Below are 288,358 nucleotides of genomic sequence, written 5' to 3' on the forward strand. Positions count from 1 at the left end.
CCAGAGTTATTAATGCTTAAAGTGACAGTGGTCAGATTTGCAAAAAATGCTCCCGTCCTTAGGGTCATAATGGGCTCCGTCCCCAAGGGGTTAATATTGTGTCCCTTGGGGAAGAAGGGGAGATTGCTTTTGGCTTAGGGAGCCTGTGTACTCTATCCACTGTTAAAGGGGTTATCCAGGAGTTTAGGTTGTTCTTTTCTGTCTAAGTAATCTCTGATGACACGTGTCTCGGGAACCGCCCAGTTTAGAAGAGGTTTGCTATGGGAATTTGCTTCTAAACTGGGCGTTTCCCGAGACACGTGTCATCAGAGATTACTTAGACAGAAAAGAACAACCTTAACTTCAGAAGCTCATAAGTACTGAAAGGATTAAGATTTTTTAATAGAAGTAATTTACAAATCTGTTTAACTTTCTGGAACCAGTTGATATATATATATATATATATATATATATATATATATATATATATATAAAAAAAAGTTTTTTCCTGGAATACCCCTTTAAGTCCCATTTAGTTAGCTGTGGCAGTAGAGAAGAAAAATATTCCAACAAGTAAGGACAGAGTTCCTCCTGCTTTATTATTTCAGGAATACCCCTCATTCAGAGGTTGTCCCTTCGCGATCGATCCTCCATATCTGCCATTTTAGTTTTAAGATTCTCTATTTCATCTTATAGATATTTTACTGAGTCGACTACTGAATTATGGGCAAAGGATTGCTGTTCCATTCTTTCTTCTACTTCGGAGGTGTGTAGGCCCAAACTTTGGGTTTCTTTATGTCGCCTACTGCCTTTTGAAGGGAGCTGTAAATTATATATGTAACTGTAACAACATTTGCCTCATGGAGTCCAATTCTTTAGATGGTGACAAGCTGCTCATTTTAAGTATTCTAGCGAGATTTTTAGGTTTAAGTTGTTGTGTAGGAGATGGAGATTTGAAAAACGGGCTTACATCAACTACTGCTCGAGCTGCTGGGCTGAAGGCCACTAGTGCTGACAGCCTAGCCAGTGAGGGAATCCCCATGGAACTCTTATATTCATCCTTTACAGCTGGCATGGTACATATCACATTAACCATACCCCTTCCAAATTCAGGGTCTATGGTTTGCATTTCTAATCTTTCACAGTCAACGCTTCTGAAAGTAGAGTTGCTCAGGCTACTGCCCTTTCTTACCGCAGCAGCAACACAAATCCCTTACAGAAGATCTATTCCCCAGATGGAGCAGATCCATTACACAATCTATTCCCCATTGTGATCTATTCTAGGTGTCCGAAGAGCGAAGTAGAAAACAGGAATAACTCCTCTCGGACTTCTATAACAGACCAAGTAGTAAGTAAACAAGTATATAAAGAATAATAAAAGTATTCCTACAATAACAGGAGCAAGGAAAGACAAATTAACCCTGGGGTTTTCAACAGCTGGAGGAACAAAAGGAGAAGAAACAGGTAGACTAGTTGAGCTCACTGAATACATTCACTTCCTCTGTGAGATTGCAAGCTGCACAGCAGAAAGTTACAGTAGCTTTCCGTAATCTTTTTAGATTACTTGTAGCAACTCCTGTACAGAATCAATAACTCAATATCTCTCTATCTGGTACCACAAATCTTTATCTGTTGTTATCTGTTCTTGACAACAGGTAGCATCTATTTACATTAAGCAATGCCCCAAAGTGCCTCTTCGCCCCCTGTGTTACCTAGATAATACACAGTAAACAACAGTGCCTGTCTTTGGCCACTATGTCACCAAGTTTAGATATGATCGACAATAGTGCCGGTATACTCAATACATTGAAATCTCAAATAAAACTCAAATCCCCTCAAGCAAAGAGAAAGAAACAGCCTGTCTTACCTCTCAGATGACTTGGAGCACTGGATCAATCAGGTTTGGAACCAGAAGGTCGGCCTGTGTCCCGATACCAACCAGCCAGTTTCACAGCTAACGTTGAGCTGGGAGTCTTTTGTCCACAGCGACTTTAGACTCAATACTCACTGCGTATTTTGGTCGCTACCATTCTACCCAAAGTCTACTCTTTGTTTCAGGTTCGAAGGACCATTTATTAGGATCAATTTCTCCCTGTGATCAGTCAACTCCAGCCGTGTTGAGTAACAGAATAAACAGCTAAGCAGAAAGAAAATCATACCCAAACTTAGGCTACAGCCTTTTATATGGAAACACTTTGAGTGTGAGCTGATTGGCTAAGGAACACTGGTGGCTCATGATGCATAGCTTGATTACCAATCGCAGTGCCCCTTTTACAATTCTTTCTTAATGTAGCAAATTCTCATTATTCTACAAAAGCTCATTATTCTACTATCCAAGGTAAGTTGCATAGTTTCAAGCATCACTCGGTGCTGGCCAGAACTAAGATAATAGTTAATTTTACCAACAATAGGTAGTAAGGGGCACAATTACCGTGAGGAGGGAACTAAAAGGGCACTATTACTGTAAGTGGCACTTTTATTGTGTGGGCACTATTATCCAGGTTGTCTGTCTCTCAAAACAGTGCCAAGCAGACTGTGCACCAGATGGTAATAGTGTCTGTTTGACACTGTAATTTATAAGGAACTGGAGCTAGCAGCAGGAACAGTATTTGGGGAGGCAACAGGAACATACTGTGAAACTGAAAGCAGGAATGGGAGATCTATGTAGAGAGTTGGGAAAAGGTAGTGAGGGTTCTGAAAAAGAGAGGACAGCAAAATGTGCAAACCCAAGTCGTAGCTGCACAATGTCTTCATGGTGGTCTGGGTTGCAAATGAAAAGTATAAGTAAATTACTGTAATCAGAGAAGACATATATGGTCTGCAGAGAACCTGTGTAGCACTGAATAGAATTCACTTCTGTGGTTGTAAAAATCGCATTATCAGGGTTTTGAACCCACTTAGGCAATGGATGTGTTTCAACCCTTCTTCCTCCCTGTCTATTATCTTAGGATAGAGATATGCAAACTCGGATTCGATCTGAATTTCGGGGTGACCAGGCTTGCGGAACTTACAGACATTGGCTTGCGTGAACCTGGCAATGTTTGCAACAAATAGCTCAAGGGAAGAGGAACACATGACGTTTTGGTGCTTATAGGAAAGGAGGAAGTACTGGAACAGTCAGATGACATCAAGATATACTCAGAATACCTTGCAGCTATCACATGACCCCAGGTTATTCACTGATTTTCTGGCATCCATGTGTCATTCAGCACCCAAATCAATAGGACACAGCACAGGGGTGGGTTTTAGACAATGATAGAGCCCCTGGTACTGCTTGCAGACACCATTTTGGAGAGAGAGAGCAGACTACTAAAGCTTTTTCAAATTTAAAAAAAATATTTAAATAAAAAAAGTGACTTCTTTACTGTCTACTGGTTTGTTACTGTCCTCCCCTGTAACTCCCCTTCAAGAAGAATTTAAAGAGGTTATCCAGGAATTGAAAAACAGAGCTAATTTCTTTCAAAAAGCGCTCCCTGTCTGTCTCCAGGTTGGGTGTTGTTCTGAAGCTCAGTTCCATAACAGTGGATGAATCCAAGTTGTAATACCACACCCAATATGGAGACAGACAGGGTTTTTGAAAGAAATTAGCTGTTTTTTGGATAACGCTTTTAAAACCATTTCACAAAAAATATTAAATTATCTTTTTTTTTTTTTTAACCCACTTCAATGGGTCCTCCAATGTCCTGTTGCAACTCCCATAAACTGAAAATGTTGTATCATTCTTTTAAACTTAAAAAAAAAAAAAAAACATTACTGTGTACAGATTCCTAAAGGATATTTTGTATAATTTTTTTCACATTTTCAAACTTTACAACAGCTCTTCACTGTTTTGAGACACCATCACCAAGCATGTTGCAACTGACAAAAAGGGATAACTTTTGGAATGCTTGAAAAAAGTTATTGCGTCTTCTTCATGTACATTTTAACACCATCAGGAATCTTTTAACAACCGGGGGTACTTTATACACCCTCCAGTGTAGCATCACAGAAAGTGTTCAGCACAGCAGGTGTTACCCCTAAGCGAACAAGATTGTCTGCCAGCAATGTGAAAAAAAACTCTTTTAAAATTAATCAGGCATGGATTAGTGCGGAATTTAAACCTCCTCTGCCAGATTTCACTAACTAGACAGTACCACCACGACCCCTGTCCCCCTCCTGCTGTAATCTGGTTACTACACTCCCACCAGTTCGCCACTTCCTGCTGTACGCCGGTTATAACTCCCACCAGTCCACCACCTCCTGCAGTATACTGGCCACCACCCTCCCACCAGTCCGCCCCCTGCTTCTGTACACTGGGCACTACAACTCCCACCAGTTCTGCCACCTCCTGCTGTACGTTGGCTACTAAACTCCCACCAGTCCGCCACCAACTGCTGTACCCTTGCTACAAAAACTCCCACCAGTGTGCCACCTCCTGCTGTACGCTGGGTACTAAACTCCAACTAGTCTGCTTTCCTTGCTGCAACTACCAGCCAGGCCTACACATACACAACCACTGATATCCAAAAAAGGGATAATTTTCTTCACCTTTTCATACAAAAGCTATTTCTTCATCCCTGTTTTGGGACACCAATCCTATTGTAGCTCCCAAAAGGGATAATTTTTGGAAGGTACACACTATAAGAGCTTATTAACCCCTTAAGGACACAGCTCATTTTGCTTGTTTTCTTTTTCCATCCAAAGAGCCATATGAAAGCTTGTTTTTTTGCGTGACCAATTTTACTTTGTAATGGCACATTTCATTTTACCATAAAATGTACAGTGCAACCAAAAAAAAATATATTTTTTTGGATTTTGCTAAATTTGGGGGGGTATTGTTTTTAGGGACTGCCCTATATAGTGAAAATGACATGTAATCTTTATTTTGTAGGTTGATATAATTAAAATGATACCCTTGGTTACATGCTTTTCTATTATTATACTATAAGTGAATACAAGCACCGCAACTGCTTTAGATGCCATGATCAGTATTTATCAGCATTTGAAGACTTAATGGTGGGCATCAGCATTGTTGATGTTTGCTGTGCTTGCCGTATAGTCAGAATGTCCTTTAGGATGGAAATGTTCTTCCTGATTACTTTGCTACTAACGAGGGTTCGGTTTCTTCACAGGATTTCCTCTGGGAAGCTCACAAGTCGGTTGTCCGGGGGCATTGTATTGCTCTGGGTGCACGACTTAAGTGTGATGCTCTGGCTCGCTCCCGGGAACTTCGAGTGCAGATTTTGCGTCTTAAAACTCTCATACTGTCCTCTCCTTCTTTATCGGTTCTGAGACGATTGGTGGTTGCTCGTGCCCAGTTGGGTGACCTGGCTCTCCATAGAGTAGAACGACAGTTGTTGTATGCCAGACGTTTTTATGAGAAGGGTAACAAAGCCCATACTATGTTGGCCAGGCGCCTACGTGACCGTGCAGTTGCTCAATCCCCCTCAGCCCTTAAGGATTCCTCTGGTGTTCTTCACGATCACCCTGCTGATATTTCTCGCCTCCTTGTTGACTACTATTCTGGTCTTTACGCCCTTCCTTCCCAGCATCCGTCCGACCCGGCGGAGCATGCTACTGCTGCTCTTGATTCTTATCTCTCCAGCTGCGGCTTGCCAATTCTGCTGGGAGCCGATCGTGAGGTTCTCAATGCTCCCATTACTGAGGAAGAACTTTCAGAGGTAATTAGATCCCTTCCTGTTGGTCGCTCCCCCAGTCCGGACGGATTCACGTATTTATACTATAAGACTTATTCTTCTATACTTGTACCTAAACTTGTTCCTCTTTTTAATTCCTTTATTGGGAGGGAGATCCTGCAGTCTTTTTTGCACTCCTTAATTACCTTAATACCCAAACCTGGCAAGGATCCTCACGATTGCTCTAGTTATAGACCCATTGCCCTCCTCAACTCTGATTTGAAACTTTTCTCTTGGCGGTCCGTCTCTGCTCCTTTCTCCCTTCCCTGATCCATAAGGACCAGGTTGGGTTTATCCCTTGCCGCCAGGGTGGAGACAACACCAGGAGGGTAGTGAATCTTGTTGACTAAATCAATCGGAGGTCCGAGCAGGCGTTAATTCTTAGTTTGGATACCGAGAAGGCGTTTGATAAGCTGGGGTGGCCGTTTCTCTTTGCTACCCACCAGAAATTTGACATCACGGGCAATTTTCTCACTGCTCTGCGGGGTCTCTATTCTTCTCCTACTGCCTCTCTCAAACTTCCTCACGCTTCTTCTTTTCCCTTTCCTCTGTCTAATGGTACTCATCAGGATTGTCCGCTTTCCCCCCTGGTCTTCGCTTTATGCATTGAGCCTCTTGTTGCTATAATTAGGGGGGACCCGGACATCACTGGCATTCCCCTACATGATAGGAAATTTAAGATTTGCTTATTTGCTGATGATGTACTTCTAACACTCTCTCGTTTCTCTTTGTAATCTTTATAAAGCTCTTCACGCCTATGGTGTGGTTTCTGGCTATAAAGTTAATCTCTCCAAGACCTAAGCTCTTCCTCTGAACCTTCCCCTGTCCGTGTCTACCCTCCTACGCTCTAATTATTCTTTTAAATGGTCCACTTCTGCTATTAAATATTTGTGAGTCCACATTACTTCTGGCTATTCCTCTCTCTATTCCACTAACTATCTACCTCTTTTTCGGGAACTCAGGGCTTTCTTGGAGAAATGGAGGTTGCAATATATCTCCTTTTTTGGCCGCATTTCGGAGGTTAAAATGTCGATCCTCCCAAAATGACTCAATTTTTTGGAGATGTTACCAACCCGTGTCCCATTATCGGCCGTTCGCTATTTTCAGTCGGCTATTTTTCGTTTTATTTGGGATGGGAAAAGACACCGTCTCCCGATGTCTGTCATGATGGCTAGAAGGGCTATGGGGGGCCGAGCGGTTCCTGATGCGACAAAATATAACTGGGCTGCTCACGTGCGCCATCTTGCGGCATGGTCTACCTACCATGCTTTCAGCCACTGGATGGAGCTGGAGAAGCTGTGGCTAGCCCCTATTTACCCTAATACTCTCCTATGGTGCACTCTGGCGTCGGCTATTTCTCTCTCCCCTCTTCTAGGTCCCATGTCTTTCTCTAGATATGTTTGGGGGTATTGCTCCTGGAAGTTTAAACTGCTTTCTCCTTTCCCCCCTCTGCGGTCTTTCCTTTATCATCCTGATTCTCCTTCTGGTATGTCCCGTTATGGTGCGGGAGTGGGGTTCTTGGGGCCTCTTTTGCTGGGTTGATATAGTTGATCCTATTTCTCGTTCTCTCCTGCCTTTTGAACCACTAGCCTCTCGTTGGGATCTCCCCTCGTCTGAGCGTTTCCACTACCTACAATAAGGAATTTTATGTCCTCCATGACTGACTCTACAACGCTCTCTCAGCCTACTCTCTTTGAATGATTTTGCCGTGGTGAGCCTCAGACGAGGGGCCTGCTCTCTGAAATTTACTCATTGCTCCTTCACCTCATGGGTGATCCTCCATCGCACAGTTATATGGCTCGCTGGGAAAATGTTTTAAATACTGTCATTACATTGCCTCAGTGGCGGGTTATTTGGGAGCGGGCTTCCAAGGCTTCTATTTGCACCGCCAATAAGGAAACCCAGTATAAACTGATTATGGGCTGGTATCACACTCCAGAACTACTAAATAGACTAAACCCTACTATCCCTCCTCAGTGCTGGCGCTGTGGGGTGGGGCTGGGCAATTTTTTTCATATTTTCTGGTCCTGTCCTCTCCTAGTAGATTACTGGAAAATTTATTATCTGATGCCCTGTGCTTTTTATTTCTGTCCCTCTGCACCCCCTGATCTATCTTCTCCACCTTTCTCATCCCACTCTATCTAAGAAGCCTTTTAGGCTCTGTATGCACATTGTTTTGACTGCTAAGGCCGCTAAGTGTTGGAAGAGGACTCTCCCACCCTCAGAGACTGATCTGTTAACCCGTATTCGTGAGATCCACTCCCTGGAATTCCTTACAGCCTCTTTAAATAACTCTATCCCACCATTCCTCTCTGTTTGGGAACCTTGGGATCGCTTCTCTGATCAACAACCCCCTTGACCCCCTCCCTCTTTCCTTTCTTCTCTTTTCTTTCCCTTTTCTCTTCCCAACTCGTCTTGTGATTATTTGTGTGTCTGTCTTTGTGGTCCCTTTTTGTTTCCTACAAAGTACACAGTAAAATAAAAAGGAATTAATCAGGTTTAGCAAGGCACACAACTTTTCTGTAAAATGCATTTAATGTTTATATTTTTTCAAAATCAAATATTCAAAACTTGAAATGTCAGGTTTTATCAAAGGCAGTTCTGGTTAGGTATAACAGACTTAAAACACATAATATGAATTAAACAAATTTGCAGTGAAAAGAAACCATAAACATATAAACTCGCAAATATTATAAATATACCTCTAATCTTATTGTATTGCAAAAAATAGACATTATTTAGCTCCTCAAAAGTGAACCCCACTCACAAGACACTCCATAAACCATCATAACCTCTGAGGTACAGCAAGAATTAAATGAAGCACACAAAAGAGTAAAGATTACTGCTATTCCCAAAACCAGACTTCTTGTTTCTGTAACTCTAGTGGAGAAAATCCCATAATTTCACCTTTTCATGAGGATCATGTAACAAATCTGTAGTATGGCTGCATTTTACCAACACCCGAATCCCAAGTTTTTTAGAAGAAACTGGGTGTTGTAGCTGTAATACAGATGCTAAATTGTGTAAAGGCCACATGTAGATAGCCTAAATCATAGTGTGGGATGTTGCTGTAATAATAATATACAATCCTTTGTCTTTATTTGGTAGCATACTATATATTAACCACAGTAATGATGGAGAAATCAATAAGAATTTTTTTTCCATGATACAGATGGCCTTAGTATCCTTATGCCCATAGCAACCAATTACAACTTCTTAACAGAACATTAAAATTATGCTGACTAAATGGTTGCTATGTGCAAAAACAAAGTTTAAAGAAGAAGTCTCATGCCGATCAGTACAGAAAAACGTATCCCCTTGGCCCTCCGCGATCGTCTGTACGAAGCCCCGGCTCTCCCACAGAGTGGCGCCTCACGACCCCCACTCGAAGCGGGGGCCACCACTCCCGCTGCATATAACGCTTCGGGCTGGGGTCGTGACTCTCCACTCTGTGGAAGAGCCAGGGCTCCGTACATATAATCGCAGGGGGGGACCGCGGCGCTTGGACCCCTCGCGATCTAAAACATATCCCTTATCCTGCGGATAGGGGATACGTTTTTATGTACTGATCGGCATGAAAACATAAATATTCTGAAGGTTTGCAATATCTTTGTGACTTAGCTCTCTGGGTTCATTTCAGCAGTGTCATTCTGTGCTTGCTTGCGATTCTATAACTCAAGGATTACAACAGGTATTATCCTATGTATTCAACCCATGGAAAAAAAATAAGTAAAATGGAATCGCTCCAGTAAAAATATGCAGCTTTTTATATCAGCTTTTTTTAAATTTTATAGCAAAAGCATAAAATTACAGATATGACACAAGATAATGTTTATTTGCTGAACATTCTGGCTTTGTGAAACATCCCTCAAAAACTAATTTGAATTATGTTAATGAATGGCATATGTTTTTTCATGACACGGGCCCACTAGTCTTATGATCAGATGAGGTTCCAGTTTTTGAACTCTCACCAAACAAAAGCCTGTCTCAAAAGCTTTGATAACAATAAAAAAAGGGTTATAAAACTCTATCAAGATGGAAATTTAACAGAAAAGATGTTGGTTGTTCCCAGTCAGCCATGTGAAAAATTTGGTGAAACTATCAACTAAATAGTATGGTTATGAAAGAGGTACATGTAGGTAGACCAATATAGACCAATGAAGACATTAAGGAGTCAGGATAGAAAAACTTTATGCAATATCTCTTGCACAACAAAAAAACAAACAAAAAAAAAAAAACTATGTGTTTGCCAAAAGTGTAAAAATTCAGCTGACTAACAGGGGATTTAAATATAAAAAAGCAAAATGAAAGCCAGCACTAACATGTTAACAGAAGAAAACAAGGTTAAAGTAGGCTAAAGATCAGTAATCATGCAGTGGGGACGATTGGATGAAAGTAATACTCAATGATGTATCGGCAAACTACATTTGTCTAGGAGATGATGCTGGAATTATGTCTGGTGCTACTTATAATGATGACTGCCTGAAGAAAACAATCACATTTTCCACTTACTTATGATATGGGGTTGTATCTTAGCTAAAGGATCAAAGGGTGGCAGTGCACCTTTCCAAAGAGCAATGACTATTAAAGTGGTTAAAAAAAACTATGTATTTCTAATTCTGGATAACCCTTCAAAGCAAACAAAAAGGCATAACTAACTGATTGCTATTAATTAAAATAATTAATTTTCATTTGTTTGAAATGTTCATTTACTAAACACTGTTGTCATATCTGCGATTTGTGTGTTTGCTATGAAGTAAGAAAGCTGGATACACATACTCGAAGTGTGGTGATTCCAACATTTTTGCCAGGGGCTGTATATTTAGTGGCTGCTTTTAGATTATAATGGCTGAGCAGGAGATGTATAAGGGAATCACTCCCCTTTAAAATTGAAGTGATGGAAGCCGATGCAGCCAGTGGTTTCTATGATTCACTTTCATTTTAATATGGAGCGACTACACATGTGATCCCTCTTTAAGGTGCCGGGGGTCCATCATTAATGGGCTATAAAATTCTTGTGGTGAGAAAATGTCTTTTACCTGAACACAGCACTTGTAAGTAAAATAGATAAAATTGAGCTTATTTTGTATGCAAATAAATAGTTTATATAGACACAAAACATTAATATGTACTTAAAATTGGCCTAGTTATTTGTTTTTGGCTTTGCCAAGATGGAATGGTTTATGAAATGACACAATCCTACTGAAACACATTGGTTCATACCTGTGTAAAGTGTACATATTACAACACATAGATTCTCAATATTTTCTCATTTTTCTATATACAGATATAGATTTCTGACCAATAAAATAAATTTAAAAATATTCACACAGATCTCTGTATATAACAAGTATCCGCTTTATACCCCCTAAACATTACATATTATATTAAGATCATATAATATTCTTATACCACTATACCACTTAGTAAGATGGCAAATACACAAGGCATTCATGACTGGCAAGGGTATTGCATTATATTATAGCCACTCTCATATCTGGTCAGGAATACTTGCCAGTGGTAGTTTTGGAGAAGTTTTAGAATGGGACATTTGGATATACATAAAAAATGCCCTTGCATTAAGGTATATATATGAATGATTTACACATCTTATGTGATCTTGCTGGTACATAGAATGCTTAGGTAACATTTAATATATGCTGTACTTAACTTTTGTCCTTAAGTTGTGAATGGTGGTGGAAGACTAATATATGGAGGCATCTAGTCAATCCAATTACATATTATAGTGTAAGGCAAAACAAACAATAAATGCAATATAAAAAGAAAATTTTAATGCCTAAAACACATTACAAATATCCCTGCTAGTGCAACACATGGATTTCAATACCTGACTTAAATATTGGATATTATAGAATCAATTTGTTTTACTCACTGGCTAAAAAGAGCTCAGTGCTAAAGGCAACCTCATGTAGCCAAGCGTAAGCCATAGATAAAAAAAAAATGTACATTTTAACAGATATACTAAACAATGATACATACAATGCAGAGCTTCTAAAATATCCTGTACATTCTGCTAGACAAGTCTTGCCTTGTCACTGCTAAGGGGTCGTTCAGACATATATATGGAGACATTTTCAATGTTTGTGCTAGTATGTATACGGCTATGCCATGGACATATTTAACACACCAAGTGATGCTGCGTGAAGGCACTCTAATCTCATCAAAACGTAAATGTTCTTTCTCATTGTCTCTAGTTAAAGGCATTTTGCATAGGCTGGAGCATTTCTTGGAACTACACAGGCAGCCACCAACAGGTCATCCCTTCTTCTTCCTGTCCCCCCTTCACTTTACATCTTTACCACTTGAAACAACTGCTTGGCAAATAAGTGCAATAAACTTTGTATAGCATAGAAAGAGCAGGAAGCAGAAGGGAAGGATCTTCACACATATCTAAAGGGAAGGTGTAGAAACACAACAGTTTTAATACAAAAGAGCAGAAGAGGCAACCTGTATGTATTTTTTTTCTTTCCAAGAGTTTTCATTTATAAGGCACCTTTATATCAGTAACTTACATGTACTGTCCAGAAATTGTGAATAGGCTCTTTTAATGTCAGCACATCAAATATAAGTTGATGTACACCGCTTGCTCATAAAACATATTTAACCTTACTTATTTAAAACTTCGCTAAAACACCATTTAAAATGTATTCACCTTTACCAACAAGAAGAGGAGACTTAGCACACAAAATCTCAACTCATCTGGGGGTCCTAAGCTGTTTTGGGCAAAACAAGAGCTATTCCCTAATGGCAGCAACAGATAGCCAGGATTATAATATAGGAGTATAAGGGAACAGAAGATTGTTTTTTGGTATAAAAAATTGTAATAGTAGGTACACTATAAAGAGACAATGTATGATTTTACAAAGTGCTTAAAGCCTTTAGCTCCTGTAGGCTCTGTATTGAGATGACAAAAGCTGAAGGAGCACAGCACTTTCTAGTGTCACTGTTACTTCACTTTAGTGATCAGCAAGGGTCACAGTAGACAGAACTCAATAGTCAAACATATTCAATGTTGAAAGTAAGAAAGCTCCTTTAAAGAGCACTTGCACCTCTTCTACCATGCTTCAGTAAATAACTGTACTCCTCATAAAATAATAACTCTGTGGCTTCTTTTTATACTCTATGTTGTGCTCTTCTTCTGCTATGCCCCCTACAAATTTATGAATAAACTGACAACGGGTTTGTCCCTACAATGTTTGACTGTCCAATCATTGCTGACAGTCACAATACCTATAGATACACCCTTTTGATGAGAGTAGTGGTAACACCCAATTGTCAGCCTTCAAAGGATTAATAGAGGAGTGGCACAAAAAAGAGTTCTAAGAAAAGATGTTTCAGAATTGTTATTTAATGAAAAATACCAGTACTTACTGAAATAGGAAGGTCAGGAGAGGTCACAAGTTATCTTTATGTTGTCACTGTGTCTTGTAAACAATAAAGATGCATAAAATGACAAAAGGCAAATCCCTGCATATCACATCCATGGAGCTTACCTGCCCTGTTGATATATACAGAAAGTCAACCTTCATTTATACAATAAAGAACAAATGTGAAATGCTTTTTCCTTTCATATTGCTTAAATAATTTAGGAAAGTGTAACGTTTAACCTGTAATACAGAATACGAAGAAAGCATCCTAAAATCAGTATAAAATAAATGATCCTTTGGTAAACAGCAAAATGAATAAAAAGTTGGCTGATTTTAATAAATTACTTTTTTTTAACAGTTCTAAAAAAAAAAAAAAAAAGTAGTTGCACAAAAACTTGAGTAAAATTTACACGCACATGTTGCATTACTTCGACAGAGTTGTATAAGAAAGTACAAAAAAAAAAAAAAAACAGAACAAAATCCAAGAGGCAAATATAATTTCCATAGGTAGAATATGTGTGATTTCAAAGTATTTTTATTGCTTGATAAATTATTTGTGGCATCGTCATATCTTCATGCCAGTCTGGAAGTTTAAGCAAGCTGAGGAAGGTGAATCCCACTGTAGAACCAGCTTCACATAATACTGCCATTATACGGGCAAAGGCACTTGAAGGGTAAATGTTTATAGTAACAAAGTCAGCGACTCAAGAGTTTTAGTTTGGTAAACCAACTGACCAGTAGCGAGGGCTCCGTTGTGGTATTTTTTGAAGATGAAGCGGTTGTATGTTTCCTGGAACCTTCCTCCTGGTATGGCATTGTTGCACTATTGTGTAAGTCCATGTTCAGAAGACCACGGCTGCCCCTAATATAGTCTGTTCCTCTGATTAAATGCCTCTCAGTTGATCTGGTAAAATAATTTCGAGATGATACATTTTCTTCTATGATTGGTGCTATCCTTTCATTACTGAAATACCTGGAAAGTGCTTCATCACCTTAAAGAGAAAGAAAAGCATATACATATTTTGAACCCATGCATAAATATATAAAATATTCAAAAATCTACTTGAGAGTACATACAATCAATAATTAGAAAAAAAATAGTAGTAAATCAGAATAATAATCATCAGAATTTAAAATGGCTGGTTAAAAATCCTTAGTAGCCAATATGGATATTCAGATGTTTTATATATGCTAGACTTAACCCCTTAATAGGGTACTACGGTGGAAAACATTTTTTTTTAATCAACTGGTGCCAGAAAGGTAAACAGATTTGTAAATTGCTTCTATTAAAAAATCTTAATCCTTCCAGTACATTTTAGCAGCTGTTTGTTACAGAGGAAATTCCTTTCTTTTTGAATTTCTTTTTTATCTTGTCCACAGTGCTCCCTGCTGACACCTGATGCCCGTATCAGGAACTGTCCAGAGTAGGAGAAAATCCCCATAACAAACCTATGCTGCTCTGGACAGTTCCTGACATGGACAGGCATCAGCAGAAAGCACTGTGGACAAGACAAAAAAGAAATTGAAAAAGAAAAGAATTTCCTCTGTAGCATACAGCTGCTAAAAAGTACTGGAAGGGTAAAGATTTTTTACTAGAAGTAATTTACAAATCTGTTTAACTTTCTGGCACCAGTTCATAAAAAAAAAGTTTTACATCAGAGTACCCCTTTAAGGACAAAGGCCATTTTTGGCCTTGAGGACAGAGGACATTTTCATTTTTGCTTTTTCCTCCTCACTTTCTAAGAGGCATAACTTTTTTATTTTTCATCCACAGACCCATATGACAGTTGTTTTTTTTTGTTTTTTTGCATGACCAATTATATTTCTCAATGGCACCTTTCATTTAACAACAAAATTTACGGCAAAACCAAAAAAAAAGTATTATTTGCGGGGGTGGGGGATTGAATAGAAAACCGCAATTTTGCAACTTTTGGGGGGGGGGGGGGGGGTTCTTTTTACACAGTGCACTTTATGGTAAAAATGACATGTTCTCTTTATCCTGTAGCTAAATGGGATCAAAACAATAGTTTTCTATTATTGTACTGCTTTAATAAGAAGTCAAACTTTATTGAACAAAACCAATATATTTAAAATTGTCCTCCTCTGAACCATAAAACTTTTTTTATTTTTTCACATAAGGGGATGTATGAGGGCTAATTTCGGGTTTTGGTGCTGTGATCTGTAGTTTAGATTTTATTGGGGGAGGGGCTTATTCATTTTTATTTAAACTTTTTTATTTTATTTTATTTTTTTAAACTTTTTTTAGTTCCCACATGGGACTATACATTGCAATCTTTAGTTAAGTATACTGATCAGTGCTCGAAGGCAGACCAGAGAAGATGACCCCCTGATGACGGCAGGAGGCAGGTGAAGAGACCTCCGTCCACCAACTAGGCTGATCTGATCCCCGCAGCCGATCAGATCAGCCACCGGAACCGCAGCACTGCCGCAGATCAATATTGATAATGGCTTCTGAGGGGTTAATGGTGGTCATCAGTGCGATCACTCATGTTCGTCATTACCGGCAGGTCCCTGACTGCTGGGACACACAGTCTATAATGCTCCGGCACCCGGCAGTGGGATTCAGGACGTACAGGTACATCCTGGTGTGCTAAGTCCCTGGTACCCAGGGGATACCAGTACACCCTGAGTCATCGAGGGGTTAAACATATCATATACATGGCTAGAAATAAAATAGAAAATGCAATATTAATGCTTCAAGAGGTTATCAAGGGACATCAATTTTTTTTCTAAAAGTTTGTGGTGGTGTCAAAATGAATAATACGCCATACTACCCTCTCTCAGTCTTCCGCATCTCCTGGTCTCATGTCATTTGGTCTCCCACTTCTACCTACTTCTGAGACAAACTGGGACAGCTTGTTTAAATAACGGGATAACGTGAGACCTAGAGAACAGGGGTCCAGGACGAGTGAGTGTGACTTACTTTTTATTTTTGAAATTTTTATGTTATGTCCACCGAGACAACCCCTTTAACCTTATCACCTATTTTCTTCTTCTTCTTACAGAGCTGTCATAAGTTTACCTTTTCTCCCTGTCAGTCTATGCCTTGAATATGATTCTGTAGAGACAATCCAGCTTGCTTCAGCAGGCATAGATAGAGGACGTGGCTTACCTATTAACATGGATAGGAAAGAACGTATTAACAAAACACAGAAAATACCAACAAACTATACTTTTGTCTAGAGAAGGGTGTTTTTCTTTACATTGTTTTACTCATGAAGTTAAACTTAATAGAAATTAATTTTTTTTACATGTCAAGATATCATATGTGAGCAGTGGAAAATATCCCCAGGTCACATGAGTCTTCTAAATATTGTACATTCCATCTAAAAGGGTCATTTAAAGTGTAAATACATTTCAGGGCCATTTGCTTTGACTTATTTACTGATTCTTACCTATTTACCCACTAATGGTCACCTGCGTCCCAATTTGCTCCTAACTTCCAATGCTGAGTGAAATAATGTCCAAATGACACATTTTTGCTGTGTCTGTAAACAATATCAGCATGGCATACAGTGTTAGGATAACACACAGCATTGGACGCAAGAAATGCTTCAGGGGATCCAGGAGAATCGATTATATATCTGCTGAAAAGTTCATTTGATTTCCTATATAATCAGTTTAGTAATATAGACATATGGTATGAGGAAACCATATTCAAGTGCAAAACTTACCATACATTGGAGTTTTGTCTCTTAATTTAGCTGGCTGTACATGCACTTCAATGGGATATGAGGGCAACTGATCAGAGTCTGCAATAGTAAACCTTCTCCTTCGACTTTCCTGATCAAGGAAAGAGTTTGGAGATTCAGAACCTTTGGATGGTGGATGTGATTCTCTGTAACCACTGTAACTGAAACTCATCTTCTCGTCTCTAAAAACAGAGGAAAGAAATGTTTCTATTATATGCAAAATACATCAAATTATATTGCGCAATTTTTTGTCATCACAGTCTTAAACAGTGTTTCCCAACCAGCGTGCCTCCAGCTGTTGCACAACTACAACACCCAGCATGCCCGGACAACCATTGGGTGTCCGGGCATGCTGGGAGTTGTAGTAGTTTTGCAACAGCTGGAGGCACCTTGGTTGGGAAACACTGGTCTAAAACAACATTACACTGTTAACTTAATAATATTTTTTGTTTATATTTAAAGTCAGCAAACTAACCCCTTAAGGGCCAAGAGCGGCGGGGACCGGACTGGGTGACTGCTGATATCTATCTGAAAATGCCCAGGGGGGTCCTGAGATTCCATACCCCCCCCCCCCCCCCATGTCCGCGATCGCCGCAAATCAACGGTGAAGTCACACTGGCAATTTGCGGCGATTCCGGGTCATACGGGTCTCTGGTGACCCGGAAAATAAGGGGGATAGGGGTTATCCAAGACACCCACGATCCCCCTGAAGGGATACGAGTGAGGTGGCATGGGTGCCACCCTTCCTATCCCTGCTATTGGTAATTCAGAAGCAACGACCAATAGCAGATCGGGGGCGGGGGGGGGGGGGTTAACACTCTGCCTATCCACTGTTGTCCGGGCAGAATGGGGGAACCAACGGGAACCAGCGCCGAAGGTCCACCTACCATCGGCAGCAGAGGACGGCAATGCGGCTCCATGGATCCTACGGAAGCCAGTGAGTTGCCCTGCAACATCTGGAGGGCTACAGTTTGGAGACCACTATACGGTGATCTCTAAACTGTAACCCTCCAGATGTTGCAAAACTACAACTCCCAGCATGCCCAGACAGCTGTTTTTGAGCATGCTGGGATTTGTAGTTTTGCAACTGCTGGAGAGCTACAGTTTGGAGATCACTGTGCAGTGGTCTCTAAACTGTAGCCCTCCAGATGTTGCAAAACTGCAAATTCCAGCATGCCAAAACAGCAAACAGCTGTCTCGGCATGCTGGGAGTTGTAGTTGCGTACCTCCAGCTGTTGCATAACTACATCTCCCAGCATGCACTTCGGCGATCAGTACATGCTGGGAGTTGTTGTTTTGCAAGAGCTGGAGGCACACTGGTTGGAAAATACTGGTTGGAAAATGTCCAACCAGTGTGCCTCCAGCTGTTGCAAAAGTACAACTCTCAGCATGCACGGTCTGTCAGTAAATGCTGGGAGTTGTAGTTTTGAAACAGATGGAGGTTTGCCCCCCATGTGAATGTACAGGGTACATCCACACGGGCGGGTTTACAGTGAGTATTCGGCTTCAAGTTTGAGCTGCAGCGCAAACTCCTAGCGGGAAACTCACCGTAACCCCCACCGTGAATGTACCCTAAAAACACTACACTACACTAACACATAATGAAGGGTAAAACACTACATATACACCCCCTTACACTGTCCCCCCCAATAAAAATGAAAAACGTATCGTACGGCAGTGTTTCCAAAACGGAGTCTCCAGCTGTAGCAAAACAACAACTCCCAGCATTTCCGGACAGCCACCGACTGTCCAGGCATGCTGGGAGTTTAGCAACAGCTGGAGGCATCCTGTTTGGGAATAACTGGTGTAGAATACCCCTATGTCCACCCCTATGTCCTCAAATGCGCATGGCGCTCTCTCACTTCGGAGCCCTGTCGTATTTCAAGGAAACAGTTTAGGGCCACATATGGGGTATTTCCGTACTCGGGAGAAATTGCACTACAAATTTTGGGGGGCTTTGTCTCCTTTCACCCCTTATGAAAAGGAAAGATTGGGGGCTACACCAGCCTGTTAGTGAAAAAAAAAAAAAAACATTTTACCCTAACATGCTGGTGTTGCCCCATTCTTTTTATTTTCACAAGCGGAAAAAGGAAAAAAAGACCCCCAAAATTTGTAACGCAATTTCTCCTCAGTACGGAAATATCCCATATGTGGGTGTAAAATGCTCTGCGGACGCACAACAAGGCTCAGGATTTAGAGCACGCTATGTACTAATTGGAGATTTGCACAGGGGTGGCTGATTTTCTGACATAAACGCAAAAAAAAAAATACCCACATGTGACCCCATTTTGGAAACTACACCCCTCACGGAATGTAACAATGGGTATAGTGAGCCTTAACACCCCACAGGTGTTTGAAGAATTTTCATTAAAGTTGGATGGGAAAATGAAAAAAAAAAATGTTTGTTACCCAAAACTTGGTGTTACCCAAAATTTTTCATTTTCACAAGGGGAAATAGGAAATCAGCCCCCCAAAATTTGTAACCCTATTTCTTCTGAGTAAGACCATACCCCATATGTGGATGTACAGTGCTCTGCTGGCACACTACAATGCTCAGAACAGAAGGAGCGCCATAAGGCTTTTAAAGAGAACATTTGGCCGGAATTGAAGGCCACGTGTGTTTACAAAGCCCCCATAGTGCCAGAACAATGGACCCCCCACATGTGACCCCATTTTGGAAACTACACCCCTCATATAATGTAATAAGGGGTACAGTGAGCATTTACGCTCCACAAGTGTTTGACAGATTTTTGGAACAGTGGTCTGTGAAAATGAAAAAATTATTTTTTCATTTGAAACAGCCCACTGTTCCAAAGATATGTCAAACGACAGTGGGGTGTAAATACTCACTGCATCCCTTATTTAATTCTGTGAGGGGTATAGTTTCCAAAATGGGGTCACATGTGGGGGGTCCACAGTTCTGGCACCACAGGGGCTGTGTAAACGCACACATGGCCCCTGACTTCCATTCCAAATAAATTCTCTCTCCAAAAGCTCAATGGCGCTCCTCCTCTTCTGAGCATTGTAGTGCGCCAACAGAGCACTTGACATCCACACATGGGGTATTTCCATACTCAGAAGAAATGGGGTTACACATTTTGGTGGTCATTTTCTCCTATTACCCCTTGTAAAAATTTAAAATTTGGGGGGGGGGGGGGGGGGGAATGCATTTTAGTGACATTTTTTTTTCATTTACACATCCAACTTTAACAAAAAGTCATCAAACACCTGTGAGGTGTTAAGGCTCACTGTACCCCTTGTTGCGTTCCTTGAGGGATGTAGTTTCCAAAATAGTATGCCATGTGTTTTTTCTTTTGCTGTTCTGGCACAGTAGGGGCTTCCTAAATGCGACATGCACCCCAAAAAACATTTGCTTTCCAAAAGCCAAATGTGACTCCTTCTCTTCCGGCCATTGTAGTTCGCCCGCAGAGCATTTTACGTCCTAAGATGGGGTATTTCCATACTCAGAGGAGATGGAGTTACAAATTTTGGGAGAAATTTACTCCCATTACCCTTTACGTGACTTGAGGGGTGTAGTTTCCAAAATGTTATGCCATGTGGGGGATTTTCTGCTGTTCTGGCACCATAGGGGCTTCCTAAATGTGACATGCCCCCCAAAAACCATTTCAGCAAAATTCACTCTCCAAAATCCCATTGTTGCTCCTTCCCTTCTGAGCCCTCTACTGCGCCTGCCGAACACTTGACATTCACATATTAGATATTTCCTTACTTGAAAGAAATTGGGTTACAAATTTTGCGGGGCTTTTTTTCTTATTATCCCTTGTAAAAATTCAAAAGCTGGGTCTACAAGAACATGCGAGTGTAAAAAATGAAGATTTAGAATTTTCTCCTTCATTTTGCTGCTATTCCTGTGAAACACCTAAAGGGTTAACACACTTACTGAATGTCATTTTGAATACTTTGAGAAGTGCAGTTTCTATAATGGGATAATTTATGGGGTATTTCGAATATGAAGGCCCTTCAAATCCATTTCAAAACTGAACTGGTCCCTGAAAAATTCAGATTTTGAAATTTTTTTGAAAAATTGGAAAATCGCTACTGAACTTTGAAGCCCTCTGATGTCTTCCAAAAGTAAAAACATGTTAACTTTATGATGCAAACATAAAGTAGACATATTGTATATGTGAATCAATATATAATTTATTTGGAATGTCTATTTTCCTTACAAGCAGAGAGCTTCAAAGTTAGAAAAATGCTCAATTTAAAATTTTTTCATAACATTTTGGAATTTTTCACCAAGAAATGATGCAAGTATTGACAAAAATTTACCACTAACAAAAGTAGAATATGTCACTGAAAAACAATCTCGGAATCAGAATGAAAAGTAAAAGCATCTTAGAGTTATTAAATGGGTACTCTCATTAAACATTACTTTTAATATAATATAGATTATGCATAAACAACAATCTTTGTAATATATTTTTTAAAAAAAAGGAACCTTTCATACTTTTTTTTTACATTTGAAATCCTGGCCACTAGGTGTCACCCTACATGGTCCAGGAAGCATTTTCCCCCCCTCACGCAGGGCACGTTTGGACCACTGCTGGCCAGGCAGCGTGGTCCGAAAAGCGCGTCCTCGGCTCGCTCTCTGCGTGTATATGAAACAAGCAGACAGCGAGAACAGTGCTCGTGTGCGCGCGGCGCGCCTAATTTACATATCCCCGCCCCCTGCACCTCCCCCTTCTACTCACTGCAGCTCGAGCTGCAGTATAGATTGTGAGAGAGCGAGGGGACGGAGAGAGGAGAAATCTGCACCACACCCCCATGGGAGGAAGAATCATATTTAGGAAAGTATAATCTCATATATATATGTGTGTAGCTATCTATCTCTATCTATATCTTTCTCTATCTATATCTATATCTACCTATCTCTATCAATCTCTATCTATATCTATCTATCTATCTATATCTATCTATAACCAAAGAATAAGTTGGCCAGCACTATTGATTCCAAACTATTGTAAAGACCTGGCTTACAGGTGCAGGCTGCTGGGCTAAATATACAGCAACAGGAGAATACAGCAGCACACTGCGAGCACAAAGATATAGATAAGAACATGAAAAGCTATACAGCTGTAGTGCAATAAATGAAAATATGAAACTATGAAATTATGAGGTACTTAGCTTGCAAATTTGGCGGCAAAATAGCGTGGACCGTCCCACCACGGTAAGGTGACCTCATTCTGGGACGGACCCTACACTATGAATATGCCTCTGTGTGAACAGTACAGCAGGCATTGCAAGGTCTGAAACATCCAAGGCACCTTATATACACATAATAGAGGTGGGTGGGATGGTCCACGCTATTTGGCCGCCAAATTTGCAAGCTAAGTACCTCATAATTTCATATTTTCATTTATTGCACTACAGCTGTATAGCTTTTCATGTTCTATCTATATACTCATGTTTTATCTATATACTCATGTTTTATCTATATCTTTGTGCTAGCAGTGCGCTGCTGTATTCTCCTGTTGCTGTATATTTAGCCCAGCAGCCTGCACCTGTAACCCAGGTCTTTACAATAATTTGGAATCAATAGTGCTGGCCAACTTATTCTTTGGTTGTATTACACATACGGGGGAGTGGCTATTTCCATGTTGGCTCTTGCACCCCACCCACCTCTATTAGGTGTATATAAGGTGCCTTGGTTGTTTCAGACCTTGCAATGCCTGCTGTACTGTTCACACAGAGGCATATTCATAGTGTAGGGTCTGTCCCAGAATGAGGTCACCTTACCGTGGTGGGACGGTCCACGCTATTTGGCCGCCAAATTTGCAAGCTCGGTACCTCATAATTTCATAGTTTCATTTATTGCACTACAGCTGTATAGCTTTTCATGTTCTATCTATATACTCATGTTTTATCTACATACTCATGTTTTATCTATATCTTTGTGCTAGCAGTGTGCTGCTGTATTCTCCTGTTGCTGTATATCTATCTATATCTATCTATCTATATCTATCTATAACTATCTATCTATATCTCTATCTATGTATCTATCTATCTAGATCTATCTATCTATATCTAATACAACCAAAGAATAAGTTGGCCAGCACTATTTGATTCCAAACTATTGTATAGACCTGGCTTACAGGTGCAGGCTGCTGGGCTAAATATACAGCAACAGGAGAATACAGCAGCACACTGCTAGCACAAAGATATAGATAAAACATGAGTATATAGATAGAGCATGAAAAGCTATACAGCTGTAGTGCAATAAATGAAAATATGAATCTATGAAATTATGAGGTACTTCGCTTGCGGTGGCATATTCATAGTGTAGGGTCCGAATTTGGTGGGACAGTCCACGCTATTTGGCCGCCAAATTCACAAGCTAAGTACCTCATAATTTCATAGTTTCATTTATTGCACAACAGCTGTATAGCTTTTCATGTTCTATCTATATACTCATGTTTTATCTATATCTTTGTGCTAGCAGTGTGCTGCTGTATTCTCCTGTTGCTGTATATCTATCTATCTCTATCTATATCTATCTAGATCTATATCTATCTATCTATATTTATATCTATCTATATCTATCTAGATCTATCTAGATCTCTATTTATCTATATCTATATCTATCTATCTATATCTATCTATATATCTATCTATATCTATCTATCTATCTTTCTCTATCTATCTATCTATTTATATCTATCTATCTCTATCTATCTTTATCTATCTCTATCTATCTATATCTATCTCTATCTATCTATCTCTATCTATCTATATCTATCTATCTATCTATCTATCTCTATCTATCTATCTATATATCTATCTATATCTATCTATATATATATCTATCTATCTATATCTCTCTATCTATATGTCTCTATCTATCTATATCTACAGTGACCCTCCGTCCTACGATGGCCCCGACATATGATCAAATCGACATACGATGGCCTCTCAGAGGCCATCGCATGTCGATGTCAGCATCGACATGCGATGCTTTTTTATGTCGGGGCCATCGCATTAAGTACTATCCGGCAGCGCAAAATGCTTAAGCTGCTGCTGGATTGCAGCTTAATGTTCCCCGTGTGGTGCGGTAAGTATTACTTACCCCTTCACAATGCTCCGGGGTGCCCTCCGGTGCCTCTCCGATGACGTCAATACGCTGCAGTGCACGTCATCCAATAGGAATGGCGTACGCAGCGGCGTAATGACGTCGCTACGCAGGCCCAGTAAGGCCTTGCGGAAGACAGCAGAGGACCGGAGAAGACAGCAGAGGACCGGAGAAGACAGCAGAGGACCAGAGAAGACCAGGAGAGCCAAGCGGAGGCCCGGGGTCACCATCAGGAGCGGGGGGGGACAGGTGAGTACAGCTTCCTATACTTTACATTGCATGAATCCCTCATCATACGATGGATTCGACAAACGATGGCTCGTTTGGAACGAATTACCATTGTATGTTGAGGGACCACTGTAAATCTATCTATCTATATCTCTCTATCTATATGTCTCTATCTATCTATCTATCTATATCTATCTATCTATCTACATATATTGAGCCAGCATGATATGTACGCTCATTTTCATGCAATGAGCCAGAATACTATGCATGCTCAATATCAGGTATTGAAACAGTATGGTATACACGCTCAATTTCATGTATTGAGCTTGCATAGCATGCTGGCTCAATATATGATAAGCGTGCATTGCATGCTAGCTCAATACATGTAATGAGCCAGCTTGGTATGCACGCTCATTATCAGGTATTGAGCCAGCATGCAATGCACGCTCATTTTCATGTATTGAGCCAGCATGGTATGCACTCTCATTGACAGTAATTGAGCAAGCATGCTGGCTCAATACATGAAAATGAGCGTGCATACCATTCTGGCTCAATAGCTGATATTGAGCGTGCATAGCATGCTGGCTCAATACATGAAAATGAGCGTGCATACCATTTTGGCTCAATAGCCATCTTCGTAACTTCGTAGCCATCAACGACTTTGCCGAACACCACGTGCTTTCAGTCCAGCCATTCAGTTTTAGCAGTGCAGACAAAGAACTGGGAACCATTTGTCCATCCAAACTATAAATGTATATTATGCTTTGACTTTCTTCCTGCAGGGCACGGCAGCTCTGTACTCCGACATTCCTCCACTATGTATGGCACGTGCAAGGAGGAGGAGACACAGAAGCTGCCATCCCTGCCTTGTACTTAGCCTGTACGCGCGCTCCCGAGAGTGAGAGCAGCATACAGGAAGAAGGGCGGAAGCCAGCCCTGTGAAGCCTCACATGACGTCTAGCCTGCCGGGCCACGCCAACTTCCTCCCTCACTGAACCACCGATGATTGTGCAGGCTGATAAGCTTGGAAAAGAGGTACAGAGGGGGGGGGGGGGTTTGAACAAAATAAAAGCCAGGATTAGTGTCAAGGTTTGTCAGGGACATATGCTGGAGGGTTTTAGGGACAGATTAGTTTATGATAGCTACTCTTTAATGCTTAAAGTCCTTAAGGGGTTAATGCGGTTGTTCAGTGAAAGAAACAGCCTTTGTATAGTATCAAAAACTATAATAAAGCAACTTATTAAAGGGGAACTCCGGTGGAAAAAAGATGTTTTCAAATTAACTGGTGCATGAACGTCCCTGTGCGTCGTCGTCAAGGCAATGTCACTAGTCCAGGGCAGGCCCGAAGCGCGGAGAAGAGGCCCCCCCAGTGAAAATGGAAAGTCCTCAACGACTAACCCTCCCCACCAGATGGTCCCTGAAGCATAGATGGCCCGGACCAGCTCACCCTAACTTCCCGCCAAGGGGAGGTTAGTACAACACAAAAGGGAGGGGGGGGGGGCAGATGGCTGTCCGGGCATGCTGGGAGTTGTAGCTTTGCAACATCTGGAGGTCCGCAGGTTGAAGAGGGGGCATTTTCAGCACAAAAAGTCGTGCTGAAAAACTCGGCTTATACTCAAGTATATACGGTAAAATATAACATCACTTATTCCTTCGGATAGGGGATAAAGTTCAGAGCACTACAGATCTCCTTTAAGGTAAAAAATTTGTCCGTCCTTAAGGGGTTAATATAATGTTATTTGCCATACTGCACAGAACTTCCATTATCAGCTGAGCTGTCTGGCTTGTAGCTGTGACGTTCTGTCGCACTCTCTCAAAGCAGAGCTCTTGTCCTTGTTCTCCCCTCCCCTCCGGTCTGCTCACGAAGAGAGTAATATAAAGGATGGAACTCATATTAATTTATAGTACTTTTGGAGCAGAGCCAATATGAAAAGATCTGTGTACTGTGACTAATAACGTTAATTTTATTATGTTTTCCTATTTTTTTTTGCACAAACCCTGCATTTCCGCCTCTCTCAAAGAGATACATGGAGGGGGCGTGTCGGCCGTGGCATCATGCTGCGACCAACACGCCTCCTGCATGGGAGATCCATGGCAGAGCTGCCATAGTTTAAACAATTTACAATAAAGAAGTTTTCCTATTGGGGTAGCCATAGTATGTTTACAATGCAGACTGGAGTATGTGCCATGTGCTAAGCCCAGGTGAGCTGACCAACACTTTGGATCAAAAAAAAAAAAAAGGAAATTCATTGTTATTAGTTGTTAAGTTATTAGTTGTCAAAATTATTCAAAAGGAAAAAAAAAGAAAAATAAACAGGCAGCAGCCTATGCTATTTAAAATCTATTTCGTCAAGAGGAAATCTCGAAATACACTGGATAGTTTACCCACAAACTATGGTGAAAAACAGTGTAAATGTCTTGCATTGTGTAGATGTTAATATTTAAAAGTCTCCTATGACTTTACCTTTTAAAAAAGTTGTTCCATACTGTACATACCTTGGGGAGTAAGGGAATCTTGGTGGTGGAGGAATGTAAAGATCAAGAATTGCTGGCTTCTCTTTCTTTAGTGAGGTATCCAATGTGCTTTCAGGAGACTGTATTGTAGTAGGTGGTGGGCTTGTCTAAAATTACAAGATTACAAGTTTTTATAACTCTCCCCCTAGGTGTTAGTAGTATGTATTAAAGGGGTTCAATGATATAAGTTGTAGACTACACACCTGCACAAGAGGAGGTCTCCATCTCAAGTTTTTCAAAGGAGCAGGAGTGAAATTGAAGGTTCCTGTAGGTCTCTTTTTCAGAACCAGGGTAACTTCGCCAGAGTTATCTCTCAGTCTTGCTACAAGATTTCTTAATTGCCATCCAACCTTGAAAACAACCAAATGAAACCAGTTCTACTGAAAGTTCAACATAATACAAAAGAGAGATTCAAAACTAACAGAACAAAGAAAACCCAAAAATGCACATTTACAAAAGGATTTTTTTTTTTATCAGTCTAATCAGCCAAGAGATGGAGAATAAGACATTGCTGTTTAGGTGAATGCTGTGAATCAAGTCATTTGGAGAATAAAACCCAGCACTTCCCACCTTCCTATAACAACAGATATGGCCGCACCTCAAGCCAAAGTAATACTCCAAATTCCTCTGATGGGCTCTGGGGTCTCCTTACCTTCCAATTCTTCTGCAATGCTTGGTTTCACAACTATTCCTAGCCTCCAGCATCACTATGACTCCTATCAGTCTTTTAATATTCTATTTACAAGTGTTCTTGAGCCATTATGAATTGCATCATGGATGGTTTCAGGAAATAGCAGCAAATAGTAGCAAGAAGATATAATCTTACACTTCCAGAGGCATTTTAGAGGATCAGGAGGAAATGCATGCTTGGGTTTTTTCTGTGTGTATATACTATTTTATGTTGTAACAGTCCATCATTTTGTCTAAATACTACTACAAAAAAAGTTATAATACGGTAATACAACATAACTTACCACTGTCTGGTGGCTAACTTGTATCACTTCATCACCTGCGTGAATCTTCCGGGAGACATCAGCTGGTGACTGGGGAGATAAAAGAAAGGAAAAACAACTCAGCGAAAATGTCCAGACCGGTCTTCAGTGCTTTCTGGAGATTGTTCTGCTACAGGTAATTAAAGCAGCTTTAGGGAACGTATCTGTGGCACTGTGTCATGGGAGCAAGCCTGGATGAAGTCATGTTCTAAAGACAATATCATAACAAAGCTGGTATCTTGGGATGATGTTTGTTGTTTTAATGGTTTAGACTCCAATTTGGTGTGATCATCAAGATTTAATCATAGAATAATTGGGGGACATTTATTAAAATCTGGGCAGAACAAACAATTTATTTTTTATTTTTTTAAGGCCCCTAAAATATAAAAGAAATAATCTGAATGGTTGTTATGGGTATCAGGTTTTGCTAAATGTTTTTAGATGCTAGTAACATTGACAAGAATACATCTATAAACATACTTGAAAAATACTGTTAAAATGAAGGGAACAAAAAAACAGAGGAAATAACTGCTTGTGTGCATGTTTACACGGAATTTATCTCTGCATAGTCCTCACGGTGAATGTTATGCTGGTCATTCAAAAACATTCTTCCTACTGCTACAACAAATCCCATGGCAACAAGTGCAGGACAAACATGGTACCGGTCTGCTCATTCAGCCACGCAGTAAGAACTAATCTAGTAATCGGATAAAAAGGCATGTGCTCTGCTGGCTGTGAATGAATTTCACCTTTTATCCAGATGCCTCATTAAAAAAAACGGGCTTTACCTAAAACACCTCCAGTAGACTACGTATCCGCAAGCAAAGAGAAAAACAAACTCCCCATTCTTTACATACAACTGAGCTTTTCATTGCTGCCTGTCCTCTTGGTAGGCTGCAGACATGGGCAAAGGCAATGATGGTGGAAAACTTGTGGGTAAAAGAATGTTCCATAGGAAACCATGATTCATTAGCTTGAGCTGGCTCATCTGATAATCGGAGAACTATACATAGAAGAAACCTTTTGCGAATTCCAACTGTCTGTAACAAACCTCACTGAGAGAAATGCCTGTTTTTTATATCTTATTTTTTGCAGTGTTTGTGGTCATTTTTATATAAAACTATAATTTTTTTTTACTTAGTATACTGAACACTTGTACAACACACAAATGTATTATAGAGTAAGTAAATAGGGCTCTCTAAACTCTAGAATAAAGTTTTCCATCATATCATTGTCTGAATGGGGTAATCCCCAAATGGGTAGTTAAAGGGGTATTCCAGGAAAAAACTTTTTTATATATATCAACTGGCTCCAGAAAGTTAAACAGATTAGTAAATTACTTCTATTAAAAAATCTTAATCCCTTCAGTACTTATGAGCTTCTGAAGTTAAGGTTGTTCTTTTCTAAGTGCTTTCTGATGACACCTGTCTCAGGAAACGCCCAGTTTAGAAGAGGTTTGCTATGGGGATTTGCTTCTAAACTGGGTGTTTCCCGAGACAGGTGTCATCAGAGAGGACTTAGACAGAAAAGAACAACCTTAACTTCAGAAGCTCATAAGTACTGAAAGATTTTTTTATAGAAGTAATTTACATATCTGTTTAACTTTCTGGAGCCAGTTGATATATAAAAAAAAGTTTTTTCCTGGATAACCCCTTTAAGTGTCTATATAGAATACATCTCAAGGAGGGTAAGATAAGTGGGGTATGCCATGAATAGTAATCATTTAATGTGGTTATCTAAAGAATCATAATCCTACACATGTTAACATATTAGCTCCATACGCAATTGTATTTGGAAACAGTAAATTCCAAAAAAAAACTTAAAAACCCTTATAGATGGGTGGCATAAGATTTTACAGAGCAATACTATAACTCCTCTTAAAGGGGTACTCTGGCGCTTAGACATCTAAGATGCCTGATCACGGAGGTCCCGCCGCTGGGGACCCCCGTGATCTTGCACGCCGCACCCCGTTTATAATCAGTCCCCGGAGCATGTTCGCTCCGGGTCTGATTACCCGCGACCACAGGGCCGGCGGCGTGTGATGTCACGTCTCCGCCCCCGTGTAATGTCACGCTCCGCCCCTCAATGCAAGCCTATGGGAGGGGGCGTGACAGCTGTCACGCCCCCTCCCATAGGCTTGCATTGAGGGGGCGGAGCGTGACATCACATGGGGCGGAGCTTTGACGTCACAACGCTCCGGCCCCATGATCGACAGTAATCAGACCTGGAGCGAACACGCTCCGGGGACTGATAATAAACGGGGTGCGGCGTGCAAGATCACGGGGGTCCCCAATAGCGGGACCCCCGCGATCAGGCATCTTATCCCCTATCCTTTTTTTTGTTTTCAGCTATTGCAGAACTCAGACATTTTTTGTCTACAATGTTATATGATGCTGTATGCCCTCTGAAATTTCAAGCTATTTTTGGGGGTATACTGAGAGCAAAGAAAGGTTGACCAAGTATCTGAGATCATTTACATGTTAAAAGGGGTTCTCCGGTGCTTAAACATCTTATCCCCTATCCAAAGGATAGGGGATAAGATGCCTGATCGCGGGAGTCCCGTCGCTGGGGACCCCCGGGATCATGGACTCGGCACCCCGTTTGTAATCAGTCCCCGGAACGTGTTCGCTCCGGGACTGATTACAGGCGACTACAGGGCGGGCGGTGTAGTATGGGAGGGGGCGTGATAGCTATCACGCCCCCTCCCGTAGGCTTGCCCCCTCCCGTAGGCTTGCATCTGTAGGCTTGCACAGGGGGTATACAGAGAGCCAAGAAAGGTTTACCAAGTATCTGAGATCATTTACATGTTTAAAGGGGTTCTCCGGTGCTTAAACATCTTATCCCCTATCCAAAGGATAAGGGATAAGATGCCTGATCGCGGGAGTCCTGCCGCTGGGGACCCCCGGGATCATGCACGCGGCATCCCGTTTGTAATCAGTCCCCGGAGCGTGTTCGCTCCGGGACTGATTACCGGCGACTACAGGGCGGGCGGTGTAGTACGGGAGGGGGCGTGATAGCTATCACGCCCCCTCCCGTAGGGTTGCATTGCGGGGCGGAGCGTGACGTCACACGCCGGCGCAGGCGTGACGTCACATGCCGCCCGCCCTGTAGTCGCCGGTAATCAGTCCCGGAGCGAACACGCTCCGGGGACTGATTACAAACGGGGTGCCGCCTGCATGATCCCGGGGGTCCCCAGCGGAGGGACTCCTGCGATCAGGCATCTTATCCCCTATCCTTTGGATAGGGGATAAGATGTTTAAGCACCGGAGAACCCCTTTAAGACAATGGAAAAAATTTCCCAACCTCACTTCATAAATAATATGTATATTTTTTTTACTACACTGCTAACGTTCAGCGTTTGCCAAAGTTATCTAAATGTTGGTAATGCTAAAGCAAGTCATGTGTAATAAATCGTAGAGCAGCAGAGACTGTTATATACTAAATAAACTAGGAGACAGTTTTAATAGACTTCACTTACATTTTCTGTAGTTCCTGTAATGACATGCAGCCCATCATATGTGGATTTGATATACATTCCCTAAGGAGAGGAAAAACAATGAATGGTCACATGCATCCCAATGGCAGGATGAAAACATTAAACTGCATTCCTCTACGAGCAGAAAGGGTACTGATGGCGATGGTAATGGAAACATTTGTGTAAAGGATTCTGGGTTTTGAAAGTTCAGCATCTGGGCTTGATTTAAAAAGAATGTAAGTAATCTTTTCTATTTATTATTAATAGCTTATTTAGGAAGCAGCCTGGTGTAACATAACCTGTATTTGGCCTATATCGTACAAAACAAAAATCCCAAATTAACTAAGGTATAACCCAATGTTCTAAGAAACAAGTTATACAATACTGTCTCGTAATGTTTTCATTTGTCTATGCTGAGATATGATCGTTTACAATAAGAAAAGCTTTACAAGCTGTGGTAATGCAAACGTCTTGAGTCGTTACAATTTTCACAGCGTACAAACATTCCCCTGCAACTAGTCTGGATAGTCAAAATCCCAAATCTCATGGCAAAACTAAAAATCTGTAAAACGGCTGTGTCCAAATTAAGTTCCTTGATAACATGCTATTTACTATATTTATGGTAGCATGATTTATATAAAATCTTCAGAAAAGACGTCTTAGAAGCGATTTGATCACAATGTACAAATATATGAATGGACAGTACAGAGATCTTTTTATACCTAAGCCCGTAACCATGGAAAGGAGGCATCCTCTACATTTAGAGGAAAGAAGGTTTCACCATCATCACAGACAGGGATGGTCTGGATAATCAAAATCCCAAATCTCCTGGCAAACTAAAAATTTGAAAACGGCCGTGTTCACATTTAGTTCCTTGATATCTTGCTATATACTATAGTCATGGTAGCATCGTTTCTATAGAGTCTGCAGATAAAAGAGGACTCTGTTTCTCACCCATGAAAACTACAATTGATACATCTGCTATTCTTTTGAAGGAGATAGTACAGATTATTGTGATCATAAATATTTCTATTTCCCAGGTTATAGTTAATGCAGCACTAGTATCTAGGCCATAGACATACAGCATATAATTTATGATCCTTATCATTCTTTAAGACTTTCCAATTGGGCAGTCTGATATTTTTTCTCTGTTTGTATTTAGGTTTTTTCAAGCTTTCTGAGCCATGTAATCACAATGTAGCATTTCATGACTAAGTATATACAGTGGTGCAAAAAAGTATTTAGTCAGCCTCCAATTGTGCAAGTTCTCCCACTTAAAAAGATGAAAGAGGCCTGTAATTTCCATCATAGGTATACCACAACTATGAGAGACATAATGAGAGAAAAAATCCATAAAATCACATTGTCTGATTTTTAAAGAATTTATTTGCAAATTATGGTGGAAAATAAGTATTTGGTCAATAACAAAAGTTAATTCTTTATTACGTTATATACCCTTTGTTGGCAATGACAGAGTTCAAACGTCTGTAAGTCTTCACAAGGTTTCAAACACTGTTGCTGGCATTTTGTCCCATTCCTCCATGCAGATCTCCTCTAGAGCAGTGACATTTTAGGGCTGTCAACTCCCCACCAAAAGTTTTCTATGGGGTTGAGATCTGGAGACTAACTAGGTCACTCCAGGACCTTGGAATGCTTCTTACGTAGCCACTCCTTCGTTGCCCGGGCGGTGTGTTTGGGATCATAGTCATGCTGAAAGACCCAGCCACGTTTCATCTTCAATGCCCTTCCTGATGGAAGGAGGTTTTCACTCAAAATCTCACGATACATGGCCCCATTCATTCTTTCCTTTACATGGATCATTCGTCCTGGTCCCTTAGCAGAAAACAGCCCATGCTTCAGAGTAGGTACGGTGTTCTTTGGAAGCAACTCAGCATTTTTTCTCCTCCAAACATGATGAGTTGAGTTTTTACCAAAAAGTTCTACTTTGGTTTCATCTGACCATATGACATTCTCCCAATACTCTTCTGGATCATCCAAATGCTCTCTAGCAAACTTCTGATGTCTGGCACTGCATGATTTGAATCCTTGGCGGCGTAGTGTGTTACTGATTGTACCCTTTGTTACTTTGGTCCCAGCTCTCTGCAGGTCATTCACTAGGTCTCCCCGTGTGGTTCTGGGATTTTTGCTCCGCATTCTTGTGATCATTTTGACACCACGGGGTGAGATCTTGCGTGGAGCCCCAGATCGAGGGAGCTTATCAGTGGTCTTGTATGTCTTCCAATTTCTAATAATTGCTCCCACAGTTGATTTCTTCCCACCAAGCTGCTTGCCTATTGCAGATTCAGTCTACTCAGCCTGGTGCAGGTCTAAAACTTTGTTTCTGGTGTCCTTCGACAGCTCTTTGGTCTTGGCCATAGTGGAGTTTGGAGTGTGACTATTTGAGGCTGTGGACAGGTGTCTTTTATACTGATAATAAGTTCAAACAGGTGCCATTAACCCCTTAAGGACTCAGGGTTTTTCCATTTTTGCACTTTCGTTTTTTTCCTCCTTACCTGTAAAAAATCATAATTCTTTCAATTTGCACCTAAAATTCCATATGATGGCTTATTTTTTGCACCACCAATTCTACTTTGTAATGACATCAGTTATTTTACCCAAAAATCTATGGCGAAATGGAAAAAAAAAATCATTGTGCGACAAAATTGAAGAAAAAAACACCATTTTGTAAATTTTGGGGGCTTTCGTTTCTACGCAGTACATTTTTCGGTAAAAATGACATCTTCTCTTCATTCTTTAGGTCCATACAATTAAAATGATACCCTACTTATATAGGTCTGATTTTGTCGTACTTCTAGGAAAAAATCATAACTACATGCACGAAAATTAATACGTTTAAAATTGTCATCTTCTGACCCTTATAACTTTTAAATTTTTCCGCGTACAGGGCGGTATGCTGTAATTTTTTGATCTGAAGTTTTTAGCCGTACCATTTTTGTATTGATCGGACTTTTTGATAGCTTTTTATTCATTTTTTCATGATATAAAAAGTGACCAAAAATACGCAATTTTGGACTTTGGAATTTTTTTGCGCGTACACCATTGACCATGCAGTTTAATTAACGATATATTTTTTTATAATTCGGACATTTCCGCACGCAGCGATGCCACATATGTTTATTTTTATTTACACAGGTTTTTTTTTTTTTTTTATGGGAAAAGGGGGGAGGGGTGATTCAAACTTTTATTAGGGAAGGGGTTAAATGATCTTTATTAACTTTTTTTCACTTGTCTTTTGAAATGTTATAGCCCCCACTGATCTTTTACTCTGATCATTGTTATCCCATAGGATAACATTGATCAATGATTCTGCCGTTTGACTGCTCATGCCTGGATCTCAGGCACTGACCAGTCATTCGGCGATCGGACACACAGGAGGAAGGTAGGGGCTCTCCTTGTGTGTTCCAGCTGTTCGGTCCCGAACAGCCAACTGAGCTAGCTGGGAGTAGTTTACTTTCACTTTAGACGCGGCAATCAACTTTGAACGCCGCGTCTAAAGGCTTAATAGCTATTAGCCACGATTAGTGCCACACGCTATTATCTAACAACGGCCGGGCATGACCCGCTATGACACACCATGTCCCAGTGTTATAGAAAGGGAGCGGACTCAGGGTGTACAGGTACTTAAGTGGTTAATACAGGTAATGAGTGGAGGACAGGGGAGACTCTTAAAGAAGAAGTTACAGGTCTGTGAGAGCCACAAATCTTGCTAGTTTGTAGGTGACCAAATACTTATTTTCCACCATAATTTGCATATAAATTCTTTAAAAATCAGACTTTGATTTTTTTTCTCATTATGTCTCTGTTTTAATAATTTTTATTGAAAATGTTTTCATTGTTTATAACAAACATTTAACAAATACACATTGGTCAACAATGCCATATCAGAAAGCTAGTAACAATGAAAGGCTACGTGAGCCATGATTGCATACAATTATCAAGGCAGTGTAAACAGTGTAAACATATGTGCAGTGTAAACAGAGTAAACATATGTGCAAGTAGTATTTAATTTATTCACTACGTCGGTAATGGAAGGAACTGTCGGAGACTTCCATTCTTTAGTGATTGTGATTTTGGCGCTAATCCAAATAATACAGGTCAGTGCTTGTAGTTTTGGTGGAATAGAGTGTAAGCCAATAAGGAGCAAAGCTAGTTGAGGGGACCAGTTAACTGGCATACGTATTACTTCTTCTGTCAATGTTTTACAAGACGCCCAAAATGGCATGATAACAGGACATTCCCACAGTATATGCATAAGGGTATTTCTCAGCCCACATTTGCGCCAACACAAGGGAGAGAAATCAGGGTATATACGTGCTAGCCGATCAGGCATGTAGTACCACTGTAGTGTGGTTTTGGACAGGGATTCCACATGAGATACACATTGAAAAGCGTCATGCGCCATTTGAAACGCCCGTCCACTCACTTTCGTCTATGCTGATACCCAGTGATTTCTCCCAGGTGCGAAACGGATGCAATCTGTGGAAATAAGTAGTGTGTGAGAAAGTTGAATATATCAGGCTCAACCCCTTCAAATTACTGCTTATAAAAGCTAATGTCGCTGGATGGGGATGTATGCCTGAAGGATTCAAAGTGCTCAGGAAATGTCTCAGTTGCAAGTACATGTAGATGTCTCTAGTATTTAGTTTGTATCTCTTAGTGCTTAACATGTGTGATGCCACGGAGGGTCCATCTCTGTATGTCTAGCTGAGGGATAGAGGCTTGGATGAAAGTGAGGGGTAAAGACGCCACCGAAGCAGTGCTATCTGGAGCTGCCTCAATCAAGTATCTTGTCTATGCTGTATATGATGCTTTGATGATAGGGTTGTGAAGTGGTAGTGGGGAAATGGACTGCCAGAGAGGGTACCACAGCACATCTGCGACCTGATGGGTCTGTTCTATGTGCACCCAAGGTATGTCTAAACACCCCTTCCACCAGCCCCATAGAGAGCTGACCAACGTGGAAATGTAATAACCGCGAAGGTCTGGCAATCCCAGGCCGTCTGCTTCCCTTAGTTAAAATCGAAAATGCAAGTCTAGGCCTACTGTCCGACCATACAAATTTGGTTAAGATTGTCTGAGTCTTAGAAAAAAATTAGTTGGGGACAGAAATAGGTAAATTCCTATAAAAGTATAGGAACCGCGGCAGTAAAAACATTTAAAAGGTAGCAACCCGTCCCACTCAGGAAATGTCATATTGAGCTAGTCTGCGAGTGTCTTCCTCGACATTCTTAAGGAAAGGCTCATAATTAATATAGTATAAAAGCTTATGGGGAGAGATTAGTTTGATACCTAGATAGGTTATATCATATGTACGCCAGTCAAAGGCATAAGTATGCTTAAGGTGTTGTATTGTCTGTATGTCCAGGAAAAGAGGAAGGGCTTGTGTCTTTGAGGCATTTAGATGATAGTATGATAGAACACCGAACCTATTAATGATGTTGAGGGCCGTGTGAGTGCAGAGTGAAGGCTGTGTAAGGGTTAGGATGATGTCATCTGCATAAAGTGAAAAAAGGTGCTGCCTGTCGCCAATGCCAACACCCGATATATATGTGTGAATGCGGAGGGCTTGTGCGAGGGGCTCCAAACATAGGATAAAAATAAGTGTGGGGAGAGGGAGCACCCCTGTCTTGTGCCATTAGTGATTTGTAGTGGGGTAGATAAGGTTCCATTGACAAAAACTCTGGCCGTAGGACCAGCATATAGGGATATAATTGCTTGCAGGATAAGACCATTAAAGCCCAAGTGCCGTAGGACCGAGAAGGCGTACGAGCAGCGAAGCCGGTCAAATGCCTTCTCGGTGTCCAGTGCAAGGATCAAGGCAGAGTTACGTGTCTTTTCTATATGGTGTAAAACGTTTAACAGCCATCGAGTGTTATCCGCCGCTTGTCGGCTGGGGACAAAACCAGACTGGTCTGCATTAATCAAAAAAGGTAGCACTAAAGCTATTCGGGAGGCTATTAGCTTTGCAAATATTTTGAGGTCTTGATTAAGTAATGAAATCGGCTTATAGTTTTGGGGGAGGTCTGGAGATTTCCAAGGTTTAGGGAGCGTCACTATTAAGGCTTGTAAATTCTCTTGTGGGAAAAACCTTTAGTAATGGCTGTTTGGCAAAAATCTCTAATATATGGGGACAATATGTCACAGAAGGTTTTGTAATAAAGATTAACAAAACCGTCAGGTCCAGGGGCTTTTTGAGAGAGGAAAGATTTGATCATTTTTACTACTTCGGCCAAGGATATAAGGTTGTTAAGAGATTCTAGCTGCCTGTCAGTGGGTTTTGGTAAATGGAGGCTAGAGAGAAATGAGTTGATCAAATCCTCCAGGGTGGGGGAGAGAGGGAATACTATCCTGTAAGTTATATAAGGAGGAGTAAAAAGCTTGAAAACAGTCAGCTATTCCCTCAGGAGTGTATAACGGAGAGCCAGATGTAGGGAGCACTAAGTAAGCTATGTGGGAGTGGTTGTGTCTCTTTCAAGCGGGATGCTAACAGTTTGCCTGCCTTATCAAGTAATATTTAGTTTTCCTAAGATTTTTTTCATATTGAAAGAGGAGCAGGCCTCTAAGTTCCTGACAGAGGGTGGATATTTGAAAGGCTAGATCAGGAGATGAGCAGGATTTGTTCTAAACTTCGGAAATGCGTAGCCTGTGTAGAACATCGTTCAATTGGGCATCCCTAGCTCCGTACTTAATAAATAAACCCCTAATGTATGCTTTTTGGCAGTTCCACAATGTAAAAGTGTCTATGTCTGGGGTTGCATTGACTGTAAAGTAGTTAGTGAGGTCATTATGTAAATTTTGGACATGGTCCGGTTTGGACATTAAGAAGGGGCTAGCCCTCCAGAAATACGTAGGAGAGGTGGTAGAATTTTCTTGTAAAGATAGTGATATGGCCGCATGTTCCGACCAGGATATGACTTCAATGGTTGAGGTCAGTAAACTAGATAGTAATGAGTGTTCCACCAAGAACATGCCCAAAGTGTGAAGTATTTTTCAGTTGGGTGTTGTATGCGCCAGGAGTCATACAATTCCTCAGCTCAAAGTAGGTGAGCTAGGGAGGCAGGAGATATATGGGCAGTGGATGTGGAGTCTAAAGATGGGTCTACGATCAGGTTGAAATCACCGCATTTAATCAATGGACCCTTCTTTATGCGGTTAGCTAGTTTCAAAGTGCTGCGGAGAAAGCAATGCTGTCCCAAATTAGGTACGTACAATGCTACAATAGTGTATGGCACATTATTTACATTGCAGGAAAGGATGACATATTGCCCTTGTGGATCAGTCTCACTAAAGGCTACTGTATTTCTAATCGCCAGCATCACTCCTCTAGGCTTAGTTTTATGGTGGGAGTGGAAAATATGCGGGTATGCGGAGCATTTCAGTCTAAAGGCATCCCTATCTAAAAGATGCTTTTTTCTTGAACACTGAGTATATCTGCTCCTAGTGATATAGCTTCCCTCCATAGATATGTATGTTTATGCGGACTATTAAGACCATTGGCAATAATACTGACTAGTTTGATTACCATACAGTAATAAGAAAAGCATAACAATTGGTAGTAACACATAAAGAATTGTCCACCAGCGCCTCCCAGACAGCACACTGGGGTCATACAGGAGCGGACAAAAAATTTGTAAACACCCTCACAGAACATAGAAACACATTAAACAGTGCGGACCAGAGAACTAGCAAACCAATAAAGGATATGGCAGGTGAAGGCCGAAGCCTAACTTCCTGAGTGGGGGTAATGTCCATGCTGAAGCCAGACCAAATCAAGAACTTAGTAGCCCAGATTGGCGAAACTGTCAAAGTCCAGAGTTAGCGAACTACAGACCAGTCGTCTCGCATTTTGCGCAGAGGTGAGCGCGATGGTTCTTTGATGGGTGCTATACACAGATTCCATAGTCGCAGGAGAGCCTCTTCTTCCGCTGCTGAACGGATCATATGTGTCATATCTTCATGTCAGATTAGGAGGCGTACCGGAAAACCCCAGCGGTATTGAATGTTGGCTGAGCGAAGAGTAGAGATAACGGGGCGCAATGCTCTTCGTAATTGTAAGGTAGCCGCTGAGAGGTTGGTGTAGACAGCCACATGGTGATATGGAGCTGGCAGACTGCCATTGATGCGAGCAAAGTTCATCAACTTTTCTTTTACAGAGAAGAAATGCACCCTCGCCAGGATGTCCCTAGGGACGGCATCATCCAGGTGCTTAGGTCTAGGTACCCGGTAAGCCTGGTCTATTTCAAGCTCTTGGGGGAGCATGTGTGCAGTGCAGCTTTTGTAAGGGAGCAAACGTAGGAGGGTATGTCTGCAGGTTGTACAGATTCTGGCACTCCCCGTAGTTTGATATTATTACGCCTACTGCGATCTTCTAAATCTGCTACTTTCACTTTAAGTGCAGAAATTTCATCTTCTGCTGCATTGTGAGAGTCAATAACTTCATTGTGAGAGGCAGCAAACTCTCCAAATTTAGACTTAATGTGGTCAACTCTCGCCCCCAATTCCTTGACTGTGGCATGTAGAGGATTAATTATAGTTAAAATATCCTTCCTAAAGGATTTTTTCAGGGTAAGGAGCATGCTTTTCATTCGGGTGTCTATCACTGCTTTATCAGTGACAGAGAACGTGCGCAGTTCATCCTCCTCTGTACAGGGAAGAGTAGCAGCAGCAGAGCCCCACTCAGTTGCAGACTGATGGCTGTGGGGCAGGGAGATGAGGAGCTGTTGTTGCAGCAGGGGGCAGGATGGAGGAGACCCCGTCTGAGCTGAGGGAGGCTTAGGCGAGAGGAATGAAGACAGTACCTTTGGTGCGCCTCACTGAGAAGCTCCAGGGGAGGATGGAGCCGACGTTGGAAGCTCTGCGGTGCACAGCATATGAAAGCTGTGAAACTCCGGGTCAGATGAGGGGTGTCTATGAGAAGGCACTGAGCGCTGGTCTGTGTCCTGCATGTCGCCGGTGCCATTTTGGGGCGGGAGGCCGCCGCTGGGAAAAGTAGAATTTCGCCAGGGAGTCGTGCTTGCCGGTCTTCTTCCTCCTGACTGACATGTAGGGCAACATTTCCCACGTCCGTGGGTGACAATCATGCTCTGGGAAGTGCTGTTAAGTCGCTGTGTAGGGCTGTTAGGAGCGCCCCCGCATTATGTCTCTCATAGTTGAGGTATACCTATAATGAAAATTACAGGCCTCTCTCATCTTTTTAAATGGGAGAACTTGCACAATTGGTGGCTGACTAAATACTTTTTTGCCCCACTGTAAATGTTGTTCACGTCCTTCATGAAATGTACATTCAGGATTTTAAGCATTATCACAAAGATGGAAAGAGATTGCACCCCTGAGGGAATATGATGACATTTCCTGTTTAGATTTCTGTCAGATGCAGCAACACCCAACCTAGGTTTCATCCTGGCAATATTCCGAAATAAGCAAAATGTATGAGTCTGAGGTCAAGCTCTGCTTCTTATTTTACTTGGTTTAAAAAACAAAAAACAAAACAAAGGCTCAATGTGCATTATTAGATTACTATTCGGAACTGTACTATTAGACTCTCTGAGGATAATATTTCAGTCTCCTAGAATATTGTGATCATAAGGACATGGCTGAACTGGAGGGTGCAGAGGAAAGCAACAAAGATAATTAATGATACAGGACCAAGAAAGATTATTAAGCTTGGGGTTATTTAGTTTGGAGAAAAGACGTCTTAGGCGCGGTTTGATCACAATGTATAAATATATAAATCGACAAATCTTTCTGGTGATCTTTTTATACCTAAGCTGGTAACCATGACAAGGGGGCATCCTCTATGTCTAGAGGAAAGAAGGTTTCTATTATCATAGATGGAATCTTCACTGTAAGAGCAATAAGACTATGGAACTTTCTGCGACAGGGTGTTGTGATGTCTAACTCAATAAACAAGAGGGGCCTGGATGTTTTTCTGGAAACATATAATATTACAATTTGTGAATATTTGATGCATGTGGATAGAATGTTGATCCAGAGATCTATTCTGATTGCCATATTGATGTCAGGAAGGAATTTTTCCTCTGTCATGGGGCAAGTGACATTAGCCTTATGGGGGGGGGGGGGGTGTTGCCTTCCTCTGGTTCAACACAGTTAGGTTTTTGGTTAAACTTGATGGACTTTGTCTTTTTTTCAGTTCTTACAAACTATAAAGCAATATTACATTGTCTGAGGAGGAATGCTTTCTACTTACCAGCCCTTCCCCAGGTCTAATATTAGTTAGGATGACTTCCTCCAGACAAGCACTTTGACTTGTTAAAGGGTCTGTGGTAAATTTATATGTTTTGTCACATATCCCATTTAGAACTTTGGACTGCAAGAAGAAAAGAAAAAAAAAAAAACAAGAGTTAAATGATTTCACATTAGTATGTCGTTATGTGCACCTCAATATCTAGGTAAGCTCCAAGCAGCACGATCCACTCCCCTATATTTGTCATTGTAGTTCTACTAAGGAGGACTGCTATATCCTATAAAAGATAGCAGCACAGAGCAGGATCATGTACTTTAAGTAGTGCAGTAAGAAGTGGGGAGAATTACAATTTACCTTTAGAATATATGTATGCTTAATATCATTCTGTCAACTCTGTAACCCCGTGTAACTCCACAGGAAGCCTTTTTCAAAGTATGCAGAATTGGTTCTCTCAATTTCTATTTACAGACCACATGCCAGTTTACAGCAGTCTGTAGTCTGTAAATGGGCTTTGTCCAACAGGCTGCTAAATATTAACCTAGCTTGTGCTTAGAGAGGGAAGGGCAGCCATATGAATTTTGCAAGCTTTATATGTTGATATTCAACAAGGGGGCATTGAGCGCTGGAGTATGACCGCATTTGGCTTCTAATTACTATTGGCAGCTGCATTTAGGTAGATAAATGACTCCGATCAGACCTAGCACACGAAATTCATTCAAGTCTTGTCGGTAACTGATGATATCAGCCAGCATGGATGGAGTAGGTTGTACATGCCGTGTATGGAGTAGGCTCAGCTTGTCAGAACACTCCATATGTCCCTATGTCCCCTGTGTATATCTGGCAAACATGTTTGCCTGATGTTGCAAAGGGGTTGAAAACAGCATAACAAGTTGAAGAACTAGTTAAAAGCCTTGACTTATAACCTGTATTATTCACATTTGTAAATTATAAATGCAGCTGTATTATTACACATTGCAGTACAGCTTATGCTCAAATGTACACACATTGCATGTCTTCAGACCCTTTTACTTTTTCAAATGTTTGTTATATTGTGGCCTTGTGTTAAATTTAAATTGATTTTCTCCCATCATTCTGCACTCTTGATCATCTTTGAGATGTTTCTACACTTTGATTGGAGTCATCTGTGGTAAATTTAATTATTGTACATGATTTGGAAAGACACAGCTCTGTCTATATAAGGCCTCACAGCTGACAATGCATATCAGAGCACAAACCATGAGGTTATTAAAAGAACTGCCTGTAGAGCTCAGAGATAGGATTGTGTGGAGGCACAGATCTGGAGATAAAAATGTCTGCTGCACTAAAAGTGGCCTCCCTAATTTCTAAATAGAAGTAGTTCTGGAACATCTAGTAGTCTAACAGAAATCTTTAATTAAAGGGGTTGTCCAGCAAAAGAAATACATTTTGTGTCAAAATGTATAATAAAGCAACTTACTAATATAATGGTGGGTGGAGAGGAGTCCTGTGGGGGGAGGTTAAGAGCAGTGGATAAGGAGATCCATGGGTTACAAACCAGCCATAAAAATAAATGTAGCCCAAAAAATTGTAACCCCAATAATTCAAAAAATTCCATTAGTCCCAATAACTCAATAACTACAATAAGCCCCATTAACTCAAAAAATACCATTAGCCCCAATAACTTAAATAATAACATTAGACCCAATAACTCAAAAAATCCCATTAGCCCCAATAACTTAAATAGTACAATTAGCCCTTATAACTAAAAAAATAACATTAACCCCAATAACTCAGAAAATCCCATTAATGAGACTATATGTGTAAAACTTAATGGAAATGTAAAGTGTATGTTCACAAATGCCAGAAGCCTAGCAAATAAAATGGGGGAGCTTGAGGCCTTGATACTGGAGGAACATATTGATATAGTTGGGGTCACTGAGACATGGCTGGACTCCTCGCATGACTGGGCTGTCAATCTGCAGGTTTACATTGCTTCGCAAGGATAGAATGAACAGAAAAGGTGGTGGAGTCTGTCTGTATGTTAGAAGTGGTATGAAAGTCAGTGTGAACGATGCCATAGTGTGTGATGATTCTGAGGAGGTGGAATCACTGTGGGACAAAAGGAGGGAAATACTGAAAAAATAATATTTGGGGTAATCTACAGACCCCCTAATATCACTGAAGAGATAGAAGGTCGGCTGTATAAACAAATAGAGAGGGCCGCCCGGGCAGGTACAGTGGTAATAATGGGAGATTTTAACTATCCAGATATAGATTGGGGTCCATGGTTGGCTAAAACTACAAAGGGGAGAAAATTCCTAAATTTATTGCAGGATAATTTTATGGGCCAGTTTGTGGAGGACCCAACAAGAAGTGATGCCTTGTGGGATCTGATCATTTCCAACAACGCAGAGCTGGTTGGTAATGTAACTGTGCGGGAAAACCTTGGTAATAGCGACCACAATATAGTTACTTTTGACTTAAAATGTAGAAAATAAAGACAGACGGGGAAGGAAAACATATAACTTTAAAAAGGCAAATTTCCCTGGGCTGAGAGCTGCACTACAGGACATAGACTGGGGGAGGTGTTCTCAAATACTGATACAGAAGGTAAATGGGACATCTTTAAATCAACTCTAAATAACTATACAGCTAAATATATACCAAAGGGGAACAAATATAAACGATTAAAACTAAATCCTACATGGCTGACAAATGATGTTAAAAGAGCAATAAACAACAAAAAAATAGGCTTAAAAAAATACAAATCTGATGGGTCAGCTATAACATTTAAACAGTACAAGGAGCTTAATAAAATCTGTAAAAATGTAATAAAAACAACAAAAATTAAAAATGAGAGACAGGTGGCCAAAGAAAGCAAAACTAATCCTAAATATTTTTTTAGATATATAAATACAAAAAAACAAGGACATAATAATGATAATGGGAGGTTGTCACGGGCGATCAAGAGAAGGCGGAGCTACTGAATGGGTTCTTTAGTTCTGTATATACTATGGAAGAAGGAGGAGCTGACATTGGACAGGTCAGTGCTGGTAACACATCATGTACTGTACTGAACTGGCTTAATGTAGAAAGGGTACAAGGTAATTTAAGTAAAGTTAATGTAAGCAAATCTCCAGGACCGGATGGACTACACCCAAGAGTTCTTAGAGAGGTCAGTTCAGTAATATCTGTACCCTTGTTCATGATATTTAGAGATTCTCTGGTGTCTGGAATTGTCCCAAGGGACTGGCGCAAGGCGAATGGGGTGCCAATCTTCAAGAAGGGCTCTAGGTCTTCGCCAGGCAATTATAGACCGGTAAGTTTAACGTGCATTGTGGGTAAATTGTTTGAAGGACTTATACGGGATTACATACAGGAATACATAGGGGATAATTGTATTATAAGTGATAGCCAGCATGGGTTTACTAAGGATAGAAGTTGTCAAACCAATCTAATTTGCTTTTATGAAGATGTGAGTAGAAGCCTTGACAGAGGAATGGCTGTGGATATAGTGTTTCTGGATTTTGCTAAAGCGTTTGATACTGTCCCTCATAGACGTCTGACAGGTAAGTTAAGGTCTTTGGGCTTGGAAACTTTAGTTTGTAACTGGATTGAACACTGGCTCATGGATCGTACCCAAAGAGTGGTGGTCAATAATTCGTACTCTGATTGGTCCACGGTTATTAGTGGTGTACCCCAAGGTTCTGTACTGGGCCCGCTGTTGTTTAATTTATTTATCAATGATATAGAGGATGGTATTAACAGCTCTTTTTCTATCTTTGCAGATGACACCAAGCTTTGTAGCACGGTACAGTCTATAGAGGATGTGTATAGGTTACAGGATGACTTGGATAGACTAAGTGTCTGGGCATCCACTTGGCAAATGAGGTTCACTGTGGATAAATGTAAAGTTATGCATCTGGGTACTAATAACATGCATGCGTCATATGTCTTAGGGGGGATTAAACTGGCAGAGTCACTGGTAGAGAAGGATCTGGGTGTACTTGAAGATCACAGACTTCAGTATAGCATGCAATGTCAGGCTGCTGCTTCCAAAGCCAGCAGGATATTGTCATGTATCAAAAGAGGCATGGACTCAAGGGACAGGGACATAATACTCCCCCTTTATAAAGCATTGGTACAGCCTCACCTGGAATATGCTGTTAAGTTTTGGTCGCCTGTCCATAAAAGGGATACTGCAGAGTTGGAAAGAGTGCAGAGACGTGCGACTAAAATAATATGGGGCATGGATCATCTTAGTTATGAGGAGCGATTAAAGGAGTTACAATTGTTTAGTCTTGAGAAGAGACGTTTAAGGGGGATATGATAAACGTATATAAGTATATAAATGGCCCATACAAAAAATATGGAGAAACTGTTCCAGGTTAAACCCCCCCAAAGGACGAGGGGGCACTCCCTCCGTCTGGAGAAGAAAAGGTTTAGTCTAAAGGGGCGACACGCCTTCTTTACCATAAGAACTGTGAATTTATGGAACAGTCTACCTCAGGAACTGGTCACAGCAGGAACAATTAATAGCTTTAAAACAGGGTTAGATACATTCCTGGAACAAAATAACATTAATGCTTATGCAGAATTATAAAACTACATCCCTTCCCCTTATCCCCTTACACCCTTCCCTTAATTCCCTGGTTGAACTTGATGGACGTATGTCTTTTTTCAACCATACTAACTATGTAACTATGTAATGTTATTATCCATACTGATTAGATCTCTCCATATCAACAAAGCTGTCTGACTTGTAGCTGTGACATCCAGTCAGACTCTCTGAAAGCAAGAGCTCCCCACTCCCTCCTGTCCAGACCAGACCATTGATATGAAAAGGAAAGCTCATATTACTGTTTATTATATTTTAAGGCAGCAGGAAGCTTTTCTTAAATAAGGCAGCACTGAGCCTGTTCTGAAGGAAGCTACTGAGACTGATAAATGTTTCCTTCTGCTTTAAAATCTAATGAGCAGTAGTTAAAGCTCCCCCTCTTCATATGTCTGGTCTCTCCCTGAGCAGACAAGAGGGGAGGAGGGAGCAGATTGAATTTACAGAATGTGACAGGACATCACAGCTACAAACATGACAGCTCAGCTGATATGAAAAGATTTGTGCAGTATGGATAATAGCATTATATTGGTAAGTTGCTTTATTATACTTTTTGACACTCTACACGGATTGTTTTTTTTTTTTTTTCCGGATGACCCCTTTAAATCCTGATCCAGAGTGCTCTGGCCCTCATACTCGGCTGAACACTCACCTTCCAACAAGAAAATGACCCTAAGCACACAGCCAAGACAACACAGGAGTTGCTTAGGGATAAATTGGTGAATGTCTTTAAGTGGCCGAGCCAGAGCCATGACTAGAAGCCTGCTGAATATCTCTGGCAGGACCTGAAAATGGCTGTCCACTGATGGCCCCATCCAACCTGATAAAGCTTGCGAGGATCTGCAGAGGATAATGGCAGAAAATCCCCAAATCTAGATGTGCAAACCTTGTGACATTATACCCAAGAAGACTGGAGGCTAAAATCACTGCCAAAGCTGGTTTAAATATGTACTGAGTAAAGGGTCTGAATACTTATGTTTACACAATATTTTAGCAAAGATTTCTAATTCTTCTTGTACTTTGTCATTATAGGGTATTGAGTTCAGAATGATGGGAAAAAGCTATATTTTTATTAATTTTTTCCATTTTAGCACAAGGCCGTAACATAACAAAATATGAAAAAAGTAAAAGGGTCTGAAGACTTTTCAAATGCATTGTATGTTTTTTTTTTTTATATATATATAGATAAACAATGTATCATCTATCTACTTTGAACCACAGAGACATATACATCTAATGTATTTTCATTTAGTAGGAATCTTTCTTAAAAAGATATGGTATTAAACAGGCAACAAAATACTAAGAAACTTCAAAGGCAAAACTTTTTCTTGGTAAACTGTCTGTTTAGTCAAGAACAATTTTGTTCATTGGACTTTACTTGTAAAGTCCCATCCATCACAAGGGGATCTACATCCAAAAGAGATTTAAATTAAAATTAAATGGGTATTCCAGGCCAAAACTTTATTTTATATATCTGGTTCCGGAAAGTTAAACAGATTTGTAAATTACTTCTATTAAAAAATCTTAATCCTTCCAATAGTTATTAGCTTCTGAAGTTAAGTTGTTGTTTTCTGTCTAACTGCTCTCTGATGACTCACTTACCTTGAGCTGTGCAGTTCCTATGGGGATATTCTCCCATCATGCACAGCTCCCGGGACGTGACATCATCATTGAGCAGTTAGACAGAAAATTTCAGAAGCTAATAACTATTGGATGGATTAAGATTTTTTAATAGAAGTAATTTACAAATCTTTTTAACTTTCCGGAGCCAGTTGATATATATAAAAAAAGGTTTTGCCTGGAATACCCCTTTAAACACTCGTGAAGATGAGAAGATCACCTTGTCCTGGTTCAGTAGTGAAGAATCAAACTAAGCTACACATCAAAATGGGAGTCTATAAATAGTGTAGTAGACAGAATTACTTTTGCATACTGAACTTTAGCAGAATGAATAAATCTCACAGTATGTCTTTTGTTTAATGAGGCAAAGCAGATTTGGGCATTTTTATGAATTCATTTAGTAAACAATAGTTCCCTGGAAGACAAACTGTCAGAATAGCAAAGGAATGATGCTTCATTGTACATATTATTTGCAATAGCGAGATGTTTCCCAAATAGTTTGGTTCAAGGGAAAATATGACTGACATTTTGATCACTGATAGCAGTATCATGGTACAGGTATAAGAGCTGAATGGGAACTAAAAATACTAATAAACATCTTCATTTATTCTACTATTAAACTTTTATTCTCATTTTTGTATTTTGCATAATAAATACTTACAACATCTAGAACTGAATCTTCCATTTCAGCAACTGTGGATTCCTGAAAAAAAAAAAAAGGAAAAAGCCCATTAGAAATTTAAGAGGGAAATTTAAGATATATATATATGTAAACACAAGACAATCTACTGTTTTCAGTTCCTGATACTATTTTGCACAATTGTACTATTTTGTCCCCAGGGCAGGTGCCACCATATGGCAGCTAAGGCAGCCCTTTTTGGATTAAAAAATAAATAAATAAAAAATATATGTAACACCATATTGCTCACAGTGCACCTAAACAGGGCGGCCCGGACTGACATCTGTCAGGCCAGGCAGAATCCTAATGGACTGCCCAATTGAGTCTGACGCAAGCAAATTTAAAATACGAGGCACTGTAGTAAAGCTGTGCAGAGGGCTGCAGCTGTATAAACAGTACAGAGGAGTTTGTTAGCAGCACTGTGGCGGGTGCCCATCCTGCTCATACAGTAAGTAGTTAATAATACTATTACTGTGTGTTTTTTTTTTCTATGCCCATTGTGTGGTATATAAAAAAATAAACCTCTACTTACCTACAGCTCTCCCCAGGTGCCTCTGGTGTCCTGCTCTGGTCCCCTGCAGCAATTGTCTTTCTAATCTGCAGTGCGAATGTCTTTTATGGAAGCACCTGTGCCCAAAGTGTTATTCTGCAGCTCAACGAATGACTGACCATAGTGATGTCCCTCCTCTGCCAGCAATTGGGTGAGCTACAGTAGTAAAAGTCATGCTGCAGCTAAGGAAGCCAACTGCTGCCCGGACCGGAGCAGGACACCGGAGGCACTGCATGAGAGCTGGATGTAAGTAGATATTTATTTTTTTGTAACCCACGGAATGGGCACAGTTATAAATAAAAACTCCCATTAGAGTTCACCTTTAAAGAAGGAGGGGGGCGGTCAGTGCTACTGATTAACTATAGAAGCTTAAGGGGTTTGGAGATTGTGCACTTTAAAGGATGAGTCTGCAGTGCAGGTAGGTCGAAATATCAACACACATTCCCTCTCTCTCAGCTTCTTCAGCAAAGTATATAAAAACCTCAGACGCGGAGAAACATGGCTGCTTTCCTTTTAAGTAAGGGCTGCAAGGTCATTAATGTCTTGGTTTCAAGTTGCATTCATTGACTGAATAAAGTTGCAGCTTTCGTAAAGAAATGGGTTTACATCTCAGCTATGTAGCCTACCTCCATAGGATATTATTACAAGTTAAACAAGTCACCCTGGTGTTGTTGCACAAACAGCATTAGTCTTAGGCTAGGGTTACACTGCGACTTTATGTAGCACTACATACTGATTTTACCTATCGAGATAACAGCTGCAACTAAAACAATAGACTGACTGTATGCAATCTAATGGACTGCAACTGTCATTCAATAGTTAAAATCAATGTGTAAAGCTACAACATGTTGCAGTGTAGCCATGGCCTTAGCCTTTTGAGGTTGCCATTCACTTTAGACAACCCTCTTCCCCATACACATGCATGTTCAGCATGACCGCTCTGGCAGTGACTTACCCCTCATGAAAACAAAGCTGCAGTACAACAAGCCTAACCCTTCTTTTCTGAAACATTTGCCCTTAAAGTAGAGTCCAGATACCCTTAGGCACATTAGATGGTTGTTGGTGTAATTAAAATCAGTGGGTTGGCCGACATTCATCTAATGTGTATGGCTACTTTTGGTTTCAGGCATAACTAGCAGATCCGACTAGTTGCAGTCCAGCTAGAATTTCACTGTTTGATTTAAAATACATGTAAAGCTAAACAGTAATGATTCATCAGCTACAGATCACTGGCTAAATAACAACTGCAAACACAATGGAGCTGGCACCTTAATAGGAGAAAGTTTCTTATGCTGCCAAAGGGTGAGTCTGATGGTGCAATGCATCTATGCTGTCACCCACATTTCCATAAATTGGCAGCTATATATAAGATATTATCTTAAACATTGAAAGAATAACCTAGGTAAACCTGAGTGTGTATATTTGTGCTTTGCTTGCAATGCCACATTCCAGCATAAGGCCTGCTCGCTATCAGTCACGAGTACTATATACACTTAAAAACACCATAGAGCAAATAAGAGTTAATAATTCGAGAATTGAAAAGTTGGCAGAGGTTTTCAGGGATCAACTGGGCAAATCTGGGTAGCTTTCACAGGATGTACAAATTCACAGACATCGAGGGGGAGATTTATCAAAACCTGTCTAGAGGAAAAGTTGCTGAGTTGCCAATAGCAACCAATCAGCTCGCTTCTTTCATTTTTGAAAATGCCCCTGAAAAATGAAAGAAGCAATCTGACTGGTTGCTATGGGCAACTGGTCAACATTTTTCTCTGGACAGGATTTGATAAATCTCCCCCCATATGTTTTATATATTTTAATGGTGCGCTATAGGGACAACGCATTTAGTACTACTAACATGATGCTTCGTTATATTCATATCTGGTTTTAGGTTACCGCTTAGGTCAAAGTGTGATTTTAAAGACTGACTGAGATAAATCTAGATAATATGTATATCATCAAAAGATCTAATGACCTTCTGAACCGTGGTTGTCAAGTCCAGACAAAGCTGAATGATTTTGTTCTTTGTTGTCGAGAAGTCAGTGATTCCAGTAAATGTCGTCCTGTAACCAAACAAAAAAAAAATCCAGTTAGAACAAAGACTGCATAAAGCTCTTTGAAGAGCACACGCTGGCAAGCTAAACATACATTGTGAATGTGGGTCAGCGGGCCAGGGAACATCTTTCTCCGTTAAGCAGCAGAACAGTTTCCTCTCTCACATAAGCTCCAGGAGCTAACTTTACACCACAGAAATAAATGTACTGTGGACACTGAGCCAAGTCCTACATTCCTTAACTAGATAGCCGCCTGCCTTTTATCAAAATGCCACAGGAAGTAGAAATGAGATTTCTGTTCAGTGACATGAGAAGTGTAAATTTGAAGATTTGTTCTGCTCGTCTTATGGGAAAGAACATAAAAATCTGAGTTGTTTACAGATTTAAGAGTCCAGAATAGGACATTTTCATGAAAGCGATAAACAATACAGATGCTGACCTGTGAAAAATAAAAAACAACGGAAACAGGGTTGAGACATATTACAAGAAAATATATAATTTTATAAAAGCACCCTGTACACTGAAAAACCTGTCAAAGTATACCTAGGCCTGTAAGCATGACCTGGGGGGTGTACAGTGAGACTATGGAACTCTCTGCCACACACTGTTCTGATGGGCCAGTCACTAAACACACTAAAGAGGAGCCTACTACTGTGGATAATATAAGACGGGTCTACCTTAACCTACAGTTGACGCAGGAGGGGACTGGGGCTAGGTCACTGGTCTCACAGTGTGGAATGGGACTACTTGTGGACAGTTATGGAGAGGATGGGATTTGGTCCAAGATTTCTGTCTTATGTTAAATTGTTATATCAGTGTCCAGTTGCTAGATTGAGAGTCAATGGTCACTTGTCTGACTCATTTCCACTGCAGCGGGGTACGCGACAGGGGTGCCCCTTATCACCACTGCTCTTTGCATTGGCTATCGAGCCCTTAGCTTGTCTCATCCGAATGGCATCAACTGTGAGTGGATTTAGGTATGGCTCTATGGAGGAGCGGATAGCCTTGTATGCGGATGACATGCTGCTATTTTTGGGTGATACTGCCTCATCTTTGACCCCGGTTATGTCTATTATTTCTCAATTTGGCTCACACTCCGGTTCGTTGATTAATTGGGATAAATCTGTATTGATGCCCCTGGACCCTTTGCCGGATATCCCGCAGATTCCTATATCTCAGTTACAGGTAGTGAATAGTTTCAAATATCTTGGCATATATATTACTCCGTCTTTGCATGATTATATTCCTAGGAACTTGATCCCTATTCTGGACAAGAGCTCTCAGAAGGTAACCGTCTGGTGTAAGCTACCGGTTTCAGTGGTCGGTAGAACTAATTTGGCTAAGATGATACTGATGCCGCAGTTACTTTATATTTTGCAAAATTCCCCCGTGTGGATTCCGATGTCATACTTTATACGTATTCAGAGACTATACGTATTCAGAGACTACGGCTAGTGTGGGGAGGGCGATCGGCTAGGATTAGGCTGGAGACACTACAGAGAGGTAAGACTTCAGGTGGATTGGCTCTGCCTAATCCGTGGTTGTATTTTATAGCTTCTCAATTGCATCAAATTAGGGGATGGGCGGGTTTGGACACACTGGGACCTACTGGGCGACTATTTATGGCCAAACATGGGGGGCGAGTTCCAGTACATTTGCTGGAGATTGGAGCCCTGACTAGACCTCCTGACTCCTCTCCCACTACTGTCTTACTGTGCAAGCTTTGGGGTCGCACGCGCAAATTGCTTGGCATTACTGGATGCACAAAATTCACCCCGCTGTGGCATAACCCTGGCTTGCCTGTATTTTTCTCCTTTTCTGATGCCAGTTTTTGGGAGAGGAAGGGATTGTGTAGTCTGGACCATTTGGTTACTCAGGGAGGGGTTAGGTCTTTTGGGGACCTACAAGAGGAGTTTTCTTTGCCACACTCTGCATTTTATAGGTATCTACAACTCCGACATGTTTATGAAACACAAGGTAAATCCCGATCCATGGTGATTCACTCTAATAATGTCTTAGAATCGGTTGTATTGAAAAAAGATGCGGCTGGGGTCATTTTCCGGGTGTATAGTGAATTGTTAAGCTTTCATCTTGAACACTTTCCCCTGACTGTTCGAGGTAGGTGGGAGAGAGATCTTGGTGAGTTGACAGACGAAGAGTGGTCTACTGTTCTGGCGCTTACCCCTTATATATCTTTGTCTGAATCTAATAGGCTTTCCCAGCTTTTTCTCTTACATAGAATTTATAAAACTCCGGTTTTCCTTCACAAGATAGGGGTGAGATCTGACTCTACGTGCCCACGATGTGGTGCACTGGAGGCAAACTTGTTGCACATGGTTTGGGAATGTCCTCAGCTGGAAATATACTGGAGAGAGGTTCTCGGTCTGATCCGAACGGCATATGGTGTGACCCTTGACTTCCTTCCTAAAGTATGTGTGTTGGGTCTGATAGGGTGCGACCAGGAACCATTACTGATTGAGACGGGGATATTACGTGTCTTATATCAGGCTAGGAAAATTATTGCGCAGTTCTGGATTAGACCGACTCCTCCTGTAGTGGCAGACCTGGTAGCTAGAGTTCATTCTATTGCTCGCTTGGAAAAAGGGATCTACATAAAAAGGCAAGTTGAAAGGAAGTTTGATGGAGTGTGGGGCCCGTGGGTGAGACACTTCAACCCCCCTGATAATGAGCATTGATAGACGGTTCTGGTACCTTCTGGAGGTGTGTAGGAGTGTGAAACGGATGGGCTTTTGTGGCTAATGTCTTGGTCTCGTTCAGGATGGATTGCATGATGGTGATGTGCGGCTGTTCTTTGTGCTGTCTCGTATTCTATCTTGTGCTTGATTACTTCATTTCTGCTCTGGGGGGGGGGGGCTGGCACGACCTATCATTATGTGTTAGTCTATGCTGTCTGGGTGGGAGGGGGAGGCGGACTGTTTGTTTGGGGGGTGGGAGGAGGGGTGGAGGGTTGTTTGCATGTAAGCTGTTATTTTTGGTGTTGGAAAACTGTTAAAATTTAATAAAAACATCTGATTTAAAAAAAAAAAAAAGAGGAGCCTGGATGTCTTTACAAGATATAGGGGATAGATTTGTGGAGATATTTAGAGTCAGGAAGGAATTGATCCTCTTAATGGGGAAACTGACATCTGCCTTATAACAGTTTGTTTGCCTTCCTCTGGATCAGCACAGTAGGGTTATAGGTCCAACTGATGCACTATTTGTCTTTTTCCAACTTTATTTAATATGACACTATGTTAAGTACAGACAAAAAAGTTAAAAATTCATGATGTCAATGGTGGTGATTTATCAAGGGATTTCGAGCTCTTTTTTTTTTTTTTGCTTAAAAAAAGTCGCACAAAAAGTCGCATGTGCTCCTAAGCATTTTTTGTGCAACTTTTGCCTGCAAGCAAAAAGCTACGCCCCGGCTCCACCTCATCCCTGCTACCCATCCTACACTGTTTTTCATGCCCGCTGCCATCAAACCCCCCCCCCCTCATCTAACTCCGGCTGCTCATTTCCCCCCCTACCCCCGCTGGTCATCTCATTATAAAAGCTCCCTGTCAACTTCTGCAGTCCGTACCAGCCTCCCCCTGTCATCTCCCATCTGTCGCATTCCCACCCCCCGTCGCTTATCGACCCCCCCCCCCCCCCGAGTCAGACATGCTGGGAGTTGTAGTCGCAACGGCTAGCGTGCCGGAGGTACACTGTAATTTCATATTCGCCAGCCTGAGCTGTGATTGGCTGGTCCGTCTCGGCCAATCACAGCTCAGGCCGGGAAATATGAAAATACAGTGTAGTTTCATATGCCTGGGAACCATCCGGTTCCGCTCCCTGGCAACTCGCCCGCAACTACCACCGGCCCGCTAGGCATTGCGAATACAATTCCCAGCATGTCCTCACAGTTAGGGCATGCTGGGAGTTGTAGTCTTGCAAAAGCCGGGGAGTGGCTGTGCCTCCTTGCTAGACTACAACTCCCATGACGGGAGTTGTAGTTTAGGAATGGGGTCCCTCCAGCTGTTGCTAAACTACAACTCCCATGACGGAAGTTGTAGTTTAGGAATGGGGTGCCTTCAGCTGTTGCTAAACTACAACTCCTATGACGGGAGTTGTAGTTTAGAATCGGGGTGCCTCCAGCTGTTGCTACACTACAACTCCCATGATGGGAGTTGTAGTTTAGAAGCAGCGGGACTCCAGCTGTTGCTAAAGTATAACCTATATATTTCCCAGACAGCCAAAGGCTGTCTGGAAATTACGGGGGTTGTAGTTTATCTGGAGGCTCTCTGTTTGGAAATGCTTTGGAAATGGGGGTTCAGCTGATTCTACTTTAAAAATTATGTACAATGGCCATATTAAAAGTTTCTAGCATGTAATGTGACCAAACTCGGGAACGACCGATTATCGGTATGGCTGATATTATCGGGTGATAATCACGATTTTGGGCATTATCGGTATCGGCAATTACCTTGCCGATAAGTCGATAATGCCGCGCCCCCCGCACCGTGGCCGCCCCCGACCCGCCGCACCGCGACCGCCCCCCGACCCGCCGCACCACACCACGTCGCACCCCCCACCTCACCGACCCCGTTGCCTCCCCCATCCCCGGTTTTATAATTACCTGTTCCCGGAGCCCACGCTACTTCTTGCTCCTGCTGCGTCCTGCGTTACGCTGTGCTCAATGACGAGTGACGTGACGTGCGCGACGTGACGTCACCGTCAGTGCGCACAGTGACAGTTCAGGAGGATGCCACCGGAGCCAGATGTAGAGTGGACCCCGGGAACAGGTCATTATAAAACCGGGGATGGGGGAGGCAATGGGGCCGCTGGGGCGGTGCGGGGGTCAGTCGTGGTGCGGCGGGTCGGGGGGGCGGTCGCGGTGCGGCGGGTCGGACGCGGTGTGGCGGCGTTCGCAGTGCGGCGGTGGGGGGAGCGGTGGCGGTGATAGGTCTTAGGACCCCCGGACAGGCAGGGGGAGAGAAGCGGGTGGCAGCGGCGGCCTATGGCACCGCAAAAGCCACTGCAGTGCATTGATTTAAAGCACCCGCTTTAAATCAATGATCTGCAGCGGTGTCACGGGGGATAAATAGCCGATAACTTATACCGCAATATCGGTATAAGTTATCGGCTATCGGCCCTAACCTCCACCGATTATCGGTATCGGCCCTAAAAAAACGATATCGGTCGATCCCTAGACCAAACAACAGCAATTTTGGACTTTTTTTTTTTACGCTTACGCCAGTTGCTGTACAGGATCATTATTAATGATCCTGTACAGAAACCAGCGAAAATTTGATATTGCCGCATAGGTAACTATCTGAACTATTAAAATAAAATGTTAATGATTTACTAACATTTAATTTTAATAGTTCAGACAGTTAGCCATACGGCAGTATCAGATATGTAAAAAATTTATTTATTTTTTTACTTTTTTTATATAGGAAAAGGGGGAGCTAATTTTTATTGGGGGGAACGGTTTATTTCCATTTTTTTTTTTACTTTACACTTTTTATATAGCACTCCTATACACATGGGGGTATGTGCAGACTGCAGAGTACAGACTCTGTAGCACTACAAACACTAGGGTGAAAATGCTCTGCACACACACCCATGTGTATATGTACTACATAAACACTGCTTTACCCATGGGGGTATGTGCACAGCATTGCATCCTAGTGTTTTTAGTACAGACACTAGGTTGCACATACTACCATGTGTATAGCAGTGTGTATGTAGTACACACTTACACTACTATACACATGGGGGTATGTGCAGAGCATTGCATCCTAGTGTCTGTACTACAGACACAAGGGTGCAGTGCTCTGCACATACCCCCATGGGTAAAGCGGTGTGCACTGCACACAGATATACACATAGGGGTATATGCCAATGTCTGATGCCAATTTCCCCATAACAAAGTAAAAATTCCAATCATCGTTCTATCCCCATAAATCTAGAGTCCATTGTTATGGCTTACCTGTCCAGCCACGCTAATAGGGCTTTGGCTGAGCCTATCAGTTCTACCACCGATGTAAGGAACTCATTGGGAGGTTTATATGAAGTAGTCCCATCATAAGTTGTACTTTTCCTCCTGTTGCCAATATAATTCTCAAGGTTGTTGGAAGCTGATCTGAGTTTTAGCACCAAGTTTTTCATATTGTCAGTTTCCACACCATAATTCTGAAAAGAAAAGAAAAACCACATAAGTTAAGATTAAAGCTACAGTGATTCTATGTTTTACAATGTTAATAAAAACTGATTTGAAAAAAAAAAAATAATAAGTTATTCTAGGAACCAATCAGCAGCCAGTTTATTTGTTGCTAGCCAGGCTGATGGAAGATGAAAGTTGGGGAGAGAGGGCAAACAAAAAGGCTATGGTGTGTGTGGTTTTTATACTCTCTCTCTCTGAGAATAACTTGGGTAGCTTTATGATAGAGTACAGAAGGAGTAGAGCTGTGAAAAAGAAGGTTGAGACCCTAGCCAAAGGTTTAAAATGCAAAATGGGAATAGGAGGAGGGATAGGGAAGATTGTTTGCATTGAAATGAAATTTGAATAAGATTTATTATTTTATATACTACCTGAGTACCCGGCGTTGCCCGGTTTTTCCTTCCTAATCCTTGTTGGGGAGGAAAATCAACAGAGGAGGAAGCTTTTGACTTCATACCCTGTCCTCATATATTGTTGTCATATCCCAACCCCATATCCTGTCCACATAACTCAACCTCATATCCCCTCCTCATATCCCGACCTCATATCCCGTCCTCATATCCCGACCTCCTATCTCGACCTCATATCCCCTCCTCACATACCGTCTTCATATCCCGACCTCACATCCCGTCCTCATATCCAGTCCTCATATCTCGACCTCATATCCCATCCTCATATCTTGTCCTCAGGAGGGACTGATTTGTGATGAAGATATTGTAAACTGAAAATAGAAGGGGACGTGGCTTTGTGGGACTGGGCATGATTTGCAAGCCAGACCGATGCACAAAAGGGGTAGATAATAAAAGGGGTGGGGCTTATAAAATGTGGGCATGTCTTTGTGAGATGGGGTGTGGCTTTCAAGCCAGATTGACACATTCACCAGGAGATGCAGAGCGGAGCTTGTGGAGTAAGGTACTGGAAGTCCAACATACTTGCATGGGACTTGAAACAAAAATCCATCTTTTATATAAGGGTGTAGGTAAGGTTTAATTTAACTATAACATCTTTTTATTTGACATATAAGTAATATGTGCACCAGGTATTATTGAAATATCTCCAGCCGTACGGAAGTTATGTGGGAACATACATTTCCCATTGATTTGCATGGGACTCCGGCGCTTAGACATGTTATCCCCTATCCAAAGGATAGGGGATAAGATGCCTGATCACGGGGGTCCCGCTGCTGGGGACCCCCGTGATCTTGCACGCCGCACCCCGTTAAAATCAGTCCCCGGAGCGTGTTTGCTCCGGGTCTGATTACTGTCGATCACAGAACCGGAGCATTGTGACATCAAGGCTCCGCCCCGTGTGACGTCTCGCTCTGCCCCCCTCAATACAAGCCTATGGGAGGGGGCGTGACAGCTGTACCCCTTTAAACAAAAACCTCAACCCTGGCAAATGGGGATGAGTAAGGGTTAAATTACCTATCCTATGTTTGTTGTTGACAAATGTGTGCCAAGTTTCATGTTATGTAGAGGAAGAGAAAAATAACCCTTTGGATGGCGCTGCTGTTCCAATAAAAAGTGATGTCCAGACCAGAGATATTTTCAAACAACTGGAGTGGTTTATTTAATTAAAAAATGGAAAACAATGTACAATAGGAGATGACTTGTTTCGGGGGAGCCACCCCCTTCCTCAGATCAGTATGGGGGTACAGAGACATAGCCAGGGTTTAACCCCTTAAGGACATAGGGCGTATCCATACGCCCCCGTTTCCGAGTCCTTAAGGACCGAGGGCGTATGGATACGCCCCGAGCATTTCCGGCCCCCACCGCTAGCCGGAGGGGAGCCGGGGCCGGATGCCTGCTAAAATCGTTCAGCAGGTATCCCGGCATATCGCCCAGGGGGGTCATTATGCCCCCCCATGTCGGCGATTGCTGCAGATCGCTGGACAATTCAGTCCAGCGATCTGCGGCGGATTCCGGGTCAATCGGGTCTCCAGTGACCCGATGACCCGGAATTACTGGCTGATCGGGGCCGTCAGAGACGGCCCCGAACAGCCAGAGCCTGCAGGGGTGAGGTGGCACTGGTGCCACCTCACGATCGCCCTGATTCGTCGGCCGGATTACCGGCCGACCAATCAGGGCGCCTGCTGCGGGTGTCACTCCCGCAACCCGCTCCGCCCCTCTTCCGGAGGACGTGAGCGGGAAGATGACCTCGGGTGCTGGGGACCCCGATCCCCGGCGTCCCTGTTGGGATCGGGGCCCCAGGAGCGACGGCGGCGGCGAGGGACAGTCCTGCAGTGTGGATCGTTGGAGGTGAGTGACAGCCTCCTGCTGTTGCTTAGCAACAGCTCCCAGCATGCAACAAGGGCATGCTGGGAGCTGTAGTTATGCAACAGCAGGAGGCAGACCACCACAACTCCCAGCATGCCCTTATGGGCATGCTGGGACTTGTAGTTTTGCAACAGCTGGAGGCACATTCTTTCTATGGAAAAGTGTACCTTCAGCTGCTGTGTAACTACAACTCCCAGCTTGCACAATCAGCTAAAGTGCATGCTGGGAGTTGTAGTGGTGCATCTGGTGGTTGCATAACTACAACTCCCAGCATGCCCGTTGGCTGTCGGTGACTGCTGAGAGTTGTAGTTTTGCAACAGCTGAAGGCACACTGAGTTAAGTAGTAAACCAGTGTGTCTCCAGCTGTTGCATAACTACAATCCCCAGCATCCCCAGCCAATGTAGTATGCCTCCGGCTGTTGCATAACTACAAGACCCAGCATGCCCTTCCGCTGTCCGTACATGCTGGGGGTTGTAGCTTTTGCAACAGCTGAAGACACACTGGTTGCAAAACACTGAGTTTGTTACCAAACTCGGTGTTTCACAACGGTGTGTCTCCAGCTGTTGCAAAACTACAACTCCCAGCATGCACTGATAGACCGTACATGCTGGGAGTTGTAGTTTTGCAACAGCTGGATGTTTCCCCCCCCCCCCCCCCCCCCCCCAATGTGAACGTACAGGGTACACTCACATGGGCGGAGGATTACAGTAAGTATCCGGCTGCAAGTTTGAGCTGCGGCAAATTTTCTGCCGCTGCTCAAACTGCCAGCGAGAAACTACTGTGAACCCGTGTGACTGTACCCTAAAAACACTACACTAACACAAAATAAAATAAAAAGTAAAAAACACTACATATACACATACCCCTACACAGCCCCCCTCCCCTCCCCAATAAAAATGAAAAACGTCTGGTACGCCACTGTTTCCAGAACGGAGCCTCCAGCTGTTGCAAAACAACTACTCCCAGTATTGCCAGATAGCCACTGACTGTCTAGGCATGCAGGGAGTTTTACAACAGCTGGAGGCACCCTGTTTGGGAATCACTGGCGTAGAATACCCCTATGTCCACCCCTATGCAATCCCTAATTTAGGTCTCAAATGCGCATGGCGCTCTCACTTTGGAGCCCTGTCGTATTTCAAGGCAACAGTTTAGGGCCACATATGGGGTATCGCCGTACTCGGGAGAAATTGGGCTTCAAATTTTGGGGGGTGTTTTCTGCTATTACCCTTTTTAAAAATGTTAAAATTTTGGGAAACCAAGCATATTAGGTAAAAAAAAAAATAATAATTTTCACATATGCAAAAGTCGTGAAACACCTGTAGGGTATTAAGGTTCACATTACCCCTTGTTACGTTCCCCGAGGGGTCTAGTTTCCAAAATGGTATGCCATGTGTTTTTTTTTGCTGTTCTTGCACCATAGGGGCTTCCTAAATGCGGCATGCCCCCAGAGCAAAATTTGCTTTCAAAAAGCCAAATGTGACTCCTTCTCTTCTGAGACCTGTAGTGCACCAGCAGAGCACTTTTCACCCCCATATGGGGTGTTTTCTGAATCGGGAGAAATTGGGCTTCAAATTTTGGGGGGTATTTTCTGCTATTACCCTTTTTAAAAAAGTCAAAATTTTGGGAAACCAAGCATATTAGGTAAAAAAAATAAAAATTTTTTTACATATGCAAAAGTCGTGAAACACCTGTAGGGTATTAAGGTTCACATTACCCCTTGTTACGTTCCCCGAGGGGTCTAGTTTCCAAAATGGTATGCCATGTGGTTTTTGTTTGCTGTTCTGGCACCATAGGGGCTTCCTAAATGCTGCATGCCCCCAGAGCAAAATTTGCTTTCAAAAAGCCAAATGTGACTCCTTCTCTTCTGAGACCTGTAGTGCGCCAGCAGAGCAATTTTCACCCCCATATGGGGTGTTTTCTGAATCGGGAGAAATTGGGTTTCAAATTTTGGGGGGTATTTTCTGCTATTACACTTTTTAAAAATGTAAAATTTTTGGGAAACCAAGCATTTTAGGTAAAAAAAAATTATTCTTTTTACATATGCAAAAGTCGTGAAACACCTGTGGGGTATTAAGGTTCACTTTACCCCTTGTTACGTTCCCTGAGGGGTCTAGTTTCCAAAATGGTATGCCATGTGTGTTTTTTTGCTGTCCTGGCACCATAGGGGCTTCCTAAAGGTGACATGCCCCCCAAAAACCATTTGTCACTCCTTCCCTTCTGAGCCCTCTACTGCGCCCGCCGAACAATTAACATAGACATATGAGGTATGTGCTTACTCGAGAGAAATTGGGTTTCAAATACAAGTAAAAATTTTCTCCTTTTTACCCCTTGCAAAAATTGGGTCTACAAGAACATGCGAGTGTAAAAAATTAAGATTTTGAATTTTCTCCTTCACTTTGCTGCTATTCCTGTGAAACACCTAAAGGGTAAATACACTTACTGAATGTCATTTTGGATACTTTGGGGGGTGTAGTTTTTATAATGGGGTCTTTTATGGGGCTGTCACTCTACTCGGTGCGCAGCTCGGAGTTTGCTTGAGTTTCTTATCAGAGAGGAGGGGTGGGCAGCGCTGTCACTGTTGGTGAAGTGAGCAGCTCTGAGATGATCAAGTTGTCAGGACACTGACAGCAGCGTAGAGTGGTAGCGGTGGTGCAGTGTCTGTCTGCATGTCCAGGGCGCCGGCGTGAATTTTGAGTGACTGAAATAGGGGGATGCAAGTCCATAAACCAAGTATATGTGTCTGGCATAAAAAAAATGCTTAATATGTGGCATTTAATAAACATGAGCAATAATATTTAGTAGATAATAAGTGTATAATCGCACATATATTAATGATCAATGGTATAATAACCATAATCAATTACATAAATGGGCATAAAAGGACGAATAAGCCCAAAGGATATGTCGGCAATGAATGTAGTGGGACCATATAGGCATAAATAGGTCTGTACTGGGACCATATAAGAAAGGAACCGGGACCATGTAGGCGTAAGAGATGTATTGTATATAAGTCAAAGAAGGCTTTACTGCCGGTAATATAAATAAATAAATGAATAGATATTGGATAAATGTATAGAGCATATATATAAATAATAGCTGTATAGGATTAGAGCTGTATGGGACTTGAGGGACTGTGTGTTTCTAAAATATTCACTATAATTGTTTGGCAAGCTGTTATAAGGTGTACTTAATGATAAGGTTGCTTACCCCCGCAAGAGGTTCTGCAGCGTCCGAGGTGCCGATGCAGGGTACTGAGCGGTGTCCTTGGTGAGGTCCTTTAGCGTCCGTATTGTAGATCAAGCGGATATTCGATGATGTCCTTATTGCGATGTGAACTTCTGATAATCACAAATGAAGGGATCAGTGTCGTCCGATGTTATGGTGGGGAAGCGCCGGGAGAAACAGCTCCGGACGGTAGCGTCTCTACCCCGCGCGTTCCTGCCGGAGTGTAGAAAGTTGTTTTGGGACTGGCAGCGTGACGTCACTACTGGGACCAGTGAGGGACAGATACAATACTATCCGAAGCTTTTCAGAAGCTTAACGGCTTCCTTCCTCAGGGATGCAGTACTTGGTCCTTCACTTCTATATATACACTCCAGGTAAGGACGACTTGATAATTCATTTTGTGAGTGCGAATTATCGGAGGAATCCGAATAATTCAAAATCCATATTCCAACCATGGGGGACAATAGTATTTAATTCAAAAATCCATTTTCCCTCAGTACGGGACATCTGTGCAATGTAGTCCCCCCCCCTCTCCAATTTGGAGTAATTTTTTCTACTGCAAAAAACATGGACCCTGAAAAAAGAGATTCATGCTTTTCCTTATAATGTTTGGACAGGGGGTGTCCTTCAAAGCCCCTTTCGATATTATATATATGCTCCCCTGTGCGTTTACTTAATAGTCTTTTTGTCCGGCCAGTTTTTTGCAAGGACATTGGATTCCATAAATAATGCCTCTGGATTTACAGTGCACGTGAGTTTTTATTTTATATTTCTCTTCATCTAGTCCCACCCTGTTGGGAATATACAGCACTGGTTTATTATTTATGGATTTTTTACATGGTTTGCATGTTCGGCATGGGTACTTTAGGTGTTAATAGGATACTATCATTAATGTTCATTTGGTTCTTATTTTTTTCTTTAATTGTGGGTGCCACTAAGTTACCCAAATTCTGTGCTTTCTTAAACACAAAAAAGGTTTTTTTTGGGGAGTAATTCCCCCACCACTTTATCTTCTTGTAGTAGGCTCCAGTGTTTTTGGACAATTCTCCTCCAGATATGGCTGTATTTGGAGTAGGTGGTGATTAGTGGTAATCGGAACTGGTCCTGTATGTCAGTTTTAAGGGGATCCTCCACCGATATTCTTTTGTCTTTTTTTATTAATTAATAATGTTTCCCTATTTATGGCTTCCACTTCTATGCTGGTTTTAGTCAGAGTCTTTTCATCATATCCTTTGCATATAAATTTCTTGCACAGAGTATCGGCTTCCTTCTTAAAATCCTCACTATCAGTACAGTTACGTTTTAACCTCAGGAATTGACTTCTAGGGATATTGTCCAACCACAGGGACAAGTGACAGCTGTCTCTCTGTATATAGCTATTGCTATCCGTGGGTTTAATAAAGGTTGATGTCACAATTTTATTATTTTTGATTTGTATATTAAGATCCAAAAAATTAATATGTGTAAAACTAAAACAGGCAGTAAAATCCAAATGGAATTCATTTTTATTCAATTCATCTAAAAACTGTAATAGTGTTGATTCGCCCCCTCCCCAGATAAAAACAGTATCATCAATAAATCGTCTCCAAAGGACCAGACTCGCACCCAATTTGCCACTGGGGAATATAGTTTCTTCTTCCCAGCGGCCAACATACAGATTTGAATAACTGGGTGCGAATCTGGCCCCCATCGCAGTCCCCCACTTCTGAACATACAAATCATGATCATATTTAAAATAATTGTGATTTAGAATAAAAGATATACAGTCCCCAATAAAAGTCACCTGGTCTGGAGGGATGTTCTCATCTTTACTTAAAAAGAATTCTGCTGCTTGTCTCCCTCTCTCATGTTCAATTATTGTATAGAGAGAGGTGACATCTAGGGTTCCTAAAATGTACCCCTCTTTCCAATCTACTTCTTTTAAAACTTGTAGGACGTGTGTCGTATCCTTCAAAAAGGCAGGTAGTTTGCTGACACAATTTTGAAGCTGTAAATCCACATAGCGTGCCAAATTGGCAGTGAGGCACCCTATCCCCGAAACGATTGGTCTCCCCGGGGGATTTTCTAAAGATTTATGAATCTTCGGTATGTGATAGAAGACAGGAATTTTTGGATTAGGAGAAATGATGTATTCCTGTTCTCTTTTATTCAATATACCTGTATTTAGACCTTTTTTGATTAGGCAATATAGTGTTCTCCATTTCATTTCTTAATGATGAGAACCTATTGGTGATAGGTACCGTGTATTCACTACAATCTTCCGGCTCTCGTCTCATCTCTGTATTTTGTCTACTTTTAATAATAGAGGAGAGGAGAGCCGGAAGATTATAGTGAATACACGGTACCTATCACCAATAGGTTCTCAACATTAAGAAATGAAATGGAGAACACTCTGTAGAAAAAAATGGACATATAGAGAAATACAATTGGCCAGATAACAGGCAACGAAATAAATCAAATGGCACAAATAGAAAACAAACATTAAAACAGCCTGCAACCACGACAACAAAAAAAGGAGGACCAAAAATAACTAAAAAAACAACCCAGACAGGATTTTTTCCAGTGCAGACAAAAGAGGTAGAAGAGGGGGGGAAAAAGAGGTAGAAGAGGGGGGAAATTCGCCCAAAAAAAGAGGAAAACAATAATAAATAAAAATGCCACAAAAAATTACCAGGAACAACAACAACCAGATAAGCAAATATATCTTAAAAAATAACGAAGAATCCCTCCTGAAAAAAGGTTTAAAATTTGCTCCGACAAATCAGATGAACAAATTTGAGGCATATATGGGCCTAAAAAAGTTTATGCGTAATCTAGCGCTAAAATTTTTTTTTATAAAAAACCCTAAGTCCTCAAATAATGTGTCAGATATCACTACTATCTATAGGCACATGGATCTAAAAAAAAACATTCACATTCCATCCGTTAAATGAATATTCCGATTCTTTCCATGCATTTGAGAACCAGGTTACACAAGATCTACGTAAAATTAAAACAAAATATAATAAATACACACAATCAAATCTTTCTGTAAAAGAAAAGTTAGCAATAAAGCAACTACAAACAAACAACGGGATAATCATAAGACCAGCCGATAAAGGCGGTAGTATCGTGATTATGGATTATGAACATTACCATAAAGAGGCCTTACGCCTGTTGAGTGATGAAAAAAGCTATCAAAAATTGCTTAGTGATCCCACAATAAAATACAAAAAAGAGTTAGACTGCCTAATCAAAAAAGGTCTAAATACAGGAATATTGAATAAAAGAGAACAGGAATACATTATTTCTCCTAATCCAAAAATTCCTGTCTTCTATCACATACCGAAGATTCATAAATCTCCTGGGGAGACCAATCGTTTCGGGGATAGGGTGCCTCACTACCAATTTGGCACGCTATGTAGATTTACAGCTTCAAAATTGTGTCAGCAAATTACCAGCCTTTTTGAAGGATACGACACACGTCCTACAAGTTTTAAAAGAAGTAAATTGGAAAGAGGGGTACATTTTAGGAACCCTAGATGTCACCTCTCTCTATACAATAATTAAACATGAGAGAGGGAGACAAGCAGCAGAATGAATTATTTTTAAGTAAAAAGGAGAACATCCCTCCAGACCAGGTGACTTTGATTGGGGACTGTATATCTTTTATTCTACATCACAATTATTTTAAATATGATCAAGATTTTTATGTTCAGAAGTGGGGGACTGCGATGGGGGCCAGATTCGCACCCAGTTATTCAAATCTGTATGTTGGCCGCTGGGAAGAAGAAACTATATTCCCCAGTGGCAAATTGGGTGCGAGTCTGGTCCTTTGGAGACGATTTATTGATGATATTGTTTTTATCTGGGGAGGGGCGAATCAACACTATTACAGTTTTTAGATGAATTGAATAAAAATGAATTCCATTTGGATTTTACTGCCTGTTTTAGTTTTACACATATTCATTTTTTGGATCTTAATATACAAATCAAAAATAATAAAATTGTGACATCAACCTTTATTAAACCCACGGATAGCAATAGCTATATACAGAGAGACAGCTGTCACTTGTCCCTGTGGTTGGACAATATCCCTAGAAGTCAATTCCTGAGGTTAAAACGTAACTGTACTGATTTTAAGAAGGAAGCCGATACTCTGTGCAAGAAATTTATATGCAAAGGATATGATGAAAAGACTCTGACTAAAACCAGCAAAGAAGTGGAAGCCATAAATAGGGAAACATTATTATTTAATAAAAAAGACAAAAGAATATCGGTGGAGGATCCCCTTAAAACTGACATACAGGACCAGTTCCGATTACCACTAATCACCACCTACTCCAAATACAGCCATATCTGGAGGAGAATTGTCCAAAAAAACTGGAGCCTACTGCAAGAAGATAAAGTAGTGGGGGAATTACTCCCAAAAAAAAAACCTTTTTTGTGTTTAAGAAAGCACAGAATTTGGGTTACTTAGTGGCACCCACAATTAAAGAAAAAAATAAGAACCAAATGAACAACATTAATGATAATATCCTATTAACACCTAAAGTAGGCTTCTACCCATGCCGAACATGCAAATCATGTAAAAAATCCATAAATAATAAACCAGTGCTGTATATTCCCAACAGGGTGGGACTAGATGAAGAGAAATATAAAATAAAACCTCACATGCACTGTAAATCCAGAGGCATTATTTATGGAATCCAATGCCCTTGCAAAAAACTGTATATTGGCTGGACGAAAATACTATTAAGTAAACGCACAGGGGAGCATATATATAATATCGAAAGGGGCTTTGAAGGACACCCCCTGTCCAAACATTATAAGGAAAAGCATGAATCTCTTTTTTCAGGGTCCATGTTTTTTGCAGTAGAAAAAATTACTCCAAATTGGAGAGGGGGGGGACTACATTGCACAGATGTCCCGTACTGAGGGAAAATGGATTTTTGAATTAAATACTATTGTCCCCCATGGTTTGAATATGGATTTTGAATTATTCGGATTCCTCCGATAATTCGCACTCACAAAATAAATTATCAAGTCGTCCTTACCTGGAGTGTATATATAGAAGTGAAGGACCAAGTACTGCATCCCTGAGGAAGGAAGCCGTTAAGCTTCCAAAAAGCTTTGGATAGTATTGTATCTGTCCCTCACTGGTCCCCGTAGTGACGTCACGCTGCCAGTCCCAAAACAACTTTCTACACTCCGGTGGGAACGAGCAGGGTAGAGACGCTACCGGCCGGAGCTGTTTCTCCCGGCGCTTCCCCACCATAACATCGGACAACACTGATCCCTTCATTTGTGATCATCAGAAGTTCACATCACAATAAGGACATCATCGAATATCCGCTTGATCTACAGTACGGACGCTAAAGGACCTCACCAAGGACACCGCTCAGTACCCTGCATCGGCACCTCGGACGCTGAAGAACCTCTTGAGGGGGTAAGCAACCTTATCATTAAGTACATCTTTTAGCAGCTTGCCAAACAATTATAGTGGATATTTTAGAAACACACAGTTCCTCAAGTCCCATACAGCGCTTATGCTATACAGCTATTATTTTTGAGGACTTTTTTTACCTATTATACAGGAAAACAGGGACCTCTATAGGAGATAGCAGCATTTTTTGGGCATAATTGTATAGCCATTTTCTCTCAGAAGGAGCTCCTGAGGTCATCTATTTTTCATATATATAAATAAAAAATAAAACAAAAATACACAGAACACACATATATATATATATATATATATGTATATATGTATATATATATATATATATATATATATATATGTAAATACATAGGGCATATATGTATATATATATGCATGGTAGCATCATATTTATATGTCCAGTAGCTGCCGAGATAGAAAAGGGGATGGAGAAGGGGGGGGATATATGCAGTGGTGTATAAGATACATGAAATAAACACGGAATATGCAATGTAAAATTGCAGATAAAAACCAATAAAATGCCATACAGTAAAATGTGATACAGTAAAATTATACATACAGTAAAAGCAATGATTTAAAAATTACACTCAATCATCTTGTTGAGACCATGCGGTGAGAGTGTGTGCAAATTGTGTATCCACAAATCTCCCCTCTTTCTTAGAGTTTTAAATCTCTGGGATACCTCTTTAGGGATCTGCTCAATTAAAGTGGCACGCATCAGACTAAAATTCCCCGAGTGATGCTCACACATATGTTGGGATACGCTGTGTAAAACAAATCCATGTACTGTATTATTTCGATGTTTGTTTAGACATTCACAAAAACAGCGTATGGTCCTCCCAACATATCGTAACCCACAGGGGCACTGAAGCAAATAGACAATGTACTGGGATCCACAGTTTAGTCTTGACTTGATGGGGTATGTTGCCTTGGTGATGTTAGAAGAGAATGCATTGCATTTGTGCGAGATGTGTGGGCAACATTTACACCTGGAGATACTGCATCTGAAAGTGCCCTTCACACTTACAAAGTTGGATGATGCCAGCGCAACGGTTTTAGATTTCAATTTGCTGGGGGCAACCAGATTCCGGAGGGTGCATCACTTTCGGAATGTGAGTGCTGGTTTGGAAGGAAGGATGGTGGTGAGGTGAGGGTCTTTCAGTAGAATGTCCCAGTTTTGTGGTCAACCACGTTATTGTGCACAGCAAAAAAATAAATAAAAAAAGACAACAAAAAATGGATCCAAAGTCAATGGGAAAGGGATTCTGCTGTTTGGCATACAGCAGCATCTGTTTTTAAAGGAGAACTGCTGCCAGGGCCAAAAACATCACACTGCCGCTCAGCCTATCGCCGGCCAAGTTGGGACTTCGCTGCGGCCGGTGATTGGCAGTATGATTTGCAGTATGACTCCCCGACCACCGGCAACCAGGAAGAGGATCACTGCGGAGACCGGAGTGGGTTACAGGAGGCACCAGGGGAGCGAAGAAGGTATGTATGTATTTATTTTTTTACTGCCGGCAGTATGGTGGACAATTTTTCTATTCTGTAGTTCTCCTTTAACATCCATTTAATATATACCCGGTATGTGTTTTCTGAAAAAAAAGTATATGTTACAACAAGTCAAATGTTATGTAAACCTGGCCTAATTAATATGCTAAACATGAACACAGATGCAGTACAGTGTTGTACTTTGGTTTTATTTCTGTGTATTTTCTCCCATATTGCAAATATGGATAAAACATTTTGTATAATACTGATGCTAAATATTGACACATTGCACAATGCATTTCTACAAGCTCCATCTGTTGGAACAATACAGCATGTGAATATTTCTGTTGACTAACATTAGTTTAGTATTCAGGTCCTTTAAAATACAGAATGGAAGTGTATTCCTGTGAGTAAGGTACATAGCCATTTATTTTAACCTGTGTATAATCATTTTGGGTTTGTTGGAAGTGATCAATGACAGATATAGAAGCTATGGCTTATATGGCTCTAGGAACAGCACAAAAGAGATAGTATTGGAGATTTAGGTAGGTGGAACTAATGTAAATGAAATGCCCTAACACAGTAAAGAATGCATTTTCATGGCTCATTTCTGTCACATTTCTGTAGAGACTACAGATGGAAACATGTAAATTGTTCCCTTGGTTCATTTAATTTACAGGTTAAGATTTGATGTGGCCTTTTTATATTTTTATGCAATGTCCTATCTGTCAAAGAAACTTGTACGGACATGTTGCTGGCTGAATGACATTATACTGACTACTAGTGAACATCATAATACATTTATAGTCAGAGGCAAGCACAAGGATTGTGGCTTTTGGTGACTACTGGCATGCTTTCAGAATAAAGCTTTTTAGCAGAAAGCTTCAATCTAGACTACTGGAGACTGATTCTAAAATAACATTACACTATGGCATTTACCAGACAGTTAAATAAGCACTGAGGTAAGCACAGAACATTTTTCTTCCAAAAAGCAATAAATTTGACACATATATTTAGTATAGAGTGAACTGCGCTGTTATTTCCAGTATATACACTGCTCAAAAAAATAAAGGGAACACTTAAACAACACAATGTAACTCCAAGTCAATCACACTTCTGTGAAATCACACTGTCCACTCAGGAAGCAACACTGATTGACAATCAATTTCACATGCTGTTGTGCAAATGGAACAGACAACAGGTGGGAATTATAGGCAATTAGCAAGACACCTCCAATAAAGGAGTGGTTCTTCAGGTGGTGACCACAAACCACTTCCCAGTTCCTATGCTTCCTGGCTGATGTTTTGGTCACTTTTGAATGCTGGTGATGCTTTCACTCTAGTGGTAGCATGAGATGGAGTCTACAACCCACACAAGTGGCTCAGGTAGTGCAGCTCATCCAGGATGGCACATCAATGCGAGCTGTGGCAAGAAGGTTTGCTGTGTCTGTCAGCGTAGTGTCCAGAGCATGGAGGCGATACCAGGAGACAGGCCAGTACATCAGGAGACTTGGAGGAGGCCATAGGAGGGCAACAACCCAGTAGCAGGACCGCTACCTCCGCCTTTGTGCAAGGAGGAGCAGGAGGAACCCTGCCAGAGCCCAGCAAAATGACCTCCTGTGCATGCGTCCACTCAAACAGTCAGAAACAGACTCCATGAGGGTGGTATGAAGGCCCGACGTCCACAGGTGGGGTTGTGCTTACAGACCAAAACCGTGCAGGATGTTTTGCATTTGCCAGAGAACACAAAGATTGGCAAATTCGCCACTTGCGCCCCGTGCTCTTCACACGCATAAGAAAATCAGGTTCACACTTGGCACATGTGACAGTCTGGATACGCAGCGGAGAACGTTCTGCTGCCTGCAACATCCTCCAGCTTGACTGGTTTGGTGATGGTTCGTAATGGTGTGGGGTGGTATTTCTTTGGGGGGGGGGGCGCAGAGCCCTCCATGTGCTTGCCAGAGGTAGCCTGACTGCCATTAGGTACTGAGATGAGATCCTCAGACCCCTTGTGAGACCATGTTCTGGTGCGGTTGGTCCTGGGTTCCTCCTAATGCAAGACAATGCTAGACCTCATGTGGCTGGAGAGTGTCAGCAGTTCCTGCAAGAGGAAGGCATTGATGCTATGGACTGGCCCGCCCGTTCCCCAGACCTGAATCCGATTGAACACATCTGGGACATCATGACCCGCTCCATCCACCAACGCCACGTTGCACCACAGACTGTCCAGGAGTTGGCGGATGCTTTAGTCCAGGTCTGGGAGGATATCCTTCAGGAGACCATCCGCCACCTCATCAGGAGCATGCCCAGGCATTGTAGGGAGGTAATACAGGCACATGGAGGCCACACACTCTACTGAGCATCATTTTGACTTGTTTTAACTGCTTAACGACCTGCGTCATATCGGGTCGGTCCCGGCAGCTATCAACGGCCGGGACCCGCGGCTTATACAGGACATCACCGATCGCGGTGATGCCCTGTATTAACCCTTCAGACGCGGTGATCAAAGCTGACCGCCGCGTCTGAAGAGGAAGTATCCCGGCTGCTCAGTCGGGCTGTTCGGGACCGCCTCGGTGAAATCGCAGCATCCCTAACAGCTTACAGGACACCGGGAGGGCCCTTACCTGCCTCCTCCATGTCTGATCGATGAATGACTGCTGCGTGCCTGCGATCCAGGCAGGAGCAGTCAAGCGCCGATAACACTGATCACAGGCATGATAATACACGACAGTGATCAGCATGAGAGATCAGTGTTTGCAGTGTTATAGGTCCCTATGGGACCTATAACACTGCAAAAAACAAAGTTAAAAAAAGTGTTAATAAAGGTCATTTAACCACTTCCCTAATAAAAGTTTGAATCACCCCCCTTTTCCCATAAAAAAAATAAAACAGTGTAAATAAAAAAAAAATAAACATATGTGGTATCGCCGCGTGCGTAAATGTCCGAACTATAACAATATATCATTAATTAAACCGGACGGTCAATGGCGTACGCGCAAAAAAATTCCAAAGTCCAAAAAAGCGTATTTTTGATCACTTTTTATACCATTAAAAAATTAATAAAAAGTCTGATCAAAACAAAAATCATACCGATAAAAACTTCAGATCACGGCGCAAAAATTGAGTCCTCATACCACCCTGTACATGGAAAAATAAAAAAGTTATAGGGGTCAGAAGAAGACATTTTTAAACGTATAAATTTTCCTGCATGTAGTTATTATTTTTTCCAGAAGTACGACAAAATCAAACCTATATAAGTAGGGTATCATTTTAACCGTATGGACCTACAGAATAATGATAAGGTGTCATTTTTACCGAAATATGCACTGCGTAGAAACGGAAGCCCCCAAAAGTTCCAAAATGGAGTTTTTTCTTCAATTTGTCGCACAATGATTTTTATTTCCGTTTCGCCGTGAATTTTTGGGTAATATGACTAATGTCACTGAAAAGTAGAATTGGTGCACAAAAAATAAGCCATAATATGGATTTTTAGGTGGAAAATTGAAAGGGTTATTATTTTTAAAAGGTAAGGAGGAAAAAACGAAAGTGCAAAAACTGAAAAACCCTAAGTCCTTAAGGGGTTAAGGACATTACATCAAAGATGGATCAGCCTGTAGTGTGGTTTTCCACTTTGATTTTGAGTGTGACTCCATATCCAGACCTCCATGGGTTAATGAATCTGATTTTCATTGATAATTTTTCTGTGATTTTGTTGTCAGCACATTCAAATATGAAAAGATGAAAGTATTTCATACGATTAGTTCATTCATTCAGATCTAGGATGTGTTATCTTAGTGTTCCCTTTATTTTTTTGAGCAGTGTACTTCAAAATGCTCCTCCAACAGTGTGAAAGATATGGAAACATGCTTAAACTACTCAGCACAATGCTGACATGAGAACTACTCTAAATACCTTCCACATTTAGACTGGCACAAAGCCTGACCAATCCACTGCAGAAGTCGGTTTTGTTGATATTCTGTTTCATGTAATGTGTCATGTCACCATAGACTTTGAGGCTGTAAATCTGTGAATACCTCAGGCAGAGGATTTCCCAAGAAGTGGAAAATATGGGAAGCTTTCTGTTTATTTTAAAAATAAATTTGTATATAGTAGCGACTGAATGTTCTCTAGACAAAGCCAGCCACATACTTCCGCTATGTATCTGTGAAAAACACAATGTTTCAACACTAAGTATATTATACATACAGAGAGACATAGATATATACCTCCATTAGCTATAACATTAAACTGGCCTAATACTGTGTATACACTCTTGTGCCACCAAAACCAGGCCTCAACTCCAAAATACATCTGAAGATGTCCTATGATAGATGTTAGAAGCAGTTTTTGGGTGGGTTCACACTACGTTTTTACAGTACGGGTACCGGATCAGGTTGGGGGGGGGAGCGAAAACCGGGTGCTCCCGTTTCCCAGCTGGACCCAGCCCGTATTTAATTCATTTCAATGAGCCGACCAGAGTCAAACGGTGACTCCCGTCGGCTAATTTTTGCCCCTTATCCGGTTTTCTGACCAGGCCTAAAACTGTGATATGCCGCGGTTTTAGTTCCCGTCAGAAAACCGGATATGGAGCAAAAATGAGCCAACCGAAGTCAAACAGTGACTCTGGTCATCTCATTTTTGCCCCGTATCCGGGGCTCATTGAAATTAATTAGAAACGGATTCGGTTCCCGTACTGTAAAAACGTAGTGTGAATGAATGAGTCATTTGTTACTGGAGTCCGTTTGTAGACTCTGGTGTCCTGTATACAACAGTGTTTTGTATTATGTTTCTTCACCCCCCCCCTATTCCCAAAATATAGGGTTTTTTATATTTACCGTATTTTCCGGCATATAAGACGACTTTTCAACCATGGAAAATGTTCCCAAACGACGGGGGTCATCTTATACGCCGGGTGTGCCGACTGCAGCTCCCGTCCCATTGCGCCCCCCCAGATTAATTTGCCCCGTCACATTCGGGACACAAAGATCTTTTTGGGCCACAAGGATGTCCCGGTTACCTTTCAGCGGCCCCGCGTTAACTTAAAAAACGCAGGGGCCGCCGGGAGGTAGCGCACACAGGGACATCAATGACGTACCGTGTGTGTGCCCATGGAGACAGCAGAGCACAGCGGAGTGGAGCAGCGAGGACGCACGCATGGGAAGTTACCTGCGGCACGTCATCTTCGCTGCTCCGGTCCGGAGGAGCGGTGGTCGGAGCACTGAAGTGGGGAAGTAAACAGACATACAGCCTCCAGCCATACACTGTATATGGCTGAAGGCTGTATGTCTGTGGCGCCACTGCCTACCAAATGTGGGGGAACTATACTGTCAACCTAATGTGGGGGGAACTATACAGCCAACCTAATGTGGGGGGAACTATACTGCCAACCTAATGTGGGGGAACTACACTGTCAACCTAATGTGGGGCAACTATGCTGAAAACCTAAAATGTGGGGCAACTATGTTGACAACCTAATGTGGGGGAACTATGCTGACAACCTTATGTGGGTAGAACCTAGAGGGTTATTCTTATACGGCAAGTTTATCCCAAACTCTATATTTTAACTGTAAAAGTTGGTGGTCGTCTTATACACCCAGTCATCTTATATGCCGGAAAATACGGTAGCTGTAAATCTAAACATTTCACCTTTAGCAACTTTCTTATAGAATGGGTGTGAAACAGAGTTTGTAGGGATCTATGATTTTCTCTAGGGAAAGGACAGCCACCTTGCAACAGCTCATGGGTATTAGCAACTAGCCCCAAAGTGCCATCTGAAAACTATTTGTATGCATACTATGCATGCAATTACTGTTTCCAGTGAGGTCCTGATTTGGACAGGGCCTCACCTCAGGCGAAGTTCCGCCCACTCATGGTCTCTTTTCAGAATTTTTCAGAGGTGATGACTTCACTAAAGATATTAGAGTTTTGTGATTAAAAGGGACAAAACTATTGCATTTTCTGTACAGTAAGTTATTGTTCTGATAAATCCCAAATTGTTTAAAATATAGTAAATGTGGTTTGCATGGCTGACTGAGAGGACGTGCGAGCGCTGAGCTCCTGCCATCCTGAATCCCCATCCTTCAAATATCTCTGCCATCCTGCTTTTTTGAGACTCTGCAGTGCCCCCATTGTGCGGATTGGAGGAGTTTGGGGAGCACATTGAGGCCTGTGGTGTGCTAGGCCGCGGGGCCTGGGATCCTCCGAGACCTGTCCTGCCTGGTTCCCCCTCTGCAGTGCTCCTGGGTGGGGGACTGAAGATATCCTTACCTGTTCCGAGGATTCCCCGCGGCGGTTCCTGGTGTCCGGTCCCGGCGGAGGTAGCTGGTGGGGTCGGGGCTCTGGTCCGCAGCGATCTCTGGACTTCATCCTGTGAGGCCCTCCTCAGCTTCCGGTCTGGGTCCTGACTGGCGGTGACGGGGATCCTGTGCTGGGGAGTGAAGGCGGATGGCCCTGTCTCTCCTGCGGTCTCCGGTAAAGTGAGCGGTGCGAAGGCGTGTGGCGGAGTGGCTGCGCCGCTGTCGGAGCTGCGGGGGCTCTTGCCGGAGTCCCTTTGCGCTTTTGTGAGTACAGCTCTGTGCTGAGGGGGAGCGGGACGGGCTGCCACCTCGGGAGTGCAGGAGGAGAGACTTCCTAGGCGCTTGTGTTGCTGCACCTGCAGGGGGCCTGCTGATATACTGTGGGGACTGTTGGTGCTACCCCACTGGACTGTCGCTGTGATTTGGGGGAGCCCCCCTGGCCTCTCTGTCATATTCATATTGGAGACACCTTTTAAGTGGTTGGGGTGCTGCCTGGCCCCTTTCCTTGTTGCTGGACTGCTGCCCTTGCTCCTGTGTCTTCAGCGCTATGCCCCCCCCCCCCCCCCCCCCGCTGGTGGCCTATCCGGTTGGAGACTGCTCTGTGGCACCTGCTATATCATATTGTGTGTTCTTACTATTACATTGCCTGGACTTTGCCATAGGTCGGAGGAATAAGGAGGGAGCAGGTCCCTCACAGCAGGGGGCCAGTGGATCTTCCTCATCTGGGACTGCGTTGACGCTACAGTAGGAGGTGGCGGCAAAGGTGGAGAAATTTGCACTGAGACGACAATCCCCTGATTCACCTGTCGGCAAGGAGGCCCCTCTTCCTATGGTGGATATGGGGACCCCCATGGACCCTCTGGAGGACTATGATACTGTTATGCAGGCTTCTGTTGCGGAATCACATGTATCTTTGCCCGGTACCCCTGCTGACTTGTCTGGTGCGCTGGCTGCTGCCCCGGCTATACCTGTTGCTGAACCTACTCTGGCTGCAGTTTTTGTGGAAATACAAAGATGTAATTCTACCCTCTCCCAACTGTCTGCTCAGGTGGGCACTGTGCAGTCTGCTATCTCTCTAATGCGACATGATTTGCAAAAAGTGACGGAGCGCACCTCTGCTGTGGAGGGGCGAGTTAGTGATGTGGAGGACACCGTGGTTCCTTTAGTCCGGGACTCTACCAGACACGGTCAGGACATAGCCATGCTCAAAGCTAAAGCAGATGATCTGGAAAATCGTCTGCGTCGAAATAATGTGCGGATAATAGGACTGCCTGAGAAGTGTGAAGGTCGTTTCCCAAGCTGGCTTAAGGAGGTGTTTGGAGCTGATAATCTGACCCCTCTCTTTGCTGTAGAGAGGATCCATCGAGTTCCCATGCGACCATTTCCTCCTGGTGGTCCGCCCAGATCTATGCTAGTGAAACTCCTACATTATCGTGACAGGGACCTGGTGCTTAAACTGGCTAGAGAAAAACAGCCGGTAATGGTGGACAACCCTGTCATTTCCTTTTTTCCGGATTTCTCAGCAGAGGTGCAGAAGAAAAGCGCCTCCTTTATGGATGTTAAAAAGAGACTGCGCTCCCTGGATATACAATATTCTATGCTATACCCTGCAAGGCTGAGGGTGGTTGCTTTGGGGACCACTCACTTCTTTGAGGGAGTGGATGCTGCGGTCCGGTGGCTGGACACACATGAAGCTCAACTGCGTGGGAGGGCCCGGAGAGGGTCACCGGAGCCTGCTCCAGACTGAACTTATACTGTACTAGCTGACATGGACCTTGTGTAGAATGCCGATATTGGTTGCCTTCCCCCCCCCCCCCTTTTTTCCTCCTTGGGCTGCCGCTCTCTGCTGGGGGGTGGGGGCTGCTGGTTGTGTAGGGGGGTTGGGGGGGGGGGATTTGTTTGCTTTATACTTCATACTGCCTAGTCCTAATTGTTTTCTTCTTGTGGGGATGGGGGGGGGGGGGGGCGTTAGGTGGGGCTATATTGTCATGGGTCCAAAAGAGATATGTTTACTGATGTCTATTTACAGGAGTGCTCTAGCTGCATGTTAATGCTTGGTTGGCTGTCTGACTGGTTGCGATGTGCACTCACCGCGGCGAGTGAGCCGCGCGCTTGGTGTGGCTGTGTTGGTGTGCTGGTTTTGGGTGTTTGTTTTCTGTTATATGTCTGTTCGTTTGGTTTTCAGTCTCTCCTTCTGCTACTGCTTGCTATATGAGAATGCTCCCTGTGAGTGTGCACCTGTGCTCACTGCATGTGTTTCTTGCTTTTGGGACCGTTACTTACTCCTGGATGCATGATGGCGGCCTTTAATTTTATAGGATGGAATGTTAGGGGGTTGGGTGATGTATCCAAACGCTATGCTGTTTTTAATGCGGTGAGACATTTTCAGCCAGCTATATTGTGTCTTACTGAGACTCATTTGACGGGAGACCCCACTGTGGTTCTTCATAGGGCCTGGGTGGGTCACTCGTTCCATTCTACATTCTCTTCTCATGCTGAAGGGGTCAGTATATTGATCCATAAATCTATTCTGTTCAGTGTTCTCTCCTCTAGCATTGACCCGGAGGGTAGATTTGTTTGCCTGCTGGCAGAGATGTCTCGCCGTATGGTTATACTTGTGGGTGTCTACATTCCTCCCCTTATAGCAGTGGAGTCATGCATCATGTTCTCTCTGTAATTTCGAGTTTCCCGGTGGCTCTGTCCTTATCTGTGGCGACTTTAACCAGGTCCTAGATGCTTCTGTGGATAGGTTCTGGGGATCTCAGTCCCCCTCCCCTCCCTCTAGGCCGACTGGACTTGCTACCCTACTGTCCGAGGTTGACCTATTTGACTTGTGGCGCTGTCCCTCTGGTCTGCAGTTCTCTTGTTATTCTGCTACGCATGGGACCCTTTGTACGTTAGACTTCTCTACCAGAGTCCGGTTGCCCGTCTTAGAGTTAATGGTAAGCTTTCACCATCATCTGCCCTACAGAGAGGTACACGGCAGGGTTGCCCCTTGTCGCCCCTACTTTTCGCTATAGCTATTGAACCTCTGGCTTGCCTTTTACGGAGGTCGCCGGATATTTCAGGGTTTCGGTATGGCACTATAGAAGAAAGAGTGACCCTGTATGCAGACGACATGTTATTGTTTATGGGAGACACGGTAAACTCGCTGGCCCCAGTTATGTCCCTTATTGCAGAATTTGGGTCCTTTTCGGGATTGCTTATTAATTGGGACAAGTCGGTCCTGATGCCTCTTGATCCTCTGCCGGTTATTCCTCAAATTGCTACTTCAAAGATACAGGTAGTCTCTAGCTTTAAGTACTTAAGGATTTACATTACTCCCTACATACATGATTTTGTCCCTTGCAATCTTATCCCCCTTCTAGATAGGAGCTCTCAAAAAGTGTTGGTGTGGTGCAAGCTCCCGATCTCGGTGGTGGGTCGTACTAATCTCGCCAAAATGGTCCTCATGCCTCAACTGTTGTACATACTGCAGAACTCTCCGGTTTGGATTGCGATGGATTCAACGACTCTTCAGACAATTAGTTTGGGGGGGGGGAGAGACTGCCAGGATTAAACTAGAGACGTTGCCGAGGGGTAAATCAGTGGGGGGAGTTGCTCTAACAAATCCGTGGTTATACTATACTGCATCACAGTTACATCAGGTGAGAGGGTGGGCTGCATTATCTACACTGGGTCCTACAGGTCAACTGTTTATGATTAAGCACGGAGGCAGAATACCACTGCACATCTTAGAGATTGGGGCCCTAACCAGACCTCCTGACTCCTCTCCTATGACTTGTTTATTGTGTAAGCTTTGGGGCCGCGCGAAAAAACTGTTCGGTATTACCGGTTTTCTTACTTTCGCTCCACTGTGGCATAACCCTGGCTTGCCTGTTTTTCATTCTTACGCTGATGCTGAGTTCTGGGAGAGGAGGGGACTCTGTGAACTGGGTCAATTGGCTGATCAGGGGGTAGTTCGGTCCTTTGAGGACTTACAGGAGGAGTTTGCCCTACCACGTTCCTCCTTCTATCATTATTTGCAGATCTGCCATGCCTATGAGACACAGAATCGGATGAGCCTGTTAACTATACAGTCCAATGGGGTCTTGGAATCTATTGTACGGAAGCGAGAATTGGCCGGGGTGATTTCCTGGCTATATGGGGTGTTGCTTTCCTTTTATCACGAGGGCTTCCCTCTGACGGTTAGGTCCAAATGGGAGAGGGACTTTGGGGTTCTGACTGATGAGGAGTGGAGTATTGTATTGAATTGGCACTTACCCCCTTTCTGTCGGTATCTGAATCTCACCGGTTCTTTATACATAGAGTATATAAAACTCCACTTTTCCTCTATAAGATAGGGGTACGGTCTGACTCTGCTTGCCCGAGGTGTGGCGAGTTGGAGGCACACCTTGTACATATGATGTGGTCGTGTCCTTGTTTGACTGCATATTGGACTGGTGTGTTGCAGCTCATTAGATCGGTGTATGGAGTGACTATACCTAGGAATCCCAGGGAATGTTTGCTTGGACTGATAGGATGCAGTTGGGAGCTTTCAGTGGTGGAGATCGGGATTCTGAGAATTTTATATCAGGCCAGGAAGCTAATAGCGCAATTTTGGATCAGATCCTCTCCTCCGTGGGTGGCTGATCTCATAACACGAGTAACACATGTGGTTAGGTTGGAAAAAGGAATCTATGTCAAGCATAGAGTGGAACGGAAATTTGAAGGTATCTGGGGTCCCTGGGTACGGAAATTTGACCCCCCTGTGAGTGCCACTTAAATGGAGGTATGCCTCTGGTGTGTAGTTGTGTACTGAATGGACGACTTGTGTGCTATTGATGGGGTGCCCTGTGGATATGCTTGCCCTCCTGATGTGTGTGGAGCTTGGGGTTTGTATCACCTGATGTGAACCGGTAGATGATGTGCTTATGCCTGGGTCCGGGGGAATGGGTTCTCCTTTACACCTGTATTTTTATTATGGAATTGGGGGAGCCTGGTTGTGCTTTCTTTCTACTATGGGTTGCAGAGCTTGTGTGGGAGTGGGATGAGACGATTTGTTCTATGTGGGGGGTGGAGTCGGGAGTTGTTGGGGATTGTATGTTGATGTTTTCTTATGTTATAAAACAAAACCTTAATAAAAATTATCTTATTTAAAAAAAAAAAAAAAATATATATATATATATATATATATATATATATATATATAGTAAATAATATAGTGTAACCAAATTGTGGCACACACAAATTTACAATCTAACTGTAAGGCATACTGAACAACCAAAAAGTGCTCATAATAGCCTCTCATGCCAAAGAGTTTATGCTTGTTGTGCCTGCGGTAAGAAATAGACTACCTCCACAAACTGTCATGGGTTACCATACATAAGTGAATACAATTAGAGAGTACCAAGGTAGAATTCTCTCCCAAATAGTCCTTCTCCCCCAGTATTGAATATGACAAGTGAAATGGGATCCTCACACCTAAACTATTGCGTATTATTTCATAGATTTCTCTCCAATGATGAGACCAGTACTTTAACTGCATAATTATGGTGGGGGCCCTGTTACAGTTTTTGTATTGGGGCCCTGTCCTTTTTAAGTTACGCCTGTGCAAGGAAGAAATAGGCCTCCTAAATATAGTTGCTTTTTTTTTTTTTTTTTTTTATGCCAAAGTGTTTTCTGTATTACACTTGTTATATGCACTTTAGGCGGGTCTACACAGCCCCAAGTAGTAATGTAATGATATCTCTATACAAACCAGTTAGATTTTTGTATTATATGCTAGAGGGGTACTCTGGGAACTTAGCCCATCCTTTCCCTCTTACCAACCTATGTATTTGTGTAAATATCATTCATTAGTTGTATTAGCAGTTTCCCTCTTTCAGCTGTCACTTACAAGCAGGGAGTGAGAGAAAGAAGTCATTATCAGATCCTCCTTGTCTTTCTGCAAATCCCTCAATGAGACAAGCCCGCTCCCTCCTGGAAGACAAACGCCACGTGATTTCTGGCTTCACAGCCACACCTTCCCTCCCCCCTCTGTGTGAAGATCATGTCGGTGTAAAATATGGAAAAGCTGAGTAGATTAGAGTGTAGGGTTTGAAGAAATCTGTGTCCAGGCTGAATACATAAGAGAGTAGGGTTTGAAATATGGAAAAGCTGAGTAGATTAGACTGTAGGGTTTGAATAAATCGGTGTCCAGGCTGTAACAGGTTGCAAAGCACTGAGCAGAGCAAAGCGAGACTGCACACTGCGCACACACCCCCATCAACCAATCACAGTGTCTCAGCACTCAGAACAGTGACTCAGCACTTTCATCAGCTGTTCGGAACACAGAATGCTTCAAGACACAGTTTTCTTCACTACAACGGGAGAAAAACAGCCCAGCACATAATGCTGCTCTTTTCCTGCTGTAGATCTTATGACTGACTGCTGCCATTCAGAGAATATCATAATTTATTGCTGGGGGGGAAGGATAGTAATAATAAAAAAGAAATAAAAGACATGTACAGTGTGTTTACAACAACACAGCATGCACACAGATTTGCTGGCAGCCATTACACAGACAGGAACTGACTGCTGGGAGTTGTAGTCTTGGCTGCAAGCAAGAAAAAAGAATATTCAGGAGACATCAGGAGCTGGCAAAATAACATGGACAACTACAGGAGACACAGACCAGGTATTGTGGTGACTTTGGGGCATTTTAATTTTTCCTAACTTCCCCGGAGCACCCCTTTAATATAATAAGGGAATAAACAGGAAGGTCATCACGACATAACACAATAATGACTAAGTGGTACAAAATATTGTTCTTAAGTAAGCCAACCAAAAGAGCCCAAACGTGTCTAGTAAGAAGCAACAAAACTATCACATAGTATGTAGCTCTATGATACATATGGCACATCTCCTGCCTTCACTGCCTAGTTTTAAAAGGATACTCTGGAGGGAAAAAATGTTTTCAAATGCACTTGAGCCAAAAAGTTATAAAAGGGGTATTCCATGAATTTTTTTTATATGACTATGCGACAGGGGCTGTAAAGTTAGTGTAGTTCATAATATAGTGTCTGTACCTGTGTGTAACGGTTTTCTCACAATTCTTATGTGATTTTCACTCCAATAATTATTTTTAACAGCATGCAAAATGACTGTTGTCTCAGATTTTTCCCAGGCTGCAATGCGGATGAGACCTGACCTCACTAGTCAGCTGATGACAGGGAGCCTGCCTGCTTCAATGGGTGGAGGGATCGCTTGGTGGGAGAGAGAGATCAATCTGTAACTAATGCAACAGCTGTAGGCACCCTGATTGAAAACCACAGGTCTTTTGAATGGATGCAGCTCATTTGTGTTTCAATGGGTGGGGTGGCTGATGTGTGGGAGGGAGGGAGGAAAACGGAATTATGGGATTTAACAAAAAGCTAGCCACAGTGTTATGGTAATCTCACAACATAGCCATTTAGCCCCAAGACAAGCGCAGATCCTTCCTAAGCATTCCCATTACTGTCTGCCAGGTACGTACTAAAATCACAAAATGCTGGATAACCCCATTAAGATCTTTAAATAAAGTATACCCCTTCATGTCAGCGAGATCGCCTAATGGCCGTGGCCTTTTTCAGGAAGATAATGCCTCAGCAGCGTTGTAAAAATTGTTCTGCTACAGTTTGTTTATAACATATATTTCACTGTGTTGAATTGGCTTTCATAATCCCAATTTCAATGTAATAGGGCATCTGTAGGACATAGTTACATAGTTAATATGAAAAAAGACAAATGTCCGTCAAGTTCAACCAGGGAATTCAAGGGAAGGGGTGTGGTGGGATAAAGTAGAAGGGATGGGATTTTATATTTCTGCATAAGCATTAATGTTATTTTCTTCCAGGAATGTATCTAACCCTGTTTTATAGATATAAATTGTTCCTGCTGTGACCAGTTCCTGAGGTCGACTGTTACATAAGTTCACAGTTCTTATGGTAAAGAAGGCGTGTCGCCCCTTGCAAATAAACCTTTTCTCTTCCAGACGGAGGGAGTGCCCCCTTGACCTTTGAGGGGATTTAACCTGGAACAGTTTTTCTCCATATTTGTATGGGCCATTTATATATTTATAAACTTACATAAGTTGATCATATCCACCCTTAACCTCTTGGGGACAAAGGGCGAACAGGTACTCCCTTGCTCCCCGGTCCTTAAGGACCAAGGTACGCCTGTGGGAATTTTGGTCCCTGCCGTGCGCCCGGCGGGGACCGGGGTGACTGCTGATATCTATCAGCAGGCACCCCGTGCAAATGCACAGGGGGGTCCTGAGACGATCGGCGGCAGAAGAGGACAGCGATGCGGCTCCCTGGATCCTACGGAAGCTAGTGAATTGCCTAGCAACAAATGGAGGGCTACAGTTGAAACCACTATACAGTGGTCTCTAAACTGTAGCCCTCCAGATGTTGCAAAACAGCTATTTGGGCATGCTGGGATTTGTAGTTTTGCAATAGCTGAAGGGTCACAGTTTGGAGATCACTGTGCAGTGATCTCTAAACTTTGGCCCTCTAGATCTTGCAAAACTACAACTCCTAGCATGCCCCCGAGCAGCAGTTTTCTGTCTGGGCATGCTGGGATTTGTAGTTTTTCAACATCTGGAGGGCCACAGTTTGGAGATCACTGTGCAGTTGTCTCTAAACTGTAGCCCTCCAGATGTTGCAAAACTGCAAATCCCAGCACGCCCAAGCAGCAAACAGCTTTCTCGTTATGCTGGGAGTTGTAGTTGCGTACCTCCAGCTGTTGCATAACTACATCTCCCAGCATGCCCCATCAGTACATGCTGGGAGATGTAGTTTTGCAACAGCTGGAGGCACGCTGGTTGGAAAATGCTGAGTTAGGTAACAGAACCTAACTGAAGGTCTTCCAACCAGTGTGCCTCCAACTGTTGCAAAAGTACAACTCCCAGCATGCACGGTCTGTCAGTACATGCTGGGAGTTGTAGTTTTAAAACAGCTGGAGGGCTACAGTTTGGAGATCACTGTGCAGTGGTCTCTAAACTGTAGCCCTCCAGATGTTGCAAAACTGCAAATCCAAGCATGTACTGACAGACCGTGCATGCTGGGAGTTGCAGTTCTGAAACAGCTGGAGGTTCCCCCCCCCCCCCCCCCCTATGTGAATGTACAGGGTACATTCACATGGGCAGGTTTACAGTGAGTTTCCTGCTTCAAGTTTGAGCTGCGGCGCAAACTCCTAGCCGGAAACTCACTGTAACCCGACAGTGAGAATGTACCCTAAAAACACTACACTAACACATAATAAAGGTTAAAACACTACATACACACCCCCTTACACTGCCTCAACCCCCCCCCAATAAAAATGAAAAACGTATCGTACGGCAGCGTTTCCGAAACGAAGCCTCCAGCTGTTGCAAAACAACAACTCCCAGCATTTACGGACAGCCACTGACTGTCCAGGCATGCTGGGAGTTTAGCAACAGCTGGAGGCACCCTGTTTGGGAATCACTGGAGTAGAATACCCCTATGTCCACCCCTATGCAATCCCTAATTTATTCCTCAAATGCGCATGGCGCTTTCTCACTTCGGAGCCCTGTCGTATTTCAAGGAAACAGTTTAGGGCCACATATGGGGTATCTCCGTACTCAGGGGAAATTGCACTACAAATTTTGGGGGTCTTTTTCTCCTTTTATCCCTTACAAAAAGGAAAAGTTGGGCGCTACACCAGCCTGTTAGTGTAAAAAATTAAAATTTTTACACTAACATGCTGGTGTTGCCCCATATTTTTTATTTTCACAAGCGGTAAAAGGAAGAAAAAAAAATACATTTGTAACGCAATTTCTCCTGAGTACGGAAATACCCCATATGTGGGTTCAAAATGCTCTTTGGGCACACAACAAGGCTCAGGAGTGAGAGCGCACTATGTACATTTGAGGCCTAAATTGGTGATTTGCACAGGGGTGACTGATTTTAGAGCAGTTCTGACATAAACGCGAAAAAATAAATACCTACATGTGACCCCATTTTGGAAACTACACCCCTCATGGAATGTAACAAGGGGTATAGTGAGCCTTAACAACCCACAGGTGTTTGACAAATTTTCAATAAATTTGGATGGGAAAATGAAAAAAATAAAAAAAAATTTTCACTATAATGCTGGTGTTACCCAAAATGTTTCATTTTCACAAGGGAAAATAGGAAAAAAAGCCCCCCAAAATGTGTAACCCCATTTCTTCTGAGTAAGAACATACACCATATGTGGATGTAAAGTGCTCTGCGGGCGAACTTCAATGCTCAAAAGAGAAGGAGCGCCATTGGGCTTTTGGACAGAAAATTTGTCCGGAATTGAAAGCCACGTGTGTTTACAAAGCCCTCATAGTGACCCCATGTGACCCCATTGTGGAAACTACACCCCTCATGTAATGTAATAAGGGGTACAGTGAGCATTTATGCCCCACAGATGTCTGACAGATTTTTGGAACAGTGGTCCATAAAAATAAAAAATTGAATTTTTCATTTGCACAGCCCACTGTTCCAAAGATCTGTCAAACACCAGTGGGGTGTAAATACTCACTGCCCTCCTTATTAAATTCTGTGAGGGGTTTAGTTTCCAAAATGGGGTCACATGTGGGGGGGTCCACTGTTCTGGCACCACGGGGAGCTTTGTTAACGCACATGGCCCCTGACTTCCATTCCAAACAAATTCTCTCTCCAAAAGCTCAATGGCGCTCCTCCTCTTCTGAGCATTGTAGTTCGTCAGCAGAGCACTTGACGTCCACACATAGAGTATTTCCATACTCAGAAGAAATGGGGTTACAAATTTTGGGGGTCATTTTCTTCTATTACCCCTTGTAAAAATGTAAAATTTGGGGAAAAAAACTGCTTTTTAGTAAAATAAAAAATATATTTTTTCATTTATCCATCCAACTTTAATGAAAAGTCATCAAACACCTGTGGGGTGTTAAGGCTCACTGTACCCCTTGTTACATTTCTTGATGGGTGTAGTTTCCAAAATAGTATGCCATGTGGGGGGTTTTCTCTGTTCTGGCACCATAGGGGCTTCCTAAATGTGACATGCCCCCCAAAAACCATTTCAGCAAAATTCACTCTCCAAAATCCCATTGTTGCTCCTTCCCTTCTGAGCCCTCTACTGTGCCCGCCGAACACTTGACATACACATATGAGGTATTTCCTTACTCGAGAGAAATTGGGTTACAAATTTTGGGGGGCTTTTTCTCCTATTACCCCTTGTAAAAATTCAAAAACTAGATCTAGAAGAACATGCGAGTGTAAAAAATGAAAATCTTGAAAGGGTTAACACACTTAATGAATGTCATTTTGAATACTTTGAGGGGTGCAGTTTTTATAATGGGGTTATTTGTGGGGTATTTCTAATATGAAGGCCCTTCAAATCCACTTCAAAACTGAACTGGTCCCTGAAAAATTCAGATTTTGAAAATGTTGTGAAAAATTGGAAAATTGCTGCTGAACTTTGAAGCCCTCTGATGTCTTCCAAAAGTAAAAACATGTCAACTCTATGATGCAAACATGAAGTAGACATATTGTATATGTGAATCAATATATAATTTATTTGGAATGTCTATTTTCCTTACAAGCAGAGAGCTTCAAAGTTTGAAAAATGCAACATTTTCTATTTTTTCATAAAATTTGGGAATTTTTCACCAAGAAATGATGCAAGTATCGACAAAAATTTACCACTAACATAAAGTAGAATATGTCACGAAAAATTTTTTTCGGAATCAGAATGTAAATGCACCCTAGAGTTATTAATGCTTAAAGTGACAGTTGTCAGATGTGCAAAAAACGCTCTGGTCCTTAAGGTGAAAATGGGCTTGGCCCTTAAGGGGTTAAACGTCTCTTCTCAAGACTAAACAATTGTAACTCCTTTAATCGTTCCTCATAGCTAAGATGTTCCATGCCCCACATTAGTTTAGTCGCACGTCTCTGCACCCTTTCCAGCTCCGCAGTGTCCCTTTTATGGACTGGTGCCCAAAACTGAACAGCATATTCCAGGTGAGGCCATATCAATACTTTATAAAGGGGGAGTATAATGTCCCTGTCCCTCGAGTCCATGCCTCCTTTTTATACACGACAATATCCTGCTGGCCTTGGAAGCAGCTGCTTGACATTGCATGCTATTCTGTTGTCTATGATCTACAAGAACACCCAGATCCTTCTCTACCAGTGACTCTCCCAGTTTAATTCCCCCTAAGACATATGACGCACAAAGGTTAGTAGTACCCAGATGTATAACTTTACATTTATCCACAGTGAACCTCATTTGTCAAGTGGATGCCCAGACACTTAGTCTATCCAAGTCATCTTGTAACTCATGCACATCCTCTATAGACTGTACTGTACTACAAAGCTTGGTGTCATCTGCATAAATAGAAACAGAGCTGTTAATACCATCCTCTATATCATTAATAAACAGATTAAACAAGAGCGGGCCCAGTACAGAACCTTGGGGTACACCACTAATAACCGGGGACCAATCAGAGTATGTATCATTGACCACCACTCTCTGGGTTCGATCCATAAGCCAGTTTTCAATCCAGTTACAAACTAAAGTTTCCAAGCCCAAAGACCTTAATTTACCTATCAGACGTCTATGAGGGACAGTATCAAATGCTTTTGCAAAATTCAGAAACACTATATCCACAGCAATCCTTCTGTCAAGGCTTCTACTCACATCTTCATAAAATCAAATTGGATTAGTTTGACAACTTCTATCCTTAGTAAACCCATGCTGGCTATCACTTATAATACAATTATCCCCTATGTATTCCTGTATGTAATCCCTTATGAGTCCTTCAAACAATTTCCCCACAATGCACGTTAAGCTTACTGGTCTATAATTACCTGGGGAAGACCTAGAGCCCTTTTTGAAGATTGGTACCACATTTGCCAGTCCCTGCCGGCACAATACCAGAAATTAAAGAACTTAGTTCTCTAAGAACTTTAGGGTATAATGCATCCGGTCCTGGAGATTTGCTTGCATTTACTTTACTTGATTTACCTTGTACCATATCTACATTAAGCCAGTTCAGTACATTACTTGATGTGTTATCAGCACTGGCCCGGGCTACGTCACCACCTCCCTCTTCCTTCGTATATACACGACTAAAGAACCCATTCAGTAGCTCCGCCTTCTCTTGATCGCCAGTGACAAACTCCCCATTATCATTATTAATGGGTCCTATATGCTCTGCCCTTGGTTTTTTTGCATTTATATATCTAAAAAAATATTTAGGATTTGTTTTGCTTTCTTTGGCCACCTGTCTATCTACTAGATTCATCACAACCAGTATAGAGCAATAGAATTAAGAGTAGTAAAATTAAACAGGTTAATTATGCTAAAAAGGTGTTTAACCCACTATTGTGATTAGAGAGCTGTCTCCTAACTTATCCCCATCACCCACTCCATCCATCCCATGACTGCTCTAGGCCACGCAACACTGAGCAGAGAAATGTGATGTGAAATAAAAACAATCAACTAACTGAGAACTAACCTTTGATCTTAAAGGAATGTTACCTCATTACCTTATTGCATACATCAGTATTGCTTATATGTGTGCTATGAATGGACAATCAGGACCGCTTGTTGTGCATTGTTACTTCCCCTGCTTTTTTCCCATGTCCTTACATCCTGGAGAGGAACAAACCTTCTACAACAAAACTGTTAACTTGTAACAGATATTCAGAAATACCTAAATATTAATTTAATATCATAATGTCATAATGAAAATGTCAATGGCCATTTTGAAGACTACTGGTTCCCTGCACATTGTAGGTGAGGGTATTTGTTTAATCTGTGCTAACCCATGAGCCAATGAAGATCCTATACAGGAGCAAGGAGAGAAGGTCCAAAACCTCTTGGTATTAGAAATGACATTAAGTGCCCAGGACTTTACTTATAAGTCCACAGAAAATTCCCACTCGGGCAATCACTAACAGACGGATCACCAAACCACCAATGAAAAGCTTCAGATCAGCAGAAATAGAGGATTGGCAGGTAAATACTGCTTTTTCTTTATTGACAAGTGAGACCCATTGAAATGAAGGGGTTAAAATTGAGGACTATAACGCTGGGTCAAGGCATCATGGAGGTAGTATGTTCTTGCCATGTCTGTGTGGGTGTCCAATGAGAACCCCAGTTTCCTTCCATACTCAAACACATACTGGTAAGTCAATTAGCTTCTTATGAAATTTACTCTTGTGTATCTCCAAGATAGGAACACTAGATTGAAAGTTATTGGGGACAGGGACTGATGTGTGTGATGATAATCTGTCATTGTATAAGCAACATAAATAAGTCCTTATGCAACAGTGTCACAAAGGATGAACAAACAATAAAATTTTCTTTTTCAACTATAGTACGCAATGGAAATTTATATTAAGTGGCATATGTATAGTGACAGCCAGCAATGCTAAGGTCAGAACTGGTTCTTGATAAAAGGAAATGAGTAGGAAATTGTAAAAGACGTAATACAGCCTTAGGATCTAGCACTGAACCAGTTCTGTTTTATTTTCTGGTAAAACATGTAAGACAATAGGCCAGATAAGAAATAAAAGCTTTAGGATGCGTCTTTCTTCTAGTGCAAGATACAATATCACACTGTACACATCCGCTCATCTCAGAGGTATAATGTTACAGCACTGTAAATGCTGAGTACACTTGGCCTAAGTTTCGCTCTTGATACTTGCAAATACATTTTTGATAAAAGTTAAATTATAAGAAGCCATGTGACTGGCCAAATAGGAAAAGGGTTCACTTATTACCAGGGGCTACGCCTAAAATAAAAATAAAATAAGCAGGTAGACAGTATTAAAAATACTATGCAGCATTAAGATCTATTTACTTATTGTTTTATTCCCCCATGGAAAAGTATATGTTAAGTGAATTCCCTGATGTATGCCTCCGATGAAAGACTCTTATATATGCCATAAACATTGCACAAGCATATATATATGCCGCCTACCCATTGTAAAAAATCTATAATGCACTGTATAGCTTTCTGTATTGTATGCCTATAAAGAGACTGTAGTTTACAAAAAGCGATATGCTGATGCATACCGGCCTGAAGGGACAACCTTTTGGCATATGTCATGTGAATAGGGTTCTATGGATTCAGTTGGTGTAATTATATGCTAGGAGCTTTCAGGGAGCAATTTTTGCATAAGGTAGGGGAAAAATAAAATGTGAACAGAGCACTGTAACTGAGAAAAAGTAGATAGGTTTTAGAAACAAAGATCACTTGATGCTATAAACAGAACGAGTTCATATTCTGCACAGTAAAAGCTATTTCCATTTTAAGAAAAACTGGGCAGAGCGATAAAAAAACCAAAGAGTGCGACAAGTAGATGGGAATGTGCTCTAGTAATGAGAATGGAATTGTTGGACATTCTTTCCTATCACTCATTGAGAGGTCATTGTATATATTTGGTGCTATGATTCAGTTTACCATTTAGGAAATGTTTTATTTTCTATTAATAAAGGTCTATATGTCACTATAATAATAAAACTTAGAGGCTTTTCATGGACTTATAGTTATGAACTCAGCATAAGATACTACACCACATTGCACTTTCATCTTAAAGGGGTACTCCTAGGAAGTTAAGAAACATAAAAATGCCCCAAAGCCACCATGGACGTTTCTATGTAAAGTATTATGCAACAAACATGTTCAGTTACTTTCTCCACTTAATGACGCTCCTGGTTCTCTTACATTAATTGATAATATAGGAAAGAAAAGAAAGACACCAGGGACGCCCTCATGAGGACCTTTAAAGAACAGTGAAATAGTAAGAAATTTGGGCTCCTTACCCTTAGGTGTTGTGCTTAGAGTACAACACCTACAATAGCATTTCGACAATGAAACCCGGGCAGCCGCCAAAAGGAAGTTCCGGAGATGACAGTAGTCAGTCCGGTATATGCACAAAGATTTGAAGAAATGAAAACTTGCTTCCCTTGATAAAGGTGCTTGTCCCAGGATGTATGATATAACGTTTTATTATGTCAGCAACGCGTTTCAATCCTGAACAAGGATCTTCGTCAGGCATTCGTGCAACAAGTGATGTCACTTGTTGCACGAATGGTATGATATTTACTGTACTTATAATACTATTTGTATGTATTTCTTTGTGTTTCCAACCTAATATGGTTACATCTTTGTTAGTAATTCTGGGCTCCCCTGAGGGGGTTGCTCCCAGTGCTGTTCTGCCTTTGTATTTTCCATTTAAAAATGTTAAATAAAGGCTTTGAAACTATAACTAAACACTGCACTATTGTGATGTATGTTCTCTGGGTATGTATGGAGTGCCCTAAGCATTCTCTTTTAGCACATAGTCCAAACCAAACTAACCAGTTGTTTGGAACTGATATGAATCAATGAAAAGAGGCCACCAGTGAAAAATTCCCAGAAAACCCTTTAAACAAAACCAAATATGACTTTAAAACAGACTTGTAAATGATCTAAAAGGAGAAAAGATTTCTAACAATGATATAAAAGTAAAGCAACTGGTGGACAGGAAGCATCATAAAGTGATTTTAAATAAACAAAGTCTTGACAAAGAAAATTCTTTCATGTTCGGGTGTGTCATTCATATGCACCCTGAGTGACTTTTCAGCTTATCTAGAAAATTTTTCCAGATGTGGGAAAGTTTACACCGAGAATCAGATATTAAAGAGAAACTCCTTTAGATATAAAAGCCTTGTCCTGGATTCTTGCCTGGTCGCCTCTTAGACACACATACAAAAAAAGGAAATACCAAGTTATCTTTGTTCCAGGTCAGGAAGAGGGTCATTAAATTAGTTTTCCAGGATATTAAATAGATGTTCCAGCCTCTAACCCAGACTTAAGGCCCCATGGATCAACATGAAGAAGAAAGAGTACCCCGGTCAATGATGTCCATACAAGTGTGACGCCTGGCACTGCACCACACTCATTCCATTCAAATGAATATGCTGAACTGCAGTATCAGGTACCATCGGTGTACATATTGGCAAGAAGGAGCAATAAATCAAAAATGGTCATGTAGAGGTCAACTTTGTGCAGAGCATTCAACTACTCACCAAGGCACAGAGAAGATCAACAGCCTCGAGAACAAGTTCCTGATGACCAATTCGTGTCACTCCAAGTTCTTCCAGATCCTGATGAGATATCTTTAGGAGCTGTTCACCATTAATCTTCTCCCTTTCTACACTGGGAACATAAACCTGTAAGGAGTCATCAAGTCCTACAATAAAAGAAAAAGCTGTAAGCTGTAGGTTTTTTGATAGTTTTTTCATATCATTTTATAAGATCAATTCATCAGAAAATGATAAGTAGAACAAAATAATGTATCAAGTATATCCTAAAATAATAGGAATTGTTAATCAAAACTGTCTGAAAGTATACCTGGGCTTGCTGCTCATAGCAACTAATCACAGCTCAGCTTTTATTTCTGAAACTGTCAAGGAAAAATGAATGCTGTGTTGTTACTATGGGCAACAAGCTTATTTCTCAAATTTTTATTAAAGAGGCCCAATATGTTTAGACATTTCAAGGACTATGAATAAATTGATAACCCATTATTACCCTTCCTCCGGTACCTCTGGGGTTCGACACCCTGATGCTGTCCAATGACTGATGATAAGGACACACCCTATTGACAGCAGGTCGATGCAGAATAAGAAAATATGTCAGCCCTTTTTATAATATAATGAATGCAACTTATTATTAAAACAGACATGCCAGAAGACCTGAGGGGTACTTTTTTACAAAATTTCAACAGCTCAGATAGAACAGTGAGCCCATAGTGAGAAATGAAGAAAAGGTAAGTGTAGTACGGACTAGTTTACATCTTTACACCTTGCCTCTATCATTCAGAACTATTTTGATCCAAAGGTCAGTTAATTATCCCAGATGTCTATTTTAGTTTAGTTAAAAAAGAATTAATGAATTTATGAAATAATTTCCACACACAGGAGAATTATATAATAAAAAATTACATTTGTATATTCACACTTATGTAACAATTGTGTCATTGTATCGCTTTATTTTAAACTATTGGGGTATAATAGAGTATGCCTAACCAAAAGCAGATGAACAGAAAGGGGAAGAAGGATAAAAGGTGCTCTCCAGCTATTATATAATAGTCAGCTCTGTTGTATTTTTTGTATTGATAAGAGGCTATGGTAACCCTGTATTGCTGAGGTAGTTGACCCAAGGTTGACGCTCTTTTTTTTAAATAAAACTTTCCATGGTATTTAATCCAATGCATGTGATTTTTTATAAAGCAGAATTCCTGATATCTGTGACAGCTAAGAATAATACAGAAAGGTATTTTTGCTGGGCCGCAATAAGTATTCTTGCTGCCATACATTTATGTAGGGACATGTCCACCTATAAATTGGCATCCTCTCCAAAAAATGGAGAGAATGTTGGGAAGATAGCATGTAGCTGATCTGGGGCTAGATATGCTCTATGGAATATTTCAAGATAAGGTGGTTTCCTTTAAAAAATCTCAATGATGACATCTAGACAGAGAGAAGGTAACATTCAAGGTCTTGCTCCCACTAAGTCATGAAGGGAAGTTTATTTTCTGGGGAGGGGGGGAAGGTTCCTGTGAGCAATGAATCTTGAAAGCAGTTGGTTTTGTTCTCTATCTGAGGTCTTAGCAACATTTCAGAATAAATAAAAACATGACTCCTGAGGGATTCTTCATGAGGTCGGTCGAGCTTGTCCATGCATTGCTGTTTGGGTATGGATGTCCGTTTTTCCTGGCAGAGATATATTGCATTTACTATTTCTATGTTCAAGTGGCCAGAGGCTATTGATACTAATTGGGAGACAGATCATGCCAGACTTTTCTTGAAGAGGAAACTAAACTCCTGTCTACAAAGCATAAAGACAACCTAAAACAATAGCTTGACATATTCTTAAAGTGCAACTGTCATGAGATTTTAGCCCCCCCAGACTACTACAATGTTCTTACAGATGTCCATACCTTTTATGGGTTTTCCTCCTTCTTTTATAACTTATAAAATACATTTATTCAGCAGTCTGGCACAGTTGGATAGGCGTGGCTTGGGGGTCCGCAAAGCCCCGCTGCTGCTATTCTCTCCTTTCAGCACTGGGATCGCTGTGTAGTAAGACACAGCGCATTCACAGCGCATGCACCCCTCCTGACGTGCATGCACCACCGCCCCCCAAAATTGACAGAGCGAGCGCTCGCTCCCGCTGCCTATGCCCTCACTGCACAGGTGCAGTACTAGAGGAAGGGAGGGGTGCATGCACTGATTCTTACTACACAGCGATCCCAGCACAGAAAGGAGAAGATAGGCATGGCGGCGCGGGGCTTTGCCTGTTTACAGATTGTGGACTTTCTGTTGGACTTGGCTTGCAGCATCAGCTGAATCTAGCTGCATTATAAGTTGTTGCCAATGTGAGTGCACATGGCAAAAAACAGTTTATTCCTTTAAAGAGTAGCTGCTCCCACCATCCTTTTTTTTCTTTCTGTTCCTGCCTATTGCCTATCTATCCCTAACCCCCTCACTGCTTTTAATATTTTTTTTTACTATATTAAAAATGCCTTTTTGTCGGCCTGGTACTGTGCTCACTTACAAGGCAGACTTCCCCAGCAGGCGCAGCGTCACTGATGCCTGCTGGGGCCGACACTTCCGCCCTTAGTTCACCCATACAGGGTGCCTACAGCTGTTTCACCACTACAACTCCCAGCTTGCCCTGACATCTACTGGCTGTCAGGGCATGCTGGGAGTTGTAGTGGTGAAACAACTGGAGGCACCCTGTGTTGAAAAAATAACTTTGTTAGCGCCGCGGCGCTACCCCGAACCCCGCTCTCTCCCCCCTCTGTTGAAATCAATAGTTTTGTATGGGCCGCGGCGCTACCCCGAACCCTGTTCTCTCCCCCCCTCTGCTGAAATCAATAGTTTTGTATGGGCCTCTGCGCTACCCTGAACCCTGCTCCTCCCCCCCTCTGTTGAAATCAATAGTTTTGTAAGGGCCGCGGCACTACCCCGAACCCCACTCTCTCTCCCCCCCTGTTGAAATCAATAGTTTTGTATGGGCCGCGGCACTACCCCGCTCCCCCCCCCCCACTCTGTTGAAATCAATAGTTGCCGCAGCGCTACCCCGAACCCAGCCTCCCCCCCCCCCCCCCAGCCATACCCGAGTGCAGAGCAGCAGCAGCGGCACGTATATACCGGGAGGCGGGACCGGCGTGTGAGGCCAGGTTGCCAATGCGCTCACAGCTCTCGCTCCCGCCTGTCTGATTGACAGGCAGGGAGCGAGCGCAGGCTGAATGAATTAGGAACAATTAGGGAGACCCCTAGTGGCCGGTTTTCAACATTAAAATAAGCTATTTTAATGAAAAAAATATATAGATTTATATTAGAGATATGTTGTAGTACATAAGTACTACAACATATAAAAAAAAAGGTTTGGTGACAGTGGCCATTTAAAGATTAGTCAGAAGCAAGCCTAGTACATTGTAAGGAGGAGGACTTTTACTGTTTCCTCCACTTTTTTTCATTCCGTGTGCCATATGTGCTTCATTGTTTGCAGAGTGCAGTTCCTCCTTATAGTACTATTTATAGATACAACCCTTTGTGGCAGTTGTCTACCTATATTACACAGCTATTTATTACTCCTTCCTGTATAGTATATTTATGTGGTGGTGGGGTATCAGAGTCAGCTAACATGACTTTGTAAATTGGGAGGAGGCGCCCTACACTGTGACTCAGGCTGTTTAAGTAACCTCAAATTATGATACAGTGCAATATTACTACAGCACAAGTCACTGTATGTGGGACCCTCTCGCTTATATGATAGTTTTGCACATGACCCTACTGATGTTATGGGAAGAAAAGGTAGTGGAATTTTAAAAGACACTCTATATGGTATATTGTTTGGTTGTGTATTTAATAAAGGTTTATTTTTAAAGAAACTCCATAGTTTCTTCCCCTGTGCCACTGGGAAATTGCATATATCACAGACTTGCATATATATATATATATATATATATATATATATAGTTAAATTGCCCTGCCCAAGGCAATAAAAACCCTTGTAGTTCATTGTGGTTTTGATGGGATAATACGCACAAAAAAGAAAATAAATAATAACTTTTGAGTTTAGTGGCCATTTTATCTATTTTTCTCTGCATCATTATACATTTAGATATATATTTTCATTCCATTCACAATAACATCCCTTACACAAAGCAATAGAGCTGTCACTCCTAACATTTTGTCATTCATACAGTGCTTTACACTGTAAGGAAACTAGAAATAGAAAATGGACAAGATAAAATATCTAGTAGAGGCTAAACAATCTTTATAGTACACATAGTGCAAACCTCAATCCCCATCAGGCATTTAGCAAAGGGCCTTAAATATTAAACACATTTACGTCTGTGAACAATGCAGCCTATCAGATTTCAGCAGCTACTGCTAAAGTTCACATGGATTGTGTTGCCACTCAGCTAGTAAGATATCTGGTACCACAGATAATATTCAATTGACTTTCCATTGCTGGATAGCCCTTATCTTTTATTCTTTCGGTGACTTATGTGAAAAAAATCTAATGACCTTCCGAAGTACAGCAAGCTTTCCCTGTCCCTGTCTGTTGTGTTATTTCATTTAGAGCTCCAAGTCCATTGAGAACATGGTAGGGATATTTTCTTGAAAGTTATTAAATCAACAACCCCCAATGTGCTATTGTCAAAAAGGGTGTAGTAAAAGAGGAAAGGGTCATGCTAGGTGTGGACAAAGAATGGTATAAGTGAACAAGGGCATGTGTAAAAGGTTAGAAAAATATATTTTAGAATGGAAAGGAGTGGTCCCTTCATGAGCTTTGCCCAACTCACGTTAAGTAGCATCTAAGCATCGCCAGGGTGCCCACAAGTCATCTTGTCAGGCCTCCTTGTATATGATACATATTTGAATGATGCACTTGACAGCTTCATTATGCCTCACTACACTATCATAGAGCTGGGCGGTATGACCAAAAATGTGTATCACGGTATTTTTGTAAGTTATGGCGGCTCCACGGTATTTAACAGTTCTTTCCACCCCCCACCCCCCCAATCATGTGACCTGTGGACGCTGCTTCTCCCCGTCCCCCCGGTTTGTCAGCCCAGCGCTGCGGCTGTCCCCGAACTAATGATATGTCACCCGCGAGTGCTGCTTCTCCCCCCCCCCCCCCCCCAAATAATTATCAACGGCTGCCCTGTACTGTGCCCGGAATGCAAAAATAAACAAAATAAACTTTAACTCACCTTCCGACATTCCCCGTTACCAGCCAGCCGGCTCCTTACATGACAGTGGGCTCAGCCTATCACCGGCCGAGGCAGGACATCGCTGCGGCCGGTGATAGGCTGACAGCTCTGTGACGTTCCCATCCCCAGGACCGCAGCGGAGGGACCGTGAGGCCGGTAACAGGGAACATCGGAAGGGGAGTTAAAGTTTATTATGTTTATTTTTGCAGCCCGGGCACAGGATAGTACAGTACAGCGGCTGATAATTATTATTTGGGGGGGGAGAGAAGCAGCGCTCGCGGGTGACATATGATTAGTTCCCCGATGTGGGGGACAGCCGCAGCGGCTGATAATTCATTCATTCGAGGGGGGGGGGCCCAACCGGTATTGCAGTATGGGAAAAATTCATATCGTGCAGGAAAATTTTTTAGGTATTCAGTATGAACCGGTATACCGCCCAGCACTACACTATCAGACTAAAATATCTCCCCATGTATTGCCAGCATTAGGCTAGGGTTATCTGGCAAACATGACCTACCACAATGAAAGACAGCACTTTTTTTTGTCAATGATGTGACTAGTGGAATAAATATATAAACCATGTTTCAAAATGAAATTGCCAAAATAAATATAAATGCAGAACATGCAAAGCAAACATGCACCATAGATATGACAACTTAGTTATTTTGGCAATAAGGACTAGAGACCATACACCTTAGACTAAAGTCATCTTGTCTCAAATGGGGCCCACAATCTAATATATTTCCTATCTCTAATACATACACTAGGTCAGTTTTATAGGAAGCCAAGAATACTTCTGCAGTGTGGGGAAAACTTAAGTGCATGGAAGAAACTCTTTGAACACAATAAAAACATACACTGACTCAAATAATGACTATTCACCTTAGACATAAGAATGCTGGGCACCTTTGGATTTAGAACCCAGAGCACTTTTAGTTCAAAGCATGCTTGTACATCTGTGCCTTTAGGATTCTCTGATCTCACAAGAAAATCATCCTAGAGAGTTGAATTTCAACGCCAGCGGGATGTGCAGTTTCTAATTCATTACTGACTTAACATAACACATTCTGTCCTCTAATTCCCACCGCTACCACATTTTATTGCAGGCTAGCTGGGCAGTATGGCCAAATATGTGTATCGCTGCCTCCTTGTCCTCCTGTTTGTTGCGGCCGCCGGCATTGACACTCTCTATACTGTGCGGTATCCTTATGCTGTATCCCTATGCCCAGGCTGCAAAAAGTAAACAAAATAAACTAACGCATGTTCCGACGTCCGCCTTACGCTGGGGACGTGAACCTCGGCAGCCGTCAGCCTATCACCGGCCGCAGCGATGTTCCGGTGATGTCGGCTTCTTACATGACAGTGGGCTCAGACTATCACCGGGCAAAGCGGAACATCGCTGCGGCCGGCGTTAGGCTGACGGCTGTCCGGCGTTCCATTCCCTGGGAAGCTGGTCCGGACCGACGGGGAAGGTGAGTTAAAGTTTATTTTGTTTACCTTTTGCAGCCCGGGCATAGGGATACAGTATAGAACAGTGGTCTTCAACCTGCGGACCTCCAGATGTAGGAAAACTACAACTCCAGGCATGCTGGGAGTTGTAGTTTTGCAACATCTGGAGGTTGAACACCACTGGTATAGAGTGTCAGCGCCGGCAGCCGCAACAAACAGGAGGACCAGGAGGGCTTGCGGGTGACATATGTGAGTAGTAGCGCTCAGCTGATAATTAATTGGGGGGGCAGAACAGCGCTCGCGGGTCACATTTGATTAGTTCCCCGATGGGAACAGCGCAGCGCTGGGCTGATAATTCATTAATTCCCGAGGGGGAGGGGCCAAACCGGTATTGCGGTATGGGTTAAAATTGGGGGGGCTGATAATTAATTGGGGGGGGGGGGGGGAGAAGCAGAACAGCGCTCGCGGGTCACATATGATTAGTTCCCCGGGAGTGGGATGGGCGACATGAGTCGCCCATCCCACTCCCCCACCCCCCCTGCTCCTGTCCGCTCTCCCGCACTCCATGAGAATGCCAAGATTTTCTTGATGCAATAAAGAAGCCTTTCTCTATCAAAGACCGGGTGAGGGCTCCATTTTTCTATATCTTTGCACTGGATCCAGGTGATAATAGTCACCATTTTCATATGTGGGCTGTAACTGAACTACTAACTACAATATGTAGGCATTAACTGAAACAGAGGTATAGGAGGCTTAGAATTGGGTAAGGAACAGCCAAACTGCTGCAAAGAAGATGATGTGAAAGACAGTGTCACAGGTCAGACACCATGGCAAGACTGAGCGGTAACAAGACACAAGGTAGTTACACTCTACCAGCAAGGTCTCTCCTAGGCAGAAATTTCAAAACAGACTGGGGTTTCAAGATGTAAAATTCAAGACAAGTCATGCTTATGTTCCTCCACAATTGTCCGAAAGTGAAATGCATGGGAGAATTGCAGCTAAAAAACATTCTTTTAAAGGGGTACTCCGGTGAAAACCTTTTTTCTTTTAAATCAACTGGTGCCAGAAAGTTAAACATATTTGTAAATTATTTCTATTAAAAAAGCTTAATCCTTCCAGTACTTATTAGCTGCTGAATGCTACAGAGGAAATTCCTTTCTTTATGGAACACTGATGACATCGAGCACAGTGCTCTCTGCTGACATCTCTGTCCATTTTAGCAACCATGCATAGCAGACATATGCTAAGGGCAACATGGTGGCTCAGTGGTTAGCACTGCTGCGTTGCAGTGCTGGGGCTTTGGGTTCAAATCCCACTAAGGACAACAATAAATAAAGAGTTATTATTATTATTATTATTATAACATCAGCAGAGAGAACTGTGCTCGTGATGTCATCAGAGAGAATTCCAAAAAGAAAAGAATTTCCTCTGTAGTGTTCAGCAGCTAATAAGTACAGGAAGGATTAAGATTTTTTTAATACAAACAATTTACAAATCTGTTCAACTTTCTGGCACCAGTTGATTTAAAAGAAAAAAGGTTTTCACCGGAGTACCCCTTTAATGTGGAAACAAGGCCAAGGAACTAAACTATGCAAGTAAATATAGGAACTGAGGTGCCGTGCTCTTGACTGATGAGTCAAATGTTTTCATATTTGTCTGTAACAAATAGAAGGTTGCTCACCAAAGGGCTAGAAAGCAGTCCAATAATGAGTGCCTGCAGCGGAATTGCTATGCAAGTTTCGGGCTGCATTTCGGTAAATGAAGTTAAGGATTTGGCCAAGATGAATGGTGTCCTTAGGCTAAGAAATACCAGCAGATACTTATTTATCATGCGTTACCATTAGGGAGACATCTGATGCGTTCCAAATTTATTCTGCAGCAGGACAATTACCCCAAATATACAGCCAATGTGATTAAGAACTATCTTGAGCGTAAATAATCCGGGAAGTGATTATATGGCCCCCAACAGAGCCCTGGTCTCAACATCATCTAGTCTGTCTGCGATTACATGAAGAATCAAAAGGGTTTAACCAAGTCTAAATCCACTTAAGATCTGCGGTTGGTTCTCCAAGATATTTGGAACTTTGAGTTGCCTCAAAAACTATGTGCAAATGTACCTAGAACCGATGCTGTTTTGATGGCAAACAGTAGTCACACAAAATATTGATTTGATTTGGATTTCGATTCTGTTCATTCACTGTGCATTTTGTTTATTGATCAAAATAAACTATTATCACTTCTATTTTTGAAAGCATTCTTACTTTGCATTATTTTACCCCATTTTTAGAACACAAAGTTTATAATAGCATGCCCTGACAGGACTGGCCCATGCAGTAATGAAAAGAGGTGTCACATTTTCATTGACAACATGTTACAGTGGTCCCTCGACATACGATGGCCCCAACATACGATGGTTTCAACATACGATGGGCTCTGAGAACACATCGTATGTTGAATACCGTCTCGACTTACGATGCATCTGAAAGTCGGGCCCTTCCCGTTTCTCCGGCGGCGCTGACTGCCATTTGATCTGCCCTGTTACGCTGAGCTGGCACTCATTTGTCCCCGCTGCTCAGGCCGTCAGTGCGCCGCCCCTGCATCCAATCACCGATGTCTATGGCGCCCTCATCACTACACCGCCCCTGCATCCATTCCCCCCTGCCCTGCACCGCCCTCATCACTACGCCCGTCACCATGCCGCCCCTGCATCCAATCCCCGCTGCCCTGTACCGCCCTCATCACTACGCCCGTCACCATGCCGCCCCTGCATCCAATCCCCACTGCCCTGCACCGCCCTCATCACTACGCCCGTCACCATGCCGCCCCTGCGTCCAATAAACCTGCAGCTTCTGCTACAGCATCTAATCATAGCTGCCCTGTTCATCCGTCGCACACTAGGGGTCAAATGTACCTCTAGTGTGCGCAGTTGCAGGGATATCAGCAAGGTAGTAAGTACAGTACAGTAATGTGTGCAAAACAGTACACACACATATTCACAACATTGCCCCTATTCAGTATTGCCACTTATTTAATACAGTACTATACGGTCTACCTCAGGAACTGGTCACAGCAGGAACAATTAACAGCTTTAAAACAGGATTAGATAAATTCCTGGAACAAAATAACATTAATGCTTATGAAGAAATATAAAATCCCATCCCTTCCCCAATATCGCGCCACACCCCTACCCCTTAATTCCCTGGTTGAACTTGATGGACATATGTCTTTTTTCGACCGTGCTAACTATGTAACTATGTAACTATGTACTGTATATATGGGGCAGTCTGAATGCTGGGACCCCCCAGCGATCTCCCGCACGGGGCCATGGCTCTGCCGGCAGCAGCATGACACCGCACCCGATGTGCCTCCTCCATGTAGTTCTATGGGAGAAGCGGGGATGCAGCATTCGTTCATCCCCGCCTCTCCCATAGAGCTGTATGTGGAGTGGGCCTACTGTCGATCTCAGTAAGGTCGACGCTATGCGCATTAGCCAGCGCACAAGCGGCAATGCCGGGGCACCATTTGGGATATCGCAGGGGTCCCAGCGGTCGGACCCTCCACAATCAAACACTTATCCCCTATCCTGTGGATAGAGGATAAGTGTTATATCACTGGAGATGTCCTTTAAACTGTTTTAAGTTGCTCCTTCTGACTAATAAAAGTAAGGACATGGTTTATCTGTACTCTTTTTGTGGTTATCTTTACCTTCATCCTTCATGTTTTCTTACTTTGGGTTGAAATTTAGGGGACTCAGGAACCATTTACCAGTTATGGTGTCAACATACAATGGTTTCAGGGCTCCGGAACCATTTATCAGTTTTCCATAGAGTTATGGACTCAACATACAATGGTTTCAACATACAATGGTCCTCCCGGAACCAATTAATATTGTATGTTGAGGGACCACTGTATAGCTGTTTGTGTGTGCAGCACCTACCTTGAAAATTGATGGCATCAGGCTATTCTGAGGGAAGAAGGCAAGTCAGCAGAGACAGTCATTCATGTGGATGTTACTTTGACATGTACCTACCTACCAGCATATGGTGTAGCTACATCATTCAGTGTTACATTCATGAAAAGTTTTAGACATTTAACATTTTTTACTGCTACAAACAGAAACTTGCAGTTACAAAACATTACGTACACTACAAAATATGAAATGATATGCATTTTAAAAGCAGAACTCATTACTATCATGTTACAAGACACACCTCATCTTCCCCATAGGGCTTAAAAACAAATATGTTAGGGTCTTAAAGCAATGCCGACAAGCCCTTTTCTTAGAACTTCAAGAAGCATGCAGAAACATGTCCAACACGACTCTTTGTTTCCTGCACTGCTTTCAGTGGTAGTCCATGAGTCCTTTAAGATTCAGCACTGCAGCTTGAGCAGAATTAATAAAGAACGACAATATCTAAATTTACCTACAGGTTTCAGTGTCCCTAAACAGCCCATACTATTTACCCTGAGGGTGCGGTTCATGACATATGTATCCTCTCTGTGGTGTTCTTGAAAATGGCTACATATCCAAACTATCTTATTTCTGAAGTGAAGACGAGTGGCTCCAACCTTCAAATGTTCAATGTGTGCCTTCACTAGGGCTGGGCGGTATGACCAAATGTGTGTATCACAGTATTTTTTTAACTTTTGGCGGTTCCACGGTATATAACGGTATTTCCTAGCCCCTTCCCCCCCAAATTTATTATCAGCCCACATCCCCATCGGGGTAAATACTCACATATCACCCGCAAGAGCTGCCCTCCTCGTCATGTTTGTTGCGGGCCACCGGCGTTGGCACTCTGTACTGTGCGGTATCCCTATGCCCGGGCTGCAAAAGGTAAACAAAATAAACTTTAACGCACCTACGTCGGCCTTACGCTGTGGAGGTGAACGTCGGACAGCCGTCAGCCTATCACAAGGCCGCAGCGATGTTTCGCCTCGACCGGTGATAAGCTGAGCCCACTGTCATGTAAGAAGCCGGCTTCTTACATGACAGTGGGCTCAGCTTATCACCGGCCGAGGCGGAACATCGCTGCGGCCTTGTGATAGGCTGACGGCTGTTCGATGTTCCCGTCCGCAGGAAACAAGTGAGGCCAGTACCGGACCAACGAGGGGTGAGTTAAAGTTTATTTTGTTTATTTTTTGCAGCCCGGGCATAGGGATACCGCACAGAATAGAGCAGTGGTCTCCAACCTGCAGACCTCCAGAACGTCTGGAGGTCCGCAAATTGGAGACCACTGGTATAGAGTGTCAGTGCCGGCGGCCGCAACAAACAGGACGAGGAGGGCAGCGCATTCGGGTGACATGTGAGTACTACCCTGATGGGGACAGTGCTGAGCTGGGCTGATAATTAATTGGAGGGCAGCGCTCGCAGGTCACATAGGATTAGTTCCCCGATGTGGGGACAGCGCAGCGCTGGGCTGATTCATTCATTCCCGAGGGGGAGGGGCCAAACCGGTATTGCGGTATGGGTTAAAATTCATATCGTGCAGCACAAAAATTTCGGTATTCGGTATGAACCGATATACCGCCCAGCCCTATCTTTCACTAAGTTGTTTGCCCTATAATTCACTATGGAAGCCTTTGCCTCGTTGTCTCGTTCCATGCGACACCCTATTTTATGACACACATGTGAGAACACTGGTTTTACTTTGGAATAGTAGAATAGTGGAATGTTGTCTGTTGGAAACCAATAAACACAAGAAGATAAAAATACTTTAGAGACTAGAATTTAGATTTTTGCTTATTGTTACTTTATGTGGAAAATGAAATATTAATAAATGTTTATTTTATTTTTTTTATCCATGACATCATTTATTTTTTAGAATGAGTCAGTTTACTGACATATTTGGTCAGGTTATGCATAACTGGGGACAAAACCGAAGCAAAGGAAAATGAGTTGCTTTTAAACAACCAACTTGGCTGCCTTTATTTTCCATAAAGATGATTACTGTATAAGCAGCAATTTTGGCTCATGTCATAATTGCAGCTAATTCTGAAACCTTTTTTTCCACATGCTGGTTTTGAAAAGTTGCAAAAAAGTTTATCAAGAGTAGGCGAGGTTAATTATTTTCCAACTATTGAATTTAGGGCAAAATGGGTTAAATTTAAAGGGGTATTCCAGGAAAAAAAAACTGGCTCCAGAAAGTTAAACAGATTTGTAAATTACCGTACTTCTATTAAAAAATCTTAATCCTTTCAATAATTATCAGCTGCTGAAGTTGAGTTGTTGTTTTCTGTCTGGCAATAGTGCTCTCTGCTGACATCTCTGCTTGTCTCGAGAACTGCACAGAGTAGAAGAGGTTTGCTATGGGGATTTGCTTCTAAACTGGGCGGTTCCCGAGACAGGTGTCAGCACTTAGATAGAAAAGAACAACTCAACTTCAGCAGCTCATAAGTACTGAAAGGATTAAGATTTTTTTAATAGAAGTAATTTACAAATCTTTTTAACTTTCTGCAGCCAGTTGATATATAAAAAAAAAAAAAGTTTTTTCCTGGATAACCCCTTTAATAAGTGGCATATACCTTGCAATAAACTAGGTGTAAATAACTCCAGCAAACATGTTTTTCCACCTTTGGTTTGTTATGCAGTTTTTGAAACCAAATCCAGGAATGGGTTAAAAGAAGCTGTCGGGTAATTATATAGAACCTGATAACAGTTCAGCCTCCCTGACTGTGTACACCTGGGGGAGATTTATCAAAACCTGTGCAAAGGAAAACTTGCCCAGTTGCCCATAGCAACCAATCAGATCGCTTCTTTCATTTTACAGAGGCCTTGTTAAAAAGGAAAGAAGCGATCTGATTGGTTGCTATGGGCAACTGGGCAACTTTTCCTCTGGACAGGTTTTGATAACTCTCCCCCATGGTCTCTTAGTTTATTGGGGAGACTATAGAGGTAAGGATTATTCCCAGCAGAAATACATGGTACTGGCTTTGACTGGTCATATGATTCTGTACTATGGTTTCATGGCCTTAAAGGGGTACTCCACCCCTAGACATCTTATCCCCTATCCAAATGATAGGGGATAAGATGTCTGATCGCGGGGGTCCCGCTGCTGGGGACCCCCGCAATATAGCATGTGGCACCCACCTGTTTCTTCTCCAGAAGCGCTGGAGGGTCTGGGTCCCGACCACCGGAACGGAAGTCCGTGACGTCACAACTCCGCCCCCGTGTGACCTCACGCCCCGTCCCCTCAAGTCTATGGGAGGGGGCGTGACAGCTCCCGCGATCAAACATCTTATCCCCTATCCTTTGGATAGGGGATAAGATGTCTAGGGGTTGAGTACCCCTTTGATAGCAAAGGGAGAGAAAGCAGGATGAAATCTGAAAGTCAGGATGGTGGCTGATCAGAAGCAGAGGGGAGGCTGGGCTACAAGGCAAGTGCAATATACAAAAAAGAAGTCCAGAATGTGATAGACAAATCTGAAGTGGCTGCAGTGATGGAAAAATGTGTTTTTACTGGACTACTTCTTTTAAAGGGGTACTCCGCCCCTGGCATCTTATCCCCTATCCAAAGGATAGGGGATAAGATGTTAGATCGCCGCGGTCCCGCTGCTGGGGACCCCGGGGATCACCGCTGCGGCACCCCGCCATCATTACTGCACAGAGCGAGTTCGCTCTGTGCATAATGACGGGTGATACAGGGGCTAGAGCAGCGTGACGTCATGGCTCCGCCCCACATGACATCACGGCCCGTCCCCTTAATGCAAGTCTATGGCAGGGGGCGTGACGACCACCACGCCCCCTCCCATAGACTTGTATTGACGGGGGCGGGCAGTGACGTCACGAGGGGCGGAGCCGTGACGTAACGATGCTCCGGCCCCTGTATTGCTTGTCATTACGTGCAGAGCGATCTCGCTCAGCGCAGTAATGATAGCGGGGTGCTGCAGCAGCGATCCCCGGGGTCCCCAGCAGCGGGACCCCGGCGATCTGACATCTTATCCCCTATCCTTTGGATAGGGGATAAGATGTCTAGGGGCGGAGTACCCCTTTAAAGGACATCTGAAGCGTTATAACATTTTTCCCCTATCCACAGGATAGGGGATGTGTTTGATCCCCTGAATCCCCCACAATCTCCTGAACGGGGCCCCGGCATTAGTGCTCAGTGACTACCTAGAGAAGTCGACGGTACACCTCCTCCCCATACAGTTCTATAGGAGAGGCGGAGAGACACGGACACTGCCTCCCCGCCTCGCCCACAGAACTACATGGAGGAGGTGTGTTGACTGCGACGTCACGTTGCGGCCGGCATGCCTCCTGCACGGTAGAGCCACGGTGGAGCCGTGGCCACTTGCAGAAGATCGGATCGATCAAACACTTATCCCCTATCCTATAAGTTGTTTTCGGTCACAGATGGCCTCTAAAAAGAAAAGTATCAGTCTTCCCTATCTATGTCCTACATTTATGATCTGTTCCTGTCTTTTTCTTCAAAAAATGCATCAAAATATTGGCATATAAGTTGGTGAAAAAAAATTGCCAAAATATATTAAAATATTTTAATCACTTTTCATCATGCAAAGATTCAGCTAAGTTTACCAAAAACTGTAGAAAGCGATTATAAAGAAGGAGTAATGAGCAGCATGTGTAGTGTCATACTGTAATGTGATCAGCTGACACTGACTCTTCTTGTTCTAACATAACCTCTGTAAAAAAACATCCGTATTTTAACAAATCCATGTGATCTGGGCTGTGCAGAAAGGAACACCTGCACCACTGGACAAGTCTAGGCAGCTGATCTTAAAATGGTACAGAACATTGTTTTCATGCAATGTTTTCTCACAATGCCCTGCTTGTTAGTAAACGCGACAGCCCCTCACCCACTCAGTGCACTGTTAAAAAAGCACAAGCCATGAATCAGACTGGTGTTTGGATAAAATGGTCGGGACAGCCATGGAATTCGTGCAGTTTGTGGCATGCCAAGCTATTTTTACTTTCTGCATCTGTGTGACTGAACGGTTCCTTAGCACAGAACACATACACAGATGTATTCTCAGCAGGGGTCGCTTTATAGGTCGGGCTGGTCTTCGCACACTCCTGTCCACTATTTTATATTAAAATTACATGACGCTTTTTAAGTATTAACCCCTTAAGGACCGGGTTTTTTTTCCGTTTTTGCATTTTCGTTTTTTGCTCCTTGCCTTTAAAAAATCATAACTCTTTCAATTTTGCACCTAAAAATCCATATGATGGCTTATTTTTTGCGCCACCAATTCTACTTTGTAATGACGTCAGTCATTTTGCCCAAAAATCTACGGTGAAACGGAAAAAAAAATCATTATGCGACAAAATTGAAACAAAAAACGCCGTTTTGTAACTTTTGGGGGCTTCCGTTTCTACGTAGTACACTTTTCGGTAAAAATTACACCTTATCTTTATTCTGTAGGTCCATACGGTTAAAATGATACCCTACTTATATAGGTTTGATTTTGTCGGACTTCTGGAAAAAATCATAACTACATGCAGGAAAATTAATACGTTTAAAATTGTCATTTTCTGACCCCTATAACTTTTTAATTTTTCCGCTTATGGGGCGGTATGAGGGCTCATTTTTTGCGCCGTGATCTGCAGTTTTTAACGGTACCAGTTTTGCATTGATAGGACTTATTGATTTAAATGATATAAAAAGTGATCAAAAATGCACTATTTTGGACTTTGGAATTTTTTTGCGCGCACGCCATTGACCGAGCGGTTTAATTAATGATATATTTTTATAATTTGGACATTTCCGCACGCGGTGATACCATATATGTTTATTTTTATTTACACTGTGTTTTGTTTTTTTTAATGGGAAAAGGGGGGTGATTCAAACTTTTAATAGGGGAGGGGTTAAATGATATTCATTCACTTTTTTTTGCAGTGTTATAGCTCCCATAGGGACCTATAACACTGCACACACTGATCTTTTACATTGATCAGTAGTTTCTCATAGGAAACCAGTGATCGATGATTCTGCCGCATGACTGCTCATGCCTGGATCTCAGGCACTGAGCAGTCATTTGGCGATCGGACAGCGAGGAGGCAGATAGGGGCCCTCCCGCTGTCCTGTAAGCTGTTCAGGATGCCGCGATTTCGCCACGGCTATCCCGAACAGCCCACTGAGTTAACCGGCATGGTTTCACTTTTACTTTTAGCCGCGCGGCTCAGCTCTGAGCGCGCGGCTAAAGGGTTAATAGCGCGCTGCGCCGCGATCGGCGCTGCGCGCTATTAGTGGCAGGTCCCGGCGTCACTATGACGCCGGGCCCGCCGTTATATGATGCGGGGTTACCGTGTAACCCCACATTATATCACGGGAGCAGGACCAAGGACGTACCGGTAAGTCCTTGGTCCTTAAGGGGTTAAAGGGATATTCCAGGCAAAAAAAATTTTTTATATATCAACTGGCTCTGGAAAGTTAAACAGATTTGTAAATTACTTTGATTAAAAAATCTTAATCCTTCCAATAGTTATTAGCTTCTGAAGTTGAGTTGTTGTTTTCTGTCTAACTGCTCTCTGATGACTCACGTCTCGGGAGCTGTCCAGCTCCTATGGGGATATTCTCCCATCATGCACAGCTCCCGAGACGTGACATCATCATTGAGCAGTTAGACAGAAAACTTCAGAAGCTAATAACTATTGGAAGGATTAAGATTTTTTTATTGGAAGTAATTTACAAATCTGTTTAACTTTTCGGAGCCAGTTGATATATAAAAAAAAGTTTTTGCCTGGAATACCCCTTTAACTTAACCTGTGTTTAAAAAGAAAATATACGAGAGTACAAGGGATTGAGAACAGTGCAGGTACATAGGGGGGATATTTATCAAAGGATTTATGTGTTTTTTTAACGTAACTTTGGCGTAATGCTTTGGCGCAGTGTCTTTTTGCGCCAAAGTTTGGCGCATTTTCTCCACTGTCATTTTTACAACTTTATCAAAATCACATGGTCCTGTGTGTGAATTTAACTTTAGTCAGTAATTCATAATTTGCGCCAATCGATCTTTGGCGCAATTTTGCGCCTTTAGGATTTTTTTGGGCGCAAATCCCCGCCAAGAAATTTTGCAAATGGAAAACACACTTAGCAATGTCAGAAAATGTAAAGTATACATAAATACATAATACATAAAAAAAAATTTTTGTGAAAGCAGCGACACCTCCAGGGCTGCGCAATACTATCCTGCGACATAGTTGTCTCTGAGGAACCTTCACCCTCCGTTGAGCCAGCATTGGACATGGCCACACAGGTTCAGGAAAGGTAAGCACTAAAGTAGTGGTCTCCAACCTGCGGACCTCCAGTTGTTGCAAAACTACAACTCCCAGCATGCCCGGACAGCCAACGGCTGTCCGGGCATGCTGGGAATTGTAGGTTTGCAACATCTGGAGGTCCGCAGGTTGAAGACCACTGCACTAAAGTAACCAAAAAAAAAAAAACTACTCAAGTTGAAAATAAAATCCATTTCACATGGTGACTATAAACCCCACAAAAGAAAATAACTCCAGTCACTTGCTGATATACTGCAGGAGGGACCCCGAAATGGCTGCTCTACAGGGTAAAATACGCGTCCTTTGTGGCGGTAAGTTGTGTGTAAAAGGCGCTGTGAACAGCTGATTTCAACATTTGAGCCAAAATTACTAACAACTTGCACCAAATGATAAATTTGGTGCATGTCCACGAAAACCAAAGTGAAAAAAAAAGGGTAAAAAGAAACTTTCAACAGGCAAAATTGATAAATACCCCCCATAGTAAAAGGTGGACAGACTACAGCTAGGGTTGCCACCCTGCCGGTATTTTACCGGCACAGCCGGTATTTTCATCTACATTCCGGGCTGTGCCGGTAAGTTTGGATGAAAAATACCGGCCATGCAATGGCCGGTATTTTTCATTCACTGACAGGGGCGGACGGAGCAGCATCCCCAGAACAGCACTGCTTTCATGTCCGGCTGTACAATGCCCAGGTCTGACACCAGCAGCCTGTGACAGGGAGAGCTCCGTGCGATGACAGGAAGAGATTATACAGTGCTGGGGAGGGGGCGTGACCTCCTGTGTCCTCTCTTCCCCTCCCCCTCCTTGTCTCTGCCCCGTGCAGTCTTACAACCCTCCATAGGCAGAGCAGGGAGGGGAGAGGCCGTGTATTCTGTCTCCATCTGCTGCGCAGGGCGGGTGAGTGTCTGTGTATATATGTGTCTGTGTATATATGTGTCTGTGTATATATATATGTGTGTGTGTGTGTGTGTGTGTGTAGGGGGGGGGGGGGGGGGTAAACTGCCTAATCTGGGGGACAACTATGCTGCCTAATCTGGGGGACAACTATGCTGCCTAATCTGGGGGACAACTATGCTCCTAATCTGGGGGACAACTATGCTGCCTAATCTGGGGGACAACTATGCTGCCTAATCTGGGGGACAACTATGCTGCCTAATCTGGGGGACAACTATGCTGCCTAATCTGGGGGACAACTATGCTGCCTAATCTGGGGGACAACTGTGCTCCTAATCTGGGGGACAATTATGCTCCTAATCTGGGGGACAACTATGCTACTAATCTGGGGGACATCTATGCTCCTAATCTGGGGGACAACTATGCTCCTAATCTGGGGGACAATTATGCTCCTAATCTGGGGGACATCTGTGCTCCTAATCTGGGGGACAACTATGCTGCCTAATCTGGGGGACATCTATGCTGCCTAATCTGGGGGACATCTGTGCTCCTAATCTGGGGGACAACTATGCTGCCTGATCTGGGGGACAACTATGCTGCCTAATCTGGGGAAAAACTACCCGGCCCTCCACAATACTTTTAGTTTCTCATGTGGCCCCATGGGATAAATAATTGCCCACCCCATTCCTCCTCAACCCCAGACATTCCTTAACCTGGAGCCGCCCGGGGAAAGGAGAAAGTGAAGACAAGAGACTGGTGAGACCTCTCTTCAAAATTGTGTATTTAATGCAGTGTTTCCCAACCAGGGTGCCTCCAGCTGTTGCAAAACTATTACTCCCAGCATGCCCAGACAGCCAAAGTTTTGCAATAGCTGGAGACACCCTGGTTGGGAAACACTGATTTAATGTTTTAATGTGTGAAACTATCTGCTGCGCTCTGTATCTAATCCTGTCATGTGCGATACTGTCTGCTGAGCCTGTGTATCTAAGCCTGTCATGTGTGATACTGTGAGCTGAGCCTGTGTATCTAATCCTGTCATGTGTGATACTGTGAGCTGAGCCTGTATATCCAAATCTGTCATGTGGGATACTATCTGCTGAGCCTGTGTATCTAATCCTGTCATGTGTGATACTGTCTGATTAGCCTGTTTATCTGACGTTGCGCAGGGGGACGTCACTTGTCATCACAGAGAGCCAGCGTTGCTGTCGCGCACCACCACCACCACCGCCGCTGGCATAAATAGGGTTTTGGTAGGTATTCTCTAAATGTAAATTTTTTTGTGCGATATAGGAAAATTCCCCCCGCATATATATTGTATCCCTCCAATCCCCTATGCCATTTCTTAAACCCCCCTTCCATCCCCCGTGCCATTTCTTAAACCCCTGATCCCTCAGCCCCTGTGCAATCTGGCCCCTCCCCTTTTGTAGCTCCACCCTCACATAGCCACACCCATGACCGGTATTTTTCTGAGGGAAAGGTGGCAACCCTAACTACAGCACAGAGCCAAAAACTTCCACAATATTCTGTAATGAAATCCAGATCATGGAGTGCATGAGTTCAGTTTTCCCGAGTAGCTGAAGCAGTTGATAGAAAGACCAGATAAAAGCTATTCTAATAATTGCTGTCAGGAGGAACAGCTATTGGATTCTGGGGATTGTATATTTATAGATCAAAAAGAAACATCTGTGTATCTGCCGGAAATGGTAACTTTACAATCCCCAGCAAATACACAAATGAAGAGGTATTCCGGAGCATTCATTTTATATTTACAGAGCTCTGGGTGGGAGGAAAGGGAAAAACTTACCCACCTGCCGCTGTTAGGCTGGGTTCACACCACGTTTTGTTAAATACGGTTCCCGTATACTGCTGGGAGGAGGGGGCGGGGCTTAATCGCGGCGCCCACACTCAGCCGTATTCGGGAACCGTCTTTAATGTATGTCTATGAGCCGACCGGAGTGAACCGCAGCCTCCGGTCGGCTTCGTTTTCGGCCGTATGCGGTTTCCCGACCGCAAGCAAAAACGTGGTCGACCGTGTTTTTGCCTACGGTCAGGAAACCGCATGCGGCCGAAAACGAACCCGATCGGAGCCTGCGGTTCACTCCGGTCGGCTCATAGACATGCATTAAATACGGTTCACGAATATGGCTGAGTGCAGGTGCCGCGATTAAGCCCCACCCCCCTCCTCCCAGCCGTATACGGGAACCGTATTTAACAAAACGTGGTGTGAACCCAGCCTTACCCCGCTGTTTCTGTTCCAAAGTTGCCAGACCCTGCTGCCGAGACCTTCCGCCATTCTTTTTCACACAGAGGAAGCACCTGATTGGCCAATCATCAGCCGGTGGTGACCGGCATAAGCCAGTGATTGACCGATCAGGTATTTCATATGTGTCAAAAGGAGAGAAGGAAGCATAAACTCTGCAAGTGTAGATTTTCCCTTTTACCCGGAGCTCTTTTAAGAATTCTCCAGAATACCCTTATAAACCTACTCACTGGGGGCATTTATCATTGTAGGTGTAAGTGAAGCATTTATCATTGTAGGTGTAAGTGAAGCATTTATCATTGTAGGTGTAAGTGAAGCATTTTTTATACACCTTTTTTGTGTGTGCTGGTAATGTGTAGGAGCACCAGATTTATTAAATGGTCACAGAGCATTTGATTCATTTTGTGCAGGTCACATTTTCTGAAATTTTACTCTTCACATACACCAAAAAGCTAAATTAAGTCTGGGCTGGTGTAATTTAGAGACTTTTCGGTGGTTTTGCGCCTTTTCCCAAAAAGGCGCAGCTCATAAAACCCTTCCAGATCATGTGTATTGCCAAAATCAGTGGATTGCAACTCAAAATCAGCACAAATGTGTAAACCAAAAGGCGCAAAAAAGGCACAAAAAAGGACACTTGCGCCAAAATAGCACCAACAAGGTTTAACACAATGATAAGTGCCGGCCACTATCTTTGTTGTGTCCTTATTGGCTAAAAAAAGAAACAAAAACAAAAAAACACCTAAAAATACAGCAGTATTTTCTGGGTTTTTTGTGTGTCAATTTTCAGATAAATCACCTACCTTGGTCCCCCGGGCCTCCCTCTGTGATGTCATCCAGTGCCCCGCAGCTCCGGCTACATCTTATTTCTAAGAGAAGCTCTTCATTGCAGTGACAGCTAGCTCTGCCAATCACTGCTGTAAGGTTTCCATCTCGGAAGTAGCTGGAGCTGCAAGGGACGTATAGAGGGACGTATACAGCGTGAGCCCCCGGGCAACCAAGGTGGGCGAGTATGTGCTTTTTCACACCTCCCCTAGTAGTAAATAACATTTTTTGAGTATCAGAATAGCAGCAGAAATAGCAGCAGAAATTGAAAAAAATTGCAATTAATTTGTATACACCACATGTATGACTGATATTTTTTTAGCACAAAATATTGGCATATATGTAAAACAGAGCCAAAATATCTACAATGCTATTTGATACATTTGTGCCATAAGGTTAAAACATTTTAACAAAACAATAACAGCAGAATATGCTATATTCAGATCTGCTACAGGAAAGTAAATGTACGCCCTGCGTCCCTAAGAGGTTACAGAGACCTGTGAAAAATGAAAGAAGCAATCTGATTGGTTGCTATGGGCAACTGCACCACTCTTACTGTACACAGGTTATGATACCCCCCCCCCCCCCCCACAGTCTTATGGACGTTTTATTCAGATATATTCAATTTCTTCTATTAATTTAATAGTAAAACAGCTGTTTGTTTATTCATGTATACATTTTATGGCTGTAAAATTAAGTGTAAAGTCCTTTCTTTCAGCTGTAATTTGGGCTGGAAATAATCCAAAATACGGCCCAAATAAAAATAGCCATTTTGTGGGTCATAGATTTTTCTAAAAAAAAAACTGTTGAAAAAGGGGCCATAAACCAGTCCAAATGCCAAAAATGACTGAAAATGTTAGTCACGTTGAGCCTCAAAGTTGTTAAATCCTCAGATCTTTTCTTAACTCCTTAGAACTGATGGAGATATTCGAATGTGTGAACAGACACCTCATCGCCATTTCTCTGGAGGGCTGTACACTAAAGCATCGGACTCCCATTATTCCCAATATGGGAGCCCAAAGCCTGGAGACCCCACCTACCTTATGACATAGGCCATCAATGTCTGTGATGTCTGTAAGTTGGTATTTCCCAACCAGGGTGCCTCCTGCTGTTGCAAAACTACAACTCCCAGCATACCCGGACAGCCTTTGGCTGTCCGGGTATGCTGGGAGTTGTAGTTTTGCAACAGTGGGAGGCACCCTGGTTGGGAAACACTGCTCTAAGTGTTAGTGCTGCCCTTGAGATTTGGACAAGAACAGGTTGTGAACCTTTGTGATACAGTGTATTATTAAGATCCAGCACTATGGCAACTAGCACCATGAGGCTAATTGAATTTACACCCCATTTTGAGGCTGAAAGCAAACACCGGACGCATGTTTAAACAGTTGTTCTATGAGGAACCTCTCATCCCCAGTGTACTTAGCTACAGCTGCAATGCTGCACTACAAACACACACCGCTGCCATCCAAGCTTTAACACAATCTGCAATGTAGAACTTATATTTGGCCCAATACAGACAGGGGTACTGTATAAATGAGGACTTATTTGCTAGAGACAGCGGCAGTTCCAGCACATTTCCAATAGTCAACCAACATCTAATGGGGAGATTTATCAAAACCTATGCAGAGGAAGAGTGGTGCAGTTGCCCATAGCAACCAATCAGATTGCTTCTTTCATTTTCCACAGGCCTCTAAAGAGGCCTGTGGAAAATGAAAGAAGCGATCTGATTGGTTGCTATGGGCAACTGCACCACTCTTCCTCTGCACAGGTTTTGATAAATCTCCCCCTAAGAGACTGCTCAGTTTTTAGGCTACATTCACATCTCGTTTTTGCAATACGGTTCCCGTGTAAGTTTTTTTATGTAAAAAAACGTATGTCTCAAAACAACCGTGTATACCTCTGTACGATTTTAAACCGTATACGGTTTGAAAACGAATATCCGGGGGCACCCGGTTTAAAACGTTTTTTGAAGAAAAAAAACGGATACGGTTTTATGATTGTCCTTAATTAAATAAAGTTCTTCTTGTTCTATTTTTGGGAAGAACTTTTGGTGTGCACTGCGCGTGTGCAAACTGCAAAACCGTATTGTGCAAAACAGATGGAACTGTACGCACATACGGTTCCCATTGACCACCATTTAAAAAAAAAAAAAAAACTATATGGGTTGTATCCGGTTTTTCACCCGGATATAAAACCGTAGTAGACTACGGTTTGTGTACGGGAGAAAAAAAACAGATAAAACCGTAAATGGTGCAAAACGTACACAACCGGATGCTACGTTTGGCATATGGTTTTCAATGACATATCTATACATATGGTTTGCAATACGGTTCCATATGCTTTTTACACCGAAACCGGATACGGGAACCGTATTGCAAAAACGAGATGTGAATGCAGCCTTAGTCAGGTATAGTCCTGATCTTGTTTGGCTTCTCTGACAAATAACTTTCCTGGAATATATGCATTTGCCATAAAAGTCTGATTTGCACAAATACATTTTTTCTTTTGAGACTTTATCTGCAAGTTTTTTTTTTTAAGTTTACACATGACAGATTTAGTTCAAACATTTCTGCAATTGGCCTGTTCTGATAACAATATCTCCATTCAGAACTGATTTTTAGTCACAGAAATCTACAGTAGGTGAAGTCACCCTAAGTCCTCAACGCGACGTCACCGTCAGTGCGCACAGTGACAGCTCAGGACGCCGCCGGAGCCAATAACTTATACTGGAATATCGGATTTAGATCTGGACTCATTGCTGACCACTTCAGAACGCTCTAGCTCTTTGTTGCTATCCATTTCTGGGTGCTTTTTGACGTATGTTTGGGGTCATTGTCCTGCTGGAAGACCCAAGATCTTGGACGCAAACCCAGCTTTCTGACACTCGGCTGTACAGTGCAACCCAAAATCCATTTGTAATCCTCAGATTTCATGAAGTTTTGCACACATTCAAGGCACCTAGTGCCAGAGGCAACAAAACAACCCCAAAACATCATTGAACCTCCACCATATTTTACTGTAAGCCTCATTCCATTTTCGATAAACAGTTTAATGATGTGCTTTACCAAAAAGCTCTATCTTGGTCTCATCTGTCCACAAGACATTTTCCCAGAAAGATTTTGGCTTACTCAAGTTCATTTTGGCAAAATGTATTCTTGTTTTTTTTATGTCTCTGTGTCAGCAGTGGGGTCCTCCTGGGTCTCCTGCCATAGTGTTTCATTTCATTTAAATGTCGACGGATAGTTTGCGCTGACACTGATGCTAGCTGAGCCTGCAGGACAGCTTGAATATCTTTGGGACTTGTTTGGGGCTGCTTCTCCACCATCCAGACTATCCTGCATTGACACCTTTCATCAATTTTTCTCTTGCCCAGGGAGATTAGCTACAGTGCCATGGGTTGCAAACTTTTTTTAAATGTTGCGCACTGTGGACAAAGGCAAATCTCGATCTCTGGAGATGGACTTGTAACCTTGAGATTGTTGAGATTTTTCCACAATTTTGGTTGTCAAGTCCTCTCCTATTTCTGTTGTCAATGCTTATTGTGGCACACAAAGACACATAATGCAAAGACTAAGTGAACTTCACTCCTTTTTATCTGCTTTCAGGTGTGATTTTTATATTGCCCACACCTGTTACTTGCCCCAGGTAAATTTAAAGGAACATCACATGCTTTAAACAATCTTATTTTTCCACAATTTTGAAAGGGTGCCAATAATTTTGTCCAGCCCATTTTTTTAGTTTGGTGTGACATTATGTCCAATTTGCTTTTTTTCCCTCCCTTATTTGGTTTAGTTCCAATACACACAAAGGGAATAAACGTGTATAGCAAAAAATGTGTTACTGCAATCCTTTTCTGTGAGAAATACTTCATTTTCTTGAAAAATTTCAGGTGTGTCAACATTTACGGCCATGACTGTAGTTTACTTTCACTTTAGACGCGGCAATCAATTTGAACACCGCGTCTAAAGGGTTAATAGCGTGGGGCACCGCGATCAGTGCTGCGCGCTATTAGCCACAGGTCCCGACACACTATGATGCAGGGACACGCCGTGGCCCTGCGTTATAGAAAGGGAGCTGACTCAGGGCGTACAGGTATGCCCTGGGTCCTTAAGTGGTTAAATGTGCGGTGTGTTGCACTTTTGAGTCTGACTACAATCATGCATATATTCGGGAAATAACCAAAGCATAGTCACTAGCTGACTATGTTCTGACCACTGAAAGTGACCCATGCCCATATATGCTTGCATTATACTTTGACAGCTTGATGACTTATATGTGCCTCGTTAAGCGCAATCATGGTGTGGATCATGTGAACACATCCTAGATCTGAATGAATGAACTAATCATATGAAATACTTTTGTCTTTACATAGTTGAATGTGCTGACAACAAAATCACACAAAAAATATCAATGGAAATCAAATTTATCAACCCATGGAGGTCTGGATATGGAGTCACCATCAAAATCAAAGTGGAAAACCACACTACAGGCTGATCCAACTTTGATGTTGGAAACAAGACAAAATGAGGCTCAGTAGTGTGTGTGGTCTCCACGTGCCCGTATGACCTCCCTACAACGCCTCCTGATGAGGTGGCGGGTCTCCTGAGAGATGTCCTCCCAGATCTGGACTAAAGCATCCACCAACTCCTGGAAAGTCTGTGGTGCAAAGTGGAATTGGTGGATGGAGCAAGACATGATGTCCCAGATGTGCTCAATGGGATTCAGGTCAGGGGAATGGGAGGCCAGTCCATAGCATCAATGTCTTCTTCTTGCAGGAACTGCTGACACATTCCAGACACATGAGGTCTAACATTGTCTTGCATTAGGAGGAACCCAGGGCCAACCCCACCAACATATGGTCTCACAAGGGGTCTGAGGATCTCATCTCGGTACCTAATGGCAGTAAGGCTACCTCTGGCAAGCACATGTAGGGCTGTCCAGCTTCTCAAAGAAATGCCACCCCACACCATTACTAAACCACCGCCAAACTGGTCATGTTGGAGGATGGAGGTAGCAGAACGTTCTCCACTACGTCTCCAGACTATGTCACATGTGCTCAGTGTGAACCTGCTTTCATCTGTGAAGAGCACAGGGCGCCAGTGGCGAATTTGCCAATCTTGGTGTTCTCTGGCAAATGCAAAACATCCTGCATGGTGTTGGGCTGTAAGAACAACCCCCACCTGTTGACGTCGGGCCCTCATACCACCCTCATGGAGTCTGTTTCTGACCGTTTGAGTGGACACATGCACATTTGTGGTCTGCTGGAGGTCATTTTGCAGGGCTCTGGCAGTGCTCCTCCTTGCACAAAGGCGGAGGTAGCGTTCCTGCTGCTGGGTTGTACAGCCTCCTCCACATCTCCTAATGTACTGGCCTCTCTCCTGGCAGCGACTCCATGCTCTGGACACACAGAAAACCTTCTTGCCACAGCTCGCATTGATGTGCTGCACAACCTGAGCCATTTGTGTGGGTTGTAGACTCTGTCTCATGCTACCACTAGAGTGAAAGCACCTCCAGCCTTCAAAAGTGACCAAAACATCAGCCAGGAAGCATAGGAACTGAGAAGTGATCTGTGGTCACCACTTGAAGAACCACTCCTTTATTGGGGGTGTCTTGCTAATTGCCTATAATTTCTACCTGTTGTCTGTTCCATCAATCAGTGTTGCTTTCTGAGTGGACAGTGTGATTTCACATTAGTGTGATTGACTTGGAGTTACATTGGGGGAGATTTATCAAAACCTGTCCAGAGGAAAAATTGTCCAGTTGCCCATAGCAACCAATCAGATCACTTCTCTCATTTTGCAGAGGCCTTGTTAAAAATGAAAGAAGCGATCTGATAGGTTGCTATGGGCAACTGGGCAACTTTTCCTCTGGACAGGTTTTGCTAAATCTCCCCCATTGTGTTGTTTGTGTTCCCTTTATTTTTTTGATCAGTGTATAATACTGTGAAATGTTTAGATTCCGCACTTGTATCCTTCTTGAGAATATAGCTGTAAAAAGCTCCTATATTTACTTACAAGGTGCTGACCTTTCTGCACTGGGTGCTCCCAAGGGGGGCTAGGTTGTTTACTCAGCTGCATGGATACAACTGGCTAAATAATATGATAGTGAAGAAATCACAAAGTAGAGTGTCTCTTTCAGGTTAGGCTGGGTTCACACTACGGTTTGTAACTGTTCCCGTATATGGCTGGGAGGAGGGGGGCGGGGCCTAATCGCGGCACCCGCACTCAGCCGTATTCGGGTACCGTATTTAATGCATGTCTATGAGCCGACCGGAGTGAACCGCAGCCTCCGGTCGGCTGCTTTTTCGGCCGTATGCGGTTTCCCGACCGTAGGCAAAAACGCGGTCGACCACGTTTTTGCCTGCGGTCGGGAAACCGCATACGGCCGAAAAAGCAGCCGACCGGAGGCTGCGGTTCACTCCGGTCGGCTCATAGACATGCATTAACTACGGTTCCCCTATACGGCTGAGTGCGGGCGCCACAATTAAGCCCCGCCCCCCCTCTCAGCCGTATGCGGGAACCGTAGTTACAAACCGTATTGTGAACCCAGCCTTACAGTACACTTCTGGAACTGGCTGTTAGAAACTAGCCTCTACCTTGGATAACATTAATCCACTACACAATGATTATGTCTTTCTAGGCTCAAGAGAAACCCTGTCCCCTCACATGGCATTGTGTAAATCCCTTCTAACCAACAAAGATGTCAGAAAAACAGTGTGTGACCAGATAAATCTGCAGTAAATCTCCTAGCCTGTGAACGGATATATTCTCACAAGTGACTGTTTTCCAGCAGAATTGTTCCAGGATTACAAGTTAGCTGAGTTCACACATACTAGTCTTAACAACAGGGCAGGACTGTAAATCAGCTGTCACTAATGTGCCATCTGTTGCACTGACTAATGTGCACCGTCCACACTCCTCCACTGTACTGCGGGTTCTACAAAAGTTAGAAAAATACAGCAAAAACATCTCAAGAAACAGCAAGAAAAAATTCTACACTGTTTTTTTCAGTACTACAGTATTCTATATAGAATGGGGAATAGGGATGTTGACATATTTCCTTCTTTGTTGTTTAAAAAATACTATACTCACAGGATACATCTGAAATATCCTCTACTCTGTTATCCTCTCATCAACCAGTAATGCAATTCATAAGCATCTGAAAAGCAACATTACATCAATACTGGAGAATAGATGACAGATAGCTAAGGGGAGATGCATCAAAACCTGGGTAGAGAATAAGTCAACTACTTCCCCATAGCAACCAATCACATTGTTCCTTTCATATTTGAAAACTCCTCTAAAAAATAAAAGAAGCAATCTGATTGGTTGCTATGGGCAACTTGTCAACTTTTCCAACTTTTTTGTCAACTGAATCTCCCCCTTAACTCTCAAAATATGTGAAGCTTCCTAGTCACTCCAGTCACCATACACATGAGGCTGGGTTCATTGCATCTGTTTTCTTTTGTTCTCTCATTCGGATAAAAAAATACAATTTGGATGAAAGTGTCACATCTTCAATTGACTATAATGGGGCTCATTGGGGTTTTTTTTCTAACAACTTTGAAAAAAGTCCAAACAGAGGCTTCTAATGGAACCTCCAACACAGGTCAGAACCTTAGACTAAAGGTGACGATACACTCTCAATGGGGGGTATTTACGAATAATGGCTGTGGTATGTGTTTTTCCACTCCTTTTTTTCATGGGTGGCTTTTTAACTCACTGCACCAAATTTACAAAAAGGTGGAAGTCGGGCTATAAATTTGGTGCAGTTTCAGAAATGACTATGTATGTGTGAATTTACCCCCCTTTCAGGTGATAGTTCTGGGAAGCTCTTTCAGAGGTGATTCCTTGTGTGTTAATTCAGGGCAGTTTAGTAGCTTCATTGTGAATGTCCTTTATTTTACATATTTTCATGAGCTCACAGCTTTTAAAAAAAAAAGTATCATTTTCCTAAATTCCTGATAACTGCAAAAACCCGACTCAAAACACATGACCACAGCCATACACAGGAATTTACGTATATGAAAAGTCGCAAAAAACACACTGCGTCAAAATATTGAGACAATTGTACTCAAGAAAACAAGTGTAAAATGCTTCATACATACTAGGGATCGACCGATTATCGGTATGGCCGATATTATCAACCGATAATCACGATTTTGGGCATTATCGGTATCGGCAATTACCTTGCCGATAATGCCCCCCCCCCCCCCCGCACCGCCCGTACCGCGACTGCACTTCAGAAGCTAATAACTATTGGAAGGATTAAGATTTTTTAATAGAAGTAATTTACAAATCTGTTGAACTTTCCGGAGCCAGTTGATATATAAAAAACAGTTTTTGCCTGGAATACCCCTTTAATAAAGCAATAAGATTTTATTTTGCCCAGGAGCTGGATGCATTGAGGCTTTCAGTGTTCCATTGTATACAAAGACCTACTGAGGACTGGACACTGGAAGCAGATGAGCAGTGCTGGCTTGCTCTTTCTGTGGTTGTATACTACAGTGTGCCTCTATGTGTTACATTGAGAAAAGCCCTTCTGAAATAGAGAAAAGTGTTGGCAGAACATCTAGGTCTCTTGCCTTTACGAAAGCCCAAAAAGCACAAACAGCACAAAAAGTCAAAATTTTTCTGGGGTACATAAATTCTTAACATTGTCAAAATTCTTTGCCTGCTTTGTCTGAGCATCTAGGCAGGCACCACCAGGCTGAACCACACAACAGGGCCACGTGTCTGCACTGTGCATGGCACTGTCGTTTCCTAGGTGACACTTTATGGCTGACAGCTCCCACAGGTGTTCCTTATTTTGCATTTATTCAAATTAATTCAAATGATTTTGCTTCTACGTGAGAGACCAGTGACACCGAGCAGCAGCTGCGGCTCTGACAAGTTCATGCGGGTCCATGACATAACAAGAGCGCTCTTCATATACTACTCTATTCAGTCAGTTAATGGTGAATCACCAGGATTTATTAGGTGTTACACAGTCATTTCTACAGAAATCTACAGGCTTACACACCTATTACTGTCCAGTTACAACATCACCCGTTTTCTCACACCTTGATCCACAGTTGTATAAGTTAGGCCACTTTCACATGGCAGTCATTTTTCAGTCAATATTTTTGCAACAGGATTTGTAAACCCAAACACAGAAGAGATACAAGTCTGTCCCTGGGGACCCCCGGGATCTTGCACGCAGCACCCCGTTTGTAATCAGTCCCTGGAGCGCGTTCGCCCCGGGTCTGATTACCCGCGACCACAGGGCTCATGGCGTGTGACGTCACGCCTCCGCCCCCGTGCGACGTCACGATCCGCCCCTCAATGCAAGCCTAGGGGAGGGAGCGTGATAGCTGTCATGCCCCCTCCCATAGGCTTGCATTGAGGGGGCGGAGCATGAGGTCACACGGGGGCGGAGGCGTGACGTCACACGCCGCCGGCCCTGTGATCGACAGTAATCAGACCCGGAGCGAACATGCTCCAGGGACTGATTACAAATGAGGTGCTGTGTGCAAGATCCTGGGAGTCCCCAGCGGCGGGACCCCCGCGATCAGGCATCTTATCCACTATCCTTTGGATAGGGGATAAGATGTCTAAGCACTGGAGTACCCCTTTAAACACTAGGGCTTTCATGAGGAAAAAAATACTAAAGAAATGCTGCAAAAATTCACTGTACCCCAAGAGGAGAAATAATCAAAACAACAACTAGCCCAGCACAATGGGAAAGACAAACATTTCAGATTTGCTTTTGTTGTGGTTTTATTCACAATATAGAAAACAAAACCTCTGCATTTTTTTTCAAAGGGAGAAGTTCTGCCGCAGTTACAAAACTTGTAGTTAAGAAACACTAAAAAAATGTATCTTTGAAATCCAAGATGTCCAATTCTCCCTTCCTCTTTTCACTCATAGTTGCCTTCTTTGAACACATGTACTTTTCAAGTGCTTTTTGTTTAAATGTATTTTTATAGCCAGATGCTTGGAAGAAATGTAAAATGTCTGATGCAAATTTTGTAGGTAACTGGAGTAAAGATGATACATTTACTTACTGAGAGGATATAGATTGCAAGGTTTAAAGACCTCTTAGGTCTCCTCAGGCATGTTATAAAATAAATGTGAAGAACATCTCTCTTTAGTACAATTCATTACAATGGGGGAACAGATAACCAGTGTAGGACAGTTCTTTGATCAGTCAGAGGTGGTATATACCTCTGAGAAAGGCTAACACGGTACAAACTCTCAGCATAATTTGCAGAAATTCATTCTTTTTTTTAAGGATGTTGTTTTTATGGCAATTGATGGCATAATCATATGTTTACATGGCTTTTGATGCAGATGCATGGCTTTTCATGCTGAAATGAGTGTCAAATCCAATGACAATCCCCATGGCATACATGTGAATGGAACACAACATCTATATGAGGATTTACAGTACATGAAGATTTTCATCTGGATTTGCTGGTAACATGCTGTAGATGTCATCCTTTGCATTGTGGGTTTGCCACAGACTTGCTTTCTTCTCATACATTGTGAATTTTCCACAGATTTGCTATGGATTTCATTCTTTCAACTGCAAATGTTGAATTCCAACATAAGCCTGTGGCAAAGCAGCATAAAAATGTAAATGAAGAAGATGCCATGTGTGACTCTACCCTATGCCAAGATTTACATTAGTCTACCCTATGGTAGGTACCCAACTGCTTATGTGTATGGGAGTCTTTCAAGTCTACCCAACAGATGATGTTAGAGAAGAAAAGTATCAGACATGTAAGAATTTCAACACCCTGGGGAAATTTTACCATTCCCTGCCCCAGCACAGAGGGGTGAAATTGCACCTTTTTTTATTCTTTGCTTAAAACTTCCTCTGCTCTTCCCATTGGAAACATATAAACATTCAGTCAATTTGAATGTACATGTTCAGGGGGAAATTAGAATGAATGGCTAATAGCTGATCAAATGTCCAGCTGGCAGCTACTGAAGGTGCATGGACATCTTACTGTTGTTCTTCCAAACTCAACACATTTGCAAACCAGTTTAAATGTCAAAATGGGATGTATGTGAACATACAGACATGGGCCCCACTGACAAGGGCATGAAAATATATTTCTTTACTTAGATTCAAAAGTGTTGTGTGCTAGTAAATATCTGTACACATACAGGATATGACCTAAACACTCACTAGTTTACTGCAGTAGTCAATGGGGCCCATACCTGTATGTGCACATAATGGCCCTGATTTACTAAGAGGGTTGTGTAGGTTTCTTTGTGGATTTTAATTCCCTACAATTTATTTCCACGGTATTTACTATGGTTTCCCTACATTTTGCTTTTTTTACACATGCTCTGATCTGTCAGGTTTTCCTCAGCTCAAATCACTCACATTTTCTGTGGAAACCTTAGTAAATATGTAGGGTTTTTGTGAAAATGTTGGGGGCACGCCCCTTTTTCAGTAGTCACGCCCCCTTTCCTGACAGCCACTCCACTATTTCGGGTTTTCACTGTAAAATGGAGAGTTGACCAGGGATTTCCAATTCTGGTGAAAATTCTGGTGCAGACAGAATTTATGGCGCAATGCACCAGAATATGGCGCACAGCCCAACAAAACATGTCAGGTTTACAATTGTAAATCAGGCCCAATATGTTGGCATCCCATTTTGAATGTTCACCGACATGTAATTCACATGGGAGGCAGGATTGTGAGGTGATTGAGCCCTTATGAAGGACCCGTATTCTCTCCACTGCAACATACTAAATATGTGCTTTCATGTAAAACGTCACTTAGGAAACCTATATTGCCATCCACAACTTACAAAAGAAACCTGAGAAACAAACTTCCCCCCACATGGTCACCAGATGACTTGCCTGCCTGGAATAATGTAGACTGACGATTTACAGTAGGAGTCCCATAGAGGATGGCATGTGATTGAGAAAGAACTTATGGAATAATAAGGTCATGGCCTACGTTTATATTGTACCCGTGAGAAACACTGCTTAAAGACAACTGCTCAACATGTGTAATAGCAGAGTATACAGCTTTCAATTAGGCACAACGCTCTGTAGTAGAAAGCAGAATAGCAGTAAGTCACAGAGCACACAAAGGGGGAGATTTATCAAAACCTGTCCAGAGGAAAAGTTGCTGAGTTGCCCATAGCAACCAATCAGATCGCTTCTTTCATTTCTGAAAAGGCCTCTGAAAAATGAAAGAAGCGATCTGATTGGTTGCTATGGGCAACTCAGCAACTTTTCCTCTGGACAGGTTTTGATAAATCTCCCCCAAAGACCCCAAATACACCGAAGATCAACTGCCATACAAATTCCCTCAGGTGGCAGAAAAACAGCTTCTTTAAAAAAAAATTATCTAAATTTTCACACTAGAATTGGGCAAAACAGAATTGAAAACAGAATTGTATGCATGCAGAATGTATCAGTTTTCAGAAGCTTCTGAAATAGTTTAGGAACTTCCGTCACTATATCGGCGAAACCCGGCCGTTACAAAACCCCTGACGGCCGGTGTAAAATCCACTATGCAGTGACGCACAGCCCCGCAGCCAAACCTCACTGAACCCCAGGCCTGCTGCCGGGTAGCCCTGTGTGTCAGCTAACATAAGAATACACAGGGTATTTACCCCTGCGCATTAGATTTAATCTAGCATGAAATACACTTCGTATACGTTGTGTGACCCTACCCCAAGGGTATATCTAGAACTGGGCGGTATGACCAAATATGTGGATCACTGTATTTTTGTAACTTATGGCGGTTCCACGGTATATAACAGTATTTCTTTCCACCCCCCCCCCCCCCCAATCATGTTACCCGCGAGCACTGTTCTGCCCCCCCCAAATCATGTTACCCGCCAGCGCTGTTCTGCTCCCCCCAATTAATGATCAGCCCAGCGGGGTACTACTCACATATGTCAAGCACTGCCCTCCTCCTCTTTGTTGCAGGCCGCAGGCGCTGGAACTCTATACTGTACGCCAGTGGTCTCCAACCTGCTGACCTCCAGCTGTTGCAAAACTACAACTCCCAGCATGCCCGGACAGGCAACGGCTGTCCGGGCATGCTGGGAGTTGTAGTTTTGCAACAGCTGGAGGTCCGCAGGTTTGAGACCACTGCTGTATGCTGTATCCCTATGCCCGGACTGCAAAAGATAAAGAAAAAAAACTTTAACTTACCTACGTCAGCCTCACTCTGTTCCTTGGGACTGGAACGTCGGACAGCCATCAGCCTATCACCGGCCGCAGCGATGTCCTGCCCCGGCCATTGATAGGTTAAACACACTGTCATGTAAGAAGCCGGCCAGAGCTTCTTACATGACAGTGGGCTCAGCCTATCAATAGCTGGGGCGGGACATCGCTGCGGCCGGTGATAGGCGGATGGCTGTCCGACGTTCCAGTCCCAAGGAGCAGTGTGAGGCCGACGTAAGTTAAAGTTTATTTTCTTTATCTTTTGCAGCCCGGGCATAGGGATACAGCGTACAACAGTGGTCTCAAGCCTGCAGACCACAAGCTGTTGCAAAACTACAACTCCCAGCATGCCCGGACAGCCGTTGCCTGTCCGGGCATGCTGGGAGTTGTAGTTTTGCAACATCTGGAGGTCCGCAGGTTGGAGACCACTGGCGTACAGTATAGAGTTCCAGCGCCTGCGGCCCGCAACAAAGAGGAGGAGGGCAGTGCTTGACATATGTGAGTAGTACCCCGCTGGGCTGATCATTAATTGTGGGGAGCAGAACTGCACTGGCGGGTAACATGATTTGGTGGGGGGAGCAGAACAGCGCTCGCGGGTCACATATGATTAGTTCCCCGATGGGGACAGCGCAGCGCTGGGCTGATAATTAATTCATTCCCGAGGGGGAGGGGCCCAACCGGTATTGCGGTATGGGAAAAATTCATATCGTGCAGCACAAAAATTTTGGTATTCGGTATGAACCGGTATACCACCCAGCTCTAAGTATATCTACAGTATATAAGTAAATATCTGCATATATGCAGCAATTGAACTGAATATAGTCCTGTACAAAACCTGTAGATACTGAAATGGATCTGCAGCAAATCTGCTGCTGAATTTCCCCTGCAGAAACGGATTATGTATGTGTGAACATGCCCCAAAGTAGAAAAAAGTCCCACCTAGAGAATATTGTGCTTTAAAAAAAAAAATTAATCCAAGGATGCAAAAAACATGAGCATGGTCTGCAGCTTGTTAGATTTCATTATGGGCTTCAAACAAACAAACAGATGAGCAAAAAAAAAAAGTACGTATTTCACTGTGGATTTTCTGCTGCAGATTTTAAAACTGCCTCGATCACAAAGCTACCCTCCTTTGCAACAACATCTGACTGTATTTTCTGCACATTTCTTTTGCAAAACGGTAAACACCATGGAAATGGTTTTAGCATGATGCTACAATACGCCTATACTGCAGACGTGTGAAAACAGCCTAAAAGATGCAGACCAGATGTTTTACTGAGAAATATGATCATAGGTGAAATACAAGCATTCCTGAGAAGCGGCACAGGGAGCCTTTCCTACAGTACACAGTAAAGCATGACACAGGCAGGAGACGTCTGAATGTAATGTGAATCTATTGGGGTAATTACTCTGTTTGCAGAACTGGATAGTCGACTAGAACTTGACTTGCCCTGGTGTCTTAGTTGTCAGCAGTCTCACAGCTATTCTTCCCAATGAATACATATCATTTACATGAGCATTCTGGAAGCAGAGGGCAGCAAGGTTAAAGAAAAGGTCTCTGACACTTATCACAATGTAGTAAATATATTGTGTAGACTGCCTGCACAGCAATGCTTGACAAATTCCAAAAGCCTTAGCTAAAGTATTATTTTTGGATCCTTGAAGTCAGGTCAAGCAGTCTATAAATGTTTCCAAGGCTCCTGGAGTGTCTGGCTGGTGTGGGCTCTAGTCCTGTTTAGTCCTAACTCTTCCCATGTGACTGAAAATTCCTGAAAAGTTAATTTGACACTTAAAGCAGTAAATTAACTTTTGATGCACAGACAGGTCAAAAGTTAAGCTCCGTTGAGGTCTCAGTGATGTCCCCCTCTGATCATTAGCCATAGCCAGCTCAGCACTCGATCCATCTGTTGGGCTCCAAGGACTATAACGGAGCACATCAGATGGACTAAGCCCAGAACCGTGGGGTGAAGCAATTCACCCAGCTATGACTAATGGTCTGAGGGGGTCTTAGCCCTGAGACCCCGACCGATCTTCATTATTGACATGTCTGTGTGCCATGTGAAAGTTAATTATAATGACAGTAACACATTTAAAGGTCAATCACCTACATATGGCAGCGGTAAGGCTAAACGGCAGACTTGTAGCAAAAATGTATGTGACTGTCCCATTTAAAGGAGTACTCCGGCGTGCACTTTTTTCCTTTTATCCCGTACGGGCTGCAAAATAAAAGAAAACGCACTTTCTCTTACCTGCAACGAGCCCCCGGAGCTCCGGTACAGGTGTTCGGTCCCCGGGCTGTATTCTTCTTACTTCTTGTTAGCCCGGCACGCCACATGGAGCTTCAGCCTATCACCGGCCGCAGCAATGTCCCGCCTCTGCTGGTGATAGGCTGAAGCTCCGTGTGACGTGCTGGGCTAACAGGAAGTAAGAAGAATACAGCCCGGGGACCGAACACCTGTACCGGAGCTCCGGTGGCTCGTTGGCAGGTAAGAGAAAGTGTGTTTTCTTTTATTTTGCAGCCCGGACGGGATAAAAGGAAAAAAGTGCACGCCGGAGTACTCCTTTAACTGACGAATTAAATCTTAATCCTGCAATAAATCTGCCAATGTGAATATACATTTATAGAAGAGAAAAGGCAAAGGTACTTACACAATAGAGCACACAAGTGTGACTAACTCTATTCTATACTAAAAACAAATACAACTGTTTGACAAACCTACAATATATTAGGAGTTTATCACCAGCTCCGTCCCCTAAACTGCAGCAATGTGTCCATAATAAGATTCAGTAAATCCTATGTGAATAGATGAGCAGAATACAGATTTCTGTTTAAACGAGTTCTACACTTGGAAAATTCCTTGGAATTTCCGAGCTGAGTTTTTCCGTTGTGTAAATGAACCCATAGGCTAGGTTCACACTACGGAATCTCCGGGCAGAAAATTTCCACCGCACTCTCCAATAGACTGCAATGTGTTCCGCAAGTTTTTCCACCAGGCGGAAATTTTCAAGCGGATTTTCCGTTCACAAATTCCGAAGTGTGAATTTGAGAACGGAAACCCATTCACTATACTATACATTTTAGTAAGCAGAAATTCCGTAGTGTGAATCTAGCCTTAGTGTCTACTCTGTCTAGATCACATATTTAATAAGAAGTTCCCAATAGGGGGTATGACAATGGCTTTAAAGGGGTACTCCGGTGGAAAAACTATTTTTTTTTCTTTTTTAAATCAACTGGTGGCAGAAAGTTAAACATATTTGTAAATTTCTTCTATTAAAAAATCTTAATCCTTCCAGTACTTATTAGCTGCTGAATGCTACAGACGAAATTCCTTTCTTTTTGGAACACTGATGACATCATGACCACAGTGCTCTCTGCTGACATCTCTGTCCATTTTAGCAACCGTGCATAGCAGATGTATGCTAAGGGCAGCATGGTGGCTTAGTGGTTAGCACTGCTGCCTTGCAGTGCTGGGGCCTTGGGTTCAAATCCCACTAAGGACAACAATAAATAAATAAAGACTTATTATTATTATAATAACGTCAGCAGAGGGAAGTGTGTTTGTGATGTCATCAGAGAGAATTCCAAAAAGAAAAGAATTTCCTCTGTAGTATTCAGCAGCTAATAAATACAGGAAGGATTAAGATTTTTTAATAGAAGTAATTTACAAATATGTTTAACTTTCTGGCACCAGTTAATTTAAAAAAGAAAAAAAAATAGTTTTTCCACCGGAGTACCCCTTTAAGACTTGGGCAACTGCCATGCTTTTGAGTGCTCCCACTGCCAAACAACAGCAAAGGCAATATTTATATTTATTCGCTAAAAAATTCCCATAGAAGCAAAACTCAGTCGCTTCTTGTATGGTTGTCGCTTTTCTGTGTGACTATACATACAATACATTGAATAGAATGCTTAAAGTCAATGGGGGACACGTATCAATAATGGTGTAGCAATGTGTGATTTTATGTATGTTTTTTGCGTCAAATGGAGCATATTTGCGCCAAAATTATCAATTGTCGTACGCAAGTTTGCAATTTTGGCACAAATGTAGCCCTACAAAAGGCGCAGACCCAGGCAGTAAATCTGACTTTGGGACATTCTATTGTTGTAGCTATTTTCTAGGGATCGACCGATTATCGGTTTGGCCGACACTATCGGCCGATAATCACGATTTTGGGCATTATTGGTATCGGCAATTACCTTGGCAATAAGCCGATAATGCCCCGCCCGCTTTAAATCAATGATCTGCAGCGGTGTCGCGGGGGGATAAATAGCCGATAAATTATACCGGAATATCGGTATAAGTTATCGGCTATTGGCCCTAACCTCCACCGATTATCGTTATCGGCCCTAAAAAAAATGATTTCGGTCGATCCCTGCTATTTTCTCTGTCACTTTATTCATGGTGTAGATTTGCGCCTAAATGAAGGTATTTGCGCCTAAACTTGCGCCAAATCGAAAAGTCTCAATTAATGAATTCCAAACCAAAGAATGATTGTAACTGAAATCACGACTAACAAAGTGAAATCAGTGATTTTGTAGTTTTGCAACATCTGGAGGTCCGCAGGTTGAAGACCACTGCTGGGTTCAGAATCTTTATTTTTTTAGATTTTGCACCTATAAATTGGGTGCGTCTTATACGCCGGTGCGTCCTATAGGGCGAAAAATATGTAACTTTTTAAGAAAACAGAGAAGCTTATGGAGCTACGCCATTTGTACAATTCACATTAAAGTCTATAGGAGTAATGAAAATTGTGCAACTTTACAATTTTGGATGATTTTACCACCTCCAGCTGCTGCAAACAGTCTAAGGGTGCGTTCCCACATGGCGTATATGCAGCGTATTTGACGCTGCGCAAAATTTATGGCAGCAGCTGGAAATACGCTGCGTATTCCTTGCTCACTATACACACAGGGCTTTCCTGCAGCAGCCCTATGTGTGCCGTGAGTTTTGGAGGCGGGGCCATGTGCCGGCATGTCAGTGACGTGCGGCTCTGCCTCCAAAACTCACTACACACATAGGGCTGCCGCCGGAAAGCCCTGTGTGTATAGTGCAGGATAAAGTCAGCAACCGCCGAGCCGAGAAGTTTGTGCAGAATCGAATCACTGTAACTTGGCTCATCTCTATTTATTACTTATAGTTTATACGTAATAATTTGGAATTGTAAACATCTGTGCATTTTATCAGCTATTGTGCTGTGCTGTTGTGTTCTTTCAACTTACAATGGCCTCAACATACAATAGTTTCAACATACAATGGTCTTTTCTGGACCATTGTAAGTTGAAACCAGACTCAACATACAATGTACAGACAGTCCAGATCTGTGAAATGTGTCAATGGCTGAAAGAACTGACCAATCAGAATGGGCATTTACTTGTAAAACCCTTGTATTACTGAAGTGTATGCACTGACTGGTGTCTGGTAGCACCCCCTATAGTACAGGGAGGTATTACATGTTCTGTACACTTTACCTGTCCCAGGGTTAGCTGCTCCTTTGGACACCAGGTAAGGTCAACTCCATGTTACTTTTTTAGGACATTGTGTGTACTGTACAGGACACTGAAGAAGCTCCTGTCCTCTACAAAGACCAGTGTTTCCCAAGTAGGGTGCCCCCAGCTGTTGCAAAACTACAACTCCCAGCATGCCCGGACAGCAAACGGCTGTCCGGGCATGCTGGGAGTTGTAGTTTTGCAACAGCTGGAGGCTCCATGCTTGGGAAACACTGACATAGACAGTGATTACAGCTCCCAGCAGATCTTTCTTACTTTTATATGTAAGGACTTTCTTTATCTATATTCGTTATCTACTTATTTTTTTTTAATTCTCACTTTTTCCTATTTTTGGATGACATTTTGGTGCCTTTAGAACCAATTACCAAGTTTCCATAGAGTTCTGGTCTCAACATACAATGGTCGTCCTGGTACCAAATAATATTGTAACTTGAGGGAGCACTGTATAACTACTTGAGGTGTAAGTACAGCTGCTCGGTTGAAAGGCCAGCATGTACTGACAGCTGTCATGTCTGCTCGGTAAGTGGGAGAAGAACCTGAGAAGTTCCCATATGGTTTTAGCAGTCTGTAGAGGATTAGCCTCTAATCTAGTCATCTGAGGACTCTGTAGTGTGAACATGGCTTCCTGAACACTTTCCAACTTTGTATACTGCTGCTAGTCCAGACCAGAGAAGCCCTACGGGCTCCCACCGCCTTCTCAGTGACACGATTGGGAAAGGACTCTGTCACTTCAAAGAAAGTCACAACGCAACCCAACACACCAGAAACCAATGAGGCTTTACTATATGAGTCACATATATCTCCGAAATCTCTTATTATCTAACCAGGTTACACGGCCCCTGGGGGCTAAACACCAAACCTGCTCTACTTCATATACTAAAAATAATGCAATGCAAAAATGCTGCAATAATGCATGAAATATAGTCATCTATAAATGTAAAGTTTATTAGACTTATGCATGACCCAAATGACAATGGGGCTATTGAGATGGTGACCATTGCCAGCCTTTACATACAAGCAGGGTTTGTTGGCCATGGACAGTGATGTGTGTCACCAAGACAGACGTCATGAGAGATCACGTCCCTTCATGTTCTGCTGCCAAAGGACCTAGTAAACAGAAAATAAGGCTACACGGTGAGACACCGTGTTTCTCCGAAAATAAGACCGGGTCTTATATTAATTTTAGTCACAAAAAACACACTAGGGCTTATTTTCAGGGTAGGGCTTATTTATTTACGGTACGGTATGTACATTGAACAACATGGCGGTTCCACGGTATTTACACCCCCCCCCCCCCCCCATTATCATCATGTGATGGGCGCAGCTCTGCCCCCCAACGTTTATCAGCCCAGCGCTGCACCCCACATTGGGGGACTAATCGTATGTCACCCGCGAGCGCAGCTTCTCTCCCCCCCTTTGCCAAATAATTATCAGCCGGTCAGTGGTCTTCAACCTGCAGACCTCCAGATATTGCAAATATTTGCAACATCTGGAGGTCCGCAGGTGGGAGACCACTGGTCTAGGTCTTATTTTCAGGGTAGGGCTTATATTTCAGTCCACCCCGATAATCCAGCTAGGCCTTTTTTTCGGGGTAGGGTGTATTTTCGGGGAAACATGTGTATGTTGCATCACAGCAAGGGTTGTGGTTTATTGGGGGCCTCTCTCCTTTGAAGAAGGGCTTGCGATGGACTGCATCCTAGTGCACTTTTTTGTGTGAAGATGTTTTGCACTTTTTTGTGTGAAGATGTTTTGCTCTTTTTTGTGTAAAGATGTTTTGCACTTTTTTGTGTGATGTTTTCCACTTTTTTCTGCGCTTGGGTGACTTGAGAGCACGTGCTTCGGCTCTTAACAAGAAATGGGTTGTGCAATAGCAAATTAAATTTAAGTCGCACAACCAAAATACTTGTGTGATTTGTCTGTGATCTTCATATCGCCGTTTAGTCCTAGCCTAAATGGTAGAAACTATTCCATCTACATGGCTGATAACAGAAAACAATACTCTGCCTATATGGCTTCCATACTACTATGCCAGTGTTTCCCAACCAGGGTGCCTTCCATTGTTGCAAAACTACAACACCCAGCATGCCCGGACAGCCTTTGGCTGTCCGGGCATGCTAGGAGTTGTAGTTTTGCAACAGCTGGAGGCACCCTGGTTTGGAAACACTGTACTATGCAATGTATGCACATAACACAGTTCACACTTGCATAACAGATTCGGTTATCCTTGTAAGAGATGACAGATGACAATGACTCTTTACTAGTGTAGGGCGCTAATATTCACAATGCGAATATTTGTCGCGAATTTGGGAATATGGCAAATATATCGCTAAATATTGGCAAATACGAATATTCGCATTTTTTTCCACAGTACACATCACAGTGATCATCCCTCCCTGCTTCCAGCTTGTGGTGTAAACAAGGCTCTAATACTAGTTACTGTGTCAGACTGGCAGGCGCCCAAAAATTCGCATATCCGAATTTTCGTGCATATTGATCCCTCCCTTCTTTTAGCTCTTTTATCACGTGATATTGCGCATGCACGTTTTATGGTGAATGCGCATGCATGATCGACCGATTATAGGTTTGGCTGATATTATCGGACGATATTCACGATTTTGGACATTATTGGTATCGGCAATTACCTTATGGCAATTACCCCCAACGCACCAATTACCCTATTGCCTCCCCATCCCCGGTTTTATAATTACCTGTTCCCGGGGTCCGCGCTACTTCTGGCTCCTGCGGCGTCCTGCGTTATGCTGTGCGCTGCGCAATGACGAGTGACGTCCTCAACGCGACTTCACCGTCAGTGCGCACAGTGACAGCTCAGAACGCCGCTGGAGCCAGAAGTAGCGCAGACCCCGGGCCCCGGGAACAGGTAATTATAAAACTGGGGATGGGGGAGGCAATGGGGCAGCGGCGGTGGTTGGACTAAGGACCGGCAGGGGGAGAGAAGCGTGTGGCGGCGGTCTCAGGCCAGAGGACAGGCAGGGGGAGAGAAGCGGGCGGGGGTGGCGGTCTCTGGCCCAGCAAAAGCCAATGCAGTTCATTGATTTAAAGCGCCTGCTTTAAATCATTGGTCTGCAGCGGGCCCGGGGGGGTTGGGGGGTGCTGAAATAGCTGATAACTTATACCGGAATATCGGTATAAGTTATTGGCTATCGACCTTAAAGTCCACAGATTATCGGTATCGGCCCTAAAAAAATTGATATCGGTCGATCCCTACTGTGAATATGCGAATTTTGCAAATATACGACGAATATTCGTTCACATATTCGCGAAATATCGCAAATTCGAATATGGCCTATGCCGCTCAACACTACTCTTTACTTGGTCTATCAGGATTATATATATATTTTACTCAGCAGAACAGCACTGCAGAATAACATACCCTAACAGAACCATACCACCAGTGTGAACAGTGCCTTACATTGTCAGCATTACACACATATTTGAGTTTATTGAGGTGTAATGTAAACAGCAAGGAAGCCTTTACATGACTAGATTTTAATAGTCACAGACAAACATGGCTGAGAGCTAGCACTGAAGGTTGGATATGGCAAAAAACGTTGATGGTTCGCGCTAGATCACTACAATGTCAATGGTTTTTTACACACTTTGAAGGAAAATTTACGACCGCTCTGTTCTAGTATCTAGCATCAATCTACATTGCCCGCCATGTCCAATAACTTTTCCTGAAGTTCTCTACAATGGTAGCAGCAGGCTTTATATATCACCACTACCAGGAACAATGGACATTACAGCCATGACCGGGTCCCACTGAAGCTCAGCCTCTTCAGAATCCATCAGATCCACACAAAGCACAAAGCAAGCAATGGCAGAGAGACAACACAACACTACAAGCTGGTACATGTACACACAGGGACCTCTCGCAGCTGGCAAGGGAGGAGCTGGCACACTACACGCACTTCCAGACATGCCATCTGGGCTATCAGAGGAAAAGTCCATACGGTATTTTGTAGAATAGTTTTCCTGTTCTGGTCCTGTCATGTGAGCAGCCAGGACAGTCCCATCTGTTACTTTTTACAGTCCAAAAGAACCTGTTGCATGCCCACCAGTGTATATACAACTGGGTAATGGCTAATCCTCTGGCACTAGCTGTCCCTCATGGCCCGGGGTTATTCCGGAGCAGGAGTGAGCTGACTTTACCAGTGAGGTCTCAGGAGGATGAAGAAAGAGTTCAGTGAGACATGAAGAGGAGATCACAGGGGGTGACCCGAGATCACACAGAACAACCAGAGCTGAAAGCAAGGCAGCTGAGAAATAAAGAGCCCCCAATATTACTGCCCTGCACTACCACTGCCTCCATTACTACTGCCCTGCACTACCACTACCCCCATTATTACTGCCCTGCACTACCACTACCCCGATTATTACTGCCCTGCACTACCACTACCCCCAATATTACTGCCCTGCACTACCACTGCCTCCATTATTACTACCCTGCACTACCACTACCCCCATTATTACTGCCCTGCACTACCACTACCCCCATTATTACTGCCCTGCACTACCACTACCCCCATTATTACTGCCCTGCACTACCACTGCCCCCCATTATTACTATCCTGCACTCCCACTACCCCCATTATTACTGCCCTGCACTACCACTGCCCCCCATTATTACTGCCCTGCACTACCACTACCTCCATTATTACTACCCTGCACTACCACTGCCTCCATTACTACTGCCCTGCACTACCACTACCCCCATTATTACTGCCCTGCACTACCACTACCCCTATTATTACTGCCCTGCACTACCACTGCCCCCCATTATTACTGCCCTGCACTACCACTACCCCCATTATTACTGCCCTGCACTACCACTACCCACATTATTACTGCCCTGCACTACCACTGCCTCCATTATTACTGCCCTGCACTACCACTGCCCCCCATTATTACTGCCCTGCACTACCACTGCCTCCATTATTACTGCCCTGCACTACCACTACCTCCATTATTACTGCCCTGCACTACCACTACCCCCATTATTACTGCCCTGCACTACCACTACCCCCATTATTACTGCCCTGCACTACCACTGCCTCCATTATTACTGCCCTGCACTACCACTGCCCCCCATTATTACTGCCCTGCACTACCACTGCCTCCATTATTACTGCCCTGCACTACCACTGCCCCCCATTATTACTGCCCTGCACTACCACTGCCTCCATTATTACTGCCCTGCACTACCACTACCCCCATTATTACTGCCCTGCACTACCACTACCCCTATTATTACTGCCCTGCACTACCACTACCCCCATTATTACTGCCCTGCACTACCACTACCCCCATTATTACTGCCCTGCACTACCACTGCCTCCATTATTACTGCCCTGCACTACCACTGCCCCCCATTATTACTGCCCTGCACTACCACTGCCTCCATTATTACTGCCCTGCACTACCACTGCCCCCCATTATTACTGCCCTGCACTACCACTGCCTCCATTATTACTGCCCTGCACTACCACTACCCCCATTATTACTGCCCTGCACTACCACTGCCCCCCATTATTACTATCCTGCACTCCCACTACCCCCATTATTACTGCCCTGCACTACCACTGCCCCCCATTATTACTGCCCTGCACTACCACTACCTCCATTATTACTACCCTGCACTACCACTGCCTCCATTACTACTGCCCTGCACTACCACTACCCCCATTATTACTGCCCTGCACTACCACTACCCCTATTATTACTGCCCTGCACTACCACTGCCCCCCATTATTACTGCCCTGCACTACCACTACCCCCATTATTACTGCCCTGCACTACCACTGCCCCCCATTATTACTGCCCTGCACTACCACTACCCCCATTATATCTTCCCTGCACTACCACTAACCCCATTATTACTGCCCTGCACTACCACTGCCCCCATTATTACTGCCCTGCACAACCACTACCCCCATTATTGCTATCCTGCACTACCACTACCCCCATTATAACTTCCCTGCACTACTACTACTACCCCCATTATTACTACCCTGCACTACCACTGCCCCATTACTACCCTAAACTACTTTTGCCCCTATTATCACTGCCCTGCACTACTACTGTGCCTAAAAGTACTGCCCCCATTATTGTTGACCTGAACTATATTGTCCCTAAAGATACTGCTCTGCTGCACTATCATTGTCACCACTCTTACTAAACTACTGCCCCCTTAATTATTGCCCTGCAGTACTAATGTCCCAGTATAACTGCGCTACACTACAAGTGCCCCCATTACTGCCATGCACTACTACTGCCCCCTTAGAACTGCCCTTCACTACTACTGCCCTATACTAACACAATCCTATCTACTAATTCTCCTCACTAATTTCGCCCTTGACTACTACCCCTCAATAGAACTACTCCCGAGTACTCCCCCTGCCAACCATTGCCCCCTCCAGGCCGGGCACGGCACTCACCCCTCATCCAGTCCACCACTTGCCCCGGCGTCCACTTGGTGACAGGTTCCATGGTGTCGCCTATAGATCCAGCCCCGATAATGGAGTCTCCAGAGATTAGAAGTGCTGGCAGCCTCCTGCGGTCTCTTACATCCGCGGCCAGTGTGAATTAGTTTCCATAGCTCAGCCCCGGCCTCAGCTCGTGTGAGGTGACAGACATGGCCGGTCCTCGGCTCCCGTACACTGTGTAGACACAGGAGAAGCGCCGCTCACTACCTGCTCAGTCTAGCAGCTCATCCCTCCCGGCTCAGGCCTCCTCCCCGTCACTGTGAGCCCTCCCCAACCGCCCCATGCCCAGGCCCCTCTCCCTCCCTTTGTCGCCCGGTCCCTCCCTCGGGCGGCTCGTTGTCCTTTCCCAGCATTGCCTACAGTGTTCACACACGGCGCCTCCCACACGGCAAACATTCCTGTCCTCACATCTCCTCAAAGCTCTGCCTCGTCTGCCTTGTCTGCCATTGTTCTCTACTGCACATAGCTGGCGCATTCCTCAGTGTGAACAATGGGCTGGCGGACACTGAGTTCAATTATTGACCAGGGTACCACATGAGCCTGTAGTGCCCCCTGAAGCCTGCAATGTACCCACTATGTACCCAGTGAAGACAGGTCTGCCCCAGGACAGACACCAGGCAACACAGGAAACAAACTTTCACACACCACGTTTTTGCAATACAGTTCCCGTATACGTTTTCGATTTGAAAACCATACAAAACCCCTCCATTGAAAACCGTATGCTAAAAGATGCATCAGGTTGTGTCTGTTTTGCATTCTGTATGGTTTTGTCATTTTTTTTCCCGTACCACGGTTTTTGGTCCGGGGGGGAAAAACCTATTGAAACGTATGCATTTTTTTAAAACATGGGAGTCAATGGGAACCATATAGAACCGTATGTGCGTACGGTTCTATCCAGTTTTCACGTACGGTTTTTGACTTTGCACAGTTTTTTCTTCAATCAAACAAGTGAAACTTTATACATAATCAAATGAAAAGTTAAAAACGTGTACGTCTTTTTCTTAAAAAGCGGATGCAACTGGACATTTTGATACAGTTTAGTAAGGTTTTGAGGAATCCGGTTTCTTTTAAAATTTTTTTATCAAAAACCTGAAACAGGAACTGTATTGCAAAAACGTGATGTCAACCCAGCCTTATTGCTGACCCTTTAATATATACGTTTAATGGGAAAAGGCATATACCTTACCGGATGCTGAAAACACAAGCCATTTCACACTGACTTACATTATAAAAAAAAAGACAGTAAAGTAGGCTGCATTCACACTATGTTTGCAGCCTACTTTTGCCCCGTATCTGGTTTTGTGACCAGACCTAAAACCGTGGTATACTATGGTTTTAGGTCCGGTCACAAAACCAGATACGGGATAAAAATGAGCCGCCCGGAGTCACTGTCTGACTCTGGTCAGCTCATTAAAGTGAATGGCTTACGGTGCTGGTTCGGCAGATGTAGTGTGAATGCTGCCGCTTAGTTGACCGTGTATTTGCATAGGGCAAAATTCAATGGTAACAAAAACAGTGAAACTGAGACAGAAACGCAGTGTGAACCAGGTGTATATTTCACAATCATTTTTTTGTTTTGTTTTAATTTTTTTATAGAAATGGATTCTGCTTTTCGACATACAGAAGCATCCATTTTTAGCATCCACTAACATATACGTTTTTTACTTTTAAAATGTATAAAGCGTATATGTTGAATATAAACTTAAACCCAGTGTGAACCTGTTATCAGGTCACTTTAAAAATTACCATTGTCACAATATTTACTCTCCCTTGGCCAACCCCTTGTTCCCTCCATATACATGAACATTCAATTTGGCTAAAAGTGGGTGCCTCCTGAATAGAGAGAGGAGGGGTAAACCGCTGCCAGATTTTTCTGAGAACAAAAGGAAAAGGCACTTGATATCCAACATGCCCTAACCACCCTCCCTTCCCCCAAAATCATTTGTCAGGAGAGAGTTGAGAGGCCGCCATACACCTTAGGCACCAAAATCATTGGGTTCGGATGGCTTTCTTCTAATGTAAATAGGGTCCCTTACAGTTATTCAGATTGGCCATATATGACCAATGACACTTGGGACAAATGTTCTTTCCTGAATAATTTACCTGACTATCGCATGAAAATTTCACACTCGGTCAGCCGTCAGCTACAATCATTGTTTGTTATTAAATTGTTCAATTGCACTTAATTTGTCACACAGACGTCAAAATTTAGATCATTCAGGGTTTTAGTGAGACCCCTCCGATCTTTAGAAATAAACGGTGAAGAGCACAGCAGCGTGTTTCATTTCCAGGCACGTGATTAGTCCATCTGATTGCCAGAGAAGGTCTCAATTATAGTCTATGGTAATGAAGTTCACTGTCGTGCGCTTCACCTGGCTATTTGCAATGATCGAAAGTGGTCTCAGCACTAAGACCCAGAACGTTTGACTTGTCTGTGTGGCATGTCAAAAATTTAAAGGGGTACTCCGCCTCTAGCATCTTATCCTCAATACAAGTCTATGGGAGGGGGCGTGGTGGCCATCACGCCCCGTCCAATAGACTTGCATTAAGGGTACGGGCCATGACATCACGAGGGGCGGAGCTGTTACATCATGATGATCCGGCCCCTGTATCGTTCGTTATTATGCACAGAGCGAGTGTGCTCTGTGCAATAATGAAAGCAGGGTGCCCCAGCAGAGAGATCCCGGGGGTCCCCAGCAGCGGGACCCCGGCGATCTGACATATTATCCCCTATCCTTTGGATAGGGGATAAGATGTCTAGGGGTGGAGTACCCCTTTAATACAATGATAGTAACACTTTAAAATTCACTTATAAACGATGATCCATTTTTACAACTTTAAACATTATATTTTTCTCTCTATGAGACCTCACAATGTTACCCCTGGACCAGGTCTCTTAGAACTGGCCTGAACAATTTTGGACAACTGCTTAGCAAAAAACAACAGTGAAGGAGTCTGACAATGAGACTACATTGTATTCTAGAATTTCCCTTTATTCTAACATCCATGGCCAGCTTGTTATCTTCCACCGATCAACAAACACTTTAGGAATTGTGATGGGTGGAGGTTTTTGCTGTGGTGAACCCCACACCCTTCAGTTTTCTCAGCTGTCTTCATTTAGCTGTACAGGTGATATCTACACTGCTCAAAAAAATAAAGGGAACACTTCAACAACACAATGTAACTCCAAGTCAATCACACTTCTGTGAAATCACACTGTCCGCTCAGGAAGCAACACTGATTGACAATCAATTTCACATGCTTCCTGGCTGATGTTTTGGTCACTTTTGAATGGTGGCGGTGCTTTCACTCTAGTGGTAGCATGAGACGGAGTCTACAACCCACACAAGTGGCTCAGGTAGTGCAGCTCATCCAGGATGGTACATCAATGCGAGCTGTGGCAAGAAGGTTTTCTTTGTCTGTCAGCGTAGTGTCCAGAACATGGAGTCGCTACCAAGAGACAGGCCAGTACATCAGGAGATGTGGAAGAGGCCGTAGGAGGGCAACAACCCAGCAGCAGGACCGCTACCTCCACCTTTGTGCAAGGAGGAGCAGGAGGAGCATTGCCAGAGCCCTGCAAAATGACCTCCAGCAGGCCACAAATGTGCATGTGTCCACTCAAACGGTCAGAAACAGATTCCATGAGGGTGGTATGAGGGCCGGACATCCACAGGTGGGGGTTGTGCTTACAGCCCAAAACCATGCAGGACGTTTGGCATTTGCCAGAGAACACCAAGATTGGCAAATTCGCCACTGGTGCCCTGTTCTCTTCACAGATGAAAGCAGGTTTACACTGAGCACATGTGACAGACGTGATAGAGTCTGTAGATGCCGTGGAGAATGTTCTGCCGCCTGCAACATCCTCCAGCATGACTGGTTTGGTGGTGGTTCAGTAATGGTGGGGGGAGACATTTCTTTGTGGGGCCACACAGCCCTCCGTGTGCTTGCCAGAAGTAGCCTGACTGCCATTAGGTACCGAGATGAGATCCTCAGACCCCTTGTGAAACCATGTGCTGGTGCGGTTGGCCCTGGGTTCCTCCTAATGCAAGACAATGCTAGACCTCATGTGGCTGGAGTGTGTCAGCAGTTCCTGCAAGAGGAAGGCATTGATGCTATGAACTGGCCTGCCTGTTCCCCAGACCTGAATCCAATTAAAGGGGTTCTCCACTGCCCTGCCTTCCGGAGCTCCGCTCGCAGCGTCCGGAAGTTTATTACTCCGAACGCTGTGTGCGGGCTTCCGCGTTCGGGCCCCCCCCCCTCGTGACGTCACACCCGCCCCCTTGTGACATCACGCCCACCCCCTCGTGACGTCATGGACACTGCGAGCAGACCTCCGGAATGCAGGGCAGTGGAGAACCCCTTTAAGCACATCTTGGACATCATGTCTCGCTCCATCCACCATCAGACTGTCCAGGAGTTGGCGGATGCTTTAGTCCAGATCTGGGAGGTCATCCCTCAGGAGACCATCCGCCACCTCATCAGGAGCATGCCCAGGTGTTGTAGGGAGGTCATACAGGCATGTGGAGGCCAAACACAACTGAGTGTCATTTTGACTTGTTTTAAGGACATTACATCAGCCTGTATTGTGGTTTTCCACTTTGATTTTGAGTGTGACTCCATATCCAGACCTCCATGGGTTGATACATTTGATTTCCATTGATACATTTTGTGTGATTTTGTTGTCAGCACATTCAACTATGTAAAGACGAAAGTATTTCATATGATTAGTTCATTCATTCAGATCTAGGATATGTTATCTTAGTGTTCCCTTTAGTTTTTTTTTGAGCAGTGTATATCTATAGCTCTTATTTAGCAGTCCAGGAAAAGCTAACAGGAGTGAAATGGGCCTTAGGCTAAGTTTCTACTTGTTTTTTTTTTTTTTTTTTTTTTTAAACAACAAGAAAAAAATGCCTACTCTGCCGCAAGCCGTTTCTTCGGCCAAAAAACGCTGTGGCCAGATGATAGCTGTAAATCAATGAGAAATTGCAAAATTCTTTTTCCACGTTTTTTTAATCCTTTTGGTGTTTTTTCACTCTTTTTTAGCTCCTTGGCGGTTTTGCAAAGTCGCAGCATGTTGAACCAATGGTGTTTTTCCCCCTGAAATCGTGGTGTTTTTCTCATATAGAAGTCTTGAAAAACTGTCAAGAAAAACGACATGTGGGTTTTAACTTTGGCGTTTTTGCAGGCGTTTTTATTCTTTTTAGCGATCCAAAAAAAGTGATGGAGATACGTTTTTTAATAAAATTTCGTAGGGTACCATTAAAAAATAAATAAAAGATACAGTAGTGTAGGAAAAAATTGGCAATAAAAATGTAGCCGACAATAAAAATGTAGCCGACAATAATAAAAATGTAGTGTGTGTGTGTGTGTGTTTTTTTGTAGTACTACTACTTACAGCATGGAACACACTGTTCCATGATGGGAGTAGTAGTACCTGTACTAATTGACAGATCACCTGGGTCAGTTGCCATCCTTCTGTATAATTTATAGATGCGGAGGGCCGCTCTTCTATGGTCCCCTGCACTGCCGTATATATATACACCTATTCATATTTCCCGCAGAGAGCTGTGATTGGCCAGATGGTTCCAGCCAATCACAACTCTCTGTGGGAAATATGAATATGTGTATATATACACGTCAGTGCAGGGGACCATAGAAGAGCGGCCGGCCGCATCTATATATTATACAGGACGATCACAGTGGATGTCAGGAGTGACATCCGCTGTAATATTTCCTTAACTGCAGGAACTACTGCTCCCAACATGGAGCAGAGTGTGCTCCATGTTGGGAGTAGTAGTAACTGCAGTTAAGGACAGATCACAGTGGGTATCACTCCTGACACCCGATGCGAACTTCCTATCTGTTGCAGAGATGTGGAGCTGCTCTATACATTGCTCGCATTTCTGCTCTATCCTCTGTCCAGTGATGTGAATAGAACATCACTCAATCATATTTCCCGCTGAGAGCGGGGATTTGCTGCCATCATCCGGCCAATCCGCACTCTGGGCTGAAAATATGAATGAGTGATGTTCTATTCACATCACTGGCCCGAGTACAGAGCAGATATAGGAGTGCTGTATAGAGCCGCTTCGCATCTCTGCTATATTATGGACGATTGCATCGGGTGTCACGACTGACACCCGGGGTGATCTGTCTATTAGTACAGGTACTACTACTCCCATCATGGAACAGTCTGTTCCATGCTGGGACTAGTAGTACTACCTGAAAATGTTTAAAAAAAAAATAGAGAGGAAAAAAGGGAAACACACACTTTATTAAAAATGTATTAAAATTTTGTTATAAAAAATATTAATTTAGTTAAATAAAAAAAATTTCCATCACTACTGCATCCTTTTTTTTTATTTCTTTTTTTTTGGTACCCAACAAATTTTGGGTACCAAAAAAAAACACCAAAGAGGCCAAAATGCAAATTTCTCTCAAATGCAAAAAACGCCAGAAAAAACGCAAAAAAAAAAAGAAAAAAACGCCAAACACAGGAAAATGCTGTGGCATTTTTCTGGTGTTTTTTTGGGCCACAAATAAAAACAAGTAGAAACTTAGCCTTAGAATCCAGATCCCAATGATATAATGCAATTATCAGTATTACTTTATACTAGGAAACAAGAGAAAAAGTAATAATAAGCAAAAGTAATTTTCAGCCTTACATATCATGGCCCGTCATAAAAATTATACTAACAATGTTAGGACAAAAGGCCTACAACCTGCCAGGTGAATGTAAAAAAGAAGCGCTATTTACATAACATGGCCAGGACTGCGCTGTTCATTAGCAATTGCATGGCCTCTGCCTTTTTACCAAAGAGCCTCAAGCTTTATATGTTTCCATTGTCCCTGTATCGGTTTGGCTTCTCTTCTGTTAGGCTTTGCATGTTGCTGTTTTATTATTATGTTAAACTTATGTTTATTTTGGGCAGCGGTATTTACAACCAATGACAAACAAATTCATTCCCACACTTATACATGCTGCTTTTACATATATCTAGTTTTATCAGTTTTTATACACTAAGTCAATAACAAAGCCCATTTATACCCTATAACTGAAATCATATAAATAATGGTCATAATAATACATTTGTTGCTGCTATGGCTTTAAAACCCATAATTTACATAATGCTAGGTGGAAAAAGAATGGAGAAGTGGCCGTGCATGTGCAAGGATTACTCTTTTCACATCTATGCAAGTTACAGAGCCAGCTGAGCACACTGCCATATCCTAAGGCTATGACACAGGCATACCCCTTTATATAGGACACTCCTAATGAACTGTACACAGTGATGGCACAAGTACAACCTTGTACATGCCTCCGTATGAATTGTCCAGGTGGAAGCTGTATATTTAGCGCTAAAAATGGACTAAGATTTCGTCATATGGGAACTCTTATGACACGACACAATAATTTGCATTATGTGTCATTTGTTCACAAATAAAGTAAAAACAGCATTATGAACAACTCAATATAGCCAAAAATGATCAGAGGACAATGCAAACATTGCCATGTAACTTTCCCATATTCCTCCAAACTAATCTCTGCTATTGAATGAACAATAGGATTACAGGGGGTCAGGCAGGAATGCAGACATGCCATGAACAACTCCATGGAGGAAGACACAGCTGTAGGGCAAAAATAGTTATTTATGGTGGCTTTACATGCCATAATTATGAAAATATTGAGCTTGTATAGAGAAAGTTTATATGCCTGGATTTTTGATACAACTTCGGTGCAGCCATTCTTTCCAATGCGGAGTGATCACAAATTCCAATTTACACTTGACAATCACGTCTGGCTACTTTCACACAAAGCTGGCTGTGGATTTTCAGCCACAGATTTGCTTGCAGCAAATCCACAACAAATTACAGTACCGGATCCACAACAAATGGATGTAAATTAGATTTTAAAGCCTTAGGCTTGGTTCACACAGTGTATTTTCAGGCATATTTTATTGTAAAAAAAAACTTTGCATCTGTATTTATTAATATTGATGTGCTCTATGTTAGGCTACGGAAAGTGGTTGTTTGTGCACATAATGGGGGAGATTTATCAAAACCTGTGCAAAAGAAAAGTTGCTGAGTTGCCTATAGCAACCATTCAGATCCCTTCTTTCATTTTGCAGAGGCCTTGTTAAAAATGAAAGAAGAGATCTGATTGGTTGCTATGAGCAACTCTTTACTTTACCTCTGCACAGGTTTTGATGAATCTTCCCCAATATGTAAAAATAAAGAATGTATTTTTTTCTAACCGTTTCAATAAGTGACGTTATTTATTTGCTGCTGCAACACCGAAATAAGATATTGAGATAAGTGCACTGGATACATAAAATAAAGATGAATAAATCTTTATTGAAAACAGACGAGCTTCCTCGGGGTCGAGGAAGCTCGTCTGTAGTGAAACGATCCTTGGGGTTAGGGTAGGTAAGGTCTGGCACCCTTCTTGGATCACTTCTGTTGCTAATGCTTAAGTTCATTAGTTTCAGTTAGTACTTTTCTTCTTTATTGCTTTATGCTACTATGTATTGTAATTCTGTATTCTAACTTGTACCCATGCTCATAGGGTCCTCCATACCTACTTTTCTGCTGTAATCTGGTGCTTTTAATAGTATGTCTCCTGTTTTTTATATATGTTTTCAATAAAGATTTATTCATCTTTATTTTATGTGTCCAGTGCACTTATCTCTATATCTTATTTCAGAGTTGCATATTTATCAGTGCATTCTTACCTACTGTATGTAGCAGGGTATTTTTCTGTCGGTGATCACTATCGAAGCTATAGAGCTTCTAAAGGCGGCCAACGCCAACTGAATCAGTTGTTGCTAGGATCGTGCGGACATTGCCCTCCCTATAGACGGCAATGTCTGCGGAGCAGATTTTGTCTAAAGAATGGACAAGACCAGGGGTCTCAAACTCAAATTATCTGGGGCCACTGAAGGTAGCAGCTGGATGAGGCTGGGCCGCATGCGCCATTCACATATAATGCCCCATCATGCGCGCTCATCATCCACCAGCAACACCCCCCACCAGCAGTAACACCCTCATCATCCACCAGCAACACCAGCAGTAGCATCCCCATCATCCACCAGCAACACCCCCCCATTCCCCCTACCCCCCTGTGGTAATAGCATGAGCTGAAGGATGATGGGGGTGCTACTGCTGGGGGGGAAGCATTAGGTAGGAAGTGGTTTCCCCACATTAGGAAGGTAGCAGTTTCCCCACATTAGGTAGCATAGTTTCCCCACATTAGGTAGCCGTAGTACAGTTTCCACATATTAAGTAGCCTTAGCATAGATTCCCCACATTAGATAGCCTTAGCACAGATTCCCCACATTAGGTAGCCTTAGCATAGATTTTCCACATTAGGTAGCCTTAGCACAGATTCCCCACATTAGGTAGCCTTAGCACAGATTCCCCACATTAGGTAGCCTTAGCATAGATTCCCCACATTAGGTAGCCATAGCACAGTTTCCCCACATTAGGTAGCGCAGCACAGTTTCCCCACATTAGGTAGCGCAGCACAGTTCCCCCACATTAGGTAGCGCAGCACAATTTCCCCACCTGGACTGTGCAACTTACGTCTGCCTGTGGGGACTTTCTGGCGGAGATGCGAGTTCTAAGTGACGTCATCGCACACGCTGTGCAGGACGTCGGCGTCCCTGCGCAGCGCTTGCGATGACATTACTCACCACACACACCTCCACCAGGAAGTCCCTCCAGGCAGATGTAAGTAGCAGTTTAGTGACGAGGCAATAGTGACGGGGCAACAAAATATCTGTGGTGACCCACGTGATGGTGGGACCACGGGGTGTAGCGGTGTAGGCGGTGGGATCAGATGGTATTAACCCCTGGGGTAAGATGTTATTAAAGGGGTATTCCAGGAAAATTTTTTATATATATATATATATATATGTATATATCAACTGGCTCCAGAAAGTTAAACAGATTTGTAAATTACTTCTATTAAAAAATCTTAATCCTTTCAATAATTATCAGCTGCTGAAGTTGAGTTGTTGTTTTTTGTCTGGCAACAGTGCTCTCTGCTGACATCTCTGCTTGTCTCGGGAACTGCACAGAGTAGAAGTGGTTTGCTATGGGGATTTGCTTCTAAACTGGGTGGTTCCCGAGACACAAGAGCACTTAGACAGAAAAGAACAACGCAACTTCAGCAGCTCATAAGTACTGAAAAGATTAAGATTTTTTAATTGAAGTAATTTACAAATCTGTTTAACTTTCTGGAGCCAGTTGATATATATAAAAAACGTTTTTTCCTGGATAACCCCTTTAAACATTAGTGTTTGGGACGCCAGAGTGGTTTTTGGTACCTGAACCACACGAACGGTATCTCCGCTATTCCAATTGCTAGTTAAGGAAAGGAGAGTCCACAACCAGTTATGGTTTAATGGAAGCTTTACTGAGTTTAAGACAATTGGTATTATGTTCACAGCTAGGCCAGATTCCCAGAGAGGTGGCAAGGAACTCAGAAGACCTTGCAGCTTGCTGGGACCAATTATACTTGTAATAGACTTGAGACAATTATCTTGAGGCTTGACTATATGCAGGACTTGACTACTTGTAGTGACATAGAGACATAGACTTTTGACTTACTGGAATGACTGTAGCTTTGTGGCCTTCCAGGTAGCTGAGCACTAGCACTGAGATCTCTGGTGTTTGCTGTGCTCAGTAGCAGATGGAATCTGAGAGAAATAGTAATGGCCACTCCTTTTTATAGTGGGGGCTGGACTAAGGCCCATTGGTCAAGCTGTGGGTCATAGGTTAAGCTGGTGCTCTTTGGGAGACCATGTGACAACAAATCATGTGACTGCATGACATAACATGTGACAGACTTACAGGTCCTTGAGACAACCTCTCACAGGTCCTCTGCTCTACCTATACATTAGGACCCTGTCTATACATTAAAGCAATATACAAAACATTCTGGAAACAACAGGGGGAGACCCCACAGGGGAGCCCCCAGGTCACTGAGGGTCTCAACCTGACAGGGCCTAAGGGTAGTACAGAACCATGTCCTGTACTGGGATATTACATATCCACCACTAAAATTCCATAGTGTGCACTGTACAGCAGAATTTCATTGCCAGTTATAGGATTGCACCAACATTTTCAAGGCTTTCAGACTTTCCCAGAATTTTAAAACTGAATTCCACTCGGAAATTCCGCTGTATGAACCTAGCCTAACTGTCATTAGGAAAAACATTTGCTATGTCATGCAGACAAAATCAGGAAATGCCAAGGGTGTGTGTGCAGCCTTATCCAATCAGAGCTCATCTCACTCACTGAACTGCTCTGGGCTGTGTGTAGCAGAGTGAGGGAGGGAGTTCTCCCCGGTATGGCTTCAGATGATGTCACGCCTGCTGGGGAACGCCCCTTCCCAGTCTGTGAATCTGACTGAGCAGAAAATACAGAGCAAGATCAAGGTAGAAAACTAAAAAATAATAAAAAATAAAGGCAGGGGTGGTTTATCATGGGGGCAGTGAACTGGGAGGATTTTAAAATTTAACAAGATCATGACAGGTACTCTTTAACATGTCTGCACAAGATGTCAAAAGTTTTCTTTTAAATGACAGTAAGGCTTTAAGAAATCTCTCAAACACTGCAAAAAAAATGCATACAGAAATTTGCAGTGAAATTGTCCTGCAGTGCAGATCTAAATTTGCAGGATGTCAATTTACATTGCAGGTCTGTTGCACATTTACTGCACATTTTGCCCTTTGAGATAATTTGTAACATAAAAATCAATCCTACTATAGCAAGGGAGGGGGGAGGGAGGGGAGGGGGGAGGGTATGGGGGGGGGGCTAAGAAGGGGAGATGTAATAACAGGTGCAGGTAAGGGCCAGGTAGTGTTCAGAGAAAATTAGGATTGTTGGATTTGTAGGTGCGCAATGGTTGCCAAGTGGCATAGTATGCGTCGTATGAGCGCGTAGTCCAGCTAGATAGTTCCTCCATCCTACATATCTGTGCGACTTTAAGCAGCTAGTGTGAGGTAGTGGGCGGGTCTGATTGCCTCCAATGGAGGGGGATTAAGCACTTGGCCACCGTCATTTCATTTTTTTAAGCTTTTTTCTTGTGTATTTTCTAAATATTTTAATGGATCCATAAAAAGTAACTTTTTACAGAAAGCTGGTGACTGGAACCAATCCTCTTTTCTGTGGATGTCTATATGGGAACTCGAGCTCCATGTCATCAATGCTCCCCTGGACAGCTTGCATAACCTGATCTTCTATACACTTGTACTGGTGGTGGTGAACTTTTTATCTTTTTCTCTATAAATCCTTCACATCTAACTAAGAATCATTTATCATAACAATCAGATTACAGGGTAATATTTAGAACATCTGTAGTACTGTTATCTTAGCTTTATGACAAAATATATAACCATTTTGCTAGATGTATAATACATTATAATACAACCAAAATGTAAAAGGAATCTCCAGAATGAGCATCGAAATGTTTTTGAAAAAATTCTTCATTTATTTTTACTTTAGAAGAATGTTCTCATAACCTCCCTGTTCCGATTTTTCATATGTCGTGTGGGATTTTCTCAAGTTCTTTTATGATAATAAATGTATAGTAGGCGGGAAGGGACTGAAGGAAAACTCTTAACTCCTGACTACAGATCAGATTACAGCTCCATCGAAAGCACAATGTGGGGGTTGAGTGAAACTTCAGAAAAGGGAAGGGCTGTCCAAATATCAGTCACACTAATGTGTCTTCTGTGCACAGCACTCCATACCAGGCAGCATGCACACAAGCCTATGTTGTGGGAAAGTTCAACTTCCTTCACACTTGCGGATTTAAATTAAAGGAATCAGCAAAGTTGCACTTCTAATGTGCATTTTTAGGGGAATTTTTTATTTGTATATTTTGTACAGGCATTTTTCCTGCCATTTTTGAAGTTTAGAAGAGAAAAAAAAAACTAATATCTAAGTGATGCTGCATTTTGATAAAAACACCAAAAATAAACAGAAACTTTAACATTACAAAACATTAACTTTTCTAAATTACTTCATAAGAAAATTGTATTGCCTTTCTATAGAAATCACAATGATTTCTATAAAAAGGAAATACAATTTTATTATGAAGTAATTTAGAAAACTAAGCCATTTATAAAATCATGGCTTTGTTCAAGCTGAAGCACAGACATGGACAAAGTCCAGTAAGTGAGGGTGGTCTAGCACTCCTCTGTGCTCTCTCCTGTCTAATAGGAAATATGGTATCAATAAAATGTACAGATCACGGCGCACAAAATGAGCCCTCATACCACCGCTTATATGGAAAAATGAAAAAGGAATAGGTCATCAAAATAGAAAGATTTTAAAAATACTAATTTGGTTAAAAAGTTTGCGATTTTTTTAAGCGCAACAATAATAGAAAAGTATGTAATCATGGGTATCATTTTAATCATATTGACCCACAGACCCATTACATCACTAGTCAGGTGTTAAAAGGGAGCCTGTGTAGGTAGTAGTTTTTATTGTTACCATTTTTGTTTTGATTGAACTTTTTGATTAACCCCTTCAGGACCAACCCCATTTTGGCCTTAAGGACCAGAGCGTTTTTTGCACATCTGACCACTGTCACTTTAAACATTAATAACTCTGGAATGCTTTTAGTTATCATTCTGATTCCGAGATTGTTTTTTCATGACATATTCTACTTTAACATAGTAGTAAATTTTTGTGGTACCTTGTATCCTTTCTTGGTGAAAAATCCTAAAATTTGATGAAAAATTTGAAAATTTTGCATTTTTCTAACTTTGAAGCTTTCTGCTTGTAAGGAAAATGTATGTTACGAATAACATTTTTTTGATTCACATATACATTATGTTTACTTTATGTTTGCATCATAAAATTGACGTGTTTTTACTTTTGGAAGAGACCAGAGGGCTTCAAAGTTCAGCAGCAATTTTCCAATTTTTCACAAAATTTTCAAACTCGATATTTTTCAGGGACCAGTTCAGTTTTGAAGGGGATTTGAAGGGTCTTCATATTAGAAATTCCCCATAAATGACCTCATTATAAAAACTACACCCCCCCCAAAGTATTCAAAATGACATTCAGTAAGGGTTTTAACCCTTTAGGTGTTTCCCAGGAATAGCAGCAAAGTGAAGGAGAAAATTCTCACATGTTCTTGTAGACCCAATTTTTGAATTTTTGCAAGTGGTAAAAGGAGAAATTTTTTACTTGTATTTGTAGCCCAATTTCTCTCGAGTAAGGACATACCTCATATGTCTATGTAAAGTGTTTGGCGGGCGCAGTAGAGGGCTCAGAAGGGAAGGAGCGACAAGGGGATTTTGGAGAGTACATTTTTCTGAAATGGTTTTTGGGGGGCATGTTGCATTTAGGAAGCCCCTATGGTGCCAGAACAGCAAAAAAAAAAAAACACATGGCATACCATTTTGGAAACTAGACCCCTCGGGGAATGTAACATGGGATAAAGTGAGCCTTAATACCCCACAGGTGTTTCATGACTTTTGCAAATGTAAAAAAAATAAAAAATTTTTACCTAAAATGCTTGTTTTCCCAAAGATTTAACATTTAAAAAAAGGGTAAAAGCAGAAAATAGCCCCCAAAATTTGTAATACAATTTCTCCCGAGTACGGCGATACCCCATATGTGACCCTAAACTGTTGCCTTGAAATAAGACAGGGCTCCAAAGTGAGAGCGCCATGCGCATTTGAGACCTAAATTAGGGACTTGCATAGGGGTGGACATAGGGGAATTCTATGCCAGTGATTCCCAAACAGGGTGCCTCCAGCTGTTGCAAAACTCCCAGCATGCCTGGACAGTCAACGGCTGTCCGACAATACTGGGAGTTGTGGTTTTGCAACAGCTGGAGGCTCTGTTTTGGAAACAGTGGCGTACCAGACGTTTTTCATTTTTATTGGGGAGAGGGGCTGTGTAGGGGTATGTGTATATGTAGTGTTTTTTACTTTTTATTTTATTTTGTGTTAGTGTAGTGTACTGTATTGTTTTTAGGGTACAGTCGCACGGGCGGGGGTTCACAGTAGTTTCTCGCTGGCAGTTTGAGCTGCGGCAGAAAATTTGCCGCAGCTCAAACTTACAGCCGGATACTTACTGTAAACCTCCGTCCATGTGAGTGTACCCTATACGTTCACATTGGGGGGGAACATCCAGCTGTTGCAAAACTACAACTCCCAGCATGCGCTGACAGACTGTAAATGCTGAGAGTTTTAGTTTTGCAACAGCTGTAGGCACACTGGTTATGTATCACTGAGTTTGTGACCTAACTCAGTGTTTCACAACCAGTGTGCCTCCAGCTGTTGCAAAACTACAACTCCCAGCATGTACGGTGCATGGTGTACGGTGACTGCTGACAGTTGTAGTTTGCAACAGCTGGAGGCACACCGGTCGTGAAACACTGAGTTAGGTAAAAAAAACTCTGAGTTTCACAACCATTGGGCCTTCAGCTGTTGCAAAACTACAACTCTCAGCAGAAACCGACAGCCAACGGGCATGCTGGGAGTTGTAGTTATGCAACCAGCAGATGCACCACTACAACTCCCAGCATGCACTTTAGCTGTTTGTGCAAGCTGGGAGTTGTAGTTATACAACAGCTGAAGGTACACTTTTCCATAGAAAAAATGTGCCACCAGCTGTTGCAAAACTATAAGTCCCAGCATGCCCATAAGGGAATGCTGGGAGTTGTGGTTGTCTGCCTCCTGCTGTTGCATAACTACAGCTCCCAGCATGCCCTTTTTGCATGCTGGGAGCTGTTGCTAAGCAACAGCAGGAGGCTGTCACTCACCTCCTGCTGCTGCTCCGGGACACAGGTCAGTCCCTCGCCGCCGGCGCTCCTGGGGCCCCGATCCCAACTTTGATGCCGGGGATCGGGGTCCCCAGCTCCCGGGGTCCACGTCCCGCACCCGCTCACATCCTCTGGAAGAGGGGCGGAGCGGGTTGCGGGAGTGACACCCGCAGCAGGCGCCCTGATTGGTCGGCCGGTAAACCGGCTGACGAATCAGGGTGATCGTGAGGTGGCACCAGTGCCACCTCACCCCTGCAGGCTATGGTTGCAGAGACGGCCCCGATCAGCCAGTAATTCCGGGTCACCGGGTCACTGGAGACCCGATTGACCCGGAATCGCCGCAGATCGCTGGACTGAATTGTGACCCCCCTGGGCGATATGCCGCGATGCATGCTGAACGATTTCAGCAGGCATCCGGCTCCGGTCCCCAACCGGCTAGCGGTGGGGACCGGAATTCCCACGGGCGTATGGATACGCCCTCGGTCCTTAAGGACTCGAAATGCAGGGCGTATCCATACTCCCTATGTCCTGAAGAGGTTAAAGTGGTTATCCACCATAAGGGGATTTTAGTATGTACATTCCAGACAGTAATAGACATGCTTAGGAAGGATCCGTGCTTGTCTGGAATTACCATAATGCTGAGTTTTCGTGAACTGGCTATTTCCTGTTTAAGTTTGTTCCCTTAACCCCTTAAGGACCAGGCCATTTTACACCTTAGGACCAGAGCGTTTTTTGAACATCTGACCATTGTCACTTTAAACATTAATAACTCTGGGATGCTTTTAGTTATCATTCTGATTCTGAGAAGGTTTTTTCGTGACATATTCTACTTTATTTTGGTGGTAAATTTTCGGCTTTACTTGCATCCTTTTTTGGTGAAAAATCCCAAAATTTCATGAAAATTTTGAAAATTTTGCATTTTTCTAACTTTGAAGCTCTCTGCTTGTAAGGAAAATGGATATTCCCAATAAATTTTATTTTCATTCACATATACAATATGTCCACTTTATGTTGGCATCATAAAATGGACATATTTTTGCTTTTTGAAAAAATTAGAGGGCTTCAAAGTAAAGCAGTAATTTTCAAAAATTTCATGAAAATTGCTAAATCTGAAGGGACAGATGTTACAGAACTACAACTCCCAGCATGCCTGGGCAGTCTAGGCATGCTGAGAGTTGTAGTTTGGCAACATCTGGAGGGCTACCGTTTGGGCACCACTGTAACAGTGGTCTCCAAACTGTGACCCTCCAGATGTTGCAAAACATCAACTCCCAGCATGCCCAGACAGCCTTTGGCTGTCTGGGCATGCTGGGAGTTGCAGTTTGGTCTTCCTAGTGGTTGCCACAGTAAAGATCACTTTACTTTCACTTTCAATTCCCCCCTCCCCCACAGTAGTTTCCCTACCTGACCCTGGATCCAGCAGTCTCCAGCAACGATCGGGGTCTCCAGGCATCTTCTCCTGCAGGTACCAACCTCCATCTTCTCCCCACGATCCCCTCGACATCCAGGGGTGGCAAGAACGGGGGTTGCCATGGCAACCCACTGTCCTGCTCTGCCATTGGTCAGAATCAATTCTGACCAATGGCAGGGGATAGGAGGAAATCTCAGCATTGCGACTTCACTCCTACCCTTCAGGATGATCTGGGCTGTCACTGACAGGTCAGATCATCACAATTTTCCTGGTGATCGGGTCGCCAGAGACCCGATCAGCCCGGAATAGGAGAAAATCGCATGTCTGAATTCACATGCGATTTTCTGCGATCGCCGACATGGGGGGGGGGGGGGGGGTCCCGGGACCCCCCCGCGGCATTTGCACGGCATGCCTGCTGAATGATTTCAGCAGGAATGTTGTTCCGATCTCTGCCCGGCGTGCGGCAGAGACCGGAGAAACACCAGGACGTTCTGGAATGTCCTTGGTCCTTAAAGCCCAGGGTGCGGGGACGTTCCAGAACGTCCTTGGTCCTTAACTGGTTAAGCTACAAATCCCATGATTGCTTGCCTTTAAGTTTGAGGTCACTTTTCTTCCTCCCACACATTAAAACACACCTGTGATCCCTTCCATGCAATAGACCAGTGTTTTCTAACCAGGATGCCTCCAGCTGTTGCAAAACTACAAATCTTGCAGAATTATCTCCCTCCCACCCAGTGGACGCTCCACCCATTGAAGCAGACAGACTACTTTGAACACCTGATTAGTGATGTAATGTCTCGGGCCACACTGCAATCTGGGAAAATGGCAGTCATTTTATATGCTGTTAAAAATTAACATCGGGGCAAAGATCACATAAGAATTGCTAGACCTCCATGAAACAGAGGTACAAACACTATATTATGATATTATGATAAGATGTTTTTCGGCAGAGTACCCCTTTAAGACAGGGTGTTGGCTGTGTATTACAACTGAGATCCTGATACTAATCATGCAAGCCCCTGCTGGAGCCATGGCAGGTGATTTGCTGTTCAGGCACAGAGCTGAGCACCTGTCTCGGAGGCAGGAAGAAGACAGAAGTAAATGGAACCAAACAGTAGCTGCAGGAGGACTGGGGGTAAGTACGTTTTTTTACATTTTCTTATAGCTCTAGTAGTATAAGATTTTTGTTATACATGCCGGAATACCCCTTTAAGGAGTAACACGCCCCACCAGGGTGTGTTACTCCTTAAACCCTTGCCACAAACGAATGTCCATTTGCGGCTCCCGAGGTATGACGTGCTCTTGGCAGGTGAGCGCGCATCATACCTGGTGGGTCCCGGTTGCTATAAGCAACCAGGATCCATGGCTAATGCCGGACATCGCCGAAATTTCACCACGGCGTCCTGAATAGCTTGCAGGATGCAAGGAGGATCCCTTCCTGCCTCCTCGCTGTCCAATCGCCTGAGATCTATGGCATCGTACTGATCAATGTAAGTGATCAGTGTATTGCATGTTATATCACCGAAAAAAACACTAAGACTTAACCTTTAACCTCTTAAGGACCCAGGACGTACGGGGACGTCATCGCACCCTGGGCTTTAAGGACCCAGGACGTCCCCGTACGTCCTGGCGATTTCCGATCCCTGCCGTGCGCCGGGCAGAGATCGGAACGGCATGTCTGCTGATATCCTTCAGCAGGCATGCCGTGCAAATGCCGAGGGGGGTCCCGGGACCCCCGCATATCGGCGATCGCCGGAGATCGCTTGCGAAATCACGCAAACGATCTTCGGCGATTCGGGTCATTCGGGTCACATGTGACCCGATGACCTGGAAATAAATGGTGATCGGCGGTGTACAATTACACCGCCAATCACCTGCAGTTGCTGGGGAGCGGTGACAATACTGTCACCGCCCCAGCAACGCTGCTATTGGCCGGCGATCATCCGGCCAATAGCAGAGCAGCAGAGGAGGGGTTAACGGTCCCTTCCCGCTGCTGGACCCGCTGTTTTCGTTCAGTCGGCGGGTGCAGCAGCAGGAAGAGGACCGTTGATCCCCCCTCAGAACTCCGGAGCCCCTCAGGAGCCGTAGAATAGGGAAAGCTGAGTGCAGGGACAGGTAGGAGCAAATAAGTAATAAAGTGTAATAAAAGTTAAAAAAAAAGTTTAAAAAAAGTTAAAAAAAAGAACCCCCCCCCTCCCCCCGACCCCCTAATAGGTCCCCAAGGGTCCTATTAGGGTCTGATCCCGGACCCCGGGTCCTATTAGGGGTTCAGGGAGCTGCGTGTGCCACCCCCTTTTTTATTTTGGCCGCAGCTTTTTTTTTTTTTTTATTAAAAAAAATCCCCCCCCCTGACCCCCTAATAGGTCCCCCAGGGTCCTATTAGGGTCTGATCCCTTACCCCGGGTCCTATTAGGGGTTCAGGGAGCTTCGTGCGCCACCCCATTTTTTTTTTTTTTGACCACAGCTTTTTTTTTATATTACTGTTATTACACTTTTTACACCAAGCACCACACAGTACATACTTCCCCGCCCCACCCCCGCACACACCCCCTCCCTCCCGCCAACGTAGAAAAAAGGCGATGGCCTATAAACTCTATAAACTCTGTGATAGTACCTCTGGGTACACTTGCAGGTTTAGAGTATATGAGGGACGAGATTCCCGTATTGAACCCCCAGATTGTTCCCCCACTCTGGGTGTTAGCGGGAAAATCGTTTGGGACCTTATGCACCCATTGCTGGATAAGGGTTTCCACTTATACGTGGACAACTTTTATACCAGCATCCCTCTGTTCAAATCCCTTTCCGCCAGATCCACGTCCGCTTGTGGGACCGTGCGGAAGAATCAGAGAGGCCTCCCTCTAAATTTTGTTAAGACGCCTATCCCCAAGGGTGAGTCCCGTGCCCTGACCCATGATAACCTGTTGTTGGTCAGGTATAAGGATAAGAGGGATGTCCTTATACTCACCATTCATGGGAATGGAAGCACCCCTGTCCCTGTGCGAGGTACCGCGGGACCGGTCCTCAAGCCCGATTGTATTCTGGACTACAATCGGTATATGGAGGAGTTGATCTCTCTAATCAAGTCATCAAGCCATATAACGCCATGCGGAAAACACGGGCATGGTACAAAAAAGTTGCGGTCTACTTGGTACAGGTTGCCATGTACAACGCTTTTGTACTATCCCAGTACGCTGGCAACACAGGGACATTCCTCCAGTACCAAGAAGAAGTCCTAAGGTTCCTGATCTTTGCTGACCGGGAAAGAGCAGGCCGGACTTCCCAAGGGTCTGGAGTTATAGGCGCCAGGATCGTCCCAGGCCAACACTTTCCAGGTGAGATCCCCCACAGTGGAAAGAAGGGGCGATCCCAGAAAAAATGCAGAGTGTGTTACAGGAGGGGGATTCGGAGGGACACCAGGTACCAATGTGACACTTGCCCAGATAATCCGGGCCTCTGCATAGGCTGCTTCAGGGAGTATCACACTTCCATGGAGCCCTAAATTTTCCCTTTTCATTTTAATTTTCCATAATTTGACCAATGTACCAAGTCCAGAGTACATTCCAAAATATAACCCCCATAATTCACTAAATTGCCCCAAAAAAACTGAAAAAAAAAAAAAAAACCTGATAAGACCTCTGGGGGTATTTTTTAAAAAATGGGTCATAGGTCACTGAGTCACTATCATCAGGGAATTTTTATGTTGCCTCAAATGCGCAGCGCTCTCTCTCCACCTGAGCGGGGTGCGCATTTGAGGCAACAGGTTAGGGATGGCCACACACATCACATTCCCAGAATGATGACTCAGAGCATAGGGTTTGGGGTGGGCATATTTTTTTTAGTTTTGGCTATGCTCTGGGTCATCATTCTGGGAACATAGCCTGTTTTATTATTTTATGATTTATAGTTTTCTGGCCCACTGTACCCCACATTACGGGCCTCTGTACCCCACCTGTCTACCCCAGTTACGGCCCGTTGTCCCCCATAGTGTTCCCCTATTTTAGGGCTCAGTGCTCCCCCCCATTAATGCTCCTTGAGGGGGGATCCCACATCCTGGCTGCTATAATAAGCTCAAGGCCCCTGACTGACTTCCCACTCCAAGACCTGGTGTGCACCCGCGGAGCAAAAATCATAAAAAATTAAGGTATATCCTTATTCCAAAGAAATGTATTTACAAATTTTGGGGTGTCTTTTCTGCTATTAACCCGTGTAAAAATAAAAAATTTGGGGGAAAACCCACATTTTTGTGAAATTTTTATTTTTTTATTTTACATATGCAAAAGTCGTGAAACCCCTGTGGGGTATTAAGGCTTACTTTACCCCTAGTTACGTTCCTCAAGGGGTCTAGTTTCCAAAATGTGATGCCATGTGTTTTTTTTTTGCTGTCCTGGCACCATAGGGGCTTCCCAAATGCGACATGTCCCCCCCCCCCCCCATTTCAGCAAAGTTTGCAAATGTGACTCCTTCTCTTCTGAGCATTGTGGCACTCCTGCAGTGCACTTGACGTCCACTTATGGGGTACCTCCATACTCAGAAGAGATGGGGTTACAAATTTTGGGGGGTATTTACTGCTATTAACCCTTGCAAAAATGTGAAATTTGGGGGGAAACACACATTTTAGTGAAACAAAATAAAAACATTTTTACATATGGAAAAGTCGTGAAACCCCAGTGGGGTATTAAGGCTCACTTAATTCCTTGTTACGTTCCTCAAGGGGTCTAGTTTCCAAAATGGTATGCCATGTGGGGTTATTTTGTTGTTCTGGCACCATAGGGGCTTCCTAAATGCGACATGCCCCCCTAGCAAAATTTGCTCTCAAAAAGCCAAATATTACTCCTTCTCTTCTGAGCATTGTAGTTCGCCCGTAGTGCACTTAAGGGGAACTTATGGGGTACCTCCATACTCAGAAGAGATGGGGTTACAAATTTTGGGGGGTGTTTTCTGCTATTAACCCTTGCAAAAATGTGAAATTTGGGGTGAAACACACATTTTAGTGAAAAAAATTTTTTTTTTACATATGGAAAAGTCGTGAAACCCCTGTGGGGTATTAAGGCTCACTTAATTCCTTGTTACGTTCCTCAAGGGGTCTAGTTTCCAAAATGGTATGCCATGTGGGGTTATTTTGTTGTTCTGGCACCATAGGGGCTTCCTAAATGCGACATGCCCCCCTAGCAAAATTTGCTCTCAAAAAGCCAAATATTACTCCTTCTCTTCTGAGCATTGTAGTTCGCCCGTAGTGCACTTAAGGGGAACTTATGGGGTACCTCCATACTCAGAAGAGATGGGGTTACAAATTTTGTGGGGTATTTACTGCTATTAACCCTTGCAAAAATGTGAAATTTGGGGGGAAACACACATTTTAGTGAAAAATAATATATATTTTTACATATGGAAAAGTCGTGAAACCCCTGTGGGGTATTAAGGCTCACTTTATTCCTTGTTACGTTCCTCAAGGGGTCTAGTTTCCAAAATGGTATGCCATGTGGGGTTATTTTGTTGTTCTGGCACCATAGGGGCTTCCTAAATGCGACATGCCCCCCGAGCAAAATTTGCTCTCAAAAAGCCAAATATTACTCCTTCTCTTCTGAGCATTGTAGTTCGCCCGTAGTGCACTTAAGGGGAACTTATGGGGTACCTCCATACTCAGAAGAGATGGGGTTACAAATTGTGTGGGGTATTTACTGCTATTAACCCTTGCAAAAATGTGAAATTTGGGGGGAAACACACATTTTAGTGAAAAATTTTTTTTTTACATATGGAAAAGTCGTGAAACCCCTGTGGGGTATTAAGGCTCACTTAATTCCTTGTTATGTTCCTCAAGGGGTCTAGTTTCCAAAATGGTATGGCATGCGGGGTTATTTTGTTGTTCTGGCACCATAGGGGCTTCCTAAATGCAATATGCCCCCCAAAAACCATTTCAGAAAAACGTACTCTCCAAAATTCCCTTGTCGCTCCTTCGCTTCTGAGCCTTCTACTGCGCCCGCCGAACACTTTACATAGACATATGAGGTATGTGCTTACTTGAGAGAAATTGGGCTACAAATACAAGTATAAATTTTCTCCTTTTACCCCTTGTAAAAATTCAAAAATTGGGTCTACAAGAACATGCGAGTGTAAAAAATGAAGATTGTGAATTTTCTCCTTCACTTTGCTGCTATTCCTGTGAAACACCTAAAGGGTTAAAATGCTGACTGAATGTCATTTTGAATACTTTGGGGGTTGTAGTTTTTATAATTGGGTCATTTGTGGGGCATTTCTAAGATGAAGACCCTTCAAATCCACTTCAAACCTGAATTGGTCCCTGAAAAATTGTGATTTGGGAAATTTTGTGAAAAATTGGAAAATTGCTGCTGAACTTTGAAGCACTCTGGTGTCTTCCAAAAGTAAAAACTCGTCAATTTTATGATGCAAATATAAAGTAGACATATTGTATATGTGAATAAAAAAAATATAATATTTGGAATATCCATTTTCCTTACAAGCAGAGAGCTTCAAAGTTAGAAAAATGCTAAATTTTCAAATTTTTCATCAAATTTTGGGATTCTTCACCAAGAAAGGATGCAAATTACCAAAAAATGTTACCACTAAGTTAAAGTAGAATATGTCACGAAAAAACAGTCACGGAATCAGAATGATAACTAAAAGCATTCCAGAGTTATTAATGTTTAAAGTGACAGTGGTCAGATGTGCAAAAAATGGCCGGGTCCTGAGGTGTAAAATGGGTGGGTCCTTAAGGGGTTAATTGTATCATTAAAAGAGGAGACAACTCCTTAAAACCATCAAAAAGAATAATAATGTTGGGGGTCCAGGTCACTATATTTAGGTCAGTGGCGGATCCAGCGGGGGCAACGGGGTTGCTGCCCCCCCCCCCCCCCCCCCGAGATTGCTGCCCCTCCCGATACTAGATTAGTGATGAGTGGGAGCTGTCAGCCCCGGCTGCACTGTCCCCTCACCTGCAGCGTGTGAACCGCCGGGGACACCATTCTCTGCAGGACACCATTCTCTGTAGCGTGGGCTGCCTGTCAGTACTGAGAATGCTCCGGTCTCAGCGTCATTCAGTCTGCAGCCATTACACTGTGCAGGGGCTGGGAAGAGATAAGCTCCTCCCCCCTCACTCCTCTGTATTTCCTGCAGGCCGGGCTCAGCTTACTGCCCTCCACCAAAGGCCCGGACACCCACCCAATGCCTCCAGACCCCCCCTGCCCACCCTGATGCTGCCTTCATGGTAAGTAACTTTGGGGGGGGGGAGGAGGGGGGGGGGGTCAGGCTCGGGAGACAGGTAAAGGTGGACTCTTATCAGTGTTTCTCAGCAGAGGCCACTAACTTTAGTAAAACTACAACTCCCAGCATGTATTTTGCTTTGTGGGCATACAGGGAGTTGTAGTTTTACAACAGCTGGAGGCACCCTGGTTGGGGAACACTGATCTATCTGTCTATCTATCTCCTATCTATCTCTCATATCTATGTATCTATCTATCTATATCATATCTCATATCAACCTATCTATCTAACAAAGCAAAAATAAACAGTGGCACACCAAGTGAAAAAAAGAAAGGTGATTTATTTCAAAAAAACGTTTTAGGCAACGTTTCAGCTTGCTCACCCAGCCATTTTCAAGCAATAAATGACTCTCAGTGTAAGGTATATATAGGGTATACAATCATTAAGATCCAATACATTAATTTGTGTACAAAAGTATATAAAAGTACATAAATAACAATAAATATAACAATAGTGGAGTGTTTAAGACGCATATATACATGGGATACACAATCACAAAAGCCGATCTTGTTCCCAAACATATCAGCGTTAGCAGTATACAGTGTAAAATATTAATTACATAATAGTAGTGCTCAGGTGAAGATTAAATTCATAATTAACTGGGCGGAGAGATGAGTCCACTCACCAGGAATGTACACAAGAAGCGCCACGAGGACGCCATTGCCAGGGGAAACAGCACACGCCGCTAAGCCGGAGCCGGAAGCTGCGGCTCTGTCAGGGAATCACATGACCTTGCGAGTAGAGCGATGTAGCGCATGCGCCCTACATGAACATGCACATCGTCGGCCATCTTTGTTGGGGGCACACCCATCCACATCATTACAGAGAGCACAGTAATCTTCAGTGCGCAATCGAGCGCAAGGTGTAGCCAGGCAATAGGCGGATTCCCGTCTCAGTCTGGCAAACCTATACCTCCTACTGTCCTGAGCACCAGTTGCCCTGATGTCACCGGGTTTCGGGGGCGCTGTTGGCACAATGTGAAGAAGTGCATCCTCTTTCCTTAGATGTAGTTCAGGTGGCTTTCATACATAATGATGGCTTCATGATGTAATGCATCTTTGGGATACAGATTCTATTGTGAAGGCGTGTACTGTTCTAAATAAAAAATAAAGTGTAGAATTCCCGAGTGAGTGAATCCCATCTTCAGTGTCCAGTAATCTAAAATATAAAAAAATTCTATAAGTATATTGTCAAGAAATACAGAGGGTTAGCAAGCAGGTTTACAGTCAAAATGGTTATGCATTATAAATTTCATGTGTTACATGGAAATCTACATTAAGGCCAGAGGGTCTCAAAGTGTTTAGTTCATAGATCCATCGTAATTCTTTACGTTTCAGCATTGCCACCCTATTGCCACCCCATTTGGGTATTGGTACATGATCGATTAACATAAATTTTAAATCCTTCTCACAATGGCCATATTCCATAAAATGACTAGGGACAGGTAAATCAGTTCGTTGTTTGCGAATGGAATAACGATGCTGATTTAGTCTGGTCTTAGCATCCAGTGTGGTCTCACCCACGTATAATAAATTGCAGGGGCATTGCAAGATATATATAACGTGGTTCGAGTTACAAGTAAGATAGTATCGATTTGTATACCTTTTGCCAGTGTTTGAATGAATAAATTATTTTCCCTTCATCATGAAGGGGCAATTAACGCAGGTGCAACATGGAAAGGAGCCCTTGTTGGCTACTGTCAGATATCTTTGTTTAGATTTCTCAAAGGACACATCAGATTTCACTAATCTATCCTTTAGGTTCGCTGCCCTATGGTAAGACATAAGCGGGGGATTACTTAATTCGGGGATGTGTGAAAGCCCAGTGTTTAAGATCTGCCGATGTTTTCTAACACTGTGTGCAATTTTCGGAGATGCTTCAGAGTAAGTGGTTACAAAAGCAATCCTATTGTCTTGTTTTTTTACTGTGTTGGTCTGGAGTAAACTGTATCTATCTAGAATTCGCACCTTATCCTTACATGTGGTTACCAATGTTCGGGGATACCCTCTGTTGATGAAGTTGGTACACATGCGATCAAGAGCAGGACTAACATTATCCTCATCACTGACAATTCTTTTTGCCCGCATCATCTGGCTCATCGGAAGTGACCGTAGCATACTGCGTGAATGTTGGCTATCATACCGAAGTATCGAATTAACGTCTGTCGGTTTGGTGTAAATGTCAGTTGTGAGTATCCGGTCACCTATACTAATAGTGGTGTCTAAAAATTGTACACTAGTATTGGAGAAGGTCAGGGTAAATTGAATACTGGTCATCAAGGAATTCAAAAAGTCATGAAATGCGTGAAGTTGGTCAACTGAACCAGTCCAGATAAGTAGAATGTCGTCTATGTATCTCCACCACTTCAGCACATGGCTGAAGTGGGGAGATACATAGATCATTGTTTCTTCCATATGGGCCACGAACAAATTGGCGTAAGTGGGCGACACGGTCGTGCCCATTGCTGTGCCATTGGTTTGGATGTAAAATGCGTCGTTAAATGCAAAGTAATTTTTAGTCAGCACAGTTTCAAGTAATTCAATGATCAAGGAACATTTGTCAGGACTCAAGTCATTCTGTACAAAGGACACCATGTGGGATGGAGGTGTACAGGCTTACAATGTCAAAAGATGTTACTATCGTGCCTTCTGGAATGGTCAGTGTGTCTATTTTAGTCAGTAGGTCCCCAGTGTCACGGATATAAGATCTAGCTGTATAAACGTACGGTCTCAGTATCTTGTCCAAAAAAAAGACTTGTCAAAGACTCCCGGCCAGACACAATTGGTCTGCCTGGTGGGTCACATAAGGTCTTATGAATTTTAGGCAATAAATAGAGTTGTGGAGTGATGGGATGTTTAACAATCAGGTAGTCAAATAAAGATTTATCAATCAATTTTCTCTCAAATGCTGTACGTACTGTCTGCTCAATCTCACGACCCAGTCGCCATTTAGGGTCTGAACTGAGAGGTGAATAAGTATTGATATCATACAGTTGTCTATTTGCTTCCTGAATGTATTTGGATCGATCCATGACCACAACCGCACCTCCTTTGTCCGCAGGTTTGACAATGAGGTTGTGGTCATGGATCAATCCATTAAGTGCCTCTAATTGATTGTGTGTCATATTAGGGTGTGATAATGATGTCACCTCACGCTTCAATTTCTCCATGTCTTTTTTAACCATGGTATAGAAGGTATCAATTAAAGGAGAAGTTACATTTGGTGTAAAATCACTTGGAGATTTAATCCCCAAACCTGAAAACTGAAATGCATTGGTATCTTGGGACTCGACTGTATGACACACATTACTCTCAGATTTAGTAGAGAACCATAGTTTCAGCTTGAGCTTTCTGACCAATTGTTGTAGGTCTAGCTCAAGCTGGAACCATTCTGGCATCTGTGCAGGGCAAAAATTAAGTCCTTTAGCAAGTAAATTCAATTGATCATCAGTAAGTTTAGTGGATGAAATATTTACCACTAGTTCTTCGTTATTTTTCTTGGTGGGTTCTGTTTGGACGTCACGTTGTTGTTGTTGATCTATCTATCTATCTATCTATCTATCTCCTATCTATCTATCTATCTCATATCTATCTATCTATCTCATATCTATCTATCTCCTATCTATCTATCTATCTATCTCATATCTATCTATATATCTATATCATATCTATCCCACTGCTGCCAGCATCTATTTTTCATTTACTTACAGCCTATTTAGACGCCGAGACAGGGGATAAGTTATAGATTGTGGGGGATCCGAGCGCTAGGACCCCCTACAATCTCCCGAACAGAGCTCCTGCAGTCTGCTGGAAGGGGGTGCTGAACCCTGCATGGAGCTTCCTGCGGGGGACATTGGAATGGCCACTTCCGGCAGACTGACAGGGCGCCGTTATGTGCCCCTCACTTATAATGCCCCCCTGTCATGTGCCCCTCACTTATAATGCCCCCTGTCATGTGCCCCTCACTTATAATGCCCCCCTGTCATGTGCCCCTCACTTATAATGCCCCCCTGTCATGTGCCCCTCACTTATAATGCCCCCACATGACAGGGGGGCATTATAAGTGAGGGGCACATGACAGGGGGGCATAATAAGTGAGGGGCACATGACAGGGGGGCATTATAAGTGAGGGGCACATGACAGGGGGGCTCCTCACGTATAATGCCCCCCTGTTATGTGCCCCTCACATTTAATGCCCCCTGGCATGTGCCCCTCACATTTAATGCCCCCTGTCATGTGCCCCTTACTTAAAATGCCCCCTGAGGGTGCAGGACAGGGGGCATTATATGTGAGGGGAACATAACGGGGCATTAAATGTGAGGGGCACATGAAGGGGGCATTATAAGTTAGGGGCACAGCAGGGGGCATTAAATGTGAGGGGCACATGACAGGGGGCATTAAATGTGAGGGGCACATGAAGGGGGCATTATAAGTTAGGGGCACATAACAGGGGGCATTAAATGTGAGGGGCACATGACAGGGGGCATTAAATGTGAGGGGCACATGACAGGGGGCATTATACATGAGGGGCACATAACAGGCCCTCACTTATAATGCCCTCCTGTCTTGGGCCCCTCACTTATAATGCCCCCCTGTCTTGGGCCCCTCACTTATAATGCCCCCCTGTCTTGGGCCGCTAACATATAATGTACTTCAACATATAATGCCCCCTGCTATGTGCCCCTTACTTATAATGCTCCCTGAAGGGGCAGGACAGGGGGCATTATATGTGAGAGGCATATGATAGGGGGGCATTATAAGTGAGGAACCCCCTGTCATGTGCCCCTCACATATAATGCCCCCCTGTCATGTGCCCCTAACATATAATGTGCCCTGTCTTATAATGCCCCCCTGTTATGTTCCCCTCACTTATAATGCCCCCTGAGGGAGCAGGATTGGGGGGCATTATATTTGAGGGGAACATTGCAGGGGCATTATATGTGAGGGGCACAGCACAGGGGGCATTATATGGTAGGGGCACAGGACAGAGGGCATTATTATTATGAGGGGAAACAGGACAGGTCATAGTTATATGTGGGGGCACGGGGCACAGAGTATAAGGAATTTCTGGGGTAGTACGATTTTCATTAGCCACAATACATCACGTTATTGTATTCAGAGGGATATTTAGAGCGTACAGTGTGTGGTAGTATTATATTCAGAGGGTACAGTGTGTGGCAGTATTATATTCTGAGGGTACAGTGTGTGGGCAATATTATATTCTGAGGGTACAGTGTGTGGCATTATTATATTCTGAGGGTACAGTGTGTGGCAGTATTATATTCATTGGGTACAGTGTGTGGCAGTATTATTCAGTGGGTACAGTGTGTGGCAGTATTATATTCAGTGGGTACAATGTGTAGCAGTATTATATTCAGTTGGTACAGTGTGTGGCAGTATTATATTCAGAGGGTACAGTGTGTGGCAGTATTATATTCAGTGGGTACAATGTGTGGCAGTATTATATTCAGTGGGTACAGTGTGTGGCAGTATTATATTCAGTTGGTACAGTGTGTGGCAGTATTATATTCAGAGGGTACAGTGTGTGGCAGTATTGTATTCAAAGGGTAAAGTGAGTTGTAGTATATTCGGAGGGTACAGTGTCTCAGAATTATATTCAAAGGATATGGTGTTTGGCAGTATTATAATAATATTTTTTTCATATAGAGGATCAGCGAGAACATTTAGCTGGACCCGGTGGTATGTACCATCTGAATTAGATAAGGAAAGACTATAGAGAAGACGTCACCTGTAGTCACTGATATCATTGTGTATTGTCCTGACTGTCCCATCAGAGCTGTAGTCACTTGTAAGTTTAGCAGTAATGATGGGTGTAACAACAACTCCCAGCATAACCTCACCACTACTTAGGTCATACTGGGAGCTGTAGTTTTAAATGATAAAAACTTCTTTAGCGCTTTCCCATTCTGTGGCAATTGGTATATTTGATTATTATACTGGATACATTTAATAATATTGTAAGTTCTTTAAGCAACACCTTATTTTCTGTCCACCAATGCAAAATTCTCTAAAAGTGCCCCTCCCGAGACTAGAATCTGGATCCGCCCCTGATTTAGGTCATAGATCAAAAGTTATTAAATAATTACATTTCTCTACCAGTCACAGGGATGCTGTGGGAGTCAAGATAATCAAAAATCTCCTCACTAAAGGTGGGGTGTAGGTAGGGAAAGAAGAGGGGGGGGGGAAGTCCTGCAGGGATGGTTGAGGCCCAATTGATGTAGATGGCCACTACTTAACACTCTCCCTATTAGTCTCTCTCTCTCTCTAAACCTACCCCATGGCAGAGTTTACACCCTAATAAGGGCGGCCCCGCTCAGGAACCTAGTCTGCACTGAACCTGTATAGCGTAAGATAAGAGAGATTAGGGAAAAAGGCTCACTGGGATACCCTGAATATCTAATTGGACAGGGAAGGATAACCCTGGCTCAATATATATATTTGTTTAAGTACGCTGGATTTGCCACAATAATTCCTTGAAGATAGGGGAACTGGCTTTGTACTTATATGATATCACAGATCAGACTAGGTTCATGAGTATGCAACAACAAAAAACGTGGTCTCAAATGGCTGGAGGGGCTCAACCCCAAATGCAGTTGTGCATTTATACTGGGGGAGCAGATCCTGCCCTTGTAGTCTGTTGCTAGGGGCGATCCCCAGCATAAAAATGCATACAATGGAGGATGCCTGCAGCGGACTACAAGTGCCACAATAGAATCCTACACCAGATAAACGGTGTGGATGTGTAACAATTAGAATAATACAATACAGAAATTTAGGTGCACTACTGTGGTAGATGTATACAATGACATTGGCTATCCCTCAACACTGATGTTAAAATTGAGACATTCGCCAGTGTATCCTTATATGAAGGACACACCAGGTTCATGAGTATGACCACATTGAAAACAACGTCATATCTCCATATAAGATAGGCATAGATGTCTACATGTATAGTATACACAGATAACCCTAAATCCCTATACGGTATGTCAACTACATATAGCACAGTTATCACATCAAGCACTGTTGCTGCAGACTGACTTGGATTTTTGTGCAGATAAATGCATGCCTCGAGACTGCTGCTAAATAAAGTTACTTGACTGAAAAAATACACGTGTCACAAAACCAATATAAGATATGGCAATAGCTATACGGTTGGCCACAGCAGCTTCCATCCACTCTGCTTCACAATCGGCCATCAAGGATTGTCCATGACCTCCATATAGCTCCCAGATTGTCCCCTGATGAAGGGGGGGGGTGGGGGGGGGGGGTGAAACGTGTTCGTACAATGCCAACCAGTCACTGTGATTGATAAGTATAGGCCTTCTTTACATCCGAGGCCAATTTCCGTATAGCTATTGCCATATCTTATATTGGTTTTGTGACACGTGTATTTTTTCAGTCAAGTAACTTTATTTAGCAGCGGTCTCTAGGTATGCATTTATCTGCACCAGAATCCAAGTCAGTCTGCAACAACAGTGCTTGATGTGATAACTATGCTATATGTAGTTGACATTCCGTATAGGGATTTAGGGTTATCTGTGTATACTATACATGTAGACATCTATGCCTATCTTATATGGAGATATGACGTCATTGTCAATGTGGTCATACTCATGAACCTAGTCTGATCTGTGATATCATATAAGTACAAAGCCAGTACCCCTATCTTCAAGGGATTATTGTGGCAAATCCCACCTACTTAAACAAATATATATATTGAGCCAGGGTTATCCTTCCCTGTCTAATTAGATATTAAGGGTACCCCAGTGAGACAGTGAGCCTCTTTCCCTAATCTCTCTCATCTTAGGGTATACAGGTTCAGTGCAGACTAGGTTCCTGAGCTGGGCCGCCCTTATTAGGGTGTAAATTCCGCATAGGGGTAGGTTTAGAGAGAGGGACTAATAGGGAGAGTGTTAAGTAGTGGCCATCTACATCAATTGGGCCTCAACCATCCCTGCAGGACCTCCTCCTTTCTCTAACTTCCTACACCCCACCTTTAGTGAGGAGATTTGTGATTATCTTGACTCCCACTGCATCCCTATGACTGGCAGAGAAATGTAATTATTTAATAACTTTTTATCTATTATCTAAATATAGTGACCTGGACCCCATTTGGCCCTAGTTTTCACAACATTATTGTTCTTTTGTTCTTGATGAAAGGTGTCAACGCAGGATAGTCTGGATGGTGGATAAGTAGCCATAAACAAGTTCCAAAGATATTCAAGCTGTCCTGCAGGCTCAGGGAACATCAGTGTCAGCGCAAACTATCTATCGACATTTAAATGAAAGGAAATGCTATTTCAGGAGACCAAGGAGGACCCCACTGCTGACACAGAGACATAAAAAAGCAAGACTACATTTTGCCAAAATGTACTTGAGTAAGCCAAAATCCTTCTGGGAAAACGTCTTGTGGACAGATGAGACCAAGATAGAGCTTTTTGGTAAAGCACATCATTCTACTGTTTACCGAAAATGGAATGAGGCCTACAAAGAAAAGAGCACAGTACCTACAGTGAAATATGGTGGAGGTTCAATGATGTTTTGGGGTTGTTTTGCTGCCCCTGCCACTGGGTGCCTTGAATGTGTGCAAGGCATCATAAAATCTGACGATTACCAACGGATTTTGGGTCACACTGTACAGCCCAGTGTCAGAAAGCTGGGTTTGCGTCTGAGATCTTGCATCTTCCAGCAGGACAACGACCCTAACCATATGTTAAAAAGCACCCAAAAATAGATGGCAACAAAGCGCTGGAGAGTTCTGAAGTGGGCAGCAATTAATCCAGATCTAAATACCATTGAACACCAGAGGAGAGATCTTAAAATTGCTGTTGGGAAAAGGCGCCCTTCCAATAAGAGAGAGGTGGAGCAGTTTGCAAAGGAAGAGTGGTCCAACATTCCGGCTGAGAGGTGTAAGAAGCTTATTGATGGTTGTAGGAAGCCACTGATTTCTGTTATTTTTTCCAAAGGGTGTGCGACCAAATATTTAATTAAGGGTTCCAATAGCAATCCTTTTCTGTGAGAAATACTTAATTTACTTGAAAAATGTCAGGGGTGCCAACATTTACAGCTATGACTATATATATTTATTGTGGGAATTAGCTGCACAAATGGTAGACAAACAAGCAGGATGTTGGTGCAAAAACAAAAGGGTTTATTAAAAAAACAAACCAGCAGGAACATAACAGTTCAGCAGAAGGCATTTCATCAGCCGTTAAACTCAGAACAAACAAAAACCTGACTCCAGCTTAAAGTCCTTACACAACCATGTAGTGGTGGTTAGTCCTGGTGCAGAGACACCTGCCTATCTCCGTTCTGATTCCCAGGGCACCTTTGTGCTTGCTCCAGCTTGTAGCATACTGTGGAAGAAATGGCAAACAACTCCTCAAGTTCACCCTCTCCTCACCTGAGGTCTAGGAGCAGCAGACTTTAAAGGCCTCAAGAGGTCCAGTAAAGCCCAGACCAAATTATGGGAATGGCCTCCCACCCACACTACAGCCGTTCCAGAAAAAGAGCCCATTAAAGCGGCATGGCAGCTATCCTAACTTTGCACATGTCAGTAACTACTGACAACATGTCAGTAACTACTGACTACTAACTAAAAATGCTCTTTTTCCCACTGAGCTCCTGGACTTCTGTGGCACATACATAGCAGTTTCCTTGTTGCAACTTAGCTGTATGGAAACATACTGCTGGATCGGCCTTGTTGACAACCCTGGAAGTTTACTAGTTGATACAGCAACCTACTTTGCACGTATCTACCTTCCACCACTTTACCTGCTGGCCACCTACATATCCCCCTCCCCTTTGCCCAATGCCAGGGGACTGGGCACTTGAACCCTTAAAGGGGTTGTGCGCTGCCCTGCCTTTCGGAGCTCTGCACGCAGCGTCCGGAAGTTCATTACTCCGACTGCTGTGTGCCAGCGGTCGCTCCCCCTTCTCATAGACTTTTGTTGAGGGGGCGGGCGTGACGTCACGAGGGGGCCGGGCGAACACGGAAGCCTGCACACAGCGGTCGGAGTAATGAACTTCTGGACGCTGCGTGCGGAGCTCCGAAAGGCAGGGCAGCGCACAACCCCTTAAGACAGTGGATCCTTGACAGAGAATTTGCATTTGTATGATGTTTCCCCGCCCTGTGCTCCACAAACTTAAAATCTTGTAATGCGAGGAACCACCTTTTCACCCTTGCATTATTACCTTTATTTCTGTATATCCACTGTAGGGGGCATGGTTATCCACTAATCTAAACTTCCTACCAGCTGGGTAGTATCGTAAGGATTCCAGAGCCCATTTTATAGCCAGACATTCCCTTTCCACAATAGAATAATTCCTTTTGCAGGATGTGAGCTTCCTGCTTAAATATGATATGGGGTGCTCTTCCCCATTCACCTCCTGCGACATTACTGCCCCTAAACCAGCCTCTGAAGCATCGGTCTGTACAATGAATTGTTTTGAAAAGTCAGGTGCCACCAACACCGGCTGACTACATAGGGCTTTTTTAGGGCCTGAAATAATTTCTCTGCCTCCTCGGACCACTGAACAATCACCGCCTTTTTCCATTTTTATTAGCCGTCTGTTTAGGGATGATACACAAAGATTCTGAGCTGTTCGATTTTTAGCAGTTTACACAAATTCCACATTACCCTTGACATAAAAGTTGTACCCTGTTCTGTGAGTATTTCCTTGGGTAGACCTGTTCTAGAAAAAATGCTAAATAACTCCCGGCCCGGGCAATACACTTTGATGAGGTATTTCGCAGGGGAATGGCTTCAGGGTACTTGGTGGCATAGGCAAGTACTACCAGAATATATTGATGGCCTCGGGCAGACTTTACCAACAGGCCTTCCAGATTCATAGCTATTCTTTCGAATGGCAACTCAATTACTGGTAGGGGAACTAGGGGGTTCCTAAAATGGGACAAAGGAGCAGTTAACTGACAAGTTAGACAGGACTTACAAAAATTCAAGATCTCCTGATAACAGCTTGGCCAATAAAACATTTGCAGAACTCACTCTTGGGTTTTGTCTGCCCACAAGTGACCCCCTAGCACATGGCTGTGGGCCATATCAAGCACCATTTTCCTTTATGCTACTGGCACCAGCAGCTGTTCCACAATTTCATCCCGCACCTTAGTAACACAATACAATAAATTATTATATACAGTAAATTGAGTATACCTTTTTTCAGCACCCAGTTCCTGCGCAACCTCGTTTAGCACTGTTACACTTTCCCACACAAATTTCAGGGTGAAGTCTTGAAACTGAGATGTTCCGAAGTCCTCCCATGACACCTCAAGATCAGGGACATTTTGCTCAGGAGTGGGCGGCTCATCTTCCTCTCCTGCCAACACTGTTAAGGGAAAATTATCTGGTACAACAGTGTTCACCCCAACTGCATCGTCTTGGACATCCCCAGCTAGGGGAAGTGGACTGAGAGTCCGGGGATACAAGACCTTCTCAGGGACAGACTGAGGGATTGACCAAAGTTCCCAGAACAAAGGAAAGTCATGTCCCACAACAAAAGGATGTATTAAGTCTCTCACTACCCCAACCTCATGGCTCAGAGTCCCCAAAGCAGTTTTTACAGTCACTTTGGCAAGTGGGTAGTGTTTAGTGTCCCCATGTATGCACACAACCCACACCCACTTTTCTGGGGTAACCAGGACCTGGGGAATGGCTGCTCGTAAAAGAGTGACCAGCCTGCCTGAGTCCAATAGTGCTACCACACTGACCCCATTAACTTGGAGTGGGCACTTCTGTGGGCCTTGCTCCTGCAGGGATGTAGCACTGCAGACAGGGCGGGCGAGTATGGAGAGGCGTCGAGTGACCCCACATTCCATTGGTTCCTCGTGCTGAGGACAGTAAGCTGCCATATGTCCACTTTTCTGATACTTCCAGCAATGCACCTCAGGTCTGCTGCCCAGTGGGCCTTATAGGGTTAGAGTACCTTTTCTGGGCCCACAAACCTCTCTCCTCTGGGTGGATCACCCCAACTGCATCTGGGACAGGTCTCCTGTTCAGCTGCAGAGTGGACCTTGACGCTGGAGCTCTGGACGTGATCCCCGTAGTGCCCCACTAACTGCTGTGATAAACCGCTCCACTAGAGCTACCAGCTGGACCAGCGTTTTGGGTTCACCCTGGGCAACCCAGCGTTGAATATCTAGAGGAAGTCCACTCACATAGCGGTCCATGACAATGTGGTCAACGATGGCAGATGGACCCAGAGTCTCTGGGAGTAGCCACTTGCGCACCAGATGTAGAAGGTCAAATAGCTGGGAGCGTGTCGGCTTCTGCTTTTCAAAGCGCCAGTCATGGACTCTGTGAGCCCGCACTGCTAAGGTGACTCCCAGCCTGGCCATAATCTCAGCCTTGAAGAGGTCGCTTGACTTGCTCTGCAGTCAGATTAAAGTAGGAATTTTGTGGTTCAATCAAGTAAAGTGCCAGAACCTCTATCCATAGAGGCGAGGAATTTTCTAATTTTCTCTCAGTGTCTCAAAAACAGCAAGATACAGTCATGGCCGTAAATGTTGACACCCCAGAAATTTTTCAAGAAAATTAAGTATTTCTCACAGAAAAGGATTGCAGTAACACATGTTTTGCTATACACATGCTTATTCCCTTTGTGTGTATTGGAATTAAATAAAAAAAAAGGGAGGAAAAAAGCTAATTGGACATAATGTCACACCAAACTCCAAAAATGGGTTGGACAAAATTATTGGCACCCTTAACTTAATATTTGGTTGCACACCCTTTGGAAAAAATAACTGAAATCAGTGGCTTCCTATAACCATCAATAAGCTTCTTACACCTCTCAGCCGGAATGTTGGACCACTCTTTCATTGAAAACTGCTCCAGGTCTCTCTTATTGGAAGGGCGCCTTTTCCCAACAGCAATTTTAAGATCTCTCCACAGGTGTTCAATTGGATTTAGGTCTGGACTCATTTCTTGCCACTTCATAACTCTCCAGCGCTTTGTTGCCATCCAAGATTTCGGACACAAACCCAGCTTTCTGACACTGGGCTGTACAGTGGGACCCAAAATCTGTTGGTAATCCTCAGATTTCAATGATGCCTTGCACACATTCAAGGCACCCAGTGCCAGAGGCAGCAAAACAGCCCCAAAACATAATTGAACCTCCTCTATATTTCACTGTAGGTACTGTGTTCTTTTCTTTGTAGGTCTCATTCCATTTTCGGTAAACATTAGAATGATGAGCTATACAAAAAAGCTCTATCTTGGTCTCATCTGTCCACAAGACATTTCCCCAGAAGGATTTTGGCTTACTCAAGTTCATTTTGGCAAAATGTAGTCTTGCTTTTTTATGTCTCTGTGTCAGCAGTGGGGTCCTCCTGGGTCTCCTACCATAGCATTTAATTTTATTTAAATGACGATAGATAGTTTGCACTGACACTGATGCTCCCTGAGCCTGCAGGACAGCTTGAAAATATTTGGAACTTGTTTGGGGCTGCTTATCCACCATCCGGACTATCCTGCATTGACACCTTTCATCAATTTTTCTCTTCCGTCCAAGCCCAGGGAGATTAGCTACAGGGCCATGGGTTGCAAACTTCTTTATAATGTTGTGCACTGTGGAAAAAGGCAAATCTAGATCTCTGGAGATGGACTTGTAACCTTGAGAATGTTGATATTTTTCCACAATTTTGGTACTCAAGTCCTCAGACAGTTATCTTCTCCTCTTTCTGTTGTCCATGCTTAGTATGGCACACACAGACACACAATGCAAAGACTAAGTGAACTTCTCTCCTTTTCATCTGGTTTCAGGTGTGATTTTTATGTTGCCCACACCTGTTACTTGCCCCAGGTGAGTTTAAAGGAGCATCACATGCTTGAAACAATCTTATTTTTCCACAATTTTGAAAGGGTGCCAATAATTTTGTCCAGCCCATTTTTGGAGTTTGGTGTGACATTATGTCCAGTTTGCTTTTTTTCCTCCCTTTTTTTGGTTTAGTGCCAATACATACAATGGGAATAAACATGTGTATAGCAAAACGTGTTACTGCAATCCTTATCTGTGAGAAATACCTAATTTTCTTAAAAAACTTTCAGGGATGCCAACATTTACAGCCATGATTGTATGCCTCTACGTCATCATCCGGGCGTCATCTTTTGCAAGGCACCTTGCACCACCTTTTTCACGTTTACAACCCCTGATAAGTCTTCCATCCTCTAAGCAGAAACATTGTCCTTGAGGGCAGCAATCTGTTCAAGAAACAAACTGTTTGTCTCTTGCTGGGCTGCATTGGCCTGCACCAGGTGCTTGCATAGTTCCTTCAAAGCAGGAGATTGGCTTGGCATGGATGTAGCAGCCTTTACCCAGGACATATGCAGGTTAAACAGTCAAAAAAACTAAAATATATGCAGCCCTAACCCGTAGCAACCAAATGCCTGTATCCTCCACCATATGTGGGAGTTAGCTGCACAAATGGTAGAGAAACAAGCAGGATGTTGGTGCAAAAACAAAAGGATTTATTAAAAAAACAAACCAGCAGCAACATAACAGTTCAGCAGAAGGCTTAACATCAGCTATTAAACTCAGAACAAACAAAAATGTGACTCCAGCTTGAAGGGATACTCCACTGGAAAAAAAAATTCACAGATTTGCAAATTTCTTCTATTTAAAAATGTTAATCCTTCCAGTACTTATCAGCTGCTATATTCTCCACAGGAAGTTCTTTTCTTTTTGAATTTCCTTTCTGTCTGACCACAGTGCTCTCTGCGGACACCTGTGTCCATTTTAGGAACTGTCCAGAGTAAGAGCAAATCCCCAAAGCAAACCTATCCTGCTCTGGACAGTTTCTAAAATCGACACAGGTGTCAGCAGAGAGCACTGTGGTCAGACAGAAAGGAAATTAAAAAAGAAAGGAACTTCCAGCAGAGCATTTAGCAGCTGATAAGTGCTGGAAGGATTAAGATTTTTAAATAGAAGAAATTAGCAAATCTGTTTAACTTTCTGGCACCAGTTGGATTAAAAAAAAAAAAAATTCCAGGGGAGTACCCCCTTTAACCACTTAGGGACCAAGGGGGTACAGGTACGCCTTCGCTCCCATTGTACATAAGGACCAAGGGCGTACCAGTACGCCCGTGGGAATTTCAGTCCCTGCTGCACGCCGGGTGGGGAATGGACCGGGGTGACTGCTGTTATCAATCAGCAGGCACCCCGTGCAAATGCCCAGGGGGGTCATTAGACTGAATTCACACCGGCGATTTGCTGCGATTCCGGGTCATATGGGTCTTCGGTGACCAGGAAAATAAGGGGGATCGGGGTTGCCACCTCCCTCCTATCCCTGCTATTGGTTGTCCAGGAGTTATGACCAATAGCAGATCGGGGGGCAGGGGGGTTAACTTTCGGCTTCCCCGTTCTGCCCACCCTCAATAGATAATAGCAGAACAGGGAAACTGACGAGGACCAGCGCCGAAGTCCACTTACTCGGCGGCGATCGGCTGCAAAAGAGGACGGCGATGCGGCTCCCAGGATCCTACAGAAGCTGGTGAGTTGCCTAGAAACATCTGGAGGGCTACAGTTTGAGACCACTATACAGTGGTCTCTAAACTGTAGCCCTCCAGAAGTTGCATAACTACAACTCCCAGCAGTCCAGACAGCTGTTTGGGCATGCTGGGATTTGTAGTTTTGCAACAGCTGGAGGGGTACAGTTTGGAGATCACCGTGCAGTGGTCTGTAAACTGTAACCCTCTAGATCTTGCAAAACTTCAACTCCTAGGATGCCCACACAGCAGTTTCCTGTCTGGGCATGCTGGGATTTGTAGTTTTGCCACTGTTTGGAGATCATTGTGCAGTGGTCTCTAAACTGTAGCCCTCCAGATGTTGCAAAACTGCAAATCCCAGCATGCCCAAAGAGCAAACAGCTGTCTCGGCATGCTTGGAGTTGTAGTTGGGTACCCCCAGCTGTTGCATAACTACATCTCCCAGCATGCCCTTCGGCGATCAGTACATGTTGGGAGTTGCAGTTTTGCAACAGCTGGAGGCACACTGGTTTGAAAATACTGAGTTAGGTAACAGAACCTAACTGAAGGTTTTCCAACCAGTGTGCCTCCATCTGTTGCAAAAGTACAACTCCCAGCATACACGGTCTGTCAGTACATGCTGGGAGTTATAGTTTTGAAACAGCTGGAGGTTTGCCCCCCATATGAATGTACAGGGTACATTCACACGGATGGGTTCACAGTAAGTTTCCTGCTTCAAGTATGAGCTGCGGCAAATTTTTTGCCGCAGCGCCAACTCCTAGTGGGAAACTCACTGTAAACCTCCACCAGTGCGAATGTACCCGAAAAACACTACACTACACCTACACAAAATAAAGGTTAAAACACTACATATACACCCCCTTACACTGCCCCCCCCCCCCCCCCCCCGATCAAAATGAAAAACGTATTGTACGGCAGTGTCTCCAAAACGGAGCCTCCAGCTGTGGCAAAACAACAACTCCCAGCATTTCCGGACAACCACTGACTGTCCAGGCATGCTGGGAGTTTAGGAACAGCTGGGGGCACCCTGTTTGGGAATCACTGGCATAGAATACCCCTATGTCCACCCCTATGCAATCCCTAATTTAGTCCTCAAATGTGCATGGCGCTCTCTCACTTCAGAGCCCTGTCGTATTTCAAGGAAACAGTTTAGGGCTACATATGGGGTATTTCAGTACTCAGGAAAAATTGTACTACAAATTTTGGGGGGCTTTTTCTCCTTTTACCCCTTATAAAAAGGAAAAGTTTGGGGCTACATCAGCTTGTTAGTGTAAAAAAAAATAAAAAAAATGTACATAGTTTTACTTTACCCATACTTTTTATTTTCACAAGCAGTAAAAAAAAAAAAAAAAATTTGTATTTCAATTTCTCCTGAGTACGGAAATACCCCATATGTGGGCATAAAATGCTTTGCGGGCGCACAACAAGGCTCAGGAGTGAGAGCGCACTATCTACATTTGAGGCCTAATTGGTGATTTACACAGGGGTGGCTGATTTTACAGCGGTTCTGACATAAACGCAAAAAAATTAGTACCCACATGTGACTCTATTTTGTAACTTACACCCCTCATGGAACGTAACAAGGGGTATATTAAGCCTCAACACCCCACAGGTGTTTGAAGAATTTTCATTAAAGTTGGATGGGAAAATGAAAAAAAAAATGCTGGTGTTACCCTAAATTTTTAATTTTTCCACAAGGGTAAATAGGAAAAAAGCCCCCCAAAATTTGTAACCCCATTTCTTCTGAGTAAGAACATACCCCATATGTGGATGTAAAGTGCTCTGCTGGCGCACTACAGTGCTCAGAAGATCCAATGGGATTTTGGAGAGAAAGTTTGTCCAGAATTGAAGGCAACATGTATTTACAAAGCCCCCATAGTGCCAGAACAATGGACCCCACCACATGTGACCCCATTTTGGAAACTACACCCCTCATGTAATGTAATGAGGGGTACAGTGAGCATTTACGCCCCACAGGTGTCGGACTTTTGGAACAGTGGTCCGTGAAAATGAAAAATGTAATTTTTCATTTGCTCGGCCCACTGTTCCAAAGATCTGTCAAACGCCAGTGGGGTGTAAATACTCACTGCACCCCTTATTAAATTCTGTGAGGGGTGTAGTTTCCAAAATGGGGTCACATGAGGGGGGGTCCGCTGTTCTGGCACTATGAGGGCTTTGTAAACACACGTGGCCTTCAATTCCAGACACATTTTCTCTCCAAAATCCCAATGGCGCTCCTTCTCTTCTGAGCATATGTAAACGCACATGGCCCCTGACTTCCATTCCAAACAAATTCTCTTTCTAAAAGCTCAATGGCGCTTCTCCTCTTCTAAGCATTGTAGTGCACCAGCAGAGCACTTGAAGTCCGCATATGGGGTATTTCCATACAAATTAGAAATTTTGGGCGTCATTTTCTTCTATTACCCTCGTAAAAAATGTATAATTTGGGGAAAAGCCAGCATTTTAGTGAAAAAAACTTGCTTATTTTTTCATTTACCTCCCAAAAAACATTTCAGCAAAATTTGCTTTGCAAAAGCCAAATGTGACTCCTCTTCTGAGCATTGTAGTTCGCCAGCAGTGCATATTACGTCCACACATGGGGTATTTCAGTACTCAGAAAAGATGGGGTTACAAATTTTTGGGGGCATTTTCTCCCATTACCCTTTGTAAAAATGGTAAATTTGACCAACTCCTCTTTGTGCTGGCGCTGCAATTCACAGGAGGGGTCAATGTTACATATATGGTTTAACTGTACAAAAATTCAGCCCTTCTGGAGTAGTATTTACCACATATTAAGCAAATTATTAGAAACAGAGGACATCCAAGGCTGGGGTCCGGGAATGGCCCTTTTGTCTTTGGGACTGGAGGTATTATCATTAGAGAAAATAGTTAGAGAAAAAAGTTACCACATCCTAGCAACAGCCCGTGTAGGTATTGCAAGATGTTGGAAATCCCAGGAACTCGCCCAAATCTCTAGTATCTTAAGAAATTTAAAACAGACTTGCATTATGGAGAAATTGAGACTAGATAGTTTGCCTAATCAAAGAAATGGAAGGAAATGGAGAAGAATCTGGGAATCTTTCGAGATACGAATCCAAGATTTAGGAAACTGAGGGGAAGTTAGTTAGTAAAAACAGTTAGAAAAACAGATTAAGGATGGAGATTAGAGGGAAGCAGTGGATGCCTAGTGAATATGGAGAGTATGAATGGAGTGGAAAAGAGATTTAAATTGCTTAAACTTTCTCTGTTGTTTAGTATTGCCAAATATCATTGTTTGAATTGTATGTCTTTTAAAGAAATTTAAAAATAAATAAATAATTTTTTGCACTTTAGTGAAAACATTTTTTTTTTCATTTACACATCCGGCTTTAATGAAAAGTCGTCAAACACCTTTGGGGTGTTAAGGCTCACTGGACCCTTTGTTATGAGCCTTGAGGGGTGTAGTTTCCAAAATGGTGTGCCATGTGCTGGGGGGGGGGTTCTGCTGTTCTGGCACCAAAGGGGCTTCCTAAATGTGACATGCCCCCCAAAAATCATGTCAGAAAAACTCACTCTCCAAAATCCGCTCCTTCCCTTCAGAGCCCTCTACTACATACACATATGAGATATTTCCTTACTCAAGAGAAATTGGGTTACAAATTTTGAGAGGATGTTTCTCCTTTTACTCCTTGTAAAAATTCCCAAACTGGATCTACAGGAACATGCGAGTGTAAAAAATGAAGATTTAGAATTTTCTCCTTCACTTTGCCGCTATTCATGTGAAAGACCTAAAGGGTTAACACACTTACTGAATGGGGTCATTTATGGGGTATTTCTAATATGAAGGCCCTTTAAATCCACTTCAAACCTGAACTGGTCCATGAAAAATTCTGATTTTGAAAATTGTGTGAAAAATTGGAAAATTGCTGCTGAACTTTGAAGCTCTCTGATGTGTTCCAAAAGTAAAAACATGTCAACTTTATGATGTAGACATAAAGTAGAAATATTGTTTTTGTGACTCAAAATATAATTTATTTGGAATTTCTATTTCCCTTATAACCAGAGAGCTTCAAAGTTAGAAAAAAGCAAAAAAATTTTTTTTTCATAAAATTTGGAAATTTTTCACCAAGAAATGATGCAAGTATCGACAAAATTTTACCACTAACATAAAGTAGAATAAGTCACAAAAAAACTGTCTCGGAATCGGAATGAAAAGTAAAAGCATCCTAGAGTTATTAATGCTTGAAGTGACAGTGGTCAGATGTGCAAAAAACGCTCTGGTCATCAAGGCCAAAATGGGCCTGGTCCAATAAGTTTTGTTCCATGAGGCTAATCTTTTACTGCACCACTAGATACACCAATGCCTTTTGCAAGCGCTGTTGTCTATACCTTGATGTAAATTAATATATTGCCTAGTCCATCTAGGCAATATATTCACTTCATAACCATCATAGAGGGGAACCATGCTTCAAAAAGTAAGATAACTGAAAACTGTCTCTTTCCTTAAAGGGGTACTCTGGTGGAAAACATTTTTTTTTAAATCAACTGGTGCCAGAAAGTTAAACAGATTTGTAAATTACTTCTTTTTAAGAATCCAGTACTTCCAGTACTTATTATTTGCTGTATACTACAGAAAAAGTTATTTTCTTTTTTAATTTCTTTATTGTCTGTCCACAGACAATGCAATCAGGAACTGTTTAGAGCAGGATAGGTTTACTATGGTGATTTGCTCCTGCTCTTACCAGTTTCTGACATGGACAGAGGTGTCAGCAGAGAGCACTCTGGACAGACAAAAAAGAAATACAAAAAGAAAAGAACTTTCTCTGTAGTGTACAGAAGCTGATAAGTACTGGAAGAATTAAGATTTTTAAGTAGAAGTAATTTACAAATCTGTTTAACTTTCTGGCACCAGTTGATTTAAAAAAAAATAATAATAATATGTTTGAAACTGTCCAGAGCAGGAGCAAATCACCATAGTAAACCTATCCTGCTCTAAACAGTCTGTGGACAGACAAAAAAGAAATTAAAAAAGAAAATAACTTTTTCTGTAGTATACAGCAAATAATAAGTACTGGAAGTACTGGATTTTTAAAAAGAAGTAATTTACAAATCTGTTTAACTTTCTGGCACCAGTTGATTTAAAAAAAAAATGTTTTCCACCAGAGTACCCCTTTAAGGAAAGAGCCAGTTTTTAGTTATCTTACTTTTTGAAGCATGGATCCCCTCTACAGGGTGGGCCATATACATGGATACACCTTAATAACATGGGAATGGTGGGTGATATTAACTTCCTGTTTGTGGCACATTAGTATATGTGAGGAGGGAAACTTTTGATGGGTGGTGACCATGGCGGACTTTTTGAAGTCGACCATTTTGAATCCAACTTTTGTTTTTTTAATAGGAAGAGGGTCATGTGACACATCAAATGTATTGGGAATTTCACAAGAAAAACAATGATGTGCTTGGTTTTAATGTAACTTTATTCTTTCATGAGTTATTTACAAGTTTCTGACCACTTATAAAATGTGTTCAATGTGCTGCCCATTGTGTTGGATTGTCAATGCAACCCTCTTCTCCCACTCTTCACACACTGATAACAACACTGCAGGAGAAATGCTAGCACAGGCTTCCAGTATCTGTAGTTTCAGGTGCTGCACATCTTGTATCTTCACAGCATAGACAATTGCCTTCAGATGACCCCAAAGATAAAAGTCTAAGGGGGTCAGATCGGAAGACCTTGGGGGCCATTCAACTGGCCCATGACGACCAATCCACTTTCCAGGAAACTGTTCATCTAGGAATGCTCGGACCGGACACCCATAATGTGGTGGTGCACCCTCTTGCTAGAAAAACTCAGGGAACGTGCCAGCTTCAGTGCATAAAGAGGGAAACACATCATCATGTAGCAATTTCGCATATCCAGTGGCCGTGAGGTTTCCATTGATGAAGAATGGCCCCACTATCTTTGGACCCCATATACCACACCACACCATCAATTTTTGTGTTCCAACAGTCTTGGAGGGATCTATCCAATGTGGATTAGTGTCAGACCAATAGTGGTGGTTTTGTTTGTTAACTTCACCATTCACATAAAAGTTTGCCTCATCACTGAACAAAATCTTCTGCGTAAACTGAGGGTCCTGTTCCCATTTTTGTTTTGCCCATTCTGCAGCACCTGAAACTACGGATACTGGAAGCCTGTGCTAGCATTTCTCCTGCGGTGTTGCTATCAGTGTGTGAAGAGTGGGAGAAGAGGGTTGCATTGACAGTCCAACACAATGGGCAGCACATTGAACACATTTGGTCAGAAACTTGTAAATAACTCATGAAAGAATAAAGTTACGTTAAAACCAAGCACATCATTGTTTTTCTTGTGAAATTCCCAATAAGTTTGATGTGTCACATGACCCTCTTACTTTTGAAAAAACAAATGTTGAATTCAAAATGGCCAACTTCAAAATGGCGGCCATGGTCACCACCCATCTTGAAAAGTTTCCCCCCTCATATATACTAATGTGCCACAAACAGGAAGTTAATATCACCAACCATTCCCATTTTATTAAGGTCTAGAGAGAGGGAGGAAGGCGCCTCATGTGCGGGATCAGTAGATCTTGTTGGTGGGGGTAGGGGACGGTAATTCCCAAGCCGCTTACCAGAGTCGGTTGTGCGCCCACACACAACAAGGTAAAGTGCAGAAGAAGTAAAGAAGAAGGTCCACTGCAGCCCTCCTGGGTAAGAGTAAAATCAAAACCGAAAGACCAGGGAGTCAGGAGTTTGTCTGGCGCAGAGAGGAACCATCAGGCAGCCAAGTAAAATCAATGGATTTATTAGATGCAACGCGTTTCGCTGCGCATGCGCAGCTTCATCAGGCATAACAAGAGAAGGCTGGTAACAGGTAAATATACCTCCAGGAATTAACCATTAGAGTACTTTTTGAAAGGGTTGTTACATAAAATTACAAATCCACATATGAATGTGACAATGTATAAAAAATATATCAATAAATATAAATAGACAGACAAAAATCACAAAAGTAATAATGAAACAATAATGTAGAAGCACAATGAAATCATATAAACATATACATATATATATATATATATATATATATATATATATATATATAATACAATTATCGCATGTGGTGTGAATATACCACCACAAGCGACTCAAGCAATCACATCGCCTAGTCACCGGTGCGGCATTCAACAACGCAAGTTGGATATTATTTTAATATAAAGACCTATAAGGTGCTATGTATGTTGGTTCAAAAGAGTAAAAAATAGATTTGTATATCAATGCATTATTAAATGAGAAATAAACAGTGCGGTAAAACAAATCGCAACTGACCAGAGGGTGATGTATGAACACTATTTAGAGAAAGTGAAAAAAATGAACTAGGATGACTAGTGCGGTATTGAATATAGCACCCGGCGAAAACGCAGGGTGTGAATATTCGTAAAGATCCAAATATACAAACATTATATAAATAAATAAAAGATGCGAAAGGTTCTGTATACAGAAAGGAAGGAAAAACAAAAAGCGGAACATGAATAATAAAACATAAAAAATAAATACACAATGGGGCGCGCCAGGGTGAACAGCACAGAAGGAACAACGAAAAAAACTATCAAGATATAATATTTTGGTGATTAGTCCATTGGAAGAAATGGAAAGTTTTTAAACCCTAATTTATCAGATTATTTAACTGTATCGATACATTCATTAAAACCTTGAGGGTGCAAAGTATGTAGTTTGTGGATCCAGAAGGATTCACGATTATTTAATCTTTGTATTCTGTTAGGTAAATGAATGGGAATAGTTTCTAAAATAACTAATTTCAAAGTTTCTGTATTTTTTTGATGGTGAAGAGTGAAATGTCGGGACAAACTATGCAACAAAAAATCATGTTTTATGTTCCATCTGTGCTTGTTCATCCTGGAGCGCACCGTTTGTGTGGTGCGGCCAACATATTGGCGGTCGCAACCACAGGTTAATAGATAGATAGCAAAAGTGGTGTCGCAATTTAGTGAATCTTTTATTTTAAATGTTTGTTGTGTGGAAAAAGAAGAAAAAGTATCAGTTTTGATGATCCATTCGCAACAAAGGCAGCAACTTTTTTTACAAGGGAAACAATACGGTTAAATGGAACAGGTGTTCTGTGGTGTACGATGTTCGGAAAATCTACTGGGGGCTAATAAATTGCTAAGATTTTTGGAACGTCTGTAGGTGACATTAGGAACTGGGGGAATTATTTGGTTTAGAATTTTATCATTTTGAATGATGGGCCAGTTTTTAGTTAGTATTTTTCTGATATTAGATGCCTCAATATTGAAATTCGTAACAAAGTTATATCTAAAGGGGTTATGAGGCTGATTGGAACTAGATTTTTTGGAAATAGATGTAACTAGATCAGATTGTTTTTTATCCTTCACCTTCATGTATGCCTTAGTTAGGAGCGATTTAGGATAGCCCTTCTGTATGAAGCGTTGTTTTAAAACCTCAGCTTGAGAAATAAAATCTGAATCAGAAGTACAATTTCTGCGAATTCGTAAATATTGGCCGAATGGCACCCCTCTTAGCCAGCTTGGATAATGTGCACTGTCGAACTGTAAAAAACTGTTAATATCAACAGATTTGAAAAAAGTCTTCGTGGAAATAGTGCCATCGACTGTTTTATGGATATCAAGGTCTAAAAATTTAATGGAGTTTTCTGCATAATGCATGGTAAATTTTATGCCCCATGTATTAGTATTCAGCTCATGTACAAAGAGGTCAGCTTCATGTTTGGTACCCACCCAGATCAAGAAGAGATCGTCAATGTAACGACGAAAGAAAAAAACAAACTTAAAATACAGGGACTGTGCCATAACTAGGGACTCGAATCGCCCCATGAAGAAATTTGCGTAACTGGGGGCGAATCGAGTCCCCATGGCACAGCCCCTGTTCTGCCGATAAATGGTATGATTGAATTCAAAAACATTATTAAGAAGAATAAATCTAATGGACTCCAGTAAAAATTCTGACTGACTAGGGTTTAGTGAAGGGTCCTCTTGTAAAAAATTTTTAATTGCAGGAACACCTAAATCAGTGGAGATGTTAGAATAGAGGGAGCACACATCCAGGGTAAGAAAACTATAATGGGGGGTAGGGATAGGGCATGTAGTTCAGAAATGAGCTGAGCTGAGTCTCTCAAATAGGATGGTAAATGTAAAACAAAGGGTTGGAGAAATAAATCTATAAAGTGGGAAAGATTTGCAGTAATCGAACCAATACCAGAAATAATAGGTCTACCAGGGGGATTGGTTAGAGATGTGGGGTGAACTTCAGAGACGGTGGGAATATTCGGCGCTGACCAAGGAGAGGACAATAGAGCCAGGTGTGTAGCGAACAAGTTTAATCCAATGCGACGCGTTTCACCGCGCTTGCGCGGTTTCATCAGGCATCCTGCCTGATGAAACCGCGCAAGCGCGGTGAAACGTGTCGCATTGGATTAAACCTGTTCGCTACACACCTGGCTCTATTGTCCTCTCCTTGGTCAGCGCCGAATATTCCCACCGTCTCTGAAGTTCACCCCACATCTCTACGCCTATTCTGGGAAGGCTGCAGACTGAGATCATCATACCAAACGTACATCTTGGTTGTGTGGGAGTACGCACAACCTGGCAGGGTGAGCCTTACTTTTTCCCTCCCCCTCCCACACACCTGTGACCCGTTGGTTCTTCACAAGGGAGCGCCTGTTTTTCTCTCTTTGCTTTATAGGGGGATTGGTTAGGCATTTATGTAATTTGGGTAAATAATAAAAAATAGGTAAATTATAATTTTTTATATTGAGAAATGTGTGCTCCCTCTTATCCAACAATTGATTTTCTACAGCTCCACCTATAAGCAAACAATATTGTGAAAAAATATGAGGAGAAGGGTCATTGGAAAGCGGGGTATAATATTCAAGATCTGATAGGATTCTGAGGGCTTCATTTTTATAATCAGCCCTATTCAAAACAGCGACCCCCCCACCTTTGTCTGCAGGGCGAACAATAATAGATTTATTGTTCTGTATGGATTTAATTGCAATTCTCTCAGCAGAAGTTAGATTATCATTCTCCTTAAAAATAACAGATTTATCACACAAATTTGAAAAATCCTGCATGACCATATGATAAAAGGTCTCAAGATGGCTGCCACGATTGTGTAAAGGGTAAAACGAAGATTTAGGTTTTACTAGTACATGACGAGCTGGAGTCATATCAACTGATGTGTAACGGAAGTAGGAGAGTTACCAATACTAGAATTACAAACTCCCAAATTCGAAATATGGGGGGTATTAATAGTTTGATGATCGGATCTGTTCTGAATAAAAAAATGACGGCTCAATGTTAGTCTACGAATAAAGTCATTTAGATCTAAAAATAACTGAAAGTCATTCGGACGTGCAGCAGGACAAAAAGAAAGCCCCTTCGCAAGTAAATTAGTTTCATTTTCGGAAAGTATATAACTAGATAAATTAAAATTTTTTATTATATTTTCTTTTTTTGTTCTTAATTTCTCTGTCTTTGAGATAGTTGTAGAGGTGGGATGGCGTTTTCTTGACCTCCTCTGCAACCCCTGGGTTTTCCTTTCTTTCTAAGGATTGTGTTCAATTTAGTGTCTTTATGAGGGGGTAATACTGAGTGATCGTGCGTAAGCGTACATCCAAATTGGCATTGCACGCTAGAGTGGCATCTGTAGTGGGAGGGCAATTGTAAAAAGAAGATGAAAAAATTTACTATCCATTATGCAGAAAACTCCATTCAATTTTTAGACCTTGATATCCATAAAACAGTCGATGGCACTATTTCCACGAAGACTTTTTTCAAATCTGTTGATATTAACAGTTTTTTACAGTTCGACAGTGCACATTATCCAAGCTGGCTAAGAGGGGTGCCATTCGGCCAATATTTACGAATTCGCAGAAATTGTACTTCTGATTCAGATTTTATTTCTCAAGCTGAGGTTTTAAAACAACGCTTCATACAGAAGGGCTATCCTAAATCGCTCCTAACTAAGGCATAAATGAAGGTGAAGGATAAAAAACAATCTGATCTAGTTACATCTATTTCCAAAAAATCTAGTTCCAATCAGCCTCATAACCCCTTTAGATATAACTTTGTTATGAATTTCAATATTGAGGCATCTAATATCAGAAAAATACTAACTAAAAACTGGCCCATCATTCAAAATGATAAAATTCTAAACCAAATAATTCCCCCAGTTCCTAATGTCACCTACAGACGTTCCAAAAATCTTAGCAATTTATTAGCCCCCAGTAGATTTTCCGAACATCGTACACCACAGAACACCTGTTCCATTAAACCGTATTGTTTCCCTAGTCGCTGCCTTTGTTGCGAATGGATCATCCAAACTGATACTTTTTCTTCTTTTTCCACACAACAAACATTTAAAATAAAAGATTCACTAAATTGCGACACCACTTTTGCTATCTATCTATTAACCTGTGGTTGCGACCGCCAATATGTTGGCCGCACCACACAAACGGTGCGCTCCAGGATGAACAAGCACAGATGGAACATAAAACATGTTTTTTTGTTGCATAGTTTGTCCCGACATTTCACTCTTCACCATCAAAAAATACAGAAACTTTGAAATTAATTATATTAGAAACTATTCCCATTCATTTACCTAACAGAATACAAAGATTAAATAATCGTGAATCCTTCTGGATCCACAAACTACATACTTTGCACCCTCAAGGTTTTAATGAATGTATCGATACAGTTAAATAATCTGATAAATTAGGGTTTAAAAACTTTCCATTTCTTCCAATGGACTAATCACCAAAATATTATATCTTGATAGTTTTTTTCGTTGTTCCTTCTGTGCTGTTCACCCTGGAGCGCCCCATTGTGTATTTATTTTTTATGTTTTATTATTCATGTTCCACTTTTTGTTTTTCCTTCCTTTCTGTATACAGAACCTTTTGCGTCTTTTATTTATTTATATAATGTTTGTATATTTGGATCTTTACGAATATTTACACCCTGCGTTTTCGCCGGGTGCTATATTCAATACCGCACTAGTCATCCTAGTTCATTTTATTTCACTTTCTCTAAATAGTGTTCATACATCACCCTCTGGTCAGTTGCGATTTGTTTTACCGCACTGTTTATTTCTCATTTAATAATGCATAACACAAATCTATTTTTTACTCTTTTGAACCAACATACATAGCACCTTATAGGTCTTTATATTAAAATAATATCCAACTTGCGTTGTTGAATGCCGCACCGGTGACTAGGCGATGTGATTGCTTGAGTCGCTTGTGGTGGTATATTCACACCACATGCGATAATTGTATTATATATATATATATATATATATATATATATATATATGTATATGTTTATATGATTTCATTGTGCTTCTACATTATTGTTTCATTAATACTTTTGTGATTTTTGTCTGTCTATTTATATTTATTGATATATTTTTTATACATTGTCACATTCATATGTGGATTTGTAATTTTATGTAACAACCCTTTCAAAAAGTACTCTAATGGTTATTTCCTGGAGGTTACCAGCCTTCTCTTGTTATGCCTGATGAAGTTGCGCATGCGCAGCGAAACGTGTTGCATCTAATAAATCCATTGATTTTACTTGGCTACCTGATGGTTCCTCTCTGCGCCAGACAAACTCCTGACTCCCTGGTCTTTTGGTTTTGATTTTACTCTTACCCAGGAGGGCTGCAGTGGACCTTCTTCTTTACTTCTTCTGCACTTTACCTTGTTGTGTGTGGGCGCACAACCAACTCTGGTAAGCGGCTTGGGAATTACCGTCCCCTACCCCCACCAACAAGATCTACTGATCCCGCACATGAGGCGCCTTCCTCCCTCTCTCTAGATTTCACTTACATCGGCTGACCGCGGTGTGGATTCCACAAGAATCATTCCTAGAAGTGCTGCTCTCACAGGATACTCCTTTCACCATTGTGGTTATCGACCCCCTGCTGGGATCACCTATCGCTCTGGACTCTTCGATTAGTAGGACTTATTATCTCATGAATTGTGTTTTTTTACTGTAATATTATTCTTATAATCTATAATTCATTTAGCTATTTTGTTTTATTTTGTTACTCCATTATTTTTCTTTTTACATTCTTATTTTACTTTCTCTCCTTTTATTCCATTCTACTTTATTTTATTTATTATTATAATTCATTATTATCCATTTTTTCATTTGTTATTGCTATTTTCTATTGCTCTCCTTGCTCTGATATGGAGTATTTTCCTGATCGTGACCATGTTAGGAACTCCCTGATCAGCCAACTCTTAGGTGCGGTAAAAATTAACCCTGCACCACCCGGTGGCTTTGTTCCAGGAGCCCTCACAGAGGACGATCTTACTAAATTGACGGCTCTTTTTAATGATTATGAAAGTTGTTGTAAGTCTGAATTGCAGCACAATTTAGATGTTTTATTTTTACAAAGATATCTTAATGATAATTTCACCCGAGGGGTCTGAGATTACCATTTGAATCTTCCTTTCCTGATGATCCTCTTTTTACTAAAGAGTGGGATGAATTTACGGAAAATTGTTCAAGGGGACTTGTTACTCGTCTCCTGGACAAAAGAAATACATTAGTCCTCTATTATCGGGACAAAGCCAGGTCCATTAAAAACACTCTGGCAACCTTTTCGGGCTGCTCTGAATATCACAAACTTGAGGGACTGTTATCCAATAGATTACAAAAACTCGAGATAGAAACCATAAATAAAAAAGTACATAAGTTTAATCGTGAAAAACAGGATTATATGTGTGGCCAAATACATAAATGGCCAATATATAATCCTCAGAAACAAATGCCTAATAATACTTTATCCTCTAAAAAACAGGAAAACCCAACTAATTCCATTTTGAAAACATCGTCTATCACTCCCTTGGGGACTGATAGAAGATTTGAACATAGCAGAACCATAGTAAATTCAGCTTGTGGTAATTCCCAACATTCTAACTCAAAAAATTCTAATAGTAAGAAAAATCAAATTACCTCTGAAACCAAATCATCAACTAATAAATCTTCTATGTCTGCCACTAATGCCAATGCAAGTTGTAGCCAAAAAGTTACCACTATTACACGGATCTCCCCTGCCAATTCTAATGTTAATGTTCTTAACAACACTACCACTAATACTCTCCTATCATTAGACAGACCAGCACCTAACATGGTCTGTCCTTTGCTTCCTCCACTTCCTTTTTCGGATCCCTGTCATGGGTTGGACCTGGGTTCCGGGGCAGTGGGGGGTCTCTATGCTGGGCAGCCCTGTAAGTCTCTCGACTGCTCCATCGATTCCTCCCTCCTCACGGTACACAAGGTTTCATTGTCTGACATGAGTTCCACACTTATTGATAGTTCACAATATGACACATTTGACACCCCAGGGAGTTCTACTCCTGCTTCCACTTCTTCATCTTCTTTTTACAATTGCCCTCCCACTACAGATGCCACTCTAGCGTGCAATGCCAATTTGGATGTACGCTTACGCACGATCACTCAGTATTACCCCCTCATAAAGACACTAAATCGAACACAATCCTTAAAAAGAAAGGAAAACCCAGAGGTTGCAGAGGAGGTCAAAGAAAACGCCATCCCACCTCTACAACTATCTCAAAGACAGAGAAATTAATAACAAAAAAAGAAAATATAATAAAAATTTTTAATTTATCTAGTTATATACTTTCCGAAAATGAAACTAATTTACTTGCGAAGGGGCTTTTCTTTTTGTCCTGCTGCACGTCCGAATGACTTTCAGTTATTTTTAGATCTAAATGACTTTATTCGTAGACTAACATTGAGCCGTCATTTTTTTATTCAGAACAGATCCGATCATCAAACTATTAATACCCCCCATATTTCGAATTTGGGAGTTTGTAATTCTAGTATTGGTAACTCTCCTACTTCCGTTACCACATCAGTTGATATGACTCCAGCTCGTCATGTACTAGTAAAACCTAAATCTTCGTTTTACCCTTTACAAAATCGTGGCAGCCATCTTGAGACCTTTTATCATATGGTCATGCAGGATTTTTCAAATTTGTGTGATAAATCTGTTATTTTTAAGGAGAATGATAATCTAACTTCTGCTGAGAGAATTGCAATTAAATCCATACAGAACAATAAATCTATTATTGTTCGCCCTGCAGACAAAGGTGGGGGGGTCGCTGTTTTGAATGGGGCTGATTATAAAAATGAAGCCCTCAGAATCCTATCAGATCTTGAATATTATACCCCGCTTTCCAATGACCCTTCTCCTCATATTTTTTCACAATATTGTTCACTTATAGGTGGAGCTGTAGAAAATCAATTGTTGGATAAGAGGGAGCACACATTTCTCAATATTAAAAATTATAATTTACCTATTTTTTATTATTTACCCAAATTACATAAATGCCTAACCAATCCCCCTGGTAGACCTATTATTTCTGGTATTGGTTCGATTACTGCAAACCTTTCCCACTTTATAGATTTATTTCTCCAACCCTTTGTTTTACATTTACCATCCTATTTGAGAGACTCAGCTCAGCTCATTTCGGAACTACATGCCCTATCCCTACCCCCCCATTATAGTTTTCTTACCCTGGATGTGTGCTCCCTCTATTCTAACATCTCCACTGATTTAGGTGTTCCTGCAATTAAACATTTTTTAGAAGAGGACCCTTCACTAAACCCTAGTCAGTCAGAATTTTTACTGGAGTCCATTAGATTTATTCTTCTTAATAATGTTTTTGAATTCAATCATACCATTTATCGGCAGAACAGGGGCTGTGCCATGGGGACTCGATTCGCCCCCAGTTACGCAAATTTCTTCATGGGGCGATTCGAGTCCCTAGTTATGGCACAGTCCCTGTATTTTAAGTTTGTTTTTTTCTTTCGTCGTTACATTGACGATCTCTTCTTGATCTGGGTGGGTACCAAACATGAAGCTGACCTCTTTGTACATGAGCTGAATACTAATACATGGGGCATAAAATTTACTATGCATTATGCAGAAAACTCCATTAAATTTTTAGACCTTGATATCCATAAAACAGTCGATGGCACTATTTCCACGAAGACTTTTTTCAAATCTGTTGATATTAACAGTTTTTTACAGTTCGACAGTGCACATTATCCAAGCTGGCTAAGAGGGGTGCCATTCGGCCAATATTTACGAATTCGCAGAAATTGTACTTCTGATTCAGATTTTATTTCTCAAGCTGAGGTTTTAAAACAACGCTTCATACAGAAGGGCTATCCTATATCGCTCCTAACTAAGGCATACATGAAGGTGAAGGATAAAAAACAATCTGTTTCCAAAAAATCTAGTTCCAATCAGCCTCATAACCCCTTTAGATATAACTTTGTTACGAATTTCAATATTGAGGCATCTAATATCAGAAAAATACTAACTAAAAACTGGCCCATCATTCAAAATGATAAAATTCTAAACCAAATAATTCCCCCAGTTCCTAATGTCACCTACAGACGTTCCAAAAATCTTAGCAATTTATTAGCCCCCAGTAGATTTTCCGAACATCGTACACCACAGAACACCTGTTCCATTTAACCGTATTGTTTCCCTTGTAAAAAAAAGTCGCTGCCTTTGTTGCGAATGGATCATCCAAACTGATACTTTTTCTTCTTTTTCCACACAACAAACATTTAAAATAAAAGATTCACTAAATTGCGACACCACTTTTGCTATCTATCTATTAACCTGTGGTTGCGACCGCCAATATGTTGGCCGCACCACACAAACGGTGCGCTCCAGGATGAACAAGCACAGATGGAACATAAAACATGTTTTTTTGTTGCATAGTTTGTCCCGACATTTCACTCTTCACCATCAAAAAAATACCGAAACTTTGAAATTAATTATTTTAGAAACTATTCCCATTCATTTACCTAACAGAATACAAAGATTAAATAATCGTGAATCCTTCTGGATCCACAAACTACATACTTTGCACCCTCAAGGTTTTAATGAATGTATCGATACAGTTAAATAATCTGATAAATTAGGGTTTAAAAACTTTCCATTTCTTCCAATGGACTAATCACCAAAATATTATATCTTGATAGTTTTTTTTCGTTGTTCCTTCTGTGCTGTTCACCCTGTAGCGCCCCATTGTGTATTTATTTTTTATGTTTTATTATTCATGTTCCGCTTTTTGTTTTTCCTTCCTTTCTGTATACAGAACCTTTCGCATCTTTTATTTATTTATATAATGTTTGTATATTTGGATCTTTACGAATATTCACACCCTGCGTTTTCGCCGGGTGCTATATTCAATACCACACTAGTCATCCTAGTTCATTTTTTTCACTTTCTCTAAATAGTGTTCATACATCACCCTCTGGTCAGTTGCGATTTGTTTTACCGCACTGTTTATTTCTCATTTAATAATGCATTGATATACAAATCTATTTTTTACTCTTTTGAACCAACATACATAGCACCTTATAGGTCTTTATATTAAAATCATATCCAACTTGCGTTGTTGAATGCCGCACCGGTGACTAGGTGATGTGATTGCTTGAGTCGCTTGTGGTGGTATATTCACACCACATGAGATAATTGTATTATATATATATATATGTATATGTTTATATGATTTCATTGTGCTTCTACATTATTGTTTCATTATTACTTTTGTGATTTTTGTCTGTGTATTTATATTTATTGATATATTTTTTATACATTGTCACATTCATATGTGGATTTGTAATTTTATGTAACAACCCTTTCAAAAAGTACTCTAATGGTTAATTCCTGGAGGTATATATACCTGTTACCAGCCTTCTCTTGTTATGCCTGATGAAGCTGCGCATGCGCAGCGGAACGCGTTGCATTTAATAAATCCATTGATTTTACTTGGCTGCCTGATGGTTCCTCTCTGCGCCAGACAAACTCCTGACTCCCTGGTCTTTCGGTTTTCATTTTATTAAGGTAGAGAGGAGGAGAAAAAGAATGGGGTGCTCCCTGTGTGGTATTTTGTGGAAAAGCAAAAAATGGAAATACCCGTCACCAACACCTATGGTAACATACTGACCTTGAGTCGATAGTACACAATGGTGGTGGGAAGGAAAAGGCGACAGTCTGCTGCTTTCACCCCTTATTATTCCATCTTTCCAAGGAGGACGGACAAACATGCAAAGTAGGAGAAGTAAAAATGGGGGGTATGTTGAGAGCGCTGCTGTCAGATGGCGAAGGTTGGAGTCAAGAAACGGTATGAGCCAGCACTTATGCAGGACTAACTTTTATTGAAAAAAGAAGTCAAGACAGTAAAAACAGGACAATGCGTTTCGGCGCTCGCTGGCGCCTTCCTCAGGTCCACAATCATAACTACAGAAGAAACATATATATAGAGTTTCAAAAGTACATCAATGGAAACTCAAACCAACTGGTTGGGAGAGTACAAAACACATAGAAAATAAATAAGATACAGTGGTCCCTCAACATATGATATTAATTGGTTCCAGGAGAACCATCATATGTTGAAACCATCATATGTCGAGTACATATGTCTATGTAAAAATGGTAATTGGTTCTGGGGCCTCGGAACCATTGTATGTTGAATACATATCTCTATGGGAAACTGCTAATTGGTTCTGGGATTACCATTGTATGTGGAGTGTATGGGAGTGTTTAACAAACCAGGATGCCTCCAGCTGTTGCACAACTACAACTCCCAGCATGCATGTACAGCCATTGACTGTCTGGGCATGCTGAGAGTTATAGTTTTGCAACAGCTGGAGGCACACTGATAGGGAAACATTGATGTATGGGTTGTATAGTGTGTATATGTATTGTATGTGATGTGTGACATCGCATACAGTACTGTACAGTTCTTTAAATACCTTCAGGGGGGACAGAATGTCCTCCATTACGATCCTGCCAACTACAGCTCTATAGGAAAGGAAGGGGAGGGCAGCCAGCAGCTTATTGGATGCCTGCAGCAAGATGCTGCAGGCTATTGGCTATGGCTGCACTGGGGGGGACGGGGCTTACACGGAGCTCACAGTGGAAGCCTGCGTGAGTTAGCAGGACAGCATGTGAGTAACAGGAGGCAGAACGGGACACACGGGGCACATTGAACAACTATCTGTCAGTTGCTGAAGTTGTCAGCGCTGTCAGATAGCTGTTTGTACGATGGCCCCGACACACAGCAGCATCATATGTCGATGCTACCTTCAACATACGATGGGCTCTGAGAGGCCATCATATGTTGAAATGATCATATGTCGAGGCCATCATAAGTCGGGCGGTCACTGTAAAATATAAATATCTTATTTATTTTCTATGTGTTTTGTACTCTCCCAACCAGTTGGTTTGAGTTTCCATTGATGTACTTTTGAAACTCTATATATATGTTTCTTCTGTAGTTATGATTGTGGACCTGAGGAAGGCGCCAGCGAGCGCCGAAACACCTTGTCCTGTTTTTACTGTCTTGACTTCTTTTTTCAATAAAGGTTAGTCCTGCATAAGTGCTGGCTCATACCGTTTATTGACTCCAACCTTCGCCATCTGACAGCAGCGCTCTCAACATACCCCCCATTTTTACTCCTCCTACTTTGCATTTTATTAAGGTGTATCTATATAAATGGCCCACCCTGTATAATGCTTATAAAGTGAATATGTTGCCTAGATGGACTAGGCAATTTATTAATTTTCATCAAGGTGTGGACAACATCGCTTGCAAATGGCATTGGTGTACAAATGGCATTGGTGTAAAAATCATACCACTTTTAATTTTGCACCTGCAGACCCATATTGTTTTTTGCGCCACCAATTGTACTTTGTAATGACATCATTTATTTAATAACAAAATCTACCGCAAAACAAAAAAATATATATTTGTGGGGTGAAACTGAAAAAGCCATTTTGTAACTTTTGGAGGCTTCCGTTTCTACACAATGCAATTTTCTCTAAAAATGACACCTTATCTTTATTCTGTAGGTCTATACAGTTACAAGGATACCCAATGTATGTAGATTTTATTTTATTTTACTACTTTAAAAAAATCCTAACTACATGCACCAAAATTTGTAGGTTGAAAATTGTGTTCTTCTGACCCCTATAACTTTTTTCTGCATACGGGTCTATATGAGGGCTCTTTTTTTGCGCCGTGATCTGTAGTTTTTATTGGTACCATTTTTGTTTTGATGGGAGTTTTTTTTTTAACTGTTTTTATTGAGATGTAATTGCATAATAAAAGAATGAGGTAAACAGAATACACAAGCATACAATTTGTCATTCGAATATGCTCCGACCGGCACGTCGGGAAGCAAAATGTCAAGTTATCAGGAAAATAGCAATTACTGTAGCAATGAACCACAATACTAACTCACATATAAAAACCAACCACTTTCAGTGGGAACAAAATAACCTGGGAGGGGGAAGACAAAGACAAAGACAAGACACGACTAACACTCAACACCAAACCGGTAGGCATTGGCTGACTGACATAAGAGAAGGGGGAGAAGGAAAAGAGGAAGGGGAGGAAAAAGAAGAAAGGGAAGGAAGGTGGAAGAAGGAGAGAAGGGGAAAAAAGGGGGGAAGAGAAGGAGAGGAAGATTACAGAGAGGAGCTATATGTAAGCTGGTCTCTAGTAGCTAGAAATCTGGATATTGTGTAATGTGCATGAGGGGAGGCACACCAAGTAGCCCATATTTTATGAAATTTAGCGTGATTCTTACGATGTTTGTATACAAGGTACTCATAGTTCACCGTGGTATTGACAAGAGCATTCCAACCCGCTAGTGTGGGTGTCCTGGGGTCCATCCAGCACAAAGCTATGGCCTTGCGGGCAAGAAACAGAACTTCCCTGAGAAACACTATCTCTGTAGGCATCTGTAGAGGTTGCATAAACATATTAATAAATTGTATCACTTCCGACCAGAACGAGCTAATGAAGTGGCAGGACCACATCATATGCATGTAATCCGAGTCAAGATCCCCACAACAGTGACAAGAGGAATCCGGCCGCCTGCCCATCTTCACCAGGCGGATCGGGGTAAGGTACGACTGGTGGAACATGTACAGCTGGACCAGACGATTATTTATAGAAGGAGAAACATATAGATGGGAGGATAGAGCCTCATCCTAATCCTCCTCCATCAGACCAGCTACATATGCCCTCCACCGCACCTCCACCGACAGTGGTTCAGTTAACATTTTGGCATCTAGCAAAGCAGTATACAGGGCAAAAGATAAGACCCCCGGGGCCCTGAGTGGCAAATACTCCTATAATCGGGAAACGCGAGAATGGAGCACTGGGTCTGGGAAATTGCATATGGAAGGCGTGTCTGAGCTGGAGATATCGGAAAAAGGACTGTCGGGGAACAGCCCTTTCGTCTTGAAAGTATTGGAAGTCCCTAAAAGAGTCACCGTCATGAACATCTCCAATAGAGATCACTCCATGGGATCTCCAAAATTGCGGGTCAATTTGGGTAGAAAAGTGCAGCAACGTGGGGTCATGCCACAGCTGCCGGTCCAAGACATTGTCAGTATACACGTACAGTCGTTTGGTCGAGTTCCAAAGTTTGAAAGCCAGCTTATGTAGCGGCAACCATGTACCCTTCAGTACAGGCCACAAATGAGACATATGTAAGTAATGGGCTAGGTGGTGTTCACTATTAGGGAGAGGGAGAGGAGAGACCCAGTGTCTAAGGTACCGGAGCTGCCCGGCCATATAGTATAGTTGTAGATCAGGGAGTGACATACCCCCTTGGCTTCTGGGCCGTTGTAGGGTAGCCAACTTCAATTTGGATCTATTGCATCCCCATATAAATGAAGGAAAAAGGGAGTGAAGCTGTTTAATGAAAGATACAGGCACTGCAGATGAAGCATGTTCCAGTAAATAGAGGCGTTTGGGGAGGATCACCATCTCAATGAGATTGATTCGTCCCGCCACTGAGAGTGGTAGTGTTGCCCAGACCCTGAATTTGTCCCGAACATAGGGGAGCAAAGGCAGGATGTTCGTCTGATGGTCCTCTCCAAACCGCCTGTTGATGATAATCCCCAAATACTTAAACTGATCCACCACTTTCAGACCCAATAACTGGGGGCCCACCGGCAAGTCTCTCAATGGCATGTATACTGATTTACCCCAGTTGATTTTCAAGCCCGAGTAAACCCCAAACCTATCTATCAAGTCTATACCTAAGGCCAAGGTGGCAGCGGGATTGGACAACAAGAGAATCATGTCGTCAGCGTACAGGCCTACCCTATCCTCCCTTGAGTCAATGCGGTTACCTGTATAATCCGGATGTTGACGAATTTGCAGAGCTAGGGGTTCTATAGCAATGGCGAATAAAAGGAGAGAGATAGGGCAGCCCTGATGGGTACCCCTAACCAGTGTGAAATATGGAGAAAGAGCACCATTGATAGACATGTGTGCTCTCGGGGACCTGTAATGGAGGGAAATCCATTTAATGAAGTTAGGGCCAAACCCAAACCTTTCAAGGACTGCGTGCAGGAAAGGCCATTCAACAAAATCAAATGCCTTTGCCGTGTCTAGGGAGGCTAGAGCTCAGTCCTCCCTCCCAGTAGCCCCAATCTGAGTAAGCACCTGCACACTGGGGATGTTATTAGAGGTGGACCTGCCCGGCATGAATCCAGACTGGTCAGTATGTATAATATCTAAAATAGTACGATTAAGTCTGATAGCAAGCATTTTGGTGAGGAGTTTATAATCTAGATTAAGAAGGGATATAGGTCTGTATGAAGTGCATTCCAGAGGGTCTTTATCTGGTTTAAGAATAACCACAATGGAGGCATCATAAAACGAGTCAGGTAGGTTATTAGCAGCAAAGGCAGCATTATAGATGTTCAGAAGCACCGGAGCCAGCTGCTCCTTGTACTGTTGGTAAACTTCTAGTGGGATGCCATCGGGGCCCGGCGACTTACCTCTCGCTAGGGCACCCAAGGCATCGTCAAGCTCCTCCACAGTGAAGTCGGATTCTAAAGAGGATATACCGTCAGGAGTCAGTCTAGGGAAAACAATAGAGTCAAGATAGTCAGAAAGGTCCTGTAGGGAGTAGGTGGCCTGAGAGGTGTATAAATCAGAATAGAAAGAGACAAATCTGTCAGAGATTTGGGAGGTAGAGGACAACAGAGATCCATCCGCCGAGCGAATCTGTAAGACCGTCGGGGACATAGAATTTTGGTGAATAAGGTGGGCTAATAGTTTACTAGACTGATTCCCCAGCTCAAAGGCCACCTATTGATTAAAGAAAAGTTTACGGGCCGGGTCGACAGGATGTGATGCGAGGAGTTTGAGAGGCTCCTCCCCCCCCCGCTTCCTGCCACCCCCAATGAACCAAACACATGCTGCTGGTCCGGGACACCGCTCAACTGCGCTGAAAGGTGGGATGTGAGTGTGCTGGATGGTGGTGGAGCAGAGGGACCTGGCCTGACACAGCAGTAGCGAGCGGGGAGCAGTGGACTGTGAGCGTAGTGGCCCCCACACGAACAACAGCACACACAGGTTCCGACAACGCTGTGATCTGGAGTGGAGGCTCAGAAGAGGCAATGAGTGGGAGGAACCCGGATCTGTGTTGTCCTGAGAATGCAGGCAGAGTGAGAGTGTGACCCTGGAGCTACTGGAGGAAGACACACTGAGGAGGCTGATCCATGGCTGCTCCAGGGACCCAGCTGAGATTCGGGTGAGATCCTCTCATATTTGTGTTGTTATAAGGATGAAACTGCTGCCACAGTGAACAAACTGTACTAAAAGAATAGGTGTGGGGGCAAGTTTTGCTCGCTTAATAATAAAACCCCCTCGTGGCGACTATAGCTGTGGAGGTGAACGCTGCCACGTTCACCTTGTATGTTTAAAGCCGATAAAGAAGGTCCTTCTGCATAAGAAATAAGAAATTATCTATAAGAACTGGATTTGGGTGGAAAACCCTAATTGGGACAGTGCATTTTTTTTCTCTCCTGAGTATAAACAACACCTGGTGAAACATCTGTAGCACTGCAGGAGCAGGTCTATAGTCTGCAGATAACTGAGCTTCTCCTGTGATACTACAAGCTGAAAGTGTCCGTTGGAAATATTTAGTTCGTAATCTTTTCTGAATCTCCCGACACAGCGTATGAAATGCACGTGACTGTTCTGGGTGGGACAATATATTGACTAGACTTGTGCACTAGAAAATGTTTTGTTTCGTTTTGTTTTTTCGTTTTGGAATTTTTTTTCGGTTCGGCAATATTTTCGGTTTTGATTTTTCGGATATATTCGGTTGTTTGGGTTGTTTTTTTTTCCGGATACTATCGGTATTCGGGTACATTTGGTAAATCTTTAAATTTTGGGGGGATTTTAGCGATCCTAAAAAATGATGGAGATACCTTTTTTATTAAAATTTATAGGGTACCATAAAAAAATCATAATAAAAAAGATACAGTAGTGATGGAAAAAATTGTATCTAACGAAATGTATCTTTTTTATTATGAAATGTTTATTAATTTTTAAACAGGGATCAATTTATGTGAGCGGGTAAAGCACTAAAAATGTAGCCGACAATAATAAAAATGTAGTGTGTGCGTGTTTTTTTTCTTTTTTTACATTTTTTAGGTAGTACTACTACTCCCAGCATGGAACACACTCTTACATGATGGGAGTAGTAGTTGCCTGTACTAATTGACAGATCACCGGGGTCCCTTGCGATCCTCTTGTATAATGTATAGATCTGTGATTGGCCAGATGGTTCCAGCCAATCACAGCTCTCTGTGGGAAAAAGGAATATGTGTATATATACGGCCGTGCAGGGGACCATAGGAGAGCGGCCGCCGCATCCATACATTATACAGGAGCATCACAGCGGGTGTCAGGAGTGATACCTGCAGTGATCTTTCCTTTACTACAAGTACTACTACTCCCAACATGGAGCACACTCTGCTCCATGTTGGGAGCTGTAGTACCTGCATTAATAGACAGATCGCAGCGGGTGTCAGAAGTTACACTCGCTGCGATATGTCTATTAATGCAGGTACTACAGCTTCCAGCATGGAGCAGAGTGTGCTCCATGTTGGGAGTATTAGTACCTGCAGTAAGGGACAGATCCCAGGGATGTCACTTCTCCTGACACCCGCTGCGATGGTCCTTATGTGAATGTCGGGATCAGCTGTTCTCAGGGCTACAGAGCCGGGAGAACAGCTGATGCTGAGCCGTAGGTATACATCGTATATCTACTGCCCAGCAAGAACTTACAGTGAGCCTGCAATGTGTATACAGTATACACATTGCTGGCTCACTTAACCCCTTGCTGAGCTGTGCGCTATGGGCAAGCCCAGCAAGGGAAGAGTTAACTTACACTGCTGGACGTAGTGATGACATCATTAGGGGGCGGAGCTACAGAAGGGAACAAGGCTAGTTAATCTGAAGCTCTGTTCACATTGTCCGTTTTGTATAATGTGAACAGACCCTTCTGGCAGTGTCTACCCAGACAGGGAGACTCCAGCTGTTGCTAAACTACAACTCCCAGTATGCCCAGACAGCCAAAGGCTGTCTGGGCATTCTGGGAGTTGTAGTTTTGCACCAATTGGTGGCTCCCTGTTTGGGTAGACATTGCATCATGGGTGCTCTCCCCAGCGGGCAGCGCCAAAAATGTCGTAACCAATTTTTTGTGTTTTTTTCTTCTCGTTTCAGATCTGGTTTCAGCCCCCAAAACAGCTAGCGCTAACCCCCAATTATTACCCCGGTACCCATCGCCACGGGTGCCGGGAACAGCCGGTACCAACAGGCCCGGAGCGTCAAAAATGGCGCTCCTGGGCCTAGGCGGTAACAGGCTGGCGTTATTTAGGCTGGGGAGGGCCAGAAACAATGGTCCTCGCCCACCCTGGTAACGTCAGGCTGTTGCTGTTTGGTTGGTATTGTGCTGAGAATGAAAATACGGGGAACCCTATACGTTTTATTTTATTTTTTTAATGTAAATAAATAAATACAAAAACGTATAAGGTTCCCCGTATTTTCATTCTCAGCACAATACCAACCAAACAGCAACAGCCTGACGTTACCAGGGTGGTTGAGGAGTATTGTTACTGGCCCTCCCCAGCCTATATAACGCCAGCCTGTTACTGCCTAGGCCCAGGAGCACCATTTTTAACGCTCCGGGCCTGTTGGTATCGGCTCTTCCCAGCACCCCTGTGGCGGTGGGTACCGGGGTAATAATTGGGGGTTAGGGCTAGCTGTTTTTGGGGCTAGCACTAAGCCCTGGCTTAGTAATGGATTCAGTCAATAAGACCGGCTTCCACTACTAACCCTGAAAATTCAATTTAAAAAAAACACAACACATTGGAAAAATTATTTTATTTAACCTCTTCAGGACACAGGGCGTATGGATACGCCCTGCATTCCGAATCCTTAAGGACCGAGGGCGTATCCATACGCCCGTGGGAAATCCGGTCCCCACCGCTAGCCGGTTGGGGACCGGAGCCGGATGCCTGCTGAGAGCTGTGATTGGCTGGAACCATCTGGCCAATCACAGCTCTGCGGGAAATATGAATATGTGTATATGTACGTGAGTGCAGGGGACCATAGAAGAGCGGCCGCCGCATCTATACAAGAGGATCGCAAGGGACCCTGGAGATCTGTCAATTAGTACAGGTAACTACTACTCCCATCATGGAAGAGTGTGGTCCATGCTGGGAGTAGTAGTACTACCTAAAAAAAAAAAAAAAAAAAAAAAAAGGGAAAAACACGCACACACTACATTTTTATTATTGTCGGTTACATTTTTAGTGCTTTACCCGCTCACATAAATTGATCCCTGTTTAAAAATTAATAAACATTTCATAATAAAAAAGATACATTTAGTTGGATACAACTTTTTCCATCCCTACTGTATCTTTTTTATTATGATTTTTTTATGGTACCCTACCAAATTTTAATAAAAAAGGTATCTCCATAATTTTTTAGGATCGCTAAAGTCCAAAAAAGAATAAAAAGATTTACCGAATGCACCCGAATACCGAATGTATCCGAAAAATAAAACTATCTGTATCCTTTTTATTATCTTTATTAGAATGAATTATTTACGTTCGTTTACGGATAACGAATGCATTCGTTATTTACCGCATGTATTCGGGAAATAATGAATGCATTCGTTATTTTGCTATTCGTATTATCGTGGCTATTCGGGAATGTTCAAAATATGTTTTCGTGCATTCGGATCGGTCCAAATGCCCGAAAACGGTAAAATTCGGTAAATTAGACATTCGTGCCAAACCGAATTGCACATGTCTAATATTGACAACTGGAGAATAAGATGGCACCCAAGCTGAATAAAACACATAGCCCAACAAAGGACACTAAAGCAGCTGGGAAAGTGGATAAATATTTTGTCTCGCCGGGGGCAGTGCCTAGAAATCGTGGACAAAATAAAACCAATGCAGGAGATCTGGGATTAGATTGGTCTATAATGGAGAAGGAAGGTGATGTTCCCCAACCTGCCCTAGATAAAATATTAGCGGCAGTTGCAAAATGTAATACTTCCATAGATGTTCTGTCCAATCAAGTGGGGGTTATCGGTGTGGAAATCAATTTGATCAGGGAAGATCTAAAGAAAGTCAGGGAGAGGTGTACAGAGGTGGAGACGAGAGTGTCGGGTGTGGAAGATGAGGTCCATAAGTTAAAATCTGAAGTACAGAGGATGTCAGGGGAGAACAAGTTATTAAATCAAAAAGTGACAGAATTCGAAGACCGCTCCAGACGGGGAACCTTAGAATCTTGGGTTTCCCAGAGGGAGCGGAAAGTAAACATGTGATAACTTTTATCCAAACATGGTTGATTGCGCAGTGTGGGGAGGAAAACCTCTCTAAACACTTTAGTGTGATACGTGCACATAGAATTCTGTTCCAACCCCTGCCAGTAGGGGGCAGACCACGTACCATAATACTTAAACTCCTGAATGATAATGACTGTGACAACATCTTGAGAATAATGAGGACAAAAAAGGAGATAGAATACAATGGAAATAGAATTATGCTTTTCCCAGATTATGCAACTGAAACACAGAAGAAGAGATATACTTTCAGGGAAGTTAAAAAGAGACTTGCACATAATGGAATCAAGTTTGCTTTAATGTTCCCAGCCAGGCTGAAGGTTTTTTACATCAATGAGACGTTCTTTTTTTTATAGCGCAGTAGAAGCGGTGGACTGGATGGACACACGGGGATTGAAAAATAGTGGTTGAGGTCCGGGGGGGATGGGGAGGGAGGGGACAATCACGTAAGGAAGGGGACGGATGGGGGGGGGGGGGTTGGGGAACCCTGGGGAAGTTGTTTTTTTTTTCACCTTTTTTTTTTTTTTTCTCAAAAATGGGATTTTTTTTCCTCCAATTTTTTTTATTTATTTATAAAAAAAATTTTTCCCCCTTTTCTCTTCCTTCTCACTATGGTGTTTATTGTGTTCAACTGGACTGTAAGAGAATGACCGCGGATGACTGTTAAGGCTGTGGTATGGAATGTACGAGGACTTGGGGATAAAATTAAAAGATCAGCGGTAATGGGAGTTATTATGAAGCACGCACCAGGTATAGTCGGGATAGTTGAGACACATTTAACGAGAGAAACAGTAATGGTTTTGAATCGTAATATTTGGGGACATTATTACTATTCTCTTCATACAGCATATTCACGGGGGGTTTCGGTGTTAATCTGTAGAAACTTGAATTGGGAATTAATTAGAAAAAGGGTAGATGATGAGGGGAGTTTTTTTTTTTTATATGGGAGACTAGAAAATGTAAGATGTGTATTAGCATTTGTATATATACCCTCGCCTTTCTCATCCGCGGTCCTTCTTAAATTATTAGATTTTTGTGTGAGTTGCGGAGAATGCCCTGTGTTTGCCATGGGGGATATGAACTGCGTCCTAGATGAGAGGTTAGATAGATGGAGGGCAACTCGCCTGGCGAAAGTATGTAATGAACTGGGACTCAGCGATATTTGGAGGATTTACAGCAATTTTCGCTCTCAAAAGGCACCAGACAGGGATGCCCTTTCTCCCCCTTGCTGTTTGCTATGAGCATGGAACCTTTGGTTGTTAAGATCAGAGAGGAGAAGGAGATTGGCGGATTTGGTGCAAGGGGGAGAGAGGACAAAATATCCTTATATGCAGACTATATCCTGCTTTTTTTTTGGAAAAACAGTCGGATCTGACCGGAGTGATGGAGATTATCAAGGAATATGGGAGTTTCTCAGGGTTAGAAATAAACTGGTACGTCTTCCATTGGGGAGAATAATATATTCGTAGAAAACTAAATAAAAATATTAAAAAAAGACGAGCACTTTAAATACTTAGGTATACAAATCTCAGGTAAATTAGAAGATCATTATAAATTAAACCTAGAAACCTTAAAGGAGTAGTCCAGTGGTGATTCAGTGGTGAGCAACTTATCCCCTATCCTAAGGATAGGGGATAAGTTGCAGATCGCGGGGGGTCCGACCCCTGGGGCCCCCCGCGATCTCCTGTACGGAGCCCCGACAGCCCGCTGGAAGGGGGCGTGTCGACCTCCGCATGAGGCGGCGGCCGACACGCCCCCTCAATACAACTCTATGGCAGAGCCGAAGCGCTGCCTTCGGCAATCTCCGGCTCTGCCATAGAGATGTATTGAGGGGGCGTGTCGGCCGCCGCCTCGTGCGGGGGTCGACACCCGCTATCTCGGCGGAGAGCCGGGGCCCCGTACAGAGAGATCGCAGGGGGCCCCAGCGGTCGGACCCCCCGCGATCTCAAACTTATCCCCTATCCTTAGGATAGGGGATAAGTTTTTCACCACTGGACTACCCCTTTAATAAAGAACATGGAAAAGAAAATTAAAATATGGAGCGACTTCAAAATTTCTAAAGCAGACAGAATGATATTAATTAAAACGATTATGTTGCCGAAAATATTATACGTATTTAGTGCTTCACCCATTTGGTGTGATGACATTTTTTTTTTAAAGAATGCTGTCAAGCTTCAATTCTTTGATATGGGGCCGAAGAAGGGTGAGGATTAAGATAGAATATTTATGTCTACACAGAAGAGAAGGGGGAATGGCGTTTCCGGACGTGAAAAAGTATTTTTTAGCTGCCCAATTATACTTTATTAGGGACTGGAGGAGATCTCATATGATTGAGTATTTGATGGTACGATGTAGAGGATCATATGATGATATTTACCAGTTACTGGAGTCAGGGCAATTAGAAGAGAAAGGATGGAAAAACTGTATAACAATAGCTGCCTTGAAAAGAACGTGGAAAATGGTAAAAAGGGAGGTGGGAATAACTGGGATATTGGATATAGCCCTCATTTGGAATAATAAAAACACAGTAGAGGAAATAAATAGATTAGAATTTCGAACATTAGCACAATGGGGGGTGAATAAAATAGGGGATATATATAAGGAAGGGAAGATTAAAACATGGGAAAGAGTTAAAAAAGAATAGAGAAGTTGGGGTTGGGACATGGTTTGAATATATGAGATTAAGAGGTATAGTAAAAGATACGGTAGATAAGGGGAAGAAAGTAGAAATAGTAAAAGGTAGTTTTTTTGATAAGATGGTGAATACAGAGATGGGAAAAAAAGAGTTGTCAAAGATATATAGAGCACTTAATACATTTTCTATATTAAAGAGAAATCATCACAGTAGAAAAATATGGCAAAAAGAATTGGGTGAGATAGAAGAAGCACAGTGGGGAAAAATATACAAAATAATAAATTTTATTCCATTAAATGCGAATCATAGGGTGATACAGTTTAACCCCTTCATGACCCAGCCCATTTTCACCTTCAGGACCTGGGCATTTTTGAAAATCTGACCACTGTCACTTTAAACATTAATTACTCTGGAATGCTTTTACTTATCATTCTGAGATAGTTTTTTCGTGACATATATTACTTTATGTTATTGGTAAAATTTCACTGATATTTGCATCCTTTCTTGGTAAAAAATCTAACCATTTCATGAAAATTTAGAAAATTTTGCATTTTTCTAACTTTGAAAGTCTCTGCTTGAAAGGCAAATGGATATTCCAAATAAATTACATATTTATTCACATATACAATATGTCTACTTTATGTTTGCATAAAAAAATTGACAAGTTTTTACTTTTGGAAGACACCAGAGGGCTTCAAAGTTCCGCAGCAATTTTCCAATTTTTCTCAAAATTTTCAAAATCGTACTTTTTCAGGGACCAGTTCAGGTTGGAAGTGGATTTTAAGGGTCTTCATCTTAGAAATACCCCATAAATGACCCCATTATAAAAACTGCACCCCCCAAAGTATTCAAAATGACATTCAGTAAGTGTTTTAACCCTTTAGGTGTTTCACAGGAATAGCAGCAAAGTGAAGGAGAAAATTCTAAATCTTCATTTTTTACACTCGCATGTTCTTGTAGACCTAATTTTTGAATTTTTACAAGGGGTAAAAGGAGAGAAATCACCCTAAAATTTGTAACCCAATTTCTCTCGAGTAAGGAAATACCTCATATGCGTATGTAAAGTGTTCGGCGGGCGCAGTAGAGGGCTCAAAAGGGAAGGAGCGACAATGGGATTTTGGAGAGTGAGTTTTTCTGAAAGGGTTTTTGGGGGGCATGTCCCATTTAGGAAGCCCCTATAGTGCCAGAACAGTGGACTCCCCCACATGTGACCCCATTTTGGAAATTACACCCCTCATGGAATTTAATAAGGGGTGCAGTGAGCATTTACACCCCACTGGCGTTTGACAGATATTTTAAACAGTGGACTGTGCAAATGAAAAATTTTATTTTTCATTTTCACAGACCACAGTTCCAAAAATCTGTCATACGCCAGTGGGGTGTAAATTCTCACTGCACCCCTTATTAAATTCCATGAGGGGTGTAGTTTCCAAAATGGGGTAACATATGGATATTTATTGTTTTGCGTTTGTCAGAACTGCTGTAACAATCAGCCACCCCTGTGCAAATCACCTCAAATGTACATGGTGCACTCTCCCTTCTGGGCCTTGTTGTGTGCCCCCAGAGCACTTTGCGCCCACATATGGGGTATCTCCATACTCGGGAGAAATTGCATTACAAATTTAGAGGGTCTTTTTTCCCTTTTACCTCTTGTGAAAATGAAAAGTATAGGGCAACACCAGCATGTCAGTGTAAAAAATTTATTTTTTTACACTAACATGCTGGTGTAGACCCAACTTCACCTTTTCATAAGGGGTTAAAGAAGAAAAAGCCCCCCAAAAATTGTAAGGCAATTTCTCCCGAGTGTGGCCCTAAACTGTTGCCCTGAAATACTACAGGACTCCAAAGTGAGAGAGGCCTAAATTAGGGATTTGCATAGGGGTGGACATAGGGGTATTCTATGCCAATGATTCCCAAACAGGGTGCCTCCAGCTGTTGCAAAACTCCCAGCATGCCTGGACAGTCAATGGCTGTCCGGCAATACTGGGAGTTGTTATTTTGCAACAGCTGGAGGCTTTGTTTTGGAAACAGTGGCGTACCAGACTTTTTTCATTTTTTTGGGGGAGGGGGGCTGTGTAGGGGTATGTGTATATGTAGTGTTTTTTACTTTTTATTTTAGGTTAGTGTTAGTGTAGTGTTTTTAGGGTACAGTCACATGGGCAGAGGTTCACAGCAAGTTTGCCGCTGGGAGTTTGAGTTGCAGCGCAAAATTTGCGCCATCTCAGACTTGCAGCACTCACTGTAAACCTCCGCCCATGTGAGTGTACCCTGTACATTCACATTGGGGGGAGGGGGCAAACATCCAGCTGTTGCAAACTCCGAGCATGCCCTTTGGCTGTCCGTGCATGCTGGGAGTTGTAGTTTTGCAACAGCTGGAGGCACACTGGTTTGGAAACACTAAGTTAAGTAATAAACTTTCAAGTGTTTTGCAACCAAACTTAGTGTTTCCAAACCAGTGTGCCTCCAGCTGTTGCAAAACTACAACTCCCAGCATGCATGGTCTGTCAGTGCATGCTGGGAGTTATAGTTTTGCAACAATTGCAACAGCTGGAGGCACTGCGGTAGGAAACGGACAATGTTTCCCAACTAGTGTGCCTCCAGTTGTTGCAAAACTACAACTCCCAGCATGCCCAGACTGCCCAGGTATGCTGGAAGTTGTAGAACGGCAATATCTGAAGGATCAGATGTTGCCGAACTACAACTTCCAGCATGCTTGGGCAGTCTGGGCATGCTGGGAGTTGTAGTTTTGCAACATCTGGAGGTCCACAGTTTGGAGACCACTGTATAATGGTCTCCAATCTGTGCTCTTCCAGATGTTAGAGAACTACAACTCCCAGCATGCCTGGACAGACTGAGCATGCTGAGATTTGTAGTTTTGCAACATCTGGAAGAGCACAGATTGGAGACCATTATACAGTGGTCTCCAAACTGCGGACCTCCAGATGTTGCAAAACTGCAACTCTCAGCATGCACAGAAAGCCAAAGGCTGTCTGGGCATGCTGGGAGTTTCAGTTTGAAACTCCCAGAGGCAGCGGTGAGATCGCTTTACGGCGATCTCACTGCTGCCAATGAAGATGTCGCCCTGCTGCCGGAAACTCACCGACAGGACGCACCACCTCCGGGACCGCCTGGAGGACGCTGCTCGCGCCGGGACCGCTCGGGACACTGCATGGCCAGGTAAGTGACGCCGGGGGACGGGTAAGGGACACTTAGCAGAGCGGTGTGTGTCCCGATCCCCATGATCGGGACTCACACACCGCGCTGCTAAGTATTCTGATAGCGAAACGCTGCTATCAGCTAGTCAGATTTGACTAGCTGATAGCAGCGATCGCTGGGGGGGGGGGTGGGGGATGAAACCCCCCGTGGTCACATGGTAAGATGGCTGGCTATCAGTGATAGCCACCATCTTACCGGGCGCTGTGGGATGCTGCGAGTAGCGGCAAAAATGTTCATGACGTACCTGTATGTCATGGGTCGGGAACACCTTGCCACTCATGACGTACAGGTATGTCATAGGTCGGGAAGGGTTAATATAGTTTATAGGCTGTACTATACACCTCTCTTTTTGCATAAAATAGGTAAAAAGAACTCGAGTGCCTGCTCAAAATGTGGGCAGGAAGAGGCAGGATTGTTGCTTATGCTTTGGACATGTCCAGAAATAAAGAAATTTTGGGGAGAAGTTATACAATTAGTTGAGAAAAGTTGGAAGATTAGAATAAAATTAACACCAATAAATGCGATCCTGGGAGGTGATATTGGGACAAAAATAAAAAGGGATTGGGGAAAAAAAATTCAAAGGTCACTTTTTCATGCCAGATTAATTATAGTAAAACAGTAGATATCTGTAACAGGCCCGAGTGTGCATCAATGGAGGGAGGGGTTGAGGAGGGAATATAGAATTGAGATATAGAGAACTAAAAAGCTGAGCCGCGGGGTCCGATAAGACATTTTTGACCTTTTCCTTCTTCCCCTTTTTATTTTATTATATATACATATATTGTGGCAGTGTGGCAAGGAAAGGGTGTATTTCCTTGGCTCACCCTGCAGAAGCTCTCACCTGCTTCTTAAGTAATGAGGCAGGAGGGAAGGGAGGTGTGTATATGAGATGGAGACTCAGTCTAATGTGGGCTCTTCCTAGGAGACAGCATGTGGGCTGTAGGGAAGAGACAGAGCCTGCTGAGGAGTATACAGCCCGAGCTATGAGTGGCTCAAAGAGACTGACCTGAATTGTGAGTAGAAGGTTGCAGGGGACATATGTTTAACCCCTTAACGACGTAGGACGTATATTTACGTCCTGCGCCGGCTCCCGCGATATGAAGCGGGATCGCGCCGCGATCCCGCATCATATCGCGTCGGTCCCAGCGCTAATCAACGGCCGGGACCCGCGGCTAATACCACACATCGCCGATCGCGGCGATGTGCGGTATTAACCCTTTAGAAGCGGCGGTCAAAGCTGACCGCCGCTTCTAAAGTGAAAGTGAAAGTGACCCGGCTGCTCAGTCGGGCTGTTCGGGACCGCCGCAGTGAAATCGCGGCGTCCCGAACAGCTGATCGGACACCGGGAGGGCTCTTACCTGCCTCCCCGGTGTCCAATCGACGAATGACTGCTCCGTGCCTGAGATCCAGGCAGGAGCAGTCAAGCGGCGATAATGCTGATCACAGGCGTGTTAATGCACGCCAGTGATCAGCATTAGAGATCAGTGTGTGCAGTGTTATAGGTCCCTATGGGACCTATAACACTGCAAAAAAAATGTAAAAAAAAAGTGTTAATAAAGGTCATTTAACCCCTTCCCTAATAAAAGTTTGAATCACCCCCCTTTTCCCATAAAAAAAATAAAACAGTGTAAAAAAAATAAAAAATAAACATATGTGGTATCGCCGCGTGCGTAAATGTCCGAACTATAAAAATATATCATTAATTAAGCCGTACGGTCAATGGCGTACGCGCAAAAAAATTCCAAAGTCCAAAAAAGCGTATTTTGGTCACTTTTTATATCATTAAAAAATGAATAAAAAGTGATCAAAAAGTCCGATCAAAACAAAAATCATACCGATAAAAACTTCAGATCACGGCGCAAAAAATGAGTCCTCATACCACCCCATACATGGAAAAATAAAAAAGTTATAGGGGTCGGAAGATGACATTTTTAAACATATAAATTTTCCTGCATGTAGTTATGATTTTTTCCAGAAGTGCGACAAAATCAAACCTATATAAGTAGGGTATCATTTTAACCGTATGGACCTACAGAATAAAGATAAGGTGTAATTTTTATCGAAATATGCACTGCGTAGAAACGAAAGCCCCCAAAAGTTACAAAATGGCGTTTTTTTTTTCGATTTTGTCGCACAATGATTTTTTTTTCCGTTTCGCCGTGCATTTTTGGGTAAAATGACTAATGTCACTGCAAAGTAGAATTGGCGACGCAAAAAATAAGCCATAATATGGATTTTTAGGTGGAAAATTGAAAGGGTTATGATTTTTAAAAGGTGAGGAGGAAAAAACGAAAGTGCAAAAACGGAAAAACCCTGAGTCCTTAAGGGGTTAACCGGCTGAGGGAAGCTCAGCGGTTGTTAGTCAGGACAAGCTGATCTGTTTAGTCAGTGACCAGACGGTCTAGGATTTTGGTTGTTCCTGCTTTTTTGTTTATTTCTTTCCCTGCAACCTGTCTAATAAAACTGGCAAGGTGCCAGATTTGCATTATAAGCGTTTGTTTGCTGGTTTATTGAGAAGAAACGCATCCTGTGGCGTGGTCCAGGACGATCCCAGAGCTAATCCCCAAGGAGGAATCCTTACAATATATATATAATACAGGAATATGGGTGCACTACTGTGGTAGATGTATAAAATGACATTGGCTGTCCCTCAACACTGATGTTAAAATTGAGACATTTGCCAGTATATCCTTGTATGAAGGATATACCAGAGCCCGCACACCAACGCCAAGGTTTCTCAAATGGCGCGGGACCTAACGCTAAACCTACCTGTGCGTGATAAGCAAAACAGGGGCCAGTGGGCAATTATGGCAGCATTCGGTCGACTCACAGCATCCTCCCAGGTACCTACCAGTGTGGCTACAAGCACACACACACAATGGGAGGAGAGAGGCAAGCTGCAAGCCCCACCTAAGTTGGCTAATATAGGTGCATGGCCTCACAGGTGCTGCCCTAATGCTGCCTGGAAGGTATTCAAGGCGCATTAACATATGGAGTTTACACACCTCCAAGTATAAAATTTAAACAAACAACAAAAAACGTGGTCTCAAATGGCTGGAGGTGCTCAACCCCAAATGCGGCTGTGCATTTATACTGGGGGAGCAGATCCTGCCCTTGTAGTCCGTTGCTAGGAGCGATCCCCAGCATAAAAATGCATACAATGGAGGATGCCTGCAGCGGACTACAAGTGCCACAATAGAATCCTACACCAGATAGACGGTGTGGATGTGTAACAATTTAGAATAATACAATACAGGAATATGGGTGCACTACTGTGGTAGATGTATACAATGACATTGGCTATCCCTCAACACTGATGTTAAAATTGAGACATTCGCCAGTATATCCTTGTATGAAGGATATACCAGAGCCTGCACACCAACGCCAAGGTTTCTCAAATGGCGCGGGACCTAACGCTAAACCTACCTGTGCGTGATAAGCAAAACAGGGGCCAGTGGGCAATTACGGGAGCATTCGGTCAATTCACAGCATTCGATCGACTCACCGCTGCAGGCATCCTCCATTGTATGCATTTTTATGCTGGGGATCGCTCCCAGCAATGGACTACAAGGGCAGGATCTGCTCCCCCAGTATAAATGCACAACAGCATTTGGGGTTGAGCACCTCCAGAAAAAATTTGTATAAAATATTGTATTATTCTTTTTTTTGCAATATGTGGTGGTAATAAAAAAAAAAAAAAAGATAGGGTGATAGAGAGGGTCAACTCCATGATGATTCTGGAAAAAATAAACGCCATGAGGTCGGACCTCGTTGATAATTATAATAGGGTGTATTCACCCTGGCAGTCTTCCTCTTATTGCCCTGACGTGTTTTACTCATTGTCCTTATCATAGTCACGCAACTATACTGTGCCTTTATTTTGCTTGTTATTGATGCTTTGCTGATCAGACTTTAGATACTGATCCCAGACCCACAATTGTTCTTGTTTTTTTATGTGTTTTACTTTTGATGCCTTCATTTGACCTATACTTGCTTCGGGTTGCATCCCGATTAATTCATATGTTATATATCCATGTGCTTCTTGCTATCTCAATAAACTTGATATGTTTGACACAAAAAAAATAAAAAATATTTATCCTCTCCAGCTCAGCACAGCGATCCCCCAGCTCAGACTCTTCCCTCATTGCCTCTCGGTTAATGTAGGAAATGGCGGATTGCAAACACCCCCATAGAAATGCCTTGGTCGTCTCCCACACCAGCAAACGATCACTCGCGTCCCTGTGGTCAGTGAAGAACATAGACAGGTGAACGGGGATACCGTCATGGGGGCCAAACAAGGACAACCAGTAGGGGTTTAGTCTCCAGTTGTTGACAGTAGGGGGGCCAGGAACCAGTAATGTCAACAACAGGGGGGAGTGGTCAGAAACCCCTCGGGTCACGTAAGCTATAGCTTGTACTAGAGGGAGTACAGACAGACTCCCAAAGATCATATCGATGCGGGAGAGGGAGTTATTACTGGCAGCCTGACAGGAATATGTGCGTGCACTGGGGTACATATGTCTAAAAATGTCCCTACATCCCAGCTCCCGAAGCATGCAACGGGGTAAAAGAGGGAGTGGCGACAGCACCACTCTCCCGCCTATCCATAGCCAGATCCAGCACATCATTAAAGTCACCCATGCAAATAACTTTAGCCCCAGGGAAGGAAGCAGGAAAAACCGCAGCCTGATGTAAAACCGACAGAGCGTCAGGGGGAGGGATATATATGCCCAAGAGAGTGTAAGGTATAAATTATCGACGAGGGAGGAGATGAACACAAATCTACCCTCGGGATCAACCTCCGTGTGTCTCACCTCCCACCTCAGGGACTTGTGTATCATGAAGGAGACCCCCCTAGAATGTGAAGTGTGGCATGAATGCAATGTCCATTGTACCCATGAGCGGGATAGCCACTGGGTATTAGAAGCAATCAGGTGCATCTCCTGTAAACAAACTATGGAAGGTTGGTACTTACGAATAGTCGCATAGAGCAGAGAGCGCTTACGTGGGCAGCCAAGACCCCTCACGTTCCACGATAGGCATCTAACGGTCGCCATAGGTGAGATCAGAGAATCAGCGAGTAGAAACAGACAAAGTGAAAATAAGGAGCCAGAGCAAGAGGGTAAGGAGGGAATGGAGAAAAAGTGGAAAAGTAGGGCGGGGAAGGAAAGCACAGAAGTACGGACAGTCAGACCAGAACCAACATACAACTGGACAAACAACAAACAAAAGACAAGGACAAAACAAAGGAACATAAAACAAATGCAGTATGAATAAGGCCATAGGCCTAAGGCCTAGTAACAATGTACAATACGGGGGGGGGATCCGTGTTAATAAAGAATAAGGATACATGGGAGAATTCGGGAAAGATAGACACCGGGGAGCCATTGAAGGTGAGTTCAGGCAGATGACGCAGCAGTTGCAAGGCAATATCCCGATCATTGCAGTTAAGCATTCTGGTCAGCAGCGGTCTCGGAGGAGCCCCAGGTGGGAGAGGGTGAGTCGGCAAACGATAAGCCCGTTCTACAGCAAAGGTCGTGGTGAAGGGAGCGTCCTGCAGGAGCTCCCGAAGCCATTTCTCCACAAAAGAGCCGGGATCTTGGCCCTCCAAGCATTCTGGGAGGCCTACAATACGGAGATTGCTCCTCCTCAGCCGATTCTCCAAGTTGTCGGCCTTCTCCCGCCACTGTGATGCAGTGCGCTCCAGGTCAGTAATAGCAGCAGGTAAGGGCGCCACCGAGTCCTCCCCAGAAGAGATGCGGTCTTCAGCCTGTCTCACCCGGTCTCGGAGGTTGTGGAGGTCTTGCCGTAACAGGCCTATGTCTACCTTCACCTCCTCTAGCATACCCGTGAGGGAGGTTTTACACATGGTGATAGCCGCCAGTAGTTGTGCAGAGACGTCTCTAAGAGTCGGCTCTCCCGATGTAGCTGAGAAGGTGGAGAGAGCCGGAGAGCCGGAGCCAGCCGGAGCGCCATTAAGAGCAGCAGGAGAGGAATCGGCGCCATCTTGGTCCGGGCAGCTGCTGCACCGCTTTTGTTGGCTGGCATAATGGAGCCCAGCGATCCACTGCGGTTCTGGAGCCTCTGGGGTAGGATTCTGGGGTCCAGGATGGAGGCAGGATGCTAGGAAACACGGGTTCAATGCGGAGCTTCTACAGCATGCGTCCGCTCAGCACAGCGTTCAGGCCAAGCCCCCCCTTGATGGGAGTTTTTGATCGATTTTTATTAATTTTTTTATGGTATATGAAGTGACAAAAAATGCACAATTTCAGACTTTGGTATTTTTTTATGTGTACGCCATCGATCTTGCGGTTTTGCTAACCTTATATTTTAATAGTTCGGACATTTATGCATGCAGCGGTGCCACATACTGTATGATTACTTTTATTACATTATTTTATTTTAAAAAATGGGAAATGGGGGTGATTTAAACTTTTAATAGGGAAGGGGTTAATTCACTTTTATTAACTTTATTTTTTTACACTTATTTTTTTTTATCCCCCACAGAGGGCTTGAAGCAGTAGATCGCCGATCAAATGACGGAGAGGCAGGTGAGGACCCTCTCGTCCTCCGGTAAGCTGATTGGGACATCGTGATTATGTCGCCATAGTCCCGTTCAGCTCCACTGAGCTGCCGGGACAGTTTCACTTTCTTTTTAAATGCTGCAATCAACTTTGATTGCGGCGTCTAAAGGGTTAATGCCGGGCATCGGCCCGATCGGCGGTGCCCGGCATTATCCATGGGTCCTGGATGCCCCTGTTCTCTGCTTGTGAGAACAGTTTAAACCTTGTTAAAGGGATCGGGACTTACAGGTATGCCATTGGTCCTGGACAGGTTAAAGGGGTTCTTCAGTGGAACACAATTTTTTTTTTAAAATCAACTGGTACCAGAAAGTTAATCAGATTTGTAAATTACTTCTATTAAAAATATTAATTCTTCCAGTACTTATCAGCTCCTGTATACTACAGAGGAAGTTGAGTTGTTGTTTTCTGTCTGACCACAGTGCTCTTTGCTGACACCTCTGTCCATGTCAGGAATTGTCCAGAGCAGGAGAGGTTTGCTATGGGGATTTGCTCTGGACAGTTCCTGACACAAACAGAGGTGTCAGCAGAGAGTACAGTGGTCAGACAGAGAAGAACTATACAACTTCCTCTGGAGCATACAGCAGCTGATAAGTACTGGAAGGATTACATTTTTTTTTAATAGAAGTCATTTACAAATCTGCTTAACTTTCTGGAGCCTGTTGACATGAAAAAAAAATGTTTTCCATCGGAGTAACCCTTTAACCACATAAGGACCCATGGCGTACAAGTAGGCCCTGATGCCCTGGTACTTAAGGACCCAGGGTGGGAATTTGGGCCCCCGCCGGCGGGGGCCGGAATGGGATGCCTGCTGAAATTATTCAGCAGGCATCCCATGCAAATGCCTGGGGGTCCAGTGACCCGGTGACCCGGAAAAAAAGGGTAATTGGTGCAATCCGAGTCTGCACCAATCACCCTTGCACAGCAGGTGTGAGGTGGCACCGGTGCCACCTCACGATCGGCCTGATTAGTTGGCCGGACCGACCAACCTATTACCGGTCCTGCTCAGGGCCAGATTAACAATGGTGCTCCGGCACCCAGTCGAACAAGAGGGCCCCGGAAGTCTGACATTTTTTTTAAATAAATTCATTTGCAGCTTTGGAGTTCTTTTCACCTCACTACAAGCACACCCTGGACTCTTCTCTCAGCCTTCAGCCATCTGAGCAGGAGGAGGGGGAGGGGGAGGAAAGAGCACAGAGCTGGCTGTGAGGAAAGGAGAGCAAAGTAGGTGTTCCTGCATGTATACATGCGTATAGGCATGTGTGTGTGTGGATATATATGTATGTGTACATATGTGTATATCTATGTAATGTGCCTGTGCGTTACTACTGTAGATGACTATATATAAAGTGTATGGGGGAGATTTATCATTATTTGTCTTTTGTAGACAGAGTTCTACCCCTTTACACTGCTTGTCTATTGTACACTCTTGCTCAGAATTTACTAAGGCTGTACACTCCTTTGATAAATCTTGTGCAAATATAGAAACGCTCTCCCTCGCTCTACCGTGCACTCCTTCTCTACCTCACAGGAAAAGTGGACGTAGGGATTTTGTTGAGGTTTTTTGTCCATCAGCAAAAATGCCAGAAAAACTGTCTGAACTTTTTCCGGCATTTTGTCAGTTTTTCTTGCATTTTTTTTTTTGCGTTTTTGCTGGTGTGTGGAGACAAAAAAATGTACTAAGCTTTTTTTGTTTCTTCTTCTTCAAAATTTAGATACGTGAATGCGGAGGACTATGTCAGATTTGGTGAATTGCGACAATGAACAGCGGTTGTTTTAAATGTCAATAAAAGGGTTAACGAGGGCTGTGGGGGGAGTGTTTTTTTAAATAAAATATTTTTTCAATGTGTTGTGTTTTTTATAATTGAATTTTCAGACTTAGTAGTGGAAGCCATCTTGTAGACAGAATCCATTACTAAGCTGGGGGTTAGCGTTAGCTCCAAAACAGCTAGCACTAACCCCCAATTATTACCCTGGTACCCACCGCCACAGGGGTGCCGGGAAGAGCCGATACCAACATGCCCAGAGTGTCAAAAATGGTGCTCCTGGGCCTAGGCGGTAACAGGCTGGCGTTATTTAGTCTGGGGAGGGCCAGTAAAAATGGTCCTCACCTACCCTGGTAATGTCAGGCTGTTTCTGCTTGGTTGGTATCTGGCTGATACTGAAAATAGGGGGAACCCTATGCATTTTTATTTATTTATTTATAATAAAAAAAACGCATAGGGTTCCCCCTATTTTCAGAATCAGCCAGATACCAACCAAGCAGCAACAGCCTGACGTTACCAGGGTGGGCGAGGACCATTGTAACCTTCCCCAGCCTAAATAATGCCAGCCTGTTACCGCCTAGGCCCAGGAGCGCCATTTTTGATACTCTGGGCCTGTTAGTGCCAGCTCTTCCCGGCACCCCTGTGGCGGTGGGTACTGATGTAATAATTAAAGGTTAGCGTTAGCTGATTTTGGGGCTAGTGCTAAGCTCCGGCTTAGTAATGATTCTGTCTATAAGACAGCTTCCACTACTATCCCTGAAAATTCAATTATAAAAATAATATATATAAAAAACACAGACACATTGAAATTTTTTTTTATTTAATAAAAAACACTCCCCCACAGCCCTCGTTAACAATTTTATTGAAATAAAAAAAAAACGCTGGTCATCGTCATAGTCCACCGAATCTGTCATAGTCCTCCGCATTCACGTATCTGAAATGAGAAGAAAAGAAAAACAAGATATATGGGTTAGTACATTTTTTGCGCTCTCCCCTGGGAAGAATGCACATAATGCAGTGTGTTCCTAAGCAGGGAGCCTCCAATTGTTGCTAAACTACAACTCCCATCATGGGGGGCTGTAGTTAAGCAACAGCTGGAGTCTCCCTGTTTGGGAACACACTGCCAGAAAGGCTCTGTTCCCATTATGCAAAACGCATAATGTGAACAGAGATCTGCCCCTCTGCCCTTGGACTACTACTCCTATCATGGGACAGAGTCTGTCCTATGATGGGAGTAGTTGTAGTACAGCAGGCTGCTGAGGAATGGCACTTGCACATCCCCCGGCTGTGGAACTTTTAGAACTACTACTCCCATAACAGACAGACTCTGCCCATGATGGGAGTTGTAGTCCAGGGGTTGAGGTGCAGATCACACTGGGTCATTCTGAAGAGACCCGCTGCGGTCCGCATTTATTAACTGTAAAAGCCGGCGGTACATGCGGCTACACTGCGCTTCCACCAGCTTCTATATACAGCTGTCATAATTCATAATCCCCGCCACCGGAAGAGGGGAGCTCTGATTGGTCAATTAGCTATCCACCAATCAGAGCTCCCGTGTTCCGGCGGGGATTATGATTTATTACAGTGTATATAGAAGCCGACCGCGCAGTGGAGACGCATGTACCGCAGGAGTAATAAAGAAAACTGTGCCCTGTAGCAGAATGTGACCCTCCGCATAGGGACACAGTTTTCTGCTTGCAGCCAACTCCCTCTCACTCCATAGCTCGCTACCCTCCATCAGGAAGATGGGGACACAGTTTCTCCTCACATATAGTTAATAAATGCGGATCGCAGCAGATCTCCAGAGAATGATCTGCTGCGATCCGCGTTTAAATTAAAAAGCTGGCTGTACATGCAGCTACATCACGCTGCCGCCGGCTTCTATATACACTGTAATAATTCATAATCCCCGCCGGGAGACGGGAGCTCTGATTGGTGAATAGCTATTGACCAATCAGTGCTCCCCTCTCCCGGCGGGGATTATGAATTATGACAGTGTATATAGAAGCCAGTGGCAGCGCAGTGTTGTAGCATGTACCGCCGGCTTTTACAGTTAATAAATGCGGGTCTCTGGAGAACGATCTGCTGCGATCTGCACCTCAGCCCCTGGACTACCACTCCCATCATGGGCAGAGTCTGTCCATGATGGGAGTAGTAGTTCTAAAAGTCCCGCAGTCGGGGGATGTGCAAGTGCCATCCCTCAGCAGCGCCGTGGTACTACAACTACTCCCATCATGGGACAGACTCTGTCCCATGATGGGAGTAGTAGTCCAAGGGCAGGGGGGCAGATCGCAGCAGATCATTCTCCAGAGACCTGCTGTGATCCGCATTTATTAACTATACAAGCGTCTACACTGCGCTGCCCGCGGGCTCCTATATACAGTTCTTATAATTCATAATCCCAGCCGCCGGGAGACAGGAGCTCTGATTGGTGGATAGCTTTTCACCAATAAGAGCTCCCTAGTCTCGGTGGTGGGGATTATGAATTATGACAGTGTTTATAGGAGTCGGCGGCAGCGCAGTGTAGCCGCATGTACCGCCGGATTTTACAGTTAATAAATGCGGATAGCAGCAGGTCTCTGCAGAATGACTCAACCCCTGGACTACAACTCCCATCATGAGCAGAGTCTGTCCCATGATGGGAGTAGCAGTACTTACTGTACCAAAATAGACACTTTGGTACATGTCCTCCGAGGTGGTGTATTTTTGCGCAAGAAAAAAGCCGTTTGCACATTTTTTTTGAGCAAAAAAAAAACAGTAAGTAAATTTCCTCTAACTTAACTGTAGACAAGGGGATGAAAAATTCTATCAAAATTTGTGCAAAAAAACCCGCAAAAAAACACTTGCGCAAAAAAATTGACACAAAACAGCTCTATATACAATGATAAATTCCCCCCTATGTTTGTATCTATACCAAATGCCAAAGCCAAAGGCTGTCTGGGCATGTTGGGAGTTGTAGTTTTTCAACAGCCGAAGGCTCACTGGTTGGGAAACACTGATCTATTCTATGTGTGTGTATGAAGCATTCATGTACAGTATGTAATGTGTACAGTATGTGTGCTGTGTGTGTATATAATGCATGTACAGTATGTAATGTGTGCAGTATGTGTGCTGTGTGTGTATATAATGCATGTACAGTACATAATGTGTGCAGTATGTGTGCTGTGTTTGTATATTAAGCATGTGCAGTATGTAATGCGTGCAGTATGTGCGCTGTGTGTGTATATAATGCATGTACAGTATGTAATGCGTGCAGTATCTGTGCTGTGTGTGTATATAACGCATGTACAGTATGTAATGTGTGCAGTATGTGTGCTTTGTGTTTATATAATGCATGTACAGTATGTAATGTGTGCAGTATGTGTGCTGTGTGTTTATATAATGCATGTACAGTATGTAATGTGTGCAGTATGTGTGCTGTGTGTGTATATAATGCATGTACAGTATGTAATGTGTGCAGTATGTGTGCTTTGTGTTTATATAATGCATGTACAGTATGTAATGTGTGCAGTATGTGTGCTGTGTGTTTATATAATGCATGTACAGTATGTAATGTGTGCAGAATGTGTGCTGTGTGTGTATATAATGCGTGCACAGTATGTAATGTGTGCAGTATGTGTGCTGTGCGTTTATATAATGCGTGTACAGTATGTAATGTGTTCAGTATGTGTGCTGTGATGAGGATCTCTGGAAGAGGACTGAGGGGTTGGTGAAGGAGGGAAGAGAGGGATCTGGAGGAGGATGGGTGATGATGTAGGGTTCTAGGGGTGACTGAGGGATCTGTAGGAGTATTGAGAAGTCTGGGGGTGACTGAGAGGTTGGTAGAGGAGGGAAAAGAGGGGTCTTGAGGAGGACTGGGGGGGACTGAGGGATCTGTAGGAGGACTCGGGGGTCTGGGGTGACTGAGGGGTTGGGGGAGGAGCGGACATAGGGGTTTGAAGGAGGACTAAGGCATTTCAAGTGACTGAAGGGTCTGGGGTGACTGAGGGGTCAGGGAGGAGAAGACAGGGATCTGGAGGAGGGAACAAAGGGGTCTGGAGGAGGACAGTAGAGGGGTGGGATTCAGCCAAACTGTGAAGAAACAGTGTGTGGCAGTATTTTCACGGGCTTAGTGTTTGGCAGCGTTATATTCAGGGTCCACAGTGTCTAACAGGCTCATATTGATTATTTTTTCATATACAGGATAAGGATCTGCTGACAAAGTGAGAAACCAATGATGTCTGGGCATCACACTTTGCAGAGGAAGATGTAGCTGGAAGTCGCCACCCCATCTGGACTGGTTGAAGGAGAAAATGGAGGAAAACAGAGAAAACATAACCTGTGAGCCATTATATCATTGTGTATTCTTTTTGACTAAGTGATCATGAGTGAAATTGTACCCCAATCTGTGGCTTTCCAACTGTTGTAAAACTACAACTTCTATGATGCCTAAGGCTCTCAAGACATTATGGGAGTTGTAGATTTTCAGTAGGTGGAAAGCCACTGGAACTGAGGTAATTGATGGGGGTCCCAGCAGATGGACCCCCACCAAAAAAAAAATGCGCTGCATAGTCTGAAATGCCCAGGCCTATGTGAAGGCTTATTAAAGGGGTACTCCGCCCCTAGCATCTTATCCCCTATCCAAAGGATAGGGGATAAGATGTCAGATCGCCAGGGTCCCGCTGCTGGGGACCCCCGGGATCTCCGCTGCGGCACCCCACTATCATTACTGCACAGAGCAAACTCGCTCTGTGTGTAATGACGAGCAATACAGGGGCCGGAGCATCATTACGTCACGGCTCCGCCCCCTCGTGAGATCATGGTCCGCCCCTCAATCACGCCCCCTCCCATAGACTTGCATTAAGGGGGTGTGCCAGGACATCATGAGGGGGGGGCCGTTTTGTCAAGATGCTCCAGCCCCTGTATCACAGGTCATTACGCACAGAGCGTGCCTGTTCTGTGCAGTAATGATAGCGTGGTGCCGCAGCGGAGATCCCGGGGGTCCCCAGCAGCGGGACCCAGGCGATCTGACATCTTATCCCCTATCCTTTAATTGTCATCATTGAAAACATTCACAGAAAGGTTGAGGTTTAGGGATGTACCCGTGTCGGCATTGGCTTATTTTCGGGGAAGGGGGGCCCCATCATACTAAAGTGTTCCGTCCTCCAAGCAGCCTTAATCTGGCCCTGGTCCTGCTGGGCGGCATCGGCGAGGCTCGGCGGTGGACCGAGGGGGTGATCGGCGGTGGGGGGGTGTGGGGAGGCTTACCTGGGGTCCGGTGTGGTGGCAGTCTCGAGTGGCGATGGTGTGGTCCCCAGCAGCGGCAGTCCCGGCGGTCTTCGGTGGAGGGATCTAACAGCAGGAGGTAAGCGCTGTTTGCCTCCTGCTGTTGCCTAGCAACAACTCCCAGCATGCACAGCCAAAGGGCATGCTGGGAGTTGTAATTTTGCAACAGCTAGAGGCACAACTGCAACTCCCAGCATGCCCTTTGGCTGTCTGGGCATGCTGGGAGTTGTAGTTATGTAGTTATGAAAAATTGTGCCTCCCGCTGTTGCATAACTACAACTCCCACCATGCATGGACAGCCAAAGGCATGCTGGGAGCTGTAGTTTTGCAACAGCTGGGGGCACAACTGCAACTCCCAGCATGCCCTTTGGCTGTCTGGGCATGCTGGGAGTTGTAGTTATGTAGTTATGAAAAATGGTGCCTCCCGCTGTTGCATAACTACAACTCCCACCATGCATGGACAGCCAAAGGCATGCTGGGAGCTGTAGTTTTGCAACAGCTGGAGGCACAACTGCAACTCCCAGCATGCCCTTTGGCTGTCTGGGCATGCTGGGAGTTGTAGTTATGTAATTATGAAAATTTGTGCCTCCAGCTGTTGCATAACTACCACTCCCACCATGCATGGACAGCCAAAGGCATGCTGGGAGCTGTAGTAGTGTGCCTCCAGCTGTTGCAAAACTACAACGCTCAGCATGCCCTTCGGCTGTTACTGCATGCTAAGAGTTGTAGTTTTTGCAACAGCTGAAGACACTGGTTGCAAAACACTGAGAGTTTGTTACCTCAGTGTTTCACAACCAGTGTGCTACATCTGTTGCAAACTACAACTCCCAGCATGCATTGACCGAGCGAACATGCTGGGATTTGTATTTTTGCAACAGTTGGAGGCACACTGGTTGCGAAACACTGAGTTAAGTAACAAACTTTCAGTGTTCTGCAACCAGTGTGCCTCCAGCTGTTGCATAACTACATCCCCCAGCATGCAACAAGCCAAAGGGCATGCTGGGAGTAGTAGTTTTGCAACAGCTGGAGGTTTGCCCCCCCCCCCCCCCCCCATGTGAATGTACAGGGTACATCAAATGTGCGGGGGTTCACAGCGAGTTTCTCGCTGCAAGTTTGAGATGCAGCAAATTTTCAGCTGCAGCTCAGGCTCCCAGCAGAAAATTCGCTGTGAACCCCAGCATGTGTGAATGTACCCTAAAAACACTACACTAACATATAGTAAAAAGTAATAAAAATTAACACTACATATACCCCTACACAGTCCCCTACACCCCCCCCCCCCCCCCCCCAATAAAAATGAAAACGTCTGGTATGGCAGTGTTTCCAAAACGGAGCCTCCAGCTTTTGCAAAACAGCAACTCCCAATATTGCCTGACAGCCATTGACTGTCCAGGCATGCTGGGAGTTTTGCAACAGCTTGAGGCACCCTGTTTGGGAATCACTGGCGTAAGAATACCCCTATGTCCACCCCTATGCAAATCCCTAATTAAGGCTGCAAATGCGCATGGCGCTCTCTCACTTCGGAGCCCTGTCGTATTTCAAGGCAACCGTTTAGGCGTTTAGGATCACATATGGGGTTTTTCCGAACTTGGGAGAAATTGCCTAACAAATTTTTGAGTTTTTCTCCTTTCACCCCTTATGAAAAGGTAAAGTTGGGGTCTACTTCAGCATGTTATTGTAATAAAATAATTTTTTTTACACTAACATGATGGTGTTGCCCCATTCTTTTCATTTTCACAAGAGGTAAAAGGAAAAAAAGACCCCCAAAATTTGTAACGCAATTTCTCCTGAGTATGGAAATACCCCATATGTGGACGTAAAATGCTCTTCGGGCGCACAACAAAGCTCAGGAGTGAGTGCGCCATGTACATTTGAGGTGATTTGCACAGGGGGGGGGGGGGGGCTGATCGTTACAACTCTTCTGACATAAACACAAAAAAACACCCATATGTGACCACATTTTGGAAACTACACCCCTCACGGAACATAAAAAGGTGTATAGTGAGCCTTTACATCCCACAGGTGTTTAAAGAATTTTACCTGGACATGAAAATGTAAAAATTTTATTTTTTCACTAAAATGCTGGTGTTGTCCCAAATTTTTCATTTTCACAAGGGGTAATAGGAATAAAGCTCCCCATAATTTGTAATACCATTTCTTCTGAGTATATAAATACCTCATGTGTGGACTTAAAGTGTTCTGCTGGCGCACTTCAGTGCTCAGAAGAGAAGGAGCACCATTGGGCTTTTGGAGAGAGAATTTGGCTGGAATTGAAGGCCATGTGCTTTTACAAAGCTCCCATGGGGCGAGAGCAGGGGAACACCCCCACACCCCATTTTGTAAACTACATCCCTCACGGAATGTAATAAGGGGTGTAGTGAGCATTTACACCCCTCTGGTGTATGACAGGTTTTTGTAACAGTGCTCCATAAAATTGAAAAATGTAATTTTTCATTTGCACAGCCCAATGTTCCAAAAGTCTGTCAAACGTCAGTTGAGTGTAAATGATCACTGAACCCCTTATTACATTCCATGAGAGGGGTGTAGTTTCCGAAAAAGGGTAACATGTGGGAGGGTCCTCTGTTCTGGCACCATGGGGGCTTTGTAAACGCACATGGCTCCCGACTTGAATTCCAGCCAAATTCTCTCTCCAACAGGCCAATGGTGCTCCTTCTCTTCTGAACATTTTAGTTCACCCACAGAGCACTTTACATCCACACATGGGATGTTTCCATACTCAGAAGAAACGGTTGTAAAAATTGTAAATTTGGGAAAAAAATGCATTTTTGTGAAAAAAAATGTTTTTCATTTACACATCCGAATTTAACAAAAAGTCAGAGGACTTAAGGGTGCTAAGCTGGGGACAAGTCCTGGGAAAAAAAGTGTGGGAACTCACCCAAGATTTCCACTTAACCCCATTTTGGCCTTAAGGACTCAGACAATTAAATTTTTACGTTTTAATTTTTTCCTCCTTGCCTTCTAAAAATCATAACTCTTTTATATTTTCATCCACAGACTAGTATGAGGGCTTGTTTTTTGTAATGACATAACTCATTATATCATAAAATGTATGGCACAACCAAATAACACTATTTTTGTGGGGAAATTAAAACGAAAAACGCAATTTTGCTAATTTTGGAAGGTTTCGTTTTCACGCCGTACAATTTATGGTAAAAATGACGTGTGTTCTTTATTCTGAGGGTCAATATGATTAAAATGATACCCATTATTACATACTTTTCTATTATTGTTGCGCTTAAAAAAAATCACAAACTTTTTAACCAAATTAGTATGTTTATAATCCCTTTATTTTGATGACCTCTAACTTTTTTATTTTTCTGTATAAGCGGCGGTATGGGGGCTCATTTTTTGTGCCATGATCTGTACTTTTTGATACCACATTTGTATATAAAAAACTTTTAATACATTTTTTATAATTTTTTAAAAATAAAATGTATAAAAAAAAGTAGCAATTTTGGACTTTTTTTTTTTTGTTCACGCCGTTCACCGTACGGGATCATTAACATTTTATTTTAATAGTTCGGGCATTTAGGCACGCGGCGATACCAAATATGTCTATAAAATTTATTTTTTACGCTTTTTGGGGGTAAAATAGGAAAAAACGGACGTTTTACTTTTTTATTGGGGGAGGGGATTTTTCCCTTTTTTTTACTTTTACATTTTTTTAATTTTTTTCTTACACTTAAATAGTCCCCATAGGGGACTATTCATAGCAATACCATGATTGCTAATACTGATCTGTTCTATGTATAGGACATAGAACAGATCAGTGTTATCGGCTATCTTCTGCTCTGGTCTGCTCGATCACAGACCAGAGCAGGAGACGCCCGGACGGAGGAAGGTGAGGGGACCTCCGTGCGGTGTTCTGAATGATCGGATCCCCGCAGCAGCGCTGCGGGCGATCCGATCATTCATTCAAATCGCGCATTGCCGCAGATGCCGGGATCTGTATTGATCCCGGCACCTGAGGGTTTAATGGCGGACGCCCGCGAGATCGCGGGCGTCGGCCATTGCCGGCGGGACCCTGGCTGCGATCAGCAGCCGGGATCAGCCGCGCATGACACGGGCATCGCTCCGATGCCCGCAGTTATGCACAGGACGTAAATGTACGTCCTGGTGCGTTAAGTACCACCGCACCAGGACTTACATTTACGTCCTGCGTCCTTAAGGGGTTAAAGGGGTACTAGACATCTTATACCCTATCCAAAGGATAGGGGATAAGATGTTTGATCCCGGGGGTCCCCACACTGGGGACCCCCACGTCCTCATTGCTGCACCTTGCTTTCATTTAGAGCGTTGGGTGCAGCACTGTAAGTGCAGGTCTATAGGAGGGGCATGACGGCCGTCACGCCCCCTTCCATAGAATTGTATTGAGGGGGTATTACTGTGACGTCACGAGCCTCTGCCCCGCATCACCAGTCATCTGGGACAAAGCAAAGCTCGCTCCGTGCACTGGATGTCTGGGGTGCCGCAGCCGAGATTGTGGGGGTCCCCAGCAGCAGGACCCCCACGATCAGACATCTTATCCCCTATACTTTGGATAGGCGATAAGATGTCTAGGGGCAGAGTACCTCTTTAAGGGCTGGTCCTGCAGACTCCTGCAAATGGGAACTGTGTCCTGCTGTGGAAACAGTGCAGGAACTCTGTTCCCATGAGTTCCTGCAGTACTTGAGCCTGGAGCTAAGGCTCACTGTACCCCTTGTTACATTCCTTGAGGGGTTTAGTTTCCAAAATAGTATGCCACGTGGGATTTTTTTTTCTGCTGTTCTGGCAGCATAGGGGCTTCCTAAATGCGACATGCCCCCCAAAAACCATTTCAGAAAAAATTGCTTTCCAAAAGCCAAATGTGACTCCTCTTCTGAGCATTGTAGTGCACCCGCAGTGCACTTGACGTTCACACATGGGGTATTTCCATACCCAGAAGAGATGGGGTTACAAATTTTGTGGGGCATTTTCTCCTATTTCCCCTTGTAAAAATTTAAAAAATGTAAAAAAAAAAATAATTTACACATCTAACTTTAATGAAAAGTTGTCAAATACCTGTGGGGTGTTAAGGCTCACTGTACCCCTTGTTACGTTCCATGAGGGGTGTAATTTCAAAAATAGTATGCCATGTGCTGGGTTTTCTGCTGTTCTTGCACTTTAGAGGCTTCCTAAATGTGACATGCCTCCAAAAACCATTTCAGAAAAAATTTTGCTCCTTCCCTTCTGAGCCCTCTATTGCACCCACCGAACACTTTACATACACATATGAGGTATTTCCTTACTCGAGAGAAATTAGGTTACACATTTTGAGGAGATTTCTCTCCTTTTACCTCTTGTAAAAATTCATAAACTGGGTCTCCAAGAACATGCGAGTGTAAAAATTTTTAATTTTCTCCTTCACTTTGCTGCTATTCCTGTGAAACATCTAAAGGGTTAACACACTTTCTGAATGTCATTTTGAATACTTTGAGGGGTGCAGTTTCTATAATGGGTTCATTTATGGGGTATTTCTAATATGAAGGCCCCTCAAATCCACTTCAAAACTGAACTGGTCCCTGAAAAATTCAGATTTTGAAAATGTTCTGAAAAATTGGAAAATTGCTGCTGAAATTTGAAGCCCTCTGATGTCTTCCAAAAGTAAAAATATGTAAACTTTATGATGAAAACATAAAGTAGACATATTGTATATGTGAATCAATATATAATATATTTGCGATGTCCATTTTCCTTATAAGCAGAGAGTTTCAAATTTAAAAAAATGCAAAATGTTCACATTTTTAAACACATTTTTGAATTTTTCACCAAGAAATGATGCAAGTATCGACGAAAATTTACCACTAACATAAAGTAGAATATGTCATGAAAAAGCAATCTCTAAATCAGAATGAAAAGTAAAAGCATCTCAGAGTTATTAATGCTTAAAATGACAGTGGTCAGATGTGCAAAAAATGCTCGGGTCCTTAAGGTAAAAATGTGCTGGGTCCTCATGGGGTTAAGGGGTTATTTTTCCTGCATGGTAAACAGCAGGTATAAAATGCAAGGTACATTGATGAACTTGCTATTCTTTTGTTTCCTCGTACAAATAGTAATAGAAGCTAATGAATACAATATATATACTTCAAAATGCATCAAAAATGTTTCTCACAAAAGTGATGTTGTAAAAATGAAAACAGATCACTTGGTCATTCGTCCAAAAGTCTTCTGGTTGAGAAAGAAACCTCCTTTCAGTCTACTAGAATATTTCAATATTTCTGATTTACTAAAAAGAGCAGTAGATACTTGAAACAAACTTGTGGCATATGAGGTTGTTAAGCCCACAGTAAGCAAATTTAAACCTCCCTGGAATAAACATAAATTTATCATAAGATATGAGTAAAAAGCAAATAGTACAGACTGGCTGGACCCCATGGTCTTTTTATGGTATGTTTCTACGGTATGTAGTAATGCAATACATTGAGTAAAATCCACAAAAAAATACAAAGTAATCTGCATATACCGTAACACATTTTATTGAGAATTCTGGAACAGACTTTTTGGCTGGTTCCACGGTGTAATTTTTATGAGGTATGTGATTCCAGCCATATACTGAGATAACCTGTTTATGTGTGACTATTGTGTTTTAATTAGTTTATTTTACTTTCTAATTGATCAAGTGTCATCAGTGACAGTCCACATATGCAAGTGTCGTGAGAATTGCTTTGGCTACACCTAAAAGCTTGGACAACCTCCTATTTTGGAAGTCTGGCAGGAAAATAGGGCATTTGATATTGTTGCACATAGGCAACATAGAAATTCTCTCCAAAATATGTCAAATATTAGTCATCTATTAGAATTTATGGTTTTTAAAGATTCAAATTTCTAAAAAGTTGGTGTGCTTGTTTTTAGACTTGCAGACTTTGGTGATGAAGAAAGCCATAAAGAGTATGTATGTGCTGGAATGTATAACAGCCAAAAACTAGCTCATTCAGCATTATCAGAAATAACCAATAAAAGTTACGATATTCTCCTCAGCACATAGTGATCCACCAGATGTGCACTTTTAGCTCCATATGTATATGTTTTCTTTGTCTCTTGAGATGATTAAAATGTTGAGGCATTTTAAGCTATATATGTTTAGTATCCAAGAAAGGAATTAGCACATGGCTCACTTTTCCTCATAGTACTGTAATATTGTAAACCTTACATAACCCTAAGAATATTTTGAGGAATATTTTTGAAGAACAAATACCTAGCTCTATGCCCTGGTTCACACAAAAACAGCTGAACAGCCATCATAACAATACCTAGTGAAAAAGAACATCTTGGCCATGGATAATTTTTTTTACCATAAACTTTTTAATCATTAAAGAGAGCTTCCCCTGTACTTCATTGGCAACTCCACAATGCAATCGCGGGGTCCCAATGGCTGCCATGGCAGCAGGTGGCCAGATGATGGCCTTCTGTCTGCCAAGTATAGAAGCCTGTGAAGTCCAACCATAGGCTGAGTCTCACAGGTGAACAGTACAGATATACTCCAGTATATTATAACAGCAAAAACATATCAAAATAAAAAGTTTTTCAATAAATAAAGTGTAAAAATAAAATAAATAAATTCCACTTTCCAAATAAAGCCCTATATTATCATAAAAAAACAACAAACCTAAACCTATACATAATAGGTATTGTCAAGTGTGTAGCAACTTGTACTATTAAACAACCATGTTATTTATTCTGCATAGTGAACTCCATAAAAAAAAAAAAGAAAAAGAAACATATAGCACAAGAATTGCTAATTTTGGTGACCTTTCCTGCAAAAAGTGGAATGCAAATTATCAAAAGGTAGCATGTGTTGCAAAAATAGTACTGCTCCATGTATCAATAAAAATCACTTTGATCAGTAAAAGTATTCTAAAGTTATTACCACATCAAAAGACACATGTCCTATTTGAAAATGGGGCTCGGTCATTAACCCCAAAACAACCCCACATCATTAAAGGGTTAACATGCTTTACTAACCTATAGCTATGGTTGGCAACCTGTCCACAAATATATTGGCCAACAGCTGCTGTTAGTCAATAGGGCTAAGCACATGGCTATATCATTCTAGTATTATTATGTGTTTTAGACACTTTTTTTTCACCTCACAAGACAATGAGCACTACTTAGAGTTACAACACTGGGCTGGGGCTGAGCTTGGGCTATATGTCTAGTCCCCTTGTGGTACAATAAAAATGAAAAGAAAAAGAGGGAAAAAAAAAAGACCCACAATAAATATTCATAAAAAATAAATAAAAATACACAGTCCCCATTTTCACTTTGTGGATGCTATATATATATATATACATATACAGTGGCAATTTTGGCACATTATTGGGGTTGCATTTGCACTTAAATATTGGTTCATTTGGGGCATTGTATTTTATCTAGTTGTTAGGACACCAGCAGCATTTTGTATATATTTATTGTATACATGATGTCTTTATTAAACACACACACACACACACACACACACACACACACACACACATAAATTGTATATGTATCAATCTGGGCTATAAAACCATTACATTATTTAACCTGCACAGGGAATGTCATAAAAACAAACTTGCCAAGTTTAATCCTTTTTGTTAATCCCACCTCGGTAAAGTAAAATAAAAAGTGATCAAAATGTCACATATACCCAAAAATAGTACCACAAAGTGACCTGCAAAAAACAAGCCCTTACCCAACTCTGTTGGGGAAAAAATATAAATTAATTAACTACAAATATTTTTTTTAAGTAAATGTATTAAACCCTTTAAAAAACGTACATATTTTAGGAGACCTGAGGAAGCTGGCATGTAAGGCAGCAAAATGCGCAGTATCGCTTGCCCCTTGCAACTGGTCACATGTCTGATACATTTTTTCTCCCCAACCTCATTTGCCCTTTTGTTCAGGTAAATTTGGTTTGTATTCTATTAACCTCATTCTTTATTTCTTAGGGTTTTTTATTTGGCTATGTTATCATGTCATTGTACCTTAAATGTATTTGATATATCAGTTCATAACAGTTCTCTGCATCATACTTACTTGATTGTATATGTGGTGGCCCAGTTGCACCCCTGTACAGTTGCTGCCCTGTCAGGTGGACTCTATTTCAGTGACCTCTGGGCCCCCTTTAATCTATGTTCCCTAAATAGTTAAGAAGCACCTGTGTTATCTAATGTAATGTGTACATATTGTTGTGTGCCTTTAAATACTGTTGTCATGTGTTGTAACCAAGGAAGGTACCAGTGACCATGTGACCTATAGAGTGACCTCAGAGTCTCCCCCATAAAAACCTTGGGAGGAGCTAGTTCAGTCTTTTGAGATTAGTTCTCTACTCTGCAGCAAGGTCAAGTCCTGAGAGAGAGTGCCTGGTGTCCTGAGGAGGCCTAAAGCCTACCACACAGCCACACTTCCATAAATCCTCTACCCCACAGGTGAATGTCAATTTACCCCTGGTAAGCTACATACAGCGTGAAGTCTGTGAAGTCAGTCTAGTCGAGTCAGTCAAGATCAGTCTGTATCAAGTCAGCGTGGGCCTGCAGCAAATTGTCCAAATCCACTATAAGTCCCTGCAAACCCTAGAGTCTCTGAAGTCACTGGTCACCTCCTTGGGCCTAACTGAGTTGTCAAGACTATTACACCTGTCTACCTCAGTAAAGCTGCCATTGTTCGGTAACTTGGCATCAGAGTCATTATTTGCCCCGTGCCTAGCCCAGGATCCAGCGGTATACCTTTGGGTGGTGCAGAGGTTAAACCATGCCCTGGTGTCATGAATACAAGGTGTTAATGCCATCTGCCCCTATGGTAAAAACATCTGCCCTCATCACACCCTCACCACATATACTTGCACTTCATGGCTCACTTTGTGGATGCTTTATATCTATTGGCAATTTTGGCACATTATACAATGCCCCAAATGAACCAATATTTAAGGCATTGTATATTGTCTAGTAGTTAGGACACCAGCAGCATTTTGTATTCTACATTCTTGTTACCTACGTATATAAAGTTTATTGCAGGGGTAGGTGTTGAGGGCTATTAGCCACTATATGTTTTTAAGTGTTTTTTAGCTGCCTGTCGTATGAACTGCTATTTTGTTCTAGATCTATATATCTACATCTATATGCAACCAATCACCTTGCTTCTTTCATTTTTTTTTCAAATGTCTCTTTAAAAATGAAAGAAGAAATCTGATTGTTTGCTCTGGGCAACTGTACAACTGCATCATTCTTCCTCTACATAGGTTTTGATAAATCTCCCCCAATGTGTGTGTGTGTGTGTACAGTTTAAACCAGAAGTTTTAAAAGGACACACATGCATGTTTTTTCACTCTCTGACATGATAGCAGAATAAACCTTACCAGTTTTAGGTCAATTACGGTTACCAAAATAATTTATATTTGCCAAATGTAAGAATAACGAGAGAGAGAGAGAATTTTTAAGGCCCTTTGATTACTTTATGCAAAGTCAAAAGTTTACATACACTAGGATTACTATGCATGTAAACAATATGGGACAGCCCATATGATGATGTTGTGTCTTTGGAAGCTTCTGGTTTATTGGCACCATCTGAGTTAATTAGAGACACACCTGTGGATGTATTTTAATGTACACCAGAAACACACTGCTTCTGTGTGTAACATCATGGGAAAGTCTAAAGAAATCAGCCAAGATATCAGGAAGAGAATTGTGAACTTGAACAAGTCTGGATCATCCTTGGGTGCAATTTCCATTTACCTGCAGGTGCCTCATTCATCTGTAAACACAATTATACAAACAAGATGGGAATGTCCAGCCTACATATCGCTCAGGAAGGAAATGGTTTCTGTGTCTGTGTGTGTCTGTGATGAACATGCTTTGGTCCGACATGTGCATATCAACCAAGAACAAAAGCAAAAGACCTTGTGAAGATGCTGGTGGAAGCTGGTACGATTGTGTCATTATCCACAGTGAAATGTCAACATGGGCTGAAAGGCCACTCTGCCAGGAAGAAGCCATTACTCCAAAATAAACACATAAAAGCCATATTAAAGGGGTATTCCACTGGAAAAAACAAATTTCAACTGATGACAGAAATTTAAAAAGATTTGTAAATTACTTTTATTAAAAAATCTTAATCCTTTTGGTACTTATCAGCTGCTATATGCTCCACAGGAAGTGCTTTTCTTTTTGAATTTTCTTTCTGTCTGACACAGTGCTCTTTGCTGACACCTCTGTCCATTTCAGGAACTGTCCAGAACAGGAGAGGTTTGCTATAGGGATTTGCTCCTACTCTGGACAGTTCCTAAAATGGACAATGGTGTCAGCAGAAAGCACTGTGGTCAGACAGAAAGGAAATTCAAAAAGAAAAGAACTTCCTGTGGAGCATACTGAAGCTTAGAAGTACTAGAAGGATTAAGATTTTTTAATGGAAGTATTTTACAAATCTGTTTAACTTTCTGGCACCAGTTGATTAAAAAAAAAATGTTTTCCAGCAGAGTACCCCTTTAATGCACACAGGAACAAAGACCTATATTTTTGAAGACATTTCCTGTGGTCTGATGAAACTAAAATTGAACTGTCTGTCCATAATGACCATCGTTACATTTGGAGGAAAAAGGGAGAAGCTTGGAAGCCTAAGAACACTGTCCCAACTGTGAAACACAGGGGTGGCCGCATCATGTTGTGGGGTTGTTTTTCTGCAGGAGGGACTGGTGCACTTTACAAAATAGATGGCATCATGAGAAAAGAAGATTATGTGGCAATACTGAAGCAACATCTCAAGATATCAACCAGGAAGTTAAAGTTTGGGCGGTAATGGGTCTTCCAAATGGACAATGACCCGAAGAATACTGGCAAACTGGTTACAAAGTGGCTTAAGTATAACAAAGTCAATGTTTTGGAGTAGCCATCACAAAGCCCTAATCTCAGTCCTATTAAAAATTTATGAGCAAAGCTGAAAAGGCAGGTGTGAGCAAGGCAAACTACAAACATGGCTCAGTTATACCAGTTCTGTCAGGAGGAATGGGCCAAAATTCCTACCAACTATTGTGAGAAGATTGTGAAAGGATATCCAAAACGATTGACCCAAGACATACCATTTAAGGGCAATGCTACCAAATACTAATGAAATGTATGTAAACTTTTGACTTTGCAGAAAGTAACAAAAATGCCTTAAAAAGTACCTCTCACTAAACAAATTTTTTTATATATTGTTCCTTATGTAACTATTAGACACTTTGCTATTTACTTGCTGTTAAAAATTCTCAACCTTTATATCTGTTTAATGGGATTGAAAAAAAGGCTACTAGGTGGCTCTGTTCTGTTCCCTGTGGAAGTCAAACAGTTAGTTTGGTCTCCTCCAAGTCTGACAGGAGAGCAAACTCAGAAAGTGAGTGCAGGGCATGGTGAGGCACAGCTCTTGCCGGCTTCATTGACATTGCGCCTGCTGAGGAACGCTCACTTTCTCCTGTCGGGAGTTCACACAATGGGGGCAAGGGAAAGGTATGATACAGAGGTTTTTAAAGTTTGGACATGGTTTCATGACTGGTACTCTTTAAAAAATTCTCTCTCTCTCTCTCATTATTCTGGTATTTGGCAAAGATAAATCATTTTGGAAATCCTAATTTCCTAATTGACCTAAAACAATAAGGTTTATTCTGATTTCATGTCAGATAGTGAGAAAAACAGGCATATGTGTCTTTTTATAAAGTGTATGTAAACTTCTTGTTCCAACTTTATATTCGAGCATAACTTCCAAAAAATATAGGATAGGTAAATTAACCCTTACTCACCCAGGAATTTTTTTTAATTTGACTATGCTACAGGGGCTGTAAAGTTAGTGTAGTGCATAATATAGTGTCTGTACCTGTGTGTGACGGTTTTCACAATTCTTCTGTGATTTTCACACCAATATTTATTTTTAACAGCATACAAAATGACTGTTGATTTTTCCCAGGTTGCAATATGGCTCAGACCTGACTCACTAGTCAGCTGATGACAGGGAGCTTGTCTGCTTCAATAGGTGGAGGGATCGCTTGGTGGGAGCGAGATCAATCTGCAACTAATGCAACAGCTGTAGGCACACTGATTTGAAACCACAGGTCTTTTGAATGGATGCAGCTCATTTATGTTTCAATGGGTGGGGTGGCTGATGTGTGGGAGGGAGGAAAATGGAATTATGGGATTTGTAAGCAGAAAAAAGAAATCTCAAACAGGAAATACCAGTTCACAAAAAGCTAGCCACAGTATTATGGCAATCTCACAACAAAGCCATTACTGTCTGCCAAGAACATACTAAAATCACCTTATGGTGGATAACCCCTTTTAAGCCTGTGTAAGAAAAGTCACAGAAACATCTTTCAATTTAAAAAGCCATGTAATGTGCAATATGTTTGCTATATTTCAACCAGGCGCTAAAAGGGACACTAAATCCTTCCAGTTTGGGCAAAAATGTGCCTCAATACACTTACACTTGCCTAAAGAACAATACAATTGTGCCATCACTGTCACGATGCCGGCTGGCAGGTAGTGGATCCTCTGTGCCAGAGAGGGATTGGCGTGGACCGTGCTAGTGGACCGGTTCTAAGCCACTACTGGTTTTCACCAGAGCCCGCCGCAAAGCGGGATGGTCTTGCTGCGGCGGTAGTGACCAGGTCGTATCCACTAGCAACGGCTCACCTCTCTGGCTGCTGAAGATAGGCGCGGTACAAGGGAGTAGGCAAAAGCAAGGTCGGACGTAGCAGAAGGTCGGGGCAGGCAGCAAGGATCGTAGTCAGGGGCAACGGCAGAAGGTCTGGAAACACAGGCAAGGAACACACAAGGAACGCTTTCACTGGCACTAAGGCAACAAGATCCGGCAAGGGAGTGCAGGGGAAGTGAGGTGATATAGGGAAGTGCACAGGTGAACACACTAATTGGAACCACTGCGCCAATCAGCGGCGCAGTGGCCCTTTAAATCGCAGAGACCCGGCGCGCGCGCGCCCTAGGGAGCGGGGCCGCGCGCGCCGGGACAGAACAGACGGAGAGCGAGTCAGGTAGGGGAGCCGGGATGCGCATCGCGAGCGGGCGCTACCCGCATCGCGAATCGCATCCCGGCTGGCAGCGGAATCGCAGCGCCCCGGGTCAGAGGACGTGACCGGAGCGCTGCCGCGGGGAGAGTGAAGCGAGCGCTCCGGGGAGGAGCGGGGACCCGGAGCGCTCGGCGTAACAGTACCCCCCCCTTGGGTCTCCCCCTCTTCTTAGAGCCTGAGAACCTGAGGAGCAGACTTTTGTCTAGGATGTTGTCCTCAGGTTCCCAGGATCTCTCTTCAGGACCACAACCCTCCCAGTCCACTAAAAAAAATTTTTTCCCTCTGACCTTTTTGGCAGCTAAAATTTCTTTGACCGAGAAGATGTCCGAGGAGCCGGAAACAGGAGTGGGAGGAACAGATTTGGGAGAAAAACGGTTGAGGATGAGTGGTTTGAGAAGAGAGACGTGAAAGGCATTAGGGATACGAAGAGAGGGAGGAAGAAGAAGTTTATAAGAGACAGGATTAATTTGACACAAAATTTTGAAAGGACCAAGATAGCGTGGTCCCAACTTGTAGCTAGGGACACGGAAGCGGACATATTTAGCGGAGAGCCATACCTTGTCTCCAGGGGAAAAAACGGGGGGAGCTCTTCTTTTCTTATCCGCGAACTTCTTCATGCGTGATGAAGCCTGTAAGAGAGAATTTTGGGTCTCTCTCCATATGATGGAAAGGTCACGAGAAATTTCATCCACAGCGGGCAGACCAGAGGGCAAGGGAGTAGGGAGGGGGGGAAGAGGGTGACGGCCGTACACCACGAAAAATGGGGATTTGGAGGAAGACTCAGAGACCCTGAAGTTATACGAGAATTCGGCCCATGGGAGGAGATCTGCCCAGTCATCCTGGCGGGAGGAAACAAAATGTCGCAAATAATCACCCAAGATCTGGTTAATCCTTTCTACTTGTCCATTGGACTGGGGATGATATGCAGAAGAAAAATTTAATTTAATCTTGAGTTGTTTACAGAGAGCCCTCCAGAATTTAGACACGAATTGGACGCCTCTATCCGAGACAATCTGCGTAGGCAACCCGTGAAGACGAAAAATGTGTACAAAAAATTGTTTAGCCAACTGAGGCGCAGAAGGAAGACCAGGAAGAGGGATGAAATGTGCCATTTTGGAGAATCGATCAACGACCACCCAAACAACAGTGTTGCCACGGGAAGGGGGTAAATCAGTAATAAAATCCATACCAATCAGAGACCAAGGCTGTTCGGGGACAGGCAGAGGATGAAGAAAACCAGCGGGCTTCTGGCGAGGAGTCTTATCCCGGGCACAGATAGTGCAGGCTCGCACAAAGTCCACAACATCCGTCTCCAGAGTCGGCCACCAATAGAAGCGGGAGATGAGTTGCACAGATTTCTTGATACCCGCATGACCTGCGAGATGGGAGGAGTGACCCCATTTGAGGATTCCGAGGCGTTGGCGAGGAGAAACAAAGGTCTTTCCTGGAGGAGTCTGCCTGATGGAGGCAGGAGAAGTGGAGATCAGGCAGTCAGGTGGAATGATGTGTTGCGGAGAGAGTTCAACTTCTGAGGCATCCGAGGAACGAGAGAGAGCATCGGCCCTAATGTTCTTATCGGCAGGACGAAAGTGAATCTCAAAATTAAATCGGGCAAAGAACAGAGACCACCGGGCCTGGCGAGGATTCAGCCGTTGGGCAGACTGGAGGTAGGAGAGGTTCTTGTGGTCGGTGTAGATAATAACAGGAGAACTTGATCCCTCCAGCAGATGCCTCCATTCCTCAAGTGCTAATTTAATGGCTAGAAGCTCTCGATCCCCGATGGAGTAGTTCCTCTCCGCTGGAGAGAAGGTCCTAGAGAAAAAACCACAAGTGACAGCATGCCCGGAAGAATTTTTTTGTAGAAGAACAGCTCCAGCTCCCACTGAGGAGGCATCAACCTCCAATAGGAAGGGTTTGGAAGGGTCAGGTCTGGAGAGGACGGGAGCCGAAGAAAAGGCAGACTTGAGTCGTTTAAAGGCGTCTTCTGCTTGAGGAGGCCAGGACTTGGGATCAGCATTTTTTTTGGTTAAAGCCACGATAGGAGCCACAATGGTAGAAAAATGTGGAATAAATTGCCTGTAATAATTGGCGAACCCCAAAAAGCGTTGGATAGCACGGAGTCCGGAGGGGCGTGGCCAATCTAAGACGGCAGAGAGTTTGTCTGGATCCATCTGTAGTCCCTGGCCAGAGACCAAATATCCTAGAAAAGGAAGAGATTGGCATTCAAACAGACATTTCTCAATTTTGGCATAGAGTTGGTTGTCACGAAGTCTCTGAAGAACCATACGGACATGCTGGCGGTGTTCTTCTAGATTGGCAGAAAAAATTAGGATATCGTCCAGATATACAACAACACAGGAGTATAACAGATCACGAAAAATTTCATTGACAAAGTCTTGGAAGACGGCAGGGGCGTTGCACAGTCCAAAGGGCATGACCAGATACTCAAAGTGTCCATCTCTGGTGTTAAATGCCGTTTTCCACTCGTCCCCCTCTCTGATGCGGATGAGGTTATAGGCGCCTCTTAAGTCCAATTTAGTGAAGATGTGGGCACCTTGGAGGTGATCAAAGAGTTCAGAGATGAGGGGTAAGGGGTAGCGGTTCTTAACCGTGATTTTATTAAGACCGCGGTAGTCAATGCAAGGACGTAGGGAGCCATCTTTTTTGGACACAAAGAAAAATCCGGCTCCGGCAGGAGAGGAGGATTTACGGATAAAGCCCTTTTTTAGATTCTCCTGGACGTATTCGGACATGGCAAGAGTCTCTGGGGCAGAGAGAGGATAAATTCTGCCCCGGGGTGGAGTAGTGCCCGGGAGGAGATCGATAGGGCAATCATAAGGCCTGTGAGGAGGTAGAGTCTCAGCTTGTTTTTTGCAGAAAACATCCGCGAAGTCCATATAGGCCTTAGGGAGACCGGTTACTGGAGGAACCACAGAGTTACGGCAAGGGTTACTGGGAACCGGTTTTAGACAGTTCTTGGAACAAGAGGACCCCCAACTCTTGATCTCCCCAGTGGACCAATCCAGGGTAGGGGAATGAAGTTGAAGCCAGGGAAGTCCAAGGAGAATTTCCAAGGTGTAATTGGGGAGGACCAAAAGTTCAATCCTCTCATGATGAGATCCGATGCTCATAAGAAGGGGCTCCGTGCGGAAACGTATGGTACAGTCCAATCTTTCATTATTTACACAATTGATGTAGAGGGGTCTGGCGAGACTGGTCACCGGGATGTTGAACTTGTTGACGAGAGAGGCCAAAATAAAATTTCCTGCAGATCCAGAGTCCAAGAAGGCCACTGTAGAGAAGGAGAAGGCAGAGGCAGACATCCGCACAGGCACAGTAAGACGTGGAGAAGCAGAGTAGACATCAAGGACTGTCTCACCTTTGTGCGGAGTCAGCGTACGTCTTTCCAGGCGGGGAGGACGGATAGGACAATCCCTCAGGAAGTGTTCGGTACTAGCACAGTACAGGCAGAGGTTCTCCATACGGCGTCGTGTCCTCTCTTGAGGTGTCAGGCGAGACCGGTCGACCTGCATAGCCTCCACGGCGGGAGGCACAGGAACAGATTGCAGGGGACCAGAGGAGAGAGGAGCCGAGGAGAAGAAACGCCTCGTGCGAACAGAGTCCATATCTTGGCGGAGTTCCTGACGCCTTTCGGAAAAACGCATGTCAATGCGAGTGGCTAGGTGAATAAGTTCATGTAGATTAGCAGGAATTTCTCGTGCGGCCAGAACATCTTTAATGTTGCTGGATAGGCCTTTTTTGAAGGTCGCGCAGAGGGCCTCATTATTCCAGGACAATTCTGAAGCAAGAGTACGGAATTGTACGGCATACTCGCCAACGGAAGAATTACCCTGGACCAGGTTCAACAGGGCAGTCTCAGCAGAAGAGGCTCGGGCAGGTTCCTCAAAGACACTTCGGATTTCCGAGAAGAAGGAGTGTACAGAGGCAGTGACGGGGTCATTGCGGTCCCAGAGCGGTGTGGCCCATGACAGGGCTTTTCCGGACAGAAGGCTGACTACGAAAGCCACCTTAGACCTTTCAGTGGGAAACAGGTCCGACATCATCTCCAGATGCAGGGAACATTGGGAAAGAAAGCCACGGCAAAACTTAGAGTCCCCATCAAATTTATCCGGCAAGGATAAGCGTATCCCAGGAGCGGCCACTCGCTGCGGAGGAGGTGCAGGAGCTGGCGGAGGAGATGACTGCTGAAGCTGTGGTAGTAACTGTTGTAGCATAACGGTCAGTTGAGACAGCTGTTGGCCTTGTTGCGCTATCTGTTGTGACTGCTGGGCGACCACCGTGGTGAGGTCAGCGACAACTGGCAGAGGAACTTCAGCGGGATCCATGGCCGGATCTACTGTCACGATGCCGGCTGGCAGGTAGTGGATCCTCTGTGCCAGAGAGGGATTGGCGTGGACCGTGCTAGTGGACCGGTTCTAAGCCACTACTGGTTTTCACCAGAGCCCGCCGCAAAGCGGGATGGTCTTGCTGCGGCGGTAGTGACCAGGTCGTATCCACTAGCAACGGCTCACCTCTCTGGCTGCTGAAGATAGGCGCGGTACAAGGGAGTAGGCAAAAGCAAGGTCGGACGTAGCAGAAGGTCGGGGCAGGCAGCAAGGATCGTAGTCAGGGGCAACGGCAGAAGGTCTGGAAACACAGGCAAGGAACACACAAGGAACGCTTTCACTGGCACTAAGGCAACAAGATCCGGCAAGGGAGTGCAGGGGAAGTGAGGTGATATAGGGAAGTGCACAGGTGAACACACTAATTGGAACCACTGCGCCAATCAGCGGCGCAGTGGCCCTTTAAATCGCAGAGACCCGGCGCGCGCGCGCCCTAGGGAGCGGGGCCGCGCGCGCCGGGACAGAACAGACGGAGAGCGAGTCAGGTAGGGGAGCCGGGATGCGCATCGCGAGCGGGCGCTACCCGCATCGCGAATCGCATCCCGGCTGGCAGCGGAATCGCAGCGCCCCGGGTCAGAGGACGTGACCGGAGCGCTGCCGCGGGGAGAGTGAAGCGAGCGCTCCGGGGAGGAGCGGGGACCCGGAGCGCTCGGCGTAACAATCACTAACATAAATTGCTTAACTAAAATATTGAACAAAGTGCCTATGTGGGCACTATGAGGGACATTTATCAATGTTTGCTTATGTATTCTTTTTTTTTAGTAATTTTTTCTTTACTTTTTTTTTTTGCTCATGTGTGACTTATTTATCAACTGGTTTCAGCCTGTTGATAATTTTCTTTCACGTAAGCAATTTTTCCTTTTTTACTTTGGTAGTAGCTTTTTCTGCTCCATGTTTGAGCTGGAGTAAATCTAGTCAATTTTTAACCCTGTTGTGACTTTTTTTTGCGCAGTTGCGACTGTCGCAGTTAATAAATACCTGACTACCCATAGTGTATTTTATTATTACTACGTAGTAAATTTTTGGAAAACTTGCTTTTCTCGCTTTCCAGTCAAAATGTTGCACGAAAAATCGCGTAGTCGCAGTTGCGACAATTTTGTGACAATTATAGTAAAGAAAACCCGACTAAACCCTGTTGATAAATGTCCATATATGTGTTTGTGATGATGTAGCTAATGAATGTAGTGAGAGGACAACATGAACATGCAGTAAGTTTCAAGTTTCTAGGAAATCGATTACTTTTACTATAACATTTCTTGTGGTTGATCTACTGAATGGTAATGTCAAACATTTTGTTAGGTAAGATAATATTGATGTTTGGTATTCTTAAAAAAAACTATGACATCAGGAAAAATTGTAAGTTAATGACTCATAGTTTCATGCTTGCGTATGCAAAAGAAAAAAACTTTATGCAATTTGTTATACAACTATACTACATCAGAATAAAATTACCCAAACGTTCCCACAACTTGTGACTTTCCACTTCTGATAATACAGTAACTATATAAGGAAGTATTAGTAATTGTGTTTGTATCACTGCTACAAGCTTTCAGATGTTTTTTCCCCCTGATTCCTGAAATATGACTTTTTAGAATAAATGTTTTTTCATAGCCATGCTCATTATCCACTAGCTTTTGCCCATGGCTTTGCTCACGTTAAATTTGGGGTAACATAGATCTACTTTTTACGATCCTATAGTAATGAGGCCGCTCTGGGTAAAGTCTACGGGCATCCAAACAACCCGAATTCTTTAAACTTTGATCGTCACGTCTAAAGAGTTCATGCAGGACATCTGCCGGAACGGCGATGTCCAGCATTAGCCACGGGTCCTAGCTGCTAATAGCAGCCAGGACTGTGCGGGTATGATGCGAGCTCAGCTCCTGAGCTCGCTTCATAACCCTCCCGTGCTGCTGTGCCGGGTATACCCAGCGTTCTGCGGCAAGGGGTTAATTCATACAAACTTTGAACCCCAGTTTCACACATTCAGGGGTGGAATTTTAGAAAATGTTAAAACACATGTTTCTTTATCTCTAATTGTTAGCCTAAAAACAAAGTTTCATGCTTCTAGCTTCATAAATGACAGACTTCCATACAAACTTTCAACCCGCTTTCCACCCCCTTAAGGGTTGAACTTCTAAAAATCTTTTCTTATTCCTCGTCTACGTCTTAAAAACAATACCTGTGAAAAAATTCAGCTTTCTAGGTCCAAGGGTTTAGGCTGGGCGTTGATGAGTCAGTCAGTCAGGCCTTCTCTTTTTATAAATAAATATATATATGTATGTATATATATATATATATATATATATATATATATATATATATATGTGTCTATTTAATGAAGTTCTCACACACCGCAAAACCGCATGGGGGTGGCCAACAGCTGAACTATTTTTACTGGTAATATTGGCACCATCACATGCCCATTGGCCACTACACACAAAAGTGATTTCACCCACATTTTAGAATGTACCCTCTAAAGACTGATGTGTTAGTTCCCTTGTTTTGGGATTTGTGAAATAAGTGATGCCATGCAGAAACTTTTGGGTGATACCGAATTTCAGTCTTTTGGGGGCTTTTTTCTATTACTAACACAACAACAATGTAAAGCATATTGTTTTACATATCATAAAGACCTGATAGCACCCTAAAAAATCTGCTAGTGTTCTTAGACTGAACCACTGCCTACAACTAGAAATGAAGTGGGAGGATTAAGTAGGAGTTTAAATCAGAAGCTGTCCTTTTCTCCAAAAATAGATAACTACCCTCCCCATGAGCTGGCATACATTTCGACAGCAATTTACCCCTTTTTCTGTTGTATATTATAGTAAATTAAGTAACTAAACCTTGTGGAACAGATAAAGCCACAATGACACTCTTGTCCTCATAATCTGACCGCATATTTCGTCCTCATATCCTGACTTCATATCCTGTCCTCATATCCTAACCTTATAGCTCAACCTTATTACCCGTTGACATATTAGTAACATGTGTACCAAGTTTACTCAAAATATCTTCAGCCATTTAACCCCTTAAGGACCAAGGACGTATGAGTACGTCCTTGGTCCCACTCCTGTGATATAATGCGGGTTCCCAGGGTGACCCCGCATGATATCCCGCAGCATATCACGCACTATTAACCCTTTAGCCGCGCACTCAAAGCTGAGCCACGCAGCTAAAAGTGAAAGTAAAAGTGCCCGGCTAGCTCAGGGAGCTGTTCGGTCTCTTACCTTCCTTCCTGCAGACCGATCCAGGCTTGAGCAATCAATCGCCGAAAACACTGATCATTGCATCTCTATGGAGATGCATTGAACAGTGTTAAAGATCAGTAAATGCAATGTTATAGGGGGCTATAATATTGCAAAAGAAAAGTGTAAAAAAATCATTAACCCTTTGAATTATCCCTTCCCCTAATAAAAGTTTGAATCACCCGGCATTTCCAATAATAAAAAAATAAAACTGTGTAAATAAAAACAAAAATAAACGTATGTGGTATCGCCGCGTGCGGAAATGTCCGAATTAAAAAAATATACTGCTAATTAACGGTCAATGGTGTACGCGCAAAAAATAGCGTATTTTTGGTCACTTTTTATATCATGAAAATAATATAGAATAAAAAGCGATCAAAAAGTCAGATCAATGAAAAAATGGTACCAACAAAAACATCAGATCACGGCGCAAAAAATGAGTCCTCATAGCACCCTGAACACAGAAAAATAAAAAAGTTATAGGGGTCAGAATATTACAATTTTATACGTATAAATTTTCCTGCATGTAGTTATATTTTTCTGAAGTAATACAAAATCAAACCTATACAAGTAGGGTATCATTTTAACCGTATGGACCTAGAGAATAAAGATAATGTGTAATTTTTACCGAAAAATGTACTACGTAGAAATGGAAGCCCCCAAAATTTTAAAAATGGCTGTATTTTTTCAATTTTTCCGCACGATAATTTTATTCCCGTTTCGCCGTAGATTCTTGGGTAAAATGACTGATATCATTACAAAGTAGAATTGGTGGCGCAAAAAATAAGCCATAATACAGATTTTTAGGTACAGGTAAGGAGGAAAAAACGAAAGAGCAAAAACGGAAAAACACCCGGTCCTTAACCCCTTAACGACGCAGGACGTATATTTACGCCCTGCGCCGGCTCCCGCGATATGAAGCGGGATCGCGCCGCGATCCTGCATCATATCGCTTCGGTCCCGGCGCTCATCAACGGCCGGTACCCGCGGCTAATACCACACATCGCCGATGGCGGCGATGTGCGGTGTTAACCCTTTAGAAGCGGCGGTCAAAGCTGACCGCCGCTTCTAAAGTGAAACTGAAAGTATCCCGGCTGCTCAGTCGGGCTGTTCGGGACCGCCGCGGTGAAATCGCGGCATCCCGAACAGCTGATCGGACACCGGGAGGGCCCTTACATGCCTCCTCGGTGTCCGATCGACGAATGACTGCTCCGTGCCTGAGATCCAGGCAGGAACAGTCAAGCGCCGATTATGCTGATCACAGGCGTGTTAATACACGCCAGTGATCAGCATAGGAGATCAGTGTGTGCAGTGTTATAGGTCCCTATGGGACCTATAACACTGCAAAAAAATGTTTAAAAAAAGTGTTAATAAAGGTCATTTAACCCCTTCCCCCTATGGGACCTATAACACTGCAAAAAAAATGTTTAAAAAAAGTGTTAATAAAGGTCATTTAACCCCTTCCCTAATAAAAGTTTGAATCACCCCCCTCTTCCCATAATAAAAATAAAACAGTGTAAAAAAAATAAAAAATAAACATATGTGGTATCGCCGCGTGCGTAAATGTCCAAACTATAAAAATATAGCATTAATTAAACCGCACGGTCAATGGCGTACGCGCAAAAAAATTCCAAAGTCCAAAAAAGCGTATTTTAGTCACTTTTTATACCATTAAAAAAATGAATAAAAAGTGATGAAAAAGTCCGATCAAAACAAAAATCATACCGATAAAAACTTCAGATCACGGCGCAAAAAATGAGTCCTCATACCGCCCTGTACGTGGAAAAATAAAAAAGTTATAGGGGTCAGAAGATGACATTTTTAAACTTAGAAATTTTCCTGCATGTAGTTATGATTTTTTCCAGAAGTACCACAAAATCAAACCTATATAAGTAGGGTATAATTTTAACCGTATGGACCTACAGAATAATAAGGTGTAATTTTTACCGAAATATGCACTGCGTAGAAACGGAAGCCCCCAAAAGTTAAAAAATGGCGTTTTTTTTTCGATTTTGTCGCACAATGATTTTTTTTTTTCCGTTTCGCCATGCATTTTTGGGTAAAATGACTAATGTCACTGCAAAGTAGAATTGGCGACGCAAAAAATAAGCCATAATATGGATTTTTAGGTGGAAAATTGAAAGGGTTATGATTTTTAAAAGGTAAGGAGGAAAAAACGAAAGTGCAAAAACGGAAAAACCCTGAGTCCTTAAGGGATTAAGGGGTTAGAAGTAGAGGTGCACCGAAATGGAAATTTCAGAACCGAAATGAAACCGAAATAAAAAAAAATGTCCGTCCAAAACCGATACCGAAACCGAAAATGACTTCTCCCCGTCTTCTGGTAAAATGCAGCCAGGGCTGGTGCAAGGATTTTTGCCGCTCTAGGCAAAAGCTACTTTTGCCGCCCCTTGACTCCGCCCATTGGCTCTGCCCATTGACACGCCTTATCCTACTACTGGGGTGACACACTGTAACAAACCTCCTCCTCACATAATCTCCTTAATACTGGGGTGACACACTGTAACAAACCTCCTCCTCATGTAATCTCCTTAATACTGGGGTGACACACTGTAACAAACATCCTCCTCATGTAATCTCCTTACTACTGGGGTGACACACTGCAACAAACCTTCAGAGTGCCTCTAGTTGTTGCAAAACTACAACTCCCAGCATGTCAGGGCATGCTGGGAGTTGTAGTTTTGCAACAGCTGGAGGTACTCTGTTTGGGAAACACCACAAGAGCCCCTCATAAAAGCCCAAGTGTACCTGTCCCTTTAATAAATTAAATTACAACAATAGAGTCAGACACAGGCTGACAATCAATGGCTGATGGACTACTATACTCAGCATGCCCTGAAAATCTGCAGCAGAGATAGTGCCAAGCGCAGTGCACATGCTGCAGCCCCATGTGAGGCCACTAACCTTACCCCTCCTTCACCATGCCGGTACCTGCTATGCTCCAACTTCCAGGGATACATGGCTGCATGGTGCCCGGGATTTCTCGGCCCCAGGCGGTCGGTCCCAGGACGCACCAACTACAGCCCTGTAGGTCTTGGGGCTTTTACTAAGGAACCAGAGGCTGGCGGGCGGTATGGATCTGGCTGGTCACCGGGCAACCAGGGTTTGGAGGCAGCGGCCTATTCTGTCTATGGGTTGCGCCGGCCCTGATTGAAAACAATAGCAAACCTGCTATTGGCTATTTCAAAATGCAATAGCCAATCGCAGGTTGGCTATTGGACCCGCCCACTATCTGCAGAGGAGCGGACCTGAAGGAGAACTTACTCCTTCAGCAGGCAGAGGGCGGGTCCAAAAGCTATTGCATTTTGAAATAGTCAATAGCAGGTTTTTCTATTTGGTAAATGGTATACGGGAAGCGGAGCTTGCAGAGGCCCCGAAGCGGCCCCGGAGCGGATTGGCCAGCGGGAGATGGGGAGTTGGGATGGTCTTGGGGGGAGGTGGGTCATTATCGGCAAATTTTTTGTTGTTTGGCATTTCCCCAAAATAGCTATTTTCGGCCGATATGTTTCGGCCGCCGATAGATCGGTGCATCCCTAGTTAAAAGTAATGCTTTAACATACATGCATGCATTGTATATACATATTCATCACCGTAAATGTTGGCACCCATGAAAATTAAGTATTTCTCATAGAAAAGGATTGCAGTAACACATCTTTTGCTATACACAGATTTATTACCTTTGTGTGTATTGGAATTAAACCAAAAAAGGGAGGGAAATAAGCAAATTGGACATAATGTCACACCAAACTCCAAAAATGGGCTGGACAAAATTATTGGCAACCTTTTAAAATTGTGGAAAAATAAGATTGTTTAAAGCATATGATGCTCCTTTAAACTCACCTGGGGCAAGTAACAGGTGTGGGCAATATAAAAATCACACCTGAAACCAGATAAAAAGGAGAGAAGTTCACTTAGTCTTTGCATTGTGTGTCTGTGTGTGCCACTCTAAGCATGGACAACAGAAAAAGGAAAAGAGAACTGTCTGAGGACTTAAGAACCAAAATTGTGGAAAAATTGGTTACAAGTCCATCTCCAGATATCTAGATTTGCCTTTTCCCACAGTGCACAACATTATCAAGAAGTTTGCATCCCATAGCACTGTAGCTAATCTCCCTGGGCTTGGATGGAAGAGAAAAATTGATGAAAGGTGTCAACGCATGATAGTCCGGATGGTGGATAAGCAGCCCTAAACAAGTTCCAAACATATTCAAGCTGTCCTGCAGGCTCAGGGAGCATCAGTGTCAATGCAAACTATCCGTCGACATTTAAATGAAACGAAACGCTATGGCAGGAGATCCAGGAGAAACCCACTGCTGACACAGAGACATTAAAAAGCAAGACTACATTTTCCAAAACGAACTTGAGTAAGCCAAAATCCTTATGGGAAATGTCTTGGGGACAGATGAGACCAAGATAGAGCTTTTTGGTAAAACACATCATTCTACTGTTTACCGAAAACGGAATGAGGCCTACAAAGAAAAGAACACAGTACCTACAGTAAAATATGGTGGAGGTTCAATGATGTTTTGGGGTTGTTTTGCTGCCTCTGGCACTGGGTGCCTTGAATGTGTGCAAGGCATCATAAAATCTGAGGATTACCAATGGATTTTTGGTCGCACTGTACAGCCCAGTGTCAGAAAGCTGGGTTTGCGTCTGAGATCATGGGTCTTCCAGCAGGAAAATGACCCCAAATGTATGTCAAAAAGCACCCAGAAATGGATGGCAACAAAGCGCTGGAGAGTTCTGAAATGGCCAGCAATGAGTCCAGATCTAAATCCCATTTAACACCTGTGGAGAGATCTTAAAATTGGGAAAAGGCACCCTTCCAATAAGAGAGACCTGGAGCAGTTTGCAAAGGAAGAGTGGTCCAACATTCCGGCTGAGAGGTGTAAGAAGCTTATTGATGGTTAATGGAAACCACTGATTTCAGTTATTTTTTCCAAAGGGTGTGCAACCAAATATTAAAGGGGTTATCCAGGAATAAAAAACTTTTTTTTGTGTATCAAGTGGCTCCAGAAAGTTAAACAGATTTGTAAATTACTTCTATTAAAAAATCTTAATCCTTTCAGTAGTTATGAGCTTCTGAAGTTAAGGTAGTTCTTTTCTGTCTAAGTGCTCTCTGATGACACGTGTCTCGGGAACCGCCCATTTTAGAAGCAAATCCCCATAGCAAACCTCTTTTAAACTGGGCGGTTCCCTAGACACGTGTCATCAGAGAGCACTTAGACAGAAAAGAACAACCTTAACTTCAGAAGCTCATAAGTACTGAAAGGATTAACATTTTTGAATAGAAGTAATTTACAAATCTGTTTAATTTTCTGGAGACAGTTGATATATAAAAAAAAGTTTTTTCCTGGATAACCCCTTTAAGTTAAGGGTGCCAATCATTTTGCCCGGCCCATTTTTGGAGTTTGGTGTGACATTATATTATTATGTGCAATTTGCTCCTTTTCTCCCCTTTTTTGGTTTAGTTCCAATACACACAAAGGGAATAAACATGTGTATAGCAAAACATGTGTTACTGCAATCCTTTTCTGTGAGAAACACTTTATTTTCTTGAAAAATTTCAGGGGTGCCAACATTTACGGCCATGACTGTATCTTGCTGTTTTTGAGAGACTCACTGAAAGAGAGAAACTTCCTGGGCCTCTATGGATAGAGGTTCTGGCACTTTACTTGATTGAACCTCAAAATTCCTACTTTGATCTGACCACAGAGAAAGTCAAGTGACCTCTTCAAGGCTGAAATTATGGCCCGGCTGGGAGTCATCTTAGCAGTACGGGCTCACAGAGTCCATGACTAGCACTGTGAAAAGCAGAAGCCGCCACGCTCCCAGCTATTTGACCTTCTACATCTGGTGCGCAAGTGGCTACACCCAGAGACTCTGACTCCATCTGCCATCGTTGGCCACATTATCATGGACCGCTATGTGAGTGTCTTCCTCTTGATATTCAACGCTGGGTTGCCCAGGGTGACCCCAAAACGCTGGACCAGCTGGTAGCTCTAGTGGAGCAGTTTACCACTACTGAGGCTTATCTGGGTCCTGCAAGCAGACCACACCAAATTTCAAGGGTGCCAACATTCACGGCCATGACTGTATATATATAGTGGTCCTTTATGATTTTTTCTTCTTGGTGTTTTTAAATCCTTTGTTCGTCTCGAGGCCATTTTATCTGTTAATTTTCTGGCTCTGACTGCCCTCTCTGATCCTCAGGACTATACAATATGGCTCTTATATTCTGGTTCTGGTTTGTGGCTTTCTAAGCAGTACTAAAATAATATATCCATTTATTTTAGTAGTTGAAAGACTGTAGGGGTTTAGGGTAAGATCACACATTTGCAAATTTGTACACAAATTTGTGTACAAAATGCAACATAAACAATAACAGATTTTCAGAACTTTCAGTAGCTAAAATGCCACATGTAAACACACCCTGAAGGCATACAGTCTTTCATTTACTGAGGGTTATACTCATGTTGAGGAGGTCTAATTGGCTAATGCCTCATAAATGTTGTTTTGCGATCCTTGGAATAGGGTAAACTACTATAGATTAACCTATTTCTTGTCTATGTATCTATTCCTGGATAGTGCCTACATATTCCACAGCATTGCACAGAGATTGTCCCCACTTACATCAGTCCCTATCCACAGTAGGACTCACAGTCTAATTTTCTTGTCTCAGAAATAAATCCACTAGGGCTACTTTTATAGAAAGCCAATTAAACTATTAGTATTTTTACTATGCAATTGTGTCATAATGTAGCTTTCCTCATAATAGGCTGCCATAAGTTTTTAGCAGCTTTGGCTATTGGGTGGAACGACCTGGGGGTTACCTGCCGCAGCAAGTTCTTCCCGCTTTGCGGCGGGCTCTGGTGAAAACTAGTAACCCCTTAGACTCCGTTCCCCTGGTACGGCCCACGCCATCACCTCACTGACATAGAGGATCCACTACCTGTGTCTATCCTGCATACCACTACGGATCCTGACAACATCTCTACGATCAATGGTAAAAGACTGGACTGTACTGTGCTATATCGCACAGAACCATTGTCTATGCAGGTCAGAGTCTCACATTGGGAGAACTTGTCCTTCTTTGTTCTCCCACATTGTACTTCTCCTCTCTTGCTTGGCCTACTGTGGTTGCAACTCCATGCTCCGCAGCTGGATTGGAAAATTGGAGAAGTTCTTCGCTGGGGTCTGCATTGCAACAACCACTGTATCCACATGCGTGTCTCAAAATTTGAACCATCATCTCATCCTATGCCTGGTTTGCCTTCCTTTCTTCAGGACTATGCTGATGTCTTCAGTGAAAAGCAAGCCGAAGTGTTACCCCTGCATCGTCTCTACAATTGTCCAATTGACTTGCTACCCGGCACCACACCTCCCTTTGTCTGTTCCTGAAACTCAGGCCATGTCTAATTACATCAAGGAGAACCTTCAGAAGGGATTTATCAGGAAGTCCTCTGCCGGAGCCGACTTTTTATTCATGGGAAAAAAAAGATGGGTCATTGCGACCTTGCATTGACTACCGAGGTTTTAATAAAATTACAGTAAAGAACCGCTACCCACTTCCTTTAATCTCTGAGTTATTTGATCATCTGCCAGGTGCCAAGATTTTCTCTAAACTAGAACTTCATGGGCCCTATAATCTCATTCATATACGTGAAGGGGACAAATGGAAGACTGCGTTTAATACTCGTGACGGACATTTCGATTGTCTAGTGATGCCATTCGGACTCCGTAATGCTCCAGCAGTCTTCCAGGAATTTGTCAATGATATTTTCCATGACCTCCTGTACTCCTGTGTTGTTGTTTATTTGGATGACATACTCATTTACTCGCCCAATGTTCACTCTCATCGCTTTCACCTCCGCCAAGTGTTACAGCGTCTCCGTGAAAATCATCTCTACGCTAAACTGGAGAAATGTACTTTTGAAAAGACCTGCCTCCCTTTTCTGGGCTATATTGTTACCAGTCAAGGTCTTCAAATGGATCCCAACAAGTTATCCACAGTTCTTGGCTGGTCACAACCTACTGGTCTGAAAGCGCTTCAGCGCTTCCTAGGCTTTGCCAATTACTATCGGCAATTCCTTCCTCACTACTTCACTCTAGTAGCGCCCATCGTTGCACTCACCAAGAAGACTGCTGATCCAAAAGTCTGGACTCCGGAGGCTGAAGAAGCGTTCAAACAGTTAAAGTCTGCATTCATATCTGCTCCTGTTCTATCTAGACCCGATCCTAGCAAACCATTTATCTTGGAAGTGGACGCTTCTTCAGTTGGAGCAGGTGCAGTGTTAACGCAAAAGTCTACTAAGGGGAAAACTTTAACCTGTGGATTTTTCTCTAAAACCTTCCCCCCTGCGGAAAAAAAACGATACCATCAGAGATTGCGAGCTCTTGGCCATTAAGTTGGCGTTTGAAGAATGGTGTCACCTCTTAGAAGGCCCTGTACATCCTGTCACTATTTATTCAGATCATAAATATTTGCTCTATCTTCAGACAGCTCATCGACTCAACCCACGGCAGGACCGGTGGTCTTTATTTTTCACCAGATTCGACTTCTACATCCACTTCCGTCCTGCTGAAAAGAATTTATGAGCAGATGCCCTTTCCCGGTCTTCTGATGTGCATGACCATGAATCTCCTCCGCAGCATATTATTTCTCCTGAACATCTCATCTCTGCAGCACCTGCAAGTCTTCAGCATCTGCCTCTTGGAAAGACTTACGTATCTCCCCGTATGAAGATCCGAGTCTTGAAATGGGGACATTCTTCTCTTCTGGCCGGTATTCGTAAATCCCTACAGCTCATTTCCACACAATACTGGTGGCCTACCTTAAAACGGAATGTCGTTGATTTTGTCCAGTCCTGCTCAGTCTGTGCTCGGGACAAGACCCCTCGTTCCAAACCAGCAGGACTTCTTCAGCCCTTGCCGGTTCCAGAGCTTCCCTGTACCAATATTGCCATGGACTTCATTATTGACCTTCCATCTTCCCATGGCAATACAGTCATCTGGGTAGTAGTAGAACGATTTTTTTTAAATCAGCTAAAAACAGCTTGCTAAGATTTTTTTTCAGCATATCTTTCGCATACACGGACTTCCTTCCCATATAGTATCTGACCGTGGTGTCCAATTCGTTTCTAAGATCTGGTGGGCCCTCTGCTCACGCCTTCAAGCTGGATTTTTCCTCGGCTTACCAATCTCAATTTTCCTCGGCTTACTAATGGACAGGTTGAAAGGGTGAATCAGATCTTAGGAGACTATCTACTCCATTTCATTTCTGCTCGTCTAGACGACTGGGTTGATCTGCTTCCCTGGGCAGAGTTTTCCTACAATGATAAAGATTCCGATTCCACTGGTACTTCACCCTTCACTGGTCTATGGACTTCACCCTCGTCCTCCTCACCCCTTATCTTCTTCGTCTGGAGTTCCTGCTGTTGATTAACAAGTGCGGAATTTTTCTTCCATCTGGCAGAACACAAGTCGCTCTCTTCTACATGCTACTTCTCGCATGAAATTCCAAGTGGACAAGAAAAGACGTCCTCCTCCTCCTGAATTTTCTCCTGGTGACAAAGTCTGGTTATCAACTAAATATATCCGGTTCAAGACATCCAGTTATAAAATAAGTCATCCCTATTTGGATCCCTATAAAGTCAAGAAGAGACTTAATCCTGTGGCCTATTCCCTCCATCTGCCCTCCTCCCTCTGGAACCCGAATTCCTTCAATGTTTCCCTCTTGAAACCAGTCATCTACAACCGTTTTTCTCAAAAGGACATCTCACCTTCTCCCATCTCTGGCACCTCAGATGTTTTTGTTGTTAAGGAGATCTTGGACTCCAAACTTGTCAGAGGAAAGCGCTTTTTTCTTGTAGATTGGGAAGGATTCGGTCTGGAGGAGAGGTCTCAGGAGCCGCAGGATAACATTTTGGACCAGGACCTTCTCAGGAAATTCCTGAACCTCAGAAGAAGGGGGAGACCAAAGGGGGAGGGGAACTGTTACGCTCTGTGCTCCGACTGTGAGCGCAGTGTGTTACGCTCTGCGCTTCGGCTGTGAGCACAGTGTCCCGGTGTCCCCATCTGCCAGCGGGGCTGGGATTCGCATCGCGGGACGCGTCCCCATCTCCTAGGGTGCGTGCGCACCGGAGCTCTGAAATTTAACCCCTAAAGGACCAAGCCCATTTTAACCTTAACCCCTTAAGGACGCAGGGTTTTTCCGTTTTTGCATAAAAATTTTTTCCTCATCACATTCTCAAAATCATAACGTTTGCAATTTTGCACATAAAATTCCATATAATGGCTTATGTTTTGCGGCACCAATTCTACTTTGCAGTGACATCAGTCATTTTACCAAAAAATCCACGGCGAAACAGAAAAAAAATTCATTGTGCGACAAAATTGAAGAAAAAATGTCATTTTGTAACTTTTGGGGGCTTCTGTTTCTACGCAGTGCATTTTTAGGTAAAAATAACACCTTATCTTTATTCTCTAGGTCCATACGGTTAAAATAATACCCATTAAATAATAAAATAATACCCATTATATAGGTTGGATATTGTCGTATTTCGGAAAAAAATCACAACCACATGCAGGAAAATTTAGATGTTAAAAATTCTCATATTCTAACCCCTATAACATATTTTTATTTTTCTGTGTACGGGCTGCAATGAGGGCTAATTTTTTGCGCTGTGTTCTGAAGTTTTTATTGGTACCATATTTGTATTGATAGGACTTTTTGATCGCTTTTTATTCATTTTTTCATGATATAAAAAGTGACCAAAAATACGCTATTTAGGACTTTGGAATTTTTTTGCACATACGCCATTGACTGTGCAGTTTAATTAACAATATATTTTTATAGTTCAGACATTTCCGCAAGCGGCGATACCACATATGTTTTATTGTTATTTTTATATACACAGGTTTTTTTTTATGGGAAAAGGGGGGGTATTCAAACTTTTATTAGGGAAGGGGGTTAAATGACCATTGTTAACTTTTTTTTTTCACTTTTTTTTTGCAGTGTTATAGCTCCCAAACGGGGCTATAACACTGCACACACTGATCTCTGACCCTGATCCCTGCAAAGACATAGCTTTGCATGGGTCAGCGAGATAGGGGTTCGATTGCTCAAGCCTGTAGCTCAGGCTTGGAGCAATCAAATGCCGATCGGACGCGATGGAGCAAGGTAAGGGGGTCTCCGCTCGTGTCCTAGCTGATCGGGACATTGCGATTTTATCGCGATAGTCCCAATCAGCCTGACTGAGCTGCTGGGAAGCGTTTACTTTCATTTTTAGACGCAGCGATCAACTTTGATTGCTACATCTAAAGGGTTAATAGTGCGCAGCACAACGATCGGTGCCGCACGCTATTAGCCCAGGGTCCCGGCCGGGACTGACCCGGTGTGATGCGGGGTCACGGTGTGACCCCGTTTTAAACACCGGGACTGTGCAAGGGGCGTACAGGTACGCCCTTCGTCCTGAAGGAGTTAAGGACCGGCCAATTTTATTTTTGCGCTTTCGTTTTTTTTTTCTCCTCGCATTCTAAAATCCATAAATCTTTTATATTTCCATCTACAGACCCATATAAGGGCTTGTTTTTTGCGTGACCAATTGTACTTGGTATTGAAACCTCATTTTACCATAAAATGTATGGCGAACCCAATAAATTCAGTTTTAGGGAGGGGATTTAAATGAAAACCATACTTTTGCACATTTTGGAGGGTTTCGTTTTCACACTGTACACTTAACGGTAAAAATTACATGTGTTCTTTATTCTTTGGGTCAATATGATTAAAACGATACCCATGGCTAGATACTTTTATATTTTTGTACCACTTGAAAAAAATCTAAAACTTTTTGTACAAAATCAGTAATCTGAAATCGCCTTTTTTTGAAAAATTACTTTTTCCTTTTTCCATATATATATATATATATATATATATATATATAGGGTGGTATGAGGGTTCATTTTTTGCGCTGACATCTGTTCTTTTTATCAATACCACATTTGCATATATAAAACTTTTAGATAATTTTTTATTATTTTTTTGGGGAATAAAATTAGACAAAAAAGGCGCATTTTTGGAAAATTTTTACGTTTACGCCGTTCATCATACGGGATAAATAACATTATATTTTGATAGTTCGGACATTTATGCACGCGGTGATACCAAATATTTTTATGAAAGAAAAATGTTACGGTTTTTGGGGGTAAAATGGGAAAAAAATGAAAATTTTCATTTTTATTGGGGGAGGGGATTTATATTTTTTTACTTTTTATTTTTAAATTTCCCAACTTTTTTTTATTTTTTTTTACACTTTTTATGTCCCCATAGGGGACTATCTATAGCAATCATCTGATTGCTAAAACTGTTCAGTGCTTTGCATAGGACACAGCACTAATCAGTATTATTGGCTATCTTCTGCTTTGGTCTGCTCGATCAGACCAGAGCAGGAGACACTGGGAGACGGACGGAGGCATTACGTCCGCCCATACAGATGATCGGATCCCCGCGGCAGCGCCGCAGGCGATCCAATCATCTATTTTAACATGCGTATTGCCGCAGATGCCGTGATCTGTACTGATCACAGCATCAGAGGGGTTAATGGCCGACATCCGCGCGATCACGGATGTCGGCCATTACCGGCGGGTCCCCGGCTGCTGATAGCAGCCGGAACCTACCTTGTATGATGCGAGCACTGCTCCGATGCGAGCGGTCATACACAGGACGTAAATGTACGTCCTGGTGTGCGAAGTACCACCAAACCAGGACATACATTTACGTCCGTGGCCGTTAAGGGGTTAAAGGGCCAGTGCGCCCATAATTAGTGTTTGCACCTGACACCACATTATAAGTCCCTGCACCTCCCACACTTCCCTGCCGGATCTTCAGTGCCCCTAGCCTGAGATTAAGCCACCCTTATAGCCTGTTAGCCTTACACGTGTTTCCAGACCTTCCGCTATGTTATTAGACTCTGCACCTTTGCCGCCTGCCTTGACCTTCTGCTACATTTAACTATGCTACTGCCTGATCCTTCAGTACCTCGCCATGCCCAGCTACCTGTGTGGTCGAGCTGTGTTGGGGGTAACGACCTAGGTGTCGCCTGCTGCAGCAAGCCCATCCTGCCTTGCAGTGGGCTCTGGTGAAGACCATCGCCACCTTAGACTCCGCTCCCTGATATGGTCTGAGTCATCAGCCATACAGGTTAGAAGGTCCACATCCAGCTCTGTTACAACAACAGTAGTCTCTTTCACTACAACTATTGTTTTTCTAAACTCTCCAGGGTTGTTAGCATAAGAAGGCTCCTCAATTGGTTGTTAAATATTTTTTCCTGGACAGTTTTGCTGAAGGCAAGCAATCCAGATGGCTATAAACTGTCAATTAGATTCTTTATAATTGCAAGTTCTTCCTCCTCCCCATATCCTTCTACATGCTGTTTCAAAGCAAAAACAAGTTAAATGTTGCTGAACTGGGCAGATGGTACAAGTAATCACACTCCCACTGAAATATGTTCAAACAAGCCTGCTGCCTTAGTGTATCATATTGGTTATTCTAGGTCAAGCATTATTACTCAACTTTATTGTTTTTTTTTTATAACAAATTTATTCCTATTAAATACTAAATTTCCATGTGACTATTTGTAAATAAACAAACATGTTTAAATTTAAAAGGTTACAAATAGTGGTTATCCTTTTAGAGCGTATATCAAAATCTTGCGTGCTGAATGAGGCATGTTGGATTTCAACATGCCCTAACATTTTGTTCTTTGGGAGATAAGCAGCGGCAGAAGTGTGACCAACCACCTGCTGCCAGTTTTTTTTTTTTGGCAACCTCTTCGGATCATGTTTATGTTTAATACTCACTACGTTATACCCCTATACAACTAAATGATCAATACCAAAAGTGTCTTTTTGTGAATTGTCAGTTTTTGTTAGGACACCTTTTTATTTACTGCAGTAGTGTAGTACACTATACTATATAGCAGTGGTCTTCAATCAGCACAATGGCCCTCATTTACTATTCTAAACCCGACTTTTTTTGTCGGGTTTTTTTGGCGCATCTTTGTCTGCGACATGTCGCAGACATCGTGCGCCAGTCTGCGACACGATGCGACATTTTTTCCCGATGGACCCGATGTGGGTTCTCCAAAACCCGAAAAAGGGGCGTAACCCGACATTTCTGAGCTTTCCCACGTATTTATAAAGGTTTCCAACCCGAATTTGTTGAATTGTTGTGGATTTTTTCCCGACAAGTCAGAAGAGTTGGAAACCAAAACCAACAAAACCCACGTGCGACAAACAGGATGCGACATAATAATAAATACCAGGGGAAAAAAGCAGTCGGGTAAGAATACAAGATAGAATTACAACCCGATTTTCTAAGTAAATGAGGGCCAATATGCCACAAGACAGACTAGCATCGTACTGTGGCTCTCACATATGCTGCAAAAGCACACATGTGGCATACATTACCCATAGCTTGCTGTTGTCTCAAATTATTTACTGCATGGTACAGTATACATTGCTATAAAGCAGTGGTCTCCAACCTGCGGCCCTCCAGATGTTGCAAGACTACAATTCCCAGCATGCCCGGACAGCCGTTGTAGTCTTGTAACATCTGGAGGTCCGCAGGTTGGAGACCATGCAGTAAATGATTTGAGACAACAGCAAGCTATGGGTAATGTATGCCACATGTGTGCTTTTATAGCATATGTGAGAGCCACAGTAAGATGCTAATCTGTCTTGTAGTATATGTGAGAGACACAGTAAGATGCTAATCTGTCTTGTGGCATATGTGAGAGACACAGTAGCCACAGTCTGTCCTGTAAACCCAAGATAAAATTGTGTTCAGAGTGAATGAAAGTTTGGAGGGGGCAGGAAAGAAGGCAGATAAAAGGAGAAATACAAATTTTTTCTGATAAGATATATAAAAAAGTTTTTTACATTCTTTTATACTACTGTGACTATTTAACTATTATGTATATGAGTGTTTAGACTGAATACTCCTGGAAGAGCCAATTCAGCAGAAACCAAAACCTGATGATAAATGTCAACACGCAAAAATCCTGACTCATTTATTATGTCAATTTAAGAGTAGCTATTCATGTATGTCTGAAGTTAAGGCAGACTTTCAGGATTACGTCACTTGGGCATAGCTATAAGTTTATTTTGGCCTCTTTATTAGCTGACAATAGAATAAGGTGGAGTACAGTAGTGTTGTTTTTTTTTTTAATAAGGTTGATTATTATTCAGTAGAACACCTGACACATCTCCTGCCAAGAAGAGTGTTGGCAGAATATAATAAAACTAGAAGGCTGGGTTCATATGTAGTATTTCAGTTAGCGTTTAATCAGTATTTTTAGGCAAGGCCAGGAGTAGAACCAACACAGAGGAAAAATTATAGTGGAATGATCTACACCTTTTTATGTTATGGACCCACTCCTGGGTTTGGTTAAAAATACTGACCAAAATAAAGCTACATTCACACTACTATTTAGCAATACAGTCACGTATCTGGCAGGGAAATTTAAAAACTGTCCTCCACCACTGCATGACCTGCGCCGCATCCCATTCATTTGAAGACCAAGTCCATACAAAAAGGTTTCCAGCACCCTGGAGTGATAATATCAAAAGTGGTCTTTATTTAATGTCTAGAGATAAAATAGTACAAGGCAGAGAAATATAAAAACACTGACATGTTTCGTCTATCCTTAATCAAGGTACCTTGATAAAGGATAGACGAAACTACAAAAACCGTGTCTGTTTTCAATCTTAGGATTTTTTCACAACATACCGCATATACTCGAGTTTAAGCCGACCCGAATATAAGCCGAGGCCCCTAATTTCACCCCAAAATCCCAGGAAAAGTTATTGACTCGAGTATAAGCCTAGGGTGGGAAATACATCATCCCCCCCTGTCATCATCCAGACCCCCGTCATTAACACCCTCATCATCATCACCCTGTCATCATCCCCCCTTCATCATCACCGCCTGTCATCATCCCCTTGTCATCATCCCCTTGTCATCATCCCACACCCCCCCTTCATCATCCCCTTGTCATCATCCCCACCCCCCTTTATCATCCCCTTGTCATCATCCCCACCCCCCTTCATCATCCCCTTGTCATCATCCCCTTGTCATCATCCCCTTGTCATCATCCCACCCCCCCTTCATCATCCCCCTGTCATCATTCCACACCCCCCCCTTCATCATCCCCTTACCATAATCCCCCCCTTCATCATCCCCTTGTCATAATCCCACCCCCCCTTCATCATCCCCTTGTCATAATCCCACCCCCCCCCCCCTTCATCATCCCCTTGTCATCATCACCACATGTCATCATCATGGTCTTCAACCTGTGGACCTCCAGAGGTTTCAAAACCACAACTCCCAGCAAGCCCGGGCAGCCATCGGCTGTTCGGGCTTGCTGGGAGTTGTAGTTTTGAAACCTCTGGAGGTCCGCAGGTTGAAGACCACTGCGGCCTTCGACATCATCCAGCCCCGTCTCACCCCCTTTAGTTCTGTACTCACCTCAGCTCGGCGCTGGTCCGGTGCTGCAGGACTAGCCGGTGGGGAGGTCGTCCGGTGGGATAGTGGTTCCGGGCTGCCATCTTCACCGGGGAGGCCTCTTCTCTGCGCTTCGGCGTTGCCTTGACGATGACGCAGAGGGACGTTGGTAATGAACGTACCTCTGCATCGTTGTCAAGGCAACGTGACTATTCCGGGGCCGGGCCAAAAGCGCGGAGAAGAGGCCTCCCCGGTGAAGATGGCAGCCCGGAACCACTATCCCACCGGATGACCTCCTCACCGGACAGTCCTGCAGCACCGGACCAGCGCCAAGCGGAGGTGAGTACAGAACTAAAGGGGGTGAGAGGGGGCTGGATGATGTCGAAGACCGCAGTGGTCTTCAACCTGCGGACCTCCAGAGGTTTCAAAACTACAACTCCCAGCAAGCCCGGACAGCCGATGGCTGCCCGGGCTTGCTGGGAGATGTAGTTTTGAAACCTCTGGAGGTCCGCAGGTTGAAGACCACTGAGGGCGGAGAGTTCACTCGAGTATAAGCCGAGGGGGGTGTTTTCAGCACGAAAAATCGTGCTGAAAAACTCGGCTTATACTCGACTTCTTTGAAAAAACACCACTGTACAGTAGTGTTGATGTAGTTTTTTTTAACCAAATCCTATAAAGTCTTGCTGGCTGCTTGTTTTAGTTTTTAACTAAACCATTGACAGAAAAATTATTATATTAAAATACCACAGTAATTTATCCCACATACACAGTTCTGTTGGATTTTTCTGACCACTTAAAGACTTATGGGAAAAAAGCTTTTTTTTGTAGGTTTTAATAATGAATCTGTAGGGTTTTGTGAAAATGTTTTGGACACACCCACTTTATAATTTTTTTTTTTAAACTGCCACTGCAGTTTTTAAGTGACAGCCAGAAGTGGATTCAAAGGAAGGGCCTTAAAAAAAAATCTGTGAAAACACACCCTAAAGGTAGGGTCACATGTAGCGTTTACGCAGTGTATTTGATGCTGCACAAAATCTGATACGCAGAGTATTCTCCTATGAGCAAACATATATGGCTACCTGGCAGCAGCCCTGTGTGCACAGTGTGATTTTGTCACAGTCATGTCAGGGCACTGGCCCCACCTCCAAACCTCACTTCACACATAGGGCTGCTGTGGGTAGCCCTGTGTGTCTGCTCATAGGAGATTACGCAGTGTAGATCCCCCTGCCCAGTGGACTTTGCGCAAAGTGAAATACGCTGTGTATGCGTTACACGTGACCTTAGCCTTAAAATGTGATTCATGGGTTTGTCAGGTTTTTACTTGTAAAGTGTAACAATTTGCTAAAGTGTTGCAAAAGCCGGTACCAAGCTGCAGGGATGCGAATAGCACATATGAGCCAAAATGTGTTTAAATACATACACTTTATTGGTTGCATTTTTACTGTGATTCATTGATCAATGTGATTCCTTATTTCTCATAAAGAATGTGAAAAAACACAAAAGTTTATGTGTGTTTTACACAGGAAAAACGTATGCAGGTCTACGGTAAACGCCATGGCATTTTCCTGCATTTGGCATTTTTTTTTTCCTTTGAGTGGAAATTGCATTTTTGGCCCCTTTGGCGTTTTTATCAAAATTTGTTAGGTACCAAAATAAATAAATAAAAAAGTAAAGGATGCAGTTTTTATGTTTTTCACGAAATTTATATTTTTTATAACGAAATTATAATTAATTTTTAAACAGGGACCAATGTATGTGGGCATCCAGGAACTTGTAGCCCACATAAGCTGACAATAATAAAAATTTATAAGAGGGCCATTTAATTTTGTTAAACTTTTTATTAGTAATGTATTTCAATAATGTGTTTAATAAAGTGTGTGTGTTTTTAACTTTTTTTCTTTATTTTTGTAATAGTTTTTTAGGTAGTACTACTACACCCAGCATGGAGCAGACTGTTCCATGATGGGAGTAGTAGTACCTGTACTAATATAGACAGATCGCCCCGTTGTCACTCCTGACACCTGATGCGATCGTCCTTTATATTGCAGAGATGCGGAGTGGCTTTTTCCTGCGCTCGCATCTCTGCTCTGTACTCTGGGCAGGCCAGTGATGTGACTATAATTCACATCACTGATTCATATTTTTCCACCCAGAGCTGTGATTGGCCAGATGGTGGTAGCCAATCACCGCTCTCAGCGGTAAATATGAATCAGTGATGTGAATTTATATTCCCATCACTGGCTGGCCGGAGTATAGTGTAGAGATACGAGCGCAGGAGAAAGCCGCTCCGCATCTCTGCAATATAAAGGATGATCTCATCAGGTGTCCACTGTTGCAATATGCCTATTAATGCAGGTACTACAGCTCCCAGCATGGAGCAGAGTGTACCTGCAGTTAAGGACAGATCACAGCGGGTGTCACTCCTGGCACCTGCTGCCATTGTCCTGTATAATGTATAGATGCGGGCAGCACAGCTACTCTTCTCTGCTCCCACTGTAGTATGGTCTGTAGTATATGCTGTATACATACACCTATTATTCATATTTCCCGCAGAGAGTTGTGATTGGCTGGGACCATCTGGCCAATCACAGCTCTCTGCAGGAAATATGAATCTGTGATGTGAATGACATCACATTGCAGAACATAGTGCATGGGAGCGGAGAAAAGTGGCAGTGCCGCACGCTTCTAAGCATTATATAGGAGGATCACAATTGGGGCAGTCTGTTCCATGCTGGGAGTAATAGTACTACCTAAAAAAAATTAAAAAAGTTAAAAACACACACTTATTAAACACATTATTAAAATACATTACTAATAAAAAGTTTAACAAAATTAATTATAAAAAAATATATTATTTTTACATTTAAATGTCCCCTTTCTAAAATTTTTTTTTATTGTCGGCTACATTTTTAGTTCCCTGCTCGCCCACATAAATTGATCCCTGTTTAAAAATTAATAAACATTTTTTTTTTCTTAATGGTACCCTATGACATTTTATCAAAAAAGGTATCTCCATCCCTTTTTTGGATAGCTTAAGAAACCACCTGCAAAAACACCAAAGTTAAAACCCACACGGCTTGGTTTTTGTTATTCCCATAGACTTCTATTGGCGAAAAACGCCACGGTTTCAGTAAATAAAAAAAAAAAACACCATAGGCTCAACATGCTGCGATTTTGAAAAACTGCCAAGGAGCTTAAAAACGGCAAAAGGATTAAATAAACGGCAAACTGGAAAAACGCTAAGTGGATACGCATTTTGTGTTTTTCCATTGACTTCCAGCTAACATCTGGCCGCAGCGTTTTTTCACAGAAAAAAAAACACACCATGGAGCCGTTTTGACGTTTTCTTGGTGGAAAACGCACAAAAATACCCAAGTGGAAACTTAGCAACTGAGCCTAAGGGATAGAAAAAGCACATAGTATTTTATATTTTCCTATCGACTTCCAACTGATATTTGGCCTCAGCATTTCCCTCCACCCCCACCAAAAAGATGCCCAGGAAACACTGCAGAAATGTGTATATATATCACCCATGTGTGGTGTACTGTGAGAGTGTCTACCAAAAAAACTTTTGGTCTTTATGCTAATAAGCCAATAGACTTGAATTTTATTGAATTGAAAAGTACAGTTGTCTGTATTGTACAATTTAAATATATCAGAATACAAAAAAGTGTATACCATGTGGTATACTTTTTTTTTAAATTAGTGACAATATATAGCAGATGAAGGGAACTATGTATACTGTAGCGCTCAGATGATTGCTGGTAGTCAGTAGTAGAACATAAAGTTCTCTATAAACAATGCATTTTTCTATTAAAGGAAAAATTTCAGCCTGTTCACCCACACTAAACCCAATACACTGAGTTATAGTGTGGGTGAACAGGAGACGGATGAGGGTCACTTACTAGAATACGTTCCTTAGGTCCAGAGATATGTCCCCCTTAAGATCCACTGCTATATTCCGTGAATTTTGCGCTGGAGTCGGGGCCCCACCAGCTCAATTTACATGTTAATGTTCTGTGACTCTACATCCTAGTGACATGGAGTCATTGGTCATGTGAGCGCTCAGTTGGTGCATCCACTCTATGCAAAGAACAGAGTGCTCACATGACCAGCTACTCCATCCACGTCACTAGGATGTGGTGTCACAGAACATGAATATGTAAATTTAACAAGCAAGGGCCCGCCTCCAGCGCACAATTCACCGAATTTTACAGTGTATTGGTAAGGTGTCCATATTAGGACATCCTTCGGGATCGTTCCGCACTCAGACCAAACTGCCTCGTTCCTGCTCCGTCACACAAAACTTCATCCTAACTCAGCCGAAACTCCTTCCGTCATCACACAAAACTCCCACCTCCCTAAGTGCTCAGCATAAACTCTGTCAGGTTAACCAAGCAAAGGTATAGAAAAAAACGGCGACTCACCAAATTCACGTCTTCCGACTTCTTTATTTAGAGAAATACTCACATGAATTCATAGGGAGGGGACATTTACAGGGTGGATACCAACAGGCGACAAGCTCCGCTTCGCACTGATCAGTGGTCATATGGCCGGATGAAGCACTGATCAGTGCGAAACGGAGCTTGTCGCCTGTTGGTATCCTCCCTGTAAATGTCCCCTCCCTATGAATTCATGTGAGTATTTCTCTAAATAAAGAAGTCGGAAGACGTGAATTTTGCGAGTCACCGTTTTTTTCTATACCTTTGCTTGGTTAAGAAGATTGTATTACTGTGTTAACCAGAGCACCACTACACGCTCGCATCAGCAGAATACACCCACCCAGCCGCCCCCCAACATCCTCCAAGTGCCGGACTGCTTTGTATATTTATAAACTCTGTCAGGTATCAGCGCTCAGCATAAACTCTGTCAGGTATCAGCCGTCAGCTTCAGACATTGGGTGTCGCACATCAGGTGTCAGCCCTAAGCATAAAACTCTGTCATTCATGAGCTGTCAGCCCCCAGATGTCAGACATCGGGTGTCGTACCTCAGCGGTCAGACCTCAGTAGCAGGGTAAGGACAAGGAACAAGGGTCAGGTACATGGATAACATGAACAATGGAACACAGAAGCTTTCTCTCAGGCACTAGGGCAACAAAGATCTGGACGGGCATACTGGCCCTTTAAATGTAAGAGCTCCGGCGCGCACCCTAGGAGGTGGGGGTACGCGCACCGGAGCTGAGAACACGGAAGACCAGAGAGGTGAGTGACGGAATGGGACTCACATTCGGGCACGTCCTGCGATGCGAATCCCAGCCCCGCCGGGAGCGGGGACATGACAGGAGAGCACTCATGGCCAGCTTGTCTGACTGGAGCGCTGACATTACAGTACCTCCCTTTGGTTTCCCCCTCTTCTTGGAATTTAGTATGTTCCGGAGTATAGGAGGGTGGCAGATTGGTAAAAAAGTTCTTAGCACTAAGGGGGACATTTTTCAATGTTTGCTTATGTATTCCTTTTTTTAGTTATTTTTTTCTTACACTTTTTTGCTTATGTGCGACTTATTTTTCAACTGCTTTAAGCCTGTTGATAAATTATTTTCATGTAAGTAATTTTTCTTTTTTTGCTTTGGTAGTGGCTTTTTCTGCTCCATGTCTGAGCTGGAGTAAATTAAGTACGTTCAAAAAGTCGCAGAAAAAAGAGAGTAGTCGCAAGTGCGACTTTATTGCGACAATTTTAAGCAAAAAAAAAACCTACTAAATGCTTTGATAAATGTCCCTCTATGAGACCAATGGGTTTCAGGAGTGGGCAAAGACTGTAAGAGGCCCGCAGGTTTCTGTAAAAGAGTCTTCTGTTTATCAGGGTGACCAGGCAGCAAAGAGGAATGTCCTCAATTCAAGACTTTAAGTCTCAGTTTAGCAGACACAAAGGATTTTCCATGTGGAACTTGTTGAAAACAGACAGGAGCTACAGGAAGTAATCGCTCTGGAGGAATATTGTGCCTTGGTGTGGAATTCAAACCTGCAACATCGGAGGACCTGGAAAGAGAGTCAGCTCTGAAGTTTTTGTTAGCAGGCCTAGGAGGAGGTGAAGAAAGAGTTTTAGACTGGATCAGCACAAGACAATGATTCTGGCAAAACTGTCCCCAGCATGTGATTTCACCAGAATTCCAGTCTAGTTGAGGAGAATGACGTTGAAGCCAAGGAAGACCAAGAAGAAGCTCCGAAGTACAATGTGGAGCACATAGAACAACATTTTTTCCTTATGCAAATCTACTTGCAGGTTGAGAGGTTCAGTGCAGTATAGCACCTTACAGTTCAGATTTTGTCCATTAACAGAGGAAATGTACAAGGGCTTGGCAAGACGATTCACTGGAAGATGAAGTCTCTGGACCAGGGAGGCACCAATGAAGTTGCCAGCGGAACCAGAGTCCAAAAATGCAGAAGCGTTGAAAGACGTCTTGGCAGGAGAAAAACCTTTACTGGGATGGTCAAATGAGGAGAGGTAATATTCACATCTCGGGAAGCCTTGTCCAAAATGCAAGCATTCTCCCAAAAGCGGAGGACATATAGAACAGTCTTTGAGAAAGCGCTTCGGACTGGCACAATATAGGCACAAATTCTCATTGCATCGACAGAATCTTTCCTGATGTGTTAGACAAAACGATCCACCTGCATAGCCTCTTCGGCAGGAGACAAAGAAGATGGTAGAGGTGGAGGTTGGAACACAGGAGCCAGTTGGGGAAATTGCCATGTTCGGGCAGGTTCTCTTTCCAAATGAAGTTCTTCCTGCCTCTTGGCAAAACACACATCAATACGAGTGGCTAAATGGATAAGTTCACTCAGGTTAGTCAGAGGATCCTTGATTTTACTGGAGAGTCAATTTTTAAAGGTGGCACACAAGGCTTTGTCGTTCCAAGCCAGTTAAGAAGCTAGTGTGTGGAATTCAACAGCGTAGTCGCCCCACAGAGGAATTACCCTAACAAACAGTCAAAAGAGCCGTCTCGGCAGAGGAGGCTCATGCGGGTACTTCAAATACCTTGCGGAATTCTACAAGGAGAGCCAGCAGGTTTGAGGAGACCAGAACATTATGATCCCAGAGAGGTGTAGCCGGGGCCAGGGCTTTTCCGTACAGCAGGTTGCTGCTGCTGTTATTGCTGCTGAGCGGCAACAAGCTGTTGCACCATAGCAGAAAGTTGATTCAGCAGTTGCGCTTTACGAGCTAACTGATGTGACTGTTGAGCCACAATGGTGGAAAGATCCAAAACATCTGGCAGAGGCACTCCAGGGGGATCCATGGCCTGATCTTACTGTAACGGGTCTCGGCAGGTGGTGTATCCTCTCGGCCTGTGTGGATGATGACATGAGCCGTGCCAGGGAGCAGAGTCTAAGGTGCTTCTGGTTTTCACCAGAGCCCACCGCAAAGTGGGATGGTCTTGCTGTGGCAGGCGACACCCAGGCCGCTACCCCTGGCACAGCCTACCCACACAGGTTGCTGGGATGAAGCGTGGCACAGAAGGATACAGACAAGATGTGGTCAGGATAACTGATGGACAGGACAGGTGGCACAGTAGCAGGGTAAGGACAAGGGATAACAGGAACAATGGAACACAGAAGCTTTCTCTCAGGCACTATTGCAACAAAGATCCAGCAGGGAGTGATGGGAGGGGCAGATATTTATAAGACAAAGTGCAGGTGAATTCACAAATTAAGTGCGTACTGGCCCTTTAAATCTAAGAGCTCTGGCGCGCTTGCGCCCTAGGAGGCGGGGGAATGCTCGCTGGAGCTGAGAACACGGAAGACCAGGGAGGTGAGTTACAGGCTGGGACTCGCATGTGGGCATGTTCTGCGATGCGAATCCCAGCCCCGCCAGCAACGGGGACATGACAGGAGAGCACTCCCGGCCAGTGTATCTGGCCAGAGCGCTGACATTACATGCCTCCTTGTCTCCCAGGTATATTCATCAGCCATGCTCAGTTACTTTGCGTCTTGGAGTACTGTGTGGGGGTGGTACTTGGCTCTTAAATGGCCAGGCGCTTGGCGGCCATTTTAGAACTTTCATTGGTGCACTTTAATACAGGAGTGTTGCCATGTGCTCGCACCTCATGTCTCAGATAGTGGTCAGAGCAGGGAGCAGGGTGCAGCATCTTCAGGCTCTCTCCTTGTTTCACATGTATATTCATCAGCCATGCTCAGGTATTTTGTGTGTTGGCCGTCTTTGGGGGTGATACCTGGCTGAATATATCTTGGGGACAAGTTTATGTCACAGAACAATATTACTGGTTTCCTATCATGTGATTGCACTAACTTACCTCTCAAAATGCCTGTGAGTTATAAAAACCTTTGCAGATGAAAATATGATCGGTTGCCCATAGTAATCTAACAGATCTTATTTCATTGGTTACATGTATAAAAAATAAACTAAAGAAGCCCTCTGATTGTTTGCTATGGGCAATTGTTAACAATTTTCCCTGCACATGTTTTTGATGAATTCCCTCCAGAGTGTTCACCACAGAAATCGGGCTTCAGCATTCTTACTGTTTAATTTAAAGTAATGGGTTTGTTTATTGATGCATGTAAACAATGACATAAGATCTGTATTTTTGAGGCATGTTTCAGTGTTGGTCCAAGCCTCTTAACCCCTTAACGATAATGGACATAAATGTACGTCATGGTGCCGTGGTACGTAACGCACCATGGCGTACATTTACGCCCCATCGTGACCAGCAGGTCCCGGCTGCTATAAGCAGCCAGGGACCTGCCGGTAATGGCGGACATCCGCGATCAAGCGGATATCCGCCATTAACCCCTCAGATGCTGTGATCAATACAGATCACGGCATCTGCGCCAGTGCGGTACTTTAAATGGATGATCGGATCGCCCGCAGCGATGCCGCGGGGATCCGTTCATCCAGCATGGCGGCCAGAGGTCCCCTCCCCTGGCTCCAGCCGTCTCCCGGTGTCTTCTGCTCTCGTCTGAGATTGAGCAGACCAGAGCAGAAGATCACCGATAACACGTTTTGAGCTAAATGTAGTTTAGCTCAAAACGCACTGGAGTTTCACTTTTCTTTTATGATGTCCACCTTTTTTTATTTATAATGCATACATATTAAAGGTTTGATTTTTTAATACTACATGCACTTTTATCCTTGGAAGAGCTGGAGGCAACTTTCTTTTATCTTTTGTTCTGATTTATAATACATATATACATACGCCATACATACATACATACACAGATCATACACACATAACATACATATTTATATCTATATATATATATATATATATATATACACACACACATCATACATACTATATGCATACATACAAATATCATACATATATAATACATGCATATATCATACATATATAATACATACATCATACATACATATGCACATCATACATTATACATACACAAAGCCATAATATATACATATACACAACATACATAAATACATCATACATCCATAATACATCCATAATACACACACCATACATACATAATACACACCATACATATTACACACATCATACATACATACATCCCACCCCCCTCCTGTCCACAGTCGTCATTTCTCACCAGCTTTGCACCATCGCCCACTTCTTCCTCACGCCGAGGAATGGACGCCCGGCGTCAGGAGTTGCGGCCAGGATCATCCAAGGAGGTGGAAGCAGACGTGCAGCAGTGTGCGTGGCTGGGGAAGGGGGGAGGAGCGGCCCGGAGGAAGGTGTAAAGAGCGGACACAGGGGATAGAGCGGGCGGAGGACTGAGGGGATAGAGCGGACGGAGGACAGTGGGATAGAGCGGCCGTAGCCGCAAGTTAAAAATAAATACATTTTTAGACATTACGCAAAGACAGACGGCCGGCCAACCGGTGTGCCCTGAAAGGCATCCATGGCGACCTATGGCCACGTGCCCACAGAGGGGGCTCGGCGTGCCATAGGTTCGCCATCACTGCTATAGATAGTCCCCTATGGGGACATAAAAAGTGTTAAAATGAAAGTAAAAAAAAGTTTTAAAAAGTAATTTTTTTAAATCCCATCCCCCATTTTTTTCTCATTTTACCCCCATAAAATGTAAAAAAAAAATTATTAATACACCTATTTGGTATCGCCGCACGAGTAAATGTCCAAAATATTCAAATATAATGTTATAGATCCCGTACAGTGAACGGCGTGAATGTAAAAAAAACGCAAAATTGCTGCTTTTTTGTCACACTTTGAAAAAAACATTATGAAAAATGTATAAAAGTTTTATATAGACAAATTTGGTATCAATAAAAAGTACAGATCATGGCGCAAAAAATGAGCCCTCATACTGCCGCTTATACGGAAAAATGAAAAAGTAATAGGTCATCAAAATAGAAGGATTTTAAACATACTAATTTGGTTAAAAAGTTTGCGATTTTTTTTAAGCGCAACGATAATATAAAAGTGTATAATCATGGGTATCATTCTAATTGTATTGACCCCCAGAATAAAGAACACATGTAATTTTTACCGTAAATTGTACGATGTGAAAACGAAACCTTCCAAAATTTGCAAAATTGTGGTTTTCTTTTTCATTTCCCCACACAAATAGTATTTTTTTGGTTGCGCTATACATTTTATGGTAAAATGAGTGATGTCATTACGCAGCACAACTGGTCGTGCAAAAAACAAGCCCTCATACTAGTCTGTGGATGAAAATATAAAAGAGTTACGATTTTTAGAAGACGAGGAGGAAATAACGAAAATAAAAAAATAAAAAAAAATGTTAAATAAAAAAAAGCGATATGTTACTCCGTACCTAATCCTGATCATGTTTTATGTCTCTAGGATCTTTATATCCAGATATATAAGCATTTATCTGCTGCTCAGTTACTTTTCCATCTTGCAGGCTGGAGGGGGCGTGTCAGTCTGTCTCCCACACAGTGATGACTCATCTACTCTGAGTCTCGGGAGCGAGCCTGAGCTGTCAGCCAATCACAGCACTCTACTCTGTAACTCTTTCCTCTCTGGTTTCATGCACAGAGGAAGATGCTTGGAGCTTGCCTGCAGTATTCCTAAGACATAATGACGAGTTCATAACAGGATAAAATGTATAAATGTAAGAATAGATCTTTATAAAATTAGTGCAAGGATTTTATAGATAAAAGTACAGCATTTTTATGAATACATTTTCTATCTGTTTTATCTTTTCCTAGTAAAGTTGGATGCTAATCAACATAGCTGTCACTGGCTGGCACCGGAGTTCCCCCACAATAGGGACAAGCACCGAAGTTCCCCCACAGTATCTACAGGCACCCAAGTTCCCCCACAGTAGCTTCAGGAACCGGAGTTCCCCCACTGTAGGCACAGGCACCTGAGTTCCCCCACAGCAGCTACAGGCATCGGAGTTCCCCCACAGTATGCGCAGGCACCTGAGTTCCCCCACAGTATGCGCAGGCACCTGAGTTCCCCCACAATAGGTACAAGCATCAGAGTTCCCCCACAATAGCTACAGGCATCAGAGTTCCCCCACAGTAGCTACAGGCATATGAGTTCCCAACAATAAACACAGGCATCTGAGTTCCCCAACAGCAGCTCCAGGCATTGGAGTTCCCCCACAGTATGCGCAGGCACCTTAGTTCCCCATAGCAGCTACAGGCATCAGAGTTTCCCCACAGTAGGTACAGGCATCAGAATTCCCCCACAGTAGCTACAGGCACCTGAGTTCCCCCACAGTAGCTACAAGCATCAGAGTTCCCCCACAGCAGCTACAGGCATCGGAGTTCCCCCACAATAGCTAAAGGCATCAGAGTTCCCCCACAGTTAGGTACAGGCACTGGAGTTCCCCCACCATAGGCACAGGCAGCTGCGTTCCCCACAGTAGCTACAAGCATCAGAGTTCCCCCACAGCAGCTACAGGCATCGGAGTTCCCCCACAGTAGCTACAGGCATCGGAGTTCCCCCACAATAGCTAAAGGCATCAGAGTTCCCCCACATCAGCTACAGGCATCAGAGTTCCCCCACAGTAGGCACAGGCATCAGAGTTCCCCCACAGCAGCTACAGGCATCGGAGTTCCCCCACAGTAGCTACAGGCATCGGAGTTCCCCCACAATAGCTAAAGGCATCAGAGTTCCCCCACATCAGCTACAGGCATCAGAGTTCCCCCACCATAGGCACAGGCACCTGAGTTCCCCCACAGTAGTTACAGGCACCTGAGTTCCCCAACAGTAGCTAAAGGCATCAGAGTTCCCCCACAGTAGATACAGGCATCGGAGTTCCCCCACCATAGCCCCTGGCACCTGAGTTCCCCCACAGCAGCTACAGGCATTGGAGTTCCTCCACAGTATGTGCAGGCACCTGAGTTCCCCCAAAGTAGGTACAGGCATCGGAGTTCCCCCATAGCAGCTAGAGGCATCAGAGTTCCCCCCCCCAGCAGCTAGAGGCATCAGAGTTCCCCCACAGCATCTACAGGCATCAGAGTTCCCCCACAGTAGCTACAGGCATCAGAGTTCCCCCACAGCAGCTACAGGCATCAGAGTTCCCCCCCAGCAGCTAGAGGCGTCAGAGTTCCCCCACAACATCTACAGGCATCAGAGTTCCCCCACAGTAGCTACAGGCATCAGAGTTCCCCCACAGCAGCTACAGGCATCAGAGTTCCCCCACAGTAGGTACAGGCATCAGAGTTCCCCCACAGCAGCTACAGGCATCAGAGTTCCCCCACAGCAGCTACAGGCATCAGAGTTCCCCCACAGTAGGTACAGGCATCAGAGTTCCCCCACAGCAGCTACAGGCATCAGAGTTCCCCCCCAGCAGCTAGAGGCATCAGAGTTCCCCCACAGCATCTACAGGCATCAGAGTTCCCCCACAGTAGCTACAGGCATCAGAGTTCCCCCACAGCAGCTACAGGCATCAGAGTTTCCCCACAGTAGGTACAGGCATCAGAGTTCCCCCACAGCAGCTACAGGCATCAGAGTTCCCCCACAGTAGCTACAGGCACCTGAGTTCCCCCACAGTAGCTACAAGCGTCAGAGTTCCCCCACAGCAGCTACAGGCATCAGAGTTCCCCCACAGTAGGCACAGGCATCAGAATTCCCCCACAGTAGGTACAGGCATGAGAATTCCCCCACAGTAGGTACAGGCACCGGAGTTACCCCACAGTAGATACAGGCACCGGAGTTCCCCCACAGTAGCTACAGGTCATCAGAGTTCCCCCACAGTAGGTACAGGCATGAGAATTCCCCCACAGTAGGTACAGGCACCGGAGTTACCCCACAGTAGATACAGGCACCGGAGTTCCCCCACAGTAGCTACAGGTCATCAGAGTTCCCCCACAGTAGGTATAGGCACCGGAGTTCCCCCACCATAGGCACAGGCACCTGAGTTCCCCCACAGTAGTTACAGGCATCCGAGTTCCCCCACAGTAGCTAAAGGCATCAGAGTTCCCTAACAGTAGATACAGGCATCGGAGTTCCCCCACCATAGCCACTGGCACCTGAGTTCCCCCACAGCAGCTACAGGCGTCGGAGTTCCTCCACAGTATGTGCAGGCACCTGAGTTCCCCCAAAGTAGGTACAGGCATCAGAGTTCGCCCACAGTAGCTAGAGGCATCAGAGTTCCCCCCCAGCAGCTAGAGGCATCAGAGTTCCCCCACAGCATCTACAGGCATCAGAGTTACCCCACAGTAGCTACAGGCATCAGAGTTCCCCCACAGCAGCTACAGGCATCAGAGTTCCCCCACAGTAGGTACAGGCATCAGAGTTCCCCCACAGCAGCTACAGGCATCAGAATTCCCACACAGTAGGTACAGGCATCAGAATTCCCCCACAGTAGCTACAGGCACCTGAGTTCCCCCACAGTAGCTACAAGCATCAGAGTTCCCCCATAGCAGCTACAGGCATTGGAGTTCCCCCACAATAGCTAAAGGCATCAGAGTTCCCCCACATCAGCTACAGGCATCAGAGTTCCCCCACAGCAGCTACAGGCATCAGAGTTCCTCCACAGCAGCTACAAGCATCAGAGTTCCCCCACAGCAGCTACAGGCATCAGAGTTCCCCCACAGCAGCTACAGGCATCAGAGTTCCCCCACAGCAGCTACAAGCATCAGAGTTCCCCCACAGCAGCTACAGGCATCAGAGTTCCCCCACAGTTAGGTACAGGCACCAGAGTTCCCCCACCATAAGCACAGGCACCTGCGTTCCCCCACAGTAGCTACAGGCATTGGAGTTCCCCCACAGTAGCTACAGGCATTAGAGTTTCCCCACAGTAGGTACAGGCATCAGAGTTCCCCCACAGTAGCTACAGGCACCTGCGTTCCCCCACAGTAGATACAAGCATCAGAGTTCCCCCACAGCAGCTACAGGCATCGGAGTTCCCCCACAGTAGCTACAGGCATCGGAGTTCCCCCCAATAGCTAAAGGCATCAGAGTTCCCCCACATCAGCTACAGGCATCAGAGTTCCCCCACAGTAGGCACAGGCATCAGAATTCCCCCACAGTAGGTACAGGCATCAGAATTCCCCCACAGTAGCTACAGGCATCAGAGTTCCCCCACAGTAGCTACAAGCATCAGAGTTCCCCCACAGCAGCTACAGGCATCGGCGTTCCCCCACAGTAGCTACAGGCATCGGAGTTCCCCCACAATAGCTAAAGGCATCAGAGTTTGCCCACATCAGCTAAAGGCATCAGAGTTCCCCCACAGTAGGCACAGGCATCAGAATTCCCCCACAGTAGGTACAGGCATCAGAATTCCCCCACAGTAGGTACAGGCACCGGAGTTACCCCACAGTATATACAGGCACCGGAGTTCCCCTACAGTAGCTACAGGCATCATAGTTCCCCCACAGTAGGTACAGGCACTGGAGTTCCCCCACATGAGGCACAGGCACCTGAGTTCCTCCACAGTAGTTACAGGCACCCGAGTTCCCCCATAGTAGCTAAAGGCATCAGAGTTCCCTAACAGTAGATACTGGCATCGGAGTTCCCCCACTATAGCCACTGCACCTGAGTTCCCCCACAGCAGCTACAGGCATCGGAGTTCCTCCACAGTTTGTGCAGGCACCTGAGTTCCCCCAAAGTAGGTAGAGGCATCGGAGTTCCCCCACAGCAGCTAGAGGCATCACAGTTCCCCCCCATCAGCTAGAGGCATCAGAGTTCCCCCACAGCATCTACAGGCATCAGTGTTCCCCCACAGTAGCTACAGGCTTCAGAGTTCCCCCACAGCAGCTACAGGCATCAGAGTTCCCCCACAGTAGGTACAGGCATCAGAGTTCCCCCACAGCAGCAACAGGGATCAGAATTCCCCCACAGTAGGTACAGGCATCAGAATTCCCCCACAGTAGCTACAGGCACCTGAGTTCCCCCACAGTAGCTACAAGCATCAGAGTTCCCCCACAGCAGCTACAGGCATTGGAGTTCCCCCACAATAGCTAAAGGCATCAGAGTTCCCCCACATCAGCTACAGGCATCAGAGTTCCCCCACAGTAGGCACAGGCATCAGAATTCCCCCACAGTAGGTACAGGCATCAGAATTCCCCCACAGTAGGTACAGACACCGGAGTTCTCCCACCATAGGCACAGGCACCTGAGTTACCCCACAATAGATACAGGCACCGGAGTTCCCCCACAGTAGCTACAGGCATTAGAGTTCCCCCACAGTAGGTACAGGCACCGGAGTTCCCCCACCATAGGCACAGGCACCTGAGTTCCCCCACAGTAGTTACAGGCACCCAGGTTCCCCCACAGTAGCTAAAGGCATCAGAGTTCCCCCACAGTAGATACAGGCATCGGAGTTCCCCCACCATAGCCACAGGCACCCGAGTTCCACCACAGCAGTTACAGGCATCGGAGTTCCTCCACAGTATGTGCAGGCACCTGAGTTCCCCCAAAGTAGGTACAGGCATCAGAGTTCCCCCACAGTAGCTAGAGGCATCAGAGTTCCCCCCAGCAGCTAGAGGCATCAGAGTTGCCCCACAGCATCTACAGGCATCAGCGTTCCCCCACAGTAGCTACAGGCATCAGAGTTCCCCCACAGCAGCTACAGGCATCAGAGTTCTCCCATAGTAGGTACAGGCATCAGAGTTCCTCCACAGCAGCTACAGGCATCAGAGTTCCCCCACATTAGCTACAGGCATCAGAGTTCCCCCACAGCAGCTTCAGGCATCAGAGTTCTCCCACAGTAGGTACAGGCATCAGAGTTCCCCCACAGCAGCTACAGGCATCAGTGTTCCTCCACAGCAGCTACAGGAATCAGAGTTCCCCCACAGCAGGTAGAGGCATCAGAGTTCTCCCATAGCAGCTACAGGCATCAGAGTTCCCTCACAGCAGGTAGAGGCATCAGAGTTCTCCCACAGTAGCACAGTTTACCTACATTAGGTAGCAATTCCCCCACAGTAACTACAGGCATCAGAGTTCCCACACCATAGGTACAGGCCCGGAGTTCCACCACCGTAGGCACAGGCACCTGAGTTCCCCCACAGTAGCACAGTTTACCCACATTAGGTAGCAGTTCCCCCACATTACCGGATCGGGCGCAGTGAAAAACCGGGGATACAGGATCTGCCTGTATCCCGCACTGCCTGTGTGTGCGCGCTCCCTGCGCTCATTCACAGGCAGTGCAAGCCCGCGCATAAGCTGTGTGGCATACAGCAGAAAACTCCTATACTGGATACCATCACATTTTACGGCTGGTATCTGCTATGCTGCAAAATCAACACTAGTCTGTCTGGCAACGACCCCTAGTGGTGGCTATTTTTAGATTACATTTCTGGGGAAATTTTTAGAAATGTTTTAAAAATACATTTATATTGCAAAAAGCCATCATATGATTAGTTCTATAACATATAAAACGTTTTCAACAATGACAGTGCCCTTTAAGGTCAAAATGGGCTTGGTCCTTAAGGGGTTAAAGGGCCTAGGACATGGCAGCCATGTTAAAAAAAAGTTATGACTTAACTTTCTCACAATACTTAGCATGTGGGTCCAATGGTACAACATGTAAGGCTCACAACAACACGATGCTTGCAACAGTTTGTATCACATTTTGTTAGTTTATTTTAATCTAAGATATTCTCATTTAAGATAATAATGTATAATAATATTCCAAATAAATTTTTAAAAAAATATATATATATTTAAAAACTAGACAAATTAGTTGGCATAACGCATGTGGCAGATATGCTGTACATTTCTGTACCCCGGTCCTTAAGGGGTTAATTGAAAGGACTCTATGTTTCTAGTGTTTAATTCTATTCCAAGGGAGTTCATATATGAAGCCCCCTAGTACCAGGTTCTCCATATTTGAGTGTTTTACATCTACTATTTTGATAGATTTACATACTTATGTGGTTTATGATAGAACTTGTGAGGTACAGTGCTATCTATTAATTAATAGTTGCTATATCCATTCCAGAATATTGATTTAAGTAGTCAAGAAACTCCAGGAGTACAAAAAAAGGCTTGTGCCGCTACTCCACCTGCAACTATGACCCCCCCCCCTTGTAAGTATTTATTTACATTTCTTTATTTCTTAATTTTTTTCTAAACTTTAATTGAATTTATGAAAATAGTTATTTTTGTTTAAATTGCTGAATATATGCCTTGTGTGCCCCATGTGGATGCAGATCAAATTAAATACAACCCTAATAAGGTGATTGGCAGTGGCTCATTTGGTTCCGTATTTATTGGATCCTTTCAGGGAACACCTGCGGCTTTAAAAAGAATTGAGATGACTGAACACAATTGTGATATCATGCACAAAATCCTGGTTTGTTTGTAAGTATATGTTAATTTTTTTTTTTCATTTAAAACACTGTAGTTGCATGCTATTTTTTAAAAAGTGCCACAGTTAACAGTCTTTAACATTCCATGTATTTGCAGAAGACTATCTCATCCAAATATAGTTCATTTTATGGCAGCTGCTTAAACAGAATCTTTTCTATTAATTGCCAAAGAATATATACATGGTGCAAGTTTTGACAAAGTTCAGCATTCTTCTGAAACCACCCTGAAGGTATTTTTTTTCATTTTTTTTTTCATATTAATAATTTACCTACTTTTTACTTATCCAATTTAATTATTTATGGCTAACTTACCATTTTTTAGTTTTCAACTAGTAAGTACCGTATATACTCGAGTATAAGCCGACCCGAGTATAAGCCGAGACCCCTAATTTCAACCCAAAATCCCAGGAAAAGTTATTGACTCGAGTATAAGCCTAGGGTGGGAAATACCTCATCCCCCCCTGTCATCATCCAGACCCGTCATTAACATCCTCATCATCCCCTTGTCATCATCCCACACATCCCCCCTTCATCATCCCCTTGTCATCATCCCACACATCCCCTTATCATCCCACACATCCCCCCTTCATCATCCCCTTGTCATCATCCCACACATCCCCCCTTCATCATCCCCTTGTCATCATCCCACACATCCCCTTATCCCACACATCCCCCCTTCATCATCCCCTTGTCATCATCCCACACATCCCCTTATCCCACACATCCCCCTTCATCATCCCCTTGTCATCATCCCACACATCCCCTTATCCCACACATCCCCCCTTCATCATCCCCTTGTCATCATCCCACACATCCCCTTATCCCACACATCCCCCCTTCATCATCCCCTTGTCATCATCCCACACATCCCCCCTTCATCATCCCCTTGTCATCATCCCACACATCCCCTTATCATCCCACACATCCCCCCTTCATCATCCCCTTGTCATCATCCCACACATCCCCTTATCATCCCACACATCCCCCCTTCATCATCCCCTTGTAATCATCCCACACCCCCCCCCCCCCCCCTTCATCATCCCCACCCCCCTTCATCATCCCCACACCCCCCCCCCTTCATCATCCTCTTCTCATCATTCGCCCTCAGTGGTCTTCAACCTGCGGACCTCCAGAGGTTTCAAAACTACAACTCCCAGCAAGCCCGGGCAGCCATCGGCTGTCCGGGCTTGCTGGGAGTTGTAGTTTTGAAACCTCCGGAGGTCCGCAGGTTGAAGACTACTGCGGCCTTCAACATGCGGACCTCCAGAGGTTTCAAAACTACAACTCCCAGCAAGCCCGGGCAGCCATCAGCTGTCCGGGCTTGCTGGGAGTTGTAGTTTTGAAACCTCCGGAGGTCCGCAGGTTGAAGACCACTGCGGCCTTCAACATGCGGACCTCCAGTGGTTTCAAAACTACAACTCCCAGCAAGCCCGGGCAGCCATCGGCTGTCCGGGCTTGCTGGGAGTTGTAGTTTTGAAACCTCCGGAGGTCCGCAGGTTGAAGACCACTGCGGCCTTCAACATCATCCAGCCCCCTCTCACCCCCTTTAGTTCTGAGTACTCACCTCCGCTCGGCGCTGGTCCGGTCCTGCAGGGCTGTCCGGTAAGGAGGTGGTCCGGTGAGGAGGTGGTCCGGGCTGCTATCTTCACCGGGGGCGCCTCTTCTCCGCGCTTCCGGCCCGGAATAGAGCCGTTGCCTTGACAACGACGCATCTGCGTCGTTGTCAAGGCAACGTGACTATTCTGAGGCCGGGCCCGAAGCGCTTAGAAGAGGCCTCCCCAGTGAAGATAGCAGCCCGGACCACCTCCTCACCGGACCACCTCCTTACCGGACAGCCCTGCAGGACCGGACCAGCGCCGAGCGGAGGTGAGTACTCAGAACTAAAGGGGGCGAGAGGGGGCTGGATGATGTTGAAGGCCGCAGTGGTCTTCAACCTGCGGACCTCCGGAGGTTTCAAAACTACAACTCCCAGCAAGCCCGGACAGCCGATGGCTGCCCTGGCTTGCTGGGAGTTGTAGTTTTGAAACCTCTGGAAGTCCGCAGGTTGAAGACCACTGCGGGTGGGGGAGTTCACTCGAGTATAAGCCGAGGGGGGTGTTTTCAGCACGAAAAATCGTGCTGAAAAACTCGGCTTATACTCGAGTATATACGGTAATTATTAAAAATTTTGTGTAGCTTGACCCTGAAGAAAAATACATGTGTCTTTTTGAAATGTCCTTGGCCATGGAATACATTCACTCTTAAAACATCATCCATCAGGATTTAAAGCCCTCCAACATTCTTGTGAGTTCAAATATATATATATATATATATATATATATATATATATATATATATATATTCTTTTTTATTTATTTATTTATTTTTATCATGTTTTTCCAGGGTTTGGAGTCTAGTTGTTTTAATAATATTTATAATTTTTAATTGTGGGGTAATAATTTTTAGTACGATAAAAAAAATTATGGAGACATTAACCCCTTAACCCCTTAAGGACACAGCCCATTTTCACCTCTAGGACGCAGCCCTTTTTTGCACATCTGACCACTGTCACTTTAAACATTAATAACTCTGGAATGCTTTTACTTATCAATCTGATTCCGAGATTGTTTTTTCGTGACATATTCTACTTTAACATAGTGGTAAATTTTTGTGGTAACTTGCATCCTTTCTTGGTGAAAAATCCCAAAATTTGATGAAAAAAATGAAAATTTTGCATTTTTCTAACTTTGAAGCTCTCTGTTTGTAAGGAAAATGGATATTCCAAATATTTTTTTTTTGGATTCACATATACAATATGTCTACTTTATATTTTCATCATAAAATTGACGTGTTTTTACTTTTGGAAGACACCAGAGGGCTTCAAAGTTCAGCAGCAATTTTACAATTTTTCACAAAATTTTCAAACTCGCTATTTTTCATGGACCAGTTCAGGTTTGAAGTGGATTTGAAGGGTCTTCATATTAGAAATACCCCATAAATGACCCCATTACAAAAACTGCACCCCCCAAAGTATTCAAAATGACATTCAGTAAGTGTTTTAACCCTTTAGGTGTTTCACAGGAAAAGCAGCAAAGTGAAGGAGAAAATTCAAAATCTTCATTTTTTACACTTGCATGTTCTTGTAGACCCAATTTTTGAATTTTTACAAGGGGTAAAAGGATAAAATTTATACTTGAATTTGTAGCCCAATTTCTCTCGAGTAAGCACATACCTCATATGTCTATGTAAATTGTTCGGCGGGCGCAGTAGAGGGCTCAGAAGCGAAGGAGCGACAAGGGGATTTTGGAGAGTATGTTTTTCTGAAATGGTTTTTTGGGGGCATGTTGCATTTAGGAAGCCCCTATGGTGCCAAAACAGCAAAAAAAAAACATGGCATACCATTTTGGAAACTAGACCCCTTGAGGAACGTAACAAGGAATAAAGTGAGCCTTAATACCCCACAGGTGTTTAATGACTTTTGCATATGTAAAAAAAAAAAAAAAAATTTCACTAAAATGTGTGTTTCTCCCCCAAATTTCTCATTTTTGCAAGGGTTAATAGCAGAAAATACCCCCCAAAATTTGTAACCCCATCTCTTCTGAGTATGGAGGTACCCCATAAGTTGACCTGAAGTGCATTACGGGCGAACTACAATGCTCAGAAGAGGAGGAGTCATATTTGGCTTTTTGAGAGCAAATTTTGCTCGGGGGGCATGTCGCGTTTAGGAAGCCCCTATGGTGCCAGGACAGCAAAAAAAAATGACATGGCATACCATTTTGGAAACTAGACTCCTTGAGGAAGGGATAAAGTGAACCTTAATACCCCACAGGTGTTTCACGACTTTTGCATATGTAAAAAAAAAAATTTTTTTTTTACCAAAAATGCTTGGTTTAGCAAAAATTTTACATTTTTAAAAAAGGTAATAGCAGAAAATACCCCCCAAAATTTGAAGCCCAATTTCTCCCGATTCAGAAAACACCCAATATGGGGATGAAAAGTGCTCTGCTGGCGCACTACAGGTCTCAGAAGAGAAGGAGTCACATTTGGCTTTTTGGAAGCAAATTTTTGCTCTGGGGGCATGCCGCATTTAGGAAGCACCTATGGTGCCAGGACAGAAAAAAAACCCCACATGGCATACCATTTTGGAAACTAGACCCCTTGGGGAACATAACAAGGGGTAAAGTGAACCTTAATACCCCACAGGTGTTTCACGACTTTTGCATATGTAAAAAAAAAAAAAATTTTTACACTAAAATGCTTGTTTTTCCCCAAATTTTACATTTTTACAAGGGATAATAGCAGAAAATACCCCCCAAAATGTGTAACCCCATCTCTTCTGAGTATGGAAATACCCAACAAGTGGACTTGAAGTGCACTGGGGGCGAACTACAATGCTCAGAAGAGAAGGAGCATCATTGAGCTTTTGGAGAGAGAATTTGGCCATGTGCATTTCCAAAGCCCCCCCGTGGTGCCAGAACAGTGGACCCCCCCACATGTGACCCCATTTTTAAAACTACACCCCTCACGGAAGGTAATAAGGGGTGCAGGGAGAATTTACACCCCACTGGCATTTGACGGATCTTTGGAACAGTGGGCTGTGCAAATTAAACATTTTATTTTTTATTTTCACAGACCCCTGTTTCAAAGATCTGTCAGACACCTGTGGGGTGTAAATGCTCACTGTACCCCTTGTTACATTCCGTGAGGGGTTTAGTTTCCAAAATGGGGTCACATGTGGGTATTTATTGTTTTGCACTTATGTCAGAACCGCTGTAAAATCAGCCACCCCTGTGCAAATCACCAATTTAGACCTCAAATTTACATGGTGCACTCTCCCTTCTGAGCCTTGTTGTGCGTCCCCAGAACACTTTGCGCCCACATATGGGGTATCTCCGTCCTCAGGAGAAATTGCGTTACAAATTTTGGAGGCTTTTTTTCTTTTACCGCTTGTGAAATTTTAAAGTATGGGGCAACACCAGCATGTTAGTGTACAAAAATGTTTTTTTTTACACTAACATGCTGGTGTAGACCCCAACTTTACCTTTTCATAAGGGGTAAAAGGAGAAAAAGCCCCCCAAAATTTGTTAGGCAATTTCTCCCGAGTACGGCGATACCCCATATGTGGCCCTAAACTGTTGCCTTGAAATACGACAGGGCTCCAAAGTGAGAGCGTCATGCGCATTTGAGGCCTGAATTAGGGATTTGCATAGGGGTGGACATAGGGGTATTCTACACCAGTGATTCTCAAACAGGGTGCCTCCAGCTGTTGCTAAACTCCCAGCATGCTTGGACAGTCAATGGCTGTCCGGAAATGCTGGGAGTTTTTGTTTTGCAACAGCTGGAGGCTCCATTTTGGAAACACTGCTGTAGGATACGTTTTTC

General features: G+C 43.1%; 1 protein-coding gene and 1 long non-coding RNA gene across 2 annotated transcripts; one reads left to right on the forward strand and one right to left on the reverse strand.

The window, feature by feature from the left end:
• Positions 1-11,618: 11,618 nt before the first annotated feature.
• On the reverse strand, positions 11,619-140,054 carry CNKSR3 (CNKSR family member 3). Its single transcript, XM_056567037.1, has 13 exons — positions 139,764-140,054; positions 92,750-92,913; positions 56,742-56,944; positions 50,692-50,779; positions 48,152-48,193; positions 41,280-41,399; positions 31,055-31,114; positions 27,559-27,627; positions 26,788-26,934; positions 26,567-26,691; positions 16,738-16,937; positions 16,086-16,175; positions 11,619-14,034 (listed from the first exon to the last, which is right to left on the reverse strand). The coding sequence occupies exons 1-13, from the start codon at positions 139,813-139,815 to the stop codon at positions 13,739-13,741; spliced, it is 1,656 nt and encodes a 551-aa protein (XP_056423012.1). The 5' UTR covers positions 139,816-140,054; the 3' UTR covers positions 11,619-13,738.
• LOC130362485 (uncharacterized) lies at positions 124,871-129,001 on the forward strand. Its single transcript, XR_008891442.1, has 3 exons — positions 124,871-125,075; positions 125,159-125,299; positions 128,896-129,001. It is a non-coding gene; the product is annotated as an uncharacterized LOC130362485 (long non-coding RNA).
• Positions 140,055-288,358: the final 148,304 nt, after the last annotated feature.

Source organism: Hyla sarda, chromosome 3, assembly GCF_029499605.1.
Source record: "Hyla sarda isolate aHylSar1 chromosome 3, aHylSar1.hap1, whole genome shotgun sequence".
Lineage (NCBI taxonomy): Eukaryota > Metazoa > Chordata > Amphibia > Anura > Hylidae > Hyla > Hyla sarda.

Bases quoted from the DNA above. Each gene is read 5' to 3' on its own strand.
- CNKSR3 (XM_056567037.1), bottom strand. From the start codon at position 139,815: ATGGAACCTGTCACCAAGTGGACGCCGGGGCAAGTGGTGGACTGGATG. The intron at 48,194-50,691 runs GTCATTAGATCT...TTTTTTTTTCAG, and splicing joins TGACAACCACGGTTCAGAAG to GAATCCACAGTTGCTGAAAT. The intron at 14,035-16,085 runs GTAAACTTATGA...TTTCTCTTTAAG, and splicing joins TAGACTGACAGGGAGAAAAG to GTGATGAAGCACTTTCCAGG.